Below are 288,358 nucleotides of genomic sequence, written 5' to 3'. Positions count from 1 at the left end.
AGTGAAAAAGAAAGAGGAACAGCGAATGCATGTGGCGGAAATGAGAATGCTTAGATGGATGAGTGGAGTGACAAAGAAGGATAAAATTAGAAATGAGTATATTAGGGGAAGTCTAGGTGTGGCACCAATTGATGCCAAAATGAGAGAGCATAGGTTAAGATGGTTTGGTCATGTTCAACGTCGAGACGTTAACCACCCAATACGAAGAATAGCTGAAGTGCAGATTCCTGGAAGGAGTAGGAGAGGAAGACCAAAGAAAACCTGGGGGGAGACGATAAGGCAGGACATGTTGGTAAAGGGGATTAACATTGATATGGCCCAAGATAGAATTGTGTGGAGAAATGCAATTAGGGAAGCCGACCCCGCATAGGGATAAGGCAAAGAGAATGATGATGATGATGTAAATATTATACACTCCTGACCAAAAAAAATACAACACCCTAAAAATGCGTGATTTTTGATGTCTCGAATCTCCTAAACCTGTTGTCCGATTTTAGTGATTTTTTTAGTATGTTATAGCCTTATTCTTTAAGAATCTCGATGTATTAATATTGTTGCTGAACATGTAAATGTCATTATATACCGAGTGTAACAATAATACTGTGTTTTTTCCTCAAAGTTCGGAACACCCTGTGGAATATTCTAGCAATTAAAAAATATTGAAATTAAAACTCAATTGTAGCCTTAGCGTTTCTTAACATTCTGCTTTGTGACTCATTCACTTCTGTTGGATAATGAAAAAGTTAGGTGTTTTGACAACTATCCATGTTCTTCATCAATACAGGGTGTTTCTAAATAAGCGCGACAAACTTTAAGGGGTAATTCTGCATGAAAAAATAACGACCGTTTGATTTATGAACATATGTCTGCAAATGCTTCGTTTCCGAGATACGGGATGTTGAATTTTTTCTTACACACTGCCGATTTATTTATTGCTCTGAAACCAGTTGAGATATGCAAATTAAATTTGATGGGCTTTAAGAGGTGGTTATTGCTCATTTTTTGACGTACAATTATGTATTTTATATTCACCATTGGCGTGCATACGGGTCATATACCCTGTATGCACGCCAATGGTGAATATAAAATTTTTAGTTGTATGTCAAAAAATGTAAAATGACTATCTCTTAAAACCTACCAAATTTCATTTGCATACCTCAACCGGTTTTAGAGCAATTAATAAATCGTCAATTTGTAAGAAAAAATTCAACATCCCGTATTTCGAAGACGAAGCATTTGTGGACGTATGTTTATAAAGCAAACTGTCATTATTTTTTTATGTAGAATTAACCCTTAAAGTTTGTCGCTCTTATTTAGAAACACCCTGTATTGATGAAGAACATGGCTAATTGTTAAAGTACCTAACTTTTTTATTATTCAACATAAGTGAATGAGTCAAAAAACAATGTTAAGAAAGCCTAAGAATATAATTGAGTTTTAATTTCAATATTTTTTAAATGCTAGAATATTCCACAGGGTGTTCCGAACTTTGAGGAAAAAACACAGTATGTAGTATTGTTACATCTGGTATATTATGGCATTTACATGTTCAGCAACAATATTACTAAATCGAGATTCTTAAAGAATAAGTGTATAACATACTAAAAAAATCACTAAAATCGGACAACAGGTTTAGGAGATTCGAGACATCAAAAATGACCCATTTTAAGGTGTCCCAATTTTTTTGGCCAGGAGTGTAGTTAAATTAATTATTACCAATAAATTATTATGGATGAGGTGAAAGCTTTGACTAACAGCACCAGCAAACGGACGAATGATAGGTTGAAGAATGGTATCGAGGTACGGCTAAGCTATAAGGAAGCGATCTGGAAAAACGAGGTCCGTTCTGCCACCAATTATTATTCCACAACATACCATTACTATACTACCCCTATGTTTAAACATCCTGGACATGTATTAAGCGTTCTACATTTCCAGATCGTCTCCACACTCTTACTCCATGAGAATCTGGATGAAATCCAAATCTAGATTCGTCGGAGATTAAAACTGTAGTCCAATCATTTGCATCCCAGTTTTGATAGTCGTGACACTACTCTATTCTGGCAGCGTGATTGCCTTTGGATGTAGATGGACATCTCAATGGGCTTCGACTGTAGAGATTGGCTTCATGGAGATGATTTCTTACAGTATCATGGCCTATGGTTATCTGGTGTGCCCGTCGCTAACCTATCTGCAAGTCGCTAACCAATTCAGGTGCTGTATTTGTAGGTTGTCTTCTAGCGGCTAACACTAAAAATTGGTCTTGAGCTGCAGTTATTGCGCACTCACGTCTTGGATAACGTTCGGCTGGACTTCTAGGGTCACAAAAACGCCACCAAAATCGATTTATAACACTTTGGGAGACTCCCATAAGCTCAGCTACATTAGTTTGCCGCGTGCCACCTTGAAGCCCTATTCATCTCATTCAAACTTAAATGACGTCGTTCCATGATAAAAAACAATATTTCCAATGCACTAACTAAGAACTTTGTAGCACGAACAAAATTGAAACTACCAGAATATTTACTACATTATACAAACTATAGTTTTTTCCTCTCCTGTTAAAAACTTGTCAATTATTCGTTATCACTTTTGCTGTTTTATTTTACTCACAAAACTCTACAGGATGAGCAACTGTACAAATTCAATTAAAATTAGAATAGAGATAAAAATGGCCAAGGAAAAGTGGTTAACTGATCAATGCATAGAAATAGAAGAGTATGGCAGAAAATACGACAGCTTTAATGTGTATAAAAAAAATAAAAGAACTAACAAGCACCAAAAAGCGAGCACACTATGGGATACTTAAACATGATAATGGTAAGCTCTTCGCAGACATCAAAGATAAACTCAAGTTTTGACAGGAATACATAATGCAACTATACGACGATGATAGAATGATACAAGAATAACCACAGGAACAAATAGGGCCGAAAATAATAATGTGCGAATTAGAACAGGCAATTAGAAATGCAAAGACAGCAAAAGCAGTAGGCCCAGATCAGATACTCACTGAGCTAATTAAATGCATTGACGTAGAAACACTGCATATACTTTTAGATCTATTCAACAGGAGTAGTACCACAGGATTGGTTACTGTCCACGTTTGTAACACTATCAAAGTCAGTACATGCGACAGAATGTTCCCAGTACAAAACAATCTCCTTAATAAGCCACACACTTAAGATATTCCTCAAAATAATAGACGGAAGACTGTACAAAAAAGTAGAAGAAGATATACATGACACCCAGTTTGGATTCAGAGGAGGACTAGGAACGAGATAGGCTCTGTTCGCTTCTAACGTTCTCGCACAAAGACGACTAGATATGAACCAGGATCTCTATGTCTACTTTATATATTATCAAAAGGCTTTTGATAGAGTACGGCATCAGAAATTCGTAGAACTTTTAAAAGAAAAGAATGTGGACAGTCGAGATATACAGGTTATTGTCAATCTGTACTGGAATCAAAAAGCAAAGGTTAAAATCGAAAATGTCGAAACAGAAACCATAGAAGTCAAAAGAGGTGTTAGACAGGTTTGCGAGTTGTCCCCATTGTTATTCAATCTGTACAGCGAAGCTATTTTTAAGGAAGCAATATCAGAGGAAGAAGAGGGTATATCAATAAACGGAAAAATCTTGAACAACATAAGATTCGCAGACGACACCGCTATTTTGCAGACAGTCTAGATGCACTGCAACTATTAGTAAATAGATTACATCAAGTCAGTATAAAATATGGACTACAAATGAACGTTAAGGAAACCAAGTTCATGATTATTTCTAAACAACACACAGTAGGAAGGTTAGATATCGATAGAAAACAAGTAGAAAGAGTGAATATCTACAAATATCTGGGAACCTGGGTAAATGAAAACAATGACCAAGGTAGATAAATCATGACACGCATTGATATTGCACGACAAGCATTTACAAAAATGAAAAAAATGCTTGTTAATCGAGACCTTTCTCTGGAGCTGAGGATAAGAGCCTTAAGATGCTACGTGTTCTCGACTTTGTTGTACGGAATGGAAAGCTGGACACTAAAAGTAGACAATATAAAGAAGTTGGAAGCATTTGAGATGTGGTGCTATAGAAGGATTTTGAAAATACCATGGATCCAACTAATTACAAATGCAAAAGTGTTAAGAAGGCTACAAAAGGATTGAAAGGTGATAAAGAACATCAAAACAAGAAAGCTGGAATATTTAGGCCACATTACCAGAGGTGCGAAATATGAGATATTAAGGCTCATCACGGAAGGTAAAATTAAGGGTAAAACATCCATAGGTAGAAGAAGAATTTCGTGGCTGAGAAACCTAAGAGAGGTCAGTTAGTGGTATAGTTGCAGCTCAGTAGATATTTTCAGAGCAACCGCGAATAAGGTACGGATAGCTGTGATGATAGCCAACCTCCGATAGGAGAAAGAACTACAAGAAGAAGAATTAAAATTATCGACCAGATCATATGATTTTATTTTTATTAAATATCCTGTCACGGTCCCAGGCCGGCCCTGTCAACACCAGAAGCTTCTGGCGACGAACTGTCTGAGACGCCTTTTTGTTTACTAAATTTGATTTATGTGTTTAAAAGGGGGACCTTTTTAACAGGTACACACCTCGATGTTTCTTTTTGTTCTAGAAAATGTAGTTTGTGTAAATAACCCTTCGATTGTCATTCTAGAATAGGATGTTTGTATTCTAAGAATTCTTCCGAAATAATCTTTCTTATTCTGGAACATTGTAACAAGATATAAAAAGGTGCATTTGAATTAGGGAGAGTTCAGTCGTTTTTGTATCGTAAATAAATAAATTACTTCTATTAAAAAAGTTATTATAAATTACGAGTGAGAATTCTTAGTTATGTGTTTTATTAGTGTTGTAGTTAAATTAAGTGTTAATTATTGTACGTTTTATAGATAAAACAATATCAAGTAAGTCTTTGGTTTATTTAATAATAAATTCAGTGTTGTACTTCTTGTTTAGATGTAAGTTATTAAAAATAAATAAAGTCATTGAAGATTAAACATTAGTGCCTAAAAGAACATAAACTAAATAATAAAATAGTAAAGTCAACCGCGTAAAGTCAGTTTTGTAACAATCCACAGACTTTTGCGATGTGTGTATAAACTTACCAAGCTCTAGATGTTTGTTGGATGTAGTAAGCGTTGCATGCGAAGATCCAATCAGTAACTTCCAAGTTAACGGCCAATACGGTCAAAATCTCGTAACCAGGAAGGTCAGATAGTCCTACCATATTCCAGTGAGGTTCGTGGAGTCCGCGTGGGTATTCTATCGAGTATACTTTGCGTATATCATCTATCCATTTGCCTTTTGTATTGATAGTGACCAGTTTAGAATACTGTTCGTGGTTTTTAACCTTTGTTCCGCTATTCTGAAAAAACACAATCCATAAGAAAAACAAAAACTGATCAAATTTTATTAACGAAATTTGAAAAATATAAGGATATATTCAGCGGTGTGATGGATGACCGAAGTTATCGTTAACGTAAAGTTATCCTGTAGTTATGTTATAATCATCGAATTGGTGTGATGTATCATACTTAACTTAATACTTGCGTTATTTCTTGACAGTTCTTGAGTTATCTGGTATATCAACTGTCACTTTATACCGCGACGTTAAACCTCAAGTTATGAGATAACTTTGTAGTTATGTAAGGATATGTAAGGTTAGGTTCATCTTCTGACTTGTTTTTAGACAGAAATCAAGTGAATTTAGAAGCTAATAATTTAATAAATAAGAATAGAAGGGTAATACAATTTTAAAAATGATACAAAAATCAAATCGAGAGATACAAGTTGAAATTTTATTTTAAGTATCTACTGAGCTTTCTATCCAGAGTTGCCAGATGATATTTTATAAATCCCCCACTTAGAAACTGAAATTCCCTCAAATTGAAGCTCAAATACCCCACATTTAAATTTTTGCCGCGTTTTAATAAATTAGTAGTCAAATGAAGAGAACAGTACACCAAAATTATACTACTTATCAACGAGGGCCCTGGAAATAATTAATAGTTCCTATGGTCTTCATTTTATGGGAGTATAATCACCGGTATAATATACGCAGTTCTATGTACATTCGCAAATTTAATTTACCATGACCCCTTAAAATACTCCATTTTTTCCGCCCCCAAAAAACCCCACTACAATTTCTGCTTACAAAAATTTCCACGCTTTCAAATTACCCCAAAATTGTGGGAAAATACACCAATCTGGCAACCCTATTTCTATCTACCGCTTGAAACACGACCGAACCCGAACAGCTGTTTGCTGTTCGGCACTGTTCGGTCATCGACGGTGGCCGACGATGGGGATTTACTTTTACGGTCATCTACCCATCCTGTAGTATGTTCCGAACTATCTCTCGCGCTCACTCCAACTTGTACTATTTCTACATAAGGTTCTCTTTGTTACTTCAACCTTTTTTCCTCAAACCATATTTCTAAAATAACGTTGATCAAATAACTATCTCATAACTCTGACCGATACATCACACCGAATTTTACCTAAATAGTTATGGGCATCGTTATTCCTGAGAGTTATCTTAACTTTAACTCAAACGTTAAAGTTAACTTCGGTCATCCATCACACGACTGATTATGTAGTTCCTAAAATATAAAATGCTATGCTCCTTCTCTTCATAAGTCTTATAATGTGCCAAAATATGAAAAAAACATAGTTTCCCCATTATTCCCCATATTGCTGTGTTTGTTTGATATATACTATTGTGATTGTGTACTGGCTTAATTCCATAGTTTTAGTTGCTACGAGTAGAAAATAGACTTCGTTAACAAAGAACCACCAGACGAACCATATTTGATTCGTTTGTACAGATTCATGTTGTCCAAATTCTCCTTTATGGAGAACGTCCTGTTAATTAATCTATTAATATACTTAAATTAACATTTCGGTTTGGTTTCCTTACCTTGATGAGATGATGTTTGAACGCCTCGTTACGGTATGTGGTATTTGTTGAGATCAGTCGTGTTTTCATGTCAACGCTATCGAACAAAGCTCTATTGAGAGCCATAACAACCTGTTTACACCATAGTATCTGTACATGGTTGCTCTCAGTCCAAGACATTGGAATGTGTGATGTCTAAAAACCAAATAGTTTTTTATTTATGACAAAAAACTCAACAGTCCTCACAAAACATTAAAAATATTAAAAACAAAAAGAAACATAAGTTTGATTTGGACAAAACTAAAATCCTAATAAGTGAACATAACAGAAAAAAGTCTATGGAAATAAAAACAAATAACATTGCAATAAATGATAAAAAAGATGTCAAAAATTTAAACAAAATAAAGTTCAATTTAATCTAAAATACACAAAAGAATAATTTCAGCACGCCTATGATGTGGAAACAATTGTTTGTTTAAGTGATAAATCAAACATCAACAAAAAGCTAATTTTGACATATATTTTAAACGTTATGACCTAGTGGGTCATAACATTTCTAACATTGTTTAAATTATGACGTTTATTTGTTCATAACCAACTTTTGCATGTTGGTTAGTCAAAGTTTGTTCTAGTACATATTATATTTTTTGATAAATTGTTTTTTAGTCAATAATATTTCTTGAAAAAGAGCTGGATATCCTGCCGAAACGTCGAAAAAAATGTCATAATATCATAGACAACCTTTTTTATGAACTTTAGCCCAAGAAAATCTAGTAAAAAATATATATGTATATGGGTCATTCCATTTCAAATCACTCAATTTTGGAGCAAAAAAAATTTTGGACCTCCGATTTGTCTAAAAATTGGTATATAGCTTCTGCGGGACGTACAAATAAGATATTTAAGGTCAAAAAATCTTCTTCTTCTTTTTTTCTCAAAATGTTATTTTATGCGATTTTACAGTGATTTGGTGTTTATTTATACAAATTTGCATTTTCTATCGTAAAGTGTCAATGAAAAACATAATATTTTAATAGAAAGGACTGAAAAATGTCATTATATGGCATTATAACAAGTTACTTTGATTCAAAACAAGCTTTTGATCAAATTTTATAGTGTAGAAAACGTTAAAATACCGTTTTTTACATTTTTCTCCATTCCCAAAATACATCATAATCGATTTGGCTGAAAATTTGCCCACAGATAGACAAAACATAGGACTTTAAGTGGTGAGAAGGATTCGAATTATATTACAATACCAAAAAAGTTACATGCAATATTATAGTCAAAAATATAGGCGTCTACTGTAAGTAAAATTAACTCGAAAATATCGACCTCACGACAAAAATTATTAAAAAGAAATTGTAATAATTGTAAATACGATTTATTTGGAACAATTTCAGTTCCTACCATTTTTGTCGAAAAGTTAAAAATGGCGGAGATATTGAGCCAAACAGGTTCTCCTTTAAAATCAAGATGGCGGCTAACGTAACGGAGGAATTCATTCGTGATTTTAAATTTAGGCTACTATTGACTCCCTTAAAGATCAGAAAAATAAAATTTTGGGCAGCTCGGCATTCAAGGTCAAATGCTATCCCGACTGGACTAATATATACTTTTGAGTCTGATATTACTGCATGTAACTTTTTTGGTATTGTAATATAATTCAAATCCTTCTAACCACTTAAAGTTCTATCTTTTGGATATCTGTGGGCAAATTTTCAGCCAAATCGATGATTATGTATTTTGGGAATGGAGGAAAATGTAAAAAACGGTATTTTAACGTTTTTTACACTATAAAATTTGATCAAAAACTTGTTTTGATTCAAAATATCTTGTTATAATGCCATATAATGACATTTTTGAGTCCTTTCTATTAAAATATTATATTTTTCATTGATAAATTATTTATATGGGAAATAAGCCACAATTAAAATGAAAAAAATAATTTTATTAACGTTTCGACGCCCAAATCGGGTGCCGTTGTCAAAATACAAAATATTACTAAAATAAACTAAAGTGTTGTTGCTAAGCAAAAAAATTCTTCTAATAATTTATTTAATCTCACTCATTTATATTGGCAATTCAGACATATATTATACATTTTAAAGTAGAAGACTTTAAAATGATATTGCCAATATTTATGAGTTGCGTTCCTGGGACGACTTACTGAAAGATAGTTCATTCGATTACATGAAATTAACCCCAACTCAAGAATATCCGTCATAAAAAATTATAGCATGTGATATGTCTTTAAAAAGACAACCAAATGCAACGACAGTAAAATTCTCGCGTTAGAGACTTCATAGTAAATCACAAGGGAAAACCAGGAAAAACCTGTGATACTATCCCGACATCGTAAGTATTTGGTCTTACATTAATTTACTCTCAAAAAATAATACCAAATTCTGACTTGTAACATGTTTAAATTATAAATAATATTAATAATACTAGATATATAAGTAATACTAAAATATAAAATATGTACTAGCTCGATATTATTGACTTACTAATCTTGGTATTTTCTTTCTATTGACTTCCTCTTTCAGTATGGGTAACCACATCCTACTGCATTCTACCGAGGAATTTGCGACACAATTGGTTTCATTTAGCATAATTAGAGCCGCTTCTTTGATTTTTCTCTTTTTACTATCTGATTCTTTCAGGACTATACTTGAATCTCTCCACTGAACTCTATGTTCATTATCCCATGCGTGTTGACATATTTGAGATCTCTCAAATTCTCTATTTTTAATATAAGATTGATGTTCACTTATTCTAACGTCTAATGGTCTTGATGTCTCACCTAAATAAAATTGTTCGCATTCACAAGGTATTTTATAAATGCAATTCTTTGTTCTTTCTTGATCATTGTTAGGTTTAGTTTTAGATAGAATAGATCTCAATGTGTTTGTTGTTTTGAATGTTGTTGAAATGTTGAATTTATTTCCTATTGTTTTAAGTTTCTCGGATAGTCCTTTTATATATGGTATTGATATTTTCCTCGTATTATTTCTGGTGAATGTTGTAGGATCCCGTTCTAAGTTGTTCTGTTCCATTCGATCCAATCTTGACAATTCCTTATTTATAAACGATAAAGGATAATCATTTTTTAATAAAACAGATGTTAACAATTGTTTTTCTGCTAAAAAGGAATTTTCGTTAGAACAAGTAATTTTGGCTCTATCATATAAGGATTTAATGATTCCCTTTTTAACGTTGATGTTGTGATTTGACTTGTAATTGAGATATCTGTTGGTGTGTGTTGGTTTTCTATACACTTGAGTCTCATATCCAATATCCTTCTTTGAGATCAAAACATCGAGGAAAGGTAGGCTGTTATTGTATTCCTTTTCCATTGTAAATTTTATTGTCTCTTCTTGATCGTTTATAATATTCAGGAACGTATCCAATAATTCTGAACTATGAGGCCATATTGAAAACACATCATCTACATATCTCCACCATACTGTGGGTTTTAAATTTTGTTTAGAAATAATATTAGTTTCGAAATCCTCCATAAATATATTAGCCAATAATGGAGATAAAGAAGAGCCCATTGCTAGACCAAAATTTTGTTTATAGAATTCATTGTTTAGTTGAAAATAGGTATTATGGGTACATAATGTAATAATACATAATCATAAAAATGCCACAAGGAAATAGCTTCAGAACAACATTTTCATTGATACTTTACGACAGAAAATGCAAATTTGTTTAAACAAACACCAAATCACTGTAAAATCGCATAAAATCACATTTTGAGAAAAAAAGAAGAAGATTTTTTGATCTTAAATATCTTATTTTTACGTCCCGCAGAAGCTATATACCAATTTTCAGACAAATCGGAGATCCAAAATTTTTCGCCTGAGTGATTTGACATGGAATGTACCATATACATATTTATGAATGTATGTATGTACCGGGTGTCCCAATAAGAATGGCTCTCGGCCATATCTCAGGAACCGTTTATAGTACAGCTTTGAGAAAAAAATATTTATAACAAAAGTTGCCTCCGTAAAAGCCTGGAAATTATTTTCATAATTGTGGGTCCACCGCTAGAGGGCGTAACTAAATATCAAAAATTAAAAAATCAAAATTTTACAAAATTTACCTAATGAAAGGGCACTGGAAATCCAATCATCGTATTCTTAAAGTCTACCTTTGCAAATAAGAGGTGGGGGTGAGTGGAAACCTTCTTATGCAAAAATGGCTGTAAGTCCGGTTCTACTAAATCAAATTTTGCATGCTTGGTCTTGTTGAAAACAGCTCTTTTTATTCAATGTAAGTGTCTTATTTTCGAAATAGCCTAATAAGTAATAAGCAAGCTGGGAGGCGTTATTTAATTATTTTCGGAAATCTAGTTTTCTTTGGAAAATATTAAATACAAGTATGCATTTTTAATCCTGTATTACAAAATTAGACCAAATTAGCAACATAATACCGAAGACCGCATGTCGATACCTTTTTTCTATCTCGAGATATCTTAAGAAACGTGTAAATTTTAAACAACTGTTAATGTCACCGGTAAACCAAGTTAAGGAAAAGTATTGTGCTATGGAAAAAACAAAGAAACATTTTCCAGATGTAAACGTATATAAGACAAACATATAAGTTGTCCATCATTTTCGATGCAAGCATTTATTCTTTCAAGAGTAGATTGAACAGCAGTCTCAATATCTGCTTTCGTAATGCTTTGAATGGGGTATCGTATTCTCTAGATTCTAGATCATGTTTTCTCGAGTAGTGGGCCTAGCGGAAAAAACAAGGTCTTTAATCCGTCCCCATAAATAAAAGTCTAAAACAGTTAAATCTGTTGCTATTCAATCTATTCTTGAAAGAGTAAATGCTTGCATCGAAAATGATGGGCAACAATTTGAACATTTAGGCAGTCACTGCATACTTGTATTTAATATTTCTCAAAGAAAACTAGATTTCTGAAAATAATTAAATAACGCCTCCTAGCTTGCATATTACTTATTAGGCTGTTTCGAAAATAAGACACTTACATTGACGAAAAAGAGCTGTTTTCAACAAGATCAAGTATGCAAAATTCGATTTAGCAGAACCGGACTTACAGAGATTTTTTCATAAGAAGATTTCCACTCACCTCCACCTCTTATTTGTAAAGGTAGAAAGATGAAATCAAATATGCGCAGAATTTTATGAAGAATACGATGATTGGATTTCCAGTGCCCTTTCATTAGGTAAATTTTGTAAAATTTTGATTTTTTAATTTTTGATATTCAATTACGCCCTCTAGCGGTGGACCTACAATTATGAAGATAATTTCCAGGCTTTTCCCGAGGCAACTTTTGTTATAAATATTTTTTTCTCAAAGCTGTACTATAAACGGTTTCTGAGATATGGCCGAGAGCCATTCTTATTGGGACACCCGGTACAGCTCCCGGAGCGGTCCATGGGCAGTGAGAGAAATCCTGTCTGTGTAAAGTTTAGGTGGGCTTATGACCGACGATAGCGTTTCTCATCGGCCATGGTTCATTCCGGGAGCTGTATATAGTTTTAAGCGAAAGTTTTGATTTCTTCAAAGTGTACTGTATTTATGATGATTATATGTACTGTATCCATGATTACTTACCGAAACATGGATTATCTCGTTATTTTGCCTTTTAGTAAAATGTGGATGCATCAAAATATCTTTATATCCTCCTGCTAAACTGACGACAGTGGTTGCACTGAAATCCTCGTCAAATATTCCTTCATAGAATTTGTTCATGTGGTAGTCTAAGCTCATTGCTGCTCTTTTCAATGGTGAAGCTAAGGTTATTAATACTGATATAAGTTCAGGTTGTTCTAATTCAGAGAGCAGTTTCATAGCAATAATTCCACCTAGAAAATTACAGGAATAAAACATAAAAAACCATTCGATGAAAAATGGAGTATTAATGGAGGCTACAGTAGCGATCAATAGGTAACAACAAACGCGTTCCAAGATTGCGGCTCTAATTCTGAATATTTTGTCGAGATATTTGGCACACATATTCGTCATATAATAAAGAATAGCGGTACAGAGCCCAATTTCAGAAATATGTTAGTACGTAGAAATTACTCTATAACTAAATAAAATATTGAAAAAAGGAGCCTATACCGCCATTAAGAAGAAAAAAAAAACTTTCTTCAAATAAACTTTTTTATCCCATGCCTAGATTTTGTGTAATCTTGGAACTACTAAAATTTTTTATTTCTAACAAGAAATCGAACATATAACTAAATAACTAATTAGGCAACAGATTTTCTCTAATCTGTTCTGTCATCTTTATCGATATCTGTTCAGTGCAGTAGTGTGTTAATTTAAGAATTCGTTTTTGTTGTTTCATAGGAAAGTAGTGTTTATTGATAGTTAATTTATTATATATTTGTTGTTGTATAAGTCGTTGGCCTCTTTGAAAGAATAGATTGTTGTTAATTGTGAGTTTTAGTTATATGTAGGTAGGTATATTTTACGTAAAAATATTTCGAATTCTAATGCGAGTATACTTATAAAGCTTTAGGAGGATTTTTTTATTCTAAAAATATTATCAATAGTTTAACAAAATGGAAAAAGTAAATCAAACGAAAAATAAAGTGAAACCTTCCAAGAAAAAGTCCATTAAAAACCGTGCCAAAATTATGCGAAAATCGAAATTTGTTTCGCTTCACAACAAAAAATGATTATTTATTATTGTTTTATTATTAGATATTTCATGCAAATACCTATCTTAACATATAATTTTCACCCATTTTGGTTTATTTTTATAAATATCTATTTATTAATAATAAAATCGTTTACTATTACTTCCATTTAGCGCGACTATGATATTGTCAAAATATTAATCTTAGATAATCTCAAAGATTACCACTGTTGCCAAAGTTTATGATACTATCTCCCAAAGTTATATTTTGTTGCTACCTGTTGATCGCTACTATTTACTTTTAAGTATTTTTACTAACCCATGGAATGTCCAACTACCACCACAGATTCAGGAGGCTTCTGCCTGTCTGCGTATAACTCCAAAATTCTATATAGTGAAGCGTTAACATAACGTAACTGGTCAAAAAGTAAAGGGCCATACAGGCCGCTATATTCTTCATTTAAATCAACTGCAAAATAGTCGAAGTGGTAAGATGTCCTTGAATTCATCCATTTTCTTAATGCTACCGAGGATAGAGAGCGAACTACAAGAAAATGTATTATGTTAAAAAGAAATACATACACTGAAAAGTCTATTACAAATACATTTCTCCAAGAAATTGACGCACCACCTTGAAAATTGGTTATTTTTAATGTCTCGAATTTACTAAACCTGTTGTCCGATTTAAGTGATTTTTTTAACATGTTATAGCCTTATTCTTTAACAATATCGCTGTAATAATATTGTTGCTAGACAGGTAAATTGTCATTGCCCAGCAAACAGACTTCAGCCCAATTACGTGATAATTACGTTAAATTTACGGCCAATTTCAACGAATACGTAACTCGGTGATTAATGAAGGGGAAAAAACGTATTTCAGTGCCAAATCATTCACCTATGTATTAGTGCTTCCTTTATACATGTTTGACATTAGAATAATATAAAATCATAATGACGAATATAGTACATGTTTTTTATAATATTTGTGAATTTTGGTTACATCGCAAAGGTACGTTTATTTCACGTAATAATCACGAAACAGAAATAACTTCCTTTGGTTAAATTTTGAGAAATATTTTGGAAACAAAATTTTACAACGGTGTTGGTTAAATACGTATCGCTTGAATTTTACTCATTGTATTTTATGGACGTCGAAAAATTAGATGTATTTCACGTAAAAGTAATGTAAATAATACCAATATTTAAACAAAAAGTTTATGATTTCGCTTTTAAGATCATTTAGCATAACTATTTCAATCTGACCTTGATTTGAAGCTATTTTTTTCTTTAAAAATATCACAGGAGCTAAAATGATGTTGAGTCTTATTTTCAAATCGCGCGCGGTGATGAAGTACTACCAAGCCTTTCTCCTCCTTTAAATACCATCACGTGACTAACTTAGTTGGTTCGAAAATTAAATTAATCGATTTATTGAATAATAGATACGTTTCGATAGGATTATTTTTTTATATTATTCTGGTATTGAAATAGATTTTTAGTAAGACCAATTAGTTAATAGTAGAAGAAATTTAAAAACAAAAAAAAATCGTAATACTAATTTAAAGTAAAGTTGGATTTATAGTTTGACGTAGCGTAGACGTAGACGTAAGAAACGGACTGGAGACGGAAGAAAATATTATGTCAATTTATAGATCGACGTAGCGGAATTTTTGCGCATGAGTAGAAAGAGTAAACAATGACTTATTATTCAACAACATAGCCTATAAATTAAACGAACAGTAAACAAACTTTGTGTTTATTTATTTATACTTATACTATTATTTATTATAATATTTATCTGTTTTGTGTGTTACATGGATTAGGAAATAAACGAAAGTATGCTCTTTGGTGCCGCATGCCGTGGAATTTCCAACTATTTTGTTTCATTTCCTGGTCTTTAAATGTTTATTGGATTTACCATTCGTATAAATATGTGTGGATAACCACGAATTAGGCTGATAAACAACTATTTATCTGAAATATTGAAATGACTCTATGATATATTTTTATTAAATTAATAACTTAACATCCATTGTATTATCAAATAATTAACAAAATTCGAATATGTTGACAATCAACTTTTTACACAACACAAGGAATGAGGGGGCGGGGCGGGTCCACTTTGAGTGACAGAACAAAATTCTGCCTTATGATTGGCCCGACGGAAGAAACGCACTGTAAAAGATGAAAGTTGGTCATCTCTTATGTTACGTTACATTTCTCTTACGTTCCGTCAGGCGCTTGCGTTCATCTATAAACACGAGTACACAAAATTCGGTGTTGATCTTTTCCAGTGCGTCTCCGTTGCGTCTACGTCTACGCTACGTCAAACTATAAATCCAACTTAAGTAGAATAGTTTAACAGTAATTTAAAAATAATCGATTTTTATAATCGATGATCATTACCTCTAATATCAGCTTCTCTGGTTTCTCACATTTCTCACAACAAAAAGTGAAACGTGAAAAGCTTTATTTCCCTCGTTTTATTTTAGGCGGGTTTATTTATAATAATGCCTTTCGTATTAACGTTTACGAAAAAAAAAGTGACCTGTGTTGTGTTTTGTGTTGGCAAATTTTTTAATGTGTCTTTAGGTCGGTACCATTTTTTGTTCATTATCTTGTATAATAATTATACAGGACAAATGTTTTAAAGTCTCTAAATTCTACTAAATAAATACATTGTTAATACTTTATATGCTTGTTTTATTTATATCATATTATGAGGATAATAATTACGTGATTCATAAGTTAATTAAGGTCGAATTATTTACGTGAACCGAGGACGTATCTTTCACGTGAATACTAATATATACATTTCCTAAAAGATACGTTAATCAACACGTATTTGCAACGTGAATTTGCCGAAAGATTTTATTGCTATTTAAGGTAAATAACACGTCTATTGAAGACGAGTTATTCACGTAATTTAAAGACGTATTTTCAATGTGACATTCCAACCAAATTTTCACGTGAAATTCACGTAAGCAATTTACGTATATTGGTGACAAATTTACCCAAAATTCACGTAATTAACACGTCGGTCTGTTTGCTGGGTGTATACCGGGTGTACCAATCAAACTGTGATTTTTTCTCAAAGCTCGCGTCACCCTGTGAAATATTCTAGCATTTATAAAATACTGAAACTAAAACCCAACTATAGCCTCATGTTCTCTTAACATGACTTAATTTTTTGATTCATTCGCTTATGTTGCATAATATTAAAGTTAGGTACTTTAACTAGCCTTGTTTTTCATCAGTACAGGGTGTTTTTAAATAAGTATGGTACACTTTAAGGGGTAATTCTGCATGAAAAAATAATGACAGTTTGCTTTATAAACGTATGTCCGCAAATACTTCGTTTCCGAGATAGGGGGTGTTGACATTTTTCTTACAAACGAACGATTTATATAATGCTCTAAAACCGGTTGAGATATGCAAATGAAATTTGGTGGGTTTTAAGAGGTAGTTATTGAGCATTTTTTGAGATACAATTAAGAATTTTATGTTCACCATTGGCGCACATAAGGGTCTTATTACCCGTAAGCGCGCTAATGGTGAATATTAAATTCCTAATTGTATATCAAAAAAAGCGCAATAACTACCTCTTAACACCCACCACATTTCATTTGCATATCTTAACCGGTTTTAGAGCAATAAAAAAATCGTCAGTTTGTAAGAAAAATTAAACACCCCCTATCTTGGAGACGAAGCACTTGCGGACATACGTTTATAAAGCAAACTGTCATTATTTTTTCATACAGAATTACCCCTAAAAGTTTGCCATACTTATTTAAAAACACCCTGTATTGATGAAAAACAAGGCTAGTTGTTAAAGTACCTAACTTTTTTAGTATCCAACATAAACAAAATAATCAAAAAAACGGAATGTTAAGAAAACATGAGGCTATATTGGGTTTTAAATTCAGTATTTTCAGAATTTTATAATTATTATGATATGATGTGGTAAACTAACTTCAACAGCCTATTAGGCATCGGCTTATTCGATTTTCAACACAAGCCAATATTTACCCAACTTCAGATTTAAAAATCAACTTAAAAATTCCTTTCTAGATACCCTATTTCAATAACATCTAGGCTCCAGGAGCGTCATTTGAAATTTTGTTTGGGGGGGGCAAGCACTATATATACAATACATTATATATGATGTTATGATGAATATTGATGTATTTTTTGCAAATTTCAGTCATTTTTTAGGGCCAGGGGGGGGGCAAATGCCCCCCCCTGGACGCCCAAATGACGCCCCTGCTAGGCTCGCTAGATTCCGTTTGGTTTATTGTGCATATTATCCAACCAAAATACATCAACATCATTATATCTAATATAGTCCTTAATAACATAGCAGTAAGGATGGATACAGATTCAAACAAAATCCAAAATGCAACTAGAAATTAGCTTCCTCTCATTTTAACCAAACGCAATTTCTACTTGTATTTGGATACACAATTCGATACTGTACTGTGTGATTGGTTGCAATGACAGATCATAGTGGTTGCGTTTGTTGAAATTGGATGTTTTAGCTTCAAAAATCGACTATCGTTTTGGGTTTGAAATTGGATTTTAGATTGGATTTAATATGTCACATGCCTATTCGCGGTGTGCAAGTACTTGGAAGGGAAACGAGAAACGACCGTGCGCGAGTCGCAGAGAAATATTGCAACTATCTTAAATAATTCATATTGTCAATTGTAATTGTCAAATTGACGTATATTTCATACCTTCTGTCATTAAAGCAGAAAAATTATATATTGCTCCACAATATTGATATGATATGCAATTATTATATAAAGGTAAATTTAATTAATTGTATTTTGCTTGCAGTACTGCATTTTAATGACTAATTTTATTTACTACATACAATTGTTTACGTTTGCATAACATAACATGCATCTTATTTTTTCTTCTTATTATTTTTTTGGACTATGGCCTTGACAATTATCCAGCAACCAGGACTAATATAATTGGCGAATATAATTAAAAGTGCGAATAAAAGTACAGAGCGTAGAAACAGAGGTCACTTTGCCGAACTTGCACGGTCCCAATAGCCTATGCTTTTTATGGTACATACTGTGTTCTAGAAACCACCTCATTTTTACAATAATTGCCTATAGTTACCTCTACAGACATTTTAGTTAGGGACTAAATCTCCATTTATTCATCCAAGATATTGTGTCATCCACCTGCCTCTGCAATAAGTCCATTGTCTTTATTAAATTTTTTCCATATGATATCACTGCAGTGTCATCAGCAAATTGTAGCAAATTAGTATTGGTTAGTCTAATGTCGCATATGTCACTGCAATAGATATTATACAATAGAGGGGAGAGTGGTGAACCTTGTGGAACTCCTTGTTGCACTGAAAATGAATGGGAATATGTTTCATTGATCTTAACTATACACCTGCGTCTTCTAAGAAATTCGTCAATAATCCATATTAGAGAAGGGGAACATTTCATTCTGTGAAGTTTATATAACAATCCTCTATGCCAAATGGAGTCAAAAGTCTTCTTGATGTCCAAGAAAACTCCAGCGGCCTTTAGTCCTTGCAATCTTGCTGCCTGTATATTGGATGTTACTATTGAAAGAGGAAGGATTGTAGATGATTTTTCTCTAAATCCAAACTGGTGTGCTGGAATATGTTGGTTTAATTCATTATATAATCTTCCTTGGATAATTTTCTCAAAAATTTTTCCAATTACTGGGAGAAGGGTGATTGGACGGTAATTTTGGGGTAGTTGATGGTTAGTATAAGGTTTAGGAATAACTATTACAATGCCTGTCTTCCACTCATCAGGGAAGAAATGATTCATGATACAATAGTTATATATGCTCATTATCTCCTTATGAATATCTGGATCTAGTTGTCTAAGGATTTTACGATTGATGGAATCTTTGCCTGGAGCTGTGTTTTTTCCTTTATATAGAGCCTCGTCATATTCATCTTCTGTGATGTCCTGAAGAGCATTCAGATTACGACTATTTTCATAAAAACTTCCAAACCAACTATCCACCTCCTCTAAGGTATCTCTATCAAAATTGTTATCCTCATTAAATTTGTAGGTTTCTTCAAAGTATCTAGCAAAAGCACTACATTTTTCTTCATCTGCACTATATGGCTGGCCTATATCTGCATATTTTTATAAAAAAAATGTATGTTGTGAATGTATCGACCTTTTCTCGAAATTGTTCATTCCAATTCCCTAGTAATAATCCTATTTATTTAAATCATTTTGTCATACCTGATATTGTAATAAAATATTTTAGGTAAAATGGTCAACAATTAACAACCCTTATAAACAATCAAAATGACAAATACACAAACACTTTCAGTAAGACAGGTTTTTCAAAATCCAAAAGGGACAGGAGTGTCGGTGAAGCTTTTAAGAATAAGTAGCTGTATGAATCTCCGAAATTTACATTAGTTTCATTTATGGTTTTCGTGTCAAACAGTATAAGTATAAAAACAAACAGTATAAGTGTGAAGTGTGTATTGTCTGTGTAATACCTGTAATTATCTAACAATTTTTAGAAAATATTACCTTGTTTATGCGATCCTGCATTTCCCGGTATAAAAAGTACCGGTATTCCATCAAAATACATATTTCGTGTCCTCTCAGTGAGCCTTCCTTCACTATAGGCGTACAATCCATATTTCCTAAATTCTTTATCAGCTTTGTTTGAAATTTTCTAAAAAAAATTACACATAAAATTTAAAATTGCCGCAATTGTGCCAAAAGCAGTGCTTAAAATAGAGCACATGAAATCATTTCTTAAAATATTTACTTACGTGAATTTGATTGATTTATGATTTGTTTAATTAAAGGATAAAAAGATAACCCAACTCACCACATACTGAGGATACTCAAACATATATGTCATTTCACATCTATCCTCTTCATTTTCGGACAAAAACTTTAAGATGCCGATAATGTAACTACATGCTAAAATTAACGAAACAAACACATATAAGCTAATTTTTTTCATTCTTGAAGGGATTGTTTTGAATTCAGCATTTTAAAACCATTACAGTTACAGCTGATTTTTGACACTGACAGTAGTGACAGTGTGACAGCATTACTTTCTCGTTCTGTTATAACATAGAATGTTATTGCATATAAAACGAACAGTAGTGCAAGTACCCAATTTTCGTCAAGTTTTTGTTATATTAATTTATTTCAAACCCCCTCTGTGGCTCAGTGGTAAGACCGCCTAACTTTTGGATCGAAAGCTCCGAATGGTAGTGAGTTCGAATCCCACCAGGGTCAGGAATTTTTTTCATTTATTATAAATTAATAAATGAAAATAGTTTATGTCCTTGTGAGGTCGGTACTCACCGGAGAGACCGCAGACGTTCGGATACAATTAGCGTCTCTTTGCAAAGACAATGACGTCGACTTTGCAAAGTAACAAGACACTTACTCAACACACACACTACAACACCTGAGTTAGTGATAAGTTATTACGTGGCTAAAGGTTCTAGTTCTAAACTAAAGGCCAGAATCAGAGAAAAAAATTATTTCAATTCTGTTTGGCACCAGTCGCACCAGTTATTGTACCCTACAGAGAAATTTAATATGAATGAATTTTATCTTTATAAAGTATCAACAAAGTCGGATTTGACCGATAAATATGAGGGATAAAAAGAAAATGAAAAATAAAACAGATTACAGATAAGTGCAAAGGTGGTTGCAGTTTGCACTACACCAGTTTTATTTTTGACATTTTGAAATTTTGACAGAGACAGATCAGAAATCAAAACAATCTAAAACTGATTGAATGTTGGTTAATTATTATCACAATTATTATTGTTTTGTGTTTGTGTCCTTTTTAAGTACGTGTGCATAAGTGAAATTAGAATAAGACTTATAAAAACTCAATTTTTTTTCTATATAAAATGGCAGACATAAATGTAGGTGATATTGTATGGGGAAGAATGGACGGCTTTCCCTACTGGCCCTGTGTAGTTTTAAAAGACGTTAAAGTGCCCAAACCTTCCAAAGATCCCAATACAAAGTATTACTGGGTATATTTGTTCGGCTCCAAGAATTATTCCTGGATATCCAGAAAAAGACTTTGTCCCTATGAAGGTAATAGGTTTAAATATGGACATAATGATGGACATGTAAATTTTGCAGAAGCAGTAAAAGAGGCTGAGCTGCATGTTAAACGGAAAAAATTGAATTCTAACTACCAAGTAGTGATTAAGGAAAAGTTTGATATACAGGAGTATGAGAGGAAACTTAGAAGGAGTGAAAGTAGAATGAGATACAGAACAAAACTAATGATTAGAACAAGATCAGTAAGGACAGATGAGGATCATAAATCCAGAATAGCCAATACGAGAAATATTGCAACCTCAACATTTGTTTTTGGAGTAATTGGCATTGGTAAGTGATAGACCACTATTTTTACAGATTATGTATTGTCTTCTTCTTCCCTGAGTACAAGATTTCGTAACCATGAATATTTCTTTCTACCAATTCCTCTTTTTCTGTTGAGTATTACTGCAGTATCTAGGATCTGCTAGTTCCCATTATATGCCCCAGATATTCAATTTTTTCTTCTTTATCATCTTCGTCGAGTCACCTGGGCCTATTCTATGTTTGAAATGTGTTGAACCCATGATATTTTGAGTATTCTACAATATGACCACATCTTAAAGGCTTCTAATTTGTTCATCATATTTACTTATTTATTTATTCATCAACGGGATAAACCCAATACATACAAAATACAATAAAGCAGAGCTTTCATCATAATAATGAAAATATAAAATTAGATACACATAATACTACAACTTTAAAACACAAACATAAAAAATAAAAAAGAATATAAATTATTTTCAAATGATGAAAACAACTGATTGATTCAATTACCACTGTTAAATCTATTAAATTTTTTTCAAATTCAAAATTCAAGACGCCCGAGTTCTTGTTTAATAGAGGAAATTGAAGAACCAAACAGATCTATTTGATGACTAAACTTGTTTCCGTACAGGGTCAATCTACTAATTGGTGCATATTGACCATAATTTGTAGCATGCCGTTGTTCTTTGAATATTTGTGGATTTCGTGTCAATCTAGCAGGTATATTAAAGTCAGTGTTGCCAATCCCATTTCTCTAGATTATCCGATGATCGCTCGAAAAATATCCGATTTGTCACGAAAAGGTACACTAGGTCAAAAATTATTCTGTTATTAAAATCAATGTTGCCAATTTTATTCTTTTAGTCGCCTTAACAACCATCAAATAACAAAATCGGTTGATTGTAATCAATTATCATTATGATAATTAACATAATTTGTTGATTAATTAATTATTAATTATCAATTAACGTAACAATTATTAACATAATTGATTAATTAATTAATTAATCTCATAATTGTAATCAATTATGTTTTCAGCAACCCAATCAAAGTTGACATTGACAGTAATTAAATATTTGATAATGATCAGTTGATTCCATTTCTGATTAGCGTTCGAACAACCGGCCCTTTAATCTACTGGTTCCTCTATTTCACAGTTTAAACCGACTCGGACCAAGCGTCCGAATATGCCATTTAAATATAGAAGGTATTAGTAGAAGTAAATGTGAGTACCTTCAAAAGGTACTCATTGAAAATAATATCGACGTAGTCGCAATTCAGGAAACCCATGTAGAAAACGAGGAACAAATTCTCGCTAGAGGAAGAATTCATGGTTACGATTTACTGGGTGCAACTTACCATCCAGCTTATGGAGTAGCAACCTATGTACGAAACAAAATAGAAAATGCACACATATGTTCTACATCAGACATAAATAACATTCATACGGTTACCATACAAATTGGCGAAATTACTGTCAGCAATATTTATAAACCACCGGCAGTCCTGTGGCCTCCGCATGTTATTCACGCCCACCCACACCCCTCAGTGTATGTTGGAGATTTTAACAGCCATCACGAACTCTGGAAGTATAGACAAAGTGATCAAAACGGCGAGGCTTTGATAAATTGGAGCGAAGGGGCTGGCACGTATTTAGTCTTTGACGCTAAAGATAGGGGAACTTTTCGATCTGCAGCCTGGAGGCGAGAATACAACCCAGACCTATCCTTTGTCTCCACAAACGAAAACAATCAACCCCTGGCAGCTTCACGTACAGTGCTCCCAGATTTTCCACATAGCCAACATAGACCAGTTGTAATAGAAGTTGGCATCAAAATACCAATAATAACATCTTTCCCTCGACCTAGGTGGAACTTTAAAAAAGCAGACTGGGCGACTTTTACTGCGAGATTGGACAAATGTCTCGGATGGATAACCCCAACACGTACAAACTATATGAGGTTTGTTGGCGCAGTTATATCTACAGCGAAGAAAACTATACCCAGAGGATATCGTAGAGATTATGTCCCAGGATGGAATGAAAAATGCGAAAAATTGTATCAAGAATACAACGAAAGCCAAGACCGAGAAATTGCGGACGAACTGCTGCACAGTTTGGATGTAGCCAGACGGCAAAAATGGATGGAAACTGTGGAAAAACTAGACTTTAGTAAATCAAGCAGAAAAGCGTGGTCCTTACTTAGAAAACTTGGTAGTAGCAGACACTCAACTAGAGACAAAGTACCAATAGTTCCCAACAGAGTGGCCTCCCACATTGTAGCAAACTCAAGGGCACCTAGAGATCGTGACCACACCACCAAAGTAAAACAAGACCTAAAAATATTAAAGTCTGCATGCCCGCCTACATCTGAATACTCTGACGAGTTTACTCCAGAAGAAATTACCTCAGCAATATCAGAAATTAAATCTGGAAAGGCACCCGGCTCCGATAAAATACATCCAGAATTTTTACTCCATTGTGGCAAATATGCTAGGAAATGGCTGGCTGATTTCTACACAGATATATTAAAATCAGGAAAAATCCCCCATTTCCTTAAAAAGGCCTCCATTATAGCCATATTGAAACCAGGAAAAGCAAATGATCAACCCCAAAACTACCGACCGATTGCACTGCTGAGCTGTGTCTATAAACTGTTGGAACGCTTAATCCACAACAGAATTAGTAACACCATATTGGGGGTGATACCTATTGAGCAAGCAGGGTTCAGACCTAACCGCAGCTGCACAGATCAGATCCTATCCCTAACAACACATATCGAAGCAGGTTTTCAAAGAAAGCAAAAAACATCCGTTGCTTTCATTGACCTATCAGCTGCATACGACACCATCTGGAGACAAGGACTAATCTGCAAACTGATCCGTGCCATCCCGTGCCAAAAGGTAACCAAACTCATTGATAGCATGCTCACCGACAGACCTTTTCACGTCACAATGGGCAACTTAAGAAATGTCCAAATGAAGCTCAGCAATGGACTGCCACAGGGATCTGTTTTGGCACCCTTACTCTTTAATTTATACATCGCGGACCTACCTAGGACAACTTCGCAGAAATTTGGGTACGCTGACGATTGGGCCATTGCAGCAAGACATAATAACATGAATGTTACAGAGACAATACTGACGGATGACCTTGCTGTTATGGGTGAATATTTTCGCAAATGGAGGCTACGGCCCAATGCAACGAAAACTGAAGTGTGCTGTTTCCATCTTAATAATGCCCAAGCCAACAAAAAACTCTCCGTTCACTTTGAAAACAGACTACTCGCTCATAACTCAACACCAAAATATCTTGGAGTGACTCTTGACAGAACCTTAAGTTTTAAGGAACACCTACAAAGAAAGGCAGAAAAACTGAAGACGCGAAATAATATAATCCAAAAGCTATGTGGCACCACATGGGGGTCCTCAGCCTCCGTACTCAGATCATCCGCTCTCGGACTCGTATACTCGGCGGCTGAATATGCTTCGCCGGTATGGCTCAATAGCAAACACACGAAGATCATTGACACCCAATTAAACCAGACAATGCGAATGATCTCAGGTACAATTCGACCAACACCGAACTATTGGCTTCCCATTCTGAGTCACATTCCACCGCCTAAACTAAGAAGAAGTCATTCTCTTCTCAGAGAATATCGAAAAATCGAGGCTAACCATCAACTACCCATCCACCATGATAAGCTTGATATCGAAATGAAAAGACTGCGCTCCAGATATCCCCCATTGTTAAGGGCCACCTCCCTACATCAGGAACATTTCGACCTCACCAACGCTTGGAGAAGACAATGGGAGAGCGACTCACCACAGGAATCACACCAAATGGCCTGTATCGATCAGAAACCGCCAGGCTTTGAACTGCCCCGCAATACATGGACGGCGCTGAACAGAATAAGGACAGGGACCGGTAGATGTGCTGACAGCTTGCATAGATGGGGAAAGGCCCTTACTCCTGAGTGTGATTGTGGTGCGCAACGGCAGACCATCCGCCACATTATTGAGGAATGCCCCCGAAGGCGATACCCTGGAGTTTTCGATGAGTTCCTGAATGCGACCGAAAATGTTTTACAGTATATTAATACATTAGATGTTCGTTTGTGATACTTCATGTAGTGTTTTATATACTTTTTTTTTTTTTAAATTATGTGTTCTTGTTGTATCTATGCCATACGATAAAATAAACAGTTTAAAAATTTTCGTTTATAGATGAAAATCTCGTTTCCTAGCTGATTATTACCTGATTCATGTATGTAAATACTATTTACTTACTATTATTAGATTATTCGTATTTTGTATTATCGTAAGTGTTAAATTCTAAATAAATAAATAAATCTAAATATTTCATTATTTGGATCGTTATATTAATTTATTATAATTATTTAAGTAAAAAAAAAACTTTTAAATATTATTTTATTAAAACGTAATAACTACCTAAAACTAGGTACTGGAAAAATAAATAATACATAAATCAATACAAAATAAACTACAGCTACATTAATAGCATAGGCGCAAAATTTCTGGTTTTCAGGCTTTTAAAATGTATTATTTTTTTCGAGTCCTGAGAAAGCTAATAGTATTATTTAAAAATTTAAACGCAGAATGAAAGATTACATTATTACCGAGGGCCGAAAGTTCCTGAAGACTTCTATAATTTTTATTCTAATATGTTACAGGGGTAAAAGGAAAAGAGAATATTAAGTGTGACTTTTAATTTCAAATATCTCATTCGAAAGAAACATTTTGTTTATTCTAAGGGACTTTCAGCCCTCAGTAATAATGTAATCTTTCATTCTTCGTTCAAATTTTTTTAAAAATATTTATTAGTTTTCTCAGAATTCGAAAAAAAATGAATATGTTTAAAGATTATTGGTCCGAAATTTTGCGCCTACGCTCTTTTAACAACTAAAGATTTATTACAACTAAAACAATAGAAATGTATTTGACAGTCTTGTAGTTATTAAGGTATCAAAGTTATTATCCATAATACCCGTGGTGCGTTCAACTTTAATGCCCGACTAAATAATTTTTATATGCAAAAAATTTGAAGGATTTTTGAGTTAATTAGTAGATACAGTGGAACCCCGATAAGTCGGCCCCCGATAACCCGGAAGTCCGGCTAACCCGGACCGATTTTTATCAGACAAACATTACAACAATAAAAATGTATGTCCTTTATGCTGGATTTTCCAATTTCTTTTCGAGTCTGTTTCGGTTCCTCAAATTGATAAGACGTGCGATACTTAAAATCTAATTAAAGAAATCGGTGTTTTCACCTCGTAATTAAAAAACTAGTTATTCATATTAAAGTACACATATCGATATTAAAAAAGTGAAATCTAAGTGGTTTTAAATCATGAGCGTTAATAGCGGGGGTGGACAACCCCCCGATAAAGATGAGTTAGAGTGTGCAATGGATGTGTCCCGTCCGGATCATCCAGCTTCGCCAGTGCCGGATCTTCCAGCTTCTCCAGTGGAGGAATTTAGAGGATTCCAAAATCCCAATTCACAGATAAGTACTGTTAATGATTCTGATAATGTTTCCGGGAAAAATGTAGACGTAAATACGGTCATTAAAAATATTAATCAATATTCTTCTAAAGATAATGCTCCATTTTTTGTTTATGTTCAAAGTAAAACAGGGAGAATAGGGAATCTCCATAGGGTAGCTACCTCTAGACTGATTATTAATTCTGTTCCAGAAATTAAACAGGACATAGCTAACATATCAATAATAGGAGCTAATAAAATAAAGGTCGAATTAACTTCTTATACAAGCGCAAATAAATTATTAACAGCACAGACCTTAAAAGATAAATACGATACATACATCCCAATGTTTTTTACACATGTAAGGGGGGTCGTAAGACAAATAGACTTAGAATTATCGGAACAGGAATTAAAAGAAATTATTAAACCGAAATTGGGCAACAATTTTGAAGTAAGTCACGTAAAAAGAATTTCACGTAAAAATGACCAAAATGAAATTGTTCCAACAACTACTATTATAGTTACATTTAGAGGTCAACTTTTACCCACAAAGGTAATAATAGAAAAAATGGTGTATGATGTCGAAAAATACGTGCCAAGAATAATTCAGTGCCTGAATTGTTTAAGATTTGGGCACGTCAGTCTGCAATGTAGATCAAAAGAACGTTGTAAAAACTGTGGAGAAGATCATAAGGCAGAAAGCTGCCAAAAAAATGAACCAATATGCATTTATTGTAAAGAAAAGCATTGCGCTACTGATAAAAAAAATTGTTCAGAATTTATTAGACAGAAGAATATAAAAAGAACTATGGTATATGAAAACCTATCATACGCCGAGGCGTCTTCTAAGCATGAAACAAGTTTTTCAAGTGTAGCAAAAAATAACACAAATTCTAACCGTTATACTGTTACTTTAAAAAGAAGGAGGTTAGCTATGTCCCCAGAGATCGATGAAACATTCGAAAAACGTAAAGAAATAATTTCAAATCCAAAAACTTTAACAGAACCTGTTTTCAATAAGTTTAAAAATATACCAAATTATAATAATGGTTGTGATGACTCTAACACGGTAAATAAACAGATAAAAACTTGCGAATCATTATTAAACCTTATCAAAGATATTTTAACTTTTTCAAATGTAGAAATTAAAAATAGTACACTTATTGAAAACATAAAAGACAGTATAACGCAAATTTTATCTGACTATGAGTAACTTAAATATACTGCAATGGAATGCTAGATCAATTTTGTGTAATAAAGGTCACTTTGAAAAATACATTTTCGACAATAAAATTAATGTAGTTTTGCTTTCGGAAACTTGGTTAAAGAAATCTTCACATTTTTTTGTTAATAATTTTAATATATTTAGACAGGACCGTAATGACAATTTTGGAGGAGTTGCAATCTTATTAAGAAAATACTTTACCTTTTTTCCTAAGCCAAAATTTACTCCGATAAAGGATGTCGAATGTGTGTCGGTATCAGTTTCAATAAATAAAAATATAAAAATCCATCTATACTCTATATATGCCAAACCAAAACTAAACATTAGAGAAACAGATTGGGTTACCTTTTTTGATAGCTTAGAAAAGCCATTTTTGGTAGGAGGAGATTTCAATTGTCATCATACTGCATGGGGAAATAGTTATTCAGACATAGCGGGTTCAAGTCTTCTCGGTGCTATAGAGGAGTGTAACTTAAATTATTTAAATACAGGAAGCGAAACATTAATACCTAGATTTGGAAGTAATAACAAATCTGCTATAGATATTACAATATGCTCTAGAGATATAACTTTAAATTGTGATTGGAAAACTGATATTACACCATTAGGTACTTCCAATCATTTTCCTGTTCTAATTGAAACACATTTTAATACTACTAAATTATCCTTTAAGTGTAAAAACCAAGTTAATTTAAATAAAGCTGACTGGTCTTTTTTCTCTCAGATAGTAGATGAACAATTAGATGGAAGTAATAACGAAAGGTCATATAAAAGTTTTATAGAGTCAATAAATCATGCTACAAAACTAGCAATCCCACAGAAGAGAACAGAGATCAAATCAGAATTTAGCAAAGTTTGGTGGAATCAGAGATGTGCAAATGCTATTAAATGTCAACAAGAAGCTTTTTTGCTTTATAAAAGGCAGTCAAATTTAACTAACTATTTAAAATATAAAAATTCAGTAGCAGTAGCCAAAAAAATAATATTACAAAGCAAAAAAGATTCTTGGCAAGATTTTTGCAAACAACTTAACAGAAACACACCAATAAAAGATATATGGAAGTATATAAAGAAAATAAAAAATACATTTAATCCCCCAAGAAATAGGATCCAAATAGGTGAGTGGGTAGAAACATTCTTTAATAAAATTGCTCCAAGTTGGGTGGAAACAAATATTCGGCCGACTATTTCACTGAGCACGGATGATATAGATAGTGAATTTTCAAGTATGGAAATAAAACAAAGCCTTAAAACAAACAATAACACAGCACCTGGAGTTGATAACATTTATTATAAAATGCTCGCTAGTTTGTCAGAATCAAGTATTGAAATTTTTCGCAACATAATTAACTCAATATGGAATCGGGCAGAATTTCCAACAAGCTGGAAGGAATATAAAGCAATCCCAATTCTGAAACCAAATAGAGATGCGGAAGATCCAGAGTCATATAGAGCAATTTCTCTAGCTTCTTGTGTATTAAAAACTGTAGAAAGAATGATCAAAGTCAGACTAGTTCATTGGCTCGAAAATAATAAAAAATTACCTAAATTACAGTTTGGCTTCAGAAGAGGATGCTCAACTATTGAAAATATCGGCAACCTAGTAAGTGATATAAATATCGCCTTTACTAATAACAACTCCGTTCCAGCAATTTTCGTAGACATAGAATCAGCATATGATAACGTCATATTAGACATTCTCTATGAAAAAATGGAAAAAATGGGAATCTCCCAATCTTTGACCTCACGTATAAGATTACTATATTCCGATAGGTCAGTGTCAATAAATATAAATGATGAAACATTGGGACCTAAAACGACCAATATTGGGTTACCACAAGGAAGTATACTAAGCCCTGTACTATACTTAATATATACAGCAGATCTGGAAAGTAAAATTAAATGTAGTGAGACCGTTTCTATACTACAATTTGCCGATGACATTTGTATATATTCCCCATGCCAGTATATCGAAGAAGGGTGCAAAAAATTAAATATAGCCTATAAGAACCTTAATAAATGGTGCAATGAAAATGGCCTAAAAATTTCCAGGAAAAAAACAGAAGTCTGCATTTTTACGAGGAAAAGAAAACACATTCCAACAGAAATAACATTGGATACAACAAAGTATAGTGTACGGGCATCTGTAAAATACCTAGGAATGTATCTGGATAAAAAAATGACATGGAAAAACCACATAGATTATTTAATCAAGAAAACTGAAAAAGGAATTAACATCTTACGGTCAGTGTGTGGAACAAAATGGGGATCAGATCCAAACGTAGCAATCCTTTTGTACAAATCCTACATTAGGTCAATACTGGATTATGGTAGTTTCTTCTATGACCAAGCTTCCAAAAGTCAACTAGAAAAAATAGATCACGTAGTAAATAAGTGTCTAAGGCTATGCCTAGGGGCTTTAAAAAGTACACCAATTGATTGCTTATTTGCCGAAGTAGCAGAAACTCCACTAAAATATCGCCGAAAGATTTTAGCTTCCAATTTTATAGCTAAATTAAGTTCTAAAAATAGCAACTTAGTCCAAAAAATCAATATACTGTTTACATCGGATCTTACCCATAGTTATTGGAAGTTGAAAAAAAGTTTAACTATTACTGAGTCATATTATGTAATAAATAACGTAATAGAAGAAATATACTCTTCAGATATAGATCCATTATATAGCATAAATATTTATAACATCCATCCAATTAACTGTGTTTTTCTCCAAGACTATTCAAAATTTCACCCAAGGATTAGACAATACATATTTGAGGAGGATTTAGAAAAGTATCTTCCCAGATGTCAATATATATTCACGGATGCATCAAAGAACAACAAGAAAGTAGGTTGCGCTATATTTGATCCACATAAAAATCATAAAAAATCCTTTAAATTAAATGAAAAGCTTACAATATATACTGCAGAATTAATAGCCATATTAGAAGCTCTCCTGTATATAAGTAATATGAAAATTACAGCAGAATCATTTGCAATTTGTTCTGATAGTAAAAGTGCTATTATGAAAATAAAAAATATCCACCAAGTCAGTAGTAATTATATTTTGACTACTATAATTATTAAACTTCAAGAATTACAAACAAAAAAAATCAATGTATCATTAGTTTGGATTAAAGGACATTGTGGAATAAAAGAGAATGAAGAAGTGGACGAAGATGCTAAGAAAGGAAGTAGAACTGGAGAGCTTTTAAGTTATAAATGTCCCCACAGTGAAATTGCCTGCCACGTAAAACCCATAATACTAGCCGAATGGAGAGAAATGTATAGTAACAGTCCAAAGGGAAAATTTTATAAAAACATAGTTACCAAGCCTCCTGGCCAGTCTTGGTTCTCAAGACTGTCGGGAAGCAAGCGGTTTTTCTCTGTTTTGTGCAGGTTAAGGTTCAACCATGTTTTAACTCCCCAGTACAAATATAAAATAAAATTGAGTGATTCTCCTAATTGTTCATGTGGAGAAGAAGGTACAGCGGAGCACATGATCCTAGGCTGTTCTAGAATAATAAACGAGGTTAAATTATTAAATGAAGAAATGGCCAAAATACCCAAAATCACCAGACCATATAACCTAACTCAACTATTAAGAGCAGAAGATTTCAATGTTTATCAAATTTTGTACAAACATATTTTATGTATTAGATTAAGTTTATAACCTATGTTTTTTTTTTCCTTTCGTGTTAAGCCCTACGCCTATCCGAGGTCCACCTGTCTCGTCTAAATGCTCTGATCGACCCCTGAGCGTCAAATTGTGTCCTAGTCTAATATCCCAAATTATATTGAAAAAGACAATGAAAAATAAAAAAAAAATATATCAAAAAAAATATATATATATAAAAAAAAAAAATAAAAAAAAAAATAAATAAATAAAAAAAAATACATAAAAAAATGATAAAAAAAAAATCAAAATGAAAAGAAATAATTCCAAATAAAAACAAAAATCGTTGAAAATTAGATATAGGTATATAAAATAGTTCTTTGTAAAATTGGAGCAGGATTGTGATTGGATACATACCTGAACAAATCAGTAGAAAGCAGGAAGCACTCCTTTGGAGCTTCCGCATAAATAATACAAATAATCCCAAAAAGGTAGGATGGCGAATGGACATTGACTCCGAAGCCAATAATGCTCAAACACACACACACACACACACAATTTCTTTTCAACATCTTAAAATATTTTCTTTTTCCTTATAAACATATTGTTCGAATACTATAATAATATCTTATATTTTTCAGGCTAATTTTATTTATCATAATAAACTTTCTTCGTAAAAATTTGTCGCTTTAGCGATTTCCTATGTAGTTCATTCGTTTCAATTTTCAATGTCAAACACATTATACAATGAGAGATAATGCGTATTTGTGTAATTTGATACATAATATACCTTAGTAAAAATGACTGGCATGGCAGACAACGCTCATTCTCGTGTTATCGAAACCAACAGGCATCTGTAGTATCCTTTGTTTACTTGAAACTGTCTAGCATTGTTTAGAAAAGACTATTAAAAAATTATTTTTCAAACAATGGTCTTAGTCTTCACTTTTATTAAATAACATAAGTTCATTCTCGTTGCGAGACGGTATTGTGTGTGTGTAGTAAAGTCGCATTGTTCGTTCCGCGTAAATATATTCAGATTTTGTGTTTGCGTGAATAAAACTTAAAATGTTGTTTTTGTTTCAAAATGATAACAAAAGACAGTTTGGACAATCGGTGCAAAGCTAAGAAAGCTAAAAATGAGACTCTCGACGACGCTTTGTATGTGTGAAACGCGAACGTGGTTTACAAGTGTCTGTGTGCCAATTATAACGGAGTTTATCTGTAAGCATACCATATTTTAATAATTTTTACCATTTTCTCCGTCTAACCCGAATTTTCGATAACCCGGATCGGCCGCGGTCCCGATTAATCCGAGTTAACGGTGTTCCACTGTATCTAGATATTACTAGCTTCAAATAAGTAGATTTTTCTACAACCACTATTCCAAATGCATTTTTCTGTACAATTTTGTGTTAACAAAATAAAAGTGACGTTTCTGTTCCGGAAAGTTCTTTTCTGTATAGTACCATTACATTCCTCAAAAGAATCATAAATATAATTAGATAAGTATAACATGTTTTGATGAAATGGTTTTGTTTAAGTTTTTAGATTTGATAGAACTTTACAAAAAAGAACTAGATTTAACTACATCTCATGTCCGAGAAATCTGGAAACGTTTACTTAAGCACTGCACTACATAAAATGAAAATAAAACTAAATCGTGCGTGAATTAGCTTTCATAAGTTTAAAGACTAATAACTAAAAACTCATAAATAACATCAGACGGCAGACGGTTTTTGAAATTTGAATTGGATTAGTAGTGGACGCACTTGTGCATTTAAATTCTAAACAAAAGAATCAGCACATGTCCCTTTTGTCAAAAGATGAAAAGTATCGGATGTCACTAACATTCATCCAGTATAGGATATTTATAAAAATTTGGGTGGAACCAAACAAAATTAATGTGTTGTTGGTGTTGGGAATATATGGATGAGAAAGTTTTAGTCGATGGTAGATACCCTGAAAAATATCCGCAAATATCCGATTTATTTAAAGATACGAAGAAGATATGACCACTCTCAAAAAGGTACACAAATCGGATAATTATCCGGCGATTGGCAACACTGATTAAAGCACACAAGACTTATCAATTCTTTGGAGTTAATAACACCAGAGATAATTTTGCGAAGATAACAAATAAGTATCCAACATTACTCTTCTGCGTTCAAGAGTTTGTAAATTTAGTCTCATTAATATATTGTCATAAGTATAATTTCCGACTGTTAAACCCATCTTAAAAGCTGCAAAACGTAAAAATTTGTTTTGAACCTTTTCAATATTTAGGATTTGATATGCATAACTAGGTGACAATAGAACCATATTCAATAATTGTTCTCACGATACAGCAATATAAGATTTTTATTGTGTGAATTGACAAATCTTTTGATGAACGTATAAATCATACTGTGTTTCTTCCATAAAGTTTGGAACACCCTGTGGAATATTCTAGCATATATAAAATATTGAAATTAAAACTCAATTGTAGCCTTAAGCTTTATTAACATTTTCTTTTTTGATTCATTTGCTTATGTTGAATAATAAAAAAGTTAGGTACGTTAACAACTAACCATGTTTTTCGTCAGTAAATGCTCATTTTCTACTTAGTTTAATAAACAAGCCTAAAGTAGGCTATGAGAAATTAAAAATTTAATGGATGTCAAATTGTTAACAGTAAAAAAGTGAATGGTTTGTTGTGAAAATTAGTAGATTTGTTATTTAAATGTTCAATTAAGTCCATATTTTTTTGTTGTTTGGTGTAAATGGAACATACTACAAGGAATTTGACTCACGATGAGTGTGTTTAAGCAGTGATCTTACATAGTGAAGGACCTAGCTACCATGCCATCGACTCCTTATATTGGTAATAATATTTTACTAATGCACGATAATGCAAGACTTCACGTTCACGAACTGTAAGCGAATATTTACAACGGGTAAATTTTCGGACTTTGAATTAGCCATTGTATAGTGTATACAGGGTGATTGATTAGTGGGGTAAAGCTCAATAGATCCGCTATAGTAATAGATAACAATAAAAGTAATAGTAACAAAAATTGTAGCCAACTTTGAACTTCACATTACAAAATTTTATCAAAAAATTGTTATGCTAATTATATACATTCAACTGAGATTTCGATCCAAGCTAATCCAAAAAATTTTTGGAAATTTGTAAACAGTAAGAAAGAAAATAATAGTATGCCTGTCTCAATGTCACTCAACAATACACTAGCCTCTAATGGCAACGATATTGCAAATTTATTTGCTAGCCATTTCTCTTCAGTTTTTAGTAATAAAACTCTTAAGCATAATGACAATTTAATACAGTCTAAGGTCTGTGTATCTTCCTATATTATACCAATTTCAAAAATATACGAAAAACTTTCAACTCTTAATGTCAATAAGGGACCTGGGCCAGATGGTATTTCTCCCATTTTTCTCAAACGATTCTCTTTTATTCTGTCTCGGCCGCTTTATCATATTTTTTAATAAATCCCTTCAGTTGGGGGAATTTCCTGACTTTTGGAAACTATCCTATGTCACTCCAATTTACAAAGCAGGTAATAAAGCTGACATAACGAATTATCGTCCTATTTCTATTCTCGGCACAATTCCCAAGGTATTTGAGAGTATTGTTACTGATTACCTTAATTATGACTGCTCTTGGATACTAAATTCTCAACAGTTCGGATTTTCTTGTGGTAAATCAGCAGAACTTAGTTTGTTGCTTTATGTTGATACCTTGTCTGAAGCTTTGGAGAGGGGGTTGCAGATTGATTCAGTGTATACTGACTTCTCCAAGGCTTTTGATAGGGTGAACCATGATCTTTTGTTACATAAGCTCAAATTATATGGCATAGAAGGTTCTGTGTTGAAGTGGTTGGGCAGTTACCTAACAAATAGAACACAGCAGGTTAGGGTTAATCATCATTACTCCAACACTTTTCTAGTAACCTCTGGTGTACCTCAGGGCTCTCATTTGGGTCCACTTTTGTTTAACCTGTATATTAACGACATCGTCACCTGCTTCTCTAACACTTCTGCTCTCTTATTCGCTGATGATCTTAAATGTTATCAAATCATTAATAATCAAGATGATGCAATATCATTGCAATCAGATTTAGATAATTTAGCCAACTAGTGTCTTGATAATGGGATGGATTTGAATGTCAACAAGTGTCACATTATCCGGTTTTGTCGGAATCATCATTTATCAGTATTTAATTATACCATAAATGATCAATTATTGGATACGGTAGACTCAATTAAAGATTTAGGTGTTGTTCTTGATTCCTCTCTGAGCTTTAACCATCACATCAACAATATTACTCAAAGATCCATGAAAATGCTTGGCTTTGTTAAAAGGACAACTCGTGATTTCACGAACGTGTTCGCTATTAAAATGCTCTATTGTTCTTTAGTCAGGACGCACCTTGACTACTGTTCTCCAGTTTGGTCCCCACATTATTTACACCTCAAGAACAAACTTGATAGTGTTCAACATAATTTTCTTAGATATATTGGGTTCAAAAAACACATCAATTATAATTATACAGATATGGAACGATTTTTGAATATCTCTCCTCTGGATGTCCGTAGGAAGCGTAAAGATCTTACAGTATTGTTTAATATTATCAATGGCATATATTACTGCCCTGAACTCCTTGCTAAAATATTGTTGTTTGTTCCACCACGATCAACAAGACAAATTCAAACCTTTCATATTTCTTTTCATAGATATAATTACTCATATTTTACTTTTGTTCCTAGAACACTAAGACTTGCTAACTCCCTAGGTGACCTTTTACTTTTTGGTAACTCTGTTGATGTTTTTAAGAACCATTTAACCAAATTAAATATTTAGCAATGTCATAACCTTGTTATTTGTTAGTAATTAATGTTTTGTAATTATTTTACTTTGTCATGTCTTTTTAAATGTTTTGTACTCTCTCATTTTATTCTTATATATTCAACACTGTAATTATCAATATCTTATTAATGTATTACCGAATTGGGCTTGCCCGTATAAATAAATAAATAAATAAAAAATTAGTTAAAATGTTTTTAACTTTTCAATAACACAATGGCAGACCAACCTTATGTTTTTTTAAATGGAACACCCTATATGTTATTTTATATTCGAAATCCTGTTAACTTCTCCATCACAAAAACATAAAGGTTTGTTATAATATACAGGGTATTTACAAAGTTATAATGAATTTTATATGAAAATCGTAAAAATAAGCACAGCAGCAATGGTTTATTAATGCCATATTTTTTTATTTATTGTCAAAATTTTCAAAAATGATTGACATTGCTAATTTTCTTTATATCGAATACAGGATGAGTCAAAACACAAGTACATTATTTTCTCAGTAATTTTAAATGGAACACCCTATATTTTATATCACTATTGAAAAGTACCGTTACCGTACTTTAATATTTATATAACATTCCCTATGTCCAAATTTATTAGTTTTCGAAATATTTTCATTTTTCAGAGAAAATTGTTTTAGGTGTCTAAATTTTTCCAAATTTTAAGTAAGCTATGACTTAATTGACAATTGACGATTACTGATTATCAGTCCGGTAATCATTGTAACAATGTAGCAAATAAAGAAAGAAAAATGATTTATTAGTAATACATTTTACAAAAAAAAAACACAACCACAACATGCAACATTTTCGAAACATTTAAATACTACTTTTATATGTAAATGTAACAAACAAAGAAAGAAAAATAATAATATATTAGTAATAAATTTTACAAAAAAACACACAAACACAAAATACAACATTTTGTAAAGACAATTGAACACTACTTGTGTATGTAAATGTAACAATGTAACAAATAAAGAGTGAAAAATAATTTATCAGTGATATATTTTGAAAAAAACATGTTTTAGAAAATTAAAAGCTACTTTTAATAAAATATTTTTAATATTTAATTACATAAGGTGTTCAAAATTACCTCCTAACACATTTATGCACGCCTAAAAACGATCATTGAATGAGCTACTTACACTACGAAGCATTTGTAAATGAACACATCGAAATACACTTTGTATTCTATTTTTCATCTCATCCCTTGTTGTTGGAGGTATTTTATAACCTTCATTATTAATGTGACCCCAAGAAAATCAGTCCAGTTTATTAAATTCTGGTGATCTGGGTGGCCACACTACTGATCTATTGAAAAATGAAAATCTCTCGAAAACTAATAAATTTAGACATAGGGAATGTTATCTAAAAATTAAAGTACGGTAATGGTACTTTTCAATAGTGATATAAAATACAGGGTGTTCCATTTAAAATTACTGAGAAAATAATGTACTTGCGTTTTGACTCACCCTGTATTTAATATACCTAAAGAAAATTAGCAATATCAATCATTTTTGAAAATTTTGACAATACATAAAAATAATAAAATCAATAAACCATTGCTGTTGTGCGTATTCTTATTTATACAGGTAGTCGAACTTGTTACGATTTTCATATAAAATTGGTTATAACTTTGTAAATACCCTGTATAACATAACTAACCTTTATATTTTTGTGATGGAGAAGTTAACAGGATTTCGAATATAAAATAAAATATAGGGTGTTCCATTTAAAAAAAAACATAAGTTTGGTCTGCCAGTGCATTATCGAACACCCTGTAACATTCTAACTAATTTTGTAATGTGAAGTTCAAAGTTGGCTACAATTTTTGTTATTTAACTTTTATTGCTATCTATTACTATAGCGGATCTACTGAGCTTTACCCCCCTAATCAATCACCCTGTATCTTAACCAGATCGAACATTTGTGTGACATATTTGGCAGAAGACTACGACAGCGCTTGCCACTTCCTAGAACCTTACAAGAGGTAGAAACAGTAGCTCTCGAGATTTGGAATGATATTGATCAAGGCCAAATAGCATACCTCATTTGTAATATAAAAGCACATATCTCTTATTATCGAATATAAGCAAATGAATCAAAAAACAAAATGTTAAGAAAGCCTAAGGCTACAATTGGGTTTTAATTTAAATATATTATATATGCTAGAATATTCCAAAGGGTATTGAACTTTAGAGAAAAAACACAGTATGATTGGTACACCCGGTATAAAATGACATTTATAGTCGATTCGCTAACCTGAGACACAACTGTCTACATTACAATCACAATAAAAATGCACTATATAGAAATAAACAAACCAAGACACATTGAATGTTAGTGCTCCTCGTTCTTGTTTATTTCTAGTGGATCTTTATTGTGATTGTAGTGTAGACAGTTGTGTCTCAGATTAGCGAATCGACTATACCTGTATAGCAACAATATTATTACATCGATTTTCTTAAATGATAAGACTATAACATACTAAAAAAATCACTTAAATCACACAACAGGTTTAGGAAATTGGAGACATCTAACATGTATAATTCATCGAGCGAGTCGATTTTTTTGCTCTCAAGTGTAGTTTGAACTTACATTTTGTTTTATTTTGCAGGAAATTTAGGGACAGATATTACAAGGAACCTAATCCATTCTGGTCATGTAGTAAACATTTGGAATAGAACATATTCCAAAGGTCAGTCACTGGTAACCGAATTTGGCCCTAAATTCAAGAAAAAGCTAACACAGTTTTATACACCTAGAGGGCTGCTTCAAAAGTCTGATGTTATATTAGTTTGTTTGTCAGACAAAGAAGCAGTCAGGACAATATTCGAAAATAGTTTTGGAATACATAAACCAGCAGATGAATGTTTAAAAAATAAAGGTACTTGTTATACTAATTCACTATTTCACTAATAATTAAGTTGTAGCCGTATAAATCTATACAAACATACATAAATCGGTTTTAAAATTTTATCCTATGACAAATTGAAGAGTCTCAGATGCAGAATCCACCAATTTAATAAAAACTAAAATGGTACATAGTAATTTAAACCTGAGACTTTTCGCGTTGAAAGTTCTTACTGGTACATCCTTAATCTGCGACTTTTTCAATTAATAAGACGGCAGACGACGAATATAGAAAACGAAAGGGAAACGATCACATTCCGCCTTCATCCGTCTAGGAAAAGGACAGCAGAGGAACTTTCAGTACTCAAACCGAGTAAAGGAAATAAAATAATAAATGATAGTTTTGCTTGTTTTCGATTCAGAGGGTTGCACACCAGCTAGACAGGCTGTTTCTACCATTTCAGGCGTCTTCAGTAGCTTTTATTAGCGTGCACACCTTGGAACCGAAAAATAGCTCCACTATCATTTTAAAGGGAATCTGAAAAATAATTCAAACTTCCCATTAGACGCGATACAGCGACATCTAATAACAAATTGAAGAGTCTCAGATGCAGATGCAGAATCCACCAATTTAATAAAAACTAAAATGGTACATAGTAATTTAAACCTAAGACTTTTCGCGTTGAAAGTTCTTACTGGTACATCCTTAATCTGCGACTTTTTCAATTAATAAGACAGCAGACGACGAATATAGAAAACGAAAGGGAAACGATCACATTCCGCCTTCATCCGTCTAGGAAAAGGACAGCAGAGGAACTTTCAGTACTCAAACCGAGTAAAGGAAATAAAATAATAAATGATAGTTTTGCTTGTTTTCGATTCAGAGGGTTGCACACCAGCTAGACAGGCTGTTTCTACCATTTCAGGCGTCTTTAGTAGCTTTTATTAGCGTGCACACCTCTGAACCGAAAAATAGCTCCACTATCATTTTAAAGGGAATCTGAAAAATAATTCAAACTTCCCATTAGACGCGATACAGCGACATCTCATAACAAATTGAAGAGTCTCAGATGCAGAATCCACCAATTTAATAAAAACTAAAATGGTACATAGTAATTTAAACCTGGGACTTTTCGCGTTGAAAGTTCTTACTGGTACATCCTTAATCTGCGACTTTTTCAATTAATAAGACAGCAGACGACGAATATAGAAAACGAAAGGGAAACGATCACATTCCGCTTTCATTCGTCTAGGAAAAACGGACAGCAGAGGAACTTTCAGTACTCGAACCGAGTAAAGGAAATAAAATAATAAATGATAGTTTTGCTTGTTTCTGAACTGAAAGTTCCTCTGCTGTCCTTTTCCTAGACAGATGAAGGCGGAATGTGATCGTTTCCCTTTCGTTTTCTATATTCGTCGTCTGCTGTCTTATTAATTGAAAAAGTCGCAGATTAAGGATGTACCAGTAAAAGCAGCTTTACATCAAGGCTACGCAAGTCTCATGCTATGCAAGTCCGTCTTGCATGGCATATCTCTTGCCTACCCTGACCTTTTTACATCGGAGCTATTTCTGTGCAATTTTAGATACCACTTTCATTGTTGCCAATAGAAGAAATATATCAAAATATTAACTTTAGATATTTCACTTAAAAACTTCAGTCCATAATTAAATATATTCAAATATAAACCACCAATTATTACATCCAATAAATACCATTTAAACTTACACAATAAGGTTAAGTTTTTTCTAAACTATAAATTTTGTCATATTGGCAACATGAATTTTGACAGGACTTGCATCAAAATAGCATGAAAAATAGAACATGTTTTAATTTTTCGTCTAGCACAGGAATTGCATGGAAATAGCGCGTGGGCATGCGCAGTAGTGTGATCTGTCTTGCATGGTTCTTGCCTAGCATGAAAATAGCATAATGTAAAACTGTCTTAAGAACTTTCAACGCGAAAAGTCTCAGGTTTAAATTACTATGTACCATTTTAGTTTTTATTAAATTGGTGGATTCTGCATCTGAGACTCTTCAATTTGTTATGAGATGTCGCTGTATCGCGTCTAATGGGAAGTTTGAATTATTTTTCAGATTCCCTTTAAAATGATAGTGGAGCTATTTTTCGGTTCAGAGGTGTGCACGCTAATAAAAGCTACTGAAGACGCCTGAAATGGTAGAAACAGCCTGTCTAGCTGGTGTGCAACCCTCTGAATCGAAAACAAGCAAAACTATCATTTATTATGTTATCCTATGTCTTTCGATGCCTAGTCACCATTCATTTCGGTCCATCCAAAGGTTTTCATCTAATTCCCTTTCTCTCATTTCTCGATTTATGCCTTCGTCTCCAAATAAGGCAAGGTTTGATGAATATTGTTTTCACCCATTTTGAAATAATGTGAAAACTTAGAATTAGCCACGTCCGTCTGTCTGTCTGTCCGTCTGTGGACACAACTCCTCCGTCAGTATACTAGGTAGAATGACAAATGAGGTGTCAAATGAAAGCTTATAATCCAAGGATGGTACTAAAGGTGAAAAATTTGACCTAGACTGTCAGTTCGTCCGACCGCGAATATAACTCCTCCGTCATTATACCAGGTAGAATGACAAATGAAGTATCAAATGAAAGCTTATAATCCAAGGATGGTACTAAAGGTGATAAATTTGACCTAGGCTGTCTGTCCATCCGACCGCGAATATAACTCCTCCGTCACTATATTAGGTAGAATAACAAATGAGGTAGATATACGACGGAGATGCAAGGTGGATAACATTAATAACTGGGTAAGAAACAGAAGAATAGAATGGAATGACCACATAAACCGAATGACAACAAATAGGGTAGTCAGGACAGCTAGAGACAGTTCCCCAATAGGAAGGCGATCAGTGGGAAGACCACGAAAACGATGTAACGACAACTTACTAGAGGCACATTGAAAACACAGACAGAGTCATGTCTATACAAAAAGAAGAAGAACAAATGAGGTGTCGAATGAAAGCTTATAATCCAAGGATGGTACTAAAGGTGAGAAATTTTACCTAGGACTTCCGGTTTTAAAAAAGCAACCAGAAGTACTGTTTTAAAGTCACCGGAATAGTACAAGTGATATATTATTCGACGCGCCCTCGCAAGACGAGAACAAATATATACTTCCTATTTCATGACTGTCTGTCCATTTGTCTGTCCATCCGTGAATACAACTCCTCATGTAAGCTTATAACCCAAGGATGGTATTAAAGATAAGAAATTTGACATCGGACTTCCGGTTTTAGAGTTGCAACCGTAAGTACTGTTTTAAAGTCTCCGAAATAGTACAGGCTGTCCAGAAACTTTATACCGACAAATAAAGACAGGAGATTCCTCAGGCAATTTTAAGATAATTTAACCAAATTCACCTAGTCCGAAAATGCTTCCTAAGGGAGCTAGAGCTATTTGAAGATGGCGTCTTGTAATTAGTTTTTCTTAAATACTTCCAGAACGCTTCTAGTTAGAAAAACAAAAATTGGTACGCATATTTATCTTCCAGAGATAAATCGATTCCATCCATTGCGAATTTATAGTACCGGTCATAGGCACCCGTTTCGGGTAGGGTAACGGATATTTTATCGCATAACTTGTTTGTCTTTAAATTTTAAGCATTTTTTACTTTGGATTAATAAATTGTGGGGTATGCTAGTACTAAAAGGTACTCTTGATTTAACTCGGTAGGACACACGGTTTTTTAGAAAAATCGATTTAAAAATTTTTCATCTCATGAATTTGAAAAAAAATTGAAAAAATTTTTCAAAAAAAAATATGTATTTTACCAACTTAAAGCAAGAGTAACTTTTACTACTAGAATACCTCATAATTTAACAATCTGGTGTCAAAAATTCTTAAAAATTAAAGCCATAAAAGTTATGCGATAAAATAACCGTCGACCCACCCAAAACCGACGCATATGACCGATGCTAGAAATTCGCAATTAATGAAATCGATTCATCTCTGGAATATAATTAAACATACAAGTTTTCGTTTTTCTAAATAGTTTTTTCTTGAATTTTTTTTTGAAATTTAAAAAACGAAAAATTTTCAAATTAGTTTTTCTAAAAAACGCTGTATCCTATCGAATTAAAACAGGAGTACCTTTTAGTACAAGAATACCTCATAATTTAATAATCCAGAGTCAAAAATGCTTAAAAGTTAAAGACAAAAAAGTTATGCGATAAAGTAACCGTTGCCCTACCCAAAACGGACGCCTATGACCGGTACTAGAAATTTGTAATGGATGTAATCGATTTATCTCTGGAAGATAAATACGCATACCAACTTTTGTTTTTCTAAATAGAAGTGTTCCGGAGGTATTTAAGAAAAACTAATTACCAGACGCCATCTTCAAATAGCTCTAGCTCCCTTAGGAAGCGTTTTCGAACTTTTAATTTAGTGAATTGGGTTAAATTGTCTTAAAATTTATAAATGAATTTTTAATATAATTTATGCAGTAATCCTAAGTACTGTTGGTAGTTTGTAAACAGTAAGAGAGCATCAAATGATTTACCAAACAGTATGTACTATGGTAATGCTATAGCAACAAACGGACAACAGATTGCAAACTGTTTCCGTCAATTTTTTTTCAACAGTTTATTCGCCACAATCAAATATTAATAACTTGAAAGTAGTGGGAAACAACAATCTTTTTATACCTAATTTTTCGATATCAGTGAGAGATATTTTCAACAACATTTTATCCCTACCCAATAAGTTAAGCAGTGGTCCAGGTGGTATTCCCGATTACTTTCTAAAGAACTGTATATAATTGATGGATTCGACCGTTACTTGATGGAAGTTCATATCTCACAATAAAACACTGAAAAACGTTTGTTTTCTATACTTCCACAAAATTTATTACAACTATGTTATTACTACAGTTGTTTCGGCAAAGTGCCTTTCTCAAGTGATATATTTTACAATGTGTTTGCCTTTTTAAGTCTTTAACTGAAGAGGTTGAGGAGTGGGGAGCTGTTTGTCTCGAGTTGGTCATTCAGAATTATATCTGTATTTTTCAATTTATTAATTTCCATTGATTCTAAAAGTGATAGCTTAAGGCCTTTATTTTGAATATGTAGAATTTGAAACTCTTCATTGAAAGAATGATTATGATCTAGAAGGTGAAGTGCGTATGTAGAAGTGTCTGTTTTTCTATTGTTGAAAGCCCTTTTGTGTTCTGCTATCCGTTTGTCAAAGGTTCTGCCAGTTTGACCGATGTAAGTTTTCGGACAGTCACCACAAGTTAGTTTGTACACACCACTCTGTAGTTGCTTTCTCTTTCGGCTTTTATTGTTTTTAATATGTTTGCTTAAGTTGTTGTTAGTTCTGAAAGCTGGTGTTATTCCTTTCTTTTTTATGTATCTGGCTATTTTTGTTGTTATTTTGCCAGTATATGTGAGAGAGCAGAAGGTACTGGGTTCTTTCTGTGGTGGTGGATACACTAATTTCAAGGCTTTCTTATGGAGTTTTTGGTTTAAAATGTTGTTAACTGTTTGTTCGTTATAGCCATTGTTTACTGCTATTTGTCTAATGATATTTAGTTCTGTCTCGAAGTTATTTTTTGTCATAGGAATTTCTGTCAGTCTATGTATCATGCTATGTTAGGCTGCTAATTTGTGTTGTGTAGGATGGGATGATGAATTGTGTATAGTTGTGTCAGTATGGGTAGGTTTATGATATACGGAGAACTCATAATTCCATAAACTTTCTAGATGTAACGATTACCAGACTACACAACAAACATGAGTTCTCCGTATATCATAAACCTACCCATACTGACACAACTATACACAATTCATCATCCCATCCTACACAACACAAATTAGCAGCCTACCATAGCATGATACATAGACTGACAGAAATTCCTATGACAAAAAATAACTTCGAGACAGAACTAAATATCATTAGACAAATAGCAGTAAACAATGGCTATAACGAACAAACAGTTAACAACATTTTAAACCAAAAACTCCACAAGAAAGCCTTGAAATTAGTGTATCCACCACCACAGAAAGAACCCAGTACCTTCTGCTCTCTCACATATACTGGCAAAATAACAACAAAAATAACCAGATACATAAAAAAGAAAGGAATAACACCAGCTTTCAGAACTAACAACAACTTAAGCAAACATATTAAAAACAATAAAAGCCGAAAGAGAAAGCAACTACAGAGTGGTGTGTACAAACTAACTTGTGGTGACTGTCCGAAAACTTACATCGGTCAAACTGGCAGTACTTTTGACAAACGGATAGCAGAACACAAAAGGGCTTTCAACAATAGAAAAACAGACACTTCTATATACGCACTTCACCTTCTAGATCATAATCATTCTTTCAATGAAGAGTTTCAAATTCTACATATTCAAAATAAAGGCCTTAAGCTATCACTTTTAGAATCAATGGAAATTAATAAATTGAAAAATACAGATATAATTCTGAATGACCAACTCGAGACAAACAGCTCCCCACTCCTCAACCCCTTCAGTTAAAGACTTAAAAAGGCAAACACATTGTAAAATATATCACTTGAGAAAGGCACTTTGCCGAAACAGCTGTAGTAATAACATAGTTGTAATAAATTTTGTGGAAGTATAGAAAACAATTTTTTTCAGTGTCTTATTGTGAGAACTGTATATATATTCACTAACTAATCCTTTATATCTTCTTTTTGAGTCATCATTAAAGACATCAGTTTTCCCTACTTTATGGAAGCACTCTTATATCTGCCCAATTTTTAAATCAGGTAATAAACAAGACATAACAAATTATCGAAGCGTTTGTAAACAATCCTCTATACCAAAACTTTTTGATAGACTAATGCACGATCAATTAAAATTTTATTGTGAAGATCGTCTAATACACAATCAACATGGATTTTCTCAGAATAAAAATCAACGGTAACAAATTTAGTACTCATTGAACAAAAAATATTAAATGCGTTGGAGAATAAGATGGATACTATTTATACTGACTTCTCCAAGGCATTTGACAGAGTAGATCATAACATCTTATTAGGAAAATTAAATGCTTTTGACTTCAGTCATCAATCCTTACAATGCAATGGTTCAATAGCTTTTTAAGAGACCGCACACAGCAGGTGAGAATAGGTTGTTTTAATTCAAATATAATTCATGTGACATCAGGAGTACCCCAAGGAGCTCACTGTTCACCTTTGTTATTTAATATATTTGTGAACGATATATCAGAGTGTTTTAGAAATTGCGATTTCCTGAGGTTTGCAGATGATTTGAAATTATTTAAATCCGTAGATTCAAATGTTGATGTAACATTAATTCAAGAAGATTTAGACCGGTTGAGTATTTGGTGTGAGAATAATATTTTGCATTTAAATGTTGCTAAATGCTGTTATATAAGCTTTTTTTAGAGGTAATAAAAGATATGATACTTCTTACACAATTAATGAAAATGAATTGTCTTATGTTAAAACAATAAAAGACTTAGGAGTAACATTTGATGAGCAGTTGCGTTTTGTGCAAAATATAAATAATGTAACAGTGAATGCATTAAAATCTTTGGGCTTTATCATTCGCAACTGTCTGAGACTATCTGTATGGCCTTGAAGAACAGTATATTATGCTTTGGTTGTATCTAAAGTGGAATATGCATCTATTGTATGGTCTCCACAATATCAAGCTCATTCTACTACGTTGGAGAGATTGCAGAATAAATTTTTGAGATATTGTGCATACAAATTAAACATACGCATTACTAATCATGATTATACCTATATTTTAAAAACGCTCAACATGAATTTATTAAAAACTCGACGAGATAACTCTGATTTGGTATTTGTGTTTAAATTAATAAATGGTTTAATTTGTTGTTCTGAACTTCTCCAATCTATTAATTTATATGTTCCCTCCAGAAGTCTCAAGACATGTTGATTTGTTTTATATACCTTTTCATCGAACAAACTATGGTATGCATTCGCCCATTGAGAGAACACTAAAAATTATAAACGAGAATAACTTGGAAATGTTTGGTGTCTCCTTGGCTGCTTTTAAGAATCGGGTTAAAAGAGCTTGACAGGTATTTTTTTGTTTATTTTAACTGATTTGTGTAATATATGTAATATGTGTAATGGATAACTATTAATATACTCTATGCTAATTAGCAAAATTCATGGAAAAGTTATTTACCAGCAATTTTATTGCTGGAATCGAATTATAAGATCCTATATATTAATAATATAGGTATGCAAAGTCCGCAGATAGTGTGCTACCTTTTTTATAAACAAAATGGCGCCGACAAATCGTATTTTTTTCAATTATTGCTCTATAACTCCGAAGATTTTAGCTTTACAACCAAAACACCTTAATAAAAATTCACCGCAATTAAATTCTGCATAGAGATATGTTTTTCATGATTTGCTCCGACGAAAAATTTTCCTCGGAAAATGCGGGTTTTCCTAACAAAAACTCTGATTTTCAAATAAAATTTTAGGTAAGTAGTTATTAAGCAATAATTAAATAACTTAGTGACATCAAAGCTTTCTTGGTATAGATTGTAATTCCAGAAGCCGGTGAAAATTAAACGAATATTTTAGCAGCAATTCAATTGTTAATTAACAAATTACGATCGCAATAATAACCAAAATAATCATGATACATTGATCAAACTTATAAAGATGAGATGCTTATTTAATATTTTATCGACAAAATATAAATTTTTCTTTTTTTTTGCATAATCTTTAAATTTTGAAAAAAAAATAGTTATAATACGCTGGTCTAATTAGTAAAGTACAAAGAAAGGTTATTTACCAGCAATTTTATTGCTGGAATCGAATTATAAGATCCTATATATTATTAATATAGGTATGCAAAGTCCGCATATAGTGTGCTACTTTTTTTATAAACAAAATGGCGCCGACAAATCGTATTTTTTTCAATTATTGCTCTATAACTATTAACTTTACACCAAAAACACTCAAATAAAACCCCAATTTAATTCTGCATAGAGGCATGTTTTTCCCGATTTGCTCCGACGAAAATTTTCCTCGGAAAATGTGGGTTTTCCCAACAAAATCTCGAATTTTCAAATAAATTTTTTGGGCCAGTAATTATTTATCAATAATTATATAGCTTGGTGAAATAAAAGCTTTCTTGTTATAGATTATAAATTCAGAAGCCGGTGAAAATGAAACGAATATTTTAGCAACAATTCAATTGTTAATTAACAATTTACAGTCGCAATAACAACCAAAATAATCATGAGACATTGATCAAACTTAGAAAGATTATAAAGGTGTGATGCCTATTTAATATTTTGTCGACAAAATATAAATTTTTCATTTTTTTGCATAATCTTTAAATGTTTAAAAAAATTGTTATAAACAAATTAACATTTCTCAGAAATTGTTTATTATATTCTAATTTAAAAAAATACTTAAAATGCGTATTTCATAGGTCTTGAAAATGAATGCTTTAAAAAAAATTTCCAACCATTTGCAAAAAAGTTATGAAGCAGCAAAGTAAATATACGAAATCTCCGTTGTTTATAATTTGTTTTAATTACTCACAAAGAATGTCAAAAATTAGTGCAATGGTTATATTTTAATCAAAGATTAAAAATATTTTTTTTGTAATTTTTAGCGCAAACGTAGGCCTGATACAGAGTCGGAGCTAAAATGTTCACTCGAAGCGACTGACACGCAGCATGCATTATTTATTAAAAGTGTATATCACGCGGCCGGTCGTCGCTCCGAGTGAAAATTTTAGCTACAGTACTGTGTTACTCTACTTTCGCGCGTGTAAATTACAAAAAAATATATTTATAATCTTTAATTAAAATATAACCATTAAACTGATAATCGATTTTTTTTGTAAATAATTAGCTTGTACTTTAAACTCACTTCTACGCTTTGAAAGAATTAAAAAAATATATAAACACAGTAGTAATCGTATGTTTACTGTGCTGTTTCATAACTTTTTTACAAATGGTTGCAAAAAAGTTTTAAAGCATTAATTTTAAAGATATTTAAAATGCGCATTTTAGCTATTTTTTAAAATTATAATATAATAAAAACTTTCTGAGAAAGGTTAATTTGTTTATAATTATTTTTTTTAAACATTTAAAGATTATGCAAAAAAATAAAAAATTCATATTTTGTCTACAAAATATTAAATAGGCATCTCATCTTTATAAGATTTCCAAGCTTGATCAGTGTATCATCATTATTTTGGTTATTATTGCGACCGTAAATTATTAATTAACAATTGAATTGTTGCTAAAATATTCGTTTAATTTTCATCAGCTTCTGCAACTATAATCTAAATTAAAAAGGCTTTTAAGTCACCAAATTATTTAATTATTGGTAGATAATTACTTATCTAAAACTTTATTTGAAGATTAAAGATTTTGTTGGGAAAACCCGCATTTTCCGAGGAAAATTTTCATCGGAGCAGATCGGGAAAAACGCGTCTCTATGCAGAATTTAATCACGGTGAATTTTTATTAGTTATAGTAGTCCTGTCGCCAGGGGGGGTACAACGGCCTCCTGTATTCAGATGGACTTACCCAAGTTTTTTTTTATGTATTTTGACCTGTAGAACACGAATTTTTTGGGTAACAGTTGATCCGGATGTCGATAAGATTGTTATAAACCAAGAAGTTGACGAATCACATAACAGCGATTTCTCGCAAAACAAAACATTTTTTTGTATTTTTTGGGCCATTTTAACCAAAAAATGTTCCTTCAAATTTTTTTGTAGGATGCATAGTTTTCGAGATAAACGCGGTTGAACTTTCAAAAAATCGAAAAATTGGAATTTTTGAACCCGAAAAACTTTTGATTAAAAAATAAAATAGCAATTCTGCTTACCGCATTTGAAAGTTCAAGTCAAATTATATCGGTTTTAATTATTTGTATGGCCAAAAATATATTATTTTATTGTTAAAACAAAGCTATAAACACCTAGTGCTTGAGTGATGTTTCAATGATTTCTCATTTAAAATCGAACGAGTACGTAGAGGAGATAAAAGTGCAAGCGGGGCTATTTGTAAGTAGCATGCATTAAAACGCATGTATTAGGCACGGGAAACAGTATGTGTTTATAGCTTTTTTTAACAATCAAAAAATAAATTTTTAGCAATGCAAATATTGAAAACAGATATAATTTGACTTAAATTTTTAAAGGCGGTAAGCAGGATTGCTATTTTATTTTTTGTTCAAACGTTATTCGGGTTCAAAAATTGCAATTTTTCCATTTTTTGAAAGTTCAACCGCGTTTATCTCGAAAACTATGCATCGTACGAAAAAACTTGTAGGAACATTTTTTGGTTAGAATGACCCAAAAAATACAAAAAAATGTTTTGTTTTGCGAGAAATCGCTGTTATGTAATTCCTCAACTTCTTTGTTTATAACAATCTTATCGACATCCGGATCAACTGTTACCCAAAAAATTCGTGTTCTACGGGTCAAAATACATAAAAAAAACTTGGGTAAGTCCATCTGAATTAAGAAGGCCGTTGTGCCCCCCCTGGCGACAGGACTATAGAGCATAATTGAAAAAAACACTATTTTCGTGCGCCATTTTGTTTATAAAAAAAGTAGCACACTATCTGAGGACTTTGCATACCTATATTATTAATATATAGGATCTTATAATTCGATTCCAGCAATAAAATTGCTGGTAAATAACTTTTCCCAAAAATGGCCTATTCTCCGATAATCAGCCCAGACTAATATTAATATTTCGTTTTTGTTTAATGTGTAATTAAGATTGATTTTACTTTAGTCAGAGATTGATTTTATACTGTATGTTTTGTAATGGGGGAAATCCCGTATATAAATAAAAAATTATCTGAGGAATCTCCTGTATTCTTTTGTCGGTAGAGTTTCTGGACACCCTGTACAAGCGATATATCATTCGACGTGCCTCAGCAAGAATGACCTAAAAAAGTGTAAAATTTTGGTTTTAAAATCATTTCCGGTTAAAAAGTTCTAACCAGAAGTGCTATTATAGTCGTAGAAATAGTACGTATAACACATGAATCGAAGCGTATTGAAAAGTTGAGTTTGAATCTTTAGTTCCGGTTTTGAAACCATTTCTTTTTAAACAATGATGACCCAAAGTTTGGTAAAAATGTCTTAAAATTAGTAAAATCGTATATCAATCGACGCAAATTTACACGAAGAGTTCAAATATCGACTTCCAGTTCTTACGAAGTCCAATTACTTGTTTTTATATTTGACTTTGAATTGAATCCAGCGATGTTTGGCTACTACGATTTATTACCTAAGTTGCACTGTACATTAAAAAACCATGTGGGATACCCACATGTTTATAAAATAGAGTACGTTTAGGCTACTAACTTGTCCTATAAATTCACAGGTATAATTCAGATGACTACGACAGGACCAGAATTCTCAAAAGATATGAATTCAATTATTGAGAAAAAGGGAGGTAAATATTTGGAAGCGCAAATTCAAAGGAGTAAAGAAGAAGCAACCAATGGAGATTTCATTACACTAGCAGCTGGTGACGAGGTGCTATTTTTTAAATGCCATACATTGTTTAAAGCTATAGGAAATACTGTCCTGTATTTAGGTGAAGTGGGGTATGTATATCTACATAGCTTATCTAGCTTTTTTAAACAATGCAAAATACTTTTTAACGCCCCAAAAGAAACTTAAAATTAATTTAAACAAAAACGTGTGTGTGCCGATATAAATGAGTCATTCTTCTTCTTCTTCTCCCTTCTTGTATGTAAACTTTAAGCCTGTTTTTTCTTCAATATTAGCCTCCTAAATTGTTTAAGTTATCGCACCATCTTTTTCTTGGTCTGCCAATACTTCTTCGTCCATTTGGTGACTTATCTCATGCTATTCGTACTATCCTATCCTCTGCCATTCTACTAATGTGTTCGTTCCGCTCCTGTTTCCGTTTTGTCATCTATGTCTTCTACATTGCATGATCTTCTTATGTTTTCGCTTCTCTCCCTATCCAACAGACTTTTCCCTGATATTCGTCCGAGTATTTTCATCTCTGTTGTTTCTAGTAGTCGTCTCGTTTTAGATGTGTCAGGTCTTGTCTCCGCCGTGTATGTCAATATAGGTCTAATTGCTGCTTTATAGATTCTTGCTTTTGTGTCTTGTCTTAGGTGTTTGTTTTTCCAGATTGTGTCATTAAGAGGTCCCGCCGCTTTACTTGCTTTTAAGCTTTGTTGTCATACTTCCTCTTCAACATCTCTGTAACTGGTTATATCTATTCCCAGATATCTAAACCTTGCTTCCTGCTTTATTATTTTCCCATCAATTTTGATTTTACATCGTAGTGGGTATTTAGAGCAAGGACACACCAGGCGGCGCGCGTCGAATCGACGTCGAGGCAGCTTAAAACACATAGCGCGGTGTAACAGCGGCAGCTATGCTACGATTTAAAGTATTTGTATTTCGTTGTTGCCAAATTTAGTCGCGTGTTGGCTGCTGTACGACACGATGTCTGAAAGTTATGACGATTTGTCTTTTGTAATAAATACAAGTTTACTTTATCTTAGATTAAAGAAAAAAAGAAACGCAGATATTGGATACATCCTATCATAAAGGGACGAAAGTATAAGGGATTTTTTACACATTATATAACGAAATTAATATAATAAAGGCCCAGAGAAGTTTTTTAATTTTACAAGAATGTCTAAAAAATCTTTTCAGGAGTTATTAGTAAGTATTAAAGAGTAATGTTCAAGAAATAACACCGTTATGAGGGAAAGCATATCACATAGGAAAAACTATTTATAACGCTGTCAACCCACTAATTGGGAAATAGTGATGTTTCACAAATTAATATTAACAAAAAAATTATTCACAATAAAGTCAAAGTACGTATCGAGAAAGACGAAAACCAGAATATACAAAACCGTAATAAGAGCAACAGTCACCTACGGATGTGAGACATGGGTGCTAAATAAAACAGAAGAAGAAATGATAGAGAGTTGAGAACGGAACGTACTTAGAGCTATTTTCAGGGGAAAAAAGAAAGAATACAGATACAGAAGACGGCTGGCATAGAAGCACCAATTAAGAATTAAGGATGCTTTACAAGGGACCAAGTATAATAAGATACACAAAGTCATAAAGAATCAGGTGGGCAGGTCATGTCGAGGGGATGGATAAGGAAAGAATGTCAAAGATGGTACTGCTAAGAAGACCAGTTGGGACTAGGGGACGAGGTAGACCAAGAAAAAGACTGCAAGAGAGTTTCAGGAATATAATAGTATCGATGGAAATTATACACTGGAAAGAGAAGGCGAAAAATAGGAGAACCAGAGTTCAGCAATGTTTACATAATATACATCAAATAAAAGTATATAATAAGTTAGTAGTATAAACTGTATTATGTAAAATTGTAAATACAAGGCCTATAGATAGAGTATAATAAATAACGTAAGATAACTGTTTATTGTCTTTATTTTTATGGAGTCAATAATTTTATTTTTATTAAAGTCAATCCTTCTGACAAATAACTCAAGTCAAGTCAAACTGGTCAATGGTTACAGATTTGATAATTCTGTTTGACTGTTTGTGAAATTAGTTTCAGAGTTTGAAAAATAATTTATTTAGTAGATTACTTTTTTTCCAGATAAAAATGTACCTAATTAAATCGCCCTTTAAGCTATAAGATAAAAAAAAATAAAAATAGGATGAGTCCCATATAAAAATAATTTGATATGGGAGTAAAGAATTCAAGTAAAAATATAGTTCGAGTCTGTAATTTCCATCATTAAACAAGATTTGGCAACACCCACAACAAGAAACGCCAAAGAACCGCTCAATCGTCTGTGTTGCACCACGATACACGCATTTATCATGTGCCGTCGAAGTCATAAAACCGATTGGCGGTGGATGGGTTCCAGGATATGTCGCCAGAAAGTCGCTGCATAGAAAATGTTAAGAGCGTCTGGTGTGTGTCACAGCATCAAAATATAGTAAGGGATGCGTCGCTGTCGACGTACGCCGCTTCGTCTGTGTTAGCGCTTAGATGTCATACATTTGGTCTTTTCTGCTGATATTAACATATTGTATTTCTTGGCTGTTGTATTGAAGATGTGTGTTAAACTTTGGAGATTGTCTTCTGTCTCGGTGATTAATGCGGCGTCGTCTGCATAGCATAATACTTGGATTTCTTTGTTCCCCATTCCCCATGACCTTTACGTACTGTTTCTATTATTTCGTCCTTTATTATATTAAAGAGCAGTGGGCTTAACGAGTCACCTTTGTCTAACTCCGATTTGTACTGGTATAAACTGCGTTAGTTGTCCATTTATCTTTGCCTGTATTCGTTTATGAAAGTAGATGTTTTCGATGGTTTGTATAATATTGATTGGGTATGCTTCTTCTATACAGTAAATGTAAGACGTCTTCGACTTGGATGCGATCGAAAGCCTTTGTTAGGTCTATAAAACATAGATATGATGGTTTATTGTACTCAGTGGCCTTTTCTGCGATTTGTCTCAGTACAAATACGGCGTCTACGCATTATCTTCCGGATCTGAATCCTTGTTGTTCATCTGATAAAGTTGTTAGTTTATTGATTTTGTTGGTTAGGACTTTTGTGGTTAGCTTAAGTGCGGTGTTCAGTAGATTTCAGTCAAAATCAAATTCTTTGTAAATAAATGAGTGAGATTAAATTAAATGATTAGAAGAATTTTTTACTAAGCAACAACATTTTTGTTTAATTTATTAATGTTTTAAAGGTAAAGCTTTAGGTGCCTTTAAAGGAGGTGTCACCAGGGAAATGAACCAATAAGTTTTTCAATTTAAAAATCTTTTAGTAATATTTTTAATATTTTTCAATATTATTAATGTTGCTATTAGGATTGAAAGCTTTACCTTTCAGTTGCCAGATGACGCTAGTCACCTAATCCAGTGGTTCCCAACCTTTTTCCGATGATCGCCCCCTTAGACATGTTTCGTCATTTATGAATACTACAATCGCCCCCCCCCCTCTCAAATTAAATTGAAACAAATAATTAATCAGTACAAATAAACAAGGCGAAAACGGCGGGTTCGTTGGGAAAAATATTCCCATGAGATTTTTTTGCATAATCATATTCGTGAGACATCCCAGAATAAGGTTCAAGAAGTCGCCCACATGAAAAGTGGTCCAATTTTTTTTAACAATTTTTTTTTAATCAAATTGCAAAAATCAATATTTTTGGCCCGGACAATTTTTTTTTAGGTTTTTTGGACCATTCTAGACAAAAAGGGCTCTTATAATTTTTCTTTAAAGTTGATCTTTTTCGAGTTATAAGCAATTTAAAATTTGAAAAACGCGAAAATCGCCATTTTTAAGACTTAATAACTCGGTTAAAAATTATTATTATGAAAGTCAGAAAGTGACTAAAACAAAATTTAAAGCCCCCACTACATGATCCTGAAGAAATCTGAGTCATTAATTTATTACTAAGCTGTTATTTTTAATTAATAACAATGAGCGGTTAGATCGTATTGACGCGGCTGTAAATGTGAGGCGAGTAAGATGCACAATTGGACTGCCGGAATGGCATCTCTCTCGCACTCAGCATTGACGGCCGCCTAACACGCGCATGGCGCTGATTATTATTATTTAAAAATCACAGCTTAGTAATAAAATAATGACAAAAATTTCTTCAGGATCCTGTAGGGAGGGCTTTAAGCTTTGATTTAGTCACTTTTTGACTTTGAGAATAATAACTTTTGACCTAGTTGTTAAGCCTTAAAAATCGCAATTTTTCATTTTTTTCAATTTTAAATTGCTTATAACTCGAAAACAATCAACTTTAGAGAAAAATTATAAAGAACTTTTTTGTCCAGAATAGTCCAAAAAAACTAAAAAAAATTGTCCGGGCCAAAAATATTGATTTTTTACAATTTGATTAAAAAAATTGTTAAAAAAAATTTGGACCACTTTTCACGTGGACGACTTTTTGAACCTTATTCTGGGATGTCTCACGAATGTGATTATGGAAAAAAATCTCATGGGAATATTTTTTCCAACGAACCCGCCGTTTTCGTCTTCTCTAAAAAGGTACGTATCCGTATTTATTTATTGTTACATTTCGTAAAATGATAAATGATTATATGTAATGGCTTCCTTGGGTCTGGTGTCTCTCACATAATGTCTTTATGTCTGGCTTAATGTTGGTTAATAGCAACCTCAAATCCTCTCTTTAAATTACGTCCAGCCTATTTCTTTGTTTGTTTTTCAATATGCATACAAGAACTAAAACCTTTCTCCCCTAGGTATATTGTGGGGAATGCCGATAATCGTAATTTGACTGCATTCCACAAGATTGGATACACTTCTTTTATCTGCGGTCAAAATCTTTCATAGCCACACTCCTGAAACAGACTTTCAATTTCAACATCATGTTTTAAATCAATCAAGCTTTCTTGAAGATAAGGACATGCCGTTGAAACTTCCACGCTAAAAGGATTGATAAACCAAGTTGGCATTTTCAGACTAGTCAGATCTTGGAAACGGGCTGCAAATTTCTTTCAATATTTGAAGGTGGAGGCAATATGTTCGAAGATCCTCAGAATTACCACAACCACAAGAGGATTTCTTGTTGGGAAATTTGGTCAGATCTCTTCTCTGCATATTTTGTTCAAAAATAGATGATTTGTCACTGAAAACTCCGACTACTCCCTTCGCTTTGGCCATATTTATGTTCTTCCCTTGTAGTTGTAGGTTCATTTCGTTTAATTATTCGCATAGTACAGTTAAAATGATTACACTATAACAACTATTACGCAAAATAAATTGAACGTTTTTTCTACTTTTAAGGACAAAAAGGCAAATTAATTAGCGAATCGAATTAAAAATTATTTTTCACATCAAATTTTAGTAGGGGAGGAAAGTATGCTAAATTTTCAGTTACTCGAGCGTTATGGAAAAGTATTGGGTTGTGAAGGGTAGATCCTAAAACCAAAAAAGTTGAGTCAAGTTTTCTATAAGTGGGCGACTTTCTATTTTTAATTTAATTTTTCATTTCCAACAATCGTTTTTCCGATTATGGTGCCATCTATCCATAATTCGAAAAAATGTCTCGAAAAAAAGTTACTTATTATTACGTAAGAAATCCAAATCTGCAATAAAAATATGAGGGCTCCAATTTAAGATTTTAAAGTAACTTCCCACTTTCGAAGTCATTCGATAGATTTTTCAAAAATATTGAATACCTGCATTTTTCAGCTTTTCGATCTGATGTTCATTTCGCGAAATATTGCGGGGTTCGTATTTCAAATCTTAAATTTAGACCCACGCCCCTCCGTAGGGGGTCGTGTTTGGTATGATTCGATAGATTATTGAAAAATATTGAACACGTATTTTTTAGTTTTCCGATCTGACGTTCATTTCGCGAAATATTCGCTTTTTCTTTGTGGAACTTTGTGACTCGCCCATTTCGTTACACCCCGCTCAAATCGTTAGATTTTTGAAATATACACTGTTTTGCATGTATGTACTTAACTTACCTTATCTTAATCTGAAGATTTCGAGTTTTTCTAAGGATAGATTTTTTTTCAGACCCTTGATGAAGAGCCAATATATTTATGGTAGAGGTAAATTTACAGGTAACTGCAAATGCTCGAGTAACTGCAAAAATCCCCGCTTGGGCTCCCCTACCATTTGAAACATTATTTGGTTAAAACATCTCAGTTTTTTGGCAAATATATATTTTAATTTGTCTGGATTCAATTATGGTTCTGTCGATATCTGAGAAGACTTGGTATTTAAACAATGTCGCCAAACTGAATTTTGTTATAATCGGTTTAAATTTTCTAGTCCATTTGCGAGGCGACTATACCTATCGAATTAAATTGTGTCATGATTCATAGCCCTCTGTTACTAGATGCTTGTGTTATTATTACCATATTACCTGCACGGGTATACATATTCACTTTTTATTATCCTATGGATATCCGATCGGAAGTATTGTATTTTTTTTCTCAACTACCCATTTCTCGTTTCCCGGATTCTAAACGCCCCCTTTTCTCTATCGCCCCCTTCGCTCTATCGCCCCCCTGAAAATCTTAAATCGCCCACGGGGGCTAAGTGAAAAATTAAGATTGTTTTGCCTTCGCATTGCAACTGAATAAAAATGATACACATTTTTATTTTTATTTTTATTATTAATATTTTGTATTTTGATAACGACGTCCGATGTGGATGTCGAAACGTTAATAAAATTATTTTTTCAAGTTAAATTATGGCCTATTTCCCAATTAGAATAATTAAGTATTTTGTTACCTCTAGACCACATTTGAGAACTATGGATACTTCATGACAATATTTCTGTAGTATTCCGAAGAGCAACCAAAAAGTTTTTATTATCTAAGTGTTACTATAATATCCAGGAATTTTTTGAGGACAGTTGCGCTAATTGATAGATTTTTTTATTATGGAAATTTTATAATTAGTATTTTAATGTATCTTGTACTTTGTTTGTACTATGTCATGTTGTGTTTTATAAATGTAACTCATTTTAGAAACAATAAATTTCTCTCTCTCCATTAAAATTTACATGATCCAAATAGGGAACTTGCATAAAATTTTAAATTCGAAAAAATGTTATAAATCGCAACAGAACATAATTTAAAACATGTATCAAAGATAAAAAAGTTATTTTTGTGTTCTGTTTGGCCCCTAAAGACGATTCTAAATTCAAATTATTGCAGCTAGCCCAAAACGTGTCGTGACGTCATATGGTTGTATGTTTTTGTGCACCAACAAAGTAAACAAAATTGTATATAATTTTAGACATTATAAACGTCAGTAGAAAATACAATTATGTGACGTCACAAGTGTTTTTGATCGTTTGAACTATTTTAAATATATAGAAAACTTGTACTTTTACAAAATGGCACTAAACTACACTTATAGTGTTTTCTTACATTTTCCATAGTAAACCTTCTTTCCTTTCCGTCAAAAACTATATCAAACTCCAATCTCAACAAACTGCTGTATATTATTACAATGACATACGATAAATGTCATTCAAGAACCGGATTAAAGGCAATCTGCATTTTTTGCATATTTTTGCATTTTTTTTTTGATAAATTAGAAAATGTTGCATTTTTTCAAACATTTTAAATAGTTTGCATTTTTTCTTGATAAATTCAGAAAAGTTGCATTAATTCGATATTTTAAATCTCAAAGGTTCACTTTCACTTCCAATTAAAAAACTATCAGTCGTAAATTCAATAACTGTGTATAATCCATTTCTTAAGAAAACTGTTTAAATCAGGTAATATTCTTATTCTATTATCTATTTTTGGGACTAAGCCGACTAATCCCTAATATAACTTGGTCGGTAGGACATAGTTGACATAGGTTGTAAAAACCTGTTTGCTCTTTGTAGGGGGATAAGCAGGTACAGAAATTTAGATTTTAATATTTGTTTATAAAAGCGGAAGTTCATTTCGTGCTTTGATTCGCAGTGCGTTGTTGCGTATTATTTTTGACATATAGTTTAAATTGAGTACTTAACGAATAATTTTTTCGCCAAAATGCCGAAAGTGACAAGTATTAAACATTTTAATATTGTATTTTTCATAAAGGCTCTTGCATATTTTTCACAAATCAATTGCATTAAAATGCACATTTTTTACATTTTTTTGGTGCATTTTTTCCGGTCCTTGGTCATTAAAATATAAATATTTTTCCCTTATTCCGCGACGATGAGCTGGCCAAAAACCCAAGTAGGTGGAGGCCAATAAACTAAAGAAGAAGAATATACCTAAATATAACCCAGTGATGTGGGAGGTAACCATTGATATAAAAATACCCAGGATAGAAATCAAAAATTGAACAAAAGTTTTAAACAAAACTGAACATTATTATTTAATAAAAAAATGTGCAAGTTCTCTATTAGAAATAGGGGAGTGCATATAGATTTTCACTTCGGAAAAAATCAAACAAGATAGAAGTTTTTGTAATTTCATTAAGAAATGTTTAATAAACAACATATCAAAAAGTTCTACTCGAGAAGTGGGTGCTTCATTTTTTATTAAACAAATGAACTGCGAAATTAGATGTTTTTTTAAATAACTCCGAAAATATAAATTTTAGAAAAAAAACTGACTTGACCATTGCAGAATTCAGGAAATTTTACAAAAAAAACCTTATATAAAGATTTTTCTAAAATTAAATCTGTAGCTTCTATAATTTTTTATTTTTAACGCTAAAGTCACCCTTCTCACAAACATTGGCGCACTGTAAACTAGCGTACGGCGAAGTGCATGGTTGAGTTATTTTAATGTAATTCTTTAACTAATGGATCAAATTAAATTTTACAAATTGAACATGACAGAAGAATAATTAAGCTATCTTATGGTTATAATAGAAAGAAATAAAATTTATGGGCATAAGTAAGGTGTGGGCGGAAACAGCCAAGGAATTTTGTTTAAAAATGTGTAACTATACAATTTTTCCTATAAGACTCTCAATTTTGCCCAACTTACCTTTCAAGAATCTTACTAAATGATGTTTTATTCAAAAAAAATCTCAAAAATTTAATTCCAATGATATGACGTCTCAAAAAATGTAATTTTTGAAATCTTCGTAGTTTTATAGAATTACCACCACTTTAAGACGGTATTACTCAAGTTTGAACAGATCTATTACAGTTTTATTAGGATGTAATCTTTAAAATGCACTAAATTATTTTAATTTAGAAATGAAATAAACTATTTCTTTTTAAGAAAATTAAGAAAGATAACAACAATGTAATACAAAAACCGAAAATTACCAGCTAAAAAAATGTTCATACAAAGTGATCAAAACTTTTTTCTGTAAAACTTACCTAAAATACATTTAATAATAAGCTTCAACAATAATAAATGTTCACAGCAAAAAAATTTTTTTTGGCTCTTATACAGTATGTCTGCGTAACTTGGAACCTATTGATAACTTTTTTATTATCAGTTTTTCGAAAAAAGGTGATTCTTGATAAAATACTCTGCATCGTATATAATCTAAGAAGCAATCAAATATCAAATTTAATTAATGTTATACGAGGATGTCAAAAAATATGAATTTCACTCAAGAGTAAAGTACCTTTACATGTCACAATATCGAAAATTGTTATTAAGAAAAGTTGTTTGGAATTAAAAAATTTGTTTTAGTGTTCAATTACATCCTTCTAATTAAAATATTGTGAATAATAAAGGCACTTAACTCTTAAGAAAAATTCATATTTTTTACATACCTTGTATAAAATTAAAAAAGTTTGATATCTGATGGTTGTATCTTAGATTTTAGACCAGTGAGGGCATTTTATGAAGAATAACTTTTTTTCAAAAAAGTGATAATAGAATAGTTATCATAATTGTAATAAAATGATGATGAGTATCCGTAATTTGAAAAAAAATTGAATTTTTTTTTTCGATTAAAATGATGTAATTGTATATTTAGACATAGTTTCTAATTTCAAACAACTTTTCATAATAGCATTTTTTGATATTCTGAAATATAAAGGTACTTTACTCTTTAACGAAATTCATATTTTTTGACATAACTCGTATAAAATTGATAAAATTTGATATCTGATGGTCGAGTTTTAGATTTTTGACTATCCAGAGCATTTTATTAAGAATAACTTTTTTTCATAAAATTGATAATAAAAAAGTTTTCCATGTGGTTCCTAGCTACGCAGACACACTGTATAAGAGCTTCTGTATAAGAATTTTCAAATTGCAATGCCATATTCGGATTCAGCATAATCAAAAACAAAATAGAAACATATTTGATCAAAGTAAAATGATGAATTTAACGATATTTTTAAAATTATTTATACAAAACAATTGTTATTGTTTAAACAATTAATAAACAATTAGCGGCCAAATCTGCGAGTAGAACTTTTTACTTTAACAAGTATATAAACTAACAAAAAAAGTTTCAGAAAAATATAAGCTTGTTTGAATTTTTCCGAAACAATGCATGTTTTCGTTCTAATTGCACTCCCCTAAAAGCTAGTTTTCATCGTTATTTTTCTGTTTCAGATACGCCTCTAAAATGAATTTAATACTCCAAGTAATAAAAGGTATTAACGTGGCTGCCCTATGTGAAGCCCTAAACTTCGCAGAACGTAGCGATGTAGAACTAAAAAATGTATACGACATTTTGGAGTCTACGAACCTCTGCAGTTTGTATCTTCTCAGAAAATGCGGCTTGATACTGCAAGAAAACTTCCTTAATGCAGACCAGTCTCTGACCAATCTCCAGAAAGATATGAGCTTAGTTTTGGATCTGGCCGACAGCGTGAAGTATCCAATGTCCATAACCAGTCCTGCAAACCAAATATTTCAACATTGTATAAGACTGGAATACGGGGCTTACGACGCGTCTATTATTTTTTTACAACACCATCATTAAGCATTTTTTTAGTTAATGTTAACGATTTCCTTTAGAAATAAATTTTTCGACTATTTTTATTTTTTTGTTCCATAGTTTCCTTTTTTTGAATCATAATAAGAGCCTAAAAAATGTATATTCAACCACGATATGTAGAACTTACGGTATTGTTTAAAAAAGAATAGTTGGTCAATGCAATGAATAAATTTGTTTGATTCTAACTGAGATAGTCACCAGATGTCACCACCATTTCTGTCAGGGTCGCAACGTCACACGTAACTACAATAAATCCAAAATGCCAAGTTAGATGCGACCCTATTCATAACACACCAACTCGCATACATATTATTAAGAAATAATTACACTTTTATAAAAAAGAACTTTTTTATAATAAAACGTTTTTATTATTTATAGGAGAAAATATAAAATAATTTGACGATATAAAATGCTTAAAATTCCAAAAATTACACTATAATAAAAAAGTACTTTTTATAATAACACGGTTTTGTTATATATAGGACACAACATGTTTCGAAAGAATAAAATATGAATTTTTAGTAGGTGTATTAACTGTTAAAATTATAATTCCAAAAATTACACTAGTATAAAAAAGTACTTTTTATAATACCACGGTTGTTTAAAATGGCATATATAATATTTATATACAGGGTGAGGCAAATAAAGGGCCTATTAGAAATATCTCGAGAACTAAAGGCAACAGAATCATGAAAATTTGAATTAAGGGGTTTTGAAGAGTCATCTATTTAATGAAAATATTTTCATCTATTTACTACTTCCAGTTATACCGGAAGTTGCTTATAACTTCGTTTTTTTAAATGGGACACCCTGTATATTTTTACATTTTTGGATTCTCTTCGATGTCTTCTTTTTTAAAATATGAGGTTTGTAATGTTATACATGCTATTTTAAAAGATAATTACGTTTTTGTATTAATTTCGTAGCAACATTCACACCCTTTAGAAATGTAGTAGTTTGACATATAAAACTATACTTACGTTCAAATGATTTTTAATATAGTCTACTATTGTTAATAATCATTAGTATAGCTAAATTTTTATTTTTAGTATACAGGGTTGGTCGAAACTCGGAATGAGTATTTTCTGAGTTTTCTTAAATGGAACACCCTGTATTTTAGTATTGTAATGAAATATTTTATGGTACTTTTTTATTTCTTAAGCATTCCCTATACCTAACTGCTTTAATTTGTGCTTAATTGTTAATCGCACCAACAATCTTAACTACGTAGGTACTTTGATAGCTAAACCATTATTGGTAATTTGAAGGATTAGTCTGGATTAATATGTATTTATTTCTGAAAAATTATTTGTGATTGAATTTTTTCACGGCCAACCTAATAAAATTTTACGTATTTTTTGTTGCAATTAATGTTTAGCTTGAATCACCAATAGCTCACAAATTAAAGCAATTAGGTATAGGGAATACTTATAAAATAAAAAAGTACCATGTATAATTTCATTATAGTACTAAAATACAGGGTGTCCCATTTAAGAAAACTCAGAAAATATTCATTCCGAGTTTCGACCAGCCCTGTATACTAAAATTTCAAAATTAGCTCTACTTATGATTCTTAACAATAGTAAACTATATTAAAAATCACTTGAACGTAAGCAGAGTTTTTAATGTCAAACTGTTACAATTCTACAGGGTGTGAATGTTGCTACGAAATTAATAAAAAAACGTAAATATCTTTTAAAATACCCTGTATAATATTACAAAACCTCATATTTTAAGAAAGATATTGAGGAGAATCCAACAATGTAAAAATATACAAGGTGTCCCATTTAAAAAAACGAAGTTATAAGCAACTTCCGGTATAACCGGAAGTTGCAAAGAGATAAAAATATTTTCATTTAATAGATCATCCTTCAAAACCCCTACATTCCAATTTTCATGATTCTGTTGCCTTTAGTTCTCGAGATATTTCTAATAGGCCAGTTATCTGCCTCACCCTATATAATAATTAACTTATAAAATACGAATTTTAAGTATATCAACTTTTACTTATTTATTAAAAAAATTAAAGAAAGATACACAACAGCCGTGTTCGAACTAGGGAACTCTCGGTCTGCAGTCTAATGTCACTGAACCACCATCAATTTGTAGATATCGATTTATTAACGTACTTTAAAATATCATTGCATTAGCCACATTTTTAAAATACATAGTTTGAAATAGAATAAATCGATTTATCCATTCAGGGTGATTGATTAGTGGAAAAAAGCTCCGTAGATCCGTTATAGTAATAGATAGCAATAAAAGTTAATAACAAAAATTGTAGCCACCGTTCATTACAGATTGATAATCAGTAATCGTAAATTGTCAGTTTTAGACAATTCAGTCATATGGGTTACCTAAAATTAGGAAAGATTTAGACCCGTAATTAATAATTGGCTCTGAAAAATGAAAATATCTCAAAAACTAATAAATTTAGACATAGGGAATGTTATATATACCTAAATAAAAGTAAGGTAATAGTACTTTTCGATAGTGATATAAAATACAGGTTGTTTCATTTAAAATTACTGAGAAAATAATGTACTTGCGTTTTGACTCACCCTGTATTCAATATAAAGAAAATCAGGAATATCAATAATTTATGAAAATTTTGACAATAAGTAAAAAAATATGGCATCAATACACCATTGCCATTGTGCTTATTTTTATTTATACAGGGAGTTGAACTTGTTACGATTTTCATATAAAATTTGTTACAACTTTGTAAATACCCTGTATAACATACCAATCCTTTATATTTTTGTAATGGAGAAGTTAAGAAGATTTCGAATATAAAATAAAATATAGGGTGTTCCATTTAAAAAAACATAAGTTTGATCTGCCACTACGTTATCGAACACCCTGTAAAATTCTAACTAATTTTTTAATGTGAAGCTCAAAGTTGGCTAAAATTTTTGTTATTAACGTTTATCGCTATCTATTACTATAACGGATCTACGGAGCTTTACCCTACTAATTAATCACCCTGTATAATAGCAGTTAAATATTGCATTGTTAGCTAGTTTAAAGCTATTCTGAAAATTTCAGGTACCTACGTAGCCTAGAACTATTTTTAAAATTGATTACAAAATTTGCGGAGTCCGTGACACCGACCAAGCCAAGTATATAAAAACGTTTTAAAATAAATATATGGAAGAATATATTAGAAATTGAATTAATGACGTCATGCTGTTATATTTATGTATAATGTATAGTATGTCATGCTACTATGTCATCATTAATTCAATTTCTAAATATATTCTTTCATACATAGACAAGGCGAAAACGGCAAGTTCGTTGGAAAAAATATTCCCATGAGATTTTTTTGCATAATCACATTTGTAATACACCCCAGAATAAGGTTCAAGAAGTCGCCCACGAGAAAAGTGATCAAAATTTTTTTTAATGAAATTTCAAAAATGATTATTTTTGGTCTGGACAATTTTTTTTAGGGTTTTTAGACCATTCTGGACAAAAAAGGTCTCTTGTAATTTTTCTCCCAAGTTGATGGTTTTCGAGTTATCAGCAATTTAAAATTTGAAAAACGCAAAAATGGCTATTTTTAAGACCTAATAACTCGGTTAAAAATTATTATTATGAAAGTCAGAAAGTGACTAAATTAAAGTTTAAAGCCTCCCCTACATGATCCTGAAGAAATTTGTGTCATTAATGTATTACTAAGCTGTTATTTTTAATTATTAACAATAAGCTGTAAGAGCGTATTGACGCGGCTGTAAATGTGAGTTCGAGTAAGATGCCCCATTGGACTGCCGGAATGGCATCTCTCGCACTCACCATAGACGGCCGCCTAATACGTGCTGGCGCTCATTATTACTTAAGAATAACAGCTTAGTAATAAAATTATGCCAAAAATTTCTTCAGGATCTTGTAGGGGAGGGGGGTTGCTTTAAAAACCTTTAACCAATTTATTGGTTAAAGCCTTAAAAAACGCTATTTTTCGTTTTTTCAATTTTGAATTGTTTATAACTCGAAAACGATCAACTTTAGAGAAAAATTACAAGAGACCTTTTTTGTCCAGAATGGTCCAAAAAACCTAACAAAACGGACCAAAAATATTGATTTTTGCAATTTGATTAAAAAAAATTGGACCACTTTTCACGTGGGCGACTTCTTAAACCTTATTCTGGGATGTCTCACGAATGTCATTATGCAAAAAAATCTCATGGGAATATTTTTTCTAACGAACCCGCCGTTTCCGCCTTGTCTAACATTTATTTTTCGTAATATGTATGCGAGTTGGTGTGTTATGAATAGGGTCGTATCCAACTTGGTGTCAATGCATTTTGGATTTATCGTAGTTACGCGTGACATTGCAACCCTGACAGAAATGGTGGTGACAGTCTCAATTAGAATCAAACAAATTTATTCATCGCCTTGACCAACTATTCTTTTTTAAACAAGATTACGGTATGCTCTTGAGCATGCAGCGACTATCACGTGATGTCTGATGGGAACTCGAAAAAAAAAAGAAGGGTAAATATATTTTAAAATTGGAAAATTGAAAAAAGCTGCAGGAGAGGACCAAATAGATCCAGAAATACTAAAATGGATGGGAGATGTCTGGCTATTACAGATATGCAAGGAAGCATCGAGTACAAAGAAAATTCCAGAATGCTGGAAGAAAAGCATAATTCTACCAATATACAAAAAAGGGTAACATAATGAATGTGAATGTAGTTTTAACGATTTCTTTTAGAAATACATTATTCGATAATGTTTATTTTTTTATTCCATATTTTTCTCTTACTCGTTTAGTTTAAATTGTTAGTAAAGTATGAAGTGAAATTGTTAAGTCTCTGAATTAAATTCTGCTTGATCATATTCACGAAGTAGGAGGAAATGGATATTAACATAAACCATTTTTTAGTTTTTAGTCGTAACCCACATCCAGATGCAAAGCTTCAATAAAATGAAGTCCAAGAAAAAGTTCCTTTGGGTACTGCCATAACGGACCAACTAGATCCAGACATACGTTCCGTGAAAAACTTGATGGGGTTTCGTTCCTTTAAACCCCCCAATGTTTATGTACGTTCCAATTAAACCATTACTGCGGTACCATTAGTTACAAACTTTTTTTGCCTCTTTGTATTTTTTCGATAAGGCACCATTTATCTAGATGTGGCTTTTTGTTTAATATGGTTCAAAATATGTATACCTAAAATCGTAAATTGTAAATACATTTTCATATTACCAGGTCTCTACAGGGTGTAACAAAAATACAGGTCATAAATTAAACCACATATTCTGGGACCAAAAATAGTTCGAATGAACCTAACTTACCTTAGTACAAATATGCACATAAAAAAAGTTATAATAGTCCTTTGAAGTTACAAAATGAAAATCGATTTTTTCAAATATATCGAAAACTATTAGAATTTTTTATTGAAAATGGATATGTGTCATTCTTATGGCAGGAGCATCTTAAAGAAAAATTATAGTGAAATTTGTGCTCCCCATAAAAATTTTATGGGGGTTTTGTTCCCTTAAACCCCCCAAACTTTTCTGTACATTCCAATTAAATTATTATATTGTGGTACCGTAATTTCGGGTGACTTTGACTCACTTTCGAAGTTTAAATGTAGATTTCAGTTTTTTGAATACATAAAAGTATGTTTCTTTATTTATGTGTATTTGAGTCTATAACTACTCTTTTGGAAAAATTACACGAAAACACAAAAAAGCGCTTCCTGTATTATAAAAAAAATAAAAATATGGTGTGCAAAGTCACCCGCTAGTGTCGGGTGACTTTGTCTCAAGCTACATTTTATATTTATTCTCTGTGATTATTATTGTTCGGGCTAAAGTGACCCTACCAGATGAATCAGAAACAAACATTTTGTTAGGTGAAAAAAATTTATTTAAATTTCAAACAATGAAAAACTAAAACTAACATGAAACTTTACATAGGACCCTAGGTTAACAAAAAACATCATTTCTTAACAAAAAATGAACAATAAAACGATTTACAAGCTTTTTTTTAAATCTGGAAAGAAATATCGGTTATCTACAAGTTCCAATGGCTCAGTGAAATCAACATTAGCCAAGTGGTAGGATTTTCTTACGGAGACTTCGGGCCATTGCCATAAACTTCTTTCACCCAGTACCATTACTTGCACCCAACCGTAACAGTTATTACTACCTCTTACAAATCCATCGAATTTTCCTGGAAAGCTGTCAAAGTAGTCAGATACAATTACGAAGTCTCCAACTCCAATGGAAAGCTTATGTAGATCTTCATTATCCCTATAGCTCTCACTAAATGAAGAATTAGACGAAGTATCTGCAAGTTAATAAACCCTGCAGTTGTTACAAGGCTAAAAGCAAATTTAAAATCAGCATTTACTTACTTTAATTTAATATAGAAGCAACCAATGACCAAAATCCAACAATCAACAAACTGGGACAAAGTCACCCGAAAACCGTTAAATTTTGTAGCACCTTGCAAAATAATATCCGACCGTCTTACTGTCTATGTTTAGACTGAAATAACGATGTACGGAGGTTAAGAATTCACAGATTTTCAATATGCCACTATGCAATTAATCTTACTCTTGGAAGTATTATTGGTTGCCAACCAATTTTTGCAGTCAAAAAATCTTATGTGGAATGACCAAATTTTAGAAATTCGTTTTTTTCGTGACATAACAAGTATTAGCATAATTTATTAAAATTTTCAAACAGTTCATATGGTACTGATGGTGCGGTATAATGAAATTTACTTGATAATTTATTGTACAATTGCCCTAGTTGCTAAAATATATTTTTCCCAAAATGAGCCAAAGTCACCCTGGCGGGCCAAAGTCACCCGAAATTACGGTACCATTAGTTAAATTCGATATTTTTAAAACTTTTTTGGCTCCTAGTATTTTTTCGATAAGGCAGTTTTTATCGAGTTGCTTTATCTTTTTTAATATGTTTACATAAAAATTTTATGGGTTTTGTTCCTTTAAACCCCCCAAATGTTTGTGTACGTTCCAATTAAACTATTACTGCGATACCATTAGTTAAACAAACTGTTTTGCCTCTTTGTATTTTTTCGAGAAGGCAACTTTTATCGAGATATGGCTTCTTTTTTAATACGGTTAAAAATATACCTAAAAATGTAAATCATACATAAATTTTCATATTATTACCAAGTCTCCAGAATCGTACTTAACCATATACAAATATGTGGTGGATTTGACAAATATTCAAAATATCTCGATAAAAACTGACTTTTCGAATAAGTACTAAGAGCCAAAAAAGTTTTAAAAATAGTGTGTTTAAGTAATGGTACTACAATAATAATTTAATTGGAACGTACACAAAAGTTTGGGGGGGTTTATGCTACTGTCATAAGAATGCCATATATGTCCATTTTTAATAAAAAATCTTTATAGTTTTCGATATATTGGAAAAAATCGATTTTTATTTTGTAACTTCAAAGGGTTGTAACTTTTTTATATGCACATTTGTACTAAGGTAAGTTAGGTTCAATCAAACTATTTTTGGTCCCAGAATGTGATTAAATTTATGACCTGTATTTTCGTTACACCCTGTATATCGTACTTAACCATATACAAATATGTGGTAGATTTGACAAATATTCAAAATATCTTGATAAAAACTGGATTTTCGAGAAAGTATTAAGGAGGCAAAAAAGTTTTAATAGTACTACAATAATAATTTAATAGGAACATACACAAAAGTTTAAGGGGGTTTAAGGGAACACAACCCCCGTAAAAATTTTATGGGGTGCACAAATTTCACTATAATTTTTTTCAAGATGTTCCTGCCATAAAAATGCCACATGTCCATTTTCAATAAAAACTCTAATAGTTCTAGACAATTGGAAAAAAGATTTTCATTTTGTAACTTCAAAGCGCTGTACTTTTTTCATGTGCACATTTGTACTTAATTTAAATTAGAAATCAACCTATTTTTGATCCCAGAATCTGTGGTATAATTTATGACCAATCTTTTCAGGACACACTGTATAGAATGTATCTAGTGAGTAATAAAAACAACTTTATTGCTTTAACTTTTTTTAATAGTTAATAATCTTAGTTACAATCTTTTCTCATATATCATTACATAATAGTACCATGTGAATCTACACTATAGTAGTAAACTATTTGGTGTAGAGTTCCATATTCCCCTGTGTATGTGGAGTCCTATGTCATTGGGTATATCTTGTTCAATAAAATCCTATAGCAGTTGAATCTCACCGAGTTCTTATTGAATCAGTAATAGAAGGATAGATCTGAAAAAGAAATCGATTATAGAAACATATTTTACTATATAAATTAATAACTTGTTACTTCATAAAAAATCATAGTCTGCCTTATACAAAAGTGTCTTCATTGAAAATCGTTTTGTATATGTTATAATCATTTTGGTTATATTAGAATCTATTAGGACAAAGTATTATCTATTATACAAATATTGGGACATTAATCCCAGACAAAAATCTAGTAAAAAGTAAATAAAAATTTTTAGTAAATTAATGATAGACATGCATAATAAGAGAAGCAGAAGTGACATCATATCACTACCTCCTATTGGCTAAAATATGACTAAATATACAGAAGGAAAAAAGAATTTACATACCCAACCACAAACTAGACTTAATTGCAGAGAAAAAAATTATATTACAAATGAACTAGAACATGAAATGAAGAGATTATCCAAAGATATCAAGAAAAGTGTCCTAGAGAGATGGGCAGAATACTTCAAAGAATTACTAAATATACAAAGAGAAGAAACCATAATAGCGCGAGAGAAAGAGAATATTTTGGAACTAAATATAAACACAGATCCACCAAACAAGAAGGAATTAATCAAAGCAATAGAGAGCCTTAAAAACAGCAAATCACCAGGCATAGACCAAATCACAGGAGAACTATTGAAAGCGGACGTGAATGTTACAACAGAAATATTACTACCCATATTTGAGAGGACATGGAAGAGAAATTTCCAAAGGACTGACAGACAGGTGTAATAGTTAAAATACCCAAAAAAGGAGATTTAAAGTTGTAATAATTGAAGAGGAATTACACACTCAGCACAGTGAATAAACTAATTTCTAAAATAATTCTGAACAGGATCGTAAACACAATCAATGATGGCCTAAGGAAAGAACAAAATGGGTTTAGAAGAGGACGGTCAGGCATAAATTTAATAAATACATTACGAATAATTAAAGAACAAACAACAGAACAATAATTATTATTATAACTGGTATTCATAGATTTCGAAAAAGCTTTTGATTCAATTAGTTGAGAAAATATATGGATGTCTCTTAAAAATAGAGGCATCATGATAGAATTAATAAACCTAATCAAAGAAGGTTACAATAGTTATAAAAGGGTAGTTTAGCACCAAGGCAAATTATCTAGAAAATTTGAAACAGAAACAGGGGTTAAACAAGGATGTATACTATCGCCACTATTGTTCTACATACTATTAGATGACCTAATGACGAAAACATTAAACAACAAGAGGAGAGTAATACAATGGGGATTAACAGAAAACCTTGAAGATCTAGATTTTGCGGATGATATATGCTTACTGTCGCAGAAAAGGCAACAGATGCAGGAAAAGATAGAAGCTTTAGAAACAGAGGCGAGCAAAGGTGGTTTAAAAGTAAATAAAGGAAAGACCAAATCGATGGGCTTGAATATGACACAAAATATATAGGTAAGAGAAGGAATTATATAGAAGAAATAGATGAGTTTAACTACCTAGGAAGTACTAGAAGAATATTTAAGATATGGTGGCCCGAAGTTATAAGCAACCGAGAGCTATGGGCCCAAGCAGAAGATGAAATTGAAAAACAAATATGCAAACGGAAGTTTGGATGTCTGGGACATACTTTAAGAAAAAGCGAAATTCCAAAGAAAGGATGGCCAAAGGAAACTTAGACTAGAAGTACCTAAGCAGAAGCCAATATGACCTTTAGACAGATGAGTTACATCAAGAAAAACGGGCAGAAATGAAAAATTTTTTCGACTACCCTATGCCTACAGGCGATAATCGGTTGCATACATACCATGTGAATCTACTTTATAGTTGTCAACTATTGGTGTAGAGTTTCATATATTCCTGTGTGTATGTGGAGCCCTATATCATTGTAAGTTGATAGATAAACAATACTTCTACCATAAAACTGTCCATTCGTTATAGCAGCTGAATCTCATGGAGTTCTTATTGAATCAGCAATAGAAGGATAGATCTGAAAAAGAAATCCATTATAGAAACATATTTTACTATATTATAAATTAATAACTTATTACTTCATAAAATATCATAGTCTGCCTTATACAAAAGTGTCTTCATTGAAAATCGTTTTGTATATGTTATAATCATTTTGGTTATATTAGAATCTATTAAAAGGAAGCTAGGACAAATAATCTCGGGACAAAAATCCCCACAATTTGTCTGGAATTTTTTGTGGGGATTTGTCCAGGAATAATTTGTGGCGATTATTTGTCTGAACCCCATTAAAACAGCGCTTTGAATAATCAATTTAGATTTAAAATCTTTGTTTAAAACTTACCTTAACAATTCTATGATAATTAGAGAACCAAAGACAACCATTCCCCACGTCTACAAGATTGTGTACGAACAGTTTACATCTGAAAACCAAGATGTCTTAATTAATATTTTTTTCATTTTATAAAAAAATAGCAGTGTTTCATGATAGTCAATAAATTAAAGAAAAAGTGTACAAACAAATGACAACCTTAAAACAAAAAGTTATTTTAAGAAACTCATCCATTTGATATAATATAGCAAGGTAACGATTAAATTCGAAAACCATTGAAAAGGTTCCCTAACCCTGAATCCTTGCATTAATAATAATAATAATAATAATAACGTTTATTCACTTGAAAAATATACACATATAAAAAAATATATAATTATTATGATGCAATATAATATCTATGTGTTTTAGATATGTTGTTATGTATTCAACGCAAACAAACCATAGAACCCATTAAAACAATTAAGTTGTGCATGGGCCATTTTAGTATAGTTGTGTTAGATATACAACATAACAATTATTTTATTGTGTTAGATATAATAATAATTTTTTTTTAAGAAGTAAAATTTTTACATGCAAGAACAATACAAATCAATATAAACAAAAAGAACATGGTATGAAGTCATCAATTTTTGAGCGTTTATTTTTTATTTATTTTTTTTTGTGTTTAATTATAGGTTTACAGGTTTATATTATTTATTTATTCAAAAAGATGGTTAAACATTTTTCTATTATTTATTTTTAGATACGTCTGAAATATGCACTTTATTAATTTAAAGGAATTTATAGTAATTAAGTAGGTTTTGTATGTTTGAGGAAGCAAATTATATATTTTTATTTGAAGGTATTCAAAGTTTCTTTGTCCAACTACTTTCTTTGTTAAGTTTGTTCTAATAAAGGACTGAGATCTACTTCTGGTATCGTATGTGTGTTCTAGTGGTACAAGTAACTGTTTATTTTTATATAGATTAGTGAACATTGCAAGTACAAACAATTGCCTTATATCTAACACTTGAGCTTCAATAAACAGATCGTCAGTACTGTGCCCTAGTTTTTTATTGTAAATAATTTTTAATATTTTTCTTTGTATAATGTTCATTTGCTTTAGGTGCGTATTTGCAATGCCACCCCAACTAAGAATTCCATACCTTAGACGTGACTCTACTAAGGAGAAATAAATAATTTTTAAATGATGAATATCTAGTATACTTTGTAGATATCTAAATTTATATAAAAGACATCTTAAAGTTTTGCAAGTTTGATTTATGTGCTTATCCCAGCGAAGATATGAATCAATCTGAATTCCTAAATACTTTGTACTACTTGCACTGTTAATCATCAGATTTCCTATAATTAACGAGTTATAATCGGGTAAGCCACTTTTATAACTGGTAAATGGGACATACAGTGTTTTTTCAATATTTACCGTGAGTAGTTTATGACTGAATATATCTATAATATTTCCTAGGTCCCTTTCCATTTTAAGCTTTAAATTGGTCCAAGTGTCAGCAGAGTATAGGATCGCAGTGTCATCTGCAAAGCTTAAAATGTCGCCTTTAGTTTGGAAAGTCAGTATGTTATTTATATATATAATAAATAAAATTGGTCCTAATACCGTTCCCTGTGGTATACCAAAGTTAATGTTCCTTGTACTACTTTGTGTCCCTTCTATTCTCACTACTTGTTGCCTGTCCTTTAAATAACTGTCCATCAAATTATATGCTTTCCCTCTTATACCTGTGTCTATCAGAGTATCTAGTAATTGTGTGTGACTTACTGTATCAAAAGCCTTTGCCAAGTCTAGGAATACACAAGCCGTTGGTATATTGTTATCAACTAAGTTATATATTTTATTTGATAGATATGATATGGCATTTTCCGTGGAGAACCCTTCTCTGAAACCATACTGTTTATTTGATATTAACTTGAATTTTTCTAGGTATTTTACTAGCTGGTTCTTTAAAGCTTTTTCTAAAATCTTACAAAGTGAACTAATTATGGAAATTGGTCTATAGTTTTTTGTTAATTTAGGATCACCTTTCTTGTGTATGGGGACAACTACGGTTTGCTTTAACTGTTCGGGCCATTTTCCTACAGCAAAAATGCTATTTACTAAATGTGTAATGGGGCGAGTTAAAATATGCCCCAGTTCTTTTAGTACTTCTGATTTTATGTTATCCATTCCTGGCGCTTTGTTGGATTTCAGTGAGTTTATTATAATTTTAATGTCATTTTCATTAACATCTGCTAAAAAGAAGGAATTCAATGTAGTACATCTTTTTGGAGGTTGAGATAAAGGTTTTATTATTTTTTGCGCGTATTTTTCTCCGACTGTGGAAAAATAATCATTAAATTCTTCAGCTATCTCATCAATGTTCGTAAGAGATTGGTTATTTTCAGTAACTATTTCTTTGAACTTTTTGGTATTATTTTGTTCGTTATTACAGTTATTAACTATTTTCCACAGATTTTTGGAACATTTATTATTTTTAATAATTTCTTGTCTGAAATAATCTTTCTTTGCAGCTTTAATAACTATATTCAAGTGTTTACGGTATCTGATATAAGTTTCCTTTATCTCTTTGTTACCTGGCATATTTATATGTTGTTTGTATAGTTTATTTTTTTTATTGATGGAGTTTACTAATCCTGCTGTAATCCATTTTTTTCTTTTAAAATTATAACGTTTTATTTTAATGGTGTCAGTATGTTTATTTATGTAAGACGTTAATATCTTTATTAAGTATTCCGTTAAATCATTAATATCTTTTAAGTTATAATATTCAGTCCAATCAAAATCTTTAATGTCCAATTTTAAGTTGTTGTAATTTAATATTTCTTTCTTTCTGTTGGGTAGATTATTTATAATATTTAGTGGCACAGTGACTACAGTTGCCTTATGATCTGTAATATTTGTATCTAGAACAGCTGCCTTGCAATCGTTTATTGGATCTTTGGATTTAAATTTTACAAATACGTGATCCAGACAGTTATTTAGTCTTGTTGGTTTATTTATTAAAGAATTAAAGTTGTATTCAGAGAGAGTATTTAAGTAGTCATTAGCATTATCATTATTTTCTAATATGTTTATATTAATATCTCCAACCAGAATATGACAGTCCGCATGACATGATTTTGTTTGTTCTAGATATTCCTTTAGGTGTGACACGAAATGTTCTACATTCGTTGAAGGTGGTCGGTAAAGAGCAGTGATTAGTATTTTTTTGTTATTATTACATGTTACCAGCATTTGTATTACTTTATGTTCCCCTACTTCTATAATTTTTGTACAGTGATCTAGATAGTTTTTGAAGTATAGTACTGTTCCATCATTTTTATTAATATTTCCTTGGTTGTAAATTATCTCGTACCCTTCAAGCTTATGACAACCAACGTCGCCAATACGAAATGCTTCCGTTAACACGATACAGTCAAAGTTGCAATCTAATTGTTTAATCAAAATTTCAAATTCATTAAAATTCCTGTAAATGCTCCTTATATTTTGGTGTAAAATTTTAAAATGTTGATCATCATTTTGTAAGTAAATTTTTAAATTTGATAAGTTATTAATTTCTTTTGTTTCAAAAGGTATGTGATTAATGTCCCTAATGTATGTATCCATAATATATACAACAAAATATTCCTTATATGAAATATGTTATAATACGATACAAATATAAAATAATTCAAAAGAGTGAGGAAAAAATATTAGAAAGAAATAATTAATTAATAAACTTCACTTTTTCTCCTGTTTCTCAATGACAGAAATTGCAATTTATAAGTAAATCTAAATTACAGTAATCTAAAATAATAATCTGTAAATCTAAAATAAAATATGGTATATAATTAAATCTAGAATATATTAAAATATAGTCTCACTGGATATGTGAATTAAGCAAACTACTTTACTTTTTAATTATGCTATGAGAAGTGGAAGTGGAGTTATTTCTCTTTTTATTGTCTTGAAAGCGAGTATTGGGCTTGCTGGTATTTTTTGAAGATGATGGTGTTGTATTTAGGTCACTCTTCTCTTCTGGTTTAAATTTCGGCTTTTCGGTATTTCCTGGTAGTGGGTTGTTTTCTACACGGGTGTCTGTCTCTAGTTTTGGTGTTGATGGAGCACTATTTGAAAGTCTATCAGTGCTTACTTCTTCAGCTTCAATTAAGTCTTCAATGGTATAGGGCTGATTATTTACGTAGAGTTTGCCGTTTTTTATGTAGCTGTTTTCTTTATTCTGCTGTTTTGCTAGGAATAAATTTTGTCGCAGTATTTTGGATTCTTGTTGTTGTTTCTTTGTTAACACCGGTGCAATGGAAATACCCTTTTTTTCTTTTAATTTAAAACAGTTCTTTAGGATATCTCTTCTCATCCAATGGTTTACAAGATCTATTTTTAATGGGCTGTTGTATTTATTTCCCAAAGTATAATAATTATTGATATCAGATGGTTTAATTTCAACTTCTACTAGGGAAAATATGCGCAAACAAATATCTTGAATGGTTAGTTTGTTTACAGATGTGTGTAGTCCAAAGACTACAATACTATTTTCGTTGCTGTTTATTTTTATTTGTTCAATTTCTTTCTTTAATGTTTGATTTTCTTGTTCTAACGTATTATTTTTCTTTTTCAAGTCTGCAATCTGTATTAATAATCTACTTTCCAGAGCCTCTATTGCATTTTTTATCTCTGTTCTATTTTTTCTAATTTCTGATATTACTTCATGAATTGTTACGTTGTTTTCGTTTTCTCCCATTATATTTAATATTTACAGTTTACAGTGTGTGGTCACCTTTATTACAATGAACTTTAATAATTACCTTCGGTATAAAAACGTTTGGTAAATAAAAACTTAATTCAGTAAACAAATTCTGTATAATTTTATAGATATTTATATGAGATTTTCTTTATTTCTTCGTTGTTAACTTGTTATTCAATTTTAATTTTATTTCAGGCTCTTACTTGTAATTGGTATTGGTATATTGTTTATTGCTTTAATTTTAATTTAATGTGTACATACCAGAATTTTATGTTTTGGGAGAGAGAACACTTCTAAACGTCTTGTTAACAACACGTGGCCACACACTGAATCATCCATTATGCATTATAAATCATGCATTAACTATCATCATCATCATTCATAATAATCCCAGGAGAATTTAGTCTTGAATGAAGTTTCTTGCCATGTCCTTATAATGTATGATGTATGCTTCAAATATACACAGAGAAAGCTTTTAAAGAATACATTTTTATTATATTTTATGGATTCTGCAATTTTTTAATTTATATAAAACACAAACGAATAAATTTTTGTTTATTTCGATATTAATTGCAGTTAACTATTAGAAATATTTTGTGGCAATCATCCTTTGATAGATTGGCAGATACATTTGGCAATAGCCAGAACCCTCAAGGCACTAGTTGCCATACTGCAGCAGATGTTTGCCATTATATAACTTTTATGACCATTTCTGTATCATTTTGGAATGAATGTACCTGAACACTGTTCTGTTAATAACTTGATTTTAGTGTGCTTGTCCACACATTTTCATTTGACTATTTGTAATTTGCAGTCAATATTAAAATAATTATATTTTTTTCAAATTTACAATGTAAAGATTAAACTATCAGTACTGGCAACTTAATCTATAAAATGTAAATCTTGTATTTATTTTGCAAAGCTGCCAAACACTAATATTTCTTTCTATACTTCGTTTGCTTCCAAGGTAAGCTAAGACGCCAGTTTCAGATACTTGATCAGTGGAGTCTCAATTAATTTCTATCACATGACAAGCTGTGACAACAAGACAAACTCACTGATCAAGCATCTGAAACTGGCATCTTAGCTTACCTTGGAAGCGAACGAAGTGTAGATTAACTGCTCCCGGAACTATTGTGGCTGATGTCCAAGTCCTTATACATGAATGTTCAAAAATTACCTTAAGAATTCTAATCATAACTGAAGATCTAAAAAGGCAGCAATTCCCCACAATTCTACAGGATTGTGTAGCAACAGTTTACATCTGGAAAAGAAGATATTTTAATATATTAATCATGGGTCTTCATTATTTATCAAGTATTTCATGACAATTATTAATAAATGACAGAAAAAGTGTATAAACAAATAAGAACCTTCAAATAAGACGATATTTATTTCAAGAAACTCATCCATTTGATATAATATAGCAAGGTAACGATTAAATTCGAAAACCATTGGAAAGGTTCCCTAACCCTGAATCCTTGCATTAACTTTTTCTTCCTTCTGATGCCAGAATGTACAGTAAAACCTCCGTTAACCAAAATAAATATGGAGAGGCTGTTTCAGACAACCAAGAATTTCAGATAAAAATAACATTGTTTTTTGTATTTTTCTTGTATCAAATTACATAGTATTCTTGGTCAAAGTTCGTATTAAAAAATACTGTTATTTTGTAATGTTTTCTTTAATATGTAAATACAGAATAAAGTAATAAAAGTAAAATGAATTTTAACGCTTGGAAGGGAAATTTTTTTGATTTTAAAATGGATTTTACATGTGGGACAAATTTATTTTTGACTTTTTTTAGTTTTACTAAAGCAATGTTGACAAATTAACTTTGAATTGTTTTTGTTTTGTGATAAAAATTTCTTTTTATTGACGAAATTATTGAAATTGTCAGCCATTTCGGTTCACGGAATTTTTACTGCATTTCCAATTTTTAAGGCATTATTTACACAAAATTGTATCATCTTACCATTTATATTCTCAACATTTCCCCCATACTGCTCAATACTTGTTGATGGCATATCCAATTCTTGCATTGCAATCCCCCATTATGTCATTATCATAATTATGTTCTTCTCTCACTTTGTCAAAGGCTGTTTGTAGTTCGCTATGGAAACAAAATATGTAATTTATTACATAACTTACTACTAACATTATAGGGTATAAAAGATACCCTTTTCTCTTCTCAGAAAGACGTTAAGATGTACTTCATATATGTATCAGAAGACCGTCGTCTAATATCATCATAAATGAAATATCCTGAATAGGATAAATTGGAGGTGCTTAAAAGCAAAACATTCTATAGATACAACATTTTGTTTACCCAAATTAATTCCAATATGTTTCAATCAACTAAAAGTTATCTTGGAAGCAAAACACAAAGTTTTAAATATTTGTTATTACATACTTCTAAATGGGCCCAGCGACTCTTTAATATTATATACATTACAGCATTCAACATGTTAACAAAACAGACAGGGCCGCGCCGTCCATAAGGGCCCCGGCGCTGTATTCGAAAGGCGCCGGTGGGTGCCGAAAAAATTTTTTTTTTGAAAATACCGAAATTATTATAAATATTAGTAATATTTTATTATCTTAGTATTTGAAAATGATTGTGAAAAGTAATAGTTTTAACTACCTAGGATCAGTATTACAGAGTAATGAGGAAATAGATGGAAATGCATGTAGTAGAATTAGAGTTAGATAGATAAATTGAGTGGTTTGTTGCGTGAAGAAGCATTCCAATGAAGCTAAAGGGAAAATTCTATAAAACAGCTATAAGGCCATCTACGATGTATGGAAATGAATGTTGAGCAGTTAAAAAGAAAGAAGAACAACAAATGCATGTGGCGAAAATGAGAATGCTTAGATGGATGACTGGAGTGACAAGGAAAGATAAGATAAGGAATGAGTAGGTATGTTAAGGGAAGTCTAGGTGTGGCACCAATTGATGCCTAAATGAGAGAGCATAGGTTAAGATGATTCGGTCATGTTCAACGTCGAGATGTCAGTCACCCAATACGAAGAATTTTTGAACAGGTTCCTGAAAGGAGTGGGAGGGGAAGACCAAAGAAGAGCTGGGGTGAGATGCTTATGCAGGACATGTCGGAAGAGGGGATTAATATCAATATGAACCAAGATAGAAACTTATAGAGAATTGTAATTAGGGAAGCCAACCCCGCGTAGTGATAAAGGCAGATAGAATGATGATGATGAACCAAATAGTTTGTAGGTTTTCGCTCTATGCATGACTGACGCGACACCTACTGTCTTAATCTGACATTTTTGGGTCTCACTATTTGACATATGAACAGCGTTATGCATAACTCGACCAAGCGCCATTTCTTTGATATCGAGATAACAGCGGATTCTGGTGGCACATAGCTAAAACTATCTTGGAAAAAATCCCTGTTATTGTCACATTAACGGTTACTAAGTAAAACAAAATTAAACCAAGCGACATTAATCCACTTACCATTAAGCAACCATTAAGCAAACAAGAAACGAAAAACTTTGAAGCCATTTATCTCAAAACTATGTTTTGGCGCTTGGTCGAGTTAAGACTGTTTTAGACTATACTTTTTTTTGTTAACAGAAAATGATATAACAAAAACTTACATGAAATTATTGGGTACAATATTAAGACAAGAAGTTTTGTGTATTACATTGTCCCTTTTTCCTATTAGAATATGTTATGTGATTCTGCGCATTACGTGCTAAAAAAAGTACTTTTTTATACTTTTGTGATGGTACATGTACTGTTAACATCAATTTTCTTCTTCTTATTTTCTTTTAAGAATATTTTAACCTCATTTTCCTGATCATTTAACCTAGTTAGTTTTATCTTTGATATTTTATATTACAAAGATATGTTATATGATGGATAAGAAAACTCTATTATTATCAGCTGCTTCCATAGGGCGTTTCATCGATTGTCATTTGCTTCGAGCTTCTGTCATGTGTCACATATTAATATATCTACATCACACGTCTTTGGTTTATATCATTGGTACATACCAATAACGTATGACGTAGATCAATTAATATTATGTGACACATGACAGAAGCTTGAAACAAATGACTGTGAATGAAAAGCCCTATTGCGACATTTCTTAAATGAAAAGTTAACCTTAAAAGAACCTTCTTCTTCTTTAGTTTATTGGCCTCCACCTACTTGGGTATTTGGCCAGCTCATCGTCGCGGAATAAGGGAAAAAACCCTTATTCACTTACAATTTGGAGTTAGTACATTGTACAATTTGATTCTTCTTCTTTAGTTAACTGGCAATTTTAAAAGAACCAATGTGACAGTATAACGAAAATTTCCTAACTGCACATGCCTGTGTACTAAAAATTGTTATCAAATAGGACATGTTCTAATTTGTATAACATTTTCTGTTAACAGATTTTGTTTCCTGTTTTACATTGTGACAAAACTTAGTATACCATTTTCTTATATCATTTTATGTTAAAAGTTTAGTCTAAAACAGACTTTATGCATAACGCCGTCCATATATGATAAATAGGTAAACTTTATTTACCATTTTTGATAAAATTTGTTATACAATGACATTAAAAGATAGCTCCAATATTGTCATATTTTGCCAGTACTCATGTTGGCATCGTTTCAAGGTACCCCCACCATAGTCACGCACAGAACGAATACCGTACGTATACTGATTCATGAGCTAAAAAAACAACTACTAAGTTGCAAAAAACTACTTACAAAGGGAGGAGGAAAGGGGCGCCTAAAATTACTTGCCCCAGGGCGCTTGAAAACCTTGGCGCAGCCCTGAAAACAGGTTATTAACCACCACTTTTTGCCCTTTTCTCAAGTTACATCTTTGGACTTGATGCATTTTGCTTTTATGCTCCTCAGATCGACGCATCCAACGAAGACTGTACTAACTCAATTTTTGGCGTTTTTGAGTTACACCCCTGACAAATTAGATAACCGGGATGCCTTTCAACGAACAAAGTTTTAAGTTAATTTGTTCACGTTTAGGCAACCAATTTTTCACTTCGATATTGTACTAACTTGTATATCTTTACATTATCCCACGAAAACTATCCTATCTCCTATCTGAGATAGGTAATAAGCTATCTCAATCAAAGTTAGTATAGTCTTCCTCGGCATTCCGAACGGAATCGTCATTGTCTCGTGAGTTAGTATAGTTTTCGCATTTTAAGGTTAAGTAAAATATGCCTACATGAACATTGTTTACGTTTTAAAAGTTGTACAGCGTATAAATTTCTATTAGATAAAAATAATACATGTGAATAGAAGGTGCATTTTATAAGTATAAATAAGTACTCAGGATGTACTATCCAGGATTTTCCCGATTTTTTCTAGAGAATACTGTACTAACTCAGTCAAAAACCATATAAAGAAAAAAAATTAACATGTTCAAAAGCACAAATAGAACAATACGGTAAACACAATGGATAAATATAAAAACAATTTAGTAAATAAGAACCCCTGATTTTTTGCATTAATCAAAACTTGATCTTGTTTTATTCGAAAACTTAAAAAAATGAGTTAGTACAGTCTTTGCTGAATGCGTCGAAATATTCTCATTACTATGCTTACCTAAACATATCTTGTCCATTTTCCACAAATTTCTAGATTGGTTGGCAAACACTGGAAATAAAAAAATAGTGAGTATGAAGCAGAGATCCGATAATCTGTATCGTAAATAGTAATAAAGCAATCAGAAAGACGTTGAAGCGTACTTCATATATGTATCAGAAGACCGTCGTCAAATATCATCAGGTCAATTTATTTCATGGACCAACTAAAGAACTTTCTCCTTCTAGATCTTTGTATTTCATGAATACGGAGAAATTGGGAAGATGGGAAGGAAAATTCTCACGAGCTTTATATGAAGGCAAAATCAAGGTGGACAGTTATGTGCGACAAACAAACGGGAAGCTCAAGGAACTGTATAATGAACCAAGCATCAGTAGCTTCACAGGCACAGAGAATGAAATGGATGAGGCACGTGATGAGAATGGAAAGGAGGACTCAGCCAAAGATTATTTGATGGCATAGGGGAATATCTCAGAAAAAAGGGAATTGGTGGTTGGCCACAAATAGGGATGAATGGAAAATAGAAATCAAATTAGTAGACACGAAGCATGGTTGGACAAGAAGCCACACCACTTTATACAGTAAGTACTATACTGTATTTAACCTTTAGGCCTTCGAAGCCTGCTAAACTTTGTATTTGCTTTAAGGGAGAATCAAACTAGAATGACTCACCACGTGGTTGAAACATTTGTTTCCATTTTCCTAGTTGAAGTATGAATTCTCTTGTTTAACTTCTTAAAAATATATCAATATATGTACTTACCATTAAGCCTTTCTTATTTAATTTGTTATGCATGCCTGCACGTGGCAGTTCACGCAACCACCGATATACTTTCATCTTGGATGTCAGAAGAAAAATGAGGAAATTTAATGAAAAAATGGAGTCAAAAGTAGGAGGAAACGGAATTTGATGTCACTGTCACATACTAATACCACAATACAAAAAATAAACTCCCTATCTAATATACACTGTTGGTAATTCTGTATGTTTTGTTTATTCTTATTCACTTTAAATCATTAAATAAATAAGGATAACATACTAAACTTCTTTTGGCTTGATAGACATTTAAAATGGCACTCTGTCACTAGTCACTAGTGTCACTGTCAAACCTTTGTCAAAGTCAAACTGTCAAACACTGAACTTGATTTTGATTTTGATCATATTTTGATTGGGTATGTTTTGAAATTGAAATAATTCTTTTAGTAAACAATGGACAACAAACCAAAAGGTATAAATCAAATATGATTAGTACATTCCGTATACTCTCTCTCTCTCTTGGACACCTAGGGGAGTATTGGAGACATCTGTGTTTCTTGACCAGTCGACTGTTGTTGGCTAGGTCAGAGCATCTTCTTTGTATTCATTTTCTGGTTAATCTGCATACGTTTCTTCCATTCTCCTTTGTTTTTCACTTCCCCCATCTTAAGCCGATTCTGTTGTATTCTATGGTTACTGTTTTCTTCCAGTTATTATCTGGTCTTCCCCTCTTTCTTGTCCCCTTAGGTTGATATTCCAGTGCTTGTCTCCTGACATTATATTAGAATCTTTCCTTAACATACAGCCAATCCATTTCCATTTCTTCTTTTTAATTTTTATACTGGTTTGTTTTGTCCATTTTCATATCCTACATTCAATATTTATCAGGCCAGTAGATTTTTAAGATCTTTTTTAAGGACCTATTTATAAAAGTCTATAGCCTCTTTGTTGTGCTTGCGTTGTGCTTCTAAGATTCTGCTCTATGGAGTAATATGCTTTTGACACAGGTATTGAATACATTGATTTTTGTTGCTTCTAATATTTCACTTGTTTGTCTTTTGCTTTTGTGCATCCTCCTTTTCTTTCCACCATTGATCCCAAATAAGTGACTTTCTCTACTTCTTCAATTTCTTTATCTTTTATTTTTATTTTGTTAATTTGCGGGTTATTGCTTTTTAGGAGTTTCATCTTCTCTGCATTTATCTGGAGACCAATCATGTCAAGAGTCTTCTGTTTGCTTATCGATTTTTGTTTGCATTAGTGCTGTGTTCTGTTAACAGGCAGATGTCGTCAGCAAATTCAATATCTTCAAGCTGATAAATAGGTTCAATCTAATGCCTATCCAATCATCTGTTACTTTCCTCATAATCCAGTCTACCAAGATTAGGAATAACGTAGGAGACAAGATTGTTTAAGAACTATGTTTAACACCACTTCTTCTTCTTCTTCTTAACTCAGGCGAGACTCTTTAGTCTCTGGCACTTGGTCATAAGACCTTTGTACCAATTAACACCACTTTCAATAGCTATTTCTTCTGTGATCTTTCAGTTGTGTTCTAGTCCAGCTTTGTACCCTTCATAAAACAGTTTGATCAGGTTAATAATTTTTGTTTGTAGTACATACAGTCTTAAAATTTTCCACATTTTGTTCTCTATTGACTCGATCAAAAGCCTTTTGAAAGTAGATAAAACTTATCTTTAAATCCTTCTACCATTCATTGATGAGGATAATTCTACTACATGTACTAATTCACATTTAATTGTAGATCCTGGTTGGAACGATCCACCTATGCTCAATTACAGTGCAGCGAATCCACCTCCAAAATCTAGGATAACAAATAAAAGGATAGCTTTTCCCTTAAGTACGAACACTTCTTCTACAGCCAATCAAAATCAAACGCTTCCAAACCTGCCACCTCTTGCACAACCTTTAACGAAGCCTCCTTCAACTTTGGACAGTACTTGTGAAAGTGTGTGCCAATTATTAAACTCTGAACAATCTAGACAAAATTTTGAAAACATATGGAAGGGTCAATTACCAGAACAATTTCAGAAAACTGTTAGCTTAATGGTAGGATGCTTAACAGGTAATAATAAGGAAGCAGCGAAACTTCATAAAGAAACGCTTCTGACTGAATATAAAACGCTTTGTGATGGATGGATAGATGGAATTAATTTTTAATGTGCAATATATTATTAAGAAAATAATGACTATTTATTTTTTACCTATCCATAATAATCTAAGATCTGATATAATAGTCCAGAGAAATAAGATTTTTCTCGTGACACTTTCCCCTCCAGGCCGAAACCAAATTTTTTGAGTAGTATGGACATCTATATTAATAACCTATATATGTTTCCTGCAGCCGATTTTGATGATATACATAGTTATAAACAAATAAAGATCAGAAAACGGTAAACTTTTGCTTTTTTCGTCAATTAATAAAAACTGAAGCATTCTAAACAAATTTGAGAATAACAAACTTATAAATCATATAAAAAACTTCAATATGGCGTTCGCTGAATATGTCTATCCTTATTTGTTGCTTAGAAAATTGCAAAATAAGTCATAAATTTTGAAATTTTATAAATGTTCATAACTTATGTAAAAATTAAATTAGAACCTTCTTATTACACGAAATGCTGAGACTTCTTGTGATTAAATTACATTTTAAATTTCAAAGTAATTGGTCAAATAGTTTAAAAGTTATTTAATTTGTTTTCCCAAATTAGGAAGTTATGAATATTTATAAAAACTCAAAATTTATTATTTATTTTGCAATTTTCTAAGCAACCAATAAGGATAGACATATTCAGCGAACGCCATATTGAAGTTTTTTTTATATGATTTATGAGTTTCTCACTCTCAAATTTGTTTAAAATGTTTAACTTTTTGGTTATAGACGAAAAAAAGCGAAAATTTACCGTTTTTTGATCTTTATTTGTTTATAACTATGTATATCATCAAAATCGGCTGCAGGAAACATATATGTTATTATTACCTACAGATGTCCATACTACTCAAAAGATTTGGTGTCGGCCTGGAGGGGGTTGTGTCACCAACAGGATATACTTTTTCCTTATTTGTCTGAACTATAAAAGAACAACCTTCACCAATCTGTTTAACCTTTAAGTAGTCAAGAGACAACATTTGTTGCCAACTTAAACTCGAGTGAGTGTATATTTTTAAGACAAAATATTTGAATAACCAATAAGCCAATTATTCCTCTAGTATCTTTTAGAAATAGTTTGCAAGTATCTACTTGTTGTTTTCAATCTTGATCAATTTAACGAGGTAATACTCATATCACATTTGTGCTGCGAATTTTTTTCATTTAGTTACAACTTTTTATTAGATATCATTTACTTGTAGTTTGTTGTAACGTGCCTTGACGATATTCAAGGCAAAAAAAAACATAAGTAAAAAATATCATTTTTAAAATTACCAGTATCTAAATTCAAGTTCAAACTTATTCTATTAGTTCGTGATAAGTATTTTGGGTTTATTTCATTTTAAAACATTGTTTTTAGTTGTTAATCACCCGTTTTCCTCTAAGAAACCTTCCCCATTAACAATTAAAAAAATATATGTTATAATAAAACTTGGCAAAAATGCATATCGGGACCTGATAGGTTTGAACTTGAATTTAGGTATTTGAAGATTACAAAAATAATATTTTTGAAATTATACTTTTTAGGCACGAGGGTGAATTTTTACATTCCCTGGCGCATGCGCACACCGACAGTAGTCGCTACATCTTTATGTATCGCAAATAAGGTGTGCGTGAAAAGAATATATTATTAGTGTTTTTAGTAAATATATTTATTATAATTTTTGTGTCTTTGGATTTGTCTTCCTCTTTTTTGTATTTTGTATTTTTTTCTTCAATTTTTGTAATTAATGGTACCTATACAGCCAGCTACAGGAAATTTTTTCCTTATGGATTTTATTTTTGTATACTTCACTTGGTCTATTAAATTTGTCAGTATGTACGAGAAATCTTGTAACCTGTCAAAGCAAAGGGAATATAGCTCAGTGGTAGAGCGTGTGACCGAAGATCGAGAGGTCCCCGGTTCGAATCCGTGTGTTTTCTATTTTTTTTTTATTTTTGGTATTGTTTTAATAAAAATTTTTGGAAGGTAGTAAGTAAAAATTAATTTAATCTTTAAATAAAATACAAATAACCTGTTGAAAGTATATTTATTTCGTTGAAATCACATAATAGAAGTATAACCTTTTTACGTGCGTACAAAGTACACACAAATTCTTTTTTTACTTGTGTTTTTGAGCCTTGAAAATCGTAATTTTTGATTCTTCGTTCAATTTTAAATTGTTTATAACTCGAAAACGATCAACTTAAGACAATGGCAGATCTAGAGTTTTGCCTTGGGAGGGGAAATTTCTCTTGGGGGGGGGGAGAACTTCCTCCAATGAAATACCAACTACCAACCAAAAGACATAAAAGATACGCCCAAACTACATAAAAGACGTAAATAATAACTTATATGCATTAAATAATTGCTTTAATTTTCCTAACTAACATGCTTATTGGGTTGAATTTGTCTGTCTGTGGTTTAAGTTTCATGTCAGCTAATATATTTTTCTGTTTCAACAATTTTTTTATTTACAGTGGCGTAACAAACTCCGTCGGGGCCCTCCCGCAGAATTGGAAATGGGGCCCCCTTTAAAAAATTACTAAATGCGACATGTGTAACAAATACCTATAATTAATTATGTGTTACATACCAGTAAATCAACGTAAAATATGACGATACCGTGTAATTTTCAGTGTCACCACCGAAGTGGTCAACTCAAGACTTTTCGAGTTATTTATGAGTAAAAATGTTTATTGTTCAACAAAGAAACCACGTTTTTAGTCGATCTTTCGCAAATAGTTCAAAGAGTAAGTATTCGATCGAAAAGAATATTGTTAACAAAAATGAAGTCTATCGACTCAGTAAAAGAAAAGTTGTAGCTCTTGAAAAGTTTTTCTTATTCGTCAAATACCAAATCCAATATTTCAACGTGAAATAACCAAAAAATGAAATACATACTTTTCAGGGAAACTCAGAACTTTTTTAAAGTGTTTAAAATAAGCGTTATTTTTTACAAAAGTTTCTAGCATCAAAACTAAGCCAGTTACGCTAAAAATACAGTTAATCCCATTTTTTGGTAAAAAAAAATTGTGAAAATCTCCCCCTATTTAGCACCCCAAATGAAACTAATCATTATCGCCTTACAAATTACCTAATTTTTTTATATGACCTGTAAGTTTCACCGGTTCAAAGTGCTTATTTTTAAAAGGGTTCTAGTTAAAGGGCTTGAACGAGTCACTAATCACGAGTATATGCAAATTTTAAACAGCGATATCTTAACCAATTTTTGTCTTACAGAAAAACAAAAAAAATCCAAAATATTTATAAAAGCATGACCTACATTTCTTTACTCTTTGAGATTTTTCGTATCACTAATAATTTTTAAGTTATTTCGAAAAAAGGCATTTTCCAAAACAAAAAGCTGTTTTTACTATGAAATCAAATTTTTTTTCAAAAATAAGAACTTCGAACCAGTCAAACTTACAGATCATATAAACAATAAATATTTAAAGTAAATGGTAAAGCGTTATAATAAATTTTATTTGGGGTGCGAAATAGGGGCAGATTTTGACGATTTTTTTTTTAACAAAAAGGGGCCAACTTTATTTTAAGTAATTCGTATATAGTTTTGATGCTAGAAACTTATAAAAAAATAAAAATAAAGCTTTTTTGAAACATTTAAAAAAAAGTTTTAATTAATTTTCCCCGAAAATTGCTTCATATGTTTTGGTTATTTCAGGTTGAAATATTCGATTTGGAATTGGACGAATAAGAATAATTTTTCATGAGTTTCAACTGTGCTTTTATTGTGTCGATGGACTTCATGAATAAGTATACATTTTTGCTACAAATATTTCTTCGATATCTAATATTTAATTCGATAAATACTTTTTTGAGTTATTTACGAAAAACCCGTCTGAAAACATTGTTTTTTTTTTGTTGAAAAATAAACATTCTCACTCGCAAATGACTTGAAAAGTATTAACATAGAAAAAGAAACTCTATAGAACAAAAGTTGCTTATAATTAGTCAATTTATACATTTCCGGGATTATTTTAAACGTATGTTTTTCACCCCAAGGAGGGGTGTCACCCCCGAAGTAAAAGCAACCAACGGCATAAATCCAACTTTGAAGTGGAGTGTAACTAGAACCTAAATCCAAATTGTCAAGCAAATACGTCCGTCGCGACGCTGATAATTTCACTCCAAAACTCTCATTTACTGAGCATTGGTGTAATCATGCATTGTTTATAACGACTTACATTTTTCATCTTTATTGGTATAGAATAAAATAGAACAAAGATTACTAAATGGTTACATAAGTATTATTCTATGAGATGAACAACTTTCTTCGTTGCACTATCTACTATCAGCGAATATATCTACAATTTTATTAATTCGGATGGACAACCTTCATTTTCAATACTGCACTTCTTAAAAAAATGTATGTATGCAAATAATATAACAACACATTTTTACATATATTAGACAACAAGATGGGGCACTTGACATATTGGGGCCCCCCGTAAGCTTCATCCTGCAAGGCGCCTCTGTTAGGCCTCTGGATAATCGTATCGAAATACTAAAACGTAGGTAAAGATTAAAGAGAAAACCCATTTCTAGATTTAAAAATATTGTTCTAAAATTAGGCAAATTGCAATTCTCAAATCTTTGAATAGTCACGTACAAAGCATTATAGTTTATGTCGCCACCCATAAAAGTTAGTGAGACCGGAAAATATTTTTCTAGATATGAGATGATTGACTTGCCGAATATGCCTATTTAGAAATTTACGTTTTTAAATTTAAACCCACAAAGTAAAATCATATACCTATAACAGATTTTTACATAATATCAGACGACAAGATGGGGCCCCTGCTCGATCGGGGCCCCCCGCAAGCTTCACGCTGCGGGGGCCTCTGTTACGCCTCTGCCTGGTCCTAACAATGACCGCTAAGCGCGTATTCAGGCGGCCGTCAAGGTGAGTGCGAGAGAGATGCACCATTTCGGCCGTCCAATGGTGCATCTCTCTCGCACTCACCATTGACGGCCGCCTCGATACGCGCTTAGCGCTCATTGTTTATGATTAAAAATAACAGCTCTGTAATAAAATAATTACAAAAATTTCTCCAGGATCTTGTAGAGGGGGCTTTATACTTTGATTATGGTTACTTTCTGACTTTTATAATAATAATTTTTAACCGAGTTATTAAGCCTTGAAAATGGCCATTTTCGCGTTTTTGAAGTACAGTACAACCTGCCATATCCGGACCTATCATATCCGGACCTCCTCATATCCGGACGGTTCTGCACCGTCCAGATCTACCGAAATCTACCGAGAACGGCAGTCCTGCTGTTGGACAACGCACTAAAAGAAGGCGAAATAATGTATTATAGAATCTATAAAACGTGTCTGTTGACCAACGTTATTGACGGCGTTGATTACTGGAATGTATGAAGGAGAAAACATTTCAGAGACTGTAAAAGAAGTAGTGGTCTTGATATCCGGATTTTTTCATATCCGGATCGGTCTGTCGCCACATTGATCCGGATATGGCAGGTTTTACTGTAATACTTCTTTAATATATTGTTTTCTTACTCTATGTTTTGTTGTATTCTAATATTTCTTTCAATTCTAAATAATTTCAATTCAAATCAAAATAATTTGGTTAAATTCAGAACCGTCAAAAGTTTAATCCGTTTAGTTAGTTGATCTTCGCACATGATGACACATGGTCTCCGTGGGTAAAAGTTTAAGGTGAATGAATTTCAATACTAACTGCGCTGATAAGAGGGTTCGAACCCCAATGGAAATTTTTATTATTTTTATACATTTTATGATTGTAAGTTTATTATATAATTTTTTATTCAGAAAATACGTATTTAGTTAAAATTTTTTCCTACATTGTTCAGAAATCATTTGTGGCATTTTTCAATGTGTTTGTTTGTGTGTGTTTTATTCTTTTATTATTTTAATTTTTGGCACTGTTTTAATAAAAAATTTTGAGAAGTAGTAAGTATTAAAATTAGTTTAATATTTAAATAAAATATAAATAAACTGTTTAAAGTATATTAATTTCGTTGAAATCATATAATATAAGTATAACTCCTTACGTGCGTACAAAGTACACACACATTCTTTTTTTAAATTATCAATAGCGTGTAACTCGACAACAATCAATTTTAGAGAAAAATCACAAGATACCTTTTTTGAAGAATGACCCAAGGAATCTAAAAAAATTGTCTTAAGTGAAAAATTCATTCCTTGAATTTGTTTTAAAAAATTTTCCGAGCGCGGTACTGCCTGGCACCCTGTGGATTTGTCATAAGGACTTCTTTTTGAGTAATTTTGTGCAAAAAAAAACGAATCTCAATAATTTACCTAACGGGGGGCGAGCATATACAGCCTGGACTCTCTTATCATGTTTAACGTTGGTGTTTGAATGCGATTTAAATTGCAGAATTCCAGCAGTTTAAATCATGCGACTAAAATCCACCAACAGGAAAAATCATATAAAATAAGGATGCCGCAGCACAGCTATACACGCTACAAGGACCGCATTGCCATTAAGTCAGAGTTTTGCTACTCTGTGAGTAGTAGAAAACTGAATCTATCATCCCTTTCAATTTTCGGAACGAACTTGGTACACGGTGAACCGAGATAGGGGAGACCGGGCGAATTCTGCGCACGTAAGGGAAAACACAAAAAGTTTCCTATGTGCTCACACACTTACATAATTTAACTACTGAAACTTGTTTCTATTGGGAACGTTATTCCCATAAAAAAAGGTTTAAGGTATTACGAATTTTGAAGAAAACAAATTACTTTAAAAAACTGCCATTGCGCGGTATTCCCCCATGTACGGGGTAATTCTGCGCAGAAATTAAATAAAGCTGTATTCGGAAAAAAATTATTGTACTAAAGCTTCTATTGCTATTGTAATATATGCTTCTGATATGCTCTGTTAAAAATGGAAGCAAGTTCAAAATATGTGATCTATCATAAGTAGGAGTTCTCAGATACAAGTCTCACTCACGGTTTAAAGCATTCTTTAGAGGTCCAAAAAAGTTAAGTCAATAGGGTTAAGTCTGTGTGAGGTATGAGGGGGAAGCGAAACCATAACAATCCCGTGTGATCTGCAGTAAATATAAATTTCCAAAGAAATGTGACTCCCATGGTTATCCAATATGAGAAGCACTGTTTTTATTCCAGAACTTTTCCATAACTGTGAGCAGATTGTAAAAAAATCGTTAAGCCTTATCTTTATTGAATGCAGAAGTGAGGTTTTGTCTGCGGTTCCTTCGTGTTTTCTAACACTAATGTCTAGATGACGCTTTAAAGAGTTCTAAGAGTTCAATCTTCACCAGCGATTTTTTTATCGAGTCGAAGTGGTGTCTTATTTTATTCGCTTCATCAAACTGGTATAGTTCTGCTGGTGTGATTTCAAAAAATATATTCGCCCATTTTTTCACAGGTTTGCCTGTGAAGTTTTATTTTTTTTTATAGCTATCGGACTTTAGTTTGTCACGTAAAGTGAATTCTGGAATATTGAGTGATGGACCTACTTCTCGTACTTTTCGCCCAGATCGTATAAGAGTGATAGCAGCTTTTAGTTCACCTTCTGTTTATTTTGATCTTTCGGTTTTCCGAATGTAAGCCCGGGACATTTTAGAATCTAAAAAGCAATGTCCGCATGCAAAAATGCTCACACGGGGTAATACCGCGCAGCGCGAAATTACCCCGACACAGATGCGCGTTATTCCCCCTAGGTGAGTATAACCGAACATAATTTATCACTGTTCGTTAATGACTAAATACAACGCATTGTTTTAGTACGTGAAATTATTTATATGTACATGTACATACATACAGAGTGAGTTTTATGTATGGAAACACTCAATTATCTCGGAAACGGCTTGCACGACTTTTATAGATTTTGGTGAGTAAAGATTTTCTGAGGCGGCCGATATTATAGTGGTAATTACATTGTTACCAGATTTTCTGTTTTTCTGGAAATCTAATGAACTTTCTTATTTCAAACGGAACACCCCGTATATTTTTGCCTTTTGAAGTCCTAAAGAAATACTGATTATTTTTCATGTTATATTTCCTATACCTAAATGCTATAATTTCGGAGTTATTGCTACATTTATTAAAAAAAAAAAAATTAAACAAATAATTATAAAAATCAATTTTTTCGGCTCGGGTAAATATTACTTTAGGTTCTTTGGATCATTGGGAGCAAAAAAGATCTTTTGTAATTTTTCTATAAAATTAATCTTTTCTGAGTTATAAACAATTTAAAACAGAAAAAAATCGAATAATAACGATTTTCAAGGTTCAAAAACACAAATAAAAAATATAATTTTAGAAATTACGAAGTACCTAAATTCAAACTCAACCCTTTTTCTAGGAGCTCGCCATAAGAGTTTTTGGAACGTTTTATTCTAAAACATCGCTTTTTGAGAGGACGGGCGATCGGGCTGTATTAACAACTAACAAAAATATTTTAATATAAAACTAGTTCAAACTACTTATCGGTATCTGATAAAATAAGGCTTGAACTTGAATTTGGGTACTACGCAGTTTCAAAACTAATAATTTTTATTTGTGTTTTTGAACCTTGAAAATTGTCATTATTCGATTTTTTTCAGTTTTAAATTGTTTAGAACTCGGAAACGATTAATTTTATAGAAACATTACAAAAGATCTTTTTTGTCCCCAATGATCCAAAGAACCTAAAATAATATTTACCCGAGCCGAAAAAATTGATTTTTATAATTTGTTTAAAAATTTCTTTTAAAATAAATGTAGCAATAACTAAGAAATTATGGCATTTAGGTATAGGAAATATAACATCAAAATAATTAGTATTTCTTTAGGACTTCAAAACGTAAAAAATATACAGGGTGTTCCATTTGAAATAAGAAAGTTCATTAGATTTTCAGAAAGACAGAAAATCTGGCAACAATGTAATTGCCATTATAATATCGGCCGCCTCAGAAAACCCTTACCCACCAAAATCTATAAAAATCGTGCAATCCGTTTCCGAGATAATTGAGTGTTTCCATACATAAAACTCACTCTGTATAAAGCAAAATAATCATGGAATAGTTTTAATGAAAATTATTAAAATAAGCACTTACCAATTTTTAAAGGTTATTCGAAAACTACATCAACGTCTTGAAAAACAAACAATCGGCGATTTTGTCTAAACCAGTGGTGGGTAAACTTTTTTAATGGGGGGTCAAAAGGTTCAAGAAATTGTAGAGGAGGGCCAGAATTACAGAAAAAATGGATTTGATGTTAAAACTATATGTATACTATCCATTTTGATGCACTTTCCGCGGGCCGGATTAGATACTTTCGCGGGCCGGAGTTGGCCGCGGGCCGTATACTTTGCCCACCACTGGTCTAAACCAATACTACGAATGCAATCATATTACAAACATGCGGTTGGCTAGCAAATACGAGACTGCGCGCTGTTTTGAATGTTGAAATACTTATGCCGTGTTGCCAAGATTCTGATGCGCAGAATTCCCCCGTGCGCGTAATTCCCCCGGTCTCCCCTAATGGAAAGTAAAAGTTACAACCAAAGTGTTAAAACAATCTTCCCGATTTAGGTATAAACTTTCTGTTGCAGCTTGTGTAATCTTCTTCTTTTACCCAGGCAACCAAACGACGTTTTTACAACGTAGATAACACGTCATAAACATGACCAATTTACGTGTTTTATGACGTAGTACCGACGCTGAAAATCACGTGTATTTGTCTCATTGATTTGAGGTCAAAAAGGTGACGACTTTTATACGTCGGTAAAATCACGTCTTTAATACTTTCAAAAAGTAACCTCTTTCAGATGTTTCAAGATAGGTAGTATAAAAAATAGGTAACATGAAACCCCTTCTAAGTCCCATGTGTCGAAGATATTATACTACCATTTGTTTAAGATCGCTTGTGCATTAGAAGCAATCTAACATTGATTCTGCATTATAGAATGCAGCCCTCGCATTATAGAATTTTCACTATTTATATAAGTATACCTACCTACTTACTGTGTCAAAACTGAAACAACATATATAATAAACTAATAAATAATTTATTAACAAATTATCCAGCATACTTAATGCCTTAATTTAACGCTGTCCATTGAATCATAAACATTTTGGAATACCTGTATAAAGTACTACATAAGCGTCATTTTTCTTTGCCATCTCACAGCTAAATCTTGTAGACTGCTGAAGCAATCTTAGAAAACTAAACATTAATTTAATTAAACTCGATAACACATGATTAGTTCATTAACAGAAAATAAACATAACCTCAAACAGTTGTCAAGAAGCATATTGCATTAAACTATCATTAAACTAACTCACTGAGCAAAAACGAATACAAGTCTCTAAATTAACACGTTTCTTCAACTAAATATCTAAATGAAAAGTCTTATTTTATTACACAAGACACAAACCACGTTTCTTATGAACATTATTTAACGAAATTGTTTGGAGTAATACAAACAAGCTCCTCCCAACTTTGTGACGACAGACTTAAACTGTCTGAAATGAAAACGTTTTTTAAACGTATTTTAATGTCATTAATCTTACGTATTTAAAATCACTTACAAAAGACATCTATATGACGTAATTTTCAAACATGTGTATATATTCAACCAAAACTGACATTTCCTCGACGTTATATGACGTCACTTAGAATGAAGGCCCCGTCTCACCATCAAATAATTGACAGTTATTTGATCAAACTTGACAGTCAAACTTGCCTAGTGACACAAACTATACATACTAACTGTCACTTTGTGTCACTAACTGTCAAGTTTGATCAAATAACTGTCAATTATTTGATGGTGAGACGGGGCCTTGACGCTACAACCCTTTGTGAGTATTGGCTTGCTTAACATAATGTTCTTCCATTCTGCCCTGTCAGAAACTTCCCTTCGCCACTGCCTGATGTTCTGATTTTAAGATCCCCCTCTACATCGTCCATCCATCTTTTACGGTACCTTCCTCTTGTTCTATTTCCTTGGAGCCTCAGAAAAGCAGGAATTATCTCAGAAAAGCAGAATAGAGCAAGCCGAACTCTATATGCCAGAAGCCTAGATCATTTAAAATGCCAAAGGTCTTACCCAACAGAGCGCTAAGAATTCCCTTATTACGTTGTTACGTCTTCAGCATTCTGTTATATGGAATGGAAGCATGGTCTATCACTGAAACAGTGTCTAAAAGAACTGAGGCTTTCAAAACACGCCCGGACTGTCGAATGTTGAGGATATCATGGAAGGACAGAGTGACGAATTCGTTATAGTTTTACAGAGTCTAAACAGAGTTTCTGAATACCATAAAAAAAGAAAACTGGAGTACTTTGCACACGTGCATGATGAAAAATCCTAAATATGAATTACTAAAGGTAATTATTCAGGAAAAAAATAGAGGGGAAAAGTTATCCTGGACGACGAAGGTCATCTTGACTCAAGAACCCTCGCCAGTGGTATGGAGTCAGCACCACAAAACTATATAGCTCCATTGCGTGCAAATATCATGCGATTGGCCGCCAATGTTCTTAAATATGAAGAAAAAATGGCGTAAGTATTTCTTTCTTTTTCAAAATTGTCTTCCATTTTCTTAGTTTCTTGTCAATATCACCAATAGATGTTCTGCTTGCAAGTCAGATACTCTACCGCATGAGTTATCTGGCCCTCAAATAAGGCCAAATAAAATTACCTCACAAATTCTGATTTTGCTGGGTTTTATCCTTACCATGTAAGTAGTACTATAAACACAAATTTAAATTTCGACTTAATAAACTAGCATCGCTTAAATTACCTTAATTTTGAGTTAGCTAGTCTATAGTTTAAAATAGAGAGTAATTTGTGATAACAATTATATTTTGTAAACGACAATTTACATAAATCTAGTATATTTAAACGTTATATATAGGTAACTATTATCCCAAATGAAAAAATAATAATTATAATGCATGTTTAATGATTTCCGTTATTTTCTTAATTACATGCGTATTTTGCATCCATTTTTTTCAATATTTCTAATAACTACGTTAATGTTATTAAGTAGATTGTAAAATCACGTAAACTATTTCATATGGTCTGTAATTTTCATTTTTTATCGTATCTTGTATATTGGGCACGTATATTATACTAATACGTCGCTAAAGAGTTCTAAAAACAACCGTTTGTTATATAAAAGCAGACTAAAAATCTAAAAATAAAAGGAAAACAACGCAGAAAACTCAAAAAATCGCCGATATAACTTAATTAACCTATGAAATGCCAGTAGTGTCAAAATTTCATAAATGTCAATAGTGTCAAAATTTCATAACAGTGCACTAAACTTGCCTGAGGTTCGACCAATTACAAACAAGCATGGCGCGGTAAATTTGAATTACTCCTTCTAGTTTAAAAAGAGGATATAACAATTTATTAACTAGAGAAAAAACAAAACAATACCTTCATATAAACAAATATCTAACACTAAATCATACAGAGAAACAAAATACTAACTACATGTACTTACTAGTCTTCTGTCTATGTGCACTCTTGTTTATTAAGAAGAATGTGTGTGTACTTTGTACGCACGTAAGAAGTTATAGGTACTTCTATTATATGATTTCAACGAAATAAAATACTTTAAACAGTTTATGTTTATTTTATTAAACTAATTTTAATACTTACCACTTTCTAAAAATCCTAAAAAAAAGACAGCGATTGTCCGCATTTGAACCCGGGACCTCTCGATCTCCAGTCGAATGCTGTACCAATGACGCTACGAAGGCATTGTTTTTACGGTTTCTAGGATATTATGACAAATCACGGTAACAAATAGACGAAGTGAAGTATTAAATATAAAAATGCTATAATAATACGTATTATCTTACTCCCGAGGATGACAAATCCAAAGACACAAAAATTATAATAAATATATTTACTAAAAACACTAATATACTTTTTCCACACCTTTTTTGTACTGTTACATACATAACTTAAAATATTTAGCAACGAATAACATACTGTTTCCGTGCGCATGCGTGCAGAATAATAAAAATTCACTCTATCGCGCCTAAAGAAGTATAACTTCAAAAAATTACTGACACGCAGATCCCGGCTGTTGAGGTTCGGCAACGTTGGTTGGGTTCTGGCTACCAAAAGCGATGCAAACTTCTTGAACAGTTGTTCGCATAAAAGCACTATATTACTACTAACAACTTATAATCGATTGTTCTTTAACAACAGTGGACAATATTTGAAGAGCACTTGGATTGAATGTATAGTGAATTCTTGATAAGTTCGTGAGAAACTGCCAAACAGAGATGTTGTTTGGTCAACGTCTTGATTTGCAATTTTGAGTGGAGTACGGCAACAGAGCAAAGGCGCAACAGGGTGTTGTTTTAACCTCGTCTAAACTCACACTGTTGAGTGGCGTAAAATCCCCTGACGGAATTTTTGAGGCGCAACAGGTTGTTGCATCGGCCTCGTCTGAAATCACACTCAGGGTAGCGAGCGAATGCCCTCTATTGGAAAATCTTTTGCGAAACACATGTCTTTTAGGCACACATTATATCACTAAGCACTGGCTGTCCTTTATATTTACAATGTTGACAGTGTCTGGGTACCTTCCCTGTTTTTATTGCTTTTTCTGCCTCAATTATCTATTCCATTGCGAAGCGTGGAATTAATTTCACGGTGCTGTTACTACAAGACGGTGTTGCCCGTGGTACAACTTTAAAACAATACTTCCGGTTGCAACTCTAAAACCGGAAGTCTGAGATCAAATTTCTCATCTCAAAGACGATCTCTGGGTTATAAGCTCTCATTGGACACCTTATTTGTCATTATATCTGTTTTAAAAACGGAGAAGTTATAGTCGCGGACCTAGACAGACGGATGGATAGACAGGCATGAAACCGGAAGTATATATGTTTTCTTGTCTTGCGAAGGCGCGTCGAATAATAAATCGCTTGTACTAATCCAGCGACTTTTAAAAAGAGTTCTTTTGGTTGCAACTCTAAAACCGGAAGTCTGAGGTCAAATTTCTCACCTATTAACTGTGCCTATAATAATAAGTAGGTACTATCCTTGGATTCATTCGACACCTCATTTGTCATTCTACCTAGTCTAAAGACAGAGGAATTGTGTTTACAGACGGACAGATAGGCATGGATAATTCAAGGTTTTCACATTTTTATAAAATCGGTGAAAATAATAATTAGAGATAAGAAATACTTTTTTTATTGGCTTTAGGGATTAGACCATGCGGCCAGAAACAAAGTAAGTAGTACATTACATAAACATAATATATCTTATCTAAACTATCTAATTAGTAATCTAAGTTAAGGTTATATAAGTCTGACCGACCTTTTTGTTAAGAATAGATATAAGTAAGTAATAAACATTTTTTTTCAAAGTGAATTTTTGTTAAATTAATCTTAATAAACATTTTGGGATAAAGACAAGGGTCACACTTGAAATACTAACTATAATATAATAAGAAATACTGAACTATAACGAAACTACAGACAATATTATAAGTGGCAAATTGTGTAATATGCAGTTGAGTCCGCGAGTCTTTACCCGTGCGTCATCATTTAAAGCATACGAAATAAGTCGGAAATCTATTTCACGCAACAACAACTGACAGAAAGTGGCTACTGTTCCGATTACGGGTTTTATTATAAAATTTGACGTTATCAAATATATAGAATGTCAAATGTAAGTTTTGCTTCAAAATTTTTGTGCAGAATTACAGCTACATTTGAAGTAGCTTAATAAATTCTTTTATTATTATTGATTAATAAATAAATAAACAATTTATAAAAAAATTCAATAACACATTTTATTTTTGTTATTTTATTCACTTTGACGGAAATCTAAACTCATTTATTTCTTTACTGTGTGAATGACGTTAGCTTTGTATGTTTTAAATATTAATTGCCAAAATATAATTATTTACCTTAAAATTTCAAAGCCCAATATAAAATTACTTGTGAAAACAACTGTTTGTGTAATATAAAGCAACTTCAAAACGCAAAAATTCGACAAAAACCGCAAAAAATTCAACTGACTGACAGCGACAAAAGTAAACAAAGCAGTAACGTCAAACAAATTGTGCTTAAAATATGAAAACATACCGAATCGTCTTTTTTTGTACCTATCTCTTTTCAATGCACTGAGTCTAGATGGTAAAAATAACATGTGTTTTTACTTAATAACAAATGGCAGCTGGTTTATCATGAGTTTCATGCGTGGAAGAGAATGATGCTAGATAAAAAGTATGTGTTTTATCTCGCCTGGTATTAATGACGCACGGGTAAAGACTCGCGGACTCAACTGTAGTATTTTTACTACAAAAGCGATATTACGTAGGTCAAAATTTTTAACGTAAGAGAACTGTCAAAACGTTAGAATGTGACTTTTCATTATTGTCATGTTTATTATAAACATGGCAATAATGAAAAGTCACAATCTAATGTTTTGACAGTTCTTATAATAAACATGACAATAATGAAAAGTCACATTCTAATGTTTTGACAGTTCTCTTATGTCAAAAATTTTGACCTACGTAATATCGCTTTTGTAGTAAAAATACTCTAAACGTCATTCACATCTATTTAGCACTATTTAGAAGAGAGTTTTCTCACAGATGCAAATGAAGTAGACAGAAAGGCTTGTACGGATACAACAGATCTGTCTATTGCTACTCATGATCAAGAAAATTAGGATTTAGTAAATAAGTTGATTACATACGGTTTGCGAATTTCCAGAACTTTTTGAAGCAACCTCGTATGCAAGTAACCCTTTCGATGCGGTAACTGTGGATCTACTGCTCACAGACACCAGCCGCAGACCTCCAGGCATGCGCTTATTCAGCAAGGTGGTGTGACTGCTGTGTCGGCTACAGAAATTACAGGTTAGATTAGGTTTGGGTTGGGAGTTTTCTTTGATTTGTTCGTGTGTTGTGCCTAAAAACTTCAGTACAATGTCGGCTACCAGACTGGAGAACGGTGCGGGTGATTATATTCAAACAGAATTGATATCGGGCATCGATTTCGTTAATAAAAACAATTCTAAAGGACATTGCGCCAATGGAGAAACTGGGTTAAATGTGAGTTTTGGCAACTTTTAAATGCGTTCGCAGTGTTCTAATTGATTGTTCTTTTTTAGGAACACACTAAATACAAGAATGGATTTAAAAAGTCGGTCATTTCCAATGGACATGTCGTAAGTAATTCAGTATTACATCTTTTGCTTAAGTAAAACATTAAGGTTATCAGTTTATTTACTATTTTTTTTAAAATTAGTTCATAATAAATTAAAGTATATAAAAATAGGCCATATCTGATATCTCGATACATTCAACCACCTAAATGAATATAAGAAATTGATGTAGCTACTTTGAAGTAGATCCTTCTTTTTCTTAATGTGCCCTATCAAGTCCCCTTGACTTTGGTATTAACATGAGGAAACTACTGTCTCTGTCTCGAGCTCTTTCTTTATGCCTGTCCACTCCCTGATATTCTTCAACCACGAGGCCTGTTTTCTTCCAGCTCCTCTGCATTCTTTGATTTTACCCATCATAATAATTTGAAGAATATTATATTGGTCTCCCCTTACTATTTCCATTTCCTCTGCCGTCCATGGTATTTTTAGTGTACCTCTGGGCAGCCACATTTCAAAGGCCTCCAAACGACTAATGGTGCATATTTTTAATGTCCATGCTTCGACACCCTATAAGAGGACTGGCCAAATTAAACATTTAATCATGAGCTTTCGAAGTTGAAGTTGCAAGTTATCATTACAGAAGAATTACCTCATTTTTAAAAATGTTGTGCAGGCTATCTCGATTCTACATTTTATCTCTTTATCTGGATCTAGTTGTTCAGTAATATGGCAACCAAGATATTTAAATCTGAGTACTTTTTGATATGACTATCAACATATGACTGTGAATCTTAATGTGCCAAATAGCTATAACACCATGTATTTTGTTTTTGAACAGTTTATGCTTAGGCCAAACTCTCTTCTGAATGTGTCAGTGGCATTTAAAAGGCATTGCAATCCATTCATGTCGTCACTTAAAATAACTATCATCTGCATATCCATGGGTATAAAATTTTTGTCTTACAAAATTAATGGTATATATCCTAGGAGGGGTATCAGCAATAATGAGTTATGTAGTGGTTTGGACGTAGTATCATTAGAATCTGGACGAATTAATGCCTCCCTGGTATTCCTGTACAAGCTACTACATAATCTCATCGACAGCCCTGATATCCTTCTACAACTAAATTTTAACGTTCGTCTTATCCAGTAAGAAATTCGATTACCTACATTCAGAAATACACAAGCTAGAACTAACTTTATCTTGAATTCTCCTCTATTCGTCATGTGCAGCTATTATAATTCCTTAAGTATTTACTGCGATATATTTAACTGCAGTTTAAAGCAACTTATTTCTATGGCCAAGATCTACCTAGGTGATTAATGATTTATTTCTTTACGTTCAACTTTAGTTTTGTAAAATTTGTGATGTTATTGGTACCTATGAATTACTAATATTTCATTTAATTTTTTTTTGTGTAATATTTTGTCCTCCCCCCCTTCGTGCGGGTCGTGTTTGGTACCATTCGATAGATTTTTCCAAAACATTTTGAAAATGTATTTTGCAGTTTTTCAATCTGATGTTCATTTTGCGAACTATCGCGGGGTTTGTATTTAAAATTTTTAATTTACATGTACAGGTTTAAACATGAAACCCCACCCCGGAGAGGGGTGGGTTTCATGTTTAGTACCATTCGATGGATTTTTGAAAAATATTGAAGACATATTTTTTAGTTTTTCGATCTGATGTTCATTTCACGAAATATTCGCTTTTTTTTGTGAAACTTCAGATCAAACTTGGTCAGATTTGTGAAATATACCCTCTTTTGCATGTATGTACTTAACATACCTTATCTTAATTTGTCAATTTCGAGTATTTTTAAGGATAGATTTTTTTCGGGCCCCCTTAACGAATTTCCCTGTGTTGAGCCAATAAATGGTAGAGGTACATCTGCAGGTTATCAGGTTTCTCCCAATATGATAATCTGAAGCACTAGAGTAACTGCAAAAATCCCTGCTTGGGGTCCCCTACCATCATTTTCAGTGACAAAATTCATTTCATTTAAAGATTTATTAAACATTCCATAAAATTATTAATCAAATTTAGATAAGTTTTTAAAATATGTTAAGCAGATGTGACATCATTGCATCATTAATTATGACATTAATTAAGACCTACATATTTTATAGTAAGGTTTATCAATGTTTATAATGTTAAGGTCATTATCACCAAGTTTACATTATGCATTATGTAAACAGATTTACCAACTTAGTAAAATTGGAAATACAATTCGTTTTAAAGCTTAATATTTTCCCTTTAAAGTTGTGTAAGTAGAAATATCATTTTATTTTAACTTCAAGTATAATCACAAATGTCAAAGCCTTGGCAGAGAGTGGAAAATTTAAACCTCAAGCTCGGTTTGTGATAGATAAGGAAGGTAATCTAAAGACTCATATTGATGAAATATTGGAAAAGTGTAGTGATTTCCTCTTTAAATGAATTCAAATATTCTACAAATAGTACCAGTTCGACACCTAGGTTTTCATCTAAATCATTGCTATAAATGTCGGTAAGCTTCAGTGAGTGATCTTCAGTTTCATTGCAAGTTAAATTTTCCAATGATGTAAAAATCCAAAATTGGAATGAATGGATTCATATGCAGAAAACCTCTGACTTAAAGAGGAAATGAAGTGATCTATTATAGCGATAACATTTTCAGTCCTAAATTTCTCTGTTGTTGTCATTTCAGTCTCTGGAGATGTTCCATAATCCAGTGGAGTCAGTCCAATATTCCTTAAATAAATATAAATCCTTTAAGTGATCTAAGTGCCACCACTTCTGAATTAAGGTCAATATTTGGATCTTGGAGAATACGACTTATGCTATGTGTCCTCTCTAAGATTTCATTCCAAAATATTGCAAATATTCCTGTTTCCGTATCTCTATGAGTTGTAAATGGTTGCTCATCGTCTTCTGAAATTTTTGATAATGCTCCTTTAATCTGATTATAACCAATAACTGTGCTTTTGCGGCATTACTTCTAGATGGCCATCTAGTAGTATTTACTCTTTTAGAAAACATAGTATTTCTGTTACAGTCGGCGTTGCTCTCGCTTAGAGAAGCAGCTTTTAAACATTCGATTAACAAGTTGTATCTATACAGGGTGTAATAAAAATACAGGTCATAAATTAAATCACATATTCTGGGACCAAAAATAGTTTGAATGAACCTAACTTACCTTAGTACAAATATGCACATAAAAAAAGTTATAGCCCTTTGAAGTTACAATATATCGAAAACTATTAGAGATTTTTTATTGAAAATAGATATGTGGCATTCTTACGGCAGGAGCATCTTAAAGAAAAACTATAGCGAAATTTGTGCCCCCCATAAAAATTTTATGGGGGTTTTGTTCCCTTAAACACCCCTAAACTTTTCTGTACGTTCCAATTAAATTATTATTGTGATACCATTAGTTAAATTCAATATTTCTAAAACTTTTTTGGCTCTTAGTATTTTTTCGATAAGGCAGTTTTTATCGAGTTGCGGCTTCTTTTTTAATATATTTACATAAAAATTTTATGGGGGTTTTGTTCGTCTAAACCCCCCAAATGTTTGTATACGCTCCAATTAAACTATTACTGCATACCATTAGTTAAACAAAATGTTTTTAAAACTTTTTTGCCTCTTTGTATTTTTTCGAGAAGGCAACTTTTATCGAGATATGGCTTCTTTTTTAATACGGTTCAAAATATACCTAAAAGTGTAAATCATACATAAATTTTCATATTTTTACCAAGTCTCCATAATCGTACTTAACCATATACAAATATGTGGTGGATTTGACAAATATTCAAAATATCTCGATAAAAACTGAATTTTCGAAAAAGTACTAAGAGCCAAAAAAGTTTTAAAAATACTGTGTTTAAGTAATGGTACTACAATAACAATTTAATTGGAACGTACACAAAAGTTTGGGGGGGTTTAAAGGAACTAAACCCCCATAAAATTTTTATAGGATGTCCAAATTTCACTATAATTTTTTCTTAAGATGCTACTGTCATAAAAATGCCATATGTCCATTTTCAATAAAAAATCTTTAATAGTTTTCGATATATTGGAAAAAATCGATTTTCATTTTGTAATTTCAAAGGGTTGTAACTTTTTTTATATGCACATTTGTACTAAGGTAAGTTAGGTTCAATCAAACTATTTTTGGTCACAGAATATGTGTTTAAATTTATGACCTGTATTTTCGTTACACATAGTTCATAATAGTTTTTTTAACAAATCAGAGAATGCTATGGCAGCAGTACCATACTCAGCTACAGCTTTTGCAACTAAATTTAGAGAGTGGACGGCACACGGAATCCACAACGCCAAGATGTATTATATTCTGTTCTCTAATTTTAGCCTGAACAGCATTGTATTTTCCTCTCATGACTGACGCGTTGTCGTAGGACTGTCCCCTGCAGTTTTTCATCGGTATCATGTTATTGCAAGAATGTCATTACCCAGAGAATTCAATATATCTTCTGCTTTACGACGGTGATTTAGCAAAAATAAACCATTCATCAGGAGTGAAACCTTCCATGTAACGAAATATCACAGTTAATTGTAGCCTCATCACCCCGTTATAGGCCTGGATCCTGCGTACCAATAAAAGTTTATTAATAGCAAGCTGAAAATTTGTTAATAACTTAACGGTTTCTAGTCGGACAAACTTTGATGTACAGAAACACTGGAACAGGGGAAGTTTTAATTGTGAAACAGGTTACAGGTTTCGAACATCAGACTACGAAAACGTCGCATGTATTTGGTCGGACAGAACTTCCGATTGATTTGTTACCCTTTCATTAAACTCTCTGAATCTGTCAAAATGCGTCTAAGTTGAGCGAACGGACTTTACAAGGATTTAGTTTCAGTATTTTTCCAGTAATTACTTATGTTTATTACTTAGACCTTATATCAGGAAAATACTCGTTCATCACAGGACGAAATTAAGTGGAAAAACTCTAAAATTGACTCTCATTATTTGTTATTATTTACAAGGAAATCATTACTTGAAATCATATAAATTTGTATAATGTGAATGTAATAGAATAAGTGCAGTCTAAAAAATCGTTTTAATAAAAATTCAAAGGAAATGATTGCTTAAACTACCAATTTTGACAAAAGATAATGAATTAGCGGTAGACCAGGAAAATGAGAATTTATCAAGATAATAAACAAGTGTACCTAACTACTTAGGTACTATCTAACAATAGGGAACTTGGATACAATTTTAAATTCTAAAGAAAATGCTATAACTCACATCAGAACACTATTTAAAATATATATTAAAGAAAAAAAGTTGCTTTTGTCTTTCTTTTGGCCCCTAAAGACGATTAAAATCGAGAGAAAATCCAAATTATAGCAGCCAGCTCAAAACGCGCCCTTATTGGTCGTGACGTCATATCATTATAATGTTTGAGGTACGCGCCATTAATTCATTACGTTTGTTGTTCTGAAGTTATTTGCTTGTGGCATTTTTTGCAATTAACTAGTCTTGATGGGAAATAAGCCACAATTTTACTAAAAAATGATTTTATTAACGTTTCGACGCCCTAATCGGGTGTCGTTGTCAAAATACAAAAAATATTAATGAATTAAACAAAATTGTTGTTGCTTAGTAAAAAAATTCTTCTAATAATTTATTTAATCTGACTCATTTATATCGTCAATTCAGACATATATTATACATTTTAAAGTAGAAGACTTTAAAATGATATTGCCAATATTTATGAGTTGCGTTCCTGGGACGACTTTATTGAAAGATAGTTCATTCGATTACATGAAATCAACCCCAACTCAAGAATATCCGTCACAAATAAATCATAACATGTGATCTGTCTTTAAAAAGACAACCATATGCAATGGTGACAGTAAAATTCTCGCGCTAGAGATTCCATAGTAAATCACGAGGGAAAACCAGGAAAAAACCTCGTGATACTATCCCGACATCGTAAGTATTAGGTCTTACTTTAGTTTAATCTCAAAACTAATACCAAATTCTGACCTTAATATGTACATGTTATTTTAAATTATAAATAATATCAATAATACATAGATATATAAACAATACTAAAATATAAAATATGTACTAACTCGATATGTTATTGACTTACTAATCCTGGTATTTTCTTTCTATTGACTTCCTCTTTTAGTATGGGTAACCACATCCTACTGCATTCTACCGAGGAATTTGCGACACAATTGGTTTCATTTAGCATAATTAAAGCCGCTTCTTTGATTTTTCTCTTTTTACTATCTGTTTCTTTCAGGACTATACTTGAATCTCTCCACTGAACTCTATGTTCATTATCCCATGCGTGTTGACATATTTGAGATCTATCAAATTCTCTATTTTTAATATGAGACTGATGTTCACTTATTCTAACGTTTAATGGTCTTTATGTTTCACGTAAATAAAATTGTTCGCATTCACAAGGTATTTTATAAATACAATTCTTTGTTCTTTCTTGTTCACTGTTAGGTGTAGTTTTAATAGAATAGATCTCAACATGTTTGTTGTTTTGAATGTTGTTGAAATGTTGAATTTATTTCCTATTGTTTTAAGTTTCTCGGATAGTCCTTTTATATATGGTATTGATATTTTCCTCGTATTATTTCTTGTGAATACTATGGGATCCCGTTCTAAGTTGTTCTGTTCCATTCGATCCAATCTTGACAATTCCTTATAGGTCTGGATCCCGCGTATGAAAAAAAAGTTGATTAATAGCAAGCTGAAAATTTGTTAATAGCTTAAGGATGTCTAGTTGGACAAACTTTGATATATGGGAACACTGGAACAGGGGAAGTTTTAATTGTGGAACAGGTTAAAAATTTGGAACGGTCAGACCACGAAACCGTCACATGTATTTTGTCCGACAACACTTTCAATTGATTTGTTACCCTTTCATTAAACTCTCATGCAAAAATCAGACTGCTATTGATATTAGTTTCGAAATCCTCCATAAATATATTAGCCAATAATGGAGATAAAGAAGAGGTCATTGCTAGACCAAAATTTTGTTTATAGAATTCATTATTTAGTTGAAAATAGGTATTATTAGTACATAATGTCAATAACTCCATTATAGCTGATACATTTAGTCTTGTCCTAGTTGTCAATGTATTATCATTCTCTAATTTCGTTTTATTTTAATTTCATAATTTAATTTTAATTTTATTTAATTTCATATTAATTTGTATAATTGATTAAAGAGTCAAAAATGTGTTCTAAAAATTAATTTTAATAATAACCCAATCGCAATTTTATCATCAGTTCCACTAATACGATAAAAAAATAATTTAGTTATTGTTATCACTGGTTGATCGGAAAGTTCGTTACCAAATACGTAACAGCAGACTGTTAATAAGGATAACCATGCAGAATATTCGAAAATATTATTCATGCCATTCCAACATAGAGACAGACTCATATCACTTGACATTCTGATAATCGCACAGACATTATTTATTATTGAAATCATGTTGATGTCTGCCTCTGCGATAATTCTAAATGTTGAACTTTTTTTACATATTCATTTAGACCAGACTTTTAAAACTTAGTATAATAAATAGATTCTTCTTTCTTCTTCTACGGCACTACATCCCAAATTGAGTCTTGGCCATACTTCTCTTCTGCAGACACGGACTCCTAAAAGTGCTTGTGGGTCGCTGCTTACTTTGTCTTCCCAGCGCATTCTTGGCTTTCTAACCGATGTCTTTCGATGCATTCCAGCGTTCAGTGCTCTTTTTGGTAGCCTATCCTCTCCCATTCTTATCACATGTCCGGCCCATTGCAATCTTTGTATTCTAATGAAGTCTGACAGGGGTGTTTTAGTCCGTTCTTTAACGGTAAAATATTGCAAAACCTCTCAATTTTAAAGAACCGCTTGGATTGACATGAAATTTGGCATACACATAGCTAACAAGTCAAACAAAAAAAGTGATATTGTGCCGATATGTGTTTTTGCCCTGGGGGTGGTTTTCACCCCCTGTTGGGGGTGAAAAAATATTCGTCCAAAGAAAGTCAGGAAATGGATAAACTGGCTAAATTTTAAGTAACTTTTGGTCTATAGAGTTTTTTCACTAAGTCAATACTTTTCGAGTTATTTGGCAGTGAATATGTTCATTTTTTCAACAAAATAACCACGCTTTTAGACGGTTTTTCGCAAATAACTCAAATAGTAAGTATTTTGTCGAAAAAACATTCTTAGCAAAAATATAGCCTGTAAAAAATTTTAAAAATGCTGTATATATCACGTCTCTACAGCTAGTAGAAGCAGAGTTATAGCTAATGAAAAATAGGTTCATATTCGTCAAATTCCAAATGCAATACTTTAACGTGAAATAACCAAAAATGAAGCACATTTCGGGGAAAACTCATTTCAACTTATTTAAAGTGTTTAAAAAAGCTTTATTTTTGATTTATAAAAAAAATTTCTAGCATCAAAATTAAACAAGTTACGCTCAAAATAAAGTTAGTCCCTTTTGGTTTTGGTAAAAAAATCGAGAAAATCACCCCCTAATTAGTATCTTAAATGAACTTAATCGTTACGACTTCACAAGTTTCTTGACTCGTGTATATATTGTTTATATGATCTGTAAGTTTCATCGGTTCAAAGTCCTTATTATTGAAAGGACTGTAGTTAAAAGGGGTTGAACGAGTCACTGATCACGAGTGTATGCAAATTTAGAAACACCAAATCTTAATCAATTTTTGTCTAACAGAAAAACAAAAAACATGATATTCAGACAAGCAAATCTGACTTTTTTGTTTTTCGAGATTTTTGGTATCTCTAACAATTTTTAAGTTATTTTGAAAAAAAGCATATTTTTCAAAATTTAAATTTTTAAAAATTTTACTTTGAAACCAAATTTTTTCAAAAATAAGCACTTTGAATCGATGAAACTTACAGATCATATAAACACAACATAAGTAAAATAATTTGTGGAGCGGTAACGATTAATTTCATTTAAGTTGCCAATTGGGGGGTGGTCTTCCCGACTTTTTTTTTTGCAAAAATAAAAGAGACCATCTTTATTTTTAACGTAACTAGCTTAAATTTAATGCTAGAAACTTTTTGTAAAAACAGAAATAAAGCTTTTTTTAAACACTTTCAAAAAGTTATAATGCGTTTTTCCCAAAAAGTGCTTAATTTTTTGGATATTTCACGTCGAAATATTCTATTTGAAATTTGGTGAATATGAATATATTTTTCATTGGCTATAACTGTGGTTCTACGAGATCCAGAGACCTAACGCGTACACCATTTTTTTTTTACTTTTTATGGGCTATATTTTTGCTAGGAACGTTTTTTTCGACAAAATACTTACTTTTTGAGTTATTTGCGAAAAACCGTTTAAAAATGTGGTTATTTTGTTGAAAAATGAACATATTCACTCGCAAATAACTCGAAAAATGTTGACTTGGCGAAAAAGCTCTATAGAACAAAAGTTACTTAAAATTAGTCAGTTTATCCATTTCCGGACATATTTTGGACATATATTTTTTCACCTCCAAGAGGGGGTGAAAGTCACCCCCAGGGCAAAAGCACACATCGGCACAATATCACTTTTTTTCTTTGACATGTAAGCTATACGTATGCCAAATTTCATGTCAATCCAAGCGGTTCTTTCAAATTTAAAGCAGAAACCGTGAAAGAATGGACTATTTCCTTATAAAGTTGATAAAGCTCGTTGTTGTATCGAATTCTGAAGATTCCGTTTTTCCTTTCCCTCACAGGTTCTAGTATTCTCCTCAGTACTTTCCTTTGTGACGGGTAGTTCTTTTGAGACGACAGACTCAGTAAAACACAGGTTAAAAAAAAACAAAATAAATATATTCAAGGTAATTATGTACAGATCAAAATAAAAAATAATTCTGTTTATTGTCCCGTTGCAGAGAAGTCTCCCCTGGATAGACGTCTGCAAAAGAAAAGCAAAATTAATAACAAAACGAAATATCCTTACACCTCACTGCAGTGTAAAATACAATACAGTCACGCTTATAAATGTTAATAATTTATCGGGAGCTCGTTCACTTCACTTGCTACCGTTTAATTTATGAGCCTGCGAATTACTTCAACACGATACACCTCGCTGCTCAAGTCGGCCTGCTTTAGTTTGCGAGATCACGTCAATACGGTGCACCTCGCTACTCAGGTCGGCCTGCCTCGCTCACTTCGCTTGGCTGGTGTTGGAGCCCAGAGCTGTCGCTTCAAGACTGGAGAATCTCCGTTCGGTGGCCTGTGGCCTCCTTAAGTATCTCTCTGCCTTTCGGAGAAGTGGAAATGAGTGGGGTATCGTTCTGCGCGGATGGTGGAACTCGCACGGTTCTAGCTGTCGGTGCGTGCTCGCGGCGTATCATTACACCTTTCGAATGTGTCGAGTTTGTTTTTGGATGTTTCTTTCAGGACCCATGCTTCACTGCCTTCACTGCCATAGCATGCTATTGGTCGAATTAAGGTTTTGTAGATTCTAATCTTTGTATTTCAGTGGATACTTTTAGTCCGAAATATAAGGGAGAGGGCAAAATAGGCTTTGTTTGTCTGGATTATTCTCTTCCGTATTTCTCCATCTTCTGATCCGTCGGCATATATTTCTGCTCCTAAGTATGTAAACTTTCCAAACGTTTCAATATCATCTTCATGTATAATGTTTTGTGGGACTATATTTCTTCTCGTCTGTATCCTTATTTTTGTGTTTCCTGTGTTGATTTCCAGACCTAGCCTTTTCGTTTGCGTTTTTAACTTTGCGTATATTTACTGTGCTCCTGTTGATGTTCTACTCATAATATTAATACCATCGGCCTAAGCAGCCAGTTGAACCGTTCTGTTGGTCAGTAGGTTTCCTCGTCCAGCTTGCATTTGCCTAACCGCATACTCCAGTGCCAGGGTAAACAATGTTGGGACCAGCTATCTCCCTGCTTCAGTCCCTGCGAAATTTTTAAAAAGTCTGTCCGATGGTTTTGGATTCGTACACATGCCTGAGTTTTATCCATTTTGGCTTTAATGAATCTAATTAGACTTTTCTTTACATAGGACAATAACTTAACGGTTTTTAAACCATTCTATAGAATTTTTGGCCGTATTATAGGGTGCTCCATCCTGCTAGAAGCAGTGGCTGATCTAGACATTTGCCTTGGGGGGACTTGTTTCATGATCCTCTATTCGGGACCCTCTACTAATGCCAAATGTCCAACTCCGTTAGTGGTCATACAAGCCCATATTATGACACTCACAGTGTGCTTCATAGTGATCGTACTACCTACAGTGGGGCAAAAGGCCTTCCCCCTATTGGTAGTAAACAAACTACTCCATTACTCCTAAAGATCGAGATTCTGATTTCATCCCTCCAAATTACTTTACTCCACTATTCTTCTGTCCACTCTCTGTATATGTCAAAGCCCAAACAATGCGTGTTGCCTCTGTTTTTTGTTCAGGAACAGCTTCCCTCTAGGGCTAGGGGTTCTTGTTCTTAATCCAGTTGATTTGACCATAGTATTGGAGTCTTTTGCGGATCTGCGACATTCTTCTACAGACAGGCGGCATATTCCTAGCTCATCGTCTTGACTAACTTTCGGTTTTCTGCCTGTCTGTTTGTCAGGCCCCGGGCTTAGGTGACTGGCGCCCCCTTTATTACTATAATGTAAAAGCAAATAATCTATGTTACTTATATTTTATGGAGTAAAGTAAATAACAAGAAAACACGTCTTTCATACACAAAACTGTAGACATTTATTTCAACATAATTCACACTTCCAGCAAAGGTTACAACTTAAAATTATATTTGGACCGCGTTATGTAATAATGGATTAAGCGCCAAAATGTAGTTTTGAGATAAATCGGTTTAAAGATTTTAAATTTGTTTTTGGTACTATTTCTAAAATATAGTACTGACATGTTTCATATTTAATATATTAATGCAAATGTAAATAGACTTTTACATGTGTTTAAAATTTTTTAAAAATAATTTATATTTTAAATGTTATTCGATCAAATGTCGCTTAATTCGTTAATGATTTTTTTAAGATATGCATGAGTTAAAATCCGAATACCGGATTAAGAGACATATTTGGCGCTTAATCTGATGTTACCTGACAAGGATGTCTTTTAATTCGATATCTTAAACGTTAGTAAATATGTTATGTTTTGTAATAAAGAATTAACCGACTATTCGTGGCGCTTGATTCGTTATTACACTTAAAAAGTTGCGGATTTTTATTTATGACAATGGATTATGTACCATTATTGGCGTTTAGTTCGATATTACAAATCCTAGTGTGAGATTTTTTTTAATAAAATAAAAAATGTCGCTTAATACAGGCATTTAAAAATAGCTTTTTTTAAATTTTTTTTACAAAAAACATATTTTTATACATAGATTTGCACCCTAGCTTCAAGATGGCACTATTATCTCGATTTTGGACTTTTGGCGGTTAATCCGTTATTATATAACGTGGTCCATTTTTAAGATCCTACTTTGTACAAAGCATTTTAAGTGACAGATTTTTTCTAGCCTTCAATTTGGCAAACTTGTTTACTACATCAGAAAAATATGTGCTTAGGGTTACTTAGGTCTTTTTCACAACACCGTAACATGAGACAATTTAACTTGCTGTCTGAAAGAGCAGATCTCTTAACATTCTTCAGACGTATTCTATTTACTTGTTCTGCTCTATATATTTTTGAAAATTTTGTGTCAGATATTTTTTAGTGGGTAAATTGTTTCTCTAATTTATTTTTATTATCTCTTTTCTTTTGCGCCCTGGGCAAATGCCCAGTCTGCCCATTTATTTGTTTCATTGTTATGATAACGTTTACAAATTTTCATGACACTTGATGGCGCCACCACCCAATTTGTTACAGAATACACCCCTATGCCTTATAGTTTTATTAGTCAAGCCCGACATTTATTGAGTAAAGTAATATGATCTAATTTTTTATTGTTTTATTTCAGACATCATCAGACGAAGAAACGACAAAAAATAGGACAAAAAATGTAAGTTACTGCTTTAAGTATTGATAAATTGGTAACTATAGTCTGTATGCGTTTCAGTAGAAATGTGTAAAAATTAAAAATGTAAATATTTATAATTAACTGTGATGTGGTTAATTATAAATCTTATTTATAAATATTTAATCGGTATCTACTCAAAATCCGTAAAAGGGATTGTTTGTGAGTAGAGACTTTCTTTCCACATCCTTTAGATGAGCTTTTCTAAGTTATATATCATAAACAACATGAGAACTGTCTAACTACTAACCTACGTTCTCTTTGCAATGGATTAACTGTGTTCAAAATAAAAAACATGCAAATAAATGATAAATACGCGAAAAGAACGAAGAAAAATGTTTAAAATAGAGACTGCACATAATGGAAGAATAGAAGGAAAAGTACTGACAATAAATCAGATCAACTGCATGCTGACCTATCCGCCAGCCGTATCTTGAATAAAAGGGAGACCCATACTTAGATGCTGGGTAACTTGGATTCCCAAACAGGGCAAATCTGGGTTTGGGTTCCTCAAAGGAACATATTTGGCTGGCACACATCCCAATGGGATCAATATGGATACCATACGGGGCAACCATGGACCCTAATTAAATGGAGAAAATAACAAAGTCAAATATACGAAGAAGCAAAAAATACAATATAAAGAATCAAAATCATACAAAAGATATAAAAAAATATCTTAACCTTTGACACGGATCTCGAAAAACAAGACTAACTTATTTTAGTGTTTTTATAAAATTTAATGAAATAAACGAAAATTGGACAAGATAATACAGGGTGTAACGAAAATACAGGTCATAAATTTAATCACATATTCTGGGACCAAAAATAGTTTGATTGAACCTAACTTACCTTAGTACAAATGTGCATATAAAAAAAGTTACAGCCCTTTGAAGTTACAAAATGAAAATCGATTTTTTCCAATATATCGAAAACTATTGAAAGTTTTTTTATTGAAAATGGACATATGGCATTCTTATGACAGTAGCATCTTAAGAAAAAATTATAGTGAAAAATTTATAACTTACATTTTTAGGTATATTTTGAAAAAGAAGACATACGAGTATCTCGATAAAAGGTGACTTATCAAAAAAATACAAAGAGGCAAAAAAAGTTTAAAAACGTTTTGTTTACCTAATAGTATCGCAGTAATAGTTTAATTGGAGAGTACACAAACATTTGGGGGGTTTAAAGGAACAAAACCCCCATAAAATTTTTATGTAAACATATTAAAAAAGAAGCCGCAACTCGATAAAAACTGCCTTATCGAAAAAATACTAGGAGCCAAAAAAGTTTTAAAAATATTGAATTTAACTAATGATACCACAATAATAATTTAATTGGAACGTACAGAAAAGTTTGGGGGGGGGGGGTTTAAGGGAACAAAAGCCCCATAAAATTTTTATGGGGAGCACAAATTTCACTATCATTTTTTTAAGATGCTCCTGCCATAAGAATGCCACATATCCATTTTCAATAAAAAATCTCTAATAGTTTTCGATATATTCGAAAAAATCGATTTTCATTTTGTAACTTTAAAGGGCTATAACTTTTTTATATGCATATTTGTACTAAGGTAAGTTAGGTTCATTCGAACTATTTTTGGTCCCAGAATATGTGATTTAATTTATGACCTGTATTTTTGTTACACCCTGTATAACAATGAGCTTTTAAACACTTTGCAACTTACAGGAGAGTTTAAAGCTGTTATGGATTCAGTTAAGCTGTATACTCATAATATTTAGTGCTCCTTTGCTGTCTGAGGCAATAAATAATTAGGCTGAATAATTTCTTTTTTTTCAGGCACCGTTGAGCACAAAAACTTATTCCAAAAGTAAAACGAAGTATAAAAATTGATTTCTTCGAACGCATAAAAAAAATGTGCTGTCAAAGCTGAACTAACTTCTGTATTCTCATGTTACAATTATAATACGTTTATGTATTTCCCATTTTTCAAGGGATAGGGAACTAATGGCTTTAAGATTGACGGGTGTAACTACCCTATCGTGTTTATAAAAGGTGAAATCTATTCGTTGTAACACGATCTTTTGTAAGTCAGTGACCTTTATTTACAGTTCCTTTATCGATTTCACGTTTTTTTTGTGCGGTTTGTTTTACTTTACATTAATAATAAATTTATCTGCTGACATGGTTTTATTGCGACATATATTTTCATGAATAAACCGGAAAATAGTAAAATAATTGATTAGTTGATGCTTCCACCTCCTGCTTTTACACTGCTTTTGAAATATATTTTCTTAAGAATTAGAAACTCTAACCAAAAAATCTAATAGGCCTGGATCGCGCGTACCAAAAAAAATAGTATATTAAGTATGGAGAACGGTAAGGGTTTTATACCGATCGAAGACAATTGTTTGTCAGACAATTGTCTGAGATGACAATTGTCTGAGATCGGTTACCCTTAACGTTCGACTTGCTTATAACGTTTTTTTTGCACGATTGATACCATTATAAATTATAAAATTAAACATTTTCGTCATATTGACTAGTTTCATTCATTTTATCAAGATAGATACTTTGGTTGTTAGGTAGTAACTAGGGTGCATAACAACAATGGAGAATTGAGTTTTTATTTAGTTGTCAATAATTTTAAGTACAATTTTGATTATTATAAATTAAAATATGAGCGAAAGTGAATTTGAAGAAATTGAACGGGCTTGGGAAGAAGGGTGTTCCGCAATTATTCCCGAAAAATCCAAAATCCGTTATCAAAATACCTACCAAAGTTTTAAAAAATGGTGCGAAGGCAAGAATTTAAGAATCAAAGAAAAGACTCTATTGGCATATTTCGTTCAAAGATATATGCAGTTGAAAGCTCCTGGAAGCCTCTGGGCAGAATATTCAATGATTAAATCCACCGTTTTTCTTTATGATGGCATTGATATTTCCAAGTTTTCAACTTTGATCGCGTATTTGAAGAGAAAAAATGTTGGCTATAGGCCTAAGAAAGCGAGCATTTTAGAGTATATCACAAAGACGATAAAAAAACAAGTGCAAATAAACTTAGGCAATAAAATAATAAAACAATCATCGTAACAAAAGGTCTCAAACAGGGATGTGGTCTATCACCTAAACTTTTTAACATATAAATAGATCGGGATTTTAAAAGATAGTACAGAACATGTGAAACAATGGGCACACCACGATTACATTCACTACTTTTTGCAGATGACCAAGTCATTTTTGCACAAGACAGGGAGGACATGGAATATTTGAAAAGAAAATTAAAGGAAGCATATTATTATGTAAAGTCCGGATTATAAGCATGACAGAAAGGTCCAAATAAGCGCTTATATAAGCAAAAAATGTCGCAAAAATAACCAAAGTTTTTATGAAATAAGCAAGGTTCAAGAAAAAAACCCTGTAAGTAAACATGGATATAATGATATAAATATGAATAAAGGACATTAACATTAAATTACATTTATTTTTAATTATCGTATTATTAACAACAAATAAAAAATTACAAAAGTGTTAACTATAATATAATAAAAAAATCGAAAAATAATAATTAACATTGCTAATTATTTTTTATTAATATTAATAAGATGTCCATTAATATATTTTTTATTTATGGCCATTAGCATAAAAATAATTAACAATAATATGTTTCTCGAAATTTTCTTGTAAATATCTATGTCTTCTATCTGTATACCTATGTTTATACGTAGAAAAAGTTCTTTCAACGTCTACAGATGTGAGGCACAAATTAAAAATGAAAAGTATTTTACAACAATATAATAAATTTGGGCTGTCTGCAGACAAATATTAGTTTATTACATGGACAGGCATAACGATGGGTTTTCCCGTTTATCTCCTAAGCCTAAGGGATTAAAATTCTTATGGTTTATTGAAGTATTAGAGTATTCTAGCTCTGTATACTTCATAAAATTTTACTTAAGACAGGAAGAATAACTATAGTTTATCATAAGAAGTAAAATAAACAAAGATAAGCAACATATATCTTTAAAATAAGCATTTTTACTAAAAATCCTAAGTATAAGCAAAAAAAGCAAAAAAAAAATGAAAATGCGTATAATCCGGACTTTAATTATGAGCTATGGGGACTCAAGAAAAATATGTGTAATACTCAAGAAAAAGATGTGTATTGGATCCAAGGTTGAAGATTTGAACTAAGTTTAGAAGAGACTATTAAGAGTTCTAGGACTTTAAGTTTTAATAAAAATTTCCCACAGTTCAGCACAAAACAACGAAAAAAGACGTATAAAGTAATTATAAATCAGTGTAAAATATTTCGAACCAAGGAATTCGTTTTTTTGTTCTGAAATGTATTTCCTGTACAGGCAAGATATTTCGGCTATTACTTAACTACCGTGATATAAAAACGATAAGTGCATTGGTCTAAAAATATCCTGAATGGTATTTGATAATAATTCTAAACCAGTTAAATTACAATATCCTTGACACTTTTTTAAATGTGACCATGTTGAACAGATGCTGAATGTACGAGGGTAAATTAAATATAAGAGAGTCGAAAAGCAATGGAATCTTTTTTCAAATGAATTTTTGCCTCCACTAACAGTGTTTTTGGTCTCGTATAATCGGTATCGTAGCCTAATAAAATAAAAAAAAAATCAAAATGTAATTCCGTACAGGTTGAAATAAATTTTATATCAAAGTTTAGGTGAATATGAAAGATATTTTCAAAAAAGTATCAAAATCATATGAGGGGATCATGTTTAAATAATTAAAAAGGGGTCATTTTTGCACAATATTTAGTTTTTTAACGGCTGAGGCAATTTACCTTTTAATGAAGGTCTTTAGGATTTTTTTCTACAAAGCTGAAGGATAAATTTTTTACCTAAGACTTACTAAATTAAATTTGACCCCCTATTTATTTAATAATTATATATAAAATTTAAAAGTCAAATTTGCAAAAAAATATTATTTGCGTTTTAAATAAGCACTATAAATTATTTTATTTAATAAGAGAAGTTGCGCTAAAAAATATTTAATAATTTATGAGATATTTAATTTGTTTATTAAATGTTACTATATTTTCAATTGCAAAAACGCGGCTGTTACCAAAAGAATATAAATCTGTGTAAAACCTCATTACTTTTTTTTCTATGTATGTTTTCGATAAATGTATTGATAAATTCAAATTTCAATTTAACTCCCCTCTAAAATGCCATTTGAAAATTGTTCTAATTTGTTTTTTTAATAACGTCACGGGGATTAAACATTTTGAAATCCTGTTTCGATAATCGGGTTCCTGGGAATTTTTCACTAATTAACAAATTTTTTTTCGTTTTTTCTTCTTCTTTTTTTTCCTTATAGTAAAAGATATAGTTTTGCTTATAGAGGGGGTTTCATTAAGAATTTCCAATCTCTGAGTTGTAGATTCTAGACCTCAAAATATTAAGATATAGCCAAAATCGCTTAAATAAAATATGGCTCCTTATTGAGTTACAATGTGTTTTATTTAAAGATTTAAAAAATATTTTTGCTCAGTATTTTAAAACTATTCGACGTATCCTTTTCATACTTGGTAGAAAGTGTAAGTACTATACGCCCTATGAAATTATCGTAAACACAAGTTTCCGGCTATTACCAGAGGCGTACGACAGGGGGCAGTAAATGGTTGCCCCTTCCCAAATTCTATGTCACTGGTGAAATTGCCATTTTAGCACAATTTTTAGATTCTCCAATACTCGCTATGTAAATAACATCCTCTTTACCCGTAACGATTAAGTCATTAGTTTTCGAGATATTTGAAGTTAAACATCTAACGGCACAGTTATTTAGTTATTTTGATTAATATATTGTGCCGCTTAATTTTTAGTTTCAAATATCTTGAAAACCAATGATTTTATCGTTAAGAATGAATAATCTACTCTTTAGTCTTAACGATAAAATCATTAGCTTTCGAGATATTTGAAATTAAAAATTAAGCGGCACAAAACATTAATCAAAATAACTGTGCCGTTACATGTTTAACTTCTAATATCTCGAAAACTAATGACTTTATCGTTACGAGTGAAGAGTAAGTTATTTACATAGAGAGTATTGGAGAATGTAAAAGTTGCGCTAAAATGGAAATTTCGCCAGTGACGTAGAATTTGGGATGGGTCAACCATTTGCTTTTCCCTGTCGTACGCCTCTGATAATAGCCGGAAACCTGTATTTAACGTAATTTCATAGGGTGTATAGTACATACACTTTCTACCAAGTATGGAAAGGATACGTCGAATAGTTTTAAAATACTGATCAAAAATAATTTTTAAATTTTTAAAACCTCAATAACTCAATAAGGAGCCATATTTTATTTAAGTGATTTTGGTTAAATCCTAATATTTTGAGGTCTAGAATCGACAACTCAGAGATTGGACATTCTTAATGAAACCCCCTCTATAAGCAAAACTATATCTGTTACTATAAGAAAAAAAAAAAAGAAGAAGAAAAAACGACAAAAAAAATTTGTTAATTAGTGAAAAATTACCAGGAACCCGATTACAGGAACAGAATATGTTTAATCCGCGCGACGTTATTAAAAAAAAAACAAATTATAAACAAATTAGAACAATTTTTAAATGTCATTTTAGAGGGGAGTTAAATTGAAATTTGAATTTATAAATACATTTATTGAAAACATACATAAAAATAAAAGTAATGAGATTTTAAACAGGTTTCTATCCTTTTGGTAACAACCGCGTTTTTGCAATTGAAAATATAGTAATATTTGATAAACAAATTAAATATCTCATAAATTATTAAATATTTTTTAACCAATTTTTTTTGCTTAATACTGGTAACATAGCGCTACTTCTTTTATTAAAAAATAGTATAATTTATAGTGCTTATTTAAAACACAAAAAATACTTTTTTGCAAATTTGATTTTTAAATTTTATAAATAATTATTTAAATAAATAGGGGGTCAATTTAATTTAGTAAGTCTTAAGTGAAAGATTTGTCCTTCAGCTTTGTAGAAAAAACCCTAAAGACCTTCATTAAAATGTAAATTACCTCAGCAGTTAAAAAAGTAAATATTGTGCAAAAATGACCACTTTTTAATTATTTAAACAATGATCCCCTTATATGATTTGGATACTTTTTTGAAAATATCTTTTATACTACCCTAAACTTTGATATAAAATTTGTTCCAACCTGTACGAATTTACATTTTGATTTACATGTAGTGTAATCTTATTTTACTAGACTAATCGATGCATGCATAGTGTGACCAACTCCAATTCAGTCGAATCCGGGACAAGGCTGAAAAAATACCTGAAATCCGGGACTTTTCAATGAAAATCGGGCCATTTTTTTTCAGAAGACGATAATAAAAGAAAAAAGTCCACTGTCCACCGATATAAAATGCATGCGTTTTGGATGTGGTATTAGAATTAAACTCTAGAGATTTTCGAATTTTTTTCGTCCCACCAATTCAATTTGATATGAATTCTTAGAAGAATAACGTATTCAAAATTTCAAAATAGAATTTTACCAAAACGTTGAACATTCGGATGGCCCGGAAGCCTTGTCTGGGACGCCGGGACACGACTTCGTAATTTGAGCCATGTCCCGGATTTTTCGGGCTATTTGGTCACAGTAGCATGCATCATATTTTCTAAAATTCCAGAAAAAAGTTTTTATATTTTGACCTTACCGTTCTTGGTATTATTTTTGACTTGAACAATGCCGTGTAAATAGTAAGGAAATTTTTAATGGGACAAATTAAATTGGGAAATTTTTTTCATCATCATCAGTTGCCGCTATAGTTCCTCGTGCGCCTTCGGTCTGCCACAAAAAATTTGTCCATCCTGCTGTGTCAAGTGTCTGTCTTCTCCATCTCTTACTCCTCTTCTTATTCTTCTTCTTCTTATATTAGGCCTATTGACCTGGTCTTAACCGATTTTGAGTTTATATTCGTAGCTGTGATGTTGACTGCCAGCTATCTCGCCACCTTTTAAAGGGCCTTCCTATTGGTCTCTTGCCTGTTGGCTTTGAATCTCTGGCTATACGAGCTATTCTCTCGCTATCCATTCTCATTACATGCTGATTCCACTCTCGTCGTCTCTGTCTTTACCATCGTACTATGTCTTGTATGTTACAGAGATCTTTTATTCTCTCGTTCGGTATTCTGTCTCTCAGTGTTTTCCCAGTTATTGACCTCAACGTTCTCATTTCTGATGTTCTTAGTATCCTCTTGCTTTCTGCTGTATCACATCTTGTTTCTATCGCGTACGTCATGATCGGTCTTACACATGATTTGTATATGAGTACTTTCCCTTCCAGTCTCATATCTTTATTTGTCCAGATGACATCCCTAAGACATCCTAACACGTAATTGGCTTTATTTGCTTGCTTTCGGACGCTCTCTTTAACATAACGCTCTCCATAACTACATATTTCGACTCCCAGATTGTGGGGGCCTCTAAAAATCTACCCGATCTTACGACAAACCCCCGAGATTCGAAATTAAATAAAAGCCTTTGTACTTCTATCTTCTATAATTAGCTTTAAATCAAAAGATTTAACAGCTTGAAAAATATCAAAGCGAAAAATAAACAGTATATCTCTAAAATGGATAATTATAACACACCGCGTATAATTAAAGTGTTTGTACCGTAATCCGGAATTTCGACGTGCATTACAGTATCTTCGGAACTTACTTATATTTTACCGGCCGACGCGAAAATATTTCCGATACTCTTCGTTCCGTATCTTGTCTTGTCTGTTTACATACTCATACGACACTCACTTTTCGAAATTCTCGTTACACATTTCAAGGGTAAATTCTTCCCATCATATAAGCGATTCTGCTGATTCAACAAAACAATATGATATGTATTATTATCAAAACAAACCGATAAGTAGTGGAAGAATGTTGATGTGCCCATATTACTAAAATATTCACTACCCAGCGCTTTTAACAATTCTCAATAACTAACGGTTTTGTATACAGAGTGCACACAACACAAGCAACACTTAACATATTTAAAATGGCTGGACACTTGTTCAATTAGTTCGTTGTTAATTACTATTTTGCACCTTATGGGTTCCCTTGACACTACCAGGGATTTGGTCTTAGCTGTTGACAGTGGCGTGCTGGAACTTTTCAAGCGGCCCGGTGATTTTATAGAAAAGCGGCCTCCCATCATTTTACCTTCTATTATCAGGATGTTTTATTCGTTATTTATAAAAGACAGAAACCATGATTTCCTGAATAAAATCAAATTTTGAGAATTTTTCAATCATGTATTAAGTTGAATTTTAGTAAATTGATTATATTACAAGAGAGTACAAAATACAAGTACAGTGCAAATACTTTAATTCAACAATATTTAAAATGTTAATACAACGCAATAATCTAAACATTCTTTTGCAATTATTTTATAAAATAATATCTTAACTCTCGACCAATAATTTCCGCATTAAAGTAGATTTTTGAGCAAATTCGTCGATTATTTCATCATTTTTAAGCTCATACAAAGCTTCTTTTTCTATACCGATTAGCATAAATGTTTCCAAGTGATCTTGTGTTAAAGTACTTCTAACTGATTTTTTATGTATTTCAACGTTGAAAAGCTTCTTTCGCAAGATTTCTGTGTCACTGAAAGAGTTAATAAATGCTTATATACTATTTAAATTTGGATAGGTACACTGATATAAGTTGTACTTATGCAAAACAGCGTAACAGCAAGCTATACAATCTTTGTACATATATTTTTTAGTACCACACGGAGGTGAAGTTTTCACAATATCAACAACATTGTCATTTGTTACTTCATTTTCATTATCAGTAAGATTAATATTAATATCATCCTTCATAATTTCTGTAGACTGAACATATTCATCATTAACTCGATCTTCTATAATTTCAGTATTTTGCAAAATCCTATTTTTTAATACAATCCATTTATCAGCGCAGAATCCACGAGTTCTTCATATAACATCATAAAACGATTTGTCTTGATTAAATCGTTTTTCAATACTTCCAATAATTCGGAAAAAAATTTGCTGGACCTTTTTTATTTTATAATTCGAAAGGAAATTGGAAAACCATAAATATAGGGACATACTTGTATGTATGAAAATAAATATTATCTGTAGCAATCTATTTATGTATATAGAGTCTTATTCATTTACTTACTTTATTTATTTAACTGTATTTTACCATTAAAACAATTTATATTTTTTTAAAATGTTTTATTAATATTATTAGCAAAATTAAAATTCGATTAGAAATTAAAACATATTTTTTTGTTACATCTAAAAATTTTTGTGAAAAAAACCTATCGATAGATCAGATCTGACCGGCCTCAAGAGGCCGCGGCCTCTCGGTGATTGCACCGATTCATTTATATGGCCAGCACGCCACTGGCTGTTGATATTTTCATGCTGTAGTTCTTCGCCACTGTATTGAAAGTCTGTGCCATTAGCTGTAGGTTATCCTCGTATTTTTGGGCCTTTGTGAGATGTGTTCGTACTTTTCGTTGAAGATTTTCTATATCCGTTTTTGTCCTCTTAACAATACCAAATGAATATCTTTATTATTATTATATTTTATTATATTATTATTAGTAATATCATTTACATCTTTTATACCCTCGTATCTAACCTAGCGTTAGTTAACGCAGCCGAGTAAAAATATGATGTATAAAATTCATTGTCTAAATGGAGCGGCTGTTAATCTCTAACCTTATCTGACAGATATGTTTATTATTTAAATTCCATACGGGTACCGTAATTCGGGGTAACTTGAGACGATGGGGTTACTTGAGACAATTTGGAGACACTATTATTTTTCGTCGATTTGGCATCCCGGTTAACATTGTTAGTGTTGTTTTGATAGCAAAAGGTAGCAAACGTGTGGTTGTTGACCGTTAGTAATTCAATTCTTTTGTCTTATCTAAGGTAAGTTGATAATTTTTTAATAAACGTCAACTTTAAAACTGCCAAATTTCATATAGTACATAACTTATATAATAAGTCTATGACTAATATCCGAAAACAAGCAATTGTTATAGAAAACATAACCTCTAATATTAATATTGGTGTGCCGTAAATTTCATTGCGACGTTGCGAAGTTTATGGCTGCTATAAAATATTAATTCTCAGCCTGACCTTGGTTGGTCAACTTGAGACAACTGTCTCAAGTTACCCCACCACAAATTAGATACTGTAAAAACTAGTTTCTAGCCTACCTACTTACCTACCTACCTACTTACCTATCTACTTACCATTTTTTCATTATTGTTTCAGGCTCAGGTATGGTTCGAACCCAAAAAAGAATTTTGGGATCTAGAAAATACCGAAATTTCTCGGAGGAGCAACTTCATAAAGCAGTGGAAGCTGTTAGGTCCGGGATTTCTTTGAGGAAAGCCGAAGAAAAATTTGGAATACCACGATGTTCTATAAATAGAGCAATAAATGGAAAGAACACAGGAAAGGTCGGTAGACCATTTGTTTTAAATGAAGTTGACCAAAATGCTTTAGTAATGTGTCTATGTTCAGCTGGGGATTGGGGCTTTCCTCTCACACTATACGATATTAGACTCATTGTCAAAGCATTTCTCGACCGTTCTGGAAGAAATGAACATAGATTTAAAAACAACATGCCAGGTAGAGATTTTGTCATGTCTTTTTTGAAGCGTCACCAGAACACTTTGAGTAATAAAATGTGCCAAAACATAAAGAGATCTCGAGCCAAAGTCGACCATAACGCCATAAATATTTACTTTGATGAGTTAAATCAGTCAATGGAGGGAGTTCTTTCTCATTCTGTCATTAATTATGATGAAACAAATATGACAGACGATCCTGGTCGTAAAAAAGTTGTTGTTAGAAGAGGGTGTCGACATCCTGAAAGGATTATTGATTTTTCTAAGTCAAGTACGTCTGTAATGTTTGCCGCTGCCGGAGATGGGACACTTCTCCCTCCATATGTAACATACAAAGCTGAGAATCTTTATAATACCTGGACCGAACATGGCCCTAAGGGGACAGTTTATAATAGAAGTAAGAGTGGGTGGTTCACTTTGGAGATATTCGAAGATTGGTTTCGAAAAATTGCCTTGCCTTATTTCTCGAAGCAAGATAAAGAAGAGAAAAAAGTAATGATTGGGGATAATTTGGCGAGCCATATATCCCCATATATAATAGAGGAATGTAAAAAAAACAACATAATCTTCATCCTACTTCCCCCAAATAGCACTGGACTTACTCAGCCGTTAGATGTCGCATTTTTCCGCCCACTTAAAATTAAGTGGCGTGAAACTTTAGATTCTTGGAAAACAAAAAATCGTGGAACTGTGCCAAGAGATACATTTCCTCGTTTATTAAAAAAATGTCTGGAGGCAATGGGAGAGAAAAATCTTTCACAAAACGTAATAAGTGGATTTAAAGGAGCAGGATTAATTCCACTAAATCGAGGAGAGGTCTTGAAGAGGCTTCCAAGTAAACAGGCAGTAGAGGATGGCAAAGAAAGTGAGAATACCGTTGCCTGGGTAACTACATTTCAAGAATATTTAGAAGAATGTAGAAGGAAAGAGACAGATGGTTTAAGAAAACAAAAGAAAAAGAAATTGAATGTTCCTGCTGGTAGAGGAATCTGTGAAGAGGATATAGTAATTTTGGAAGACAAACCAAAGCCAGAAAAAAAGAAAAGAAGCCAATTAATGGAAAAAAATAAAGAAAAACCATCATCCAGTAAGAAAAGGCAAAAAACAAGTAAAGTAATTATGTCTAGTGAAAGTGACGAAGACAGTTGCAATGAGGTTGTATTTGACGACAGTTCAGATGATGACTGGGATTCATTTCAAGCAAAACAGGTTGACATTATTGAAGACAATATTACTGAAGAGACTAATGACCAGGATAATATTTACTCTCATCAAGAAAAACATCCTCTGCAGCCAATAACGGCAATAACTAAACAAGTTGGATGCTTTGTCATAGTTAGTTACGACTCAAATTTTTATCCTGGGGTAATTGAAAAGATTGACAGTAAAGGCGCAATAATAAGTGCAATGACAAAGACTTCACGGGAAAACTGGAAATGGCCTAAACCTAAGGATGAACTGTATTATTGCTGGCAGGACATTGTAGGTGGTATTAAACCGCCTAAAGCCCTAAATAATAGAGGTATTTTTTCAGTACCCGAACTAAAATTGCTGTAATTAATTGTTTTTAAATAAAAGTTTTGAGCTCTCTGTCTTTTTTATTAACCCAAAAAAATATTCTGAATGTCTCAATTTAACATAACACTTTATAATTATATTTTCGGTGTCCCAAGTTACTCTATCAAGGCGTAATTTGAGTCACTTGTTGAATTTATACGGCTGTCTCAAGTTACCCCATTGTAGTGTGTAACTTGAGACACACATAAAAAAAATTGAAAAAACTACTTACGACAAAATAAACAGAAATATTCTATAAACATATCATAGTTACCTATGCCACTAATGTTTTCAAATAGTTTTTGAACATTAATTTTTTCTCGGTATGTAATAAACTTCAGGTTTAAGTTAAAAAGTGTCTCAAGTTACCCCAAATTACGGTACCTAAGAGATCATAAAACGTCCGTAAGCAATAATCAGGTTATCTGGGTAATCTAGATGACGTTCTTTTGAGAAAATACGAACTAGGAACTCATTTTGGCAATCCTAGTTATATAAAAAAATATGGAGCTATTATTTGCATAAAAAAATGTTTAATCAACTATTTTAAATTGGAAATAAGCCACAATTTTACTAAAAAATGATTTTATTAACGTTTCGACGTTCAAATCGGATGCCGTTGTCAAAACACACAATATTAATAAATCAAACAAAAATGTTGTTGCTTAGTAAAAAATTCTTCAAATAATTTATTTAATCTGACTCATTTATATCGGCAATTCAAACATATATTATACATTTTAAAGTAGAAGACTTTAAAATGATATTGCCAATATTTTTATGAGTTGCGTTCCTGGGACGACTTTACTGAAAGATAGTTCATTCGATTACATGAAATCAACCCCAACTCAAGAATATCCGTCACAAAAAAATCATAGCATGTGTTCTGTCTTTGAAAATACAACCACATGCAACGGTGACAGTAAAATTCTCGTGTTAGAGATTACATAGTAAATTACGAGGGAAAACCATGAAAAAAACCTCGTGATACTATCCCGACATCGTAAGTATTAGGTCTTACATTTAGTTTACTCTCAAAACTAATACCAAATTCTGACCTTAATATACATGTTATTTTAAATTATAAATAATATTAATAATACATAGATATATAAATAATACTAAAATATGTACTAACTCTATATGTTATTGACTTACTAATCGTGGTATTTTCTTTCTATTGACTTCCTCCTTTAGTATGGGTAACCACATCCTACTGCATTCTACCGAGGAATTTGCTACACAATTGGTTTCATTTAGCATAATTAGAGCCGCTTCTTTGATTTTTCTCTTTTTACTATCGTTGAATCTCTCCACTGAAAGAATATAGTCTTCAAGTATAGTCCTGAAAGAAACATAGTAAAAACAGAAAAATCAAAGAAGCGGCTCTAATTATGCTAAATGAAACCATACTGAAAGAGGAAGTCGATAGAAAGAAAATACCACGATTAATAAGTCAATAACATATCGAGTTAGTACCTACATATTTTATATTTTAGTATTATTTATATATCTACGTATTATTAATAATTTAAAATAACAATATGTATATTAAGGTCAGAATTTGGTATTAGTTTTGAGAGTAAACTAAATGTAATATAACACCTAATACTTACGATGTCGGAATGGAATCTCTAACACGAGAATTATACTGTCACCGTTGCATGTGGTTGTCTTTTTATAGACAGAACACATGCTATGATTTTTTTGTAACGGATATTCTTGAGTTGGGGTGGATTTTATGTAATCTAATGAACTATCTTTCAGTAAAGTCGTCCCAGAAACGCAACTCATAAATATTGGCAATATCATTTTGAAAGTCTTCTACTTTAAAATGTATAATATATGTCTGAATTGCCGATATAAATGAGTCAGATTAAATACATTATTAGAAGAATGTTTTACTAAGCAACATTTTTGTTTGATTCATTATTATTTTGTATTTTGACAACGGCATCCGATTTGGACGTCGAAACGTTAATAAAATCATTTTTTTAGTAAAATTGTGGCTTATTTCCCATTAAAAATAGTTAATTGCAAAAATGCCACAAGAAATAGCTTCAGAACAACATTAAAAAATGTTTTGTGGAAAAGTGATTCAAATGTATTAAATGTAACCAATCAACCCTTAACTGGTCGCCAAGGAATGTGTAACGTAAATTGTCTGTCAAATAACAGTCTACCCTTTTACATATTAGAAAATGTCAAAGTCACAGTTGCTAGTCTTCAAAATACTAACAAAACTAAATTTAAAAATCGACCTGTTCGCCATTTCTTTCTAAAGCCGGGATCCCACGGAACGAGGAACAGCGCTCTTGCGCCGAAAGTGAAAACAAAATATTGTACGGTTGGCGCGTCACGTTACAGTGAAATTGATAAATATTTAGTTTTTGGGGTCTACCCCAAAATCTGGTGTGACCATTCCTATACGGCTTATATTGAGTGTTTAATTCAGTTTAGTCTGTTGTACGTCAACAGTAATGGCGGTTGAAATGTTAGTAAGTTGATTAAATCATACAATGATAAAACTTGTAATACAACTTCGTTAGCCAACTCCATAGTGAAAGTGCCACGTCACTCCCCTAGCTGAATCGGAAGGGACGGAGGGGTAATTACCTACTATGACTTCCTTTGAACCGTGTTGATTTACCGACAAATGTCACGGATCGTAAGCCACAATTATTGGGTGAAAGAACGGCATTTTACGTTGCGTTGTTTTCCGTCTTCAGCTTTCGTCTTTATCTATTACCTATTTTCTATTTCTCTGCGCCAACTGTAAACCGATGAAGAGCACTGCTTTACGTTCCATTGGATCCAGGCTTAATACCTATCTATGTCTCATTTCTGAAATATTTAAGGTGGGTCTTCTTCAAATGAACACAGTAGCCCAGTCGGGATATCATTTGACCTTGCATTACGAGCTGTCCCAAATTTTATTTTTCTAATCTTAAGGGGGGTTCAATGGTAGTATAAATTTAAAATCTCGACTGAATTCCACTGTTGCGTTAGCCGCCATCTTGATTTTAAACGTGAACCGTTTTTGGTCAATATCTCCGCCATTTTCAACTTTCCGAAAAAAATTGTACAAACTGAAATTGTTGTAAATGCGATTTTCTATAATTTCGTTTATTATATTTTTTTTCGTGCGGTCGATATTTTCAGAGTTATGTGGGGAAAATAGTGACAGTTAGAGCATAATTATTTAATTATTGAATTATCTCGTTTATTATTAGTTTTACAACAAATATACAGTTACGGTCACTGAATAGTTTACACTTTAATTTTTATATTGTAATACTGTAAAATTGCAGTGTCGTACGGATTTGATAAATGACAAAGTTAAAAAATCTCAAAAAGTCAATGCTTGTCAAAAATTTCGTGAGTGTTGAAAAATAAAATAAGAAACTAAACCATATTAAGACCATAATCCATTTTATTCAAAAAAACTTCTTTCTATATTTTTCATTTTGATGTAAAATTTATTTTTATTATTTTGATTTTTTAATTTTAATCAACCTATTCTAGGTACACCACTGGCAACGTCACTTTGACGCAAGAGGTGCGTTTAAACGAGGTAAAAATTTAAAAAAATCGGCTCCTTGATAAGCCAGCCTGTAAACTATTCAATGAGAAGAATTAAATTTTGTACAATTTTGATATCTTTCATTTTTTTCATAAAATCAATATTTAAGGTAGTACGTACGCGGTAAAAGAGCGGGCGTAAGACCTGATTGATTTTATAGCAATTATTGTTTTTATTCAATATCTCCGCCATTTTCAACTTTTCGATAAAAAGTGTAAGGACTGAAATTGTTGCAATTACGATTTACTACAAGTTTTCGAGAGAACCAGTGGCGGGTCTACGAGAGGGGGGGGTATGGGGAAATTTCCCCCAACAGGGTCCAAAATTAAAAAAAAATTTTGACATATTAAAATATATTAGCTGACATGAAGCTTAAAATATAGACAGACAAATTCAACCAATAAAACCCGCTAGTTAATAAAATTAAGTGAACTTAATGCATATAAGTTATTATTTATGTCTTTTATGTACTTAGTTTGGTTGGTGTTTCATTGGAAGTTTAAAAAATTGTATAAAATATAATTCTCTTTATTTTTGTTTATGTACAATTATGTCGAAAAGTTAATAATAAATGAAACAATTCAATAATTATGCTTCCCCTCCGCCTCCACTTTTTCCCCCCTTAATTCGGAAAATATTGGTCGCATATAAAAAGTATGCAAAAGAAATTGTAGGAAATTGTATTTCCAACAATTTTAGTTCCCACCGTTTTTGTCGAAAAGTTGAAAATGGCGGAGATATTAAGCAACAACGGTTCTCCTTTAAAATCAATATGGCGGCTAATGCAACCACGGAATTCAGTCGAGATTTTAAATTTACATTACTATTGATCTCCCCTAAAGGATATAATTATAAAATTTGGGGCAGCTCGGAAATAAAATTCAATTCAATAATTATGCTCCCCCCACCACTTTTTACTATTTTCCTACTTAACTTGGAAAATATCAACCGCATGAAAAAAATTGTTAAAAAGAAATTGTAGAAAATCATATTTGGAACAATTTTAGTTGAAAATGGCGTAGATATTGAACAAAAACAATTGCTATAAAATCAATCAGGTCTTACGCTCGGGCCATTTCCGCATACGTACTACCTTAAATATTAATTTTAGCAAAAAAATTAAAGAAATCAAAATTGTGTAGAATTTAATTCTCTCTATTTTTGTATAGAAACATTTTTGTCGTAAAACTAATAATAAACGAGATAATTCAATAATTATGCTCTAACTGTCACTATTTTCCGCCATAACTCGTAAAATATCGACCGCACGAAAAAAATCATAATAAACGAAATTATACAAAATCAAATTTTCAACAATTTTGCTTCTTATACTTTTTGTCTAAAAGTTGAAAGTGACGGCGATATTGAGCAAAAACGGTTCTCGTTTAAAATCAAGATGGCGGCTAACGCAACGGCGGAATTTAGTCGAGATTTTAAATTTACACTACTATTGACCCTCCCTAAAGATTAGAAAAATAAAATTTGGGGCAGCTCCAAATGCAAGGTTAGGCCTGTTATTCGGCTAACCGGACTGGACTACAGTGTATGCATAGAAACTGAGGTTCCGTTTTCATCTTTTTTAGTTTATAAAAATTTCCAGTTTATAGTAAGTATAGTTTATAATTAATTGTAAATATTTTGTCGGTAATGTAAAGTTTATATAAAGTTGTAGTTGTTGCAATTAGTAAATATTTTCTAGTTCGGAATTTTCCTGCAAAGGATGTTTGGATAGCAGTAAACTAACAACCTACCGTTACACATGGGAACATTTTATGGTGTTTATACATTACGCCATAAAATTAGAACGCGCTGATTTCTACTGTGCCCAATTTTAGGTTTAAGCTGTGGTATCACAAGAATTATTTTTTCATTTAAATGTCTGAAGTAAAAAACAGACGTACTCGCAATAATTGATTGTTTAACTTCCGACGACCGGTTTCGCTCTCTACAATATGCAGAACATCATCAGGTCAACGGTTACAAGTAAACTAAATGATGCCGTTAAAAGAAGTTATTTCTATAGTCTTCAATATCATGATTTCTTGCTCAAATTATGCTAATAGGAATTTGATTGGATAAACGGACAATGCTGCATAGGTTAACAAGTGTATGGGCAAGTTCTTGAGGGTAGAGAGAAAAGTGGCGAAAGACAGCCAACAAATTTATGTTTGTAAAATGGAATAAAAAGTGATGTCATCTATTTAATTTTTAATATGTAACGGTTTTAATGGTTTACTTATATTTATTAAAAGAATTCTTTTTATTTATGTGTTAAGAGGCTACAGTAGCGATCAGCAGGTAGCAACAAACGCGTTCCAAGATTGCGGCTATAATTTTGAATATTTTGTCGAGATATTTGGCACACATATTCGTAATATAATAAAGAATGGCGGTACAGAGCCCAATTTCAGAAATATGTTAGTACGTGGAAATTACTCTATAACTAAATAAAATATTGAAAAAAGGAGCCTGTACCGCCATTAAGAAGAAAAAAAAACTTTCTTCAAATAAACTTTTTTATCCCATGCCTAGATTTTGTGTAATCTTGGAACTACTAAAATTTTTTATTTCTAACAAGAAATCGAACATATTATAACTAAATAACTAATTAGGCAACATAGAGAAATTATCACTGTCATTTTGACAAACCTGCGTCAGATTTTCTCTAATCTGTTCTGTCATCTTTATCATATCTGTTCAGTGCAGTATAGTCCACAAAGCCACTGCGCATCCGCTAGGAAAAATATTCTAATTCGGATTTTTTGCACATTCTTACTCAAAAAGGACCCCTTTTAACGAATTTGCATGTTGCCAGGACCAAAAGTTGGTCAAAAATTTTTTAAACGTTTTTTTTTGTTTTTTTCCTAAAATTATTTTTTTTACATGGAACAAAATTTTTTAGGTTTTTTGGATCATTCCAAACAGAAAAGGTCTTTAGTGACTTTTCTCTAAAGTTGATAGTTTTTGACATATTATAAGCGATTAAAAATTGAAAAATTGCGAAATCGGCCATTTTTAACCCTCAAAATCTATGTGAAAAACTGAAAATTTGAATGTTGCCAAGGTCGGTAGATATTCTTTAAACATCCATTGATGAAATCCCGAAGAATTTTTTGCAATACAATATCAAAAACCCCTTTGTTTTTTAATTTCCCGAAGAGTTTTTTGCAATACAATATCAAAAACCCCTTTGTTTTTTAATTTCCAATCAAGCGTGCGCGACACTATTTTCCACCGTTGCATGTGTATGCAGTATGGTTAGTGTGACCAACTCTAATTTAGTCGAATTCGGGACAAGACTGAAAAACTACCTAAAATCCGGGACTTTTCAATGAAAATCGGACCATTTTTTTTAAATATAAAACTTTCATATCATCATTTTATTGATTATTTAACATTTTTATGTTGACAAAAATTTTTTGATGGAATGGGTTGTAATGATAATTACATTTTTGATAGTTTTTGACGTTTCGACTTCTAATCCGGAAATCGTTCTCAAAAAACGAAAAATTAGAAAATCAATTAATAGTGTTGGATTTTCATGTAAATTCAACCTTGGGTTAAAATATAATTATCATTATTTGATATTCATGTTTTTAAATCGTCTTTTCAGAAGACGATAATAATTAAAATACAGAAACCGGAAAAGTCCAGAGCTTGAATTTTCGTAGAACTATAATATACGACGATATAAAATAATGCATGCGTTTTGGATGTGGTGTTAGTATAACAGTCTAGAAATTGTAGACTTTTTTTCGTCCCACCAATTCAATTTGATGTGAATTCTTAGAAGAATGATGTATTAAAAATTTCAAAATGGAATTTTACCGAAACGTTGAAAATTCGGATGGCATGGAAGCCTTGTCCGGGACACCGGGATACGACTTCGTAATTCGGGCCATGTCCCGGATTTTTCGGGCTAAAATTATTCGTAAATTTTTCGGGATTTTTCCTTAAAGTCGCCGGTTTACGAAATAACGAATTTATTCCTTTCATTTGCACCATATTGCATACACATGCAAAGGTGGAAAATAGTGTCGCGCACGCTTGATTAGAAATTAAAAAACAAAGGAGTTTTGAATATTGTATTGCAAAAAACTCTTCGGGATTTCATCAATCGATGTTTAAAGAATATCTACCTACCTTGGCAACATTCAAATTTTCAGTTTTTCACATAGTTTTTGAGGGTTAAAAATGACCGATCTCGGAATTTTTCAATTTTTAATCGCTTATATGTCAAAAACTATCAACTTTAGGGAAAAGTCACTAAAGACCTTTTCTGTTTGGAATGATCCAAAAAACCTAAAAAATTTTGTTCCATGCAAAAAAATAATTTTAGGAAAAAAACAAAAAAAAACATTTAAAACATTTTTGACCAACTTTTGGTCCTGGCAACATGTAAATTTGTTAAAAGGGGTCCTTTTTGAGTAAGATTGTAGTGTGTTAATTTAAGAATTCGTTTTTGTTGTTTCATAGGAAAGTAGTATTTATGATAGTTAATTTATTATATATTTGTTGTTGTATAAGTTGTTGGCCTCTTTGAAAGAATAGATTGCTGTTAATTGTGAGTTTTAGTTATATGTAGGTAGGTAAGTATATTTTACGTAAAAATATTTCAAATTCTAATGGGAGTATATAAAGTTTTAGGAGGATTTTTTATTCTAAAAATATTATCAATAGTTTAACAAAATGGAAAAACTAAATCAAATGAAAAATAAAGTGAAACCTTCCAAGAAAAAGTCCATTAAAAACCGTTCCAAAATTATGCGAAAATCGAAATTTGTTTCGCTTCACAACAAAAAATGATCATTTATTATTGTTTTATTATTAGATATTTCATGCAAATACCTTTCTAAATACCTTTCTTAACATAAAATTTTCACCCATTTTGGTTTATTTTTATAAATATATATTTATTAATAATAAAATCGTTTTCTATTACTTCCATTTAGAGCGACTATGATATTGTCAAAATATTAATCTTATATAATGTCAAAGATTACCACTGTTGCCAAAGTTTATGGTAGTATCTCCCGAAGTTATATTTTGTTGCTACATGTTGATCGCTACTGTTTACTCTTAAGTAATAATGTAAGACTGACAACGTTTTTATTTTATTTAAGTTTAAGCACCCTGATCTATTTTCCTCGAGAACCGTTGTAATCTGTTCGGTGTTATATTAACTCAAGTCCTCTCTCAATGCTTTATTAATATCCTTTATTAAGGGGGGTGGGGGGCTGGTTTGAAAAATTTTGATATATTCGGCATTTTTGTTCCACAATTATTAAAACTTCCCCTGTTCCGGTGTTCCCATACATCAAAGCTTATCAAAACTATTAACAAATTTTCAGCTTGCTATTAATAAACTTTTTTTGGTACGCGGGATCCAGGCCTATTGCCATGTGGTTCCGTCCAAAATGGTTTTAGATTATTTCTTTCGCTTTAAAATGTTCAATACCGTATCTTAATTATTAAACGTGTTTACCTCAAAAAGTAGATTATGTCTTACGATATAGATGGGTACACAATTACTCATTTTTACTAGTAATGGTTTTAATGATAACTTATCTTTATATTTATCAAGGGATATACAGTCATATTTGCGGTTTTTTAAAACCAACTGCGTACTTATTTAAAAAAATCTTTAGACTACCTTTTACACGGTGGATATTATTGAAGCAATATCGACATTCATCAATATTGAACGAGTAAAGAGTACATTGAAACAATAATATTCATGGCAATAATATTGAAGAAAATCAAATCGGCTTGATTTTTATTGAAGTCCCATCAATATATTGAGGTCAATATTATTGACACCGTGGGAGAGGTATACACCATATTGAGCAATAAAGTCAGTTGTTCTAAATTTAAAATTTATTTAGTTAGTGTAAAATGGTCCTTTCCTCGTAATCGATTCCTGCTTTATTATAAATGGTGAAACGAATGCAACTAAGTGTTGAAACAGTTATTCATCCATTCTTAAAAAAATTGGTAGTCATCTGGCTCACTGTGGAGCCCTCGGAGCAATTCCCCATATCCATGGCTCAAACGTCTATTTAACCAGCTTTATATCGTAACTGTTCTTTGCCTCCTTTTTCCTCTTCTCGAGAACCAAAGCAGATTCGATTAGAAACTAGATCCATTCTCCTTGACCGCACAATTGAAAATGACACTTTATTGATCAGTATTATTGAGTTGTATGAGTGCTACCGTTTGCATCTAAACATTCCGTATATGTATTTGGAACCTAGGAGTTTTCTATTGGTTCGTTGCAGCACGCGGTAATATTTTAACCAATAGGCGGCGAGGTTCCAGATGCATATACGGAATGTTAGTCGGTCCCAAATTCATATACGGAATGTTAAATATCGTACACCGAAAAAAATAAGTTTTTTTAGAGTCTTTTAAAAGGAGATTGATTTTAAAATACTTGTTACTGTATTATTAAATAAAAATAAAACAATTATAGTATTTCGAATGTTATTTGGTGCGAAATTCATATGCGGAATGTTAATTATTCGTAGACCAAAAATGGGACTTTTTGTTACTCAGTTAAAGGAGACTGATTTTAGAATACCTATTTTATTGATGTATTATTAAAGAAAAATAAAACAATGATTAGGTACCTATTTGGTGCGAAATTCATAAATGGGATGGTATAGATTTGAGAGACATATTTCTTTATTTGACTAAGATTTCGCTTTCTCAGAATTTTTAATGACTTGCACGTGTTGTTAAGTAGTTTAGATCTGTTTCAGCTATTCAATTCAATTCTGTTGAAGTTTAGGGTTTAGGGCTGTGTGCTATCAGACGAAAATAAATGTTAACTTGGTTATAACGTTTGCGGTTGTGTTTTAAATATTATTTATTTTGGTTTATATATTTATTTTGGTCTACGAATAATTAACATTCGGCATATGAATTTCGCACCAAATAACATTCGAAATACTATAATTGTTTTATTTTTATTTAATAATACAGCAACAAGTATTTTAAAATCAATCTCCTTTTAAAAGACTCTAAAAAAACTTATCTTTTTAGGTGTACGATATTTAACATTCCGTATATGAATTTGGGACCGACTAACATTCCGTATATGCATCTGGAACCTCGCCGCCTATTGGTTAAAATATTACCGCGTGCTGCAACGAACCAATAGAAAACTCCTATGGTCCAAATACATATAGGGAATGTTTAGATGCCTACCGTTTTTACCATGGACCAAAAGCTAGCAACGTCGGAAAAAAAATATCTTAAGACAACTGGTTCTTTAATATATTATTCCCTATGCTTCCTCGAACACCGTACCGGCCATCTGGCTGCTGATACAGGTTGCGTTCATTACTGCGCAGCACATTTGTACAGGTAAACATATCGAATTTAAAATTATTGTAAGACGAAAAATTATTTTTTCTTCAAACGTCAAATAATGATGACATTACTTATCTAACTTGATCCTGTCAAAGTTTGATGTCTTCGCCGGCAGCAGTTTTTTTTCCCATTTCTTTACGGCGGAGGGAAAAATGTTGTCATGGCAACAATATGAATTCCATTATATTAAAATATGCCAGTAAAACGTCTTCGGTAACTTGCCGTACTCCTCTTGTATCGCACCACTCTTGGAAGTGCTTGTACGCTAACCGATACTTTATTCAGGACTTGGAGGGCCCCAAACGTGCTACTGCATCATTAGCCGCGGACTCAATTTCGTTTAGGTTTTCCATTTTCGCACTAAATTTGCGCTTGCGGTTGCAACAACAATAAGCTGTCTTTAATAATTGCAAACAACTGTCAAACAACTGTAACCAGGGAGACGCAAATCCCACCGACGACTTAATTATTTTAATTTCTAACATCTAGACGACTTTGATAGTTGTCACAGTTAATTTCGAGTAAAAATAGCGTATGAATTGTACTATTTATGGTTGAAAATTGCTACGTTTGAAGAAAAAATAGTATACTTTATTCGGCAAAGAAGCGACTTTTCTTGACTTGCCCTCTATTACGCGCCTCACTTCGTTCGGCGCGTAATATCGGGCGCGTCAAGAAAAATCATGCTTTTCCGCCTCATAAAGTAATATACTATTGTCAGTATGTACTTTTTAAACATTATTAGAAATATGAACTATAATTGCCAGACATTTTTGTGGTTTAAAAAGTAATCGTCCTAAAATAATTTTAATTCAATATACAGGGTGATTGATGAGTGTGATAAAGCTCAGTAGATCCGCTATAGTAATAGATAGCAATAAAAGTTGATAATAAAAATTGTAGCCAACTTTCAGCTTTACATTACGAATGTAGAATGTTCGATAACATAGTGGCAAACCAAACTTATGTTTTTTTTTAATGGAACACCCTATATTTTATTTTATATCCGAAATTCTCTTAACTTTCTTATCACAAAAATATAAAGGTTTATTACGTTATATAGGGCTTTTACAAAGTTATATCCAATTTTTTATGAAAAACGTAACAAGTTCAGCTCCCTGTATAAATAAAAATAAGCACAACAGCAATGGTTTATTGGTGCTATATATTTTTGTTGATTGTCAAAATTTATAAAAATCGTTGATATTGCTAATTTTCCTTACATCGAATACAGGGTGAGTCAAAACGCAAGTACATTATTTTCTCAGAAATTTTAAATGAAACACCCTGTATTTTATATCACCATCGAAAAGTATCATTACCGTACTTTAAATTTTGTTTAATATTCCCTATGCCTAAATTTGTTAGTTTTCGAGATATTTTCATTTTTCAGATTAAGTTATTAATGAAGGTGTAATTAAGGTATTAATTTAAAATTACTGAGAAAATAATGTACTTGCGTTTTGACTCATCCTGTATTCGATATAAAGAAAATTAGCAATATCAACCATTTTTATAAATTTTGACAATCAACAAAAAAATATGGCACCAATAAACCATTGCTGTTGTGCTTATTTTTATTTATACAGGGAGCTGAACTTATTACGATTTTCGTAGAACATTGGTTATAACTTTGTAAATACCCTGTACAACATAACAAACCTTTATATTTTTAAAAAAATCCACAAGGAAAAAGTTTTCCTGTAGTTGGCTGTATACCATATAATACAAAAAACAGTAAAATCCTGTATAAAAGTATATTTAAATATACCTTTAAATATACCTTTTATACAGGATTTTACTGTTTTTTTTTATATTCTTGTGATGGAGAAGTTAACAGGGTTTCGAATATAAAATAAAATATAGGGTGTTCCATTTAAAAAAACATAAGTTTGGTCTGCCACTATGATATTGAAGACCCTGTAACATTCTAACTAATTTTGTAATGCGAAGCTCAAAGTTGGCTACAATTTTTGTTATTAACTTTTATTTTAACTATTACTATAGCGGATCTACTAAGCTTTATCGCACTAATCAATCACCCTGATTTTGTATTTACCTGTATAGGTGTGCTGCGCCTATCAGCAGCAAGATGGCCGGTACGGTGTTCGAGGAAGCATAGGGAACAATATATGAAAGAATCAGCTGTCTTAAAATAGTTTCTCGAAAACGTTGCTAGCTCTTAGACCGGGTAATATGACCGGTATGCGCGCCAATGGTGAATATCTTCTTCTTTCGGTTGTTTCTTTCACCCATTGTTTCCACTTCATTCTGTTTTTGGCTAGGCGTTTCATTTCTTCTTTCGTTTTCCCTCGTGCATTATGTCCTCTATTTGACCTCTCCAATTCTTTCGGGGACTCCCTCTTCTCCTATTTGTCGTGTTTCCCATTTCCAGAATTTTCCTGGGCATCCTTTCTGGTTCTTATTTCTTTATTTCTTATTCTATCCCATTTTGATTATCCTGCGATCTTTCTTAAGTGTTTCATATCCATGGCTTCTATTTTTGACTCATGTTTCTTCTGTATTGTAAAATTTTCACATGCATAGGTTATTACTGGTCTTATTATTGTATTATGAATCTTCCTTTTCACTTCCATTTGTACCGTAAAATGGGGTGAATAGGAACAGTTTCCAACTTTCAACTAAAAAAACAATCACTAAAACATGTTGCAAACATAAAACTTATGCATTGTTATTTGGGTCTTACCTTCCTCTTTTGATATTTAGATGTTAAAAAATTAGAAAGTTAATACTCTAATCACAAAAAAATCAAAACCTGGTGTTCCTATTCACCTCACCAAGAGGGGTGAATAGGAACAGCTGTATTAAAAACCATTGTGTTTCTATTCATACATTTGTAGGGTCAATAGGAACAGGTAAAACGTATGTAAGGTGTAAAGCAACATACACATATAAATATAAAGTTTGTATTATTGGAAAAACATATTGTTGAAATGAACAACATTTTTTAAACTCTGATTTTGCATTTTCCTTTGAAAGATCATCAACCAGTTTCTTTAATAGTCTAGGAAACTTGTCTTTAGCTATTGTAGATTCATTCCTGCCTGCTCCTGTTTTCCATTACTCAACTATTTTGCGCCACATAATCTTCATGGTTCTTGTTGCGTCGTAACATACCTTTAAACTTTTTAGACAACAGTTCTGATTATTGTAGACAACCGTATAAATATTTATTTATTCACCCCACATATCTCAAATTCAGTTATATTATTGTAAAGGTTAGAATTAACAAAAAAAGAGTACTCCTCAATCCATTTTGACAGAGATTTTGTAGTTACCGAGAAAGTTTTTATGATGAGAAATAACCTCAAAATTAATAACTTTGTTTGCATGCCGAGAATAGAGGAACCGGTCGGTGACGCCAACAACACAAACCTAAATTTCCCAACGCCATATCACGTTAGCCAACTTGCAAAACTTAAATAGCCCAACGAAAGTAAGATAAATCTTATATAAATATATTATAACTTAAATCTTATATCAAAAATAGAGAATTCGATAGATCTGTAGTAAGTAAAGTAAGATAGTAAGAAAGTAAGATAAATCTTATATAAATATATTATAACTTAAATCATATCAAAAATAGAGAATTTGATACATCTGTAGTTTGTTATTACCAGCTTTGTAACGTCACTTTCTGGTTCCTTACATACCTAGAACATATGTTTGGGAGGACATAATTGGACCATAAATGTAATACTGTATTTTACGCACAATCTTATTAACTGGTTGTTGATTAACAAAGGAAAGATCCTTGTAAACCTATTATTAACAATTACTGTTTTATTTCTTTAAACTGATAGACCTTTTTTTAGGGTTACAAAACAGACACATCAACAGACGAACCAAAAATCCGACAAATCAAAGAATCCTTCGAACCGCCTACGTTGATCACCAAAGCACTCACCCACATCAGTTTCTACATCCTCATGTTCTTAGGATACCTCAGCCAGGCGCTGTTTCCACCTAAGTTGGTCAAAGAAAAAAATCGGGAAGGCTATCGACCGTTGTCTGATCGTTTTGCCGCTTTCTATTCCCAGTACGTCTACAGGCGTATCAAGGATTGTTGGAACTTACCCATTTGCAGCGTACCAGGGGATGAAGTCGTACTTAAAGATAGGATTACGAGAGATCATTGCTGGACCTTTGAGTAAGTCTTCTACACTGTAGTGTTTAGTATTACTTTTGTTATACAGCGTTTAGTATTAATTAGTATTAATTGTTCTCTATCGTAAAAGGGCGAAAAAATCATCACGATACGTAAAGCTGGTAGAGTTATTTTACCCGATAAGGGGAGTCCGATTTGATTCATTTTTAGTTTTGCGATGGCGACTAACGTCAAATAATTAGTCTTTCACTGGCGAAGCGTCCATGTAACCACTGTTACCAATAGGAAACTTGCATAAAATTTTAAATTCGAAAAAAATGTTCTAAATCACAACAGAACATAATTAAAACATGTATCAAATATTAAAAAGTTTTGTTTGGCTTTCGTTTGGCCCCTAAAGATGATTAAAAATTCAAATTAAAACAGGTGGCCCAAAACGCGTCGTGACGTCATTCGTTTAAATTATGTTTAAATACATTCTTCCAAAAAAGTAAACAGAATTTAAAATTAGACATTATAAACGTCAGTAAAAAATACAGTTATGTAACCTCACAAGTGTTTTTGATCGTTTGAACTATTTTAAATGTCATTTAATAGTGTCAGTGTCAAAACGAATGCCAAACCTAATAGGGAACTTGCACATTTTTTTATTGCATAATAATATTCAGTTTTCTTTAAAAATAAGATTTCCAAAATTTCACGCCTTAAAACCTCATAACACAAGTACAAATTTAAAATCTATATATATTTTTTTTCTTTTCTGGCCTTGGTTTAGAGAACCTTTAGTCAATTTAAAATAGTTCAAACGATCAAAAACACTTGTGAGGTTACATAACTGTATTTTCTACTGACGTTTATAATGTCTAGTTTTAAATTCTGTTTACTTTTTTGGAAGAATGTAAACATAACTTAAACGAATGACGTCACGACGCGTTTTGGGCCACCTGTTTTAATTTGAATTTTTAATCACCTTTAGGGGCCAAACGAAAGCCAAACAAAACTTTTTAATCTTTGATACATGTTTTAAATTATGTTCTGTTGTGAATTATAACATTTTTTTCGAATTTAAAATTTTATGCAAGTTCCCTATTGGTAACAGTTAAAAATCTTGCAAATAAATATTTTATGACGATGAATAATTCCATTTACCAATATTTTTACCAATAGAAATATATTATTATATTATGCGTTAATAGTAACAATTCAGTAAATAGCCAGACACACGAAAATATTGGCGAGTTTATGTGACTCAGTTGCACTTTATTATACACTGTTACCAGTCTCATTTGTGGTTAAAATGGTTATATCCTCGCTGTCGCTCGGGACCGGCTAGTTAAAATTTTGAAGGAGCGACGGCGTAAGCCCGTAAGCGCGCTGTGTATATCAGTAGCCCTGTTACCAGATTTAAATTTGGTTACAGTACCTATAAAAAGTGTGCATGCAGTTAACCATGGATGAGTGTCGCTGCGTAATCGATCAACTACTTGAAAAGTAATTCTCCTTGTATAATTCTGAAGAAAAAAATGAGATTATTGAAAATGAAAGACCTATTTTAAACAATTTAAAAAAGGAATCAAAAAAAGTAGTTCGATATTTTAAATTTAGTTGGTACAGTGAAAATCCTTGGTTATGTGGTTGCAAGAAAAATAGACTGTATTGTTGGCCATGTCTTCTGGTTTCTACAGAAAAATGGGTGGACCAGGTTCACGATTTAAATAGTTTTAGAGTTTTAAAAAGGAGACCTGAAATTTCTCCGTTACCTACATGTAAGATGTATACCCAATTTGATTCAGTTTGGTAAAACAAGAATCGAAAGTTCTCCTAACCAAGCTTTTAAAGCAAATATTGCTAAACATAATGAGTTTGTTAAAAAATAGATAGGTATATCCTTAGTTCTTAGCACACTTATAATAGATACCGTATGTTTTTTGGCCAAACAAGAATTAGCGTTTCGTGGTCATTTTGAGGGCGACGACTCTGACAATCGAGGCAATTACAATTGTTAACATTAATTGCCAAAAAAGATCAAAAATTTTGCCAACATCTAGAAACATCAACTGTTTTTTCGAGAGTTTCAAGTGATATACAAAATGATATTATTGAAGCTATATTAGTCCTGTCGCCAGTGGGGGTACAACGGCCTCCTTAATTCAGATGGACTTACCCAAGTTTTTTTATGTATTTTGACCCGTAGAACACGAATTTTTTGGGTGACAGTCGATCCGGATGTCGATAAGATTGTTATAAACAAAGAACTTGAGGAATCACATAACAGCGATTTTTCGCAAAACAAATTTTTTTTTGTATTTTTTGGGCCACTCTAAGCAAAAAATGTTTTTACAAGTTTTTTCGTAGGATGCATAGTTTTCGACATAAACGCGGTTGAATTTTCATAAAATCGAAAAATTGCAATTTTTGAACCCGAATAACTTTTGATTGAAAAATAAAATAGCAATTTTGCTTACCGCATTTGAAAGTTCAAGTCAAATTCTATCGGTTTTGATTACTTTCATTGTTAAAAATTAATTTTTTTATTGCTAAACAAAGCTATAAACATATAGTGATTGAATGATGTTTTAATGCATTTCTCATTTGAAATCCAACGAGTAGTTGCGCATACAGACAATTTCTACGTAGATTACGTACATTAAAACGCATGCATTGGGCACGGGAAACACTATGTGTTTATGGCGTTGTTTAACAAATAAAAACTTAATTTTTAGCAATGCAAATAATCAAAACCGATAGAATTTGACTTGAACTTTCAAATGCAGTAAGCAGAATTGCTATTTTATTGAAGTTATACTTCTTTACCGGCGATAGAGGGTGATTTTTTTATATGTTAAAACCTATCAGCCCGGCGCATGCGCATTATAACTTTGTTCTGATTGGATGTTCAAATGACATGTCAAAAATTATCCGATATGGCAGCTGTGGTTTGGAGGTAAAGGTAAAGGTAAACAAATGTATAATATATTAGTTTTATTGTTGTGAGGACAGAAACAAAAAAGTTTATAATATTGTAGTGACTTTTAAATAGTTTTTAAAAGCAACAGGTACGTAATAATTGTTAATGTATCATGGGTATAAACTTACCTATTTGATCTGCCAAAATACATAGTATGTAATACTTTTATTTATATAATTTGATTACCATCAAAATTTCTATCAATATTCACCTAATATATTGTTTATTTACTCTATGTTTTGTTGTATTTTTTCAATTCTAAATCATTTCAATTCAAAATTAAAATAATTTGATCAATTTTCAAAATATCAAAATATCACAAGTTTAATCCGTTTAGTTAGTCGATCTTCGTAAATAATGACACATACTGTCCGTGGCTAAGCGGAGAAGGCGAATGAATTCCAATACCAACCGCTCTTATCAGCGGTGGTTCGAGTCCCAATAGAAACTTTCTTTTTTGTTTTTTTCAATACATTTTATGATTGTAAGTATATTTATTATATAATTGTATTTTCAGAAAATACGTATTTAGTTAAAAAAATTTCGACAATTAATGTTCAGACATCATTTGTGGCTTGTTTAATGTGTTTGTGTGTGTTTTATTCTTTTATTATTTTAATTTTTGGCACTGTTCTAATAAAAATGTTTGAGAAGTAGTAAGTATAAATTAGTTTAATATTTAAACAAAATATAAATAAAAAGTATATTAATTTCGTTTAAATCATATAATAGAAGTATAACTTCTTGCGTGCGTACAAAGTACACACACATTCTTTTTTTTTAATCAAAAGTTATTCGGGTTCAAAAATTGCACTTTTTCGATTTTTTGAAAGTTCAACCGCGTTTATCTCGAAAACTATGCATCCTACGAAAAAACTTGTAAGACCATTTTTTGCTGAGAATCACCCAAAAAATACAAAAAAATGTTTTGTTTTGCGAAAAATCGCTGTTATGTAATTCCTCAAGTTCTTTGTTTATAACAATCTTATCGACATCCGGATCAACTATTTCCCAAAAAATTCGTGTTCTACTGGTCAAAATACATAAAAAAACTTGGGTAAGTCCATCTGAATTAAGGAGGCCGTTGTACCCCCCTGGCGACAGGACTAATATACATTTAGCCATATCTTCATTTTTTTAAATAAGATTTTTTGCATCTGGTTTTGGTAACACTTTGGAAAAAGTCACGCGTCGCCACTGTAGTCTTTTAAATACATTTTACGGTAAGTTTTATTTTTTGTCACTCTTGTATTATCATAAAATATAGAAACATTAAGAGCAGCACTTGCTATTATGTCTTCACCTTCTGTTTCATGGTTTCTTTTCTGCCGTCTAGATAAGAAGGGAACTCGACCTTTCTGAGATGGTAGAATACCTGCTTTTTTTGCTTCAGAACACATCAGAACACCCACTGGCTGATTTTAAGCGAGTGCGTAAATATTTGTTTTAGACATTTCATGTTACAGTTTTATGGTTGATTGTGTGCCTCCATCCTGCAGCAACATCGTGGACATATCAGCATTAATTGAAGAAAATGAATTGGAAGATAAATTACCGACAATGATGCCAACGCTAACTCCCATTGTACCCCTAAATTGTATGAATAAAAAATATGTAGGTAGACGAGAACGTTTTGTTTTTATTGTATCCCTATGAACATTCGAGAATTTGGTCAAGTTTGGAGTGGTGTAAAACCTTCTTCTTCTTTAAGTACCGTGCCCAAATTTTTAGGCGTGGGTAGCTTCCATAACAATTTGCCGATATCGTTCTCGATCTTGTGCGGCATGTAACAATTGATCTGCTGATAAGCCAGTCCATTGACGAAGGTTTCGGAGCCATGAATATTTCTTTCGACCAATTCCTCTTTTTCCTGTAAAACCTAGATAAATAAATAATATTAAACCACTTTATAATGGAAATTGTTCGTTGAAAAACCCTCTACAAAATTGCTGTGATGTCATTTTCTTGTAAAATGAACTCTAAAAAAGTTATAACCTCCAAAAAGGAAACTTGTTACAAAATTTTCACTTATTTTTGTGTATACCTAACTTTTTTGTTGGTCATCATCATCCAGCCCTTTGCGTCCACTGCTGGACATAGGCATCCCTCATTTTTGTCCATTGTTCTCTATTTTGAGCACTTTGCATCCAATTTCTTGACATTTTCTTGAGATCGTCAGTCAAACGAGTAGGTGGTCTTCCTCTACTTCTTTTGTCTAATCTCGGCCTCCACTCAAGTAATCTCTTCGTCCACCTCCCATCACACATTAGGGCGACGTGTCCGGTCCAGTTCCATTTCAGGGTGGCAGTAAAATCAAAATTTACCCTCGTGCCTAAAGAAGTATAACTTCAAAAAGTTAGATAACACACGGAATTGGACCAGAGACCTCTCGATCTCCGGTCGAACGCGCTACCGCCGAGCCAAACTCCCTTTGCTTTGACAGCTTACAAGATTTCTCATGCATACTGACAAATTCAATAGACCAAGTGAAAAAATACTTTAAAAGTTAAAGTAAATATACTTAAACTAAAAGGGAAGTTCCCTAGGTTGGCTGTATACCATATAGTTAAAAAACTCTAACAAGAAGTAAAACCACTTCTATGTAAATTGGTATATTTATTAAAACTTAAAAATCCCAATGGATTGAATAAAATATGTCCAATTCAGAACGTTTTCAGACCTATCGGTCCATCATCAGTGAATGTGCATACTTGCTAAATAGCCCCAGAACCAAACAATGGTTGAATTTAAAATTCGATTTACATTATTTAAAAATAATATTCAACAGGCTAAACGCCGATGTTACAGGATATTGCCTATGGGAACATGGTGAAACCCTACCAAAACCTCAATCAACCATCTTAGGCCAACTTTGACTATAAAGTCACTTTATAGTCAAAGTTGGCCTAAGATGGTTGATTGAGGTTTTGGTAGGGTTTCACCATGTTCCCATAGGCAATATCCTGTAACATCGGCGTTTAGCCTGTTGAATATTATTTTTAAATAATGTAAATCGAATTTTAAATTCAACCATTGTTTGGTTCTGGGGCTATTTAGCAAGTATGCACATTCACTGATGATGGACCGATAGGTCTGAAAACGTTCTGAATTGGACATATTTTATTCAATCCATTGGGATTTTTAAGTTTTAATAAATATACCAATTTACATAGAAGTGGTTTTACTTCTTGTTAGAGTTTTTTAAATATACTTACTATTATAATAAAATATTTTATTCCCGAGGAAGACAAATCCAGACACAAAAATTATAATAAATAATACATTTACTAAAAACACTAATATATTCTTTTAATGACTTATTTGCGCTGATACATACATAATTTGAAAGATTAGCAACGAACTACATACTGTCTGTCTGCGCATGCGCCAGGCAAGTATAAAATTTCACCCTCGGTCGTAAAGAAGTATAACATTATCATCAATTCATAAAATAATAAATTTATAGTATTATCAGTATCAGTAGATATTTTTTTCCACATCTACTTAGAGATTTAAATGAATTCAGATCGGCAAACATTTCATAATTTTTTAAGTTGTAAAATAGTGATTGTATAATTTTATTGTTTAGATAATAATAATTAAAATGTTGCATATTTTAAATCTCTTATCGGAAATATAAAATATTAAATGTTCAATCCTATTGATAAGTTACAATTTCTGAAATATTAATGCTTGCGTGGGAGAGCATGCTCATTTATCATTTATGGATTATTTTATGTTCTTGTAGACATTACAATATGTATATGTAATAATATTATTATTCAGCTGGATATAATATAACTGTATTTTATAAATATAATGATGTTTTGGTTTTCGTTAATCAAATTATTAACATTGATAAGGAAAAGCTAGATGTAATAATATAACTGTATTTGATATGTTTTAAGATAGGGACAATTAGAACGCTGGTGAACTGGCGCGCTTACTGCTGGTGCTTACCAGCGCTTATTTTCAGCGTTTATCTGCTTTTACGTCATCATCATCATCATGTAGCGCTACAACCCTGGGTGGGTCCTGGCTCCTGGCTGACTGTACAACTTTCTTCCAATTTGTTCGGTCTTCCATCAACCTAGGGTCAAATGGGATGTTCATTTTCCGGAGATCTGCTTGGATGTTATCTCTCCATCGCATTCTGGGACGTCCAAGTGGTCTTTTGCCTGTAGGAATCTTCTCCCATACGAGTCTTACGAGTCTCGCTTTTACGTGGATAAGTAAAAAGCTGTATAAGCTAAATAATGTTTTTATTAGACAATGTCCACTTAAAAATTTTACATATAGGAAGGTTGGAGTGCATAAAATTGCACCATGAGTACCACCATCCCTTTTCGCAGCTAAAAGTTGATAGTCAGAGACTCTTTAGATACATGAGGATGAAGATAAACAGTTTAATTACATCCTTAGTAAAATAGAAGAAAGTTTATCAAAAAAGTTGATAAATGCTTTTATAATATCAAATATTGTAAATACACTTAAACGCTCCCAAATAGGGGGACAGACAGACAGGCATGAAACCGGAAGTATATATTTGTTCTCGTCTTGCTAAGGCGCGTCGAATAATATATCGCTTATGCTATTTCGGCGACTTTAAAACAGTACATCCGGTTGCAACTTTAAAACCGAAAGTCCGGAGTCAAATTTCCCACCTTTACCAACATCCTTGGATTATAAGCTTTCATTTGATACGTCATTTGTCATTCTATCTGTGTGACGGCGCAAACACAATACCTGATTTATGTTTTGTTTCTCTTTTAACACAATTTCCTTACGAGTATCAGTAGCGGAACAGTTTTGACATAAATATGTTGTAAGAGCCCACGGTTCTTAGACATTTACTATGGTTGCCTAGTCCGACTGTGGTGGGGAGACTTGACTTACGTCACAAGAGTACACAAGCCTATTTTTAAATCTAAAAAAACGTTAAAATTTCATTATGTATTAACGTAATAATAATGTTATGAAATTTTAGAATGCCAGGTATCTACAGGCTGCAGTGTGGCCAAATTTATTACCTATTATTTAAATTCTTACAATAAATTATACAAGTAATTCTAATTCACATAATCCTAGCTGACCTCTAAGGACGGTATGTATTTAGTAGTTAATCCAGTCTTGATGAAAATTCAGTATAAGCGACAAATTTTCAGTACAGAATGGAAATTGAAGTCCTAAATTTCGGTAAATCTTGCATTAACCGTTGTATAAACGTGAACAACCGGTCCTGTTTAATTTTAAGTACCAAACCACCCAATATCAACAGTTTTCCATAATTTGGTATTATAATCCACTAAACATCTTTATTTCACAACTATCTTTACTATTTTCCATACATCAAAGACATAAAAATACCGATTAATCACATTACGATTCAAATTATTGTACTCTCGTGACGTAATCGCGGGCTTAATGTTCATTGGTTAGTCGGAGTAGGCAACCGTAGTAAATGTGTAAGAACCGTGGTCAGAGCCACTGATATTTTTGATTAAACTCGTGGGATAATGTCTTACTTAATTCAGACGTTGGAGTAAACTTATCCAATGGCTATTATAGTTTAAAACAATGACTACATGGGTAGAAAACTGGCTATTTTTAGAAATATGCATTAACTTACACCATGTAGAATATCAATTTTCTTATTGGAAAATTACAGTGACCTACTAAATTATTTTTATTTAATAAAATGTTCAGATAAATAATTGACTACTTTATCGTGCATTTCTAATATCTATTTAAGGTAGACGTTGTGGATAAATATTTACGAAATTTAAATTTTCTTTACCATGTCCATCAAAAAGATTTTAATTGATTACAAAGCCATGCATATATAAAGGACCAAGAACTCAGTCATTCTTGTAGGTTACGAGGAAATAAGTCTTAATTAGAGACCCGAGAACTCATCTTCTATGACTGTATACAAAGTCACGAGGGGTCAAACCTGGTGTGTACGGTGGATGCTCCAACAATTCGAAAGTTAATTCATGGATTTGGATTCAACCTTCGGAACGAAGATGGCACTTGAAGAAGAAGGAATTTTTTATATCGTCGCCTTAGTACTATAACTTGATAACTCCAAAATTGACGTTTTTGAGATAACTAGTTCACAAGATGAATTTTATTTGCCTCCATATTGTGTAAAAACTTGATAGCTCACTTCAAACGGGTTAAGTATTTATTTATGATTGACGAAAGTTGATAAAACTCAAATGCCACTAATATTCAGTGCTAAAACTTGACAAGATAAGTTATCAAGCTATTATTTAATCGAAATAATCGTGAATACGACATACACTGAATGCTATAACTAGATAACTCGAGTTATCTAGTTTTAGCACGTGTTTCTCTGAAACCATTGAACTTACCGCATAATTGCTATCTGTTTATTCGGTTCATTTTAATGCAAGAATTCGAGAATTGTTAGCAGATCTGGCAACCCCCATGGAAGAGGGCTAATTTTCAACAAAATAATGTTTAAAATATTAGTTGTGTTAAAAAGTTCACTTATATGCGACTTAGCACAACATGCGACATTACCAAATGTTAACATTATGGTAGTGCTAAAAGTTGATAACTTTAATTTTTCATGTTTTTTTCCATATTGGAAAACAAATTTATACCATATTCCTAAATAGATCAGTTGCCAAAAAGTTAAGGAACAGTATTTTAGAGCCGCAGAGTGAATTCCGTATTTACCAACATCATGGGAGCAACACAAATATCTTTAAAATCTTTAAACTCGTTTATCTCAAAACTACTAATTTCGAGTTATCAAGTTATAGTATTAAGGCGACGATATGATGTAATAAATTTTAGGAACCTGTTTTAACAATATTTATTCAATATTTGTATTTTAGATTTAGACGATCTTAGAAGAATTTAATAATTTACTAATATGAATTTTTTTTTAATTTAAGATTTACGGGGTCCAAAACGAAATGCATAAATTTGGCTTCCTACAACTACTTGGGGTTCGCAGAAGCCACAGGTCCCTGCGCAGAGCATGCGATTCGGACGATTTACACGGATGGCATTAGTACTGGAAGTACCAGAAAACAGTACGGAACGTGTGCACTTCATGACGAACTGGAGCAGCTGATAGCCGAATTCGTAGGTGCCGAAGATTCCATCACCTTTGGAATGGGTTTCGCGACGAACTCACTCAACATTCCAACACTCGCATCGCCTGGTTGTCTGATATTGAGTGACGAGAAGAATCATGCCAGCTTGATATTGGGTATCAAACTTAATCATCCCACCGTTAGAGTATTTAAACACAATAGTAAGTGATTAAACAAAATAAGAAAACTATGTATACAAAACTACCGAGCCTAGTAGAGGTCCATGGCATGACTGACCATTGTTTCCCATCCCTTCTTGTCCTGTGCTTTTATCCTCTAATTTGTGACCTTGAGTCTTTTTAGATCGTCTTCTACATCCATTTTCCAGCTTGTTGTGGGTCGACCTCATTCTCCTATTGTAGCTTTTTCTATAGTCTACCTCTGGCATCCTCTGTATGTATTCTAGCCCGTGACCAGACATCTCGTAACGCGACAGTTCGTAACCGGACAACTGGTAACGGACAATTCGTAACAGCGACAGTTCGTAACGGCGACACTTCGTAACTATACAAATTCGTAACGGACAATTCGTAACGTCAAAATTGAATTATTCTGTTTATTTTTGTTAATGTGGAATTTAACTGTTGTTACAGTTATAATTAAAATTATGTTTATTGATTAACGGAAAGGTGGTGCAAGCTGGTCACCAGTCTGGACATGAAACAAAACAGCCGACGTGCCTGGAAGCTTATCCGCAATCTTGGCAACGATCCCGCTGCCCCGGCAGTCAACCTGACAGAGATCACACCCGATCAGATAGCCCATCGTCTTCTAATGAACGGTAAGACGACATCAAGAAAAAACAAGGTGAGAGCTCAACGGAATATCGACGAAGAAAGAGATGTTCTATGTACCTCTTTTTGTCTAGAGGAGATGAGAGGCGCGATCCACCAAATGAAAAATAATAAAACGGCTGGCCTGGACGATATACGAACAGTACAAATAAAGAACTTTGGACTAAAAACCGTAGAGTGGCTCGTAAAAATGATGAATTGCTGCATCCGTACATTACAAATCCCCAAAATCTGGAGTGGTTGCCCTCTTAAAACCAGGGAAGGATCCGGCGGATACAAAGAGCTTTAGACCTGTCTCTCTTTTGTGCCACCTTTTCAAGGCATTTGAAAGAATGATACTGAACCGGATCGCTGAATCTGTGGAGACTAAAATTATTCCAGAACAAGCAGGATTCAGACTCGGAAAGTGCTGCTGCAGTCAAATTCTTAATCTCACCCAACATATTAAAGATGGTTTTGAACGGAAAGAAACGGAAAGTAGTAGCGTTCATAGACCTAACTGCCGCCTATGACACAGTTAACCATTAACAACTACTCGCAAAACTCTATGAAACTACAAAGGATTTCCGACTAACAAGGTTAGTGATATGTCTCCTCCAGAATAGACGCTTCTACGTAACGCTCCAGTCCAAGAACAGTCGGCGGAGGGACCAAAAAAATGGGCTCCCATAGGGAAGTGTCCTCGCGCCGATTCTATATAACATTTATACACCAACGACCAACCGATACACCACCAAACAAGGCAATTTATTTACGCTAATGATACATATGTGGCAGCTCAGGGAAGAAACTTCAATGAAGTCAAAGTGAAACTGACAGATGCCCTGGGAGACTTAGCTCTATACTACGATGAAAACCATCTGAAACCCATTAAAAATAGTTAATGTGAAACCCAATCCCACAAAAACCCAGATATGTGCTTTCCACCTTAGAAACAAGCATGCCCGAAGGCCGCTGGAGGTAGAATGGCGTGGTCACATGCTGGAACACAACGAGACGCCAAAATGCCTCGGCGTACGTCTGGATTACCGATACCACTGTCAAGATATCAAGAAGAAAAGAAGTGCCAGAAATAATATCATCCGCAAGCTAACTAATACAAAACGGGGAGCACAGCCACACACTCTCCGCACTTCTGCCTTAGCATTATGTTTTTCGGCCGCGGAGTTTGTTGGAGCACCAGTATAGGCAAACTCTGGTCACGCAAAAAACGTCGACGTGGCTCTAAATGAAACGGTTCGTATAATATCGGGTTGCCTGAAACCAACACCTATCGAAGAGGTATACCCTATAGCTGGGATTGCTCCACCACCTATCAGGAGGAAGGTCACGTCAGAGGTAGAACGAAAAAAGCAGGAGACGAACCGAAGACACCCCTTATATGACCACCAAACTCAGTCAAGTAGACTAAGATCTAGGAAAAGCTTTCTGTAAACATCAAGATCCCCGAAGCGCCAGAGATGCGCCGAATACACCTATGGCAAGCGTCAGCTACCGCAACACATTTTCCTCCCTCAGAGGAAATGGCTGCTGGACACAATTTACCGTATCCGACTTGGAAAGCGCTAAACAGACTAAGAACCGGCTAGTAGCCTGAAAAAATGGGGATACCAGGAGCACGATACCTGCGACTGTGACGCCGTTCAGACCAGCCGGCATCTACTATCAACTATCATGCACAGAGATGAGAGAGACCTGTGCAGAAGAAGACTTAATTTTAGCAAATGACTGGGCCATCTATGTGGCCAACCATTGGAAATACAGAATTTAAAGTTGCTGGTGTTCCGGACACGGAAAACAAGAGTATCTTCTTTTTCGCTCTTATCTCCTTTTTTGTGAATGGTAATAATATTATTGTTTCCGACCATTCTTTGGTAATTGTTCTTCCTTTTATATTTTTTCGTTTAATATCTGCATTTCTTTATGCATGCGATTCCCTCAATATTTGAACATCTCAGATGTTATTTGGCCGTATCCTGGACTTTTGTTATTTTTTAGACTCTCTATAACATTTTTAACTTCTTCCCTAGTGGGAGACATCTCGTCGATATTATTTGGATTTGACTGTGTACTTGGATATTCTTCTTCGCTATCTAAGTTTTTTTTTCCATATTTTCTTGTTCATTCATCAAATGTTCGAAATGTTCCTTCCATCTGTTTAAAATGTCTTTTTCAAATTCATTAGACTTTTTTCATTTTCAACGAAAACCTTTCGTTTATTAATTCGCAAAGTGTGTGTGTTATTGCGTTGCCATTCCTGCAATACTTAGAGCAGATTTACCTAGAGCAGATGGATTCTTATGTAGTTTTGTCTTCTGAATTCAAATGTGAAAACGGCATTTTGATATCTCTAACCGTCTTCGAGAAAATGGACCTCAAAGTCTAAAATGTGACGTCACAATCCTTTTATTTTCTGCCGACACACTAAACGTCAGCTGAAATCGTTGCTAGTAAGTAGGCTAGTTTTTTAATCTGAATTTGTTAAGCAAAGCATATGTTATTTACATTATTTGAGTTTGACACTTCGTGAATGTCAAACTAAATTTTAAATAAAGTATTAATAAAATATCAATGACATTTGATAGTGAATTTAATTATTATATAAAATAAATACGATGTTCAAAAATACAATTTGAGTATATTTTGAAAGCAATACTTTATTAACAATTTTAAAAAGGTTTATACGAGTATACGGCCTCCCCTTTAATGGGAATACCTAATGATAAATGGACTGTTCCATTTGTTATAAAATGAAAATTGTTATTAGAGTCGGTTCGCTAAACTCAGACACAACTGACTAGTGATTTTAGTAGGTATTTTTTTGTTTTTTGCCAATTTTGCCAAAATTGGCAAGGTTACTAATTATTTAATTAGTACTAACCATTTAGTAATTATTTTTTTTTGCCAAATTGCTAATATTGCTGACTAAACACTAGCCAGTGGTGTCTGAGTTTAGCGAACCGACTATATGAAATGTTGTTTGGAATAAAAAATTATGGTCTGATATGTGCAATTACATCCTTCTAATGGAAAAAAATATTTGAAGATTTTTCTGAAATTATGGATACCAACATTTTCATTTATAACTCTTTTATTTTTAATTTGACGAAGAAAAGTTATTCTTCATAAAAAGCTCTTCATGGTCTAAGATTTATGATGCAACCATCATATATCAAATTTTATTAATTTTTATACAAGGTATATAAAAAATATGAAATTCGATCAAGAGTAAAGTACCTTTATAGTTCACAACACTTAAATTAGAATGATATAATTGCACATTAAAACATAATTTTTGATTCTAAACAACTTTTCATAATAGCAATTTTCCATATTATGAATTAAGGCCATGGGTACATAATTCGCAAATATTTTACGGCTATCCCTACCTTTTCTGTCTTTACATGACAAATTCACACTGGTATGGATATGTAAATATTACTAGAATGTCATTCTACTTGACAATGTCATAACTAACTTAAAGATATGGCTTTTGAATGTTCTTGGATAACTGTTATTTTTTGTATAATTGCAAATTATTAATTCAGTTAATAAATGTGATAATTTTTTCACTAACTATGTATTCAGTGATTGTAATAATTTATATGTACCTACAACAAAAACTAATACTCGATCGAGAAAAGAGGAAAAGTGTTAAAGTGATTTTTTAATAATATATTATTACTATGGAACGCTTACAATTTTGAACATATTTAACAACAAAATACTTGGATCACAGAATATATCTTGATGTATGCTCTGCTTCTATCTTCCATAAATAATACACAATAAACAACTTTTTATAAAGTTCACGTCTTAAATCAATTATTTATCAAATACACTATATATCAATATTATTTAGTCAACAACTCAAAATATTCCCGATTCATGTCAAATATTTAAAATTGTCACTGATTGTCAGTGTCTGACTGACAATATTCTATTCGACTGAGTGCGTTGTGTGACAAAGATAGATTTGGAAAATATTACCACGGACATTGTGTTCATTTTTTTCGAATCCTGAAAAAACCAATAAATATTTTTGAAAAATCTAAACGCAGAATGAAAGACAAAATTATTACCGAGGGCCGAAAGTCCCTTAGAATAAATAAAAAGTTTATTACGAATGAGATATTTGAAATTAAAAATAACACTAAATTTTCTCTTAGTTTTTCACCCCTGTAACTTATTAAAATAAACATTATAGACGTTCTCAACTTTCGGCCCTCGCTAATAACGTAATCTTTCAACTGCGTTTAAATTTTTCAAAAATACTTTTTAGTTTTCTCAGGATTCGAAAAAAATGAATCCCCATTTGAATAGCATTCAATCCGAAAATACGTACCGATCCTCTTAAAATACGTAAATAAACAAAGTTTTCGTTACGATAATCCTCGCATTTTCAGCTTGTTATTTTTTATAAATAGTGGTTTAACACAATATCCTTTTTTTTTCGTTTTTTACTCTCGATACAGATCTCTTCTATCTTTAATTTTGTAATTTTGCTCAATCTTTCAAGAGGTAAAATTTTCATATTTGCTACAGAATTTGCAAAACTGTGGTTATTGATAATTATTTTCTGTCGTAGATGTTAAGCATCTAGAAAAACTCCTCCAAGAAGCCATCTACTATGGCCAACCCGGCCAACCCAACAACGAGTACAAACCTTGGAAGAAAATCATTATTTTTATCGAAGGCGTGTATAGTATGGAAGGAACCATAGGCCGCCTTCCGGAAATTATAGCTCTTAAGAAAAAGTACAAAGCTTATTTATATTTGGACGAGGCCCACAGCATAGGGGCCATGGGCAAGCACGGCAAAGGTGTTGTAGATTATTTCAACTGTGATCCCAAAGATATCGACATTTTGATGGGTACGTTTACGAAGAGTTTTGGAGGCGCGGGAGGATACATTGCAGGTTCAAAGGTAAATATTTTACTACAGGGTGTCCCAAAAGTTACAAAATATTTTTTTTTTATTTAAATTAACTTGCATGTGACATCTATGGCCATTAGCACGAGTTACAGTTTACATGGTAATATTATAAATTACAAATTATAAATATATAGTTAACATTAGTAGTAGTTAACATAAGTAAAAAAAGATCAGTTAACAATAATTATATTTTGTTTAACAGTTGATTCTTCTCGAGGAATTTGATAACCTTGTTGATTTGGTCTGTACTGTTGAGGACATCTTTGAAGTTAGGACTAATACCAAGCTGTTGGCGTTACGGGTATGTCCTATACGCAGTCTTCGTAAGATTGCCATGTTTTTCCGAGATAAACTAGGGCAGGTAAATAGGTTCACTGAGGGCTTAATTTTATGCAGCACTGAAGTAATTTTATTCCAGTGAATTTGCCAGGTGGATAGAGTGTGCTTCTTCAGTCTGGCTTTTAGATCATTACAGATTTGTACATTAAGTATGGTATCCATCGATGATGCAGCTTTTTTGGCAAGGCAATCGGCTTTTTCGTTACCACTAATGCCAACATGGGATGGTACCCATAATAAAGTGACTTTTGTATTATTTTTAGAAAAGATCGGTATCATTGGTGTTGGAGGTACATGAATTATTGGATGAAAGGCTTGCAACTTCGTCAGCGTCTACGGGATTTAATGTGATCTTAAGCTTTTTAGATAATCTTGTAATTCGATTTTTAAGCGATCTATCAGATACAGCTTGATATATTTGCGTAAGGTCTTCTAAAAGAGACTTAATGTTGGTGGTAAAGTTATGAGCTTCTTTGAGAGGATCACTGCTACCAAAGGAATTTTCCAGGAAGGCAATAAGCTGTAATGCTGTCAAAGAAAATCTCTCTGGGTTAGCACTAATTAATTGTTCAATAGTTGATTGAGCAGAGGGAGTAATTTTACCAAGTTCTTTGTCATCAGTTTTTAATTTCTTTTTAGGAGCTGTTTTAGGAGTTGCAAAGGCTGTGGGAGATTTATCATTTATAGGGTTTAAGTCTGGGGGGTTATCAGTAACCGATAAAGTGGGTGATTCGAGACTTGTGTCGGTAGAATAAGTTCTTTTGATGCAAGAATTTGAAGGTAAGGACACTGACATTAGAGACTGTTCATTTGGAATTATTAAGTCGTTATTAGTTGGATTGATTTCTTCTTTTGAGGAGGAGGAAGGACGAGACATAGTAGAAGGAGTTTCAAATGGGATTAGGCTAGAAGTTGTATTTTGAGAAAGATTGGTAGATATTTCTTGAGGGTTAGAACAGGAGTCTGCAGTGTGTCCAGATTGTTTACATAAGAAACATTCAAGTTTATCCGAAGTGATAAAGATTCTATTATTGTTATTTTCATGCGATATTAAAATTGAGGTATTTAATTCAAAGTTTTCTTTATCCGGTATAATATAGATAGAGCGTCGAAAACTGAAAATGTGAGCGTATTCGTCCTCAGGTGAGCCGCATCGGATAAAAGAGATAGGAGAAGCAAGTTGTAATCGAAGTTCTTCTTTAAGTGCTTGCTCTATGAGTGAATTCGGGATCGAAGGGCTCACGTTGGACAGTAGTAGCCTCTTTGCAGGTGTAATAAGTCTGCGAATAGATACTGTTTGATTTCTAACAGTAATGGTCGGATAATTTTGCAGAAGATTATCCACTACGGATAAGGAAGAAAGATATATGCATATACGCTGGTTAGAAATTCGTGAAGCAAAGGTTATTTCTTTAGGGGTAACAATTTCGCCGATTGCCTTGATGTATTCAAATAGCACGACGTCAGGAAGAGCGTTCATAACGATGGCGAAACTTCTACTGGGACATGATATTGCTGTTGTAGGTTTTTTTGGTGTGATTTTTGTTACTGCGGCGAAGCTGGGTTGTACTGTTTGTGATGATGTTTGAGATGATGTTGATGCCATAATTTGATTTTAATATTCTGGATGCCAAAATATTAAATATGTATGGCCAGTAAGAACTGGCCTAATTTTTTGGTTGTCGATATTTGCTGTTAATTAAAAATCGCCTTACCAGTATTTTTGTTGGTAAACACAGCACATTAACCCTTTCAGTCATCGTGTCCACACCGATGGACATCGATTTTCAAAGCATTCTCTTAAAACATCGATGGTTATTATCGCCCAAATCATTTTGTCCATGTGTGGGTACATGCATAAGAAAAGCATTGAATACATTGATAGCCATCTGTTAGTCGATTTGTGAAGCTATATAAAACGCAAAACAGGTTGCATTTAGCACGCTGTCGTGGTGGTGAAAACACGTGTTTGTTATTGGAACGATTTCTATTGAATAAACTTGTTTTTTCGTACAAATACCTGCTGATTTGGGTAAGTAAAGAGCATTAGTATAGTGTGTTTATATTATGTATCAAACTGTTGACTGAAAATATCTTATAAAGTGGTGTATATTTATATGTCCATGTAGATGGACAAAATGACTTAGGTATACTTATGCATATAAAAATTAGCAAGGTCGTGTTGTTTTAGATATCCATAAAATGGAAAGTTTACCGTCAACTAGTAAAGAAAAGAGATGGTCACGACCCTTGACTGAGGATGAACTTCTGGATTTACTCATGAAAGACGATGACTCAGAAATATTACGTTTGTCAGATGCTGATGACGCCAACAGTATTGCGGATCTAAATGACGTTTCCTCAGAATTTGGCGATGATATCCAAGATATTGAGGAAACTATTTTTGACGGATTGATCCAAGAACAGAAGTCAACAGAAAGAGGTGAGTTAGAAAATCTAGAATATCCCAATGAAGTGACTACAGAACAACCAATGTCTGAGGACATGAAAACCAAAGAAAATTCCAACCAAACCACTGAAAAACAAACAACTGCAAAGGAGAGACTGCTAGAGTTTTGTAAAGAGTTCAAACTCACAAATAAGAAAGATGTTTGTTGGAAAAAAAATATTACCTATCTTACCAGGCCAGTACAGTGGTTTGTTCCAGAAGAAGTACAAGTTGATGAATTACCTGCTCCTATTGAATATTTTATGAAATACATACCTGATGCTCTGTTTGAGAAGATTTCAGAAATGACTAACTTATATGCCGTACAAAAAAATATTGCTCGGTTTTCTCCATCAGATAAAGAAGAAATAAAGCGATTTGTAGGCATTCACATTATTATGGGAAATCTAAAATTCCCATGAGCAAGACTGTATTGGTCCCAGCTTACAGGTATTTCAATTGTAAAAGATAAGATAATATGACATTCAATCGCTTCTCTAAGTTGCGCAATACCATTCACTTAGTAGATGTAACAGCAAGAGGTGACGAAACAGATCGCATGTGGAAAGTCCGAGAAATATATAATTCCATTAGAAATCGTTGTAGGGAACTTCAAACCGAAACAAATTTGTGCATTGACGAGCAAATTGTTCCATTCAAGGGACAGATCAATGTCAAGCAGTACCTCCCAAATAAATCGAAAAAATGTGGGATCAAATTATGGATATTGGCTGGACAATCTGGTACCATTTACGATTTCATCATATATCAAGGTGCTGAAACGGAAATAAAAGAAAATTATGCACAGTTTGGACAAGGAGCTGGAACTGTGATGCAGCTAGTTGAGAGAATTGAAGAAACTCATCACGGTTTGTACTTTGATAATTTCTTTAGTTCTTATCACCTCTTTCAATGGTTGAACAATAAATCTATTATGGCTGTCGGAACAATTAGAATAAACCGATTTTTTGGACCAGAACTAACATCTGATAAAGATCTAAAAAAAAAATGGTAGAGGTAGTTTTGATGTAGCGGTTAGTGAAGATGGAATTGTGATTACAAAATGGTTCGACAATAAACCAGTTTTAGTGGCTTCAAATTTTGTTGCAGCGGGAAAAATGGATTTGTGCCAGAGATGGGATAAGACGTCGAAAGAGTATATAAATGTATCTAGACCGGAAGCCATATCGCTTTACAATTCCAACATGGGTGGTGTTGATAAGTTAGATTTTTTATTGAGCGTTTACAGATCCTACAGACGATCCAGAAAATGGACTGTACGTATGATAACACATGCTATAGATATGGCGATAGTAAATTCGTGGTTGGAATATAGAAAACAAGCTGAACTGCTAGGCGTAAAACACAATAAAATCCTGGATTTGTGGGACTTTAGAATGAGTATTGGGCAACACCTCATTTTACATAAGGTTCCACCAAAGAGAGGCAGACCATCTGGTCAAGAAAATACTGGTACAACAAATAATAAAAAAACCAAAACTGAAGCAAGGCCATATATTGAATTACGGTTCGACAGCTATAAACATTTTCCGAAAATAGATGAAAAAAAAAAAGATAGTACACGTTGCAAAATGGAGAACTGTAAGGGAAAATCACATACATTTTGCGTGAAATGTAATGTTCACTTATGTTTTGTAAGCGGTCGTAACTGTTTTTTTAAATTTCATGTAAAATGATTAATTCCTTATTTACAAAGAATATTGTTTATTTCATCATTCTAATGATATTCAAATAAATTTCTAAAATCTTCAGGTTTATTTTATTTTGCTTCAAGTAATAATGTCCATCAACATGGACATGTCATATGCCAAGTGACATATGACATATAAAAAAAAAATGATGTTAAAATTATCAACAAAAATAGTTTATTTTATATACCAAATATGAGAATTTTCCCATAGCTCAAAAAAAGTTGTGACTGAAAGGGTTAACTAACTAGTTTTTATATGATACACTATTAGCAGAGACGATAAGCGAGGAGTACTTTACTCGTTGGCTTCTGAAATGGGAATGACAAAATATTTGAATTTATAGGCGAGGATATAAAGCACTAGACTCGCCTAAACCTCTAACTTTTTTAAAGTAAGACAGATTGTTATGAAATCTTCTGCATTGGATTTGGGAGAGCTTCAGGAAAAAAGTTGACCTGTTGGCATAAGGCGTCGTTTAGACACAGCGATAAGTCACAGCAACTTATTGTGATCACAAGTTGCTGTGATTTGTTGATGCTTGAAACGCTGTTTAGACGCTGCGATAAGTTGTTGTGATTTATCGCGATGTGATTGACCACAACAAGAACAAGTGGTAGAAGGGAGTATTGTGTACACTTTACACCCTTCAATACATTATAACGAGTTTTCATCCTAACAAATAGATCCTGTTACCTTCTTCATACAATAATATAAAGGTTGGGTATGTTATACTACAGGGTATTTACAAAGTTATAACCAATTTTATATGAAAATCGTAACAAGTTCAACTCCCTGTATAAATAAAAATAAGCAAAACAACAATGGTTTATTCATGCCATATTTTTTTATTTATTGTCAAAATTTTTAAAAATTATTGATATTGCTAATTTACTTTATATCTAATACAGGGTGAGTTAAAACTCAAGTACATTATTTTCTCAGTAAAATTTAAATGGGATACCCTGTATTTTATATCACTATTGAAAAGTACCATTACCGTACTTTAATTTTTAGATAACATTCCCTATGTCTAAATTTATTAGTTTTCGAGTTACAGTGGAACCCCGATAAGTCGGCCTCCGATAACCCGGAAGTCCGGTTAACTCGGACCGATTTTCATCAGACAAAACAAACATTTTTTCAGTTTGACTGAGTTTTTTACCAATAAATGAACAATACTGTATACAACTGTACGTAGTTTAGATGTACTGTGCACATAGGCGCCCATACCCATGGGCAGGGGGGCCGTGGCCCCCTAGCTTTTCGGATGCTTTAAACTATATATTTTTATCCATAGCAAAATGGATAAAATCCGTACAAAATGTAATATGCAAAATCTTCACGTCTGGCCCCCCTGAAAATTTTTATATGGGCGCCCATGACTGTGCATATTATATGTATTTCACGTTTTTGCAATTATAATGGAGTTTATCTGTAAGTATACCATTTTTTAGTAATTTTTACCATATTCTCCGGCGAACCCGGATTTTCGATAACCCGGATCGGCCGCGGTCCTAATTAATCCGACTTATCGAGGTTCCACTGTATTTTCATTTTTCAATGGACGAGTAGCGTGACTACCCAGATCATCAGACTTTAATAAACTGGACTGATTTTTTGGGGTTACTTTTAGAATAGAATGAAGGTTATAAAATGCCTCCAACAACAAGAAATGAGATGAAAAATAGAATAAAAAGTGTATTTCGAAGTAATAATTTACAAATGCTTCGTAGTGTCAGTAACTCATTCAATAACCGTTTTTAGACATGCATAAAATGTGTTAGGCGGTCATTTTGAACAACTTTGTAATTACATAAATATTTAAAATATTTTAATTTTTTCGTGTTCATGTCTTTTTTGTAAAATTTTTTACTGATAAATTATTTTTCGTTCTTTATTTGTTACATTGGTACATTTACATACAAAAGTAGTTTTTATTTGATTTCACAAAATTTTTGTTTTGTGTTTGTTTTTTTTTCAGAATTTATAATTAATAAATTATTTTTCTTACTTGTTTCTTACACTTACACACAAAAGTAGTGTCATAAATATGTGTGTTGTTAATGTCTTTTTGGTCTCTAATAATTAAAACTCTATTGTTTGGATAACTTTATATTTACATCGTATAAACGGTTATTCAACCATAATTGTTTACAAATACAAATCATTACCTATACCACACATTTGTACATATCAAGTACCTAATTATAACAACTCTTGAATTTACCTACGCTGCATTTTTATACACGAAATAATATCACGTATTAATTCACGGTCAAGAGTCATTGTCTTCGGGCCTGGCGAATACACTACATTATATTTTGATAAAGATATTTACAACTTAATTTATATAGGTTGTCCTAACTATATTACATCTCCCTGTTTTAAAATGAGATATATTCCTCTTTCCCTTTTACAAAATGTTTATGGTTACCTAATACTATTTTCCAAAAATTAAATTTCCCAACTATCCTAATACCCTAAACATGTATATTCTTTTTCCTATTCTAAACCGGTTTTTCCTAATACTAAAAAATTGTTTATTATTATCACTAATTCACTTTCTGTTCCGTCTTGCCTTTTAGGCTTTTCTCCATTCACAAAAAACAGTGTCCACATAAAAACGGTGACTAAACCTATCCGGATTTTTAACATAGTCTTTTAGTGCCTATAAGCATCTCATATAAGAAGGGGAATAATCTAATCTACCTAAATAATTATAAAAATCTCGTATCTAACTAATAAGTCCTAAGCTAAGCTAATATTACTCGAATCAGTTAATAAAAATGTAACTTTTACTTTATTAATAATTCCTATTTCAGTCTTCTTTTGATTTATTTATATACGCCTTACTAACTTTAAAATAATGTACCTATAATAAAAATGTAATCTCTCTAAAAACTTCTAATATGTCTCTATAAAACTTTCAATAACTCTCTTGTACCTATAATAAAGATTTAATCTATGTTGCTGGATGTCTAAAAATTTCACTTTCTGTGTCCCTTTGCTTACTATCTACTAACACTATTGTAAGATATTGTCTATCCTTAATTCAAATACTTCCATTTTCCGCGAAAATTTAACCTGAATTCATTAGCTACGTTTAAAATTTATAAGTTATTTAATTTACGTTACTTTAGAAAAAAAATTTCCAGCTTTAAATCTTAGACATAATTCAATGATTAGCTACTTATTTGATATTATTCCTAATTCTATTGTTTATTTTGACATTTCTGAAAATTTTATGTTTCTTCTTTCATTTTTCCCACATATTTTAATAAAATTCTTTTTTTCTCTCTCTCTTCTTCTTGTCTGGTACTATAGTTATATTTCTTCCTTTTTATCCACATAATAACACTTCTACAGTGTACATAATTCATCTTCATATACATATTTCATATAACAATCATTTGTCATTTAATCATCAATATATCATTTCATAATATAACATCATAATAATCACTTCCTTTACTTATTCCGTTATCCCTCAATGCCTACGTTCGACTAGTCAAAGTGGCTTTACTCGAGAGGAAAGTTCCAATTCTTCTACACATTCCACATAACAATCAGAAAACTCGATACTAGCCACGAAACCTCTGCGTTTTACCTAAATAAAAGCGGGTATAAACTTCGTTGCATAGATCAAATTCTTCTAAAAATATCACAACCTCAATCCCTTGCTTTGAGGCCGTTGTTTATTCACGAGTAATCATGAATAAAATAGGTACCCTTCAAAACACAGAGTGGGTCTCTAATAAGCTTTCAAGCTTCTGTAAATCACTTAGTACCTTCCTAATTTGACAAGAGCAGTGGGTTTCTTATTGTCTCAAATTTCCTCATAATATTCAACTTATAACCTTGTTAGTTCTTCTTCTTATCTATATAGTTCTTCTCTAAATTCCTTATCTCGACGCATCAGGTCCGGTTCGTTAAAAATATATCTCTTGCTTATAGCAATGTTTATCTTAAGCTCTTATATCAACGTATGTCATCACTAATCATTATTCATTAAAAAAAATCATTTATATATCATTAATCACACAAAAATTATTAATTCAGGTTCATATCATACAAAATTTAACACAAAATCGATAAAAATGTATCTAAAAGATCAATAACAAAAACAACTGGCTAATAAAATTCAATAATAGTAATATTCGAAAAAGAAATTCAATAAAAATTCAAAAATAGCATATGCAAAAGTTAGATAAAAATATTCAAAATCAGTTCATATCTCAAAATTCGATAGCAATTTTTGAAAAAAAAATTCGATATTCCATAAAATATTCAAAAATAACCGTACTAAAAATAGAAATCGGATAGAGATTTTTCAAATAAATTCAATAAAGATTCAAAATTCAATAAAAATTCAAGGTCCCTGTAAGTTGTATCCATATGGAAAACTTTTTTATTATTAATTTTACGAAAAAAAGTGATTCTTCATAAAAAGCTCTGCATGGTCCAAAACCTAAGATTTAACCATCAAATATCAATTTTTTTGGATATTATACGAGGTATGTCAAAAAGTTTGAATTTCACTCAAGAGTAAAGTAGCTTTATTTTTCACAATATTGAAAATTGCTATTATGAAAAGTTGTTTGGAATTAAAAACTATATTCTAATATGCAATTACATCCTCCTAATTGAAAAAAATTTTTTTTGAAAAATTATGGATAACATTATTTTTAGTATTTCAATTCTGATAACTCTTATTATTAATTTTACGAAAAAAAGTGATTCTTAATAAAAAGTTCTGGATGGTCTAAAAGCTAAAATACAACCATCTTATATCAAATTTTATCAATTTTATACGAGTTATGTCAAAAAAGATAAATTTAGGTCAAAAGTAAAATACCTTTATAGTTCAGAATATTTCAATTAGAAGGATGTAATTACATACTGAAACATGGTTTTTAATTCCAAATAACTTTTCATAATAACAATTTTCGATATTGTGAAAAATAAACGTATTTTGCTCTTTACCGAAATTCATATTTTTGACATACCTCGTATAAAATTGATAAAATTTGACATAAGGTGGTTGTATTTTAGGTTTTATACCATGCAAAACCTTTTATTAAGAATCACTTTTTTTCGTAAAATTAATAATAAAAGAGTTATCTGAATTGAAATAACTGAAAATAAAGTTATCCATAATTTTTCAAAAAAAAATTTTTTTCAATTAGAAGGATGTAATTGCCTACTAGAGAATAGTTTTTAATTCCAAACAACTTTTCATAATAGCAATTTTCAATATTGTGAAAAATAAAGCTACTTTACTCTTGAGTGAAATTCAAACTTTTTGACATACCTCGTATAATATTCAAAAATTTTTATATTTGATGGTTAAATCTTAGGTTTTGGACCATGCAGAGCTTTTTATGAAGAATCACTTTTTTTCGTAAAATTAATAATAAAAAAGTTTTCCATATGGATACAACTTACAGGGACATACTTTATATAATAAACTTTGATAAAAATATTCAATTCAAAAATCACTTCATGTTTCAAAATTCATAGATATTCTTAAAAAAATCGATACTTCATAAATTATTCAAAAATCAGAAAAGATAAATATTCAATGTTCAATAATAATATGTATATATAAAAAACGAGGGAAGCATTTTCAATAAAGATAGACTAAATTTCTTACTTACATTTTAACACTGTATTTGTTCACTGGGTTCGGTTCCTGGGTCCTGGTCTGGTCCATTTTCCACCGTCGGTGTTTCCAATTTTTGTCGCCCATTGTCAGAAGATTCTCCCAATTAATTTACAGGAGCGCCATGTCATAAATATGTGTGTTGTTAATGTCTTTTTGATCTCTAATAATTAAAACTATTGTTTGGATAACTTTATATTTACATCGTATAAACGTTGATTCAACCATAATTGTTTATAAATACAAATCATTACCTATACCACACATTTGTACATATCAAGTACCTAATTATAACAACTCTTGAATTTACCTACGCTGCATTTTTATACACGACATAATATGTAAACCTCACGTATTAATTCACGGTCAAGAGTCATTGTCTTCGGGCCTGGCTAATACACTACAATACATTTTGATAAAGATATTTACAACTTAATTTATATAGGTTGTCCTAACTATATTACAGTAGATTTTTATTGTTTCAAAAATTGTGTATGTTGTGGTTGAGTTTTTTTTTTGTAAAATTTATTACTAATAAATAATTTTTTTTTATTTGCTACATTGTTACATTTATTACCAGATTGATAATCAGTACTTAATCGTAAATTGTCAGTTTTAGACAATTCAGTCATGGCTTACTCAAAATTTGGAAAGTTTTAGACCCGTAATTAATAATTTGCTCTGAAAAATGAAAATATCTCGAAAACTAATAAATTTAGACATAGGGAATGTTTTATAAAAATTAAAGTACGGTAATGATACTTTTCGATAGTGATATAAAATACAGGGTGTTCCATTTACAATTACCGAGAAAATAATGTAGGTAATGTACCCTCGGAGATCCGTGGAAAAAATGTACACCCAAAATAACAAAATTCAGCTTGGCAACACTGTGCGAATGTTGATAGTAACATATCCTTTTTAAGATAAGCACAACTGTAATTTAGTCCAAACAAATTAATATATTTTTTTGCCAACAAAAATGAGATTTTTCAACCAAATAATATTTCAAATATGATGTGCAAAATAATTTTTAATTGGGTTCTGCTAATGGGCTTGCTTTTTTTGTCATTAAAGTAAAAAAAAACTAAATTTTACTCATTAAATCAATGTTATCCGGTTATCGTCTTAATTATTTTAACTGTACTAATATCCGTTAAGTAATTCTAAATGATGAATAGGTCGTTAAAACATTTTATCTGTAGCGGCTTCTGGAATATCTTAAAAATATCGAATTTCATTGATAAAATGCGCATATTCCACCGATCTTCGCTTCGACAATACTTGCGTTTTGACTCACGCTGTATTCAATATAAAGAAAATTAGCAATATCAATAATTTATGATATTGATATACGAACGAACTCCTAAAGTACGGAGAACAAGATCTAACTAAACAACTATTAAAACTAATACAAAACATAATAGAACAAAACAGAAGAATGGAGATCAAGCATTCACAAGAATGGAGATCAAGCATTCTAATATCTCCCTTCAAAAAAGGAGACAAATCGGACCCGGAGAATTATAGAGGAATTAACTTATTAAACACAACATTAAAATTAATAACCAAAGTGATAACAAACAAATTGACTGAAATTATAACATTAGCAGAAGAACAACAAGGTTTTAGGTCGGGAAGGTCATGCACTGACGCTGTATTTATAATAAGGTAAGTTCAAGAGAATTCGTTGGAATACAACAAACCTGCATATTTATGTTTCGTGGACCTTAAGAAAGCATTTGACATGGTCAAATTAAAGGACGTTATCCATTTGTTATACTCGAGAGAGGTAACTCTAGGAATCATTAAAACGATCGAAAACATCTCCCAGAACCACACAATAAAAGTAAAAGTGGAAGATGAACTAACTGACCTAATTGAAGCCGGCAATGGGATAAGACAGAGGGATTCATTGAATCCTTTATTGTTCAACCTGATCATGGACGAAATAATAAAAAAAGTAAGAACTAAATAATTACACTTTTATAAAAAATAACTTTTTTATAATAAAACCTTTTTATTATTTATAGGAAAGAATATAAAAAAATGATTTAACGATAAACGATTTAACGATAAAATGCTTAAAATTCCAAAAATTACACTCTAATAAAAATAGTTATTTATGAAACTTCGTGAAGTATGCTTTTTTGCTAACGCACGCGATATTTAGAGTACGAGCGACAACGGAGCGAGTGCTATAAATCGCGTAAGTTCGCAAAAAGTACTTCACGTACAGTTTCATACGATATTTTATCTACGATAAACAAATATAAAAACTGTAACTCTTCGTCACTGGAATTCATTTCTATTCTACAATTTTTAGAACTTTGACATTTAAAAATTCTAACTACTTTCAAACCACAAAACTGTCAAAACTTTTGTTGTAATTCATTGCTCATATTGTCATCACCATGACAACGCGAAAGTTAAAAACAGTGCGAAAAAGTAAATCCCATTTAAAATACATTTTTACTTCACGCATACTTTAAATCCTTCACGCGCTGCTATCTATAATGACAGTTTTCACAAACTAAAAACTTATACATAATATGACATAGAGTAGAAAAAGTACTTTTTATAATATCACGGTTTTGTTATTGTACGTGTACATATGTAGAACACAACATATTTGGAAATAATAATTAACTTACCTATAAAATATGAATTTTTAGTAGGTGTATTAACTGTTATTTATAATTATGATTCCAAAAATTACACTAGTATAAAATAGTACTTTTTAAAATACCACTGTTGTTTAAAATGGTATATATAATTTTAAGTATATAAAGTTTTATTGAAACAATTAAAAAATATACGCAACAGCCGGGTTGGGTACTTTAAAATATCATTGCTTTAGTCACATTTTTAAAATAGTTTGAAATTAAAAAAATCGATTTATCCATACAGTGTGATTGGTCTGTAAAGCTTTGTAGATCCGTTATAAGTAATAGATAGTAATAAAAGTCAATAACAAAAATTGTAGCCAACTTTGATTACAGATTGATAATCAGTAATCGTAAATTGTAAGTTTTAGACAATTATTCAGTCATGGCTTACTTAAAATTTGGAAAGATTTAGACCCGTAATTATTAATAATTTTGCTCTGAAAAATGAAAATATCTCGAAAACTAATTTTACACATAGGGAATGTTATACAAAAATTATAGTATGGTAATGGTACTTTTCGATAATGATATAAAATACAGGGTGTTCTATTTAAAATTACTGAGAAAATAATGTACTTGCGTTTTGACTCACCCTGTATTCAATATAAAGAAAATTAGCAAAACAAACATTTACGAAAATTTTGACAATAAATAAAAAATATGACGTTAATAAACCATTGACCTTGTGCTTGCTTTTATTTATACAGGTAGTTAGGGTTTTCATATAAAATTGGTTATAACTTTGTAAATACCCCGTGTAACATACCAAACCTTTATATTTTTGTAATCAAAAAGTTACGAAGATTCCGAATATAAAATAAAATACAGGGTGTTCTATTTAAAAAAGCATAAGTTTGGTCTGCCACTGTGTTATCGAACACCCTGTAACATTCTAACTAATTTTGTAATGTGAAGCTCAAAGTTCGCTACAATTTTTGTTATTAAGTTTTATCGCTATACATTTCTATAACGGATCTACGGAGCTTCACCCCACTAATATTTAATCACCCTGTATAATAGCAGTTAAATATTGCATTGTTAGCTAGTTCTAAGTTATCCTGAAAATTTCAGGTGTCTAGGTAGTCTAGAACTATTTTTAAAATGGATTACAAAATTTGCGGAGTCCGTGACACCAACCGAGCCAAGTATATAAAAAGGTTTTAAAAAGGATACCAAATGAGAGACAAACAACTCAAAATAATCTTCTATGCATACGATGCAATACTAATCTCTCAAAATGAAGATGATTTACAACGTATTCTGCACCAATTTAAAATAACCGCCAGAAAATTTAACATGTTAATTTCACCAAAAAAGACAAAATGCATGGTTATAACAGCAGATCCCATAAGATGTAAATTGGAGCTGGAAGATCAGATAATAGAACAAGTGATGGAGTTTAAATACCTAGACATCACACTATCTAGCTACGGAAGGCTCGAAACAGAAGTGGAAGATCAAGTGGATAGAGCAAACAGAGCCGCAGGTTGCCTGAATGACACAAAGGCAGAATTTACAAAACAGTCATCAGACCAATAATGACATACGCGCCAGAAACACGACCCGACACAGAGAGGACAAAAAGATTGCTCGAAACAGCGGAGATGAAAACCCTTCGAAAAATCGATAGTAAGACTCTATGGGACAGAGCTAGAAGTACAGATATACGACAGAAGACAGGGTAAGAAACATAAGAATAGAATGGAATGACCACATAAGCCGAATGACAACAGAGTAGTCAGGACAGCGAGAGACGGTTTCCCAATAGGAAGACGATCAGTGGAAAGAGCACGAAAACGATGGAACGACAACTTACTAGAGGCACATTGAAAAAACAGACCGTCATGTCTATACAAAAAGAAGAAGAAGAAGAATAATTTATGATCATCAACAATCCATTGCTTTTGTGCTTATTTTCAACGAAAACTTTTCGTTTATAAATTTGCAAAAGTCTGTGTGTTATTGCGTTGCCGCTCCTGCAATACTTACAGCAGGTGTATCGATGGATTCTTATGTAGTTTTGCCTTCTGAATCCAAATCTGAAAACGGCATTTCGATATCTCTAACCGTCTTCGAGATAATCGACCTAAAAGTCTAAAATGTGACGTCACAATCCGGTTATTTCCTACCGACGCACTAAACGTCAGCTCAAATGATTGATTAGGAAGTAGGCTACTTTTTAAATCTCAATTTGTTCAGCAAAGCATAGTTTATTTACATTTGAGTTTGACACTTCGTGAATGTCAAACTAAATTTTAAATTAAGTATTAATAAAACATCAATGACATTTGATAGTGAATTTAATTATTATATAAAATAAATAAGATGTCCAAAAATACAATTTGAGTATATTTTAAAAGCAATAATTTATTAAGTAGGTATATATTTACGAGTATACGGCCTACCCTTTATAATAAATGGACTGTTCCATTTGTTATGAAATTAAAATACAGGGTGTTCAGAAACTCTACCGACAAACGGAGGTTCCTCAGATAATTTTAAGACAATTTAACCCAATTCATCTAGTCCTAAAATGCTTCCTAAAGAAGCTAGAGCAATTTGAAGATGGCGTCTGGTAATTAGTTTATCTTAAATATCTCCAGAACGCTTCTATTTACAACAACGAAAATTGGTACACATATTTATCTTCCAGGGATAAATCGATTTCATTAATTGCAAATTTCTAGTACCGGTCATAGGCGTCCGTTTGGGCAGGGCATCAGTTATAATATCACATAACTTTTTTGTTTTCAATTTTTAAGCACTTTTGAGTCTGGATTATTAAAATGTAAGGTATTATGGTACTAAAAGGAACTCTTACTTTAAGTCGATAGGATACACCGTTTTCTAGAAAAATCGATTTGAAAATTTTTCGTTGTTTGAATATCAAAAAAAATTCAATAAAAAAAAATATTTAGAAAAACCAAAATTGGTACATTTATTTATATTCCAGATATGAATCGATTTTATTAATTGTGAATTTCTAGTACCGGTCATATGCGTCCGTTTTGGGTAGATCAACGGTTATTTTATCGCATACCTTTTTTGTCTTTAATTTTTAAGGATTTTCGACACTAGATTATTAAATTATGAGGTATTCTAGTATTAAAAGTTACTTTTGCTTGAAGTTGGTAAAATATACCGTTTTTTTTTAATTTTCAAAAAATTTTTCAAATTCAGGAAACGAAAAATTTTCAAATCGATTTTTTTAGAAAACGGTGTGTCCTACCGACTTAAAGCAAGAGTACCTTTTAGTACTAGAATACCTCACAATTTAATAATCCAGTATCAAAAGTTCTTAAAAGTTAAAGACAAAAAAGTTATGCGATAAAATAACCGTTGCCCCACCCAAAACCACCACCCAAAGTCACCATAGATGGAATCGATTTATCTCTGGAAGATAAATATGTGTACCAATTTTCGTTTTTTCTAACTAAAAGCGTTCTGGAGGTATTTAAGAAAAACTAATTACAAGACGCCATCTTCAAAGAGCTCTAACTCCCTTAGGAATCATTTTCGGACTAGGTGAATGTGGTTAAATTCTCTTAAAATTATCTGAGGAATCTCCTGTCTTCGTTTGTCGGTAGAGTTTCTGGACACCTTGTATAGTCGGTTCGCTAAACTCGACACAACTGTCTAGTGATTTTAGTAGGTAATTTTTTTGTTTTTTGCGAATTTTGCCAAAATTGGCAAAATTACTAATTATTTAGTAATTATTAACTAGGTAATTAGTAATTATTTTTTTGCCAAATTGGCAAAATTATTGACTAAAATCAGTTGCCAGTTGTGTCTGAGTTTAGCGAACCGACAGTATATGAAATAATATTGTTTGTTATAAAAAATTATGGTCTGATATGTGCAATTCTAACGGAAAAAAATATTTGAAGATTTTTCTCAAATTATGGATACCAACATCTTCATTTATAACTCTTTTATTTTTAATTTGACGAAGGAAAGAGTTATTCTTCATAAAAAGCTATTCATGTTCCAAGATTTATGATGCAACCAACATATTTATATAAAGTTTTATTAATTTTATACGAGGTATATAAAAATATAAATTTAGATCAAGAGTAAACTACCTTTATAGTTCATAACATTTAAATTAGAATGATATAATTGCACATTAAAACATAATTATTAATTCTAAACTACTTTTCATAATAGCAATTTTCCATATTACGAATTAAAATACGTAAATAAACAAAGTTTTCGTTATGATAATGCTCGCATTTTCAGCTTGTTATTTATACAACGAGTTAATTTGTTACAATTTGTCATATAAAATTGGTTATAACTTTGTAAAATACCCTGTATAACATAACAATCCGTTATACTTTTATAATGGCGAAATTAAGAAGATTTTGAATATAAAATAAAATACAGGGTGTTCCATTTAAAGAAACATAAGTTTGGTCTGCCACTATCAGGAACCTGAGGTTAAGCTATGGCCCATTCTTCACCAAACACCCTGTATATTGAAACAAAATAAAAATATACACGTCTAATAAATTTTATTCGACGAATAACTAACTATTCATTGATTTATTTGTTGTTGGTGAAACCGGACCTTAGAGGTGTAATGTTTTATTTCCTCCCCTATTAATAGAAAACACTGTTTTTTTATTCCTGTTGGCTGTTGAGAAATACATGAATGGGAATACTTTTCTACAATATATTATACTAACTATACTTTTGTATATTTTTAGGAATTCATATCTTTCATTCGCGAACATAGTCACGCGTCTGGTCACGCTTGGGCGATGTCGCCGCCAGTCGCAGCACAGATCATATCAGTTCTAAAGATAATCATGGGCAAAGATGGTACAAACGAAGGACAAAAGAGAATCGAAAGGTTAGCTAGGAATTCCAGATACGTCAGGTTGCGTCTCGAACAGATGGGTTTGATCGTACACGGTAACCAAGATTCTCCAGTAGTTCCCATTTTAGTTTATCGTTACTCAAACGTAGCGTAAGTATTGATTTTGTCTTGCTTTTACCGTATTCAAAGGCCAACTCTCCTTTTTTTCTCTATGATTTATCTTCAATGCAGGTCATGAGATCATGACTATGATTATTAAGTGATTTCTCTATTTTAAATATTTAATTTTTCTCTTCATGTAGCATACCATATTCTTTACACTTCGTCATATACAGTGAGCACGTAAAGCACAAAGGATTTTGGAAAAAATCCCGTAACAGGTCGATGTTTATTTTGGAATTACGATTTTTTGCATATATGTAAAGAAAAACTATTGTTTATTTTTCTTTAATAGTTTTTCTTGAATATTTATTTATATTCTCATTTTTTTGCGCCACTGTCAAAACATTAATTTCTTCTTCTTATTTTTATGTTGACTTATGACTTGTGAGGTGTTTGACAGTGACAATTAATTAATTTCGATGATTGAAATATTTATTAAAAACAACATTTTTGCTAATAGAAATATAATAATTTTTCATTATAAAATGGCAAAATTGAGATTTGAATTTACCGTTAAATCATTGCAGACTGATACAAAAACAAATATCATCACCATCACCTCAATTGAGACTGAGGTAAATGAAATTTTTTCAATACCTAATCTATCATGAAAAAATCCAGACGACAGCAGCTTTTCAGAAAGTAAAACGAGCTCTAACAAAACGGGGCACTACAAGAAAAGTTTGGATCGCAGATGAAAATATTTTGACAGTTTATATGGACGAATATGGGAATATACAATTCAATGATTTTCTCTTAGAACAACAAAGTATTCAACGGACAGAATCGTTAAGATCCACACCTGGTATCTCACTAGATACGTTAGAACAGATCTTAGAGAGATTACCAAACTCAAATGAAAAACAATGTATTGAATTCTTTAATAAAAAAAAGTATCAGAACAATTTGTGATAGAACAATTTACAGGTAAAAATGTGAATGTTTTACAATGGATGGAAACATTTGAAAATGAGTGTACAAGATTGCAAATAGATCAAAATACTGAAAAAATTGAAATTCTAAGACTATTTTTAGAAGGATCATGTGTGGATTGGTACAGGTCAATAATGCTTATAAAATATTCAATAAATTCTGATTGGGATGAATGGAAAAACAAATTTTGTGATACCTATGCAGACATAGGTAAGACATAGGTATGCAGACAGGTAAAAAGTTAGATGAATTAAGGATTGGACCATACAAAATATTAAGAGGATCGGTACGTATTTTCGGCTGCAATGCTATTCAAATGGGGATTAATTTTTTTCGAATCCTGAGAAAACTAATAAGTATTTTTGAAAAATTTAAACGCAGAATGAAAGATTACGTTATTAGCGAGGGCCGAAAGTCCCTGGGAACTTCTATAATGTTTATTTTAATAAGTTACAGGGGTGAAAAACTAAGAGAAAATTTAGTGTGATTTTTAATTTCAAATATCTTATTCAAAATAAACTTTTTATTTATTCTAAGGGACTTTCGGCCCTCGGTAATAATTTAGTCTTTCATTCTGCGTTTAAATTTTTCAAAAATATTTATTGGTTTTTTCAGGATTCGAAAAAAATGAACACAATGCCGTGGTAATATTTTCCAAATCTATCTTTGTCTTACAACGCACTCAGCCGAATATAATATGGTCAGCATATATTGTCAGTCAGACAGTGACAATCAGTGACAATTTTAAATATTTGACATTGCATCGGGAATATTTTGTGTTATTGATTAAATATTATTGATATATAGTTTATTTGGTAAATAATTGATTTAAGACGTGAACTTGAATAAAAAGTTATTTATTGTGTATTATTTGTGGAAGATCCAATCAGAGAATACATCAGGATAATATATTCTGTGATCCAAGTATTTTGTTGTTAAAGATGTTCAAAATTGTAAGCGTTCCATAACAATATATTATTAAAAAATCACTTTAACACTTTTCCTCTTTTCTAGATTGAGTATTAGTTTTTGTTTAATTTTTTTTTTAATTTTTGTTTAAAAAATTATCACATTTATTATCTGAATTAATAATTTGCAATTATAAAAATAACAGTTATCCAAGAACATTCAAAAGCCATCTCTTTAAATTAATGATGACATTTTCAAGTAGAATGACATTCTAGTAATGTTTACATATCCATACCAGTGTGAATTTTACTACACGTAATTTGCCGTGTAAAGACAGAAAAAGTAGGGATAAACGTAAAATATTTGCGAATTATGTACCCATAGCCTTAAAGAAGATTTCAAATTCAATTTACGAAGTTGATACTGGGCATAGGAAAACAGAATCAAACCTCTTCCATATAACTAAACTTACTCCAGTATTGAAAGAAAATATTAAGTGAACGTTCAATTTTTGTTTTGAAAGTTCTTCTCCAAGGGGGGGGGGAGATGTCAAGAAAAACTATTGTTTATTTTTCTTTAATAGTTTTTCTTTAATATTTATTTATATTCTAATTTTGTTACGCCACTGTCAAAACATTAAGTTCTTCTTACTTATTTTTATGTTCACTTATGACTTGTGAGGTGTTTTGACAGTGACAATTAATTAATTTCGATGATTGAAATATTTATTACATACAAATATATTATTATACTAGTGGCGTCATCCATCTGCGAGTGATGACGTAATCAATAATTTTTTTAAATGAGAATAGGTGTCATTTGATAGCTCATTTGAAAGGTTATTCAATTCTCAATTCTCTATTCATTAATATAGAAATTAACATAATTATTTATATAGGGTGCCCAAAAATTTTTTTTTAATTAATTGAGACAAGAGAGATAGACAATTGTCAGAAGACAGAGAAAAGTGTTTATTTGACAAATAAATATTGCTTTTTGCTTGAATTAAATATTCAAATTGCTAAGAGGCAGGTAAGTGGCAGCTTTAAAATTGAATTTAGGCGAAACAAATATGTATTTGTCAAATAAACAATTTTTTTGTTTTCTGACAGCATTAAAATGCATTTTTAATTAAATAAATTACATACATTCTTCTTTTTGTGTCAATTTAATAAAAAAAATTGTGGACACTGTATAAATAATGATGTTGGGGTTATATTCCAGAATAGGGAATTGAATAACCTTTCAAATGAGCTATCACACGACCCCTATTCTTAAAAAGAATGATCGATTACGTCATCACGCCCAGATGAATGACATTAGTATGATATATATGCCAAAAACTCGTAATTTAAAAATAAAAATCGATCTGTTTCGGGATTTTTTTCCAAAATCGCTTATTTATGAAAAATTGAATTTGAACAAGTCTTTTTGTCATTCAAATTTCATTAAACTACTTCACTTGAGAGTAGTTCTAGCTCGACTGACAGCGCAGGTGACCTCCTTGCTATGTGCTGTCAACATCCACCGCGACTTAACTAGTCTCATCCAACGCGACCTACACCTCCACCTCCACCCACTAGTTCTGTTCTTACCCTAAGACTCTTGAAATATGACTTCCGAATAAATGTTAAATAAAAGAGGGGAAAGCACACATCCCCGTCGAACACCTCTTATTATATGAATTGGTTTGGATATAGAGTTGTCTATTTTTAATTATGACGTTTGATACCAGTACACGTTTTCAATGCATCTTATGTCTTTTTGGTCTATATCAAGTTTCTTCAGGATCTGCATTAACTTGTGGTGTTGAACACGATCAAACGATTTTTCGTAATATAAAAAGCATAGGAACACATCTTCCTCTAATCGTCACAATTTTGGACCAACACCTGTGTTGCTACTATTGCTTCTCTTATTCCTAAACCTTGGTTAAACCCGAACTGAGAATCACTGATGTCCCATTTAGGGGAGTGCAATTAGAACGAAAACATGCATTGTTTCGGAAAAATTCAAACAAGCTTATACTTTTCTAAAACTTTTTTTGTTAGTTTATATACATGTTAAAGTAAAAAATTCTACTTCAGTTCAGATTTGGCCGTTCATTGTTTATTCATTGTTTACACAATAACAATTGTTTTGTATAAATAATTTTAAAAATATAGTTGAATTAATCATTTCACTTTGATCAAATATGTTTCTATTTTGTTTTTGATTATGCTGAATCCGAATATGGCATTACAATTTGAAAATTCTTATACAGAAGCTCTTATACAGTATGTCTGCGTAGTTAGGAACCACATGGAAAACTTTTTTATTATCAATTTTACGAAAAAAACTTATTCCTCATAAAATGCTCTGGATAGTCAAAAATCTAAAACTCAACCATCAGACAAAATTTTATCAATATTATACGAGTTATGCCAAAAATATGAATTCCGTTAAAGAGTAAAGTATCTTTATATTCCAGAATATCAAAAAATGCTATTAGGAAAAGTTGTTTGAAATTAAAAACTGTTTTAATATACAATTACATCATTCTAATAAAAAAAATCAGTTTTTTCTCAAATTACGGATACCCATTATCATTTTATTACAATTAGGTATGATAACTATTTTATTATCAATTTTACGAAAAAAAGTTATTCTTTATATAATGCTCTACCTGGTCTAAAATCTAAGATGCAACCAACCATCAGATATCAAACTTTTTCAATTTTATACGAGATATGTAAAAAATATAAATTTTTCTTATGAGTTAAGTGCATTTATTATTCACAATATTTCAATTAGAAGGATGCAATTGAACACTGAAACATATTTTTTTAATTAGAAACAACTTTTCTTAATAACAATTTTCGATATTGTGAATTATAAAGGTACTTTACTCTTGGGTGAAATTCATATTTTTTGACATACCTCGTATAAAATTAATAAAATTTGATATTTGATGGTTACATCTTAGATTATATATGATGCAGAGTATTTTATAAAAAATAACTTTTTTTCGTAAAACTGATAATAAAAAAGTTATCAATAGGTTCCAAGTTAAGCAGACATACTGTATTGTATAAGAGCTAAACATTTTTTTTTGAACATTTATTATTGTTAAAGCTTATTATTAAATGTATTTTAGGTAAGTTTTACAGGAAAAAGTTTTGATCACTTTGTATAAACATTTTTTTAGCTGGTAATTTTCGGTTTTTGTATTACATTTTTGTTATCTTTCTTAATTTTCTCAAAAAGAAATAGTTTATTTCATTTTTAAAGTAAAATAATTTAGTGCATTTTAAAGATTACAACCTAAGCTTTAAAAAAGTTCTTATAAAACTGTAATAAATCTGTTCAAACTTGAGTAATACCGTCTTAAAGTGGTGGTAATTCTATAAAACTACGAAGATTTCCAAAATTACATTTTTTGAGACGTCATATCATTTTAATTAAATTTATCATTTTTTGAAATTTTTTTTGAATGAAACATCATTTAGTAAGATGCTTGAAAGTTAAGTTGTGCAAAATTGACAGTTGTTTTATAAGAAAAATTGTATTAGTCACACATTTTTAAATAATTTTTAAACAAAATTCATGTAAGGCTCACTTTCCGCCCACACCGTACTTATAACTATACATTTTATTTCTTTCTATTATAACCATAAGATAGCTTAATTATTCTTCTTTCACGTTCAATTTGTGAAATTTTATTTGATCCATTAGTTAAAGAATTACATTAAAATAACTCAACCATGCACTTCGCCGTACGCTAGTTTACAGTACGCCAATGTTTGTGAGAAGGGTGACTTTAGCGTTATAAATAAAAAAATTATAGAAGATACAGATTTAATTTTAGAAAATTCTTTTTATAAGGTTCTTTTTGTAAAATTTTCTGAATTTTTCAATGGTCAAGTCAATTTTTTTTTAATTTATAATTTCGAAGTTACTTAAAATAACATCTAATTTCGTAGTTCATTTGTTTAATAAAAAAATGAAGCACCCACTTCTCGAGTAGAACTTTGTGATATGTTGTTTATTAAACATTTCTTAATGAAATTACAAAAAGTTCTATCTTGTTTGATTTTTTTCCGAAGTGAAAATCTATATGCACTCCCCTATAATGAGTCTGTGATCTAAAAGAATCTTGAGTTTTAAGTCTACAGTTCGAGGAGTTTAATCAAACATTGAACTAAATAGACCTGCTGAATCACATACTAACCATTCTTAAGATTTCTGAACATGTATTTTTCTGTAGAATGTTTTACCTTGTTGGACTTTTTTTGATAAATCCTGTAAATACTGTTTTCATTTTTATATCTTTTGTAAATTTTTGTTAACATTTCAGGGTAGTGGTAAGAACTTTAATTAAAGAAAAAATAGCAACAGTAGGCGTAGGATATCCTGCAACGCCGCTTGCGGAATGCAGAATAAGAATCTGCATATCGGCGGGCCACACGAAAGAGCAGCTGGATTATGCCTTATCAGTTATAGAAAAAGTAGCAGATGAAATAGGTATTAAGTATTCTAGAAAACCGAGAGATCCAAAACCGATTGATTACAATAAAATCAAAATATATCAGGATTTGTTTTAGAGAGAGACTTTTAGATGAAGCTTCAAGAGAACACCAGCCTGCGATAGGAGGTTTTGTTGTTTTTATAAATTTTATAAATGCATTTAATATTTGATTTCAAAAGCTATTTATTAAGAATCGTTTTTGGCTCTGTTTTATTTTAATACTTTGCAAAATAAAATATAAAAACAGAATATTTTTGTCTCCGAATCATTTTACGTCCTTTAACCATCTAATGATATCCTTCCACCTGACATTCAACAGCTCGTCAGAAAAGAGAACCGTGCGCGCATCAATTCCAACGCACAACGCACTACACTAGACTCTCTCCACTCTACCACAGATCACTTAACTCTCTTTAGATGTTTCACGCAGGTATCTCAAGGTCATACTAAACTAAATGTCATTTTTAGTAATGATACGTTTTTTGAGATGTCGCCATGCACCTGGAGTGAAGATTTCTTCTATATCATTGAGTCTGAGTGTCATTATAATTTGTCAATTGTCATCATTGTCAGTATGCCTTTCTTTATCTTTTATCTTTATGTCAGTAAAAATGTTTATCTGATTCTGATTTAGATAAAATGGATTCAAATACAGTTTTTGAAACAAAACGAATGTGATTTGAAGATCCCTAGGAAGATCAAATTCCTAGCTTACATTTGCATGGTGAGTTCAACAAGTATTTGTTATTAGAGGACAAGTAAAGTTGGATTTATAAGGTTTGTTCGTAGTACGATCCAATCGATCAGCAACCGTTGCCAACCATCAGACGCATGCGCAGTTAACAGTTAGCGCTGCGCAGTTAACAGTTCGAGTTCGTAGACTACGAACGCGCTTGCGTCTGACGGTTGGCAACGGTTGCTGATCGTTCTACAAACAAACCTATAGTTTGACGTAGACGTAACGTAGACGCACTGGAAAAGTTCAATACCGAGTTTTGTGTACTCTTGTTTATAAATGAACGCAAGCGCCTGACGGAACGTAAGAGAAACGTAACGTAACGGAAAAGTTCACCAACTTTCATCTTTTACAGTGCGTTTCTTATGTCTGGCCAATCAAAATCAAGAATTTTGTTCTGTCACCCAAAGCCCAAAGTGGACACGCCCTCATCCATTTTGTAAGGTTAAGATGTTTATTAACATATTCGAATTTTGTTAATTATTTGTTACAATTAAGTTATTAATTTAATAAAAATAAATCATGGTGTAGTTTCAATATTTCAGATAAATATGAGTTGTTTATTAGTCTAATTCTGGGTTATCCACACATATACGATAGGTAAATCCAGTAAACATTAAACATTTTAAAGACTAGGAAATCAAACAAAATAGTTGGAAATACCACGGCACTAAGGAGCATACCTTAGTGTATTTCCTAATCCATATAACACCAAAACGGATACCTATATATTATAATAAATAATAGTATAAATAAATAAACACAAAGTTTGTTTACGGTTCGTATAATTTATAATTTATAGCATAGGTTATGTTGTTAAATTTAAATTAAGTCATTCTTTCTACTCATGCGCAAAAATTCCGCTACGTCGAATTATAAATTGGCATATTATTTTCTTACGTTTCCAGTCCGTTTCTTCCGTCTCCGTTGCGTCTACGTCTACGCTACGTCAAACTATAAATCCAACTTAACACTAACACAGTTAGTGGTGTAGGGAAGCAAACGAATGTAACACCAAGTAAGTAACCCCTACAGAAAATATATAATTAATACAAATTATTTTACGTGAAATGAATACGGTTATTATCAAATCAATTATATTAATTTTTTGTTTTAGTTGAAAGTCCTTCAACAAGTAGAGATGCACACATGTTTCAATCATTTGAGATACCCTTTTGTAGAAGTATTTGGAAGATAACTATTAATAATTTCATTTGTAAAGATACGATTTGTAAAAAAGTATATAATACAAAGTGGTTTTGCTGGTATTAAATAAATAAATAAAAATACGTTGTCATGTCTTATTTTTTCCCAAATGGTATTTTGTATATTTGAAATTAAAAATAATTTGCATATTTTAAAACCAAATTATTTTTTTTTCAACTATACAAATATTTTAACCTAACATTTTCTTCCCACCAAAATTACATTTTGAAATTCCCGCTTGCATTAGTTCCGATACAAGCGGCATGGAGCGCTGTTTTTCATATTTAACCAAAGCGTGAAACATCTAGAGGAGGTAGGTGATCTGTGCACTCTACCGATGGAAACCAGATGTGGGGCCACCGAAAGCGTATTTAAAGGCGCATTTAAATCAAAGCGAACACGAACGAACGGTCGAAGGAACGAATTCGTATGTGTTCGCTTGGTCATTCGTTCGCTACAAAGTAGGACCATTTACATTGAAGCGAACGTTCGCATTCGTTGATGATCGGGAGTGCATATTGCCCGCAGATGTATTTAAGATGGGCCAGTCACACATTGTGTTTAAGTTTATTGTCGTGTTTCTTGTTGGGTAAATTTTAATACAATAATAGCTTATAAAATGCAATGCAATTCTGCAAGGAAAAAAATATGTCATATTCATAAATATGTATAAGTATAAATTTTGATACGACTTCAATAATTTCATTTTGTCCTGTCTCTATTCTATAATTATAATAAAATAAAATAAAAATTATTTCCAGACTTAAAAATAATTTATCCATGTATTTTTTATTATTTTGTTGAAAATTTTGATCATAAGTTTTATTTATTAATATTTTATTTAAATCTGGCATTATCAACTAAAGTTTGAGATAAATAAAACGTCCAAAAATGTCTAGCAATTATAAATTCATATTTCTTCTTCTTCTTAAGATGCCGTGTATTTCTGCGTAGGCGTCCACCGTACATTGTCTTGTTAATAAAATATTACTGTTTTTAGCAGCATTGCAGAGCATTTCATAGCCGTGGATTCTTGTTCACAGGCGGTGGCGATTACGCAGCCATGACATCTTTTTCCCAGACCCCTCTTACCCTCTATCTTTCCGTCGAGTATCAGTTGCTGAAAAGTGTATCGTTCTCCTCGTAATATGTGCCCCAAGTATACAGTCTTCTTACTTTTAACATAATTAAAAAGTTCCCTATCCTGCAAACCCGCTCTTCTTAGTACTTAAACATTTCTGACTCTGTCCGTCCATGATATTCTAAGCATTCGACGTAGGCACCACATTTCAAACACTTCAAATTTGTTAATGGAACTGGCCTTTAACGTCCATGCTTCCATTCCGCACAAGAGCACAGGTCAAACGTAACACTTTTTAGCATATAAATTACTGACAAAATATTTGTTTTCATATTTCTAATAATGACAAAAGTGATAAAAAAAATTATATTTTATATTTATTAAGCGCAACAGGCCTTGTAGGCCTAGGGCTAAAATGTTTACATTTCTGATTACATAAATAATATAATAAATAACTTAGTATAACTTACATAACTTATAAAACTTGTAAATTTTATTTAAATACACTTCAGTCTTTTTATACACTCCTTCACCACCTCTCTCCATCTCCTTCTGTCCAATGCTAGTTCTTTCCATCTCTCAATGTTACTTTTCTTCAACTCTTCATATACACTGTCCTTCCATTAAAAAAAATTATCTTCTTAAAATAATTTTGAATTCAATATATTTAGGTCTTCTTCTTCTTGTGCCACTCCTATCGGAGATTGGAAATCATCAAGGCTACCCTGACTTTGTTTACAGCTGACCTAAAAAGTTCATTAGTGGTGCAGCCAAACCACTCTCTCAAATTCCGCATCCACGACATCCTTCTACGGCCTGGATTCCGTTTTCCTTCTATTTTTCCTTGCATTATATTTTGAAGTAATGCGTATTCATGACCTCTCATCAGGTGACCCAAATACTCGAGTTTTCTTCGTTTTATCGTTAATAAAATTTTTGGGTCTCTTCCTATCCTTCGTATTACTTCAAGATTTGTGATTCTTTCAACCCAACTTATCTTCAGCATTCGACGGTAGCACCACATCTCGAAACTTTCAATATTTTTTTATGTTGTTCTGTTTGAGAGTCCAGGCCTCTACACCGTATAATAGCGTGTTAAATACGTAGCCACTTAGCATTCTTAATCGTAGAGGGATGCTTATATCTCTGTTGCAGATGAATTTTCTCATCTTTATGAAGGTGGCCCTGGCAATTTCGATACGTCTTTTTATTTCATTGTTTTGGTCTCCAGTTTCGTTTATTAAAGTTCCCAAGTATTTATAACTTGATACTTTTTCAATTTGAATGCCGTTTATACTAATATGTGCTGGTTGTGTCATGATTTTACTGAAGACCATATACTTGGTTTTTTTGATATTAATGTTTATGCCATAATTGTTGCAAGCAATATTTATGTTTGTAAGTAATCGTTGTAATTCTACTGTTCTTGCAACTAGTACAGTGTCGTCTGCGTATCGAATATTATTTACAACCTCTCCATTGATTACGATTCCTTCATTTGCTTGCAAAAGGGCTTCCTGACAGATGCTTTCACTATATACATTAAATAGCAGTGGTGACAAAATGCATCCCTGTCTTACTCCTCTACGTATTTCTATTGCTTTTGATATCTCGTTTTCTATTTTGATGTTAGCTTTCTGATTCCAATATAAGTTGAGAATTATTCGCAGATCTTTATTATCTATGTCTTTTCTTTCAAGAATGTCTCTTAGCCTATCGTGGCGTACTCTGTCAAACGCCATATTTAGGTAGGTACCTGTAATGTGCTTCGAACTAATGAACGCAATCTGTATCAGCAGCCAGGTATGTTCTTTTCATGAGGATTTTTCAGTGCGTCACAAATGATAGAAAAAAAGGTAGGTAAGTCCGTGATAATATACATTTATAACATTTATTCTAACATGACATTTTAGTTAAATCTGACAGTTGTCAAATTTTATTTGCAATTGGGCATAAAAACAAATCAATTGTCTTTATTGCATTTATAAAATGGTATTTTCTTTGATTTGTATAGTCTTATAAATTGTACAGATTATATTCGTAGATATATTATATAATTACAGTAGAGCGTCGATTATCCGAACGTCGATCAACCGAACGACCGGTTATTCGAACTCCCGGGCCCCGCACTCGAGTACTGAGCAAGCGTTAGTAATTAACGCTTAAAATATCTTCAATTTTGTATCCAAAAATATGTTGTTGCAAAGACTGCACTTTTTTTGTTTAATTGCTATTTGTAATTATCAAGGTATAAACAAATATACAGTTATATAAATATGGTTTTTATTCACTTGTGGATAAATATGTATGACAATCTCAATATGGTTCGATTATCCGAACAAATCGGTTTTCCGAACACCTATGTCCCCCAATTAGTTCGGATAATCGACGCTCTACTGTAGTAAATAATTTTTATTTCTATTATAGCGCCATCTATCGACAACTAGAATAATCACCGAACTAGAATAATTACCAAAGTAATCACCGACGTGCCTTTTTTCTGTCATATACAATGTAATGCGTTAGAAAGAAATTGAAAAACTGTGACGCACTGAAAAATGCTCATCAGAAAAAGTATAGCAAGTATTATACGCTGTTTGAGGGAGCATAGAGAATAATATATTAAACAACCAGCTTTCTTAAAATTCTTCCTCGAAAAAGTTGCTTTCTCTTGGTATTATGACTATATTATGTTAAAATAATAAATTGTAAAATTGGTGTATCAAAATAAATTGGCCTTTAATTAATTTTAGCAATTAATTTGATTTACTTACCTCATTAGTCTTTCTGGGTTGAAATTTATCCAATAAAAACATTAGGCTTTTAAAAGCAAACCACTTCGAACCAGTGGCGGCTCGTATAACTTTAGGAAGGTAGTGCCAGAATCCGGGCAGCTGCCTAAATTTTTTGTGGCGGTTTTACGATATGGTCAAAAAGGATATAAAATATAAATAGAGTATCACGATAAGCTGAATTTAATTGGGTTTTTATATTTAACTTACCAAGCATTGAAAAGCTAAAAACGTTATTCATGTGCACTTTAGATTTTTCATGGGATTTCAATTTCTCCCATATATGTACAAGATCATCGGTGCCTTTGTTTGACCAAGTCTCGTCACCTCCAAACAAAACGCATACAAAACAGAAGAGTTTATTAGTTTGTTCGCAACCACACAACCAGCTATTTTTATCATAAATAATTTTATTAAACTTACGACAGCGAAGTTTTTGTCCATTTCCACTTTGTTTTTCAATTTTTAAATCGGGCAAAGGCCGACCGAGTTCTTTAATTTGTAGTTTTTTTTTCTAACGAAAAACCACCAAAAGAGTTTTTTAATATACTAATTTGATTCATTGTCAATAAATAAATTAAACGTAGAAAATAATCAAAATATTATTTTTATACCTACGACACCCACGATCACAACGCACTAACTAATAATTACAAATTAAAAAATATAGTAGAGTATAAACACAAATATACAATACAGTAGTAGACAATAAACACAATAGCGTCAAGCGAACGCGCAAAGAAACTAGAAATATGTAGATCTAAAACATTGTATCTTAAGATTCACTAACTTCCTTTTCGAGATTTCGAGCCTGGCACGGAGACTCCAATTTAAACGTATGTTAAAAGTGCAATACCGCTCTCTCTCTCTGTCACTTACACAGGATGCTCATACAATCTTTTTCTTTTCTCACGAGCCACTATGCCGTTCGGCACTGGGATTTTTATGATTTTCATTTCATCCTTTATCCGGTCAGCTGTGGGTGGCCAGAGTCGGTAGATTTGCATTGCGCTACACAGTTGCCAGATTTGATATAATTTATAAAAATAAAGAGAAATATTCACAAAAAAAATAAACAGGCATTAAAATGTTTTTAAGATAAAAAATATGTTTCTGCATAGTTAGCAAGGTAGTGCCATGGCTCTATGGCACTACCTCACGGGCCGCCACTGCTTCGAACCCTCTTTTTGTCTTTCTCATCTAAATGATGCCAGAAAGTAATTCATTTTTTTAGTTCAGAGACATCACAACCCATTCCTATGGAATTAAAACAAGCATCAGTTTTTCTGTTTATTTTTATATAGCTTCGATTTCGGGTTTCATAGGCATTCTTCATTTCTATATAACTCAATTAATTGAAGTATCTTTTCATTGGTCCACTACATATTGCAAAATTATGTTTTCACGACTACACAATAAACAACCCTCTCAAACTAATGTTTGTAAATAAATTAAATCAGTACTTCTAAACGAATTCGTTCGCTACCGTCTATTCTATCCATTGTCCACATTGAACAACGATTTCCTTTGATGATTCGCTAACTTACCGACATCGGTTGGAACATGTGCGAATGCGAACGAATTCGTTCGATCGTGCTCGATTCGACGTACAAATACAATAAAGTTAACGAGCGAATTCGTTCGTTTGTGTTCGCTTTGATTTAAATGCGCCTTAAGAAGAGAACCGAGAAGGAACTCTGTAGTGAAGAGATGCTCCGCTCGTAATTGAACAGCATCCGTGTAATCGTGTAGTGAACGGTTACCGCCATCTCCGATTCGGAGTTGTATGTATCTGGATCTTCTTCTTTTTAAAGTGCCTATCAGTTCCGGATGTTGGCGATCATCATGGCTATCTTGACTTTGTTTACCGCAGCGCGGAACAGTTCAGTGGTAGTCGTGTTATACCACTTTCGTAAATTTTGAAGCCAGAAAATTCGTCTTCTTCCCGGTCCTCTTTTACTATTTACCTTTCCGTGGAGAATCAGTTGGAGAAGGCCGTAACGTTTTTAATTTCTCATTACATGTCTTAGATATTCTAATTTTTTTGTTTTGATGGTTATGAGAATTTAATACTCTTCCCATTCTACGCAGGAGTTCCACATTAGTAATTCGGTCAACCCAGGATATACGTAAGTTGCGCCTATAACACCACATTTCGAAAGCTTAGAGCCGATTCATAGATGCAGCAGTTAGTGTCCACGCTTCCATTCCGTAGGGCAGAACTGTGAATATGTAGCATTTCAACAGACGGTATTTTGTTTTTAATGATATGTCCTGACTGTTGAAAATGGGTCTCATTCTAACGTATGCTGCTTTCGCTTTTATTATTCGCTGTTTAATTTCTGTTAAGTGGTCCCATTGGCTATTTAAATTCGTGCCCAGATATGTATATTGCTCAAATCTTTCGTTATTTTGTAAGTTGAGCGTTTAGTATTGGTTTTTTACTAATTGTCATAAATTTAGTCTTCTTTATGTTAAGAGCTAGTCCGTATCTGTTGCTGACTTCTGTTATACGATTTGTTAATATCTATAAATCATTCAGTTTATCGGCAAAAACTATGGTGTCATCTGCATATCTAATGTTATTCAACCATTCACCGTTTATTAATACTCCTTTCGCATAACCGTCTGAAGCTTCCTTAAATACCCATTCAGAGTAAATATTGAATAGTAGTGGAGATAAAATACAGCCCTGTCGTACTCCTCGTTCTATTGCAATTTTATCATTTAACTGGTCTTCTATTTTGATTTTGGCCGTTTGTAATAAATGTTTCTGATAATTCTCAGATCTTTGTTGTCAATTCCAATTTCTTGTATTAGAGTTACTAATTTGTCGTGTTTTACTCTGTCAAATGCTTTCTGGTAATTTATAAAGCATACGTATATATCACAATTTACATCCCCGCATCTCTGAAATAGCACTTGTACAGCAAAAAGGGCCTCCGTGTTCCCAGAGCATCACGAAATCCGAATTGTGTTCTTGTTAGTTGTTCCTCACACTTTGTATATATTCTTTTGTGAATGACCTTTAGAAATGTTTTAAGTAAATGGCTCATAAGGCCTTATGTGTCTCGATAGTTATTGATATTTTGATTGTAGGAGTGTTTCTGCTTACACTGGAGTGAAGTGTAAGGAGGTGCGAGTATGTGTAACTGATTCTTGTATTACATTAGTTGCGTTTTCTTTTGATAGTAATAAATACAATTTTGTTTTTCTTTGGCAGACGTTCGCCAAGGGAGCTTTCTCCGGAACGAGGCGAAGATACGTTATTTTATTTTATTATTTGAGCTTAGTTGATTAAGCTTAGCTACTACCAGGCGCGGATCTAGAAATTCATAATAGGGAGGGCCAGACTTACCTCAAATATTATATTTTCCAGATCTAGCCATACGACTCACACTTACTCTAAGAATAAAATACACAGCTATCAAAAGGATTGATAGACAATTCACGACTATTAATCTCACTGGTCGTACTTTACCATAAAAATTAATCTTTCTTCCTAACCATCAATGGGTAGGTACGCATGGATTACCTAGTAAAATACACATTTTTATATCTTTATTGTATCGCAAATTTTAAACGTGACTTTTTATGAGATATGATTTATACCCAGTGAAATGTATTTGCATTTTAAAATATCATTTTTGATATTCTTTGAATTGAGAAAAATATTTCTGTTGTTTATGGTTCCACCGGTCCCCAAACAGATGCGCCTGCTGATTATTTTTCAGAGAAGGGTGTTTTATTAGATTTTATGGCTTCTTTCAATTCTTTTGAAGCGGTTTTCGTGTAATTTAGTGTTGTACTGATGGCTTAAAGTTTAGAGTTAACAGAAAAAGATAATAAATACTTAATAAAAAATACTTATAGACTAAGTACAATAGGGGGTCCATGGATCAAAATAAAAATTCTATTAAAAACACAACCTTATCTTTTTTAACATCCTTAAACGGATCAATTTATTTACAATAACAAAAACATTAAATATAATTTACAAAATAATAAATAGTCAATCACTTATATTCCGTTTTCAACTTTCCCAAGTTGAATGTCTTCAAATACTTCAGCTTCCTGCTGCTTCTCTGGCTTTTGGCTTTCAGGATCCACAGAAGACGTTCCGGATGTGTTCCACGATTGAACTTCTCCAGATGCAAATAAGTCGTAGAAACAACCGCATAGGATGTAGATACCTGCTGCTATACAGAACACGAATGTCCATAGCTGCTTCTGATTCTAAAAATTACAAGAATTAAAATAATTAGCTCGTTTGTATAAAAAAATACCCATTTTTACTAATTTATAAAGAAAATCAAATAGTCCGATAGAATCCCGCGTGCCAAAATTTGTTAATAGCTTAACGGTGTCTAGTAGGAATAACTTTGATGTATGGGAACACTGGAACAAGGGAAGTTTTAATTGTGGAACGTGCCATCCTGACAAGTTTATGATTGTGAAAACTAGCAGGTTGGTTTTCTTCTTCTTCACGTGCCATCTCCGCGACGGAGGTTGGCAATCATCATGGCTATTCTGATCTTAGATGCTGCTGTTCTGAATAGTTCGGTTGATGTGCATCCATACCATTCCCTCAAGTTACGCAACTACACTTCTCTTGCCCTGGATTTTTCCCTGTATAATCAACTGAAGTATGTTGTATCTCTCATTACACATAACGCCCCAGGTACTGCAGCTTTCGTGTCTTGATGGTTTCCAATATTTCCAGTCTTTTGTTGACTCTTCTCATGACTTCGTTGTTTGTTATATGCTCGGTCCATGATATCTTCAGGATTCTTCTATACACCCACAGTTCAAATGCTTCCAACTTTTTAGTAGTCGATGCGTTAAGTGTCCATGCTTCTATCCCGTAAAGCAGAGTCGAGAAAATATAGCACCTTGCCAGCCTAACTCTCAAGTCTAATTTCAGTTCTCTTGCACAAAGTACCTTTTTCATTTTATTGAAGTTTGTTCTTGCTTTCTCTATTCGAACTTTGATTTCTTTGGAGTAATCGTTTGTGTAATTAATTATTGTGCCAAGATAGTTGTAGTTTTCTATTTGTTCTAAAGTTTTACCTTTAATTGTCAGACTTTCATCATTATTTTGGGTTTTTGATATCCTCATAAATTTAGTTTTCTTGATGTTTATTGATAATCCATATTCTTCTCCATACTCAACTATCTTGTTCATTAGCTTTTGGAGGTCTTTAAGGTTGTCTGCTATTATGATAGTATCGTCCGCATATCTAATGTTGTTAATTGGCGTTCCATTTACCTTTATTCCTGCTGTTTCTCCCTCGAGAGCTCTTTTCATAATTTCTTCAGAGTATGCATTGAATAGTAGTGGTGACAATACACACCCCTGTCGCACTCCTCTTTTAATTTCGAGGTTGGTTTTAGGTTTATTTCATAGCAAACTTTACATGATATATTAAAAAATGTTTGTCCGACAAATATGTTGGGCATTTTAATAAATCCGACACGTAGAACATATCAAATGACAGGTATTATGTTGGTGGTAAATAGCAGTCTGGTTTTTGCATGAGAGTTTAATGAAAGGGTAACAAATCAATTGGAAGTTCTGTCCGACAAAATACTTGGGACGTTTTCGAAGTCTGACATTCGAAACCCGTTCCACCCGTTCCACAATTAAAACTTCCCCTGTTCCAGTGTTCTCGTACATCAAAGGTTGTCCGACTAAACACCGCACCGTCAAGCTATTAACAAATTTTCAACTTGCTATTAATAAACTTTTTTTGGTACCCGTTATCCATGCCTAAAAGCCATAAAAAATGTAGCAATGTATCTAGAAAGAGTTTTTTACCTCTTGGTATCCCGTTATGGCTATAATGGCATCTACAACTAACGGAGAAATTAGAGAGAAAATATTCGAAACGGAATTTGTCAATGCCATCAACGTTCCTGCATGGACCGGAGATATATCTAGGTGGTTGACGTTGTAGCCAGAATAAACAGCAGAGTTGAACCCTACAGCAATTGTTAACAATATAATAGCTGCAACTCTATTGTCACTATCCACAAATGTTAGAGAGATTAGAGCCAAAGCTGGGATCCACAAACCTAAAAAATATAAATAAAAACATTTTAGCGTTTTTTTACTTATACGTAACAAAAAGATTGAAGGATAAGAACAGATAATCACTGTCATTATTTTTACTTATATCTAGCCTTTCTACTTCTTAAATCATACAAGACTCTTTAGTCTCTGGCACTTGGTGGTAAGACATTTCTACCATACTTTGTTTTTCCCTTAAACTCTAATAAGTAGGTATGTAGCCTCAACGAAGGCCATCAGTTTTCTTATTGATAGTTTAAGGATCTCTTCTGGTTCGAACCTCAGTTGACCAGTTAACTCCTATCTCACATCACTTAGCACATTGCAATGGCATATTATGTGTATGGCAGTCTCTTCTTCCATTTCGCACTTTGTGCGCCATGGTTCATTTACCTTGCCTAGATTGTATAAGTACTATCATTACTATCGGGTTACAGCGTTCTCCGACTCCTAACCGCCATTCTTCTCTGTTTAACCATAGACCTGGAGAGCTTTCTCTTTCTTCTAGTATTCTCTTCAATTCCCTCCCTCCAGCTTCTTCTTGGCCTTCCTCTTTTCCTTCTCCCTTGTGGTGTCCACGTCAAGATCTGTTTAGGGATCCTCTCATCTGGAAGTCTCTGTACATGATTGTACCATATTAGTTGTTTTGTTTGTATGTCATCAATAATTGATGGGCTTTAATCATCAATAATTATTGTATGTGTGTCTCCCATCATTTCATGTATTCTCTCGTTTGGTATCCGATCTCTTCTTGATTTGCCTGCTTCTCTTCTCCAGAAGTCCATTTCTGTTCATAATAACATTTTCTGTGTTCTTTGTTTCAGTGGTCAAACGTCACTGTCATATGTGATTACACTTTTAAGTATGGTAATATTATATATGAGCTGTTTGTTCTCTTTAGATATTTAAAATTAACATGAAGTAAAACTCCCTAGTGTAGTTGGTATATTTAATAAAAATTCTAAAAATTTTTAAAAATCCAAACGGATTACGTTCAAAACGTTTTCGGACTTATCAGTCCATCATCAGTGAACCTAAAAGTAAGTAATCTCACTTAGTAAAATTGAAAAGGGTGAAATTTTGAATGTTAAAAATTGAAAAGTGTGTTTACGATTACTTACTCTCTGTCCTTGCTAAATAGCCACAATGCTATTTAGCAAGGACAGAGAGTAAGTAATCGTAAACACACTTTTCAATTTTTAACATTCAAAATTTCACCCTTTTCAATTTTACTAAGTGAGATTACTTACTTTTAGGTTCACTGATGATGGACTGATAAGTCCGAAAACGTTTTGAACGTAATCCGTTTGGATTTTTAAAAATTTTTAGAATTTTTATTAAATATACCAACTACACTAGGGAGTTTTACTTCATGTTAATTTTATTTAACTAGATGGTATACAGCCAACCTTCGGGTATTATCCCGTTTTATTTTTCTTTAGATATTGTTTGGTCTCACGGAATGCCGTTCATCATGGATATGGCTTTTCTACCCTGTATGTTTCTGTCTTTTATGGCAGTATCGAGTGTTCCATCTTGAGTTATCATGCCCAGGTACTTGTTTTTATCACAGTGTTTAATTCCTACCCCGTCGTCTAATGTAATGGACTGCGTTGTCCCTCCAATACACATGGCTTCAGTTTTATTAATGATGACTTTGAGACCCCATTTATTATATTCTTTTATTAGCTTCCGCATGATGTAACTCAAGTCCTCATGGTCCTGAGCAATCAGAATTGGTCATCAGCGAAACATAAAGTATATAGTGTTGTCTCGTCATTGTGCTTTTCCACAGCTTTAGTGCTTGTGCTCCAGTTTTTCTAAATCGGTTTTTACTACCTATTTATGATTTCTATTTCTACTTTTCTACGCTTCTCCTCTTTCTCTTATTGACTACACTTCTCCTTCACCTCTTTCTCTTCTTGCATATATGTATGTAGAATTGTAAATATTTTACCTTAATTTTTAAGACTCCTGTACATAATTTTTCTTAATTATTATTACGAAAACGAAATAAGAGTCTCACGCATACGAACACATGTGCGGATCGACTTGGGGATTTGGAATTGGAGTTATCTGAGACGCAAGATAAACATAAGTAGCCGCCTTGACTAATTTTAATAGTTTTCGTTTTTTGGAAAAAGTCAGTACCTACATACTTTGATTCAATTTTAATAGGTTGGTTCTCATGGGGAAACGGAAAAGGGAGATTAGATGTATTTAAGAGAATTTGTTTTAGCGTAGGGGTTGTATAGTCAGTCGATTTTGAGATTCTGAGGAAAGACATTGTATTTGGCAATAATCGAAAGGACGCGCAGTTTAAGACGTACTTATATATTGACAAGCCGGTCATATATTAAGTAGATAAACGCGATTATTTCAAAGATATTTTCTTTTGTGAGAACTCATAAAATTTTAGTAGCAATTAAACAAACACTTTTACATTTCGTGAATTTAATAGTATCTATAATTTAGTTATCTATTTTATTAATTAAAACTGTTAAACATCACACGGACTTTTATTACGATTGTCTTTAACGAATCCTACATGTATAATTAACTAATAATATACCTATAATGGAATAACTTACCTATTGTGTTGAATATTTTCCTACTCTGTCCCACGTTGGCATATTTCTTAATTATTATAAAGTCCGCTATAGGACTCATAAACAGACTCAAGATCCAATTCGTTAAGTAAGGCAGTGAAGAAAGTGTGCTATTCTGAAAATAACAGACATCTTATAAAAGTAAAGGCATATTAAAATAGAACTAAACAAATTGTAGAATGGTAGGTACATGAAAGGTAATATACTTAATAGTCCAAAGGATTTAGTACGTCTCACTGCAATATCAAATACGAAGTAAGAACAGATTGAAATAAAAGTTCTTACCTGTGGCTTCCACGTTCTCCTGATCTATCGCCTTTAGACTTTTTCATTTGGAGATTTATAAAAATAAATCAACAATAATGATATACACGAAATTACAATGACTGCCATAGTTCGACAATCTAGTACATCATAAAGCCACAGATGTATTTTAAAATTTAATATTTGAAAATTTAATATTTGAAATTTAATTTTTATATACATATTTTTAAGTTCTAGTGGACCCGAAGGGTCCAGGCTAGATTCCTGGTACTAACAAGTTTTTCAATTTCTACCATAATTTGGAGGACGAATCATAATGAAACAATAAAAGAGAAGAAAAACTGGAAATAGTAGAAATTGACTATTTAAAAAGAGCATGTCCGATGTCCAGACTTGATCACATCCTAAATAAAGATACAAGAAGAAGAACAGGAAGGATTTGCAAGACCGTAGATACAATAGAATCCAAATAGCTTTTATGGTACGGACATGTAATGAGAATGAAAAATGCATGATGGACAAAACAGTCAATAAAATATGTTCCATGGAATAGAAGAAGGCGATGACGTAGAGCTGTCCGCCTATCATCATTCTCTTTGCCCTCTCCCTATGCGGGGTCGGCTTCCGTCATTGCATTTCTCCACACAATTCTATCTTGGGTCATATCAATGTTAATCCCTTTTACCAACATGTCCCGCCTTATCGTCTCCCCCAGGTCTTCTTTGGTCTTCCTCTCCTACTCCTTCCAGGAATCTGCACTTCAGCTATTTTGCGTATTGGGTGATTAACGACTCGACGTTGAACATGACCAAACCATCTTAACCTATGCTCTCTCATTTTGGCATCAATTGGTGCCACACCTAGACTTCCCCTAATATACTCATTTCTAATTTTATCCTTCTTTGTCACTCCACTCCTCCATCTAAGCATTCTCATTTCCGCCACATGCATGCGTTGTTCCTCTTTCTTTTTCACTGCCCAACATTCAGTTCCGTACATCGTAGCCGGTCTTATGGCTGTTTTATAAAATTTTCCCTTCAGCTTCATTGGAATTTTTCTGTAAAACAACACACCACTCGCTTCTTTCCACTTCATCCATCCAGCCCTAATTCTACTGCATGCATCTCCATCTATATCTCCATTACTCTGTAATACCGATCCTAGGTACTTAAAACTATTGCTTTTCACAATCATTTCACCATCCAAAGATACCATTTTATTTGTAGTAACTCCATCTTTAAATGAACATTCCAAATACTCTGTTTTTGTCCTACTAAGTTTTAAACCTTTGTCCTCCAGAGCTTGTCTCCGCTGTTCCAGTTTTTGTTCTAAGTCTCTTTCACTATTTCCTATCAACACTACATCATCAGCATATATTAGACACCATGGAATGCTAACCTGTAGTTTCGCTGTTATCTGGTCCAAAACTAATGAGAATAAATAAGGACTCAGCACCGATCCTTGGTGCAATCCTACTTTTACCTGAAATTTATCAGTCTCTCCCACACCTGTCCTAACACTAGTCGTTACTCCCTCATACATATCCCTCACAATCTTTACATATTCGCCAGGGACTCCTTTCTTATTGAGTGCCCACCAAAGAATCTCTCGAGGAACTCTATCATATGATTTCTCAAGATCAATGAATACCATATGAGCGTTGGTCTCTTTATTCCTGTATTTTTCCATCAGTTGCCTTACAATGAAAATTGCATCTGTTGTTGATCTGCCCTACATAAAGCCAAATTTATTATCGGATATTTCGGTTTCTTCGCGTATCCGTCTATCAATTACTCTTTCCCATATTTTCATGGTGTGGCTAAGTAGTTTTATAGCCCTGTAGTTTGTACATTGTTGTATATCTCCCTTGTTTTTGTAGACAGGTACTAATATACTGCTTCTCCATTCGTCTGGCATTTGTCCAACTTCCATAATTCTATTAAATAGACCTGCTAGCCAACTTATTCCTGTCTTTCCTAATGCTCTCCATATATATAATGTTCTTGAACTCCTAAGTGGAGCATAAAGCTTCAGTGAAAACGCGCCATCGGGTTCTATTTTGCGCTAGGGCCTTTACCTCATTCCAAGACTTTCCTTGACTTCTTATCTCGTCCATGATGGATCTTCTCCAAGTTTGTGCTGGGCGACCTCTTTTTCTCTTTCCTTGAGGATTCCACTCTAGGGTAGTTTTTGCAATACTGGAACTATCTTTTCGGAGTGTGTGACCTATCCACCCCCACTTTCTGGATTTTTTCATTTTCTACCCTCTTTTGTTGGGTCAGGTGTAGCAGATCTTCATTTCTGATTGTGTTTTGCCAGAAAATACGGACAATTCTTCGTAGACATTTGTTAACAAAGACCTGCAATTTGTCTGTAAGGGATTTTGTCACTTTCCAGGTTTCACATCCATAGAGTAGAACAGACATAACATTTGACTGGAATATTCGGATCTTTGTCCTTGTAGTATATTCCCTTGACCTCCAAACAGGGTTAAGCATGCTGAATGCTTGTTGAGCTTTTCGTATCCTCATACGAATATCGTCTTCTGTACCTCCGCTTTCTGTTATGACACTTCCAAGGTACGTGAAGTTTTCCACATTTTCAATCTGCTTGTCGATATTAAATAGCGTGTTGTTTCTTGCATTTATTCTCATGGATTTGGTTTTACCAATATTAATTTTTAAACCTATTTTATTGGCCTCAGTGGATAGTGTTTCCAATTGGTCGGCCACATCCTGGAACCTTTGTCCTAACAGGCAGATATCGTCGGCGTATTCTAGATCACTTAGGCGTGTGGTTTACGTCCATTGTATCCCTTTTGTGTCGAAGTCTAGTTCGGAGAGAACATAGTCTAGAGCTATGTTAAACAGAAACGGAGAAAGCACACATCCCTGTCTGACTCCAGTAAGTACGTCAAATTCGTCACTATTGATCCCATTGTGTGTCACGCTGCACGTCGCCTCAGTATACAGTGACTTTATAATGGAAATTATTTTATGAGGAATGTTTCTTAGTTCTAAAATTTTCCATATAGCAGTATGAGATAGGCTGTCAAAGGCACGTTCGAAATCAACAAAAACCATGTACAGAGGTGTGTTCCATTCAACCGATTGTTCCATTATTACCCTCACAGTATTAATGTGATCTATGCAGGAAGATTCTGGTCTAAAACCTGCTTGATTCGCTCGAAATTCAACCTTGTTTGTTAATCTTTTATGTATGATGGTCGTAAAATTTTTATTTATGACGGTAAGCAAGGTTATTCCTCTCCAATTTTTGCACAGTGTGAGGTTTCCCTTTTTTGGAAGCTTAATAATGTTACCTTTTTCTCCATACTTCCCCAGGAATATCGCCTGGTCCGACTGCTTTTCCTTTCTTTATTTTTTGAAGCGCTTGAGCCACTTCCTCGTTTGTTATTCTGGTAATCATTGCTGTTACCAGAGTAACAAACGAGGAAGTGGCTCAAGCGCTTCAAAAAATAAAGAAGCTGAGCTGTGAGAAGTAGAGCTGACCTATATGCTCCGAAAGTTAGAAGAGGAATACATAAAAAATGGACTGGAAATAAACCTAGAAAAGACCGAATACTTATCAACAGAATAAGAACCAGTGGAATGGAACCACCGAGCAAGAGATAACAAGCAGATATGAATAGACAAGAACATGTATTAAACAAATGAACGGGGTACTGTGGGATAGACAAATGACCAGAAAAACAAAGAAGAGAATATAACACCTTGGTACGTAGTGTAATGACCTATGGAGCAGAGAATTGGGTAATAAACAAACGAAACATGTCCAAAATTACAGCAACTAAAATGGAGTTCATGAGAAGAAGCTGCAGAGTGATAAGAATAGATCGTATTAGAAGTGAGGAGATAAAACGAAGAATGGCAGTAGAACAAGACATCCTCAGCTACATTGAAGAAAAACGTTTAATTTGGTATGGACATGTGAGAAGAGCAGATCGTACAAGATGGATATCAAAGATTCCGGATTGGAGCACAATAGGAAAGAGAAGAAGAGGCAGACCCCGAAGATCATGGAGAAAAGAAGTGGACCAGGCCATGGAAAGACGAGAGCTTAGAGACGGAGAATGGCAGAACAGAAACGACTGGAGACGTTGGTTGAAAGAAGGAAGGCGGTGACAGCTCTAAAAATCCTTTTATAGATAGACTACTTACTAAAAAATATTATTCTTACCGATTTCAGATCGAAATTTAGAATCTGGTGCATATACGAAGGAATTTCTGTGAGAAGAGTCCAGAAGCCGAAGTTTTGTCCGCAGTGTGAAACCAAAATCGCCCAAACTGGCATAGACGTCAAAATGGCTTTCCATGGAGTGGGTTCTACCTAAAATATAAAATATTTGTTAGAAATTCTAGAATTATTGGAATATAGAAATTAACTTTAATTTGAATATTTATAGAAATTAACACAATTGATTGTAATGTAAATTCCATTTTAAAATTGTTTTTTTCTTCTTATTCTTCTTCTTCCTGCTTCCTTAACCTTCCGATGACCAACCTTTTTTTGTTACACGGATGACCAACGGGGGTAAAAAATGACCCCAGGTCAAAAATGACCTGGAAGCAATGTTTTCAGCATTTAAATCTTCATCTAACAATACATTCTCGTTTTCTGATACTATTTCATCTTCTATATCATCATAAAAATCGCTAGCAGTAACAATTTCCTGTAACTCAGCCTCAGTAAGATATTTGCGGGCCATATCATGAGCGGGTTCCACACTCTTAGCGAAGTTACTTCGTAAAAGTTGAGCGAAGTCCGAAGTATCTCTCTACACACTCGTACTACTTCGCGAGGAACACATTCCAGCGGTGCAATACCGACAAAGATCCTTTTGACTCGGACGCGCCAGACCTACAGAGAACGGAAGTAGAACGAAGCGAGGCAAAGTTGCACAAGGTGGCCGTCTACACTCGTACTTGTTGAACCTCGATCGACTTCGGCGAGAGTGTAGAGCTCACATTATATGTACACAAAATACTAAGAAACTATAATAATATACGCCTGGAAATAATAATAATGACTAACTGTAGCAGACAGGAATGTCATGATTCGTACATAACAGGCACCACAGTCTAAAAATAAATTTTGATAACGCGCAGTGTAAAACTACTTCATCAACTTCAGAATATATTTTTTTATTTGTAAAATATAGGGATTTTTTTTTATTTCAAAATATGAGGATATCTAGAATGATATTAAAGTCAAATAAAAAATAATGCTATTTATATTTAAGACATCCTGCTATCCTGCTGGCTTTGTTTATTTGTTGGGCAACTTCCGCTTCTGTATCTCCATAACTGTGCATTATTACTCCCAGGTAGTTAATACTTCTTTATAACTGGATTATTTTGCTGTCCACTTCCAGCTTGTATCTTATTGAATCTTTAGAGATTATCATACTTTTTGTTTTATTTGGTGATATTAAGTATCATGTTGAACTTTCTTGCTGTTATATTAAATTGATATAAAAGTGTCTGAAGGTCATCTTTACTCTCTGCAATAAGTATGGCATCATCTGCATAGCATGCTATAGAGATAATTTCTTTACCCATTCTATACACTATAACTCATGTTTTTGAATTTATGAATAATTTCATCTATGATGAGGTTAAACAGCAGCGGACTCAATGAGTCTCCTTGACTTATGCCTCTTTCCACTGGTATCGACTGTGCTAGTTTGTTATTAATTCTTGCCTGTATATTATTTCTGCTGTATACGTTTTCGATAGTCTTGCTAGATATACGTCTGTTAATTTCTGCAGTTAGTGTATTACTTTGGTTGATTTGTGAGCCTAGATATACGAACTCTCTTACTCCTTCGAAAATATATGTTCCAACCGTTAGATCTTCAGGTTCTGCTACTTGATTATTACTTGAGACCTTCATATACTTAGGGCCGGTTGTTCGAACGCTAATCAAAAATGATCATTATCAAATATTTAATTACTGTCACTACTGTCAATGTCAACTTGGATTGGGTTGCTGAAAACATAGTTATTGATTACAATTATGAAATTAGTTAATCAATTATGTTAATAATTGTTATGTTAATTGATTAACTAATCTCATAATTATAATCAATTATGTTTTCAGCAACCCAACCAAAGTTGACACTGACAGTTGTGACAGTAATTAAATATTTGATAGTGATCATTGTTGATTAGCGTTCGAACAACCGGCCCTTAGTTTGATTAATATTTACTTGTAGCCCTATTCTTTTTGCTGCTGCTTCCAATGGCGTGAACGATTGAACCAGGTCCGCCTTTTTTCTTGCTATGATATCAATGTCATCTGCATATATGCACCATAATTTAGTTAAGTTCAAAAAAACCCAAAAATATTTAAACTTATTTACCTTTTCCTCTTTGTCGCGTGGTTCCGTATTTTGTTCGATGTACTGTACTTCCTCCTCTGATATAGACTTGTGTTTAGAAGGAGAGTCTGATCCTATAATAAACCACACTACTGACCAAACTATACCCAAGGCTCCAAACAAGTAGAAAACTGCTGGCCAGCCCAAGTGTGAGTTCGATATGAAGCCAGCTATCGGCATGGAAATGACGTTTCCCAACGGACCACCTAAAAAAAGAAGAAGTATTATGGTTACAAACGATGTACATGTATAACATAAAAAACACAACAAAAGTGTCCATGTAATTTGCCATGTTTTGCTGCATTTTTGAACTGAAAACGTAAGAGTTTCTTGTGATAACCACAGTTTCCGCGTGGTGAAAAATACTGCGAATTTCTCTCTTGACTGTCAACCGTCGCTGGTGACAGAAGTGAAAAGATAATCCTCTCTCTGGTTTTATCTCTTAAAAATACACGTGTTGTTCTCTACTCTCTCAGTAATAAACATTAGTTAATACACGAAAATTCTATCTATTTTTGGAAATAAATAAATGAGGGGAGGGGGTGGGTTGAATATTTTGAAATTTTCGATTTCAAGTACATAACTTAAATAATACTCTCTGAAAATTTCAGATTGATTGGAGCAAAATTACCGGAAAAAAAGCATGCTACCTTTACGTAGTTACGCTTACCAGCTCGCTTGAGCGTAGTGAGAAACGTTCAACAGCTGTTCTCATTTTCTTTTGTAAATTACACCGCGATTCACAAAAATATTCCGGTGTACATTACTTTACGAGTTGACAGACAAAAAATTAATGTTGTTCTGAAGCTATTTCCTTGTGGCATTTTTATAATTACGTATTTTTTATGGGTTAATTATATAATTTATACGTTACCCATACTGAAAGAGAAAGTCAATAGAAAGAAAATACCACGATTAGTAAGTCAATAACATATCGAGTTAGTACAAATTTTATATTTTAGTATTACTTATTGTATATCTATGTAATATTAATATTATTTATAATTTAAACATATTAAAGTCAGAATTTGGTATTAGTTTTTTGAAGGTAGATTAAATGTAAGACCAAATACTTACGATGTCGGGATAGTATCACGAGGTTTTTTCCTGGTTTTCCCTCGTGATTTACTATGGAATCTCTAACGCGAGAATTTTACTGTCATCGTTGCATTTGGTTGTCTTTTTAAAGACAGATCACATGCTATGATTTTTTTGCGATGGATATTCTTGAGTTGGGATTGATTTCATGTAATCGAATGAACTATCTTTTAGTAAAGTCGTCCCAGGAACGCAACTCATAAATATTGGCGATATCATTTTAAAGTCTTCTACTTTAAAATGTATAATATACGTCTGAATTGCCAATATAAATGAGTCAGATTAAATAAATTATTAGAAGAATTTTTTTACTTAGCAACAACATGTTTGTTTTATTTTAATAGTATTTTGTATTTTGACAACGAAACCCGATTTGGGCTTCGAAACGTTAATAAATTCATTTTTTAGTAAAATTGTGGCTTATTTCCCATAAAAAATACGTAATTATAAAGACAAAAAATTGATTTGAAATAAAAGTTGACAATACTTTAAACGCATTTTTCTTAAAAACTGCTCTTTTCAAAGGCGGTAGACATTGTAACTCAAAAACTACTTGATCAATCCACCTGGAATTTTGTAATTATTTTTTTAGACATTTCGTGAGGTAACGTTGTTATAATATGTTGATTTTCACCTTTTTTGCAAAAAAAATGTGTTCTTATTTTGACTTCTGAGTGATACCAAAAAGTTAAAAATCGTTAAAACTAAAAAACTCGACAGCTTTACCTCGAGAAAACATTTTCGTGAGGTAACGTTGTTATAATATGTTGATTTTCACCTTTTTGCAAAAAATTCGTTGTTTTGACTTCCGAGTGATACCAAAAAGTCAAATATCGTTAAAACTAAAAAACTCGTCAGTGTTACCTCAAGAAACGGATACTGATAAGCTAATAAAATCTTTTTGAATTTTTTTTACCATGATCCAATGATTAGTTCTGATGTCCACCGCAAAATCCATTGTTTTTTGAGGTAACTAAAAATTTCGCTTCGTTGGCTCATTTTTCAATATATTTCTTGAATTTTTTTTAATATTCTATACATTGTACTGAATATGTTTATTTAATAAAAAAATTCTACCATACTTTTCAAAAAATTCACATAAATATTCCTGAAATGTTAATTTTAAACCCTACGCCCCCCTTAAGGATAGCTATGACAAGGTTTTGATAGACAACCCATGCATGTTATAGTTGTAATATGTATGAAATTTAATAAAAAATGTTTCATCCGGTAAACAGGTGGGTAAAGGTCGACCTAGTTTCGGATGCCGTACTATATTGTTTACATGATACCTACAATATTTTTATTTGTTTTGTGTATACATAGGGGAGAGTTGGATAAAACGGGATAGTCGGATAAAACGGGATACCTAGCCTAGAGACCCAACTAGTGCTGCTATCAATCGGACAACGACGAAAACTTGTTCTCAGTCGTCATTTTAATATTCTCAGTTCGTTTTACCTCGATGCCATTATTTGATGAAAAGTTGTTGTGTTTAGAATTCTTTGACTCTATTTTTTTGGTACTTTGTACTTTTAAGTACGTTGTTTTCTACATTATATTGCCTACATATCTAAACATATAATTCCGGTGACTATTACATTTAATTAAGCACTCATTAACGAATATTCTCATGTGTAGTCTATCTCATTTTACTTTCACATTTAGGCAGGAGTCATTTTTGTTTTGAAAAATGTCTGAGTTGGACAAAACGGGACACTTATAAGTTGGATAAAATGGGATACAGTTTTTTATGTCCCGTTTTATCCACCTATTTATTTGTTGGCCTATTAATTTTTTAAATAGCGACAATAGGTCTGGATCCCGCGTATGAAAAAAAAGTTGATTAATAGCAAGCTGAAAATTTGTTAATAGCTTAAGGGTGTCTAGTCGGATAAACTTTAATATATGGGAACACTGGAACAGGGGCAGTTTTAATTGTGGAACAGGTTAAAAATTTGGAACGGTCACACCACGAAAACGGCACATTTATTTTGTCCGACAGAACAGACTTAAACTCTCCGAACAGAGATTAAACTTTCATGCAAAAATCAGCCTGCTATTTATCACCTGTCATAATTCCTGTCATTTGACATATTCTACAAGTTCCACGCATTAAAACCCCCATTTGGTGATAAATAGCAGTCTGATTTTTGCATGAGAGTTTAATCTCTGTTCGAAGAGTTTAAGTCTGTTCTGTCGGACAAAATACATGTGCCGTTTTCGTGGTCTGATTGTTCCAAATTTTTAACCTGTTCCACAATTAAAACTTCCCCTGTTCCAGTGTTCCCATATATCAAAGTTTGTCCGACTAGACACCCTTAAGCTATTAACAAATTTTCAGCTTGCTATTAATCAACTTTTTTTTCATACGCGGGATCCAGACCTATAAAGCGTGTTCTCATACTGCATCAGAAAAGAACAACATATTTTTATGTGACTTTTATTCTGATATACGTATCTACCTAGTCCTAAATAAAAGGTCTTATTTCCCATTTTGCAATAAAACATAAAAAAGGCCTATTTTTAAGTTTCTGACTACTGAAGATATTGTTTTTCAAAGGTAAATTTTGCTTTGCAGTCTTATATCTACTTAAATATACTTTTTAGATAAGTTTATGCAAAAAATTAAATATTGTGAACCTATCCCGTTTTGTCCAACCATGGTATGCTAAAACGGGATGTGCAGGACTTTAATAAATATTTTTTTACTATTTTCCAGTCATTAAAAATAGCTAAAAATATGTTTTTTGTGTGCTTCAATAAATGTTATATCTATAAAAAATAATAATATGACAATTTCTTTAACATTTTTGCCGTAATAAAAATAAAAAAGAATGGTATCCCGTTTTGTCCAACTCTCCCCTACTCTTGACCACTTAAGGTGATACAGTAGCGATCAACAGGTAGCCAAAACGCGTTCCAAGATTGCGGCTGTAATTTTGCTGTAAATGTTGTTGTAATTGCCAATTTGAAAAAGATATTAATATGTAGAAATTACTCTGTAATTAAATACAATATTAAAAAAACGAGCCTGTACCGCCATTAAGAAGAACAAAAAAATACACTTTCTTTAAATAAACTTTTTTATCCGATGCCTAGATTTTGTGTCATTTTGGAACTACTAACGAAATAAAAATTTTTAGTAGTTCCAAAATGACACAAAATCTAGGCATCGTATAAAAAAGTTTATTTGAAGAAAGTGTATTTTTTTGTTCTTCTTAATGGCGGTACAGGCTCGTTTTTTTAATATTGTATTTAATTACAGAGTAATTTCCACATTTTAATAGATTTTTCAAATTGGGCTCTGTACCGTCATTCTGTATTATATTACGAATGCGTGTGCCAAATATCTCGAAAAAATATTCAAAATTACAGCCGCAATCTTGGAACGCGTTTTCGCTACCTGTTGATCGCTACTGTTTCCTCTTAAGAGTATATCCGTGCCTCACGGATGTACGATCCTATAACACAAATCTTTTCTGTGTTATCTTTTTCAATAAACACAAAATATTAGTGATAATGTCTAAACGTTGTTTTGACTTCTGAGTTTTTGATTTACGTACATCAAAACAATAAACTTTGTGATTTGGTAATGCAGCTTTACTTAGTCTTTGACGTCACGACAGTGGCCTTTAAACGCTTTTACATTTAAATATTTATTTAAAAAAAACTGATAATATTTACCTGCATAAACAAAAGTGCCAAATTTAGCTCTATCTTGCAACGGTGTCCACGAGCTCAATAGGCAATGGATGCTTGGAAAGAGGAAACCTTGAGTCAAACCGGTGACGATTCTACAAAATATGACACCACCATAGCCCATCCGAGCTCCGAGTAGAGGAATTAGGCAACAAAACAGACATCCTATAAAAATGGCCCCTCCTAGGAACCATTTGGGACCATATCGTTTGATTAGTATGCCGGCAACAATTTGCAAACAGATGTATCCCCAGAAGAATGAAGATAACATTATGTTCTTGTAAGGGACCCATTCTGGATACGTCTAAAATACGAATAAAAATTGGTTAATATGACCATATAGAATGCTGCGTTGTTTGATTTAATTATACCCCAGCCGTTGTACCCCAGGGGGGTACCTCCTTTATTCAGATGGACTTACCCAAGTTTTTTTTATGTATTTTGACCTGTATAACACGAATTTTTTGGGTAACAGTTGATCCAGATGTCGCTTGTTCTAAACAAAAAACTTGAGGAATCACATAACAGCGATTTTTCGCAAAACAAAACATTTTTTTTTGTATTTTTTTGGGTCATTCTAAGCAAAAAATATTTTTACAAGTTTTTCGTAGGATGCATAGTTTTCGACATAAACGCGTAATTTTTAGCAATGCAAATAATCAAAATGATAGAATTTGACTTGAACTTTCCAATGCAGTAAGCATAATTGCTATTTTACTTTTTAATCAAAAGTTATTCGGGTTCAAAAATCGCAATTCTTCGATTTTTTGAAAGTTCAATTGCGTTTATCTCGAAAACTGTGCATCATACGAAAAAATTTGTAAGAATATTTTTTGCTTAGAACCACCCAAAAAATTCAAAAAAAATATTTGTTTTGCGAAAAATCGCTCATGTTTCCGCTCATGTTCGGCAAGCTCGACTGCTTGCCGAACTCCTGCTTCGCGTCGTTCGGCAAACTGCAGTCGCGTGAGGAAAAGTATGACTTTCTGCACTTGTTAGGAAAATAACTATTGTGGCATTATATTATTTTAGCCCTTAAAATGTTCGGTTAGAGCTGTACTCCGCCGCATTATTTCGTGAGTGTTTTTGAATTGCGTATGTTTAGTATATTTCTAACAGTTGGCCAAACAAAAGAGTCCACCTCGATATTTGGCAGTATTTATTAGATTTTAAGGAAATAAAAAACAGGCCAATTTTTGATCTAAGGGGAACACATTTTTGCGGTACATACATCTGTCATTTGTAAACCCCTTCCCTTCCACTTCCCCCACCCCTTATTTTTAAATAGGGAATAGAGGTCGTATGCTAGCTCATTTAAAAGGTTATTCAAGTCTCTATTCAGTAATATCAACATTAACATAATTATTTATATAGGGTGTCCAAGAAAGAAATATTGTAATTAAATTAATTGACACTAAAAGAAGAATGAATGTAATTTATTTAATTCAAAATACATTCTACTGCTGTCACAAAACAGAAAAAAAATGTTTTTTGATAAATATACATTGCTTTTCTCTTAAGTTCAATGTTCAAGCTGCCATCCATATGCCTCTTGGTAGGTGCAATATTGAATTTAAGCAACAAATAATGTTTATTTATCAAATAAAAAATTTTTTTTGTTTTTTTTTGTCAGCAGTAGAATGTATTCTGAGTTAAATAAATTACATACATTCTTCTTTTCTTGTCAATTAATTTAATGTAAAATAATTTTTCTTGGACACCCTGTGTAAATGATTATATCAATGTTAATATTATTGAATAGAAAATTGAATAACCTTTCAAATGAGCTAGCACACGACCCCTATTTCCCTATTTATAAATAAGTGGGGGTGGAGGGGAGGGGGGTAGTGGAAGGGAAGGTGTTGATAAATGACAAATATATGTACCATAAAAATGTGTCCCCCTTAGATCAAAAATTAACCTGTTTTTTATTTCCTTAAAATCTGATAAATACTGCCAAATATCGAGGTGGACTCTTTTCTTTGGCCCACTCTGAAATCAAACATCCCCATTTTATCCCATTTTGAGTTCTTCGCCGAGATGGCACATGACGTTAATTTATAGGGTTTTACTCCTTCTAATTCTTATGCTATAATAGAAAGATATTTCCTTCTTTATAGGGTTTATTTCTACATCCGTTTTGATCCATCGTCCTACATGGTTATTTCGCACCGTTTTCTGTTTTTGCCGATAAGAACATACTTGAGGGTTAGTGTGTCCTTATTTTTTGCCGACCTTTGTTTTCCATGAAGTGAGAATAATTAACTTACTAATTGAATATTTGAAAGAAATAAATAGTGTCATTTAAATGAAACAAACAGTTATAGATATAACAAAGATTGTACGGACCTGCTTCCAAGCCATCTTCTCCCTCTCTCTCGCATACACACACATACACATCGAAAAAAAAAAACAAATTTATCTGTAGTGAAAAAGCAGACCTAATGTTGTTTTCAATGTTTTACTTACCGGTATACTTTTATCCGGAGGATCTTCTGCTGTCATGGCAAAAATCGCTATACTCAGTATTGATCTGACAGCGTAACATATATTAACAACTACGAATAGCATTACATATTGAATGTGTCGAACGCCAAGCCAGCTACCTGAAAAGAATAAAAGATTTAGTACTTAACATATCACGAAAATTTTGAAAAAATATTTATCTAGGGTAATTAATACTACAAGAAAGACTTAATTGAATCAGATTTTACTATTTTACGAAAACATAGTTCCGGCCTTCCGCCTGGTTGGCCAGTCCGGGCCTGAGTAGAATCCATCAAAAACAGGTTAAAAACCTATCTACATTACCAAATACCCCAGGAACAAGCGAGGTTTGTAAAGGGTAAATGTACAAGGGAACAAATTCTGAACCTGAGACAACTCATTGAAAAGTCTAGAGAATTTCAAGTACCTTGATGATTATATTCTTCGTTGACTATCAAAAGGTATTTGATTGTGTAAGCTGGATAAATCTTTGGTCAATTTTAATAGAAATGGGCGCACCAATGCACCTGGTGACACCTAAAAATCTGTACCAGTCCAATATAGCGACAGTACGACTAGATCATAAGTTCTCAAACCAATTCAAGACCGAAAGAGGTGTTAGACAAGGATGCGTGTTGTCACCTGACTTATTTAACATTTATGGTTAACATGTCATGAGGATGGTTTTAGAAGAATGGGCCTGTGGAGTAACAGTAGCTGGTAGGAAGATTTCCAATTTAAGATTTGCTGATGACACTACACTTATAGCAGCAAATGAGCAAGAAATGTTTGGTCTCCTGCGAAGAGTTGAGTACGAAAGCAATAAAGTTGGTCTAAAAATCAATAAGGCCAAGACAAACATATTGTTAGTCGACAGATTCGACACTATTCAACTGACTAACATGTTACAACAGTGATTCTCAACCTGTGGGGCGCGCCCCCCTAGGGGGGCGCGCTTTTAGCAATGGGGGGGCGTGAAAATATCAAAAAAAAACACCTAAAACATTGACTAATTTACTAAAATCAAAGCAAAACAAAATCCTGACAAACAAAAAAATAAAATACCCATGAACAAGGAGCTATACATAGTTATGAGCACTGAATACTAAATCAACAACTTTAATGTAAATTAGTGACTTCCTTGGGCCTGTTTTGCAGAGCAAAGCTTATCGAAACAGGGTGTAATATTAGAAATAGACGCTCTCAGTTTTTTCTCTATATTTAGCTGCGATCTATATTTGGTCTTTAAAGCAGCCACCGCGGAAAATCCTGTTTCGCAAAGGTAGGATGATGAAAACGGTAATAGTATATGGAACGCTCTGATTTTCAGTGCAGAAAACTCATCATTTACCCCTGCCCAAAATTCAAAGAGGGCTCTAATATTAAACTGTTTCTTGATTTGGGCATTTGCTGTGAAGTCTATGAAGGTTTCTTCTTCTGCAGTAGAGAGCTCTTCGGGTGTAATTTGAAACGGATTCCCGACCCACTCATAACTATTCATACGTATTAATTGGTCGTCGGCAAAAAAATATCTTTTAAAATTTTTTGTCAGCATTGCTAAATGATTTTCAATGGTTACAAAAACAACTTTCACGTGTTGTTCTTCAACCTGGTACGTTTTAAAACATTCATCCACATTTTCAAATATTTCTAGGTTTTTTGCTTTAAATTTCTGCTCCACAATTTCAATTTTCTACAGAAAGCGGTAACTTTGTCATTCGTATCAAATATATGTGTATTGGGCCCTTGAAGTTGTAAGTTCAAAATATTTAGTTTCTCGAATATATCAACCAAGTAACTCAATTTCATCAAAAATAAACCATCGTGAAACATCTAGGCTTGCGGCCTCTTTTCTTCTTCTAGAAAAATGGCAATTTCATGTCTTAATTCAAAACACGTTGTAAAAATTTCCCACGTAATAACCAGCTTGCCTCAGAATAAAATAATAATGCTGAATGTACTGCATCCATGTCTTTGCAAAGTACAGAAAAGATTCTAGTTTTCAAAGGTCTCATTTTTATGTAGATAATTAACTATTTTTACAACCGTAGTTAGCACAATATTCGAGCCAGAGCTTCTCTGTTGATCATGCAGTGTCTCTATTTTTGCTTCATTTATGTAATCATTTAACATAGCAAATAATTCAAGCGACTTTGCTATCAATTCTATTGGTTTGCAGAAAAGTAGTTCTACTACTGATCTGCCATCACAAAATCGAACGTAGGCAATAAAATGAGCATATTTATTGCTACTGTTGCCTCATCAAGCTGAATCGAAAACAGCTTTTCACGCAACTTCCTGATTAGCTGATCCTGTACATATTCAGCTATATCACCAATTCGGCGGGCAACAGTATCATTTGATAGAGGTATACACCCCAATTTTTTAGCAAAATTATCTGTAACAGTTACAAGAATACCAGATAGTAAACACCTTTGTCTATCTCGGGTCTAGTATAACTAACAATGGTAACTGTGAAGCAGAAGTTCGGAGACGTATTGGTATGGTAAAAAATGCGATGAGTCGCCTAACTAAAGTTTGGAAAGACAGATCTATCTCTCAAAATATCAAGATGAGACTGGTGAATGCCCTTGTATTCTCAATATTTCTTTACTGAGCAGAGACTTGGACTCTTCGCGCATGCGAGCGCCAAAAAATTGATTCCTTTGAGATGTGGCGCTGGAGAAGAATGCTGCGCATACCTTGCACAGCTCATAGGACAAAAGTTTCCATTTTAAACCAGCTCAAGATTAAAAAAAGTCTGTCCACAATATGTCTGTAACGAATACTGCAATTTGGTCACGTGGTTCGCAGAGGTGACCACAGTTTGGTGAGATTAATTGTTTCTGGAAACGTTCCGGGGAGAAGATCAAGAGGACGATCACCAACTAGATGGTCCGACCAAATAAAGAATTCATCTGGAAAATTATTCTGCGAAGCTCTTAGAGCAGCTGAAGATAGATACAAATGGAGAAATGTTGTTAGGAATATTGGAAGACATTACGATCCTCAATAATGAGGAAACGACAAGAGAGAGCGAGAGAGGGCTGCCAACTATTTTTTTAAAAATTATACCTTCCTATTTCTCCTTTTAAACATTTAAAAAAAAAATTGAGAGTAAGAAGCTCATAAATCGTATAAAAAACTTCAATTATGGCGTTCGCTGAATATGTCTAGCCTTATTGGTTGCTTAGAAAATTGCAAAATAAATCATAAATTTTAAGTTTTTATAAATATTCATAACTTATGTAAAAATTAAGTTAGAACCTTCTTAGTACATGGAATGCTGAGCCTTCTTGTGCTTAAATCATACCGTAAATTTTAAAGCAATTGGTCAAAGAGTTTAAAAGTTATTTAATTTGTTTATCCCAAATTAATTTTTTTTACAACACTAAGTCAGAAAATGATGAAGTTACAGTAATACTTTGGATAGTTTATGGAAGAAGAAGATTTACACTATTAATTTAATTTAAAAAAATGACAAAAAATAATTGTAAATATGAAAAAATAATTTTTTCACGGGTAACGGTTAAAAATTTATTCTAATTGTTTATAAGTAAGTAAAAAATCGACATGTTTTTGCAAAATAATTTTACACTGTTTACAATTACTTTTTGACATTTTTTTTAATAAGTTACTAGTATAAATGTTCTTCTTTCATAAACTGTCCGAAGTGTTACTGTAAGCTCATAATTTTCTGACTTATTCTGACTTATAATGTTACAAAAAAAATGAATTTGGGATAAACAAATTAAATAACTTTTAAACTATTTGACCAATTGCTTTGAAATTTACAATATAATTTACGCACAAAAAGGCGTCTCAGCAATCCTTGTAATAAGAAGGTTCTACAGTGCTAGTCAAAAGTCCGTACCCCCCTCGTATCTTTTGAACGGTTATACCTATAATAGTGAAATTTGGAGTGAGGAAATAAACGGACGTAAGCTTCTTAACTAGTCATGACAGGTGACGTAATAGTGACAGATGACGTTACAGAGCCACTGTGACCGATAATTTTAAATGGGACCTTATAGCAAGTGATACCTCGTTTGAAAGGTATTTAAAATACCTATTCAGTCATACTAATTTTTTTGGGTTTAAGTTGATTTTGATTTTGGTGAATAAATTAAATAAATATAATATTGTAGTTTCGAATTTAATTAATAAAAATTCAAATGTCCGCCTATGGATTTTTTGTCAAAAAAGTTGACGTTTTTTAATTCTCTAGTAGTTTTTACGTCAACGTCAACCTGTTTGACAAGTAATCATAGGCGGAATTTTGAATTTTTATTAATTAAATGCGAAACTACAATTTTATATTTATTTCATTTATTCATCAAAATTTGCTTAAACTCAAACAAAATTAGTATGACTGAATAGGTATTTTAAATACCTTTCATACGAGGTATCACTTGCCATAAGGTCCCATTTAAAATTATCGGTCACAGTGGCTCTGTAACGTCATCTGTCACTATGACGTCACCTGTCATAACTAGTTAAGAAGCTTACGTCCGTTTATTTTCTCCCTCCAAATTTCACTATTATAGGTATAACCGTTCAAAAGATACGAGGGGGGGTACGGACTTTTGACTAGCACTGTATATATAATCAACAAATAAGGATAGACATAGTCAGCGAACGCCATATTGAAGCTTTTTATATGATTTATGAGTTTGTTATTCTAAAATTTGTTTGGAATGCTTTACTTTTTAGTAATAGACGAAAAAAGCGAAAATTTACCGTTTTTTGATTTTCATTTGTTTATAACTATGTATATCATCAAAATCGGCTGCAGGAAACATATAGGTTATAGATGTGCATACTTCTAAAAAAATATTGTTTCGGACTGAAGGGGGATGTGTCATGAGAAAAATCTTATTTCTCTGGACTATAACGATCAAAAAATGTTAATAGGAATTCATTTTTCAATTCTAATTAGCAAATTAATTTATCATATTTAGTTATATTGTTGTGATTTTCCCACGTCAAGTGCATCTCAACTTGCTAACCCAAGCGTGAACTGGTCAAGGTATTTCTAGCACCAATTTGAACTTGAATTCGAAAAACAATTAACGCATTCTTTTGTAATATATTTTTTTACTGTGAAATTTATGTGCGTCATTATTACGAATAAATAATATTTATATCATATCTTTGTATTTTACCATTTTTTAATCCCAAGAATATAGGTAAACTACCTGTCCCGCAAAACCAAAGAAAACCAAAAAACCAAGTAGCCAAAATAAAAAGATGCATACAATAATTATTGTCTTGGGGTAGCTTTCGGCAAGTTAAGCTTTATTTTGAAGAATAAAGATATACCAATGTGTCCAAAACGTAGAGTTTATGACGTATCTTGCCTGTAACTACATATGGACTGGAGACCATGACCTTTACTAAGAAAACCTTAAAGCAGCTCAGTACAACCCAAAAAGCGATGAAGAGGGCCATGCTAGGGATTAGTTTGAGAGACAGGATTCGAAATATTGACATTCGACATATTGACATGTTTCCCGAGATAATCCCGAAAAATGGACACAGAGATTAACAAATTGGAGACCAAGCGAGAACAGGCTAGGAGTAGGCAGACTTCAGAAGAGGTGGACAGATGATATAAAACAAGTCGGGGGCAAGCAGTGGATGAGAATTGCCAAGAGTAGAAATCGATGGAGATCGAAGATGGTCGAACATAGGTTGAAGAAGAAGAAGTAGACCTGTCCCCAAATAGTTTACCTTTGTCTTATAGCACAAACTATATATTTTTATGGTATTTAAAACACATTTTAATTCTTCTTTTTGTAGTTTCTATCCATTTCGGATGTTGGCGACCATCATGGCAATTTGTACTTTGCACACTGCTGCTCTAAAAAGATTTGTGGTTGTTGTGTTGAACCACGTACGTAGATTTTTCAGCCAGGAAATCCTTCGCCTTCCTGGTCCTCGCTTTCCTTCCACTTTTCCTTGCAAGATTAGTTGCAGCAGCCCATATATTTCGCTGTTCCTCATGATGTGACCGAGGTATTCCATTTTGGCTATTTTTTTAGTGTGGTTAACAGCTCTTTTTCTTTTAAATTTTTTCCTTCACAAGGAGAATTGCCTTCACAAAAAATATTTTTGGCTTCTAGTTCAACTTCGCTTAATTTATTTCCTACGTCTCCAACAAAGTTCAAATGTCATTAGTTCTACTCCAATTGACACGTCCAAATCCACAGTTTCTAATGTTTTGCTTGTTGCATTCACTCGTTTTAAAATCCTTGCCCAAATCAGTGTCAATAGATCCAAGTTAACCTGTCTCAAAGGTATCCATTTTATTATGCAGTGCCTTGGCTTCACTTCTAACTGCCGATTTCTTGTCTCTATTATTGCTTAACTAAAAATATGTTTCATGGATCCGTAGTTTTTAAGTAAAACATTTACAGCGTCAAAAGTTTTTACATGTTTTGTTTTCATCGCTTCCAGGAATTCATTGCAAGTTTGGTCAGACAGATAGCTAACTGAACCTTTTTCTTTATTCGCGTTCCGCTGTAAATTCTGAGCTAGGAAGTTGTCAAAAGTAAAGTATACAAGACAACTTAAGTAATTTCCCTTATGACGACTCGTTAAATTCTCATGGGGTCAACGAAAACTAGTCCTTGAGAAGCAAGTAATTTAATGGTTACAACAACTCTTCTTAGGTCTTGGGACCTTTACTCAATAGTCAGGTTCGCGTTCTACTTGCTCTTTTAAGCCAGCGTCTATAACTCCAATTTAACTGATGATCCATCTAACTCTAACTCCAACTGATGATCTTGTTATTAACGTAATCATAGAGTTCAGATGAAATTTACTTTCTTCGTGAGATTTGAGTAAGGTATCCAAATATATCCAAAATCAGTTAAACTATTTTTTTTTCAATTGAAAATAGTTTGCACGGGTAACAATAAACAGCTTTAACATGTCTCTTCACCTCCATTGGGTTTTACTCTATAAGAGTTGCCGTTCCGTTTAATCTTCTATAATAAGCTTTTTCTCCAGCTTCATACATTTTTTTACAATTTTCTAAAGAATCGTTGGACTCTTTGGTTTAAAAGTTGTCACAGTTCTTATTTATCAGTCTTAAAATCAGACCATTTCGAAATCGCAGGTATTTCGTAGTCTTTTTCTCTATTTAAAAAATATGGTCCTCGATTATTTAGCGGATTTTAATTTGTTATTAATAAAAGGAAGCGTCCCTACGGGCCCCTGGGCGTCCGCCCCAAGCGCCCAATGGATAAAACGGCACTGTCTACATCGTTGAAATGGCACTTTTATACTAAATACGGCTGATTTTTATTTCGGACCGTTCGATACTATCCGGACATGGTAAGTATTTGGTCTTACATTTAGTTTACTCTCAAAATTAACACCCAACTCTGATTTAATATGTATGATATTTTAAAATATAAATGATGCATCCTCGATATGTTATAGACTAACTAATCGTGGTATTTTCTTTCTTTTGATTCTGTCGTAACCATATCCATACTGCATTCTGTTGAGGAATTTGCGACACTATTGGTTTCATTTAGCATAATTAGAGCCGCTTCTTTGATTTTTCTCGTTTTACCATATGATTCTTTCAGGACTATACATAATAGGTATACAAAGTTTCTATAAAATGTAAATTGTGTTTCTGTCAAATGTATTTGGGCGATCGTCAACAGAATAATGAATATTATGTTGATAACGGTAATAATTATTATTTGTAGGAAATAGTGCGTATCAAAATAATATTCTATAGGTCCAATAATAATATAAGCAACTTTTTTACCACGTTTTTATAAAATAATATATTTTATTTATGAGAATATTAATATTTATTTGTGCTATTTGATATTACCATATTTTATATTGTAATATAATCATCGATTATATTTAGATTTTTTGAAGTCAATACAACATACTTGGGGCCGAAATAATATGTACCGTGACGCGTAATATCGAGACGCGTGCAGTAACCTTGCTGTATACACTAATGTACACAATATATTATATACATAAAATGAAGTTATTTAAGTTAAGTTAAGAACAAACGGTATTTTAATTTTTTATAACTTTTTTATAACTCAAGAACGACTGGATCGATTTGGCTAATCTTGATTTAGAAATATTTGTAGAACTCCGTGGAGGATTTAAAAGGTGAGAAAATATGAAATAGACGAAGATATACACAGAAGATGGTTGGGAAAAAATTAAAAACAACATAAAAACACCAGCAAAAAGTCTTGGAGAAAGAAAAATAAATAAAAGTTCCAACCTTTTATTCATTTTAAAAACCACACACCTTTGCTATCAGACCAAATAAAATAAAAAAAAAAATTCCCAAAAAATAGGAATACCGTTTGGTATTACCATATTCCAGTACCTACTAATTTTCGCATATATTAAAAATTCTAATTAAATCGATTTAATAGCAGATATAAGTATTAGGGATTTTACAATATGGAAATAATAACACTGATTATGATTTATATGTGTACGTAGTTAGTAGTAAATAATTTTAATTTGATTTCCTAGATAATTTCAATAACTAGACACTTTTTCCGAGAACAGGATGTTTTAATTATATTTTCCAACGGTTTTTCTCCAATTGCGAAGGATGAGTAATGCATAAATGTAGAGATCTCAAGCTGATAAACTTAATGGACCAGCAAGATTTTTTCTACACTTCTAGTGAATGTAACGATTTCTAAGCTATTTCTAATATTTTATCTATATTTTATTTATCATTATCTCTTCATTTAATATACTATCTCTTCTGGTCTTTGGTTTCCAAATCCTTTATGATCCTTTGTTTATATAAATGAACTCCTTTGTTTATGATCCAAAGGGTACCCCCCGTTAAGATAGACAAAATTTCACTTTCAGAATTCAATTTTTTTAAATTTTTTACGTTCTGTACAATTAAAAAATGAGATAACGCGGATTTTTAGCTCGCCACCCCCTTACCCCTCCCTCCACAGCCAAAAACGTAGATTTTTAGATTTAATTTTTTTTAGTTGGGTTGTAATTGATCTAAAAATTTCAAAAAATTCACACATATAGCTGAGGCTTTTACAAAACATGTCCATTTTTTGGACCCTTAGACCGAGTGTACATAACCTCAAATTTTTTTTTAACTTTTTTAAAACCTATAACTTTTTTTTGGAGGGGGCTGTATGTCCAATTTTTTGTATTTTGTGTATTTTATCAAAAGCTATCTTTTTGATTTTTTCAGATTTTTCCGTCAGGTGCGACATCTTGAAAAATCCGGAAAACTGTTTTTTAAGGGGTTTTTAGGGATTTTCTCCATTTTATACACTGCAACATAGATCAACTCAAGGTTTTGTTAATAGATTATGTATAATTTGAAATAACTGAGTATTTTATAATTATCAAAAATTGGTCAAAACACCTTTAAACCCCCCAAAGACCATGTTTTTTTAAGTTATGTAAAGGTTTTTGCGGGCTTAATGATATTTTTTGAGATCGATACAGCCTGAATATTTTTTTTTTATTTTTTTACGTTATATGTGATTAAAAAATAAGACTAATCGCATTTGTAGCCCACCACACCCTCCCCCTGCCACCACAAAAATGTTAATTTTTCTATTTTTTTTGTTTAAAGTTGCAATTAATTTAAAATTTTTATGAGGCTTCTACAAAACATATCAATTTTTTATAGACCCGTGTAGGTCGAGTCTACAATACATATAACCTCAATTTTTTTTTTATTTTTTTAAAACGTATTTTTGACTTCCAATCGATATTTTTTTAAAACGTCCAATGAATATTGTACATCTTCCTCTCGCGGACGGCCGCTTCAATACATATGCTTAGCGCTCATTTTTAATTATTAAAAATAATAGTTAGAAATAAAATAATGACAAAAATTTCTTTAGGCTATTGCAGGGGGCTTTAAACTTTGAGTTGGTCACTTTATGACTATTTCGCGTTTTTCAAATTTGAAATTGAATGTAACTCGACAACAGTCAATTTTATAAAAAAATCACAAGATACCTTTTTTGCTCAGTTTGATCCAGAGAATCTAAAACAAATTTGTCCGAAGTGAAAAAATTGATTTTTTGAATTCGTTTAAAAAAATGTTTAAACAATTTTCCGATCGCGGTATTGCCTGGCACCTTGTGGATTTGTTATAAGGACCAAACGTAGATGGTTTGTAAAATACACAAAACAAAAAAAAATTAGTAGCCATCGCCAAAAAAAGTTATACGTACCTATTAAAAAACAAAAAAAAATGAGGTTATAATATGTACACTCGACCTTCGGGTCCATTAAAATAGATGTTCTGTAAAAACCTCAGCTGTGCGTGTGAATTTTTTGTAATTTATAATTTAATAATTACTAACTATTCTAAATGCGAAATAAGCCAAAATTTAACTAAAATATGATTTTATTAACGTTTCGCCGTCCATCACGGACGTCGTTGTCAAAATACAAAATATTAATAAATTAAACAAAAATGTTGCTTGGTAAAAAAATCTTCTAATAATTTAATTTAATCTGACTTATTTATATAGATCGACCCAAACCATTTTTTCAGTGCGTCACAGATTATCGAATTCTCTCTATCGCATTACAGATGGAAAATAAAATCATTTTTTAGTTAAATTGTGGTTTACTTCCCATTTAGAATAGTTAATTACAAAAATGCCACAAAAAAATAGCTTCAGAACAACATTTATAATTTAATTGCAACCAATTTAATTGCAAACCAAAAAATAAAATCGAAAAATTGACATTTTTGGCTGTGGGGGAGGGGGAATAGGGGAAGTGGGCTAAAATTGCGGTGAGTCCTAATTTTTTAAAATCATATAGAACGTAAAAAAATTTAAAAAAAATTCAGGCTGTATCTACCTCAAAAAATATAATTAGACCCGCCAAAATCCTTACAAAACTTTAAACAAACATGGTTTTTGGGGGGTTTAAAAGTGTTTGGCCCAATTTTTGAATATCCTAATAAACTCAGTTATTTCAAATTATACATAATCTATTAACAAAACCTTGAGTTGATCTATGTTGCTGTCTATAAAATAGAGAAAATCCCCAAAACCCCCCTAAAAAAACAGTTTTCCGAATTTTTCAAGATGGCGCACCTGACGGAAAAATCTGAAAAAAATCAGAGAGATAGCTTGTGATAAAATACACGAAATGCAAAAAAATTGGACCTGCAGCCCCCTCCAAAAAAAAGTTATAGGTTTTAAAAAGTTAAAAAAAATTTGAGGTTATGTACACTCGACCTAAGGGTCTATAAAAAATGGAAATATTTTGTAAAAGCCTCAACTATACGTGTGAATTTTTTGAAATTTTTAAATCAATTGCAACCCAACTAAAAAAAAATAAATCTAAAAATCTACGTTTTTGGCTGTGGGGGGAGGGGTAGGGGGGGGGGGGTGGCGAGCTAAAAATCCGCGTTATCTCATTTTCTAATTGCACAGAACGTAAAAAAAATAAAAAAATTGAATTCTGAGAGTGGGGGCATTTTGCCTATCTTAACGGGGGGTACCCTTTCTACTGCATAATATGTCATGATACTTCGTACTATTGTTTGATATATAATTTCTTTTTGCTTTTTCTTTCTTGTTTTTTTCCATATTACACTATGGAGTTCTCTTATACAAGATGTTTGTCCCAATTTACTTTTGATCTCTTCTTCTGTTTTTGCATTTTTCGACATTATAAAACCCAAATATTTAAATTTCTTCGATTCTTTTATTTCTAAGTGTTCTTCCATTTCCCAACTTTTAACGTCTTTTTCGATGTTGCTATGTATTCCGTTTTCTTCATATCTATTTCCATGCCCATCTTTTCGTATTCCTCTTTTAGCTTTCTTACCATGTAACTAATATATTTCTCATCTTGAGCCATATGACCATCTGGCCGTCTGCGAAAAACAATGTGTAGAGATTTTCGTTCCTTATCAGTATTCCCGTACCCCTACATTTTGACTTCCAAGTTGTTAGTGGGTGTTCTAAAAAATTATAAATAGAGTTGGTAACGTTGGACATCCCTGTAGTAGCCCTTTTGCTGTTTTGAAGTTGGTAATTTAAAACGGGAGATATTAACAGAACTTCATCCACGATTTTCTAAGTCCTGCCCTTTGCAATACTGGAAGGTTAGAAAAATACTTACAATTTATGGAAAAATCCACGGGTTTCCTATGACATTTTCCTGTGAAAATTAGATTTTTCATGAGGAAAAAAATGGGGAGTTGCGATGAATTTCTGAGTCCTGCCATATCCATAGAATGACAGGATACTATCAATTTTATGAAGAAAATTTTTTGGGCAGGAGGGTTTCAAAAGGACTAAGGGAGTATATAGATAGAGGTCTGGATCACGCGTATGAAAAAAAAGTTGATTAATAGCAAGTTGAAAATTTGTTAATAGCTTAAGGGTGTCTAGTCGGATAAACTTTGATATATGGGAACACTGAAACAGGGGCAGTTTTAATTGTAGAACAGGTTAAAAATTTGGAACGGTCATACCACGAAAACTGCACATTTATTTTGTCCGACAGAACAGACTTAAACTCTCCGAACACAAATTAAACTCTCATGCAAAAATCAGACTGCTATTTATCACCTGTCATAATTCCTGTCATTTGACATATTCTACATGTTCCACTCATTAAAACGCCCATTTGGTGATAAATAGCAGTCTGATTTTTGCATGAGAGTTTAATCTCTGTTCGAAGAGGTTAAGTCTGTTCTGTAGAGCAAAATACATGTGCCGTTTTCGTGGTCTGACCGTTCCAAATTTTTAACCTGTTCCATAACTAAAACTTCCCCTGTTCCAGTGTTCCCATATTTCAAAGTTTGTCCGACTAGACACCCTTAAGCTATTAACAAATTTTCAGCTTGCTATTAATCAACTTTTTTTTCATACGCGGGATCAAGACATACAAACATACATACAAACATTTAATGAAAATAATGAAATTTTCATAATTTTCTGAGTCCTGCCATCTTAATCAATTAAACATAATTATTTGAATATGATCGAAAAAAATGTTGGCATGACGTCTCCTAATGTTTAACTGCACTTGTCCCTTTTAAAATTCTGTAGAAAATGTTCACCCTGGTTCCGTGATTTTCTGAGTCATAAAATACATTTTATTATAAAATAAATAATTTAAGTAGACATTATTTAAAATGGCAGGATGTTTAGTTACACCTTTTTTCCTATACATAGTTAAAAAATGTGTAAGAAATGTGGAAAGTTACACGATTTTCTGAGTCATGCCATTTTGCACATATCTCAAGAATGTTAATATAAAGCTCTTTACAAAGAGGCAATATGGTTGTGTAGTTATTTCGTGTATAAAAATAAAATTTTAAGTCTGTAAAATTATTGCTGGTTGTTATACAAACATATTCATATCACCACAATTTTCTGAGTCATGACATGTCAAGTATGCTTAAAAAACACTAATCTAAAACCGTTTACAACGTGGCAGGATAATCGCAAAGATATTTAATACAAAAAAAATTAATTTTTATATCGTTAAAACAATCGTACGGTATTAAATATTATTTTCCTGAGTAATGTCTCGGATTTTTACACACCTTTCAAATCTAGCCAAACTGTAAGATCTTTATTTTAAGTGATTAGATCATATTTGTATCTAAGTAAACGTAATAAAATTAATAGGAAGAAAATCAATAATTTTACAATTTTATTAATTGGTTATAGTAGGGATTGTACCTATTATACAGGGTGTCCAGAAACTCTTCTAACAAACGAAGCCCGGAGATTCCTCAGATAATTTTAAGAAAATTTAACTCAATTCACCTAGTCCGAAAATGCTCTAAGGAAGCTAAAGCTCTTTAAAGATGGCTTATTGTAATTAGTTTTTTTTAAATAGCTCCAGAACACTTCTGTTTAGAAAAACGAAAATTGGTACTCCTGTTTATCTTTCAGAGATAAATCGATTCCATCAATTATTGTCAATTTTTAGTACCGGTCATAGGTGTCCGTTTAGGGTAGGGAAACGGATATTTTATCGCATAACTTTTCTGTGTTTAACTTTTAAGCATTTTTGACACTGGATTATTAAACTATGGGATATTCTTGTACTAAAAGCTACTCTTGCTTTAAGTCGGTAGGATGCGCCAGGTTCTAGAAAAATCGATTTGAAAAATTTTGCGGTTTTTGAACATGAAAAAAAAAAAAATAAAAAAAAACTATTTAGAAAAACGAAAACTGGTACTTTTATTTCTCTTCCAGAGATGAATCTATTTTATCAATTGTGAATTTCTAGTATCGGTCATAGGCGTCCGTCTTGGGTAGATCAACGAAATCTCATAACTTGCTTTAATTTTTAAGCATTTTTGATAGTAGAGTATTAAATTATGAGGTATTCTAGCACTAAAAGTTACTCTTGCTTTAAGTCGATAAATACACTGTTTCTTTTTATTTTTTTATTTAAATTTTCCTTAAATTCAAAATACGACAAATTTTAAAATTGATTTTTCAAGAAAACGGTGCATCCTACCGACTTAAATCAAGAGTACCTTTTAGTACTAGAATACCTCACAATTTAATAATATAGTGTCAAAAATGCTTAAAAGTTAAAGACAAAAAAGTTATGCGATAAAATAACCGTTGTCCTACCCAAAACGGACTCCTATGACCGGTACTAGAGATTCGCAATTGATGAAATCGATTTATCTCTGGAAGATAAAAAGGCGTACCAGTTTTTGTGTATCGAAATGGAAGCGTTCTAGAGATATAAAAAAAAAACTAAATACAAGGCGCCATCTTCAAAGAGCTCTAGCTCCCTTAGGAAACATTTTTGGATTGGGTGAATTGTGTTAAATTGTCTTAAAATGATCTTAGGAATCTTAAAATTATATACAGGGTGTTCTATTTAAAAAAACATAGTTTTGTGTCGCCCTGTCAATACGGGTTGCCCTGTACATTAGAAAATATTTTTAAATTATATTCCTATCTTTGCCCCACGTTTTATCTAAATAACTTTTTTTCGTATCTCTTACGACAAACGAGTAATTGGACTTTGTCACACTAATGCCCCACCCTGTATACGAAATAACTATAAAACCATCCTGCCTCTTTGTAAATAGTATGATTCTTGAAACATATGCAAAATGGCATGACTCAGAACATCGTGGAATTTTTCACGAATTTTCTTACAAATCTAGGACTCCTGCCGTCTTACAAGAACCGGTTAACCTTCCTGCCGAGTACCGAAAAAGTATTGATTGCATTTGAGCATTAAAACTTTTAAAGGCAGGACTCAGAAAATCACGGAATCAGGGTGAAAATTTTCAGCAGAATTTTCCAAGCGACAAGTATACTTAAACATTAGGAGACGTCATGCCAATATTTTTTTTGATCATTTTGAAATAAATATGTTTAATTTATTTAGTTGGCAGGACCCAGAAAATCATGAAAATTTCATTATTTTCCTTACATGTTTGTATACATATATGTATACTCCGTTAGCCCGTTTGCAACCCTCCTGCCCAAAAATTTTTGGTCCTGTCATTCTACGGATATGGCAGGACTCAGAAATTCATCGCAAAACCCTATTTTTATTTTTTTGGAAAATCTAGTTTTTACAGGGAAATGTCACAGGAAATTTGCGAATGTTTTCACAGATTGTAAGTACTTCGTCTACCCTTCCAGTATTGCAAAAGGCAGGACTGAGAAAATCGTGGCTGAACTTCTGTATAATATCTCCTGGTCTAATTATCTTGTTTTCGATTTTTATATATACGTCATTTCCTCATTTCATAACTAATACAACTTTTCGACATGTTATAACTAAAATAAACATCCACCCTTCCAAAATGATCGACGTGAGAACACTTGGCTTGATAAACATAACACAAAAAATCACAATATGGAATGGAATTATCGAAAATTAGAAGTCAAATACAACCAATAGTCCAGTAGCATTAGACAAAAACGGCCTAACTTTGCATGACAAGCTACCCCAAATTGTATTCTTCACCCTGAATTTAAAGGAGAACTGTGTTGGCTTAAAATTTCAGCCATTTTACTTCTAAACAAAAATGGCAAAGACTGAAATTGTTCCAAATTTACAATTTATTCTTAACAATTTTTTTCGTGCGGTCCATATTATCCGAGCTAAGGGGGGGAAATACTAACAAAGCAAAGACAAAAAGAAAATTGTGTGGAGAGAAATGGATTGGTCGAAAGAATCTTTCATGGCTGCATGCTATTAGACAACGGTGTGGAAAGACGAGGGTTTCAGAAAATTGTAAACTTGATGAAGGCTAACGTCTGAATACATACACGGTACTTAAAGAAGAAGTCCAAAATCCACAAAGGATTGTCGAGCCAATCATGATGATGATGGTGTACGTCTGTAAATTAAGGTTTACAGATGACATAGTGTTATGTAATACATCTGTCAAGGAAGTACGAATACACGTGAGGGAGAAAATCGGGGAACACTAGGCATAGCCCAGTAAATGAACGGGAAATTCGGCGATACCGTGTAATTTTCAGGGGCAACTCAGAATTGCATGAAAATTTGGGTTTAGGTTCTACTTACCCTCCACTTCAAAGTTGAAATTGTGCCGTTGGTTGGTTTTACTTGGGGGGTGACAGTCACCCCTTCTCGGGGGTGAAAAAACATACATTCAAGATAAGACCGGAAATGGATAAAATGACTAATTCTAAGCAACTTTTGTTCTATAGAGTTTTTTACGTAAGTCAATACTTTTCGAGTAATTTGCCATTGAAAATGTTGATTTTTCAACAAAAAACTACGTTTTCAGACGGTTTTTCGCAAATAACTCAAAAAGTAAATATTTTATCGAAACAAATATCCTTAGCAAAAGTGTAGCTTATACAAAACCCAAAAAATGGTGTATCAGTAAAAGCATTGTATAACTAGACCCTGTGTAAATAAACAATGGTAAAAGTCTATCAATCAAATAAAAATAAAGTTGTAGCTGATGAAAAATACGTTCTTATTCGTCTAATTCCAAATCGAATATTTCAAGGTGAAATCACCGAAAAACAGCACTTTTCGGGAAAACCCATTTAAACTGTTTTAAAGTGTTTATAAAAAGCTTTGTTTTAATTGTTAACAAAATTTTTACCATTAAAAATAAGCGAGTTACGCTCAACATAAAGTTGGCCCTCTTTTTATTTGTAAAAAATCATGAAAATCTAGCCGTGTTTAGCTTCCCAAATGAAATTAATCGCTACCGCTTTACAAACAATTTACTTACCTATCTATTTTTTATATGATCTGTCAGTCTCACCAGTTTAGTGTTTATTTTTGAAAGAGATATAATTGAGAAAGCTTGAATGGGTCACTAATCACGAGTGTATGCAAATTTTGAACAGCCATATCTTAACCAATTTTTGTCTTACGGAGAAACAAAATGAAACTAGCATATCTATAATAGCAAAACCTACGTTTTTTTACTCTTTAAGATTTTTCTTATCACCAATACTTTTTAAGTTATTTTGAAAAAATTAAATTTTTTAAAAATTTTTAGAACATTTTTTTTTACTATAAAACCAAATGTTTTCCAAAATAAGCACTTCAAACCAATCAAACTTACAGATCATATAAACAATACATATACAGTTAAAATATATGGTAAATCCAAACGATTAATTTCATTTAGGGTGCTAAATAGAGGGAGGTTAGCACGATTTTTTTTACCAAAAAAAAGGGGCCAACATTTTTTTCAGTGTAACTCGTTTATTTTTGATGCTGTAAACTTTTGTAAAAAACAAATAACAAGCTTTTTCGATACTTTAAAAATGTTAATAAGGTTTTCCCGAAAAACGCTTCTTTCTTCGGTGATTTCGCGTTGAATTATTCGATTTGGAATTAGACGAATAAGAACGTATTTTTCATGAGCTACAACTTTGCCTCTACTCAATTTGTAGACTTTACTGGTACACCATTTTTTCGTTTTTTTTATAGGCTACACTTTTGCTAAAAATATTTTTTGCCATAAAATATTTATTTTTTGAGTTATTTGGGAAAAACGGTCTGAAAACGTAGTTTTTTTGTCGAAAAATCAACATTTTAAATCGCGAATAACTCGAAAAGTATTGACTTACGTAAAAAACTTTATAGAACAAAAGGTGCTTAAAATAAGTAAATTTGTCCATTACCGGCCTTATTTTAAACACGCGTTTTTCACCCCCCGAGAAGGGGTAAATGTCACCCCCCAAGTAAAAGCAACCAACGGCACAAATTCAACTTTGAAGTGGAGGGTAAGTAGAACCTAAATCCAAATTTTCATGCAATTCGGAGTTGCCCCTGGAAATTACACTCCAAAACGGTCATTTATTGGGCTAGCAGGGTTCATAGCGGGGAAAAGTTTGCTTAGATCCCATTATACGGTCGAACAATAAAAAAAGAATGGACAAACATAAATAGAGTAAAAGCACTCTACAGGAATAACAAGGTAGCTATCATGTGAAGGAATGGGTATACCAGTAAGAAATGAATACCTTTATTATATTGACTATATATCATAAGTTTTGCTGACGACCAAATAGTGATCACACAAAATGAAACGCACGAAAATGAACGGAACGAAAAAGATGATCTCAGTTTTATGATGAGGAAACTGGAAAAGCTGCAAAAACTGATGAGGAATATACAAAGAATGGGATGGAAATAAACCCAAAGAAAACTGAATACCTAACAACGGAGAATACAGAAATAAAACAGCGGGAAATAAAGAAGAATATAAAACACCTTGACATGAAGTATCTCATTTATGGGTGTAAAAATTGGATAATAAATAAAAAAACCGAAAACAAAATAAGAGCAACAGAGATCGAATTCCTATGTCAGAAGAGCAGACCAAAACGTTAGAGCAACAGAATAACAAAGTGGAGCCTGATAGGAAGAAGGAAAAGAGGCAAACTCTGAAGATCTTTCAGAGGTGAAGTAAACTAAGCAATGGAAAGAAGAAATCTGCAGGTAGGGGACTGGCAAAACAGAAAGAACTGGAGAAAACGGTTGGGTGAAGGAATACAATGAAAAATGTGGACATCCTTAATATACATTTATCAAGGAACTAGACACACAAAATAAACAAAAAAATGTACTACAAGATCACAAAAAATGTATATAATATTATATAGGTGTATATAATATACAATACGGCTAATCGATGAAATAGTTATGATAGCAAATTATACATTTACATACCTTTGGAAACTGGATTCACAGGAAATGTTCTTTTTTTAAAAAATCTCATTGTTTGACTGAATAATTTCAATACACTGAGAATCGAGTGAATCGTTGAAATGAATTATGCAATAATTTTGTTCATGAAGACGTGTAAATTCCAGCGATAATAGAAAATTGGAGCATTGGTGTATTGAGGGAAATTCTGAAGGGGTTTTGTTTACACTACGTTAGAAAAATGTATGAGGATATAGCCCAGGAAATATTTTTTTCAAGACAGCGCAATAGTTGTAGTATTTGACAGTTTTAGTTAATATGTACATATAGCCAGTGGCGTACAAGCGGCCCGGTGATTTTATAGAAAAGCGACCTCCCATCCTCATTTTACCTTCTATTTTCAGGATATTTTAATCGTTATTTATAAAACAAAAATACAAAAATATAAATTATTTTTAAATCAAGCATTAAATTTTAAATTCAATGAAATTGTTTAAAATTTGCTGTTTTCTTATTTAAGGATAAGCAATCTTACAAAAATAATAAATATCACATGTGTGACAATGTTGTTTGCAGTAAGGCAGAAACCATAATTTCCTGAATAAATATATATATATATATATATATATATATATATATATATATATATATATAAATTTAATGTGATTAAAAGATGAAAATAAAACAAAATTTTGAGAATTTTTCAATTATGTATTAAGTTGAATTTTAGTAAATCAATAATAATTATACAAGAGAGTACAAATACAAGTACAGTACAAATACTTTAATTTAACAATATTTTTCTACAACCATGTTAAAAATCCAATTTTTAGCACTCCATAGGAGCGTTAAAAATGCTACTTTAAGGCCTAGTGCTTTAACATTTTTAAGACACTGCAGTTAAAAGTGGATTGTCTAATTGTGAAACGTCAAAATATTTATATTTCATTTATTAACATTAATATTAATAGTACAATTTGCGCAATTTGAAAAAGGTGGTTTAAAAGTTTTTTAAAATTTAATTTAAACTGTATTATTGCAATTTTAACAGGTTTGTAGAAAAAAAAAGTTTATGTAACGGTATAATATTTTCGCTAAGAATTTTTAGACATTCCCCTCGAGTGTAGACAACCAGCTCTACCTTTTACGGGTCATAGGTTTCATGGTTTCAGCAATTAACAAAAATATTGTATTTTATAAAATTTAACGTTTGTAGAAAAAATATTGTATGATATACGTGTTAAAAAGTACATTTTTAAGGCACTCATGTGAATTGCAGAATTCGCTTCGCTCATTCTGCAAACTTTCACATGCGTGCCTTAAAATTGTACTTTTAACACTTATATCATAAATAACTATTAAATGTTAATACAACGCATTAATCTAAACATTATTTGGCAATTATTTTATAAAATAATTAACTCTCATTCAATAATTTCCGCATTAAGGGCGTAGGCTCAAAATTTCACGCCAATGTGTTTTAAAAGCATTCATTTTTTTTTCGAATCCTGAGAAAACTAATAAGTATTTTTGAAAACTTTATACGCAGAATGAAATATTACATTATTACCGAGGGCGTAATGTCCCTTAGAATAACCAAAATGTTTCTTTTGAATGAAATATTTGAAATTAAAAATCACACTAAATTTCCTCTTTTTTTACCCCCTGTAACTTATTAAAATAAACATTATAGAAGGTTGCAGGGACTTTCGGCCCTCAGTAATAATATAATCTTTCAATCTGCGGTTAATTTTTCAAAAATTTTTATTAGTTTTCTCAGGATTCGAAAAAATAAATACATTTAAAACACATTGGCGCGAAATTTTGCGCCTACGCCCTTAAAGAAGATTTTTGAGCAAATTCGTCGATTATTTCATTATTTTCAAGCTCGTGCAAAGTGTCTTTTTCTATAGCCATTAGCACAAATATTTCTAAGTGATCTTGTGTTAAAATAATTCTTAACCTATTTTTTATGTATTTCAACGTTGAAAAGCTTCTTTCACAAGATACTTGTGTCACTGAGAGAGTTAATAAATGCTTATTTATTTGTAGCAATCACTTATTAATTTACTTAAACTGAATTTTACAATAGAAAAAGATTTAAATTTTTGTGAAATGTTTTGTTAACATCAGATTTAGAAATTTTTGTGAAAAAAAACTTATTTTGCCGGCCTCAAGAGGCCGCAGCCTCTCGGTGATTGCACCGTTTCATTTATATGGCCAGCACGCCACTGCCTATAGCAGGAAAATCGATATATTTTTTGCATAAATCTCGGGAAACTTTATATTTTCAATATTTTATGTTGTATGTTATTAGAAAAAAAAATAGGTCTGGGATAAACAATTTGAACAAAATCCACAAGGAAAGAATTTTCCTACAGCTGGCTGTATTCCATCTATCACAAAAAAATTTTATTGATAAATCCTTTATAAAATGTATAAAATTATTAAAATCCCTTAAATGGCTACATAAATCAGAACGTTTTCGATATATAAAATATCATTATCAGTGCTAAATGCAAGAATTGGTTAATCAAATGTTGAGCCACCAAAAAATACCAGGATATAAACCCTTCAAATGGTATAAAAATGTTTTACATTAACATTAAGTATTACTTAAAATTTCAAACGATGGATAACATTTATAAAGATATGGCCTTTAGGCACTGTATGACTACACCATCACGTGAATTGCTGAAGAGGTGAATTGGTCTTTACATCAGGAATGTTAGATTTTTTTTGCTTGAAAAATGGCTTTGGAAGAGCCAATTAGCCAGACTTGTTTGGGATTGATTGCAGATTAATAGTCATATATTTCTTATTTCATAACGTAAGTACTACAATATTATTTTTTTGATACAACATATTATTATATTATTTTTTTTTATTATATATTTTAATTTGTTTTAATCACTTTTTTTACTTCTATTTTTTGTTATTTTTTTACTTGTTTTTTTTTCTTTTTTTTTTGTTTCTATTTTTTTATATATATTTTTGGTATTATTATTTTATTATTTGTTCTTTTTTATATATTATTTTTTTTTCTTTGTAATTTTTTCAAACCAAATTAACAAATTATGCCTAGTTTACAACTTATTATTATAGTCATTTACATAATTTAACATGTTTATAAATAAGATGAAGAATTTCCATATCATTTGTAAATATTAAAGTATTAAGGTTTATTGGAATGTTAAATGGCAACTAGGAATGTTAGAGTTGCAGTTCGAACATTTTATGCCTCAATCGCAAAATTATTTTTTACGTACTGTCAAGTTGTCAAATAACAACCTAAGTAAAACTATAGTTACCACAACTACGTTAATATTCAGGTAAATGCTGGTACTTATTTGAAAACTAATTTATTGAAAATTCACTAAAATTTTTCTCATATAAAGAATATTTAGTCGGACATTAAACGTTGAAGGCACCACGGGTACTACGGATAATAACTCTTTCGGTCAACGCATATCCCTCGGACCAGCAGTCCTCACACCATTGACCTCAAGCCTTATTAACCCTATAATACCCTTGATACGTTAATAACTATAATAAAACCATTCTAAATAGACTTGGGTAAGAATCTACTGTTATCACACCAGTTATCTCTTAATTTCTATTATAGACTGATAATTTTTAATTTTTTTAATTTGCTTAATTATTTTTGACGACAGTTAAACTAACAACACTACTAACGATGCTTTTAAATGAATAACGAACTAATTTATTGGGTAACTACAAATAAACTGCAATTAATTGTACCTAATTATTTACTTTAATGCGTTCACATATTCTCCATATCTGTTCATACCTCTATCTATCTATCTTCGAGCCTTAATCTATCCATCTTTGGACATCCCCATATCCCCCTTCTCTTTAATAATAATAATAATAATAATATGTTTATTAGTTTTCATGTACATGTATCTGTATATATAGTGTAGGAAACAGAGGTTGAACTTCGCAAAATCGACACAAGTCCGGTATTATTTTTTTTCTGGTATATCAAGGGGTGCTTATTATGAGACTAACTTTTTCTTAAAAAATTTCTCCCCGGAACCCCTCTTTCCATCCCATTAAAGGGGGTAATTTGTGGTTTTTGCGAAACGTAGCCCTTCCTGTACCTTTTGCAAAAAATTTTCTTAATAGTAAAATGAAGAGGACTATATTTCCTACTATTTATTTCTCGACAGCAGCGTATGTCTATCACCCACCGTTAAGCGAGGGTGGCGCCCCAAAGTTGACAAATTTAAAAAAAAGGTGTCTAAAAAAATATTTTTCCCTAACTGTAATAAAAATTAAGAAGAAACTCTGGAGAAATTAATCACAAATAAGTGGCTGATTTTTTGGTATAAGTTTTATTTAAGGGCAATTGCCCATTTTTTAATTACAGGGTGTTACATTTTAAAAAACCCCTTTTTATATAATCTGAACCGCCTATGCTAGAGTAAAAAAACTTTCAGCGATTATCCAGGTACTGGTGTTATTTACAAATTTCTATAATGCACCCCCATTTTTTTTCGGAACCACCCCCAAAAAAAGGAGAATTAATAAAGCAAGTCATTTTCTTGGAATCCTTCACACACCATGCCCTTTATTAAAATGCTTCATATATCATTTTGTGCACGTTCTTATTACCCATGCATGGACACCAAAAGCGATTTCTTGAAGCAACCCCTGTAGCAAAAAAAAAATAAATAAAGGGGAGGTTGAAAAAAAAAACATTTTTTTCTTTTTGACCCATATGGACATATGCTCCATCAATAGGGTTTTTCATAAGTATATATGATTATTGTAACATCCCTGCGGAAACTACTCCTATCCTTAAAAATAAACTGCAGAAACTTCCCTTGGAGAGCATGTTTTTACGATTATCTCATTTTTTACTATGCCTTTTTTTCGTATAAGCAACCGTTACGGCACAGTGGCGCCGTAAACCTCAGAAATGCTTTGGCGGGCTCCAGTTTTTGTTTTTTTTTCGTCACCTATTCATTTTATTGATAACGTACTTATGGAAAATAAAAGAACACACACCGTCTGCTACACATTATGACCTATGCATATTTTATTTTCTTTGCACCCTAAAGCCACAGTGGTGGCCCAAAATCAATTTTTGATTATTTTCTTTATTAATTCTCCTTTTTTTTGGGGGTGGTTCCGGGGAAAATATGGGGGTGCATTATCCAAATTTGTAAATATCACCAGTACATGCATAATCGCTGAAAGTTTTTTTACCCTAGCATAGGCGGTTCAGATGGTATAAAGAGTTTTTTTTTAAATGTAACACCCTGTAATTAAAAAAATTGCAATTGCCCTTAAATGAAACCTATACCAAAAAATCAGCCACTTATTTGTGATTAATTGCCGCAGGGTTTCTTCTTAATTTTCATTACAGTTAAGGAAAATGTTTTTTTTAAAACCACCTTTTTTTAAAATTTTGTCAACTTTGGGGAGCCATCCCCGCTAAACGGTGGGTGATAGACATATGCTGTCGGGAAATAAATAGTAGGAAATATAGTCCGCTTCATTTTACTATTAAGTAAATTTTTTGCAAAAGGTACAGGAAGGGCTACGTTTCGCAAAACCACAAATTACCCCCTTAAAAGGGATGAAAAGGGGGGTTCCGGGGCGAAATTATTTAAGAAAAAGTTAGTCTCATAATAGGCACCCCTTGATATACCAAAAAAAAAAGTAAAACCGGACTTATGTCCATTTTGCGAGGTTCAACCTACTATTTTTCCTCAGCATTTTAAAACTATACGACGTATCCTTTTCATACTTGGCAGAAAGTGCGACTAATATACACCCTGCTTAATTGTGATAAACAAACGTATAGCGGTAGGCTTTCATTACTATTTTTGCTAATTTTATTTCCTTAATTTTTAATAACTTTTCTTAAAACGAAATAATATGGGTCATATAAATTCACATGTAAAATACAAACCAGATGCTAAGAGGGACACAGTTTTACGAAACGGAATGTATCCTTAACCATATGTTTTTGGTGTGTTCAGTTTAACAAACTGAATTCCCCAAAAATTAATTACCTTATCAGACCTTATGTCAATAACTCACAATTGGACATGCATTAGAAAACGTAAAACTGCAGAATTGTTTCAACCTTTAAACGCCAGATCTAAATAATTTATTGCCCATCTGATCAGATGGTAAAACACAAACAGATTAGCGTCTGTGGTTTCTTTTCAGCCACTCAGTCAGTCTTAAACTGTACGCAACTGGAGGAATTACTATTTTAGTGCCATTTTTAGATTCTCCAACAATTTCTACGTAAATAATATACTCTTCATTGGTAATGATAAAGTCATTAGTTTTCGAGATATTTGAAGTTAAATATGAAACATCACAGTTATTTTGATTAATTTATGATATGATTCATATGATTAAAATTTAAAAATTATTTGTACTCAGTACTTTAAAACTATTTGGCGTATCTTTATCATACTTGGCAGAAAGTGTAGGTACTGTACACCCTACTAAATTAAGATAAATAAACGATTCTAGCTGCTACCAGAGGCGTACGACAGGATATAGTGGCTGGTTGATCCTACCCAAATTCTACGCCACTGACGAAATTGCTATTTTATTGTAATTTTATGATTTTTCAATACTTTTTTATGTAAATAATATACGCTTCATTCGTAACGATAAAATTATTAGTTTTCGAGATATTTGAAATTAAAAATGAAACGACACAATACATTAATCAAAATAACCGTGTCGTTTCATTTTTAACTTCAAAGATCTTGAAAACTAATGACATTATCGTTACGAATGAAGAGTATATTATTTTCATAGAAAGTATTAGAGAATCCAAAAATTGAACTAAAATAGCAATTCACTTTCCCCCGTTGTACGCCTCTGGTAATAGCCAGAAACGTTTGTGTAACATAATTTAGTAGTTTGTACAGTACCTACAGCTCCTGCCAAGTATGAAAAGGATACGTCTAATAGTTTTAAAATGCTGAGCAAAAATAATTTTTAAATTTTTAGATAAAACACCCTGTAACTCAGTAAGGAACCACATTTTATTAAAGTGTTTTAGGTTAAATCTTCGTATTTTGTGCTAAGGTTTCTCCAGATATTATATGGACAATGATTAATGAAACACACTGTATATTTTATACATATCAGGTAAGGAATTAAATATTTTTGGAGCTTGATAAAGGATGTATATTTGTCCTAATTTTTTTTTTGCTACTTTCAGTTTTAACATTTTTATTTGTTTTCCACTGGTTTCTATCTAGCGCCGTGGTTATCCATCTGGATCCTGCATGCTTTTTCAGGTCGTCGCTCCATTTCACTTGAAGCCTTCATCTTCTTTTCTTGTGTTCTCATGGTCGCCAGTAAATCATCTGCTTATTCCATCTTTCATTTACTTGTCGGATGGTGTGATCTGCAAATTTACATTTGAGTTTTGTCACCTGTTCCTTAACGTACTCATACCTCTATAATTCATACCTCTATAACTGTTCTGTTACCAGATTATCTAAGATATTCCTAACCATCCTCTTCTTGTTCGAGTGACTCATCCTGTAAGGAGATTGGCAATTATCACAGCCCGTTTTATTATGTCTGCAACGGTTCTGATAAATTCTATTGTTGTCGTCTTTCCTGTCTTTTTCACTTTCCCTTCTATATCTAATAGCATAAACTCATATTTTTCATTTCTTAGTATGTGATCAAAGTAGCTCAGTTTTCTTTCCTTCATATTGTCGAGTATTCTTTTTTTTATTTTTTCATCTTTCTTAATATTTCCGTGTTTGTTACGTGTGTCCATGGCATTTTCCACATTCTTCCATAACACCACATCTCCAAGCTCTTTTTTCAGTTGTGTCCGTAATTGTCCACGCTTCAACTCCATATAAAAGGAGAGATAATACTTAGCATCTCAATACTCTAGTTCTAATTTCTATTCCCAGTTTTCCATTGCATAATACTGTTTTCATCTTATTAAAAGCGCTTCTGGTCATCTCAATACGTCGTTTTATTTCGAGGCTGCGGTCCCATTGTTCATTTAGTTCACATCTCAAATAATTGTATCTGGTACTTTATCTAAAGCTTTTCCTTTAACGTAAATTGTTTCTTCTTCAATATTGTTCTTACTGACAATCATGATTTTTATTTTTTTGTGTTCATAGCAATTCCATAATTCTCGCAGTACTCGCAATCTCGCGATAAACCAAAATTTGCAGCCTTTCTCTGCTGTCTAGAGGGAGTATTGTATCGTCTGCATATCTGAGATTATTCACCATCATCATTCTCTTTGCCTTATCCCTATGCGGGGTCGGCTTCCCTAATTGCATTTCTCCACACAATTCTATCTTGGGTCATATCAATGTTAATCCCCTTTACCGACATGTCCTGCCTAAGCGTCTCCACCCAGGTCTTCTTTGGTCTTCCTCTCCTACTTCTTCCAGGAATCTGCACTTCAGCTATTCTTCGTATTGAGTGATTAACGTCTCGACGTTGAACATGACCAAACCATCTTAACCTATGCTCTCTCATTTTGGCATCAATTGGTGTCACACCTAGACTTCCGCTAATATACTCATTTCTAATTTTATCCTTCTTTGTCACTCCACTCACCCATCTAAGCATTCTCATTTCCGCCACATGCATTCGTTGTTCCTCTTTCTTTTTCACTGCCCAACATTCAGTTCCGTACATCATAGCCGGTCTTATGGCTGTTTTATAGAATTTTCCCTTCAGCTTCATTGGAATTTTTCTGTCACACAACACACCAATCGCTTCTTTCCACTTCATCCATCCAGCCCTAATTCTACTGCATGCATCTCCATCTATTTTTCCGTTACTCTGTAATACCGATCCTAGGTACTTAAAACTATTGCTTTTCACAATCATTTCACCATCCACAGATACCATTTTATTTGTAGTAACTCCATCTTTAAATGAACATTCGAAATACTCTGTTTTTGTCCTAGTAAGTTTTAAACCTTTTTCCTCCAGAGCTTGTCTCCACTGTTCCAGTTTTTGTTCTAAGTCTCTTTCACTATTTCCTATTAACACTACATCATCAGCATACATTAGGCACCATGGAATGCTACTTTGTAGTTTCGCTGTTATCTGGTCCAAAATTAATGAGAATAAATAAGGACTAAGCACCGAGCCTTGGTGCAATCCTACTTTCACCTGAAATTTATCAGTCTCTCCCACACGTGTCCTAACACTAGTCGTTACTCCCTCATACATATCTCTCACAATCTTTACATATTCGCCAGGGACTCCTTTCTTATTGAGTGCCCACCACAGAATCTCACGAGGAACTCTATCATATGCTTTCTCAAGATCAATGAATACCATATAAGCGTTGGTCTCTTTATTCCTGTATTTTTCCATCAGTTGCCTTACAATGAAAATTGCATCTGTTGTTGATCTGCCCTGCATAAAGCCAAATTGATTATCGGATATTTCGGTTTCTTCACGTATCCGTCTATCAATTACTCTCTCCCATATTTTCATGGCGTGGCTAAGTAGTTTTATAGCCCTGCAGTTTGTACATTGTTGTATGTCTCCCTTGTTTTTGTAGACAGGTACTAATATACTGCTTCTCCATTCGTCTGGCATTTGTTCAACTTCCATAATTATATTAAATAGACCTGCTAGCCAACTTATTCCTGTCTCTCCCAATGCTCTCCATACTTCCCCAGGAATGTCATCTGGTCCGACTGCTTTTCCTTTCTTTATTTTTTGAAGCGCTTGAGCCACTTCCTCGTTTGTTATTCCGGTAACCATTGCTGTTACTGTCTCCGTTAACTCCACAGGCTCTCTGTCAAATTCTTCATTTAATAAACTGTCAAAATACTTTCTCCATCTCTTTTTGACATCCTTTTCGTGAATTAGTATTTTATTATTTTTTTTTGATCTCGGATACATCTAATCTGATTAAAATCTCTTGCTTTCTTTGCTCTCTGTTTGGCTATTTTATATATCTTTGCTTGGCTTCCCTGGTATCAAGTTGATCGTATAGGTTTGAATACGCTTCTGCTTTAGCTTTTGCTACTGCTACTTTCGCTTCCTTTTTGGCGACCATATAGTTTTGAAGATCTATGTCCGATCTGGTTTCTTGCCACTTTTTATATAATTTTCTCTTCTATTTTATTTTGATCTGAGATTATTGACCAATGTTCCGTTCATTGATATGCCTTCATTGTACACATCCTTGTCGTAACCATACGGGAAGTTATATTATTACTTGAAATGACCATATTCATTGAATTGAAGAATTTTATGAGGACCTAGAAACAGCTTTACATACTACACAAGAATTATGGGTGACTTTAATGCGAAAATGGGGCTTTAAACAAGATAAAGAAATGAGCTTTAAAGAAAAGAACGAGGGCAAATATTGCTCAACTTTTTACAATAGGAAAATTTATCCATGATGAACAACTCTTTTTTCACTAAAAATCGTCAGTGTAAATGGACTTGGATGACCCCAGATAGCAGTTTCAAAAATGAGATAGATTTTAGCATAACGCACACAAGAAATAATCAAAGATATTGCAGTACTCAAAAAAATTTCGATACGAAGCGACCACAGAATAATCCAAGCAAAGATACGATTCAACGTCAAATTGGAAAGAACCAAGGTGATCTTAAAACATGAAAGATGAAATGGATTTCCAAAGAAAACAACGATCTCTATGACATAATAAGACATAGAAAACAAAATAGAAGATAGTGAACAAGCAAATAATGAGATAACGAAGGCAGTAAAAGAAACGGAAAGGGAGTGCTGTCCGATGATCGTGGCTTTTAAAGACAAACTAAGCCAAAATACCAAAGAGCCAATAGATAAAAGAAGGCAGCTGATGGAAAATACCACTTCAACTACACAACAATGAAGGAATTAAATAAATATATCCATCGAATTATCGAAAAAGACATAAAAGAAAACAACAAGAGAAATAACTAAAATAATAAACCTGCCTTGATCTTTTTTATCTAAAATAATATAATTCAAGAAAACAAAAGTCTAAAATGTTCTGAAACTTTTTTCTTGTGGCATGTTAAATTTAGTGTTTGTTTATAGGGGATTGAGCCACAATTGTTGGTATAATGAAAATTACATTTCTTAAATAACTATTGTTTGATGTTTCGATTTCCACTCGAGTGGAAACTACGTCACCACTATGTTCCATTAATCCAGGTAGGGATAATCCTTGGTATAATAGACAGGTGAGCTTCCACGTCGTATGGGACGCAAGCCGCACAAGAGATAGATGGAAAGAGCTGAGGGAGACCTCTGTCCAGCAGTGGAAGCGTATAAGTTGATGATGATTCAGTAAAATAACTACATTTCGTAAAATACCAGTGCGGTTACTTGATTTAAATTTGTTATTTCAGAGCTCTATTTCAGCAACTATCAAGTACATTTGAAATACATCAATATAAAAAACGATTAAAGCTTTACTTACAGTCAAAATACGTCTTGATTTTCGTAAATATTTCGTCCCAGGAAAAATGAATCATATTGAAAACCACGTCTTGCTTTTTAAATTAAGTTAATTTCAGTTTTAACCAGTAAAACTGTCTTAATATATGCTAGCCGTATTCAAGCGCTTTTTTTTGACTCATCGAACTTTTCTCGCAACGAAACTGTAGGTAGAATAGTTATGTCGATAATATGTACATACTTATGCACTGTTTACTTGAACTGTATACTAAAAGTGAATAATAAATATTTACATCTGATTAAATTATCGCTTTATTCTAATCAAGGCTGACGTATCAGTAGCAGCTTATTTTGGTTTTGTTTTGTACTTTAGAACTAATTAACTACGTATACTCCAGGGTAATAAGCTGGAAATAGACCATGTTCGGGACACTCAAAGATACAGGCCTACTTTTTTAGTTATTGCAGACCTATATAGGAAGAAAACCTACCAGTTTCCTGCCTAAAGTTCGTGTCCGTTTTTTGATTAATAACAATTTAGTGCACAAATCGCGACTTTTTGCACCCCATTCAAAAGCTAAACAGTTGACATAAAACTACAAAATTTAATTTTTTAGAACATTACAAAACCTTCAAAATGCCGATTTTTGAAAGTTAAAATAAAAGTTATTTGTTAATAACTTTTACTAAAACTACTTTAGAACTTTAGCGTTTCACACAAAGTTGTGTATTGGGGTACTTAACAAACCCTCCATTTTGAGACCGATCCATTAATTAGTTTAAAAGTTATTCTATTTGTTTATCCCAGATACCTTTATTTTGCAATAACATAAGACAGAAAATAATGAAGATAAGGCAATTCTGCGTATGTCAAATGAAAGTAGAAAATAGATATTATCAAAATGTACTAAAAAAAGATAAAAAATTATCTAATATAGTCAAAAATACTAATGCAAAATTTTTGAAATTTTGTAGTTTATAAAAATTTAGAACAACTTTAAAAATATTGTCCGTAGAAAAAATCATTTTACATATTCGAAAAGTTAGTATTTTACACGAATTTTTAAAAATGTTGTTCAGTTGGTGACTAGTCGTGGTAAATGAAGGGGGAGCTGGGAGCCAACAAATGCACGAATTCAAAAACTAAAAAAGGCAACTTAAAACTACTACCTATCATTTTCTATATCTCGGGATCTACCGAATATATTTTGATCTTTCTTTTTTTAATTTGTATGTAATTTTTCTGTACAATATAAATATGAAATTTGTCTATTTGCAATTTGACATTTATTAATTAATAAACAATCTAATTTGTTTAGGTAAACAATTTTTGAAAAAATAATTTTTTGCCAAAAATCCATGTTTTTAATCAGACTATCATTATTAATACTAATATTAAAAGTTAAGGTATACTTTAATAAATAAATTATATTCAATAAATAATTATCTAATAAAAATAATTTATTTATGCCCGGTTGCACCAACAGATCTTAAGCTTAAGTCGAGAATATCATAAGAATTAATATAACATAATTATAATATATTACAATAAGAATACCATAATATAATAATAGATATAATTGATAATAAGGTAAGAATCTAATATATAAAATTATGGTGCAACGTAAGTGATACTCAAGGAGGCCCTATCTATAAGTAGAGCTTAGCTAAGCTGGAGCTTAAGATTTGTTGGTGCAACCAGGCATTATTAATGTGAACTTTAACTTTGTATGATCATTAATGATACTGTGATCAAAAAAATTAATTTTTGTAAACAAATATTTTTTCAAGAATTGTTTAAACAAATTAAACTGATTATTAATTAATAAATTTATAAACAAATTGCATATTTGTAATATACGTAAATATTGTAATATACGTATATTGTAAAAAAAGAAAGATGAAAATCCATTGGGTTAATCCGGAGATACAGAAAATTGTATTAGTTTGAAATTGCTTTTTCGGTATTTTAACTCGGTGGATTCGTAGGTTCCCCCTAGTAGGTAACCGTTTGAACTATAATTTTGAAAAATAGTAGAGGGTGCTGTGAAGATACACTGTTTATGCAACTTTTTTTACAAAAAATACAAATCCCATTATTTAAAATGGCATCAATGAAATTCCTTAATTATTATAAACAAATTAGCTGTGAATTAAAAAAAACAAATGGCTAACCTTGTTCTTAATGAACCCAGGCTAAATTTTTTTATTTGAAAATTCGTGTTAAAATATTAGCTTTCCGAATATACAGGGTGAGTCATGAGGAACTGTACATACTCCTACCTCGCATAGAGGCCCCTATGGGGAATATCAAATGACCATTAAAAAGTGTCTGCTCCCAGTGTTTAATAATATACAGGGCGAGTTTCGCATTTTGACAGAAATTTGTATTCGTCATAATTTTTGAACGGTCAGATCGACGTGTCTCTTATTTTGGTCAATCGTTACACTATTGTCACCTAATCAACTGATTTATTCAAACTAGAAAAAAATCAGGTCCGGCTTTAAAAAAATTAGTTCGTTTGGGTCTTAGAAAAAATTTCACCCTGTATAAGCTTTTTGAAAACTCTAATATGAATTTTACAAATAAGACAAATAGGTAATTAAAATACCATATTTATTTTTTTCCGCACACGATTGCTTAATTTTTTATAAAAAAATCAAATTTGATTATGAATTAAAATTTTGGTAAAGTGAACCATAGATTTAACAAAATTAACTTTTATTACCAAAATTAATTTTTTTTGAACAAATATTTAATTTATGTTACCACCAATTAACTGATTTATTCAAACAAGAAAAAAATCAGGTCCGGATTTAAAAAATAAGTTCGTTTTGGTCTTAGAAAAAATTTCACTCTGTATACGCTTTTTGAAAACTCTAATATGATTTTTACAAATTAGACAAATAGGCAATTAAAATGGCGTATTTATTTTTTCCCCACACGATTACTTAATTTTTTATAAAAAAAATCAAATTTAACTATGAATAACTAAAAGTTTGGTAAAGTGAACCATAGATTAAAAAAAAATAACTTTTATTACAAAAATGAATTTTTTTTGAACAAATATTTAATTTATGTTATCACCCAATCAACTGATTTATTCAAACTAGAAAAACATCAGGCCCGGATTTAAAAAATTAGTTTGTTTGGGTCTTAGAAAAAATTTCACCTTGTATACGTTTTTTGAAAACTCTAATATGAATTTTACAAATAAGATAAATAGGCAATTAAAATGGCATATTTATTTTTTCCCCACACGATTACTTATTTTTTTTATTAAAAAATCAAATTTGACTATGCATAAAAAGTTTGGCAAAGTTTTTGCATAGATTTAAAAAAATTAACTTTTTTTACAAAAATTAATTTACAAAAACAACGTTTTTGTTAAAATTAAAAGTTTTACCATTTTTTTTCTATAACACGTCTAGATCTAAAACTTCCCATAATACTTCTTTTGGACTCTATAGTTTAACATAGACGTGATCAAATTGATAAATTTTAAATTTTTCCACCTAATTTTTGCGATTTACAAGTTTGCTACTTTTACAAGAAGAAGACTGAAAGTCTACAACAATTTTCATAGTCTTCACAATGGTAAGAGGTATGTGCTGTAAAAATTTCAGAAAAAAAAATATTAAAATGGAACAGAGTTGTAGCGAGTTTAAACCGTGAGTTAATTTTTTTTTCATTTTTAGGTTAAAATTCCGATTTTGACAAATTTGATTTTTTAATAAAAAATTAAGTTATCGTGTGGGGAAAAAAATAAATATGCCATTTTAATTGCCTATTTGTCTTATTTGTAAAATTCATATTAGAGTTTTCAAAAAGCGTATACAGGGTGAAATTTTTTCTAAGACCAAAACGAACTAATTTTTTAAATCCGGACCTGATTTTTCTCTAGTTTGAATAAATCAGTTGATTGGATGGTAACATAAATGACTTATTTGTGCAAAAAAAATTAATTTTTGTAATAAAAGTTATTTTTTTTTAAATCTATGGTTCACTTTACGAAACTTTTAATTCATAGTGAAATTTGATTTTTTTTATAAAAAATTAAGTATTCGTGTGCGGAAAAAAATAAATATGCCATTTTAATTATCTATTTGTCTAATTTAAAAAATTCATATTAGAGTTTTCAAAAAGCGTATACAGGGTGAAATTTTTTCTAAGACCCAAACGAACTAATTTTTTTAAAGCCGGACCTGATTTTTTTCTAGTTTGAATAAATTAGTTGATTAGGTGGTAATAGTGTAACGATTGGCCAAAATAAGAGACACATCGATCTGACCGTTCAAAAATTATGACGAATACAAATTTCTGTCAAAATGCGAAACTCGCCCTGTATATTATTAAACAATGGGAGCAGACACTTTTTAATGGTCATTTGTTATTCCCCATAGGAGCCTCTATACGAGGTAGGAGTATGTACAGTTCCTCATGACTCACCCTGTATAAAAATATTGTTCCTACGGACAATATTTGTCAAGTTATCCTAAATGTTTATAAACTACAAAATTTCAAAAATTTGCTGTAGGATTTTTGATTATATTGATTAATTTTTTTATCTTTTTTTAATACATTTTGATACTATCAGTCTTCTACTTTTATTTGACATACGCAGAATTGCCTTATCTTCATTATTTTCTGTCTTATGTTATTGCAAAATAAAGGTCTCTGGGAAAAACAAATTGAATAACTTTTAAACTAATTAATGGACCGGTCTCAAGTTTTGAGGGTTTGTTAAGTACCCCAATAGACAACTTTGGGCGAAACCCTAAAATTTTAAGTTAAATTTGGTAAAAGTTATTAACAAATATCGATTTTCATTTATTTTCCAATTTGCGAAGCAACAAATTAACTTTTTAACTTTCAAAAATCGGCATTTTGAAGGTTTTTCAATGCTCTAAAAAATTAAATTTTGTAGTTTTGTCAATTGTTTAGCTTTTGAATAGAGTGCAAAAAATCGAAAAAATCGCGATTTTTGGATCTTTGAGTGTCCTGAGAAAATCCTTATTACTCTGGACTATTATTAGAATACTCACGAAAAAGTGTTTCTTGTAAAAAAATTGAGAATTTTTTTCTATAATCATCAGTACAATGATGATTATTACAATTTTACAATCTGGTCACAAGTAAATTACTAAATTACTACTGTTCCTTAAAATTAAGAGCTTACCCTCTAGCGGCTCTTATCTAAACCAACAAGATAGATCACTATTTTAACATGGACACCCGCACAAGCACTATGCTCTATTTGCCACTATCACTCAGACTAGTTCAAAAGGCTTTGGTCTCTTCAATCTTCCAGTTTGCCCAATAGTATCGAGGTGCTGCATTGACTCAATATTCTCGTGCCTTTGAAGTCGTTGCTCGTGACTTCCTGCCATCTTTTTCATTATATCCACAATTTCCCTTCCTAGGTCCTTGTGGAGGTCACTGTTTGCCAAGTACCAAGGAGCATCTACAATGTTTCTCGGTGTTTTGTTCTGAAATCTTTTTATTATTATTATATTGCTTGGTCTAGCATGCCCCCATAGTGGGCACCCGTGAGTCCATATATGTCTCAGTATTTGTAAATAGAGTCAAACCCGCTTATTAGAATCCCTGTTATAGGAATATCCCGCTTTAAGGAATATAAATTTGAGGTCCCGAAACGTTTCCAATAGCCATCGATGATCGGTTATTAGAATATCCCGGTTATAGGAATACTTTTTCTTTACACGAAGGCTATTCCAATAAGCGGGTTCGACTGTAATAACTTATTATGGATCGATAGAGTGGAGTTTCTTAATACTAGCCAATACATTTTTTTATATCTTATATTTATTTTTAGTTCTTCCCTTTGTTCTTGACAGCGTCTTCTAGCGTAGTTTGGCATCTAATGTAATTCCTAAATACTTAGCAGTCTCTGCATATGTTACTTGGATATTGTTGGTATTAACTGGTATATTATTTTCTTTGTTGGTAAATTTAACCTTTATTGAAAGCCTGTGCAACATCAACGAAGACAGTTGAACAGATTTTCTTTTCTTCTAGCAATCTTTCCATAATATTTGTGATTCTGTGCACTTAGTCGATTGTTGAGTGCTTATTCCTAAAGCAAATTGATGTGTCCGAATCAGATCTATTGCTTCAATAATTGGTTTTATTCTCTTAAGAGTCTTGATTTCTCTAACAGTTTCCATATCACAGGAAGCAGACATATCGGTTTGTATGACGGAAGCTCATGTACTCGTTTTCCTGGTTTAGGAATCATAGTGACCTCAGCCTTTTTGGATATAATTTCCAACAGCTTTCGTGTTTTTGGCCAACTTTATAGAATGCAATACTTTTACCTTTAATATTTCTGGTTCTTCATCTTCATCTAATGTGTGTTGTTCTTCTGGTCTGTCGTAATTAAACAGTTTTTTTACGTACTTATACCATCTATCAAAGGAATACATATCATCCATTCTATCTGTGTCGCTGTTTGGAATTCAGGAAAATGACCATCTGATTGGTGTACCTCAATTTATATCCCGCTACACAAAAAAGGAACTACTACCAGATATGAAAACTACCGCACACTGTCACTAATAACACATGCTAGTAAAATCTTGTTACACATCATTAAAACAGATTAAAAACCTATCTACATTACCAAATACCTCAGGAACAAGCGGGGTTTGTAAAGGGTAAAGGTACAAGGGAACAAATCCTGAACCTGAGACAACTCCTTGAAAAGTCTAGAGAATTTCAAGTACCTATGATTATATGCTTCGTTGACTACCGGGCATTTGATTGTGTAAGCTGGATAAATCTGTGGTCGATTTTAATAGAAATGGGCGCACCAATGCACCTGATGACACTTATTAAAAATCTGTACCACTCCAACATAGCGACAGTACGACTAGATCATAAGTTCTCAAACCAATTCAAGACCGAGAGAGGTGTTAGACAAGGATGCGTGTTGTCACCTGACTTATTTGTATGGTGAACATGTCATGAGGATGGTTTTAGAAGAATGGGCCAGTGGAGTAACAGTATCTGGTAGGAAAATCTCCAATTTAAGATTTGCTGATGACACTACACTTATAGCAGCAAATGAGCAAGAAATGTTTGATCTCCTGCGAAGAGTTGAGTACGAAAGCAATAAAGTTGGTCTAAAAATCAATAAAGCTAAGACAAAAATAATGGTGGTCGATAGATTCAATACTATTCAACTGACTAACATGTTACAAGAATACCAGATAGTAAACACCTTTGTCTATCTCGGGTCTAGTATAACTAAAGATGGTAACTGTGAAGCAGAAGTTCGGAGACGTATTGGTATGCCAAAAAATGGGATCAGTCGCCTAACTAAAGTTTGGAAAGACAGATCTATCTCTCAAAATATCAAGATGAGACTGGTGAATCCCTTGTATTCTCAATATTTCTATACCGAGCAGAGACTTGGACTCTTCGTGCATGCGAGCGCCAAAAAATTGATGCCTTTGAGATGTGGTGCTGGAGAAGAATGCTGGGCATACCTTGGACAGCTCATAGGACAAACATTTCCATTCTAAACCAACTCAAGATTAAAAAAGGCTGTCCATAATATGTCTGCAACGAATACTGCAATTCTTTGGTCACGTGGTTCGCAGAGGTGACGACAGTTTGGAGAGATTAATTGTTTCTGGAAACGTTCCGGGGAGAAGATCAAGAGGACGATCACCAACTAGATGATCCGACCAAATAAAGAATTCAGCTGGAAACTCATTCTGCGAAGCTCTTAGAGCAGCTGAAGATAGAGACTAATGGAGAAACATTGTTAGGAATATTGGAAGGAATCACTATCCTCAGTAATGGGGAAACGACAAGAGAGAGAGGCCATCTATCTATCTATATAAGGATTTTTACAGCTGTCTCCGCCTTCCTTCTTTCAGCCAACGTCTCCAGTCCTTTCTGCTCTGCCATTCTCCATCTCTAAGGTCTCGTCTTTCCATGACCTCGTCCATTTCATTCCTCCATGATCTTCGGGATCTCTTCTTCTCTTTCCTATTGGGCTCCAATGCGAAATATTTGATATCCACCTTGTAAGACCTGATCTCAAATGCCCATACCAAATTAAACATTTTTGTTCGATGTAGCTAAGTATGTCTTGTTCTACTATCATTCTTCGTTTTATCTCCTCATTTCTAATGCGATCTCTTCCTGTCACTCTGTAGTTTCTTCTCATGAACTCCATTTCAGTTGCTGTAATTTTGGACCTGTTTCGTTTGTTTATTACCCAATTCTCTTCTTCATAGGTCATTACACTACGTACCAAGGTGTTATATATTATCTTCTTTGCATTTCTGGTAATTTGTCTATCCCACAATACCACGTTCATTTGTTTAATATACTTGTTCTTATCTCTGCTAATCCGCTGGTTATCTCTTGCTCGGTGGTTCCATTCTTTGAGAGTATGAATCCTAAGTATTTGAATTTTTCAGTGCCGTTAATTTCTCTATCATCGTCCATTTCCAAGTTCCTCACTGGTTCTTGTTCTGTTGTTAAGTATTCAGTCTCTTCTAGGTTTATTTCCAGTCCATTTTTTGTGTATTCCTCTTCTAATTTTTGGAGCATATAGGGCAGATCTTCTTCATCTTGAGCCGTTACAACTTGGTCATCTTGGTCATGGTACTTATACCAAGTTGTCCAAATTCATTGTCCATGTAATTCGGAATTCTACCTGCTTTAATCACCGCTATATTTATTATTTCCTAATTTATTTTAATGAAGTGTGTATATTTATTATTTGTTATCTTTTAACCTTAACTTAGCATTGTTTGAAGTAACTCCAAACAAGCCATGTAAAAATATGTAGATTTTATTTACACTGATGCCTGACTAAGTGTTAGTCTATATATAGTTTATGAGTTTAATACGCCTTATTAGTATGTCGTTACTAAACCCAAATACAGGCTATGAGTGATTCAATAAATATCTACGCTTATGTTAATCTACCATAGCTCACTGATTAGAACCACATTAAATTCTAGGTAATAACAAGGTAGGTAGGCATTCTTTGGTAATAACTAATCTGCTTGTAACAAATATTTTACAGGTAAATATAAAATACTAGTTTGTTTCCAAAATCTAAATTTTTCATAACCTTGCTAAACCTGGAACTGTTTTTAATGTTGAGCAAAGAAAAAGAAGGCAAAACAGCTAAGCAAACCAACATTTCCACGTAAAATGTACAATGCAATGCACATGACTTAAGTACCAATATCAAAGGGATTTACTGTAACTATCTTCTCATTAATACTGTAAAAATGATTATTAGTCCAGAAAAATAAGATTTTTCTCGTGACACATCCGCCTCCAGGCCGAAACCAAATTTTTTTGAGTAATATTGACATCTACACTCACCGGCAGAGAAAACGGGCACCCCAAAAAATGGGTCATTTTTAATGTCTTGTATTTCCTAAACTTGATGTCCGATTTAAGTAATTTTTTTAATATGTTATAGACTTATTCTTTATCAATATCGCTGTAATAATACTGTTACTAGACAGGTACATTGTCATTGTATACAGGGTGTACGAATCAAACTGTGTTTTTTTCTCAAACTTTGGAACACCCTGTGGAATGTTCTAGCTTTTATAAAATACTAAAATTAAAACCCAACTATAGCCACAGATTTTCTTAACATTCTGTTTTTTTATTCATTCGCTTATGTTGGATAATAAAAAAGTTAGACACTTTAACAACTACCCCTGATTTTCGTCAATACAGGGTGTTTTTCAATAAGTACGGCAAGCTTTAAGGGGTAATTCTGCATGATAAAATAATGACAGTTTGCTTTATAAACTTATGCCCGCAAATACTTCGTTTCTGAGATAGGGGGTGTTGAAATTGTTCTTACAAACTGACGATTTATTTATTGCTCTAAAACGGTTTGTGATATGCAAATGAAATTTGGTAGATTTTAAGAGCTAGTTATTGCGCATTTTTTGGCATACAATTGAGAATTTTATATTCACCATTGGCGTGCATACGGGATATATCTAAAATATTTATACCCGTATGCACGCCAATGGTGAATATAAAATTCTTAATTGTAAGCCAAAAAATGCGCAATAACTGTCTCTTAAAATCTACCAAATTTCATTTGCATATCACAAACCGTTTTAGAGAAATAAATAAATCGTCAGTTTGTAAGAACAATTTCAACACCCCCTATCTCGGAAACGAAGCATTTGCGGGCATACGTTTATAAAGCAAACTGTCATTATTTTATCATGCAGAATTACCCCTTAAAGTTTGCCGTACTTATTTAAAAACACCCTGTATTAACGAAAAACAGGGGTAGTTGTTAACTTGTTAAAGTGCTTAACTTTTTTATTATCCAACATAAGCGAATGAATCAAAAAACAGAATGTTAAGAAAACCTGAGGCTATAGTTTGGTTATAATTTCAGTATTTTATAAAAGCTAGAACATTCCACAGGGTGTTCCAAAGTTTGAGAAAAAAACACAGTTTGATTCGTACACCCTGTATACAATGACAATGTACCTGTCTAGCAACAATATTATTACAGCGATATTGATAAAGAATAAGGCTATAACATATTAAAAAAATTACTTAAATCGGACATCAGGTTTAGGAAATACAAGACACTAAAAATGAGCCATTTTTTGGGGTGCCCGTTTTCTCTGCCGGTGAGTGTATAATAATAACCTATATGTTTCCTGCAGCCGATTTTGATGATATACATAGTTATAAACAAATGAAGATAAAAAAACGGTAAGTTTTCGCTTTTTCCGTCTATTACCAGAAAGTTAATCATTTTAAACAAATTTGAGAGTAAGAAACTCATAAATCGTATAAAAAACTTCAATATGGCGTTAGCTGAATATGTCTATCCTTATTTGTTGCTTAGAAAATTGCAAAATAAATCATAAATTTTGAGTTTTTATAAATATTCATAACTTATGTAAAAATTAACTTAGAACATTCTTATTACACGGAATGCTGAGACTTCTGGTACTTAAACCATACCCTAAATTTCAAAGCAATTGGTAAAATAGTTTAAAAGTTATTTAATTTGTTTATCCCAAATTCAATTTTTTTGCAACACTTAAGTCAGAAAATTATGAGGTTATAATAATACTTCGGATAGTTTATGAAAGAAGAAAATTTATACTATTAACTTAATTTAAAAAAATGACAAAAAGTAATTTTAAACAGTGTAAAATTATTTTTCAAAAACATGTCGATTTTTTGCTTACTTATAAAGAATTAGAATAATTTTTTAACCGTTTCCCGTAGAAAAATTATTTTTTCATATTTAGAAAGACTGAATTTTTATACACATTTAGAAAGGAAAACAATTGTCCTAGGACCATTAGGGACGAAGTTAGCCCCCCTTTTTTTAATTTACAGGTACTTGCAAAATAATTTTGCAATATTTAGAATTATTTTTTGTATTTTTTTTTAATTAAATTAGTAGTGTAAATATTCTTCTTTCATAAACTATCCAAAATATTACTGTAACTTCATCATTTTCTGACTTAAATTAAATAACTTTTAAACTATTTTACCAATTGCTTTGAAATTTAGGATATGATTTAAGCACCAGAATTCTCAGCATTCCGTGTAATAAGAAGGTTCTAAGTTAATTTTTACATAAGTTATGAATATTTATATAAACTTAAAATTTGTGATTTATTTTGCAATTTTCTAAGCAACCAATAAGGATAGACATATTCAGCGAATGCCATGTTGAAGTTTTTTTATACGATTTATGAGTTTCTCACTCTCAAATTTGATTAAAATGTTTAACTTTTTGGTAATAGATGAGAAAAGCGAAAATTTACCGTTTTTTATCTTCATTTGTTTATAACTATGTATTGAGGAGGTAAAATGCAAACAAGCTTAAGTCACAAATAACTCAGGGAGGGCAAAAAACTTGTATCTTTGCTCAGAAAAAGGATAATGGCTTCTAATCAATATTATGCAATAGTACTGGTTCCAAATATGAGATAAAAACACTAATTTCAGTTAGGGTAGCTAAAAATTAGTTTAAAAACTTAATTTTGTTTTGGCAATAAGACGTTTTGCACGAACTCAGTGTAAATAAGTCGTTTTGCATGTAAAATGTTATGGACATAAGCTGACTTGCATGTAAATCTCAAACACTTCCAATACAAAACCCTCACATAACCTCACATTTGTACGACTCACTAGGTCAGCTGAGTGGCAGTTGCTGCGCTCCTATTGGTTGGTTGGAAATAAGCTAGTTTGTATGGACTAGTACATTGGAAATAAGTTATTTTGCATGTAAAAGTGATTTTTAACATGCTTTTACAATTGGAAAGAATTTTTTTTGCATGAATCAGATAAAATAAACCACTTTGGCTACTACAGAACAATGCATTTTCACATCTAACTCAACTTTGATTTTTATGTGACTTAAGGCTGTTTGCATGTTACCATCATCAAAATCATGATATCATCAAAATCGGCTGCAGGAAACATATATTCGCTCCGAGCGTTAACAAAGTGTCAAAGCAAAATCGACCGACCTGCTCATGGTGGCGGTTTTTTGAAATTTTATAAGGACGCTTTGTGTATGTTTAAATGAGACATTTAAAAAAATTTCATGTCACGCTAGTGATATTATGTATTAATATAAACAGAAAATAAAAACGCACTATAAATTCTTCACTTTCCAATATTGATTATCAGTTTGATTTTGTATGCATAACCTCACTATCGCAGTCTATGTCAATAAATATTTATTAACGAAAAAGAAAATATTTTGTTGCACTATAAATTACAGTATAAATTAATAACTAATGAATTCTAACAATTGTATTCGGTTATTATCACTACAAAATAAAATATTCAAGTTTAACAAAATAATCCCATAAGACTCAATGTTAAAACGTCCTTACAAAATCTGACAGCGTATCACGTGACTGTACGTAGAGGGGAGACGCACGGAGCCAATAGGTTATTATTATAAATGTCCATACTACTCAAAAAATTAGGTTTCGGCCTGGAGTGGGTTGTGTCACCAACAAGATATTTTTTTTCCTTATTTCTCTGAACTATATAAAAGGTTTTTTTAATTCAATTTAGAAATTACATACTTGTTTCATACTTTCATTACTAGAGCAATTTACTTGCCACTTAGATTGACAAGTGGAGTGCTTACATAAGAATCGAAAATTATGGTGCAGTAGGTGCAGCGTAAGTGAAACTTAAAGTGGCCCTATCTATAAGCTGAGCTGGGCTAAGCTGGAGCTTAATATTTGTTGGTGCAACCAAGCACTAATAATTTAAGCGATTATACAAGTAGAAAATCTACGGTTTCGTTTTGATTTAAATTTGTCTCCTGCCATTCCCCGATAGTACTATTTCTAGGTCTACCTGTTGTCAAGGAGGCTCTACAGAAGACAAATTTACACCACAAGTAACGGTTATTCAAGAACATTCAAAAGCTGAACGAAATAGCCATCTCTATGTTAATTGTTAATGATGACAATGTCATTGCCAACTAATGTTTACATCTTCATACCAGTGAGAATTTTACTACACATAATTTGCCGTCTAAAGAAAGAAGAAGTAGGGATAGCTGTAAAATATTTGCGTCTACGCTCTTAATAAACAAATTACTTATAAAAAACTTTGGACATTAGAAATACCTGATGGACACAAGTAACGAAATCGACTATTTCTTAACAAACAAAAAAGGATTATTTAAAGACGTAAATGTGTTTAAACCAGTTTAGTACAAGCAGTGATCATGGGTTATTAAGAGGGAAAATAACCGTATCGACCGAAAGAGAAAGACTCAAAATGATGAATAAGAAACAACCACAGATATGGACAAAACCAACTAATATTCAGGAGTTCGAAAAATATATTGATAATGCATTGAAAGGCAAACAACAGACATATTGAACAAACACTCAACACAATGCAACAGGCTTAAACTAAATATTGTCCAACAAACAAATAGGATGAACTAATAGGATGAACAAATATGATGAACAAATAAATATGATGAGAAAAAAGGTTTGAAACTTAGTAGGACAAAAACAGAGGATTTGGAATGTTCATTTAAAGATGGAGTTACTACAAATAAAATGGTATATTTGGATGGTGAAATAATTGTGAAAAGCAATAGCTTGAAGTACCTAGGATCGGTATTACAGAGTAATGGAGAAATAGATGGAGATGCTTGAAGTAGAATTAGGGCTGGATGGATGAAGTGGAAAGAAGCGATTGGTGTGTTGTGTGACAGAAAAATTCCAATGAAGCTGAAGGGAAAATTCTATAAAACAGCCATAAGACCGGCTATGATGTACGGAACTGAATGTTAGGCAGTGAAAAAGAAAGAGGAACAACGAATGCATGTGGCGGAAATGAGAATGCTTAGATGGATGAGTGTAGTGACAAAGAAGGATAAAATTAGAAATGAGTATATTAGGGGAAGTCTAGGTGTGGCACCAATTGATGCCAAAATGAGAGAGCATAGGTTAAGATGGTTTGGTCATGTTCATCGTCGAGACGTTAATCACCCAATACGCAAAATAGCTGAAGTGCAGATTCCTGGAAGGAGTAGGAGAGGAAGACCAAAGAAGACCTGGGGGGAGACGATAAGGCAGGACATGTTGGTAAAGGGATTAACATTGATATGATCCAAGATAGAATTGTGTGGAGAAATGAGAAATGCAATTAAGGAAGCCGACCCCGCATAGGGATAAGGCAAAGAGAATGATGATGATGAAGCAAATAAGATGAACAAACGAAAATCCTTATAGAACTAAGGCGACAGATGAAAGGAGATCAGTGTAAGTAAAGAAGCGTTAAATAAAATAAATAAGACGACCACAACGGCAATAAGAATAGACATAACAAACTACACAGTAGAAAAGGAGGAAAAGTTGGACAAGAAATTGTGATTGGCAGGGATAATCAGACCAATGAACTGAAGAGAAGAATCGGTTTTGGGTCACACAGAGGAAAATGGAACGAACCATGTTAGGAATAACTCTGCGAGACAAAATAAAATACGAAGAGATCAAGCAAGAGAAGAACCAAGCTGACTGACGTCATCGAAGGGATAGCCAGACTAAAATGTAGATTGGCAGAACACTTAACTAGAATGACATATGGGCGATGGACAAAGACGTTATTGGGATTTGACACCAAGGGAAGACAAGAGAAGCGTCGGTTGACCATCTACACGATGGACTGACGATTTAACCTTCCGATGACCAACCGTTTTTTGTTACACGGATGACCCATGGGGGTAAAAAATGACCCAAAGTCAAAAATGACCTGGAATGAATGTTTTCAGCATTTAAATCTTCATCTAACAATACATCCTCGTTTTCTGATACTATTTCATTTTCTATACCATCATATAAAATCGCTAGCACTACCAATTTCCTGTAACTTAGCCTCAGTAAGATGTTTGCGGGCCATATCTTATATGTACACATAATATAAGAAACTATAATAATATACGACAGGAAATAATAATAATGACTAACTGTAGCAGACAGGAATGTCGTGATTCGTACATAACAGGCACCACAGTCTAAAATAGTTTTTTATAACGCGCAGTGTAAAACTACTTGAAATTCCACATAATAGATGGTATTTTACCAAACATCAACTTCAGAATATATTTTTTATTCGTAAAATGTAGGGAATTTTTTTATTTCAAAATATGAGGATATCTAGAATGATATTAAAGTCAAATAAAAAAATAAAGAGTTAAAAATTGAAAATACTTTTGAATTTATTAAAGAAAAACATACGCTGGGGTCCAAATTTACCCCCTTGGTCATCCGAAGGTTAAGAGGGCTAAATCAAAACTAGATGAAAGAGCCGTAAGATAGACGGGGTTGGAAACACGAGAAAGAGACCTATGTTCAGCAGTGGACTCTTGAGGCTGTATAATGATGAAACAATCTACTTAAATGCAATATAGGTACTTACATTTCATTTTTAGATATATCACGCAACCCCACCACAATATGTAACATGCACAAAATTCAGAGAAAACTACTGTACAGTTTCATACTCTTTTGATATGTCATCGCTGAATAAATTATTTTTATATAATAAAAAGAGGAAAAATCGCTATTTAGATTTCTATCAAGGTTGAAAAATGTAGAAATGTCGTGGTGCGGTATTGTTATTAAATTAATCGTAAAATTTGTATTGTATGATTTAGCAAAATGTTTCAATGTCAGAAATAAAAGCAAAGATTTGGCTAATCAAGCGTAGTCGTGGAATTTTCATCATACGCATTGCACTTTTGAGAAACAACACAGTAACGCACTGTGGAATATTTATGCAATTATTGAAAAGAATTTTGTATTTTTAATAAATTTCAGGAAAATGGAACAAGAACAAATACAACAAGCACTTAAATCCATGAAGAACAACAAAGCATCCGGGCCGGAGAACATACCAGCAGAACTTCTAAAATACGGATATCTAAGGTATCTTAAAAGGTGCTCTTCAACCCCTGCTTGTGAATAGCAGCCAGATCTCTACCGTTGATTCTGTAAAATTTCTTGGTATTCTTTTAGACAGCAACCTCAAATGGTCCCTTCATATCGATTTGTTAAGTAAGAAACTCGCCTCGGCCTGCTATGCCATAAGATCTGTTTCGAAGGAACTCAATTTAGCATCTTCTAAAATAACATATTTTTCTTTATTTGAGTCTCATCTTCGATATGGTCTTCCTTTTTGGGGGTCTAGTACAGCTGCCCAATTTGATGTTATTTTCAAATTACAAAAAAGAGCAATAAGATATCTGTTTGGCCTCAGAAGAACAACCCATTGCAGAAGTTACTTTAAAGATCACGAAATTTTAACTCTTCCATCTTTGTATATTTTAGAAACTGTTTGCTTAATTCGTAAACACATGCATGTCTTTCCAGCAAGGCCTCATCATGACTACTCCACCAGAAATTCAACTTTTGATGTCTATTTACCGATCCCGTCTTCTGAGTTAGTAAAGAAATCTATACTATATTCCGCAAAAAAACTATACAACCATCTCCCTTTACAACTCAAATCTGCAACATCCTTTCTCAAGTTCCGTAAAATGACAAAAGCTCATTTATCTAAAAGACCATATTATTCAGTAGAAGAGTTTCTTAATGACAACTAAGAAATCACAGTAATGTACAAGTAACTAAAGTGTATTTATATACAGAGAGATTCTGTAAAGTGGAATAAACTCAATATCTCAAATACTAATTGTTTTTTTGGAAAATGCTCAGACCCGTCGATTAGTATTTCAAATTGTCCTTTTTGACATTCAATAATAATGTATACAGGGTGTCCCAATTTAGAGATATGACGTCATCGTCGATTTTCTTAAATGGCAACACTGTCATTTTGATAGCTAATTTGATAGGGTTTGTAAAGTTATACATAACTGCAAAATATCAAATTTTTATTCTCTACCATTTACAAGATAATAGAAAATAACAAAGTTATATCTGTAATTTGGAATATATTCAATAATTAAAATACTAACTGTTTTTTTGAAAAATTCTCAGACCCGTCGATTAGTATATCAAATTGTCCTTTTTGACATATAATAATAATGTATACAGGGTGTCCCAATTTAGAGATATGACGTCATCGTTGATTTTCTTAAATGGCAACACTGTCATTTTGATAGCTATTTTGATAGGGTGTGTAAAGTTATACACAACTGCAAAATTTCAAATTTGTATTCTCTACCATTTAGATGATAATAAAAAATAACAAAGTTATGAAAAAGAAGTAATCAACTAATAATTGAATTTAATTATTTCAATAAATTAAGCAAAAACTCATAATGTTGCCCTCAATTATTGTCAAATTGTCAATGGGCAACGTTATGAGCATTTTCTTAATTGAAATAAATAAATTCAATTATTATTTGATTACTTTTTGTTCTTAATATAATGTTCTTAAATAACTTTGTTATTTTTTATTATCTTGTAAATGGTAGGGAATAAAAATTTGAAATTTTTCAGATGTGTATAACTTTACACACGCTATCAAAATAGCTATCAAAATGATAGTGTTCCCATTTAAGAAAATCAACGATGACGTCATATCTCTAAATTGGGACACCCTGTATACATTATTATTATATGTCAAAAATGACAATTTGATATACTAATCGACGGGTCTGAGCATTTTTCAAAAAAAAACAGTTAGTATTTTAATTATTGAATATATTCCAAATTACAGATATAACTTTGTTATTTTCTCTTATCTTGTAAATGGTAGAGAATAAAAATTTGATATTTTGCAGTTATGTATAACTTTACAAACCCTATCAAATTAGCTATCAAAATGACAGTGTTGCCATTTAAGAAAATCGACGATGACGTCATATCTCTAAATTGGGACACCCTGTATACATTTTTATTGAATGTCAAAAAGGACAATTTGAAATACTAATCGACGGGTCTGAGCATTTTCCAAAAAAAACAATTAGTATTTGAGATATTGAATTTATTCCACTTTACAGACTCTCTCTGTATATTTTGGGTGTCACATACAGCAGCTTAAACTTATTAGTTCCTTTGTTTGTGTTTTATTATATTATGTTGTATGTTCAATTTTGCAATTTATAGTAATTTTGCAATATATTGATTTTTGTTTTTTTTACTTCACTTTTTTAACTTGTTTTTATTTTTTTTATTGACGATTTATCTAATTTTATAAAATTGTATTTGTTATTGTTATGTATATCTTTTTCGTGAATCTATGTTAAGCTTTGTCCATAAAATTGTATAATTTTCAGTGACAATAAAGCATATTTCTATTCTATTCTAATAAATTTCAGGAAAATGAAACAAGAACAAATACAACAAGCACTTAAATCCATGAAGAACAACAAAGCATCCGGGCCGGAGAACATACCAGCAGAACTTCTAAAATACGGAACACCGAAACTAATATCTAAGGTATCTTAAACGAGCTATTCACAAAACACTTAAAAATCCCGAAGAGTTGGAAAGAAGCATGGATTACTCCAATAATTCACAAAAGAGGTTCAAAAGATATTTGCGGAAACTACAGGTGTATCTCGGTCATTAGTACCTTTAGCAGGTTGTTTGGTAAAATCTTAAAAAAATGATTGAGCAAGAATACCAACCTCATGAAATTGAACAGCAAGCAGGTTTTAGAGCTGGAAGATCTTGCATAGATCACATATTTACCCTAACACAACTTAATGAAAAGAAAGTTGGAGGAAGCCAGGAAATACATATTTTATTTGTGGATCTCACAAAAGCATATGACACGATTTCTGTGAGAAAGCTGCTCCAGTTTCTTGAACGATCTTATAGATCATCACCGCAGTCAAACAGTTATACAATAAACCAACATCAAAAATAAAACTAAACAACAACTTATCAGAAGCATTTCCAGTAACAAAAGAATTATGACAAGGATGCTGTTTCTCTCCAATACTATATATATATATATATATATATATATATATATATATTTAAATGAAGCACTAAAACAAGCTGTTCTGGAGATTTATTTGACCTTCATAAAAGGGCCAAGGTTGATAAAAATGAGCGTAATTTGTAATTCTTAAAATTTATGAACGACTAAAACATAAAATTGTAAAATTACCCAAAACTTCAGGACTATCTGCAGGAGCTTTCCAAGTTTAAAGTCTCCTTGTCGGTATTTTTAAAATGGAATTTTTACAAAATTCTATAAATCAGTCCCCTCTCCCACAACATATTCTCTCTCTACACCAATCTTAGCATTGATATCTTCCATTAGTATTTAATTATGTTATTAATCTTGCCAGTCACACTTTTATAACACAGGTAAAATTCCCCAAAACTGGTTGGAAATAATTTTTTTAAATCGTCTAAAAAACCCATTGCAAAAACAATGCGAATACTGTTGCAATATTAGTCTTATGGGTTAGGTATTTTATTTGGATAATTTTTAAAGGTCATTCACAACAGTGTATCTCAAATACGAGGTACAACTAACAAGTACCTACATAATTCGGGTTTAGTGACGCCCTTGATAAAAGATACAAGATAACAAGTTATGGAAGTCGAACTAAATCAACACTAACACAAAGCTAAAATTTTTCAAAAAAAAACGACAAAACTCTCACGGATGGAGCAGAAACTTAAAAAACAGACAAAATATTTGTGAGGAAAGTAAATTCAATAATAAATGCATGAGAAATATGTAGAAAACGTTCTGGTTAAATAAGATCACCAACCTGGACCTGTGGATAGGGGAAGAACCTATCGAAGAGACCAGCAGGGGCCTGATTCTAATTCATTTCGACAGTCGCAATTTCATTTCGACACCGCCATGACAGCCGCAGAGTATAGCGATTCTTATTCATTTCGATATTAGTTACAACTGGGGATATTAACCTTATCATGTTGAGACTGCTCAGAATTTGGGTTGGCGCTCCGGTTTATTGGAATTTGTTGATAGTCTGTGAAAATTATCGAAAAAATGCCATTTTTGGGAAAAATTATTTACCAGCTATTTTATTGCTAAAATCGAATCTTAAGATTGCATAATATATTAGTAATATGGGGTACGACAAGTCCGCAGAAAGTGTGTTATTTTATTTATAAACAAATTAGCACTCCTAAATCTTCTTTTTTTTTTCAATTAGTGGTCTGTAACTCCTAAAAATTTTCCTTTGAGCCAAAAACACTCAAATAAAAATTCACCGTAATTTAGTTCTGCACAAAGATATTTTTTTTCCGATTTCCTTCAACAAAAATTTTACTCAGAAAATCCGAATTTTCCCAAAAAATCTGCAATTTTCAATTAAAATTTTAGGGAAGTACCTAATTATTTATCAATAATTACATAATTGCTGACATGAAAGATTTATTATAGTAGATTATACAGAGGGGCTAAATTATGGAATAAATTCATTTCTTTAAAACGGACGATTTTGGAGCAAAATCCCGAAAGAGGTCGATTTTTATTTTTAAATTACAATTTTTTGGCTATATTTCATACTAGTGACGTCATCCATCTGAGCGTGATGACGTAATCGATAATTTTGTTAATGGGAATAGGGATCGTGTGGTAGGTCATTTGAAAGGGCGTTCAATTCTCTATTCAGTAATATAAACATTAATATCATTAGGTATTTATACAGGGTTGCCAAAAAATAATTTTTAAATTAAATTAATTGGCGCAAAAAGAAGAATGTATGTAATTTATTTAACTCAAAATACATTGTACTGCTGTCAGAAAATAGAAAAAAAGGTTTATTTCACAAATAAACATTTCTTTTCGCTTAAATTAAATCACAAACAGCCTCCCTCCTACCTATTGGCAGTTTGAATATTTAATTTAAGCTAAAAGCAATGTTTATTTGCAAAATAAACATTTTTTTCTATTTTCTGACAGCAATAGAATGTATTTTGAGTTAAATAAATTACATGCATTGTTCTTCTTGCGTCAATTAATTTAATTCAAAAATTTTTTTGGCCTCCCTGTAAAAATAATGATATTAATGTTTATAATAGGGCTTTTCATCGATTGTCATTTGTTTCGAGCTCCTGTCATATGTTGAATAATCTGTGTATAATATTAATATTTACGGATTATACGAAATATGACAGAAGCTCGAAATAAATGACTGTGAATGAAAAGCCCTATACTGAATAGAGAATTGAACGCCTTTGTAAATGAGCTACAACACGAACCCCTATTCCTATTTAAAAAATAATCGATTACGTCATCACGCTCGGATGGATGACGTCACTAGTTTGAAATATATGCAAAAAAAAATTTAATTTAAAAATAAAAATCGACCTGTTTCGGGATTTTTCTCTAAAATCGTCTATTTTAGAGAAAATGAATTTATTCCATAATTTAGCCCCTCTCTGTATATCAGGAGACCGGCGAAAATCTAACCAATAGTTTAGCAATAATTAAAATGTTAATTAAAAAAATTCGGTCGAAATAATAACCAGAAAGATTATGATACACCAGAATAACTATGATTTTCGTATAGAAAAGCACTACACCTATTCAACGTACCTTACAGGATTGAAATTGGACCATTTGAGCGGTCTCAGGAATGTTATAAAGAAACATTTTTTTGGCTTATAAACAAATAGAACCCCTCAGAAAATATTAGATTGAATTAAATTAAGTTAACGCTGTTGAAAAGGGCACGGCTTCTGTGCCCTTTTCGAAGAAAAAAATTGAATTGCGAGGAGTGATTCCAGGTATAACCGGTCAAATTTGACCGGCATTTGCGACAGAGTTATAAACAACAGGATTTTAATCTTTGAATCATTAGATACCTTTTAATTCCGGTCCTCTTTGTACATACAAATTTTCATATCTCCAAGACACTCATAACAAAAAAGATTTATGTCACTGTCACCAAATTATTTAATTATTGATAAATAATTACTTCTCTCAAATTTTAGTTGAAAATTAAAGATTTTGTTTGGAAAACCCGAATTTTCCGGGGAAAATTTCAAAACAAGCAAATTTCAATTAAACCCAGCCATATTAATACCTTTTGCTTTAGTTTTCCTTGCAAGAAATAAACAAAACACATCTAAACTAAACCTAACTAACATCGAAATTATAATATCAACCACTTTTTTGGAGTCGCTATTAATTTCGATAGTCGCTATTTCGTGACGTCATTACGTTAGTTCAACTAAAATCCACAAGGCTCGCACAGTCGCATTTCGACGTCGCCATATTGAAAGCGACTTGTTTAGTGTCGCATAAGAAAATAATTAAAATGGATGGGCCACACGATCAGAAAACCATATCGACACATGACCTGAAACCTGAACTTTAATATTCCGGGGACGAAAAGAGTGGGTGTAAAGTAGAACTTCTACAAAAATTTACTATTCGAACATTATATCAGAATATGCTACAGAATATGCTGTAAATGAACGAAGAATGGACCGCAACAGAAATGTATCTATCAACACCTAAAGCAAAAAATAAACAAAGCAGCAAATGAAGTGTTATGTACTCCAACGGCGTCACCAGGATGATCCTAAGGGGGGGGTTACAACTACCAATGGTGTTAAGCGTATATAGCTCAAAGTACATCCCAATGAGGGGGGTTACAACCCCCAAAACCCCCCTAGTTACGCCACTAGGGTACTGGATAAAACAGCAATGAATATTTAGAGAAATACAGTGACGACCTAGAAGAGCTGAAGGAGAAAAACTACGTTTCATAAATCGCTAAACGACAAAATCCCAAGAATACGAGAAGAATATGTTTAGACAACAAGTAAAGCAAAGAATAAAGCTAAATAAGAATAACATTGGGAGATAACGTGCAGAGATATAGACAACACGATAGATTATAAAAGATCAACGAAAGCCTAGAAAAAAATAAGAAACATCAGAAGTAATAGACGAAGTAAAAATGTCATAGAGATAATTACATCAAAGGAGTGGACAAAACATTATACAAAAATTATTGCAGGAGAATAGACCGGAGTATATCTCACAAGACCCTGTGACAATAACAACGGAGGAAGTCGAAATCACAGAGAGAGACATAACTAAAGCACCAGAGAAAGCCATAAATAACAAAAAAACAACAAAGCACTAGGACCAGGTAACATAAAAATGGAACTGCTGAAATATGGAGTGCTGTTCAATAAAATGATGAGTGAAATCTATCATACATGTCCTCCATTCTCAAGAAGGTGACAAAAGGTTGCCAAATAACTATAGAGCAATCAGTGTAATGCCTTCAATAGCACGAATCTTTTCCACAGTTACAAAAGAAAAAACAGAACAATACATGGACCATTATGGCAAAGAACAAGCCGGATTAAGAATGAAAGGAGAATGCTCAATTAGTAAAAAAGTTGGAAAACAGAGTTTGAAGTGGTACGGGTATCTACAAAGAATGCCGCAGCATAGGTGGCCGAAAATAGACTGGACCAGCCCGAAAGAAGAGGAAGATCTGTTACAAAATGGAACACGTACATAGGAAATGTTATGATAGATGGAAACCTCAGAAAAAGTGACTGGAAGATGGAAGAATAGAGTGCTGTGTAGTACGAAAACCGCAAACACATAATGGGAAAAAGCCAAAGAAGAGGAAGAAGAAAAGACTGGGGAGACACTAAATATATGTAGGAAACGACACGAAGAGAGCTGGAGCAAGATTACAAACCATGAAGAAAGGTGTAGTGATGAGCAAAGAACAGGAAAATATGAACGGACCTAGTTTAGAAACTAGCACTAACCGATACTGCGCAGAAGTAGCACAATTGTCAGCACTGATTATTAGGAGAGAAAAATGACTGCCAGACTGCCCTATATTCTTCTTTTACGGCACTACAGCCCAACTTGAGCCTTGGCCTCCTTTATTTTTTGACTCCACCCTTGCTTGTCTGTGGCTGCTCTTCTCCATACACGGACTCCTAAAAGGGCTTGTGCGTCGCTGTTTACTGTGTCTTCCCAGTGTTTTCTCGGCTTTCCAACCGGTCTCTTTCCCTGCATTTTAGCATTCAGTGCTCTTTTTGGTAGCCTATCCTCTCCCATTCTTATCACATGTCCGGCCCATTGCAATCTTTGTATTCTAACGAAGTCTGACAGGGGTGCTTCCTTATAAAGTTGATAAAGTTCGTTGTTGTATCGACTTATGAAGATTCCGTTTTCCCTCACAGGTCCTAGTATTCTCCTCAGTACTTTCCTTTCGAATGTGTCGAGTTTGTTTTTGGATGTTTCTTTCAGGACCCAGGCTTTATTGTCATAGCATGTTATTGGTCGAATTAAAGTTTTATAGATTCTCATCTTTGTATTTCGGTGGACACTTTTAGACCGAAATATATGGGAGAGGGCAAAATAAGCTCTGTTTGCCTGTGTTATTCTCTTCCGTATTTCTCCGTCTTCTGATCCGTCCGCATATATTTCTATTCCCAGGTATGTAAACTTTCCAACCGTTTCAATGTCATCTTCATGTATAATGTTTTGTGGGACTATATTTCTTCTCGTCTGAGTCATTATTTTTGTTTTTTTCTGTGTTAATTTCCAGATCTAGCATTTTTGTTTGTATTTTCACTCTGCGTATGTTTCCTGTGCTCCTGTTGATGTTCTACTCATAATATTAATATCATCGGCATAAGCGGCCGGTTGGTCAGTAGGTTTCCTCGTCCAGTTTGCATTTGCCTAACCGCATACTCCAGTGCCAGGTTAAACAATGTTGGGCCAGCCCATCTCCCTGCTTTAGTCCCTGCGAAATTTTGAAAAAGTCTGTCCGGTGGTTTTGTATTCGTACACATGCTTGGGTTTCATCCATTGTGGCTGTAATGCGTCTTATTAGCTTGTGTGGTATTGCCAATTAGCTAATATATAGTATAGTTTGTTCCTTTTGACTGAGTCGTATGCCTGCTTGAAGTCTACGTTGTGAACATCAAAATCGTGTTCCCATGATTTTCTCAAGATCTTTTTGACAGTAAATATTTGATCCAGTGTCAATCATCCCCGTCAGAAGCCCGTCTGATACTCTCCGATAATATTTTCTGCTAGTGGTTGGAGCCGCTGGTTTATAATATACGTGAGGACTTTATATGCTGTACATAGTAGAGAGATTCCACGGTAGTTTTTTCACTGAAGTTTGTCTTCTTTTTTATAGATCGGGCATAGGTACTATACTTTTCTTCCAGTCGTCGGGTATTTTCTCTTCTTGCCATATGTCTTTGATGAGCGTGTGGATGTGACTTGCTAGGTGGTCGCCACCTACCTTATACAGTTCTGCTGGTATTTCGTCAACTCCCGGAGCTTTATTGTTTTTTTTGGGCCTTAATAGCTTCGAGAACTTCCTCTATAGTTGGAGCTTCTACTCCATTACCTACTTCATTCTCTTCTACGTAGTGCATACCCATTTCATCTTCCATGTCTGCTTGTGTTCCAAGTAGGGTCTGAAAATAATACTGTGACTTTCTGTTGGTCACTGATTATTTGCCCACTTTCATCTTTACATAGACTTGATTGAGGTTTATACCCACTTCTTATCTTTTTTAGGTATTCGCAAGCCCCTCTAATTTCGTTATTTTTGAAATTTTCTTCCATTTTTTCTCTACTGCTCTATGCTCTACAAGAAATGGCAGAGCGAGAAGAAGAGCAAAAACGCAACCAAGACTCCACACAGACGGTAAAAATTAAAAAATTAAATATCGTGTAAGATGCGTTTAAGAGGAAACAGAAGCGATCAACAGGTAGCAAAAACGCGTTCCAAGATTGCGGCTGTAATTTTGAATATTTTTTCGAGATATTTGGCACACCTATTCGTAATATAATAAAGAATGGCGGTTCAGAGACCAATTTGAAAAAAATATTAATATGTGGAAATTACTCTGTAATTAAATACAATATTAAAAAAACGAGCCTGTACCGCCATTAAGAAGAACAAAAAATACACTTTCTTCAAATAAACTTTTTTATGCGATGCCTAGATTTTGTGTCATTTTGGAACTACTAAAATTTTTTATTTCATTAGTAGTTCCAAAATGGCACAAAATCTAGGCATCGGATAAACAAGTTTATTTGAAGAAAGTGTATTTTTTTGTTCTTCTTAATGGCGGTAGAGGCTCGTTTTTTTAATTTTGTATTTAATTACAGAGTAATTTCCACATATTAATATATTTTTCAAATTGGGCTCCGTACCGCCATTCTTTATTATATTACGAATACGTGTGCCAAATATCTCGAAAAAATATTCAAACTTACAGCCGCAATCTTGGAACGCGTTTTCGCTACCTGTTGATCGCTACTGTTTCCTCTTAAGTGACTTCATTGCAATTGAAAAAGGACGTATAGTGTTCATCAAAGGTCTTCACAGAGAATCTCAATGATACTAGAAAAAACCTAATACATATCCAATAATAAAATATTTGCACTTACTTGGTTTTTTAACACTGTCAATAACAACCGCGGCACACATTTTAAAAAAACTCCAAACGCACAATTCACTTCTATTCCAATAAATATGCAGAAAGCGGCTTATTTACTTTCTAAAGTCAATGGAAAAAAATATGTATATTGGTATTCCGCACCGCACGTGTCTGATCGACTTGCATCGATGTAAAAAGTTCTTTTGCGGAGAACCCGCTAGTTATACAATGAATTTATAATTTTTTATTTGCTATCTCGGAACGGGTCAGGGGTCTTCCCAAATAATCTCACAAATAGGTATCTAGTGGTTCAATAATGAAAACTACAGATTGTACGAAGTGTACATGCATGTTAAGTCATTTTTGTTCTTGGACCGTATTTGGCGTTAAGCAGTTTACAGGGACGGCTCCAGCGCTTTCGAAACAGTTTTTAAAAAAGCCTTCTCTCACATTTAAGACATTTTACTTGAATACAGTCAGAAAAAAGTGTAAAAACTGTTATTATGCAATTAAACATCTACTCGCTAACGAGTTAAAAACGTGTGCGATAACGTATTATTAATCAGTGAGCAATGTAAATCAGTAGACTTCAGATCATGACATACATGTATCATTAAATGCTTTGACACATACTAAGTTTCAACTTACATACAGAGTGAATACAGTTTCAATGAGATATGGTTTCCGGCTCGTTTTGGATTAGATTGGTAAATTAGGTTGTATTGGATGGCCTCCTTGTTCACCCGATTTGAACCCTAAAGATTATTTTGGGAATAATACCCAATAATCTTATAAATAAGTATAAATAGTGGTTCAGTAATGAAAACTACAAGGTGTATGAAGTGTACCTACACGCATGTTATGTCATTTTTGTTCTTGGACCATATTTGGCGTTAAGCAGTTTAAAGGGACTGCTCCAGCCATTTCGAAGAAGTTCAAAATTTTTACAAAAGCCTTCTTTCACATTCAAGACATTTATTTGAACACAGTTACAAAAAAAGTGTTAAAAACTATTATTATGCAATTAAACATCTACTCACTAACGAGTTAAAAACGTGAGCGATAACATATTATTAATCAGTGAGCAGAGTGATGACATACTTGTATCATTAAATGCTTTCACACATACTAAGTTTCAACTTACATACAGAGTGGAGACAGTTTCAATGAGATATGGTTTCGACATGACCGAGTTCCAGCTCACTTTGGTGTAAATGTTCGGCGTTATTTAGATCTGACACATTGGATCTCCTTTTTGTATTGGTAGTATCAGGCTATCTCCTTTAAATAATGGTAGTATCAGGCCTCCTTCACCCGATTTGAACCCTAAAGATTATTTTGGGGATAATACCCAATAATCTTATAAATTGGTATAACTAGTTGTTATATAATGAAAACTACAGATTATATACATAAAGCTAAAAAACTCTATTTTGAGAGTAACTTGCCTACTTTTGATGATAGAAACTTTAAAAAATAAACCTTTTTTTAAACACTTTAAAAAAGTTGTGATCAGTTTTACCCGAAAAGTGCTTCATTTTTGGTTACTTCATGTTGAAATATTCGATTTGGAATTTGACGAATAAGAACCTACTTTTCATGAGTTTCAACTCTGCTTTTGCTGGGTCTACAGGCTTCATGCATACGCCATATTACTCTCTTTTTTATAAGCTACATTTTTATTAAGACTATTTTTTTCGATAAAATAATTACTTTTCGAGTTATTTGCAAAAGCCGTCTAAAAACGTGGTTTTTCTACGAGCGTGCAAAAATGTCTACTTTCGTGCACGCATTTTAGTTTAGAAAGTTTCACTTTTCCGCACGCGTGTTACTTTTCCGCACGCGTGTTACTTTCCGCACGCGGTTTTTACTTTTCCGCACGCGTGTTAATTTAGATATGTTAATATGGCCTTAAAGTAATTATAATACATGCAATAAACTAATATTTAGATATTATTTACTAATTTATTTCAAATATATCCTATTGTGTTCATGTTTTAATGAAATTAACGTGACAATTCGATGAAATAAAATTATTTTGACATAATATTCGAAAGTCAAATCGGTAGACAATAACAGTCGTTTTGAATCATCGTCATTGAAACCAAGATCGTCGTCATGCTAACTAATTATATTGAAAGTTTGGTTTTGACAACCTTGTCAAAGAATTAATTTGTGTATGTATTTTCATATTAATTAAATTAACTGATTAAGATTTGGTAATTTTTTAAAGACTCTTAGAAAAAATATTGTTCCTAACTCTTGCAGAAAGTCTCTTTACCGCACTCGACTGCTTGCCGAACTCCCGCTTCGCGTCGTTCGGCAAACTGCAGTCGCGTGCGGAAAAGAATGACTTTCTGCACTTGTTAGGAAAATAACTATTTTTAGTTGAAAAATGAACATATTCACTCGCAAATAACTCGAAAAGTATTGACATAGTGAAAAAACTCTATAGAACAAAAGTTGCTTAGAATCAGTAGTTTATCTACACTGAGCATCAAAATTAACGCACCACCTTAAAAATGGGACATTTTTGATGTCTCGTATTTCCTAAATCTGTTGTCACATTTTCGTGATTTTTTTAGTATAATATTATAGATTTATTCTTCAAGAATATCGGCATATATTATTGCTAAATAGGTAAGTGTCATTGTATACCGGGTGGAACAATGATAGTGTGTTTTTTCCTTAAAGTTTGGAACACCCTGTGGAATATTTTAGCGTATATAAAATATTGAAATTAAAACTCGACTGTAGCCTTAAGCTTTCTTAACATTTTGCTTTTTGATTTATTCGATTATGTGAGATAATAAAAAAAGTAGGTACTTTATTAACTAGCCATGTTATTCATCAATACACGGTGTTTATAAATAAGTGCGACAAAATTTAAGGGGTAATTTTGCATGAAATAATAATGACCGTTTGCTTTGTAAACATATGTCCACAAATGCTTCGTTTCTGAAATACGGGATGCTGAATATTCTCTTATAAACTGACGATTTATTTATTGCTCTAAAACCGGTTGAGATATGGAAATGAAATTTGATAGGTATTAAGGGGAAGTTATTGTGCATTTTTTGACATACATCTAAGAATTTTATATTCACTATTGGCGTGCATATGTAATGTATCTAAAATGTTTAAACCCGTATGCACGCCAATGGTGAATATAAAATTCTTAATTGTATGTCAAAAAATTCGCAATAACTACTTCTTAAAACCTACCAAATTTCATTTGCATATCTCAACCAGTTTTAGAGCAATAAATAAATCATCAGTTTGTAAGAGATAATATGTTATAAAGCAAACGGTCATTATTTTTTCATGCAGAATTACCCCTTACAGTGTTTGTAGCACTTATCTAGAAACACCCTATATTGATAAATAACATTGCTAGTTGTTAAAGTACCTATCTTTTTTATTATCCAACATAAGCGAATGAATCAAAAAGCAAAATATTAAGAAAGCCTAAGGCTATAGTCGAGTTTTAATTTAAATATTTTATATACGCTAGAATATTCCACAGGGTGTTCCAAACTTTGAGGAAAAAACACACTATCATTGTTACATCTGGTATACAATGGCACTTGCCTGTTTAGTAATAGTGTTATTACATCGATATTCTTGAAGAATAAAACTATAATATACTAAAAAGTCACTCAAATCGAATAACAGGTTTAGGAAATACGAGACATCAAAAATGTCCCATTCTTCAGGTGGTGCGTTAATTTTGATGCTTAGTGTATTTTCGGTCTATCTACTTATTCTGAACGTAAATACCTACGTTTTTCCACCCCCGAGAAGGAGTGAAACTCACACCCACAGCAAAATTATTTTTTTCTTTGACATGTTAGCTATGTGTATGCGAAATTTCATGTCAATCCAAGCGGTTCTTTAAAATTCAGATCAAAAACTGTGAGTAAATGGAATATATGCTAAATCCAATCCTGGCAACCAAGGATATCGACTTGAAATACTTCCATAATAATTCAAGTTTGTAGTCCCGTTCAGTACAGAAAAAGAATATTTATGTACTTAAAAGAAGCGCCATTACGCAAATTTATCACGTTACTTTCAGCCTTGGCTGTAGACTAAGGTAAAGTAGATCTACCTCACCCATTTGCAATTATTTTTTCTAAATTAAGTAGTCCGGATTTTACTCACAGTTCTCAGATTCACAGTTAAGATTTTACGCAAGTATTAGTACAGAGGTGTAGAGATATACACAAGGATGTCGACATATGCTTTGTAGATTACTCGAAAGTCTTTGACAATGTGAGACATGACCAACTACAGTAGAACCTCGATATGTCGGACCCCGATAACCCAGAAGTCCGGCTAACCCGTACCGATTTTCGTCAGACAAAACAAACATTTATTCAGTTTGACTGAGTTTTTTACCCAAAATGAACAATACTGTATACAACTGTACATAATTTAGATGTACTGTGCATATGTATTTCATGTTTTTGCAATTATAGTGGAGTTTTTCTTGTAAGTGTACTGTATTTTATTAATTTTTACCATATTCTCCGGCTAACCCGGATTTTAGATAACCCGGATCGGCCGCAGTCCCGATTAATCCGACTTATCGAGGTTCCACTGTAATTGAAATTCTACAAAGCATAGGAATTGATGATAAGGACATCCGAATTGTGACAAGTCTCTACTGGAATCAGACAGCCAGGGTAAAAGTCGGCAATGCGTCCACAGAGAGCATTGATATCAGAAAAGGTGTGTGACAGGGATGTGTTCTCTCCCCTCTCCTTTTTAATATTTACTCCGAACAAATTTTTAAAAAAGCACTGGATAAAGCAAAGGAAGAATAACATCCGATATGCGGACGATACAGTCGTACTTGCCAGCAGTATCGATAAACTTCAGTATGTTGAATGGGTGTTGAATGGGTTGCATGTGAGAGTTCATTTTAAATGAAGTAAAAGACAAACGTACTCTCAATCATTTAATTGTGTACTTCCGACGACCGGTTTCGCTCTCTATAGGTTGCAGAACATCATCAGGTCAACGGTTACAAGTCACTAAATGCTACAAATAAAAACCAGAGTTAGAACAATGTCTGGTTATAAAAGATGCTAAAGATCCATAAGATCAAGCCAATGTTGAACAACATACATAAAATAGTAAAAACAGCAGACAAATACATATGCATGTAAAAAGGGGGGCGGTAACAAACGTCCCCAAGTTCACAAACACATGCAGATGTATACTGTCAACAATCATGCAATTATAACTTGTCTTACTTACATTCGTTTACAAGGAGCTATAACCTCATTATTCCTTAACATGATGTTTCTGCTTGAGTTATGCTAACGGGATATGGTGGAATAGACGGAGAATGTTACTTCAGTATCTTATGGACAGGGTACAAAGAGCGAGTGAAGACAGAGGACTTAACCTCAACATAAATAAAACAAAATGGATGCTGGTTAGCAAAACTCAAAAACCTGCTAGACAATTGAAGATAAAAAAAGTAACTAATTGAACACGTTGACTCGTATATATACCTTGGAACAGTCGTCAACTCGAAATGGGATTAAACAACCGAAATGCCAGAGCAACATTTAACAACATGAAAAATATATTCACCCATTCCGACATATCTCTCCCACTAATAGTACGGCTGTTAAAGTGCTATGTATTTCCAGTCTTGCTGTATGGCGCATAGGCATGGACACTGACGGAAACATTAATGAGAAAGCTGGAAGTATTCAAAATGTGGGTGTATCGACGTATCCTCAAAATATCCTGGACTCACATCACCAACGTAGAGGTACTGCGCCGAATGGGAAAACAAAAAGAAATCTCTTTCACAATTAAGAAACGGAAAGTTGAATACCTAGGTCATATTATGAGACATGATAAATATCATATACTCCAACTGATAATACAGGGTAAAATAGAAAGCAAACGCGGACTCGGAAGAAGAACACACCCATGGCTTCAAAACATACGCCAATGGTTTGGACTAACATCGATCGACTTATTCAGAAACGCGGCAAACAAAATTAAAATTACTATGATGATAGCCAACGTCCGCAATGGACAAGGCACATGAAGAAGAAGAAGAAGAATGATTAGATACTTTCTCGACATCTTTTCATGTATGAGGTTACTGACATTGGACAACTACAAGATAATTTTAATCAAAAGGAGGCTATAGAGATTTAGCTTAAGTAACAATTATTGAATCGATATCAAATGTAGTTCAAACATGATTATCAATAGTGTATACCATTTCAATATTATTGGATCTACGTAATAATACGTTCTAGTTCATTTTTAATTATTTGGGGGTCATGCATTCAATAAAAAGGTTATTTCTGCAGATTAATTGCGGATATAAAAATGATCAGGTCGTGTTGTCGAAATCATAATAAAGTTATTCTTATACACAGTGACCGATAACTTATCTTAATGTAAATATTAATATTTAATTAATTTTGAATTATCGTTGTATAAATTTGGAAAAATTCCACTACGCATCAATCTTGGTACTGATATTATCTTGGTTCAAAATTTTGACAGATTAGATTAAAACCAACAGTTTTAAAATAACACTAAACACATAGTAAGTTAGGAAGTAAACAAAAAATAAAAGAGACCACACCCAGTGGCTAAAGCAGGATTTAAATAACACTGGGGTTCTTTATTTAGCGACTTTTTAAAGTACTCATACTATCTTTGCTCTATTTAAACATTAGACTCTCCTCCCATCCGCACTTTTAATCGGCTGCGAGTCAAGTTATTTGATGAGTTATCTCTTGGTTTAGCAATGTTGTATAACCTTTTCACCAACTCAAGTATTTCCAACTCTTCATACAGCTTTGCAGACGATCTTGGTTCCCCCTTGACTACCTTGTATATATCATTACTTTTCTCTCTTTTAGGCCTCTCATATCTCTTTCTAGCCTCTTCCTCCTCCCTAACTTTCTGTTGCACTTCATCGTTTCATCATCATCATCATGGCATCTACACTACACTCTCCTAGCGGATTGATTGCCGCCCTCTTTGGGCTCTTCCGATTCGTTTGTCGCGGTGAATCAATCCGCATTAACAATTTGGTTTTACAACTGGTTGTGTGACTTGGCATCTTCTACAATTGTCCTCCATTCGTTCCTGTTTTTGCTTCTGGTTACCTATTCTCTGACTCTCATCTTCTTAAGGTCCTCCACTATCTGGTTCTCCCATCTACTTTTGGGCCTTCCTCGTGGTCTGCGCGATACAGGTCTCCATTTGGAAATTTTCTTGATAACGGTTTCTGCATTCCTCCTTTCTATATGTCCCATCCATCTGAGTCTCTCTGCCTTGACAAATCTGACGATGTCTTCTCCTTTCAGAAGTTCTCTTACTTCGTGGTTCATGAGTTTTCTAAATTCATTATTACTTAAGTTTAGTGGTCCTGCTATCCTCTGAATTATTTTCCTTCCTAGGATCCTCAATCTTTCTTCCTCTTTCTGTGTCAGACACATTACTTCAGCACCATATGTGATTACTGGTCTAATTGCTGCTTAGTAAATTTTCAGTTTTGTATTCTGAGTAAGCTTCTTATCTTTGAGGAAGTTACTGTATTTCCAGTAGGTTCTGTTTCCTGCATGGATTCTTTCTTTAATTTCGATACCTGTATCATTAGTTCCATTAACTGAGACTCCAAGGTATTTAAAATGTTCTACCTTTTCAAATTCATATTCACCAATATTTAAGCTTATCATATTAACTGGGTTTTGTTTTGAGCATATTAGGTATTTTGCTTTGTTTTGATTTATTTCTAAACCCCTTTTGGATGCTTCAATTGCATAACTTAATAAATTCTTCCTTTAAACTCTTTAGGTTTCTGCTAATTAATGCTATGTCATCAGCATACGCCACAAGTTGCGACGTCGATGTTACAATCGCACCTTTTATTTCTGTAGCTCTTATTGTTCCTTCTATAGTTCCTTCTATTCCTCTTAACATTAAATAGTGACGTTGATAGAGAGTCGCCTTGTCGTACTCCACTTGCTATTTCTATATTTTTGGTGATTCCGTTATCTGTAATTATTGCTGCAGTCGATTCTTTCATTGTCATTTTCGTAAGCATTATAAGTTTCATTGGTATATCTAGGTTTTTCATGTCTTCTATTAGGTCGGGTCTTCCCTCTCTAAATCCGTGCTGGTAGTCTCCTATTTTGGTTTCAACGTGTTTTGAGAGTTTGTGTCTGATTAATGATGTCAATATTTTGTAGCAGCTGTTTAACAGTGTTACTCCAATATAGTTGTTACATTTTTTGGTGTCCCCTTTCTCAAGAATCGGAAATATCCATCCAGTTTTCCATTCTTCGAGCATTCTTTCTTCTTCCCAAATCCTTATTATTAGGTCGTATATTTTCCGTTGTAGTTCTTCTCCGCCTCGTTTTATTAGCTCATTTGGGATTTCATCTGGGCCTGCTGCTCTCTTTTGTTTTAGATTTCTTATCACACATAAAAAGTCCTCATAAGACGGCTTTTCGATTTCGATTTCATCATCAAGGTCTGTTTCTTCTCTATATTCGAGAGAACTTTCTCTCGCCTTAAATAACTCTTCGTAGTATTTCTCCCATATTTTGGCATCAATCTTAACTGTTGGTTTCTTCTTGTTTTGTGATTTTATATATTTGTAAAGCTTTACATTATTCTTGCTATTTACTTCCAAATCTTATATAACTTCATCAATCCATATCTTTTTTTTATTTGTGCAGCATTTGTCTGAGTCTTTCTTTTTTCTCCTATACTCTTTCAGATCTTCTTCTCTACCTGTATTCAGCCATTTCTTTCGAGCTAGGTTTTCCCTGGTTGTTGTTTCGCAGTCTTACCATTCTTTTTGCCTTTTTATTTGTTTGTATCCTATTACTTTATCCTATTGCTGCTATCGAAATGTGGCCTTTTATTTCTTTCCACGTTTTTTCTATGTTATTAGGGTTCGAAACTTTCAAATTTGCTTTAAACTTTTTAGAATAATCCTTCTGAACAGTATCCGAATCTAGTTTCCTTACGTTCCAATTTTTTCTTTTCGTGAATTTCTTTGTGTCTTTAATTATTTTCATTTCCATATTTCCTATTACTAGGAAGTGGTCAGAATCTGCATTTGCACCACAATACGACCTGACATCTTGAATTGTTCTCCTCCACTTTTTTGAAATCAAAATATGATCGATTTGATTACCCTCCGTTGATCCTGGTATTCATCGTGGATCATCGTTTCATCACCAAGTTTTTTTATCCCTAGTAGACCCGTTACCAGATGTTTTTCCTAGCACTTCTTCTCCTACTCGTACCATAACTTTGTTGGCTTACCATCAGTTATTTATTGTATATTATTTGTCTAACTCTTCCAGCACTATACTTATGAAGACTTTTGCCATATTCTTATCCTTTATCTAACTTCCACCACTTAACATTCTGATATCATATGCGTTTTTCTTTCCGTTTCATCTTTCTCTCCGTATTCACTATCACTGGTTGGTGTTGACTACTAGAGAAACTAGAGATATCGACATGGGCCTTTAATGCAGTGCTTTCTCCTAGCTTTCTGCATTTTGATGCCGCTTAGCTTTCCATGATTCCTCCGCTTTTAAAATCGACTTCTCAGACCAACAGGATGTTCTTCTTATTTTTCTTAGCCTTCTATCATATGAAGGGTAGGACTGCCGAACATAGTCCACTGCCGAACATAGGACTCCTCTACGTTTCTCCTGTCTTGAGCTACCTATCCAGTTCCCGACAGTTCTCTTTACATCGTCACTCCAGCGCGTTGGTGGTCATCCTCTGCTTGGTTTGTCCGCCCTCGGCCGCCATTCAAATAGTCTTCTAGTTCATCTGTCGTTCGGTGTTCTTGCCACATGAGCTAGCCATCTCAATTTCTTTTCTTGTTTTTTCCAGTAGGATACCTTCTATCTATCCTCGAGCCTTAATCTATCCATCCTTGGACATATGCCTCCCCTTATCTTTTCCACTGGTTTCTCTCCAACGCTGTGGTCATCCATGTGGATCCGGCATGCTATTTGAGGTCGTCGCTCCATCTCATCTGAGGCCTCAGATGAGATGGAGGATACCTTACAACTTGCTAATCTTACTCGACTTGCTTATTCAAAGCTGTTGGCCGATAAGTGGGATGCTACCTATTCCAGTACTCCGAGTCTCGCTAGATATGTCACAGGGATCACCACATGAAGGTGTGGTTGAGATATTAGGAAGGGAGGTTATTGGCTTGGATTCCTACCTTCTCCACTTAATTTTCTATTCGGGGAGTCAGGTAATTCTTCTGTTTGCAGAAGGTATTAGACCAATTATATTTTATTGATTTTATCACTCTAGGATGTTGACAGATATTTTTAAACTTTGTTCTAAATCCTCATAGAATTTATAATGTAGTCCACATACCTACATACAATCATTTTTATTGTAGAGATAAAATATTGTAAATGTATGTATGTAATTACACGTTCTCACATTATTTTTATGATACGTGTACGTGACCAGGTTTTTTACCCAGTATTCAGTTATTATGTGAATTAATTCATCTAGGAATGTTTTTTTTGTAAATTTTATTATTTCCTGGAATTTATCTGGAGAATATTTTTTTATCTTATTTTAATTTGACTTATAGATAGACAACTTGTAATACAGTTTAACACAAGGGTAAAAATGATCATTTACTTTAATATTTCTCTCAGTCTCCTCTGGCAATTTTTTTCATTACATATTTATAGTTTTTAAACGTTTTTTAAACCATTTTTTTTTGTAAAAAATGTCTTCTAGTTTTTTAGAACTCTAGATTGAAAATAGGATGGACTGGGTAGGTAAAGTAGTTTTCATCTTCGGCTTGGTGAGTCCCAATGGCTAATAAGGAACTTACCACGAATATATAGGACAATAGGATAAAGGTTCACACGCACCGAATCGGCATAGAGCGATCGGCTCGGCTAAGAGCAATCGGCAGATTTTGCTATGCATGTAAATAAATACTTAACGTTCCCGAAAACGGAGTCGCACAAGCCGAACTGAGCCGATTACAAGCACAACCAGATTGTAGATCTTTCGATGTATTACGCGGTATGAATGGTACGAAAGTATTTTATAAGTTTAAAATTTCTTAAAATCTTATAAGTTTCAAAAGTATTTTTCTACAACCGTATTAAAAATACAATTTTTAGCACTCCATACGAGCGTTATAAATGCTACTTTAAGGCACTAGTGCTTTAAAATTTTTATGGCACTGCAGTTCGTATTGACCGTATAGGCAATTTTGATGTAATGTCAAAAAAATATAAAAATGGAAAGTCAGTCAAGTTCAAGTAAAAGTTTTTGTAGATATTGTCCTGTAATTACGTTTGTAGAAAAAATATTGTATGATATGCGTGTTAAAAAGTACATTTTTAAGGCACTCATGTGTCTTAAACTCAAAACTTTCACATGCGTGCCTTAAACGTGTACTTTTAACACTTATATCATAAATAACTATTAAAACATTGTTTATTTTAAATCATTGTTTATTATCACCTAATATATTATTCTAAAGTTATTTCTTTTTGTCATTTATGTAATTTATTATTCTAAATGGGAAATAAGCCACAATTTAACTTAAACAATGTAGACGAGGGCATTTAGCACAAAATAAATAAATTTTTAAATACAGCACATAGAGACTTGCAGTTTTTTGCATTATGTTCAGGATGACGTCAGGAAAAAAGTCTACTATTCAAAAAATGGGTGGAAATCCTTGTTTCGCCTTTTTAAGTATGTTAACCTATTATATGTCCTTGTTCTAACAAATCTTTTTCTAAGAGTCACTATTATGTGAGTTTAACCATTTTTTTGGCCTTTCGTATTCCGGTTTCTTTTTGTCTCTGAATCTTGTACATTATTTTGTTGTTCTTTGATTTTCCTCTTTCTTCGATAAGTTGCAGTATAGTGTCATTCATCCAAATCATTCTCTTCTCTTTCTTTTCTATTGCATGTTCTTCTCTGATCTTGTTATTAAAGGTTCCACATATATTGTATTACATACACTATTTTTTTCACTTTTATATAAGCTACTTATATTTTTGCTAAGAATATTTTTTTCAATAGAATACTTACTTTTTAGTTATTTGCGAAACACCGTCCAAAAATATGTTTTTTTTTGTTAAAATGAACATATTCACTCGCAAATAGCTCAAAAAGTACCTACCTATTGACTTAGTAAAAAAACTCTATAGAACAAAAGTTGCTTAGAATAAATCATTTTATCCAATACCGGACTTATTTTGAATGTACATTTTTCACCCCCGAGAAGGGGGTATTCCCCTCCACTTTTGTAAAATGGAGGGAATGTAGAACTGTAAACTTTTTCTTATATAATCATAGACAATTTCAACTACCTATTTCAACCAAAACACAACCACAACATACAACATTTTTTAAACACTTAAACATTTTCTGAAAACAGTTATTAAAAACTACTTTTATAATATAAACGTCCGAAGTGGAAGTGGAAACGTTAATACAATTATTGTTTAAGTTAAATTATGGATTATTTCCCATTTAGAATAATAAATTACATAAATGCCACAAAGAAATACCTTCAGAATAATAATATATTAGGTGGTAATGAACAATGATTTAAAATAAACAATGTTTTCAATACTTTTAAATATAAGATTTTTAGAAGTTTTAAACTTTAAAATACTTATAATAATCCATTCGTATATACCATTCATACCGCGTGTCGTATACATCGAAAGATCGACAATCGACAATCTGGCTGTTTGAGAGTCCAGGCCTCTACACCTTATAATAGCCTAATCTCCTTCTCTCCATTCTTATACTGATCTTCCTCTCCTTTTTCTATTCCAATGAAAACTATATTAAGGCCCGTTTTGGCCATCGTTCACCTTTCATTCCCATTAGATACATGCCAGTACCATAAAAGCGTTTGGATTCTATATATTGTATCTACGATATTGTTAATTCTTTCTGTTCTTCTTTCTATTTCTTCATTTGCGATGTGATCAAGTTTAATATCCGTCACGCTCTTTTAAAGATAAATTCATTTCTACTACTTCCAGTTTTTTCTTTTCTTTCATCGTCATTTGTCAATATTCAGATCCTTAGGTAGGTACATTAAAATTGGTTCTACAATAGGGGAGTGCAATTAGAACGAGAAGATACAATGTTTCGGAAAAAATCAAACAAGGTTATATTTTTCTAAAACTTTTTTTGTTAGTTTATAAATATGTTAAAGTAAAAAGTTCTACTCACAAATTTCGCCGCTAATTGTTTATTAATTGTTTAAACAATAACAATTGTTTTGTATGAATAATGTTAAGAATATGAGTGAATTCAACATTTTATTTTGATAAAAAATGTTTTTATTTTAGTTTTGATTATGCTGAACCCGAATCTGACATTACAATTTGCAAATTCAAAATGGCGGATTTTTTCCTAAAATTCCTTAAAAAGCAGTTGTAAAATCCGAATTTTTTTTATAAAACGTGTTTGTTTACATATATGTGGATATTTTTGAGAGGTTGCTGAACCTGAATCAAATTTTGATAATTTAAATTATAAAATGGCAGATCCAAAATGGCGGATAACTTAAAAAATAGTTGTAAAATCATAATTTCTTTACAAAATGTATTTATTTCTACATATATTTATTTTTGAGAGCTTTGATAAACCTAACTTAAATGTTAACATTATAAACTATAAAATGGCGGATCCAAAATGCGGATTTTCTAAAAAGAACATAAAAAAGAACATTTTTCTAAAACATTTATTGTCTTTATTTTTAACAGGTTGTTGAATCTGAATTAAAGATTAAAAATTTAAATTTCAAAATGGCGGATCCAAAATGGCGGATATTTAAATGAAAAACAAGTAGAATCCAATCAAACAAATATGGAATTTCATTCTTAAAAAAAGATAAACAAATAATTTTCACAAAAATATTAAAAATTAAAATGTATTAGAAAGAAAGCACCAATTATTCAAAATCTATCTCTTCAATATTCAAAAAATTGTTGCAATGGAATCATAAATAAAAAGTTATTCTTAGTAAAAAGCTCTGCATATTCTAAAACTTTAAATGCAATCATAAAATATCAATTTTTATCAATTTTGTACAAGATATGTTAATAAATAAAAATTTCAGTTAGGAGTAAAATACATATATTTTTCATAATACTGAAAATTGTTATTATGGAAAGTTGTTCAGAATTAAAAACGATGTGTCAATATGCAATTACACTTTTATGCAATTTTTTTACATAATACCTCGTATAATATTGATAAAATATAATATTTTATATTTGCATATTAAGTGTTAGACCATGCACAGCTATTTATGACGAATAACTTTCTTCATAAAATTAATAATAAATCAGTTATCATAAATAATAAGTGAAAATTTAATGATGTTTGGTATAATTAATTTGAAACAATATTAAAAAAAACAAATTTTCGATTAGAAGGATATAATTACATATTGGAACATAGTTTTTAATTCCAAACAACTTTTCTTTATAAAAATTTTCGATATTGTGAAATATAAAGGTACTTTACTCTTGTGTGAAATTCATATTTTTTGACATACCTCGTACAAAATTAACAAAATTTGATATTTGATGGTTGCATCTTATGTTATATACGATGCAGAGTATTTTATAAAGAATAACTTTTTTTCGTAAAACTGATATTAAAAAAGTTATCAATAGGTTCCAAGTTACGCAGACATACTGTATAAGAGCTAAAAAAAAACTTTTTTGTTGAACATTTATTATTTTTGAAGCTTATTATTAAATTAATTTTAGGTAAGTTTTACAGAAAAAAGTTTTGATCACTCTGTATATACATTTTTTCAGCTGGTAATTTTCGGTTTTTGTATTACATTTTTGTTATCTTTCTTAGTTTTCTCAAAAAAAATTGTTTATTTCATTTTTAATCTAAAATAATTCAGTGTTTTTTAAAGATTACATCCTAGGCTTTAAAAAAATATTAAAAAAATTGTATTAGATTTATTCAAACTGGAGTAATACCGTCTTAAAGTGGTGGGAATTCTGTAGAACTACGAAGTTTTCAAAAATTACATTTTTTGAGACTGCGTATTATTTGAATTAAATTTTTGAGATTTTTTTTTAATAAAACATCGTTTAGTAAGATGATTGAGAGGTAAGTTGTGCAAATTTTAGAGCTTTGTAAGTAAAATTGTATTAGTTACACATTTTTAAATCATTTTTAAACAAAATTCATGTAAGTCTCACTTTCCGCCCACACCGTACTTATGTCCATACGTTTTATTTCTTTTTATTACAACCATAAGATAGCTTATTTTATCTTCTTTCATGTCCAATTTGTAAAATTTCTTTTGATCCATTAGTTAAAGAATTACATTAAAAAAACTCAACCGTGCACTTCTTCCAACGCTAGTTTACATTGCGCCAGTGTGTGTGAGAAGGGTGACTTTAGCGTTATAAATAAAAAATTACAGAAGCTAGAGATTTAATTTTAGAAAAATCTTTATATAAGGTTTTTTTTTGTAAAATTTTCTGAATTTTTCAATGGCCAAGTCAGTTTTTTTCTAAAAATTATATTTTCGGAGTTATTTAAAAAAAAACATCTAACTTCGCTGTTCATTTGTTTAATAAAAAATGAAGCACCCACTTCTCGAGTAGAACTTTTTGATATGTTGTTTATTAAACATTTCTTAATGAAATTACAAAAAGTTTTATCTTGTTTGATTTTTTCCGAAGTGAAAATCTAAATGCACTCCCCTACAACCAACTTATAGATTTTCATTTTTGTTCGTGAACTACTTTTGGGAGACCAACGTAACGAATTTAGTGTTTGTACCACATTTCGGCCCAGTTTTAGTTTCTGCTGGATGACCCGTTTCCATTGCTTATTCAATGCTGACAATATTAGTCTTTTGTATAATATCTTTATATATTTGAAGCTGTCAATATTGCGTGGTCTGCTTGACAGAGTATTTTGGCTTCTTTGTTTACCATCCTCTATCCTCTTCCTTTAACGATTTTTTGATGACTTCATCTATAAAATAAATAAATTCAAGAGCACAGAACATAATAAGTGTTTATATTCTTTGTTTGCGGTTTTTCCCGACGTTTCTGGTTCTAACGATATTTGTGGTCCAGCCGTATTTACCTACCCCTCTAATAGCCCCATGTAAGCAGCGTTAAGGATCTTCTGACTCCATCTTCCTCTCATTTTTGATGTGACCCAATTTAAGGCACAGTCAAGACATCAAAACGTTAATAAAGGTGAAGAAATCTGCATGGCAAAAATACAACCAGACATTTAAAAAAAGCAATGAGAAATAAGCAATACAATACACAATAAATGATATCAGACAAGTGATAAAGCAGAAACCTATTACTAAATACATGAAAGAGAAGCATATTTCGGAAATATAATAGAATGATAGCATATAATAGTAGAGAAATATAATAGAATGAAACCAGAAAGAATTACAATGCAAATATTAGGATTAGGAAGTATAACGAAAAAGAAAAGAGGAAGATCAGTTCGGCTTTTTAACTAATAAATGTACCACTGATGCCTTGTTTTCTGTGCTTCATGAGGTTTACCAAGCACTAAACAATAATCTTTATACTGCCACTGTTTTCTGTGACTATGCCAAAGCTTTTGATTGTGTAAATCACGACATTTTGATTAAAAAACTAAATTTCTATGGGATTCGAGGTATTTCTTTGAATTGGTTCCAATCTTACTTGAATAATAGGAAACAACTAGTTAGAGCAAATGATACTGACTCTAGTCTCAAAAACATTGTATGTGGAGTACCACAAGGTTCAGTATTGGGTCCTCTACTGTTCCTTATCTTTATAAATGACATCACTAACTTAAAAATCGATGGAAAAATTTTTCTTTTTGCTGATGATACCAGTATCACTTGGAGCAACTCAACTATTGCATCTCTTCATGCAACTATAACTTCTGATTTGCTTACGATAAAAACCTGGTCTGACTCTAATTTACTCTCTTTTAACGTGGATAAGACAGTAGCATTATCCTATAAAAGTGCTCTTCAACCCCTGCTTGTTAATAACAGCCAGATCTCTACCGTTGATTCTGTAAAATTTCTTGGTATTTTTTTAGACAGCAACCTCAAATGGTCCCTTCATATCGATTTGTTAAGTAAGAAACTTGCCTCAGCCTGCTATGCTATAAGATCTGTTTCGAAAGAACTCAATTTAGCATCTTCTAAACTAACATATTTTTCTTTGTTCGAGTCTCATCTTCGATATGGTCTTCCTTTTTGGGGTTCTAGTACAGCTGCCCAATTAGATGTTATTTTTAAATTACAAAAAAGAGCAATAAGGTATCTGTTTGGCCTCAGAAGAACAACACATTGCAGAAGTTACTTCAAAGATCACGGCATTTTAACCCTTACATCTTTATATATTTTAGAAACTGTTTGCTTAATTCGTAAACACATGCATGTCTTTCCAGCAAGGCCTCGTCATGACTACTCCACCAGAAATTCAAATTTTGATGTCTTTTTACCGATCCCGTCCTCTGAGTTAGTAAAGAAATCTATATTATATTCCGCAAAAAAACTATACAACCATCTTCCTTTACAACTCGAATCTGCAACATCTTTCCCCAAGTTCCGTAAAATGACAAAAGCTCATCTATCTAAAAGACCATATTATTCAGTAGAAGAGTTTCTTAATGACTAACTAAGAAATTACAGTAATGTA

At 32.4% G+C, this 288,358-nt stretch overlaps 5 protein-coding genes and 2 long non-coding RNA genes across 10 annotated transcripts in view; 3 read left to right on the top strand and 4 right to left on the bottom strand.

The window, feature by feature from the left end:
- LOC114336681 (GPI inositol-deacylase) overlaps positions 1-20,632 on the bottom strand; it is a 49,435-nt gene extending 28,803 nt beyond the window's left edge. Inside the window, exons 1-6 of the mRNA XM_050658004.1 lie at positions 20,424-20,632; positions 20,117-20,264; positions 13,879-14,103; positions 12,527-12,777; positions 6,949-7,122; positions 5,135-5,394 (exon numbers count right to left, since the gene is read on the bottom strand). Of these exons, the coding sequence (XP_050513961.1) occupies positions 5,135-5,394; positions 6,949-7,122; positions 12,527-12,777; positions 13,879-14,103; positions 20,117-20,264; positions 20,424-20,561 (1,196 nt within the window). The 5' untranslated portion in view covers positions 20,562-20,632. The remainder of the gene's footprint in view (positions 1-5,134; positions 5,395-6,948; positions 7,123-12,526; positions 12,778-13,878; positions 14,104-20,116; positions 20,265-20,423) is intronic.
- A 646-nt stretch (positions 20,633-21,278) lies between these two features.
- On the top strand, positions 21,279-63,480 carry LOC114336398 (cytokine-like nuclear factor N-PAC). The gene is made up of 4 exons (XM_028286758.2): positions 21,279-21,964; positions 39,782-40,051; positions 52,404-52,629; positions 63,053-63,480. Exons 1-4 carry the CDS (start codon positions 21,472-21,474, stop codon positions 63,423-63,425), a joined length of 1,362 nt encoding a protein of 453 aa, XP_028142559.2. The 5' UTR covers positions 21,279-21,471; the 3' UTR covers positions 63,426-63,480.
- A 5,815-nt stretch (positions 63,481-69,295) lies between these two features.
- Positions 69,296-70,273, bottom strand: LOC126889593 (uncharacterized). The gene is made up of 2 exons (XR_007700092.1): positions 69,809-70,273; positions 69,296-69,741 (listed from the first exon to the last, which is right to left on the bottom strand). It is a non-coding gene; the product is annotated as an uncharacterized LOC126889593 (long non-coding RNA).
- A 1,195-nt stretch (positions 70,274-71,468) lies between these two features.
- Positions 71,469-85,266, bottom strand: LOC126889592 (uncharacterized). Its single transcript, XR_007700091.1, has 7 exons — positions 85,102-85,266; positions 84,339-84,389; positions 80,719-80,856; positions 79,924-80,007; positions 73,999-74,077; positions 73,492-73,674; positions 71,469-71,703 (listed from the first exon to the last, which is right to left on the bottom strand). It is a non-coding gene; the product is annotated as an uncharacterized LOC126889592 (long non-coding RNA).
- Positions 85,267-85,418: 152 nt separating this feature from the next.
- LOC114336408 (uncharacterized) lies at positions 85,419-87,302 on the top strand. 2 transcript variants are annotated; one of them, XM_028286769.2, is made up of 2 exons: positions 85,419-85,567; positions 86,861-87,302. In XM_028286769.2, the coding sequence occupies exons 1-2, from the start codon at positions 85,549-85,551 to the stop codon at positions 87,274-87,276; spliced, it is 435 nt and encodes a 144-aa protein (XP_028142570.1). In that variant the 5' UTR covers positions 85,419-85,548; the 3' UTR covers positions 87,277-87,302. The 2 variants fall into 2 exon arrangements, with proteins under 2 accessions (XP_028142570.1, XP_028142577.1); XM_028286776.2 differs by having other exon boundaries at positions 85,442-85,511.
- Positions 87,303-103,025: 15,723 nt separating this feature from the next.
- LOC114336423 (serine palmitoyltransferase 2) lies at positions 103,026-184,880 on the top strand. The gene is made up of 8 exons (XM_028286788.2): positions 103,026-103,322; positions 103,382-103,438; positions 116,328-116,369; positions 144,345-144,679; positions 154,535-154,899; positions 160,121-160,458; positions 178,008-178,270; positions 184,461-184,880. Exons 1-8 carry the CDS (start codon positions 103,197-103,199, stop codon positions 184,705-184,707), a joined length of 1,773 nt encoding a protein of 590 aa, XP_028142589.2. The 5' UTR covers positions 103,026-103,196; the 3' UTR covers positions 184,708-184,880.
- A 9,496-nt stretch (positions 184,881-194,376) lies between these two features.
- Positions 194,377-270,893, bottom strand: LOC114336430 (putative inorganic phosphate cotransporter). Of its 3 annotated transcripts, none has more exons than XM_028286808.1 (8): positions 270,613-270,893; positions 213,062-213,198; positions 210,578-210,896; positions 205,775-205,998; positions 203,590-203,739; positions 199,108-199,240; positions 196,265-196,521; positions 194,377-194,682 (listed from the first exon to the last, which is right to left on the bottom strand). In XM_028286808.1, the coding sequence occupies exons 1-8, from the start codon at positions 270,650-270,652 to the stop codon at positions 194,467-194,469; spliced, it is 1,476 nt and encodes a 491-aa protein (XP_028142609.1). In that variant the 5' UTR covers positions 270,653-270,893; the 3' UTR covers positions 194,377-194,466. The 3 variants fall into 3 exon arrangements, with proteins under 3 accessions (XP_028142609.1, XP_028142596.1, XP_028142604.1); XM_028286795.2 differs by lacking the exon at positions 270,613-270,893 and adding an exon at positions 243,718-243,957; XM_028286803.2 differs by lacking the exon at positions 270,613-270,893 and adding an exon at positions 232,283-232,371.
- Between the last annotated feature and the right edge of the window lie 17,465 nt (positions 270,894-288,358).

This window comes from Diabrotica virgifera, chromosome 8, assembly GCF_917563875.1.
Source record: "Diabrotica virgifera virgifera chromosome 8, PGI_DIABVI_V3a".
In the NCBI taxonomy this organism is placed as follows: Eukaryota; Metazoa; Arthropoda; class Insecta; order Coleoptera; family Chrysomelidae; genus Diabrotica; species Diabrotica virgifera.
The sequence above is the reverse complement of the archived record's forward strand: the minus strand, read 5'-3'. Positions and strand labels throughout refer to the sequence as shown.

Bases quoted from the DNA above. Each gene is read 5' to 3' on its own strand.
- LOC114336398 (XM_028286758.2), top strand. From the start codon at position 21,472: ATGGCAGACATAAATGTAGGTGATATTGTATGGGGAAGAATGGACGGC. The intron at 40,052-52,403 runs GTACTTGTTATA...ATAAATTCACAG, and splicing joins TGAATGTTTAAAAAATAAAG to GTATAATTCAGATGACTACG. The intron at 52,630-63,052 runs GTATGTATATCT...TTTCTGTTTCAG, and splicing joins CTGTATTTAGGTGAAGTGGG to ATACGCCTCTAAAATGAATT.
- LOC114336430 (XM_028286795.2), bottom strand. From the start codon at position 243,772: ATGATTCATTTTTCCTGGGACGAAATATTTACGAAAATCAAGACGTAT. The intron at 213,199-243,717 runs GTAAGTAAAGCT...TATTCTTTTCAG, and splicing joins AATCAAGACGTATTTTGACT to GTAGCTGGCTTGGCGTTCGA. The intron at 196,522-199,107 runs GTAAGTTATTCC...TATATTTTTTAG, and splicing joins GAAAATATTCAACACAATAG to GTTTGTGGATCCCAGCTTTG.
- LOC114336423 (XM_028286788.2), top strand. From the start codon at position 103,197: ATGTCGGCTACCAGACTGGAGAACGGTGCGGGTGATTATATTCAAACA. The intron at 103,439-116,327 runs GTAAGTAATTCA...GTTTTATTTCAG, and splicing joins TCATTTCCAATGGACATGTC to ACATCATCAGACGAAGAAAC. The intron at 116,370-144,344 runs GTAAGTTACTGC...ACCTTTTTTTAG, and splicing joins CAAAAAATAGGACAAAAAAT to GGTTACAAAACAGACACATC.